The sequence below is a fragment of the Melopsittacus undulatus genome, chromosome 3, assembly GCF_012275295.1.
Source record: "Melopsittacus undulatus isolate bMelUnd1 chromosome 3, bMelUnd1.mat.Z, whole genome shotgun sequence".
Taxonomy (NCBI): Eukaryota; Metazoa; Chordata; class Aves; order Psittaciformes; family Psittaculidae; genus Melopsittacus; species Melopsittacus undulatus.
The window spans coordinates 85,143,866-85,432,223 of record NC_047529.1 but is presented as its reverse complement, the minus strand read 5'-3'; the positions used below and the strand labels follow the sequence as shown (position 1 = coordinate 85,432,223).

The following is a 288,358-nucleotide window of genomic DNA, read 5'->3' as shown; positions in this document are numbered from 1 at the left end:
GATACAGACAGAAACTTCAGCTCCCTCCTATGCGCTATGTCCCATTCTGTTCCCCAGTGCAATGCAGACAAGAGAAGAGGGATCAGAATTCTTTTATAATTTTGGGATCAAGGATAAAAATAAATAGCTGGAAGTCTGTGGAAGTTCTTTGCAACTTTCTGAATTTCTGAATGCAGATAAAGTGCATGCAGAAAATGTTATGGAGTCTTTTTCTTTCCACTAGTTTTTCATTGCTCCTGAATTTTTTGTGTTTGAAGTGCCTGCTTGTTGCAGGAACCAGGGGACTGAATCATTACAGGCAGCCCACAGGTCTGGTGACTTCATTTCCCGGGTTATATAAAATCCAAACTTCCTAACAAATTGTCTGCAGGAAGTGTTTACCACATTGCTATAGAACAATCAGAGTGCACAGAAACCTGACCAGGTTGAAAAAACAATTATGTGAAGCACTGATGTGACTTTATAAAGGCATTTGAACATGGCAGTGGTGTTGCCCGCCAACGAGCAACCAACCTGCCTACCTGTGTTCCTGAGCAGAAATACTCAGATATCAAGGCTAGATTTATTGCGAAGGGTGGAGACCTGTGTGGAAAAAATGCAGTTAAGGAATTACATCTGGTTTGTTGCATTCTGCCTAATAAATTGTTTACCTATGTAGAGCAAGAGATCCCATGTTCACATTTGTTGACATAAATCTTCAGTAAGTGTGCTGAGGTCCCTAAAGTTATGTCTAGATTTAAGTAGTCCAATTAATAACTGAATTTGTTGTTTTGAGATGGCCCTCCTACTGCAGAAACTTACCCCTGTCCTGAGCTGGTTTGAGCCCATGAAGATGGAGGGCTTCCTGCATTTGCATGGTGATGCTGCAGGAAATAAGGTTAGAAGAAATAAGAACCACCTGTTAATATCTCACTAGGTAGAGTTATGAGTAAAAAGGTATTTCCCCATCCTATGTACTCTACGGGCACTTGGCATCCTCTTTTGCCTGAAAGTGCAGGTTCTCACTAATCATTCTTTATAATATAAACCTGCAAGAGAACAAAAAGCAGCAGAAAACTGTTGACATATATGTAAAATACACTGCTTTCAAATTCATCATTTTCTTTTCTAAAGACCCCCTCCAAAACAACTTTCTGTGGAGCTATTACTGAATCCATGTTTGTAAGTTTTAACTGTCTGGCCAAATTCTGTTAGTTACTTTTACAGTTTGCAAATTTTCATCAGGATGGCAGGCTTCTGTTCATTTAATATTACATTTCATACTCGTCAAAAGCATTTTTGTCAAAAACCATAAACAGAACCTTGGCCTAGAGTTTGAAAAGGAGAAAGATCAAACTGTTGTGGTGTGATGCCAAGTGCTGTCTTTATGCAGAAGATGAAATGGGAGAGAAATTGGTAAAAGTACATCTTCACATTCAGCTGGTAGTGCAGAAAGCAAATCGGGAAGCTACCTAAATGAACTGGTATTCAGCTTTTTCAGCATAGCTTTAACTGAGATCTGAAATAGATACTGCTTTGACTACTATTTTGTATGCAGCAATGGAAAATTGTTCTCTGAATCATGACCGCCTCAGGGGTTCTCATTTGAAGGTGGAGGATACCTATTTGTGGGGAATTCCCAGTGCCATATTTTATCCTTAGATTCTTAAATTGGAGTCTTCAGTCATGTATAGGACTTGCTAACATTCAGCTGCTTAGGGGATTAGTGTTGCACACCAGTACTGTCAAAGGATTCAACTACCCAAATGAGCCACTCTAAGTGGTACACTAGCTATTGGTCCAGAAGTTTGCTGTTTGGGAAATTCCATGGTAGGACTCTGTCAGAAGGTGAATTGTTTAATGTTTGCTATTTTGCTTTTAGTTGGTAATAATCAAACCTCTTGCTATGAAATTGTAGCTTTCTGTAGTCCTATAAGAAAGCCTTGCCCCTGTTAAGTATCTGGCTAATTTCTTGCCTAACTTCAGTGACATATTTGGTTATTGAAGGGTCTCCAGTGTGTTATCTTTGCAGAAGCTTGTAACACTTCAGTCTTTGCATGTTTCCCATTTAAATCAGTACTCTTTTTTTTTCTGCCATCTCCATGTCAATAAGATATCTTTCTCACATAAGTTTTCTCATCTAAGAAAGAACTGTGATACTTCATTACCGTTGCAAAGTATTGAGACCTCTGGCCGGTAGCACTTGTATGGCTGTTAAATATCATGCTACACATAATTCTGTATTAGAACTCCTAAATAGAAATACTGTGATTTTCAGAGGTGATAAGCAAATGCAACTGAACAGAAACAGAAGCCAATAAATACTTATAAAATCAAGCTGCTTACACTTGAGTGACTATATTGACTACAAGAATATGTATCTCAGGAAGGAGTATAAAGTATTACTATGTTCTGGAACTGTTGGTATTTAAACTTGAATGTGCCCAAATACAGAACTAGGTGCTCAAGCACATCTGAATTCGAAGAGAGCTTGATATTTAGCAGATGCTGAGCTCTCATCTTCTGTGACTTAGGCATATCCAAAGCATCTCAGAGAGGTATGTAAAGTTACTAAATACTTTGAAACTTTTTGGCCTTAGATTTTAGACTCTTGTTTCCCATTTTCTTTTTATCGGGATGCAGCCACTTAGAGCACAGGCTGGCAAGATACAAATACAGAGATCTTCAAGGAATTTTTTGTCAGAATTCATGTTGGTATCTAAATAAATGTACTCAGAATTTTTGCTGAAATTTGTAAAGAGAGCATGCTTTTAACATATGTTTCATGTTAGAGAATGAAACAGCCTTTTTGCACTCTGACTAAGCCTTAGTTGTGTTCCAGGCTTTGGCTGTGCATAAAGTCACATATATAGACTGACCTCTTGATGTAAAAGTAAAAATTATATGCATTTGATGCATTATTTCTTGTGCAAATCAACTTTTAGTGCTGTTAAGCTGTTTCTGTGGACTGTTTCAGAGAGTGCTTGAGCCCTTTGAGTTTTCATTCTCTTTGTCCCCCAACCCTGCATGTTTTAATTTTAAAACAAGGAAACAAATAACTTCCCTACCTGCCTCCCCCCCCCCCCCCCCCCCCCCCCATCAATCATAGAATCATAGAATAGTTAGGGTTGGAAAGGACCTTAAGATCATCAATTTCTAACCCCCTTGCCATGGGCAGGGAGAGCTCGATCTAAACCATGTCACCCAAGGCTCTGTCCAGCCTGGCCTTGAAGAACAAACTTTCGGCTTTAGAAATGCTGTAAATATGGAGACAGTAGATGGCATTTTTCTTATAACCTTGTATTTAGGAAGGAAGATCTGAACGAAGAGGTGATAATGGGAAGCAGATTGAAAATACATCTGTAAAGAAATTAATGGAAAATAGAGCACTTCTATTAAAATAACAAAACAAAATCTCAGGCTGGCTATGTAGGAATATAATGGAGGCAAAGCTGATTGCTTACAATTTGGTAATAATCCTAGGAAGAGTGTTTACCGCTCTGGTTGCTCTGCTGCACAGCTTTTGAGCCGTTTTGGCAGAGTATATGTAAGAAATTACCATCATTATAGAGAATCATGAAAAGGCACATGAGGTTCTTTGGACTTGCTGGGCTTCATGTGCCAGCTGGGCACGAGAAGCCCAGCAAGCCCAGCAGTCCTTAGGTCTCTGTATATCTGCAGTCCAGGTGGGGGCTGATTTGGCATTCAGTTCATAGGCGATCTGTCACTAAGCTATTCTGATCCTTGCAGTGCTTTCTCCAGTGTGTTATAGTGGCCTTGCCTTTCCTGTCCTGGAAAAGCTTGAAGCACTTGAGTAGATCAAGTTCTACCCTCACCTTACATTGTCTAGATGTTCCATTTAAGCTTGGAGAAAATTTCCATGGGAAGATCAAGTAGTTCTGTATGTGCTACATGGTGGTTCATATGGACTGGTTAGGGTCCATGGGGTGTGAAGTGAATCACAATCTACCTGTTTGCATATGCATGCGTATTTATTTTGCAGGTAGTTCCTAGAAGTTCTTGCTGCAAGATCCCTGATTACTCAACAGCTTTCTCACAAGTAATTGCTCCTAGGACCAGGTGGAAAGATCTGCCTGTTGGGAACTGAGAGGTTCTGGCTAAAACAGAGGGATGTGGGGTGGATAAGAAATAACAGTGTGGCAGGGGAAATGAATGCCAGCAGTTTTCTGCAAGTACAGAGTCAATCTTCAGTTTCTTTCCTCAGCTGCAGAAGTCACAGCTATTGACATCAACAAAACATTCCTATAGAGTAAAGGCCATCATCTTTTGGGAGCTCTATAGCACAATGGTGCTCTCATTAGCTGTGCCTCAGGGAGCAGTGGAAAGGTCTTGTCTGGCTCTGAATGTCTACTGAATCAGCAGAGTGCTGTGTCTTGGCACTGGTGGGAAGGAAATCTGGCCTTTAGGTAGTACTGTGTAAAATATAAGCAAGTTCTCATTTTATTTCCTTTTAGTATCCCAGACTGAATACTATTTTGACCCAGACAGACCCTGCTACTGTAATTCTACTTGTACCTCCCAAACCCATCTTAATTGAATCTTTTTTTATTATAAAGTTAGCAATGTATATGTGTATGTCTTCCTCATGGTATGAGACAGATCAACTCTGCCTGTCCTTTGCAGAATCCAAGTAGACTAGGACTTTAGTAACAGTAAAAAATAAACTCCAGTAGCTCAAGGAGTTTGTTGGAGAAATGCTAGGCAGCATAGATTATGTCTCTCTTGTTCTGTAACTACTAATGTAAATGCTCTATGCTTCATCTTGTACCTCTGTTGGCATGTTTTATCAAAAATTAAGCTAATATAAAGAAATAAATGATACAGCAAAGTTGTAGTACAGCAGAATAATTTTCTCTGTACACCAAAAGTATTTAATCCACGAATCATAAAAACTCTTATTCCTGAATCTGTAAGCAAGGGCACTAACTGAGTCATGGTACACAATCTCCTGTTAAAAATCTCAAAAAATGGGAAATACCAGTTTTCACTCTGAGGTACAGATACTTTTTTAGCACACTTGTACAAACTGGCAAGTGGGATATGCTTCTTATAGGCCTCATGTTGCATAGACCCATGTACATGGCCTGTTGACCTTTTCAGTGTCACTTAGAGGTTCTGAAGGAGTCGGGGCTTCTCTGTTCTGTTATTCTTTTTTGTGTGACGTAAGGGAAGTTACTTAACTTCTGTTTTATATTTCTGCCCAATTAGTATAAAAAGCAGAGACAGATGTGCCTGGATGCTGCAGATGTGAGCCCCAGTTAAATCTTCCAGTGGGTTTCATAGGCTACCCATTTAGCTCCTTGGTGCTTTTGGGGAGAAGCAGATCTACTTTTGACAATGTGTTTTCATGTGTGATGATGTTATGGAGAAGTAAAAGACAAACACTTTCTGTTTACCAGTGCTGCTCAACCTCGCAAAAGTAAGATAGTTAAAACTGGAATTGGATGAGATCAGTTAAACCGTTTAAAATGAAGATAACCTTTTTTGATAGTCTGATTTTCTAAGTGAAAATAACTGTTGGCAGATGCTGGGAGGTGCAGAGAATCAGTCATTGAAGGGCACACTGGGGGAAAAGGTGTCTCTTTTTACCAAGGTCTCATCCCCTGGAAGTATGGGTTGTCCTCCCAAGGTCTGCAGCTCTCCAGAATTTGCAGAGCTGTGACTGCCTGAGAAAAGAACATCCTGGGATTCTCCTCCACAGTGTTGTGAAGCTGTCTTTTTTTACCAGTTTCACTGCTGCTTCCTGTTCATGAGAAATTCATGGTGAGAATGGAATTGTTTTGATTTATAGTTCAAATAAAGTTGAAGGAAAAGTTCTGAGAGCCAGGACCATGGCTGTTTTGGCCGCTTCAACAATCCAGTCTTGTTTCTGTAACTCAGCTTTTCCACTTTTCTTGTGCATTCTCCGCCAGGAGATGGGTTTCTTTCCCATCAAACAGTGGGAGGCTTGGTAGGGGCAAATCCTCACTGTTGTGCTACCTTGCTGAATTTGTCTGGTTAGTGAGTCACAGCTGATGTGGCCATTTTTACTTTGGTTGTGCAAAGTCAGCTTGGGTGGTTTCTCTCAGCTGAGAAGGCTCAACAGCCTGGTTAGTCCTGGCAGGACAACCCACTCGGTCTGGAGTCTTTCCTTGATGCTTTCCCACATGCCTCTTGTCCTTACCTGCAGGGCTTGCACAGTTTTCCTGTCTCCATCTGTTAGCACTGGCCTTTGTTTTGCTCAAAGAAAGCTTTGTCTTCCTTTGACCCTTCCTGCTTTTGGTCCTGTCAAGCTGTTTCATCCTACTAGAGGTACAAATGAGTTCCTGCTCCTGGTGGTCTGTCTCCTTAGCGCTGGGTGATAGTAGACTCTCTCCTCTTTTTTAAATGATGAGGAATCACTGACCAGAATGCTTGTTATGAAGAGACAAGTAGGTCATCTGCTGAAGGGTTTCATCTGCTGCTGAAGAGTGCCATGTAACGGTTAGCAAAGATTTTCTCTTCGTCCTTTGAAATGTCCATGTCTCTTCTCTCTTTGCATTCTAGGCGCAGGAACCAGGAACAGCATTAAGGGATAAAATATCCCTCTCATTATCATTAAGAGCATTGCTTCATGGCCTCTTTTATAAATCAGTAACAGAGGGTAATGGAGCAGAAGGTTCCCTCTGAGATCTTAATTAATCCAAGCAGAGATATGTGTCTGTGATGTGAATTAGGATTAGAAATTAGCTCTAAAAACAAAACAGCCTATGCAAAATTGATGTAAGCTAGCCTATAAAACAATTCAGTGAATGAGTTCCCATTTGCTATGTGGCATTCCTTGAAATAATTGGCCAACACAATCTTCGTCAGAGGAGGTAGTAAAGACTGAATTAATAATTTTATCACTTAAAGTGAATTTATGATGGTGTGGAAAGGCTGACCAGCGTGAGCCAGAGCCCAGCACATTATTGTGGCCTTATAAAAAGATGCTCTTTTTACTTTTTGACCTGTGCCTTGAATGTAGAGGCCTGTGATCAGGATGGGATGTTCAGTCAAGTTTTGAAGGAGAGAAAGGATCCAGGAAAACCGTGTAAGAGCGTCTGTGTGGGCATCACAGAGAAGACAGAGGTTGGAGGAATGACAAGCTTCCATGTCAGAAAGTGAACGTCTTCCCTACGCACGCCTGCAGGAGTGGGTGTAGAAGAGAGGCTGACTGCCTGACTTGCTTCTGGATATCATCCCTGTTTTCAGCACAGTGAAAAGAACATTATTTCTATTACTATTAAAAAGTGCTTCTGCACCTACCATGTCTGCAAGTGAGTATTACAGTGCTGCTCAGTGGAAGGTCAGCTGAACGTCAGAGGATATGTTTAGTCTGATGCCTTGGGAGGCCTCAATCTGCATTTCACCTGTGTGATCTCAAAACTGAGTGCAAGGGATTAGGAGTTTCCGATAGTCAGTAATGGGCCACAGGAGGCCTTCACTCATGGCAGGGGGTGAGCTGTGGAAGGGCAAAATGAAGGCTGTAAGGATTACAAGCAAGGAAGGAGGCAAGAAAAAGCATGTAAGAGGACAAAGAATAGTCCTGGATAAAGAAAGGTGGTTAATGAGCATTTCCAAGGGCTCCAAGTATATGGAGTGTCCCTCCTGGAGGTAAGGCATTAGCCTGAACTGGTAAGGGGGGCAAAGGGGCACAACACATATCACAGGGGCTGAGGGATAATGGTATTGACGGGGGGGGGGAGGGGGATCCTCCGTAAGCCCAAGTCTCTCAAGAAGCTTACTAAATGAGAAAAAATTTTGCAAGGGCTGAATGCTGCCCAAAAAATGGATTTTATAAAGTGGGGTTTTGGTTTTCTTTTTGTTTTTTCACATACAGCTTGGTGCTGTGTTGAGGATATTGCCACATCTGCTACATCCCCTGATGCTAGCTGGGCAGAATGTCTCATTTCAGCCAAAAGAATACAGCAAGATGAGAAACAGCAAGGTTTTTAGTGGTCAGCTGCAGTTGTGACCCATAGTGACATTGAAGGCAGAGGTGTTTGCCAGGAAGATGCAAAGATGGATACTGATGCTGTTGTATGCTTGCTCTTTCTGTCCTGGATGCTCCCCTGTTAGCTGGGGAAGGCAGCTGGATTCCCTTTTCTCCTCCTGGAGGCAGGAGCAGATTTGGTGAGCCTGGTATGGTGTGAACAAGAAGTCAGGTGTGTTGTCCTGCCCAGCTGTAGGAATCAAAGGCAGCCCCAGCCACCTAGTTATACCTTCTCCCATTTCTTCACCCCACTTCCTCCACCTCTTATCCAGCATCTGGTTTGTAAAAGGTTGGACTAAGGACTTCGCTTAGATGCCTCCTGAGCCCTCAGCTTCACAGGGCTGGCCTGTCGGGAGGTGGTTATTCTGCCCACAATATTGTAATTTTTATAGTTACATTAGGAAGAGATAGCTTTCTGACAGGCACTTTGTGTATGCTTCTCATCTGTGTTACTATCCCTGGCGGCATCAACAAAAGCAGTGTGTGTGAAGTGTGCCACAGGAAAATGATCATTGCTGACCAATGTTTTTGTTGCCAGCAACATTGAGGCAGAAGGGTATTCCCGGCATCTCTGTGTGCTGCAAATAGTCTCTGTTGCCAGCAATTAGGGATTGGATATGATTTGAAAGAGTTATGTCAGCATGTGTTACAGAAGAACTTAACCCTTCCAAATCAAGTCTGTATTTGCCACAAAACATGCTTTGAAGCCCTGTAGAAAGCAGAGGTCAAGAAAACAAGTCTAAGAAATGTTTTGACATCATCTGTGTCAAAGAAGGAGAAAATTAAGGTGAGACATTACTGTGACTCTGGTAGCACCTAGGGGACAGGGAGAACTCACACATCCACATCAGGGAGTTTGTTGGCTTCCCATGGAAACTCCTTTATTTAGCAGGACAGGTCTGTGCTCATTCTTCAACTTTTCACCCTATATATCTGTTTTACGGGTCAGACTCCTACTCCTGCTAGGAAATAGAGTGATTGCTTCCAAAGCATGGGCGGATGCTCCCAACTTCATCCTTTTGTATTTTCTCTTTTTAGCTCATTAGGGAGCCTTTGCCAGTTAGGCCTCCAAAGAACCAGCTGGACAGGCATAATGTATCAGATTGATTGCATGTGTCATTTATGCTGCTTGAGAATAAATGATTGTGTTCTTTGGTTGGTTAGAATTATAGAATAATTAGGGTTGGAAAGGACCTTAAGATCATCTAGTTCCAACCCCCCTGCATGGGCATGGACACCTCACACCATATCACCCAAGGCTTTGTCCAACCTGGCCTTTAAGAACAGTGCAAGGGATGGAGCATTCACAATTTCCTGGAAGTGCCTCACCACCCTTACAGTAAAGAACTTCCTCATATCCAATCTAAACTTCCCCTATTTAAGTTTTAACCCATTACCCCTTGTCCTGTCACTACAGTCCCTAATGAATAGTCCCTCCCCAGCATCCCTGTAGGCCCCCTTCAGATACTGGAAGGCTGCTATGAGGTCTCCACACATCCTTCTCTTCTCCAGGCTGAACAGCCCCAACTTTCTCAGCCTTTCTTCATCTGGGAGGTGCTCCAGTCCCCTGATCATCCTCGTGGCCCTCCTCTGGACTTTTTATGTTGAGGACACCAGAACTGCACACAATATTCGCAAGTGGGGTCTCACGAGAGCAGAGTAGAGGGGCAGGATCACCTCCTTTGACCTAAATTCATAAATTTGTTTAATTCTTCATGTAATCCTCAAAAAAAAAAAAATACAAGAGACCAGGCAAGGGCACAATTCCTCAGCAGGAATAGAAAGAATGTAAAATTTTTACAGCAAGCTATTTTGGAGAGCTGACAAACCCACAGAGTATTTAAAAACACTTTTGAAAATGGAATCCAGTGCTCTTTTTTGGTTTTGGTTTTGGTTTTTTGTTTTCCTTCTTCTCTGTTCCTTCCAGACCTGTTCCTGGGTTTGGGTTTTGGTTGGTTGGTTGGTTGGTTGTTTTTTTTTTTAACTCCAATATGATCAATTACATGATCAAAACTCAGGGGGATGAGTTGTGGGAAGGATGCCAATGTCCCAAAAGAGTTAAAATTAGAGGACTGTCTTTGGGAACCTGTACCCATTGCTGGCCTGGTTAATTACTATTAATTACTAACATGTTAATCCTGGCTGTGACTGAATTTTAGGAGCACAACAACGTAAGGCTGAGCGAGATAGGGAAGTGTACTAAGTTTACTAGAATAGAGTAGGGTGGTAGAGTTCTGTGCCTCCTCTGTACCTGTGTCCCAAGCTCAGGGTGTGGGACAGAACCGGTGTCCGTGATATCCTTCCACTGGAAAAATAGCACCTAGACCAGATTCATGAAGGACAGCTGGTTAGATGCCTACCAAAATCTACTCCTCTTAAAGGTTTGGAAGTGAACTTATGTCCTGACAATGATGTGGCAAGTGACATGGAGGAAAGGGTGCGATGCTCCTCCTGAACTCTGTACTCTCACTCCAGTAGCGCCTTTGGAAGAATGTGGAAAGGAGGCACAAGCTGTGTGAGATTTGTGTTAGTAAACCAAAGGGTAGGTAGCCTGCTCCCCCTTCCCTTCCATCTTCCTGCCCCATGCTTCTGCAGCATATTTCTGGTGTGCACATCATTCCTGCGTCACAGATGTCCTCTTCCCTTGTTATTTTTCTACCCTAATTCATCTTGTTCCACAGTGTCACGCAGGCCTACCAGTAAAATAAAGCAATGGTTTATTAATCAAAGCCCATAAAATAAAGCAATGGTTTATTAATCAAAGCCTGAGACAAAGGTATTAGCATTTGGAGGACTGATGACTACAAGCTGAGCAAACTGTATGTGGTTACAGCCTTCGTTTAAACTGAAGTGCTTTCCAAGCTGTCCCAGTACATCTCACTCAAAGGCAATGTGACACATACTAAGTTGAAGTGCATGACCTGATCTCTTCCCACATCAGATAAATTCAAGTTCTGGTAGAATTTGGTTTCCTTTATAATGTTCTGGTCTTATTTTTAATAAGAGTAACAGGCCAGTAGCAAAACACTTTGCTGAGACCTTCTATTCCCCTCCTACAGTCAGTCTCTGGGTTACCCAGAGAGTATTACCCAGCATTAGGGAATGTTTTAGGAGAGAGTACTGGTAGCTCCATGTTGCGCTCCTGCATGCACTGGTGCACACATGCACACATATGTCTCACCTGTACACTTCTGGGAGCAAATGTCATTGTTTCCACATGCTCTGCGCAGGGTGAGAGGACAGGATGGGCAGGGAGGCTTCCCTGAGAGACACGACTGCAGTAGTGATGGTGGCTGCACACTGATGGTAGATAACTCCTTTGAAGAGGGAGCAGACCTTGTCTTCCTCACATCCAACTGACCCCACAATCATGGCAGACTTATGTTTCCTATCCCCACCGTTTCCTTCTCTCCCACCTGGAAGAGCTGAGCAGCTAGGTTAGACAAAAACTGATCATTTCTCTACCTCAGGTGGCCACCATGAGCAGGGTTGGAGCCCATCAACCCACTATACCCTGTCAGCTTGTGTTGACTCCTGCTGCCAGCCACTGTATCATTGCCATAGTCCTGTAGGCTGCCATCTGTGGAGATGTACGCAACATGAGTGGAAGCAGGTTTGCTGGATGGGGTGAGGGAAGAGCATGTAACAGTTGTCTGTTTTAGAAGGTGATGAGTAGCTTACTTCTGTTTGTTGTCAGTGGAGTGAGAAATGTTAAGGACAGTAGTGTGGCTTTTCATGACTGTCAGTACTGACATGCTGGAATCTGGCTAGAAACTTCAGAAAAGCGTGATCAAAGCCTGGAGTTGCTCAATGTAAACCAAAGTTTCAGGTACTATATCAGTAGCTGCTTGGTATAGGGAGAGGAAAGATGACTTCTGTGAATACAATTTTAACCTATTTGTGTGTCTTTAACAGAGACTGAAGTATCTAAGGAGGAAGATGTAAAACCTCTTAAGAACCTGAAGTTCAATAAATTACCAGCACTAAAAGATACCAGTATACATCTAAGGCTTTTGAAATGAATAGTGTGGAATCACAAAAACAATGAATTGTGGGCTTCACCCCAGTCCTGATGAAGACCAGAGGCAACTCAGCATGCTTCCTTGGGTGGAGGACAACATCCCAAGTGTGTAATAGAGTTGCTGGTTTCTTTAAAGGACCATGCAGCTTTATGAATAACTTTTGTATTTTAACAAGTTATGACTAGCTGTTTGTGGCAAGAGGAAGTTGTTGTTGTTGTAGTGCCTGTTATTGACTGCTTGCTGAGGCACTTCAAAGCATAATTAGGGGAAGAAAGGCCAATGTAGGGTCCTGAACAACCAGTTCCTGGCCAAGTGCCTCCATTTTCAAAGGTCTTTTTGGTGTAGCCCTTTGTAAGAAATTTTGAAAGCAAATATAGAGCTCTTAGCAAGAAGCATTTATGGTGAACTGATGAGGTAAGATTTGGAAGTGTAGGTATCTGCCATGCCAAACAAGTGGCATGCTCTGAAACAAATGATGACTGGCAGCAACTCAGAGCAGAACAAAGTTAAGAAGGGACTCATAGTTAGGAGAAGTTAGTACTTGAACCAAGAGTGTTATAGGGATTTGAAGGATTCAGAGGAGGGAGTGGAAAGTAAATTGAGCACTGGCCTGAAGCCGTATTAAATCAGTGCAAAGACTTCCCTTGGGCTTGAGGTCAAAATGTGAGTGTAAAGGATTAAAAGCACCTGAAGGGTTGCAAACACCAATGCAAAAGGGGAGAGGAAGAGGAGAAAGGGGGTGAAGGGCACTGAAGGTACAGAGAGAAGTAGGAGATTTTATATTAACTAAAAACCCCACAAAGGTTCAAAGTTTCCATGAATTCCCATGGGCTTCCTTCCCCAGGTACGTGGGGAAACCACAATAACCACTGGAGTTGCTAGGATACCGAGTTATATTAAAGAGGGGATTAAAATTCAAGTAGAAGGTGTAAACCTACATGGCATAGAATTGAGGGTGGGCTGGAATATCATGTGAAAAGTTGCCATCTCCTTCAGTTGCAGCAATTGGAAAAGATGTGAAAAAAACAGTCACAGGAGGAGGCAGGAAAGGTGTAGAAGGGATTTTAAAGAGGAAGGTTACAGGAGACAGGCCTGAGGCTTTCTGAACTGTGAAAGAGATCAGTATCTAAAAATACATATATAAAAAGCCCAAACCTGTGAAGGGAATAGCGAAACATGTTCATTTCCTCCTGCTTTTCCTGTTGAATGAAACCAAAAACACACAAAAAAAAGGAGAAAAGATGACACACTCCATTTTTTCATAATCCATACATTTCACTGTAAAGTTGGTGCAGTAAATGTAGAGCTAATCAAAGGATTTACTTCCTTTCCTAACACCTTGTCAGCTCCTAGAGCCTGCAGTTGCAAGGGGTGGAAGCACATGAATTAAATGCTGTGGATTTATTGTTGAAAGACTGGCAATTTTGGGACAGAACACAACATTTGTACTGCAGCACCTGAAGAAATAAGTGGTGGTGTTACTCACAAGGAGGTATTGAGAAATAGCTCCTGTACAGACCATGTAGAGCTCTGCACAATTAGCTGGCTCCTTACCTCTTCCCATTTGTCACTCCCGGTCACACGCATCGTTTCTCTCACGCTCTTAGAGCTCACCACGGTGGTGCTGGCACGGCAGCCCCAGTGGACCACTCATCTAATCTGCTGTGGCAGTTCCTCTTCTATGTAGGCCACTGCACAGCAAATTAAATATTTGGTGTCTTCATCCTCTTCTGCAAATGGATTCTTTCTTTGATTCTGCTTTAATTTACATCAGTATCCATCTCTTTAAACCGCATGGGTCTTTAGCCTTGTGGTGAGTCCAGTAGCTGTTTTCCTGCAAATGGCAAGTGTATTTTTGAGGCCTAGGCTTTAAATTGCTGTTCTGGCAAAAAAAAAAAGGAAAAAAAATTAAATATAATATTCCTCTCACGCCCTTGACATGAAAATAACAATGTGAACAATAGGAGCTGGCCGGAGCCAGCCTGACGCTAGAGTGTGCCGTGTGGAAGGACGTCGAAGAGGAAAAAAAGCCCCATACGCCGTGGTGGGAGGATGTTCAGCAGACTATTTGCATCAGAGTTTGAAAACCCACACAATAAAAATGAAAGTGCAGAGTGCAGGCCAGCTGCCTGTGATAAGATCGCATTGTTGGAAAGGGGAGAAGTGTACTGTCTCCACGCTAGCTGAGCAGGCAGCAAAAGTACACCGTGAAACAAATGATGAGATTGCACATGCAGCCCTTCTTCCTCGGGTGCTGCCGTATTGAGTGATTTTGATTGATTTTTGTATGTCATGGTATTCCACAGTCAACCTGGGAGAATTACAGCAGATGGGATAGCATGCAGGGGAATTGAGTGGAGCGGGGATACGGAGCTGAAATCAATCATCTTTACCAAGAAAATGCAACTTTCTGCAGTTCCCTACAGTGGTAGGGCCGTAACTGATGTGATGGCTTTATTGCAGCTGTTTGTGGGTGCTCTTGGCCTCGAACAGGGAGGAAAGAAGGCTCTGCTGTAGCTCGAACAGAGCTCTCATTTGTTCTCTGTGCAGCTCTGGGATTCGGTTCCTCGCATCTGTGGCAAATCATCTTATTTACCACCTCCAGTGACCAATTCAGATGTCTACAGAAATGGCAGTTTCAAAAATCCACAGATGCTATTAGAGTAAATGGGCTAGCTGGATTATTTTTATCATGTATTTAACATATGCTGTGATAAGACTGCAGTATTGGGTTCAAACGCTCTCACCTAATTTTTAACATTTGTTTCTTTTAATGAAAGTTAGTAAAAATAATTAGAAAAACCCCAACCTCTAAATTACCTTCAAAGCCCCTGCATGTGTTCTTCAAGCATTATGGAAGGCTGTAGAGCTGAACTGTGTTTGTATTTATTCTGATCTGAGTTCCTAGGCTGCTGCCACGCCAAAATAAATGTCATCATTTTAAGACAATCTGTATTTTAGCTGGGTACTCCAATAATGTCCCTTTGCCAAAAGCTTGAGCCTGGTTCCTTAGTGTTTCTTACTCTCAGACTGACAGATTTGCATTTATCAAGGGAATTTGTCTGTAAGAATCAATACTAAATTTCAGTGCTGTTTTCTCAGATTCTTCTAATTTTCAAAAGAGCTGGTAGATACAGGCTTTCCCAGTTTCTTTTCTTCACTCAGGAATACATCTCCTAAGAAGTACAGGCCATCTTAAGATGACACATCCTTTACCTTCTGCCTTTGTTCCAAATGTTCACACTGAAATAATTCCATTCTCTTGATTTAATATAAAATATCTACTAAACCAGGGCATTCTTTACTCATGTTGATGAGAAATGAGGCCATGAAACTAACCCAGGATTGTACAGGATCTTGTGTTGCTGGTCAATGTTGTTGGTTTAACCTTATGCCCTGTGAATTACTTCCTGGTCCTTCTGTACTGCTTTTATATACTCAGTGATCAAAACAAGTGCCTGTGTTACTACCAACAAGATGTGGAGGGTTACTTCAGTGCCTGTTGGCCATTTCCCTCCACCCTTGTGCGTGCAAGTGCTATCATGTTAACAGTGTTTTACCTCCAGTGCTCTCACCTGCTTTGTCCTCCAGGGCTCCTTCATTCTTTCTGCAATTCCTTCAGAATCTACTGTTTCTTAGAACCATTAGGGAGAGGTTTTAGGATGAAGTGCCTGAATACCATGACACCAGCTTTGTGTCTCCTCTGACGTAAAGCACTGACACCTTCTGTTCATTGCCTTCTCCCCACTCACCCTTGGGCATGAAGAATACCTGATGCAGGGAGACACAACTTTAACTGGGGCAATTGGGGAACTTCATCATGGAACATGGTGCTGTGTAATTGCTCCCAACCACTTTTAGCAGAAGGTTGCTAAGTTAACCGGTAAACAAGGGATTCTTCTGCCTCCTTTCTGACCACTGCAATGGCCATGCCAGGCAAGAATACCTTTGTCACACTTTGTCTAAATGTACCTGGAGGTAAATTCCACACACTTCAGGCTTCATCAAGTGAACTGGCTTGGTACCTTTTGTACCAGTGTGTAAAGACATTCTTGATGTTCTTTCCTGTGTTGTTGCCCTGTTAAATAAAGGGTCCTGCTTTAATAGCTTTTTTTTTTTTTCTGGACATCTAAGGCATTGACAGGACTGCCATGTGGTACTGCAGGTGATGCTGTTGGTTGTGTGGAGCTTTAGATGTTTGTCAGGATTATCAGAGGAACTGTGTGCACAGATTGGGCATTTTTAGCAGGGCTATTTAAAAATTACTTTCCTATGCTCAGAATTAAATGCAAGATGCATTTGTCTGAGTGGAAATGCTGGTCCTGTGCTCCTGTTTACTTTAATTATTTGGGGGTTTTGTTTTGTGTTTGGGTTGGTTTGGGTTTTTTTGTGAGCTGTTGAACTATTATTGATGCACACCTAGAAGTAAATATGTATCTGTGAGAGCTGAACTGAAGCAGGTACATCTGTAACCAAGCATTACAAAAACTGTATTTCCTGATGATTTAGTAAGTGCAACCTTCCACACTCAGCTGCATCTCTAGAAAGTTGACTGGTTTGAGTTTTTAATTCTAGCTGTGCCTTTAAAAAATGGGGTTTCATGGAAAGTGAACGTTTACACAGAAGTATTCCTACATGGATTTTAACAAGCAATGTACAGTAGTAGGGGACAAAGTTCCTGCCATTCTATAATCTTAAAGGTAGTAGAAACATTCATCATGAACTATGAAATACTCTTTAAGTTCCCAGTAAAGTCTGTTCAACTCTTTTTCTCCCTTCTAAAGAGATTCTTTTCCATAATCCTTTTCTGTATATACATGGATTTATTTTTCATTATTATTTTTATTAAAAGAATTGTGTTTTTAAGAACTGCTCAATCCATGGAGCTTAAACTAAGAATTAAAGTCTGAATTGTCATCATAATGCAATTTTTAGGCTGAAAATCCTCCTGGTATGGGATCCTTGTAGCCTAAAAGCTTTCTGCTATATAAGGAAATAGATTTTGTTTAACTTTCTCAACCACGGTCTATGTGCACAAGAGAGGAGCATCCAAATTCAGACTAAGAATAGAAACATTTTAGCTGCATTAACGAGTTTCTGCGATAGCTCTGTAAGTAGTGTTCAATCGTAGAGCCTGTGTGATTATTCATCTCTGCTTTCATGAAGGCTAGAGGTCATAGGTGTGTTTTCTTAGTCATTTTAATGTACTGTGTCCAATACTGGCACAAGGAGTGGTACGATACTGGAGCAAGTTGCCCTGAGAGGTGGTGGATGCACTATCCCCGGAGACATTCAAAGCCAGGCTGGATGTGATTCTGGGCAACCTGGTTTAGTTGAAGACATCATTGCTCATTGCAGGGAGGTTGGACTAGATGATTTTTGAAGGTCCCTTCCAACTCAAACTGTTCTATGATTCTATGTGCAGATCAAATTCCTGATCCTTCATGTGTTTTCCTTGAGCACAGTGGGCTGTGCTGGGATCTGTGCACAGCTGTACCAAAACTGATTCTTGAACTCTCTGCACAAGCAGCTATGCTGAGTGGTGGGATGCAGTCTCATAAGATCAGTTCTTCTGGTGCCAAGGGAGCAATTGGTGGTTACTGAGTCATCTCTGAGCCAGGGGGATGCAAGGTGCAGTGGGGTGGGAGCAGGCAGGCTGTCTGGCTGTCTGGCTTTGGCAGCTGTATAACTCTGATGCCAGCTAATTTTCTGGGTAAGAGTGACCCTTACCTGCCTTCCCTTAGGGTTGTATCTGCGGAAGGGGCAATACTGCTACGGGTTACTTACTGAACAAATGCAGTATTTAGTTTATTGGTATTCCACTGATGCTTGAAAGCAGAGATCTGTTTTAGGGAAATAAAACCATTGTGTCTCTATTGACCCACACAACATACCTTCCCAGTCTGAGGAAGCAAGGTGTAATTCCATTTTCCCTGCAGTGCACCCTCCCTCCCAACTGACTGGAAAACACTGAGACAGTATGTAAAATGCTTCTGTGGATCAAGACACAGTACAGAGGTGCAGTGCCATGCACAGCTGCCTGTGAGCCAACTGCTGGCTGTAGGAGCCCACTAAACCTCTTCTCACTTGGTAATGAAGTACAACAGGCTGCTTCACACATCTGCTGAGATGCATTTCTTGTACTTGCAATGCTTCACATTGACATTGCTCTCTGAGATCTGATTTTGCTTTTCACTATAAATTGTCTGTGAGTCCCTTGGTATTGGGCGATTTAAGTAGTTTGAAGCTCAACAAAAGAAAACTCAGAGCTACAAATCCATGTCTCAGGTGAATGTGACAATTGGGTCCATATGCAGTTCTCTACAGCACGTTACCATTACACAAAAAGGATACTTAAAGCACAAAAGAGCTACAAATGCTGTGAACAGCCTCTGCCTCCTCCTCACTCCCAATAATGTCTGGTTCTGCCTGTCTGTGTGCTGGTGGCCAGAGAAATTAAATTAGGACCAAGCAGGATGAAGGACCAAAATGGGCACCCCACACTGCTGTTAGCTTTGTGTGTTGTGGGCTGGTTTTCCCCAAGACAGCTGTGCTGCCCTTTCCTGCATCTGCCACAAGGCCATTAGGGGTGATAGTGGTGTCATGGTGTGGCATGCCCCCATGATGGCAGAGAACTGCAAATCCTCCCTGGCCTTCATTGAATCAGAATAGTTTTGGTTGGGAGGAGCACTCAAATTTCATCTAGTCCAACCCTCCTGCAATGAGCTATCTTCAACTAGATCAAGTTGCTCAAAGCTCTGTCCAGCTTGACCTTAAATGTTTCCAGTGATTCCTTTCCCAGCATTTTCCCACTGGTTGTTGCACACTGGTAGTGGGGCTGACATAGTTTTGGGCAGTAAGGAGGAGGCATCTAATCCATCCCTGCTATCCCCACCCTGCATCACTGGCATGGAGTAGCCCAGAAAACCCCCTTCACCATTTCTCTTCTCATGCTGTAAAATGCACAGCTTTTGAACTCTTGTGGGAGACTATAAATGCATCAGCTGGAAATATCTCCAGAAATGTCTTTTCTTCTTTTCTCTTTATTGAATTGTGGCTCATCAGGGTGACATGTATTGAGACCTAAATGATTCTATGATTCTACAAGTCTATTAGTTCAACCATTAGAGCAACTATTAATTGCACATCCTCCTGATACATACCACGTCTTCCTCCTACACGCAGAAAGCACAAAAGCTCCCCATCACTTGGTTCCACATGTGATGGACTTGCAGCACCTTAAGTTAAGGGTGATACTACAAATAGAAGCATTTAAATGGAGCCACAGACAAAGCTAGGCATTACGGAGAGTATATGTAATAGGATTGGAAATGGGTTCCTGTCATTTTGTTCTGGAGTAGCTCAGCTCCATGACAGCAGTATTATTGAAACTCAAGGACAAGCGAGGTCCCCTGTGAGCTTAACCTGCTTAGGCTCACAGCAAATGCAGGTGAAAGTTTGTTGTGCCAGTGGCTCTTGGCACTGTGTATATAACAGATACTTATCAAGGAAGTGCAGTACAGCGATGGCAAACATTTAACACTAGGGCCCCTCTGCTAAGAAGTTAATTTCCCTGGAAATAAATTTTATTCCCATTTAGTCAATTCCTTAAATTTATTACCAGAGGCAGTAGGAGCTTGTTCATATAGGGAAATTTTGCCAGTTGTACTCTCATAACTATAGCAGGATGGTTAGAAACATCATTCCTTGCATAGATGATTTTATTCCAATATATGGTGACTATTTGACAGAGCTTATATGTCTTCAAATTACAAAAGTATTTTAAATGTCTTTTTACTCCAGGAGTCACACTGGAATATCTCTACGTAACTCAGCTCTCTTGTTTGCGCTGCTGTAATTTTCTGGATGGCACAGGTAGAGGTGCCCAGTAATATAGCCTCCCAGATAAAATATAGTACTGAGAAGGGCAGCATGTAAATAGTGATTTGAAATTTGCTGGTTTCCCCTGCTCAGCTGCAGACTCTTCTGCCTTTGAAGGGATCATCATTTAATCAACCTATATTTGCTCATTTGCCCTTTTCTAATAGCTAGGAAAACCAGAGCTGGTTTTCAGTCTCCCAGGGTGCCTCCAGGTTTGAGTCATTAAACTTCAGATTTGTGAATGGAAGGCACTGTTAGCTTTACTGCTTGATTGTATTATATTATTTTTATTACTGTGGTGGTTCTTTAACAAACACAATGTTTTATAATCTCTCTCCTAAAGAAATCCCATTTCACAGAGAAAGAACCATATGCTGTAGTTACAAGCAGGGTTGCTATTAAACACCAGGCTGTTGCTAATTTTGTGCTGGCATCCAGGATCTCAGAGGCATCCCCTTATTTTACTGCCTGTGACTGGGAGCAGTAGTGAAGAGTGACTGCAACAGGGAGAATAGTAGCTCTGAATGGGCCCCTACACCACCCCCTTGAAAAGGACACATGGATCCACAGGAAGCCCTTGCAATAATGAACATTGCTTCTCTGCAGGTGTGTGTCTTTGGAGAAGGTCAGGTGTGGTCTGCATCTTGGTGGGTTCTCAGATATCCAGGAAGGGTTGCATTGGAAGATACATTTGCTCTCAGAGAAGGCACTTATAGGGTGGTAGCCCAGCTTTCTTCCTGCTTTCATTGTCCAGAAACCTCCTGGATTAAGGCTGGAACAGGGTGTTAAGAAAGACAAGTTTTCTCTACCCCTGTGGAGAAAAGTGCCTTTAATTTCCGCATGAATGTAATCTGGATGGTCTGGAGTAATCTAAGGCCATTTTAATTTTTTTTCCACTTATTTTGGTGTAAATTCATGATCTTCTGTGGTGCCCCTTATTATTTATGCTGACATAAAGGAGAGATGAATCGGTCCCTATGTGCTTTGCTGACTGGGAGGAGACAAAATTAAACACAATGTTAGTGTTGCCTCTTCCTTCCTAACCCCATTTCCCTGTGGTTATCCTGTTAAGTGATTCAGAGTAGCTCCTTTTCTTTGACTCTCTCATCCATTTTACAGTCTTTGCATTACTTCCTTTTAATAGTCCAGATACCCGTGTGAACAGCCTATTAGAAACACTGAAGTTTGATAGCTGTGTCGTTTGAACTTATCTGGGCTTCTATTTAATCTCTGCTCATGGTATGTCATGATGAAGAATAATGCAGGAAAAGATGACGTGTCTCTTATTCAGTAGCATCAATTACTTCCTTCATTCTTCTTTCTTGTAGAATGAAACAAGGATAACAAAGTTTAGATCTTGTCTCTTTTGATTGCTTAATTCATTTTATAGCTGTGTATTTGTAACGTAGCTTTGACAGGTATATCTCTGGGATAAACTCTGACCCAGTTCTTGTCCACATGGGCAGAATATTGAATATTCTTATGCATGCACTTCCTTTATAATGGGATTTTTTTTGTTCTTGCAGTTCATTTTATTATCTGTTAAGCTCTTTGTGAGCAAGGTGACGTTAACAGGATCCCAGACAGCAGGTACAATGATGAATTGTCAATACTGTGGTGATGTGGTTCGTTGTAAAGCAGTAGGCAGGTTTCAGAGGTTTTCTGTTTTATGGTCACATGTTTATTCCTCAAGTACCTGTAGTCACATACTAGAGGAAAATAGTTTTAGTAGACGTGTTAAAATTGTGGGTTCTGTTTCTAAGCACATCAGGAGTTATTTGGCTGAGTTTGATTTTTTTTAATGCAAGACCTACCTTTCAGATATCCAAGGTTGCTCTGACATTAGCAAATCATTAACATAATGGCTATGAAGCATTTTGAATTTATTGTCATTTTCTCTTTGCTGAGCATCTTTTCTGCAGTTAACAAATAATACGATTTACCTTGTTGGACCTGAATAGTTGAGCAAGATTTCAAGGTAAACAAGCTGTACTAGTGAGGACAGGCAAATGATGGTGTGAGATACATGTCTGTGCCATTGCCCTGCATGTCAACAAAATCCTGTATTGCTGCACTGCGGGAGGTATGTTTGGGAGGGAGGCGATGGTGGAGGGAAATGAAGGGAATGGGGCAGAACCCCAAATAGATGCTATTTACTTGGAAAACAAAATGCTGCCTGAGGGGGTGGGGTCCATGAGCCCAGTGCTTAGTCATGCTGTGCTCCCTCTGCTTGTCTGCCTCCACCAGGGTTTGCTTTGGTTTGTTTGTGTTTTTTGCTCTGAGTTTGTTTGGTCATACAACCTCCTCTTACAGCAATAGTCACTGAAAAATCTTTTTTCCTTCACATGCCTGTGTTCATGGGGTGATCTGTGCCCATATTCATGGAGGAGGCTGCCTTTGTTTCTGATACCTTCTTTCAGAAATGAGGCTAATGATGTCAGGTATTTTAATGCTTTTTCTGCCTGCCAGATTGCTGATAGACTCATCGCATTTCAAAGAGATTTAATAAAATCCATTGCAGCATTAAGTAATTATTTCTCTATTGTTGCAATAAGTAAACTGATCATAGTGGTGCTTAAAGAGCCTATGTTGATAATGTAGGAGATATGGCAATTTCAGAGTTACCACTTGTGCTGCTTTTCTCAGGTTTTTTTTAATGGGTAGCATAGTTTCTGCCCTCATTTGATCTTTGCTTATTTTTCCATTAATGTATTCATCACTTCATTGCTGGATGTCTCTAATAGTATGCTTATATGATGGTTATTTCCATTGTTTGCTGGTGCACTCTATACACATTACCACTTGGTTTTCTTACTGTTTCTCATTAGTAACAACAACAGGTCATACATTTTATGTATGGTAAAGGTATGGTATGGTAATGGTATACTGAAAAATTCATTTCATGTATACACATTATGTGGTTGCTGTTGGAAACATTTGAAATAGCTTAATCTTTATTCTGTATTTCTTTTTTTCATTAGACACAGTCTCTGCTCAGAGGAAACAGAAGGATCAAGAAAACTAAATCTGAACTGAGTGTCTGGGGTTCAGAAAGCAGAACAAAGTGTCCCCAAAATTGCAGCACACTTCCTCCCCCTTGCTGCTGTGCAAAAAAAAAAGCGTTAAATGGCTCTTCTGCTCTGTGTGGTGAATGGCTGCCTCTTTAATCCCAAACATGGGCTTTTCTACTTGGTGTCTGTCTTGAACCAGACACTAACCAGATGTGGACTATCACTGTTTCAGCAGGCTGTAAAACAAAAGGAAAGAAAAAGAATTCGGGGGAAGTGGAAAAGTTTTGCTGATCATATTAAACTCAGTGTCAACACTTAGCGATACCATACTGTAGCTCTGGATGTAACTTTTCTGCTTCACTTAGTGTGGATGAGCTTTAAAAAAGATGTGCTTATAGGGGTGGTTTTGCCCCCCTAATGCAGCTGGGATTGCTGAAACACAGCAAACTTCAATGGCTGGTCCAAAATCAGTGCTGAGAACAGAGCACAGGATGGTTTAACCTTACAAATATTACAGGTTCTAAAGGACAGTTTCCATAAGCTGAGGATGTTTCCTGTGCTGTGGATGCATGTGTTACCATTTTGCTTGCTTTATCTGAGATCAGTATTTATAAGTTGTAACGTAAGGTTGGAGTTAAAACCTGATGGTGCTAAAAAAATTGAGATTTTTGTCACTGACCTTCAAGAGAGCCTGAAATTTCCCTGTTGAATTGTGTATACACTTTAATGCTGTTCAGGGCAGGCTTGATGTAATTTATTGTTCAAAGAAACTGTGTGGCCTATCTCACAAGTTTTATTTTTCACAGCAGTGATCCTAAGCAGACCTGTGGTCGCAGTACTGACACTGTGCAGGAGGAAACCTAGTAGTACTGCGCTCGGCAATTGGCTAAGTAATTTGGCATATTTGTTTAACACTGCAGTCAGAATGTTTGTAGAGTTACTGGGTTGGGTTTTTTTTTTCCTCCTATTTATTTTCCTTGTTTTTATTGTCTTGGTGATGGATTTTGGACTGAGCATGTAGGCTTGCCAGAGTATATCCTCTGCTGTTTACACCTGTTACGTAAATCCTTGGCATTAAGCTATTTTTCTCAGCTGTGGAGTTGGTTTGGACTACGCTAGCAGTGAGTGTCGTGGCAGTAATGGGACTTTGTCCTCGTTTAACACTGTCTATCCAGGGGTGCCCGAGTCTCCAAAACATTGAGAGTTTGGGGCTCACAGCCATGGTGTTCACCACCACTGGTCTGTTTATATTTCTAAGGTCGTGGTTGGAAATAAAAACATTAAATATTTGTAATTTTATTTATTTAAGAAAGATTTGATGGGTACAGTTGCCCATTAGCTCTGTTCAGAGAGCAGATCTGAAGCCCACTGTGTTTATGCATTAAGCAAAATTAGATCTGTTGACTTCAGCTGGTGTTTCATCGGTGCAAGCGTCTTGCCATGCATCATAAATAATTTGAAGAAGCAGTTATGATGGGGAAGCTCAGGATGGACTGAAGCAGGTGGTGGTTATTGAACAAGTGAACATCCATATCGTTGCCTTCCTGAGTCACCTCCTCCACTGGTCTGACCTTTGAGAGGGATGGCTTCTTTGTCAGAAGATAGATACTAAAAAAAAGTGCCCACTACTGGCATTATACTGTATTTTCAGACAGCCTAGGACATACCTATGTGCTTTCTCATGATCTTTTGGCATGAACTTCTAGGGCAAGATTGTCACCGAGCACTACGCTCCCTCTACCTTGTTTTCTTTTGCTATTTCAGCTGACCAAGGTCATCTTTGTTCTCTACTCCAGGCCACTGTGTTGTGCGTCTAGCCGTTCATTGCTTAATAGAGATCAGATATCCACCAAGTGGGATGATCCCTGAGTGTATAAAGCTGAGAGAAGGCATAATTGATACCTGGATACTACTCCTGTTCTGTGTATATACTGTTATAACCACTGCTTGATTTCTTATGATGAACTGCCCTTGTGTATAATTGCCCCAGACTAATTGACTGTGACAGGAAAGATGAAACCTATGAAGATACTATAGTTTTTAAATGAATGTACTTATTTTGAAATTGGAAATAAGTGAATTATCTGGATCTTAATTGTTCTCATGCTGTAGAGAACTTCATGAGTTCGGTATTTTTTTTAACTGGAAGTTGATTTTTCTTTTTTTCAGTTTATCTTCCAGTCTTTGAGACTATTGCACATTTTAAGTAAATCCCTGATGAACAAAAAACTAATGTAGCTTTTATTTAAATTAATGTAAATGAAAACTGGGTGTCCTAAGCTGTTTCTATCTAACCAGAACCTAGTGAATTTGTCCAAAAGGCTAAATACCATGAGACTCAAGTTGCAATAAAATAAGAATGGGAGAAATGGAGGAATTTAACAACACCCTAGATACTGTTTAATTCAAAGCCATACTGAAATAAGGCAAGCCTTCCAGACTTCACAGCAAATTTGATCTGTGTGTAGATAAGATACATAAATTCTAGTAAGATCACTTCTTACACTGGAATAAATGAAGCCATCATGTGATAAAAATCATCTAATGCTTTAACTTTATGTTAATCTGATTTTATGTCATTTCGTGTGCAAAAGAACGCTATATAATTAATATCTCACTTATAAATAGAAAGAATGATCTTGAGTTCCAATACATTTTAGTGATTTAGTCTTGAAAACATATTCTGCAGAAGTTGGTAAGGAGCACAGACAATTTGAGAAGCGACTATAATTCCTTCCTCTGCTTTTGTTTAGTTGTGTTTTGTTTTGAAAGGGTAAGCATGTTTGATGAGTTCAGACATTGGAACAAAAGACTTTCTGCTAATCTTTAGTTAGGAGAAATCACCAGTGTTGGGTTTGACTCTGGTTTTAATAAACACAAATGGTGATGACAGCTTTGTTTGGGTTTTAAGATTGTCAGTCTGTTTCGGATGCTTTTCCTGCTGAAGACAAGGGGGAGCATTGCTGGTGTGGGCACCAGGCCCCTTGGGGCTGTGGGCTCTGGAGCCCTCTATTCCAGTCCTGCCTGAGGTGAACTCGGGAGCTCCTGCAGCACCTTCAGGAGCAGCTTACGTAACTCTGGACATGCCAGCAATATGCTACACTGTGAAGCAGTCTCTTGTCTGCTTGCTGGCTGTTGTTTTTTTTTCTGTTTTCTTCTTCCTTTTTTTCCCTTCTCTCTCTAAGGGATTGCATCATCTGCCTGTATTTCACAGCTTGGGCAGCAGGGGAAAGGAATGGAATAAATCAACATGCTGCTTTTATCAAGTAAACCTCTGTGATGTGGCCTGGTCAGAAGAAATTTATATTCTTTCTCTCTGAGCCATCTTTAAGGAATGTTTCACCCCTTTTCCTTGCAAGGGTATTTTTTGTAAGGCTTTCCAAATTTCTTTATCAGGATGTGTAATAAGTTAAAAGGCTGTTTTTTTGACAGTTTGTGAGGCTTCTCTCAGAAATGAGAGCATGTAACAGCTAAAAAAATTTGAAAATCTCCTCAACCTCAAGCTGTGGTGGGACTGATACCCATTTTCCCCATGAGAGGTAAATGTCCAGCCAGAAAGAGGAGAGAGGAGAGAACCTGTTTCAATGCTACCTAAAGCTAGAGGAAGTGCAGTGGGTGTGAGGAAGCAATCACCTATTAGTGGGAGCAATAGCAACTGCATCAGTAAAAGCATGGGGCTATGATGTCAGGTTTTAGCATGCAAAAATATTTCTAGTCCTTCTAACATCTTCAAGAGTGAAGCAACAGCTACAGTCACTGTTTCAGTTGTTGCCAAGGATTACCTGTGCCACTTGTTTGTTATTGATGTTATTTTCATGTTTCACTGTATTACTTTCTTGTCTTTCTTTTTCTTTTTCTTTTTTTTTTTCCTTGAAAGAGGAAAAAGTCCCTTAAAAAGGAAATCTCTGCTTGGTTTCCAGGATCACCCTGAGCATTGTTGGAGTACATGCTATGTAACAAATACATTTGGACCCTTTTTATCATTTTATATTGAAATCTCTTGTTGGCTTTCCAGATGACAAGAGTAGAGCCAAGATTGGGGGGTGTATGGTGTCCCCCTAGGCAGATTGATATGTATTATCTGAAGATCCTAAATAAAAAGGAAAAAAAAAACACCCCAACTTCCTGGCAGTCCCTTAAGCTTGAAAATACATCCTTATGTTGGAGGTATAGAATTGTTTAATCTCTCAGAGCTTCTTCTGGATCAAGCAGTGCCTTGTACTGTCCTCACAAGGGCTGTATTTCAGAATAAACCTGCTCTAGTGCTTTTGCATTCCACCAAGCCACTGCTGCAGCTCAGTGGGGGCCAGGAGTGGATCTATAGAAAGCCATAGGTATGGCGAAGGGGAATGAAGCCACTGTCGTCTGACAAGCGGATCCCTGTTGTTGCTACTAAAGGCTGTCTGCTGTGCTGCTGGGCTTTAATGGAAAGAGACTGGCTGTGCAAATATTCAGCATATTTTTTCTTCTCATTCTAGCCCAGGAGCACTGAAAGGGCAGTGAAAATGGAAGTACCCTCGTGACAGGAAAGATAGAGGACTAAAAGTAGCATCTGTGGGGATACTTTTCTTTGAATACTTCTTGGCATTGAGGGCATCAACACCAAGTTATTTATATTCTTCTTATTCTTCTTCAGGTAGGCCCAGGCTTGATAAACTGTTGTCATCTGCAGGCTAGGATCTGGAAGTGTCTGTTTTGGTTTTGATTATTTTTCACTAAGGAAATTGCAGTGCATTGCAATTAGAATCTCATGCTTGTAGTGTTTCTCAAGAACACAGTTCCACTTAGGGGTAGTATTTATACTCCATTTAAAAGTCCTTACCAGTGTTAGGAAAAATGTTCTAGAAGATTACACCAAATGGTTTAACACAATGAATTTATTTTGTAATTTTTGCAAGTTAATTAATTTTTGCTTTTTCACTTCTCATCCTGTTCATAGAATGTAGGTATGTTTTTCCTTTACTGCTAGGAAATTTCATGTTCCTTGGTAAGGACACATTCTGTGCTTGGAAAGTTGAATTTACTTTTTTTTTCCCCCAAGTAATGTCTTTATTTTACTCTCGCTGATTGCAAACTGTGTTCCAGGAGCCAATTTAACTTGTCAGTGTTATTTTAGATGTAGAGTTCATTAAATAGCTACAGGCAAATTAAAATCATTCCTATAAGTGAGATATTCTCTCAAGAATTTGGCTTCCAACACCAGAAATAAAGAATGCCAGGGGCTTTACTGTATTGGAAGGAGAACATTTAAGTGTCAGTGAAGTATAAGATACCTTTATATAAAATAAACACGCTAGAACAAAACTTTCATCAGTATCCTTTGCATTTGGTTTGCTTTGCTGAGAAAGGAAGTGTTTACTTGAAAAAGCATCTGGATTTTATTGTTTTTTAATTCATTGTGGACAGCCTGATGGAGTCTGGAACCACTTAGAATGTCACAACCTTTCATTGTCACATGCAATGTGGAAACGAAATAAAAAGCAATCCAAATCTCAGACTGTGTAGCCCATGTCGTTAAGTTTCCTGTGGTCTTCCTTCTATAAGACAGCCCTCTTGAACAAATACAGATTTGCAGTGACAGTCCTTAAAATGCCTCCTTGCTCATCTGAGTATTCCTCAGTGAGCCTCAGTCAGGTTTCTCAGGACTAGGGAGACATGAACGAACCTGGATAAAAGAACAAATAAGCAGAAGCCAATGTGGCCAGTGTTCCTTTTCTCCTAAAGGCCAGTGAGAAGTGGTAATACCCATGGTGGTGCATCTGAGACTCTATTCACTCTTTCTTATTTTCTTTTCCATGTGGTTCTGCTCACTTCTGTCTCGTTTCAGAAGAGGCATCTCAGCAAGGTTAAACTCTCTGCAAGATCAGCTGAGTTTTGCAGACAAGGGTCTGAATTGTTAATATTAAACTTCATGGGTTTTTTAGAATCATGCCTGATTTTTTTTGGAATTCCATGAAACAAACCTTCCTGTTTTAGTGACTCATTTATAAGAAGATGACATTAGTGTAGACAGGCTGATCCTGAGTGAGCTGCATCCACTAATTCCTTTTTTTTTTTTTTTTTTTAGTTTCTGATTTATAGTTCTAAAAGTAACCTGCCCACCTATATGAGTATGGTGAGCAGATGATGCAATTCAAGAGCAGATATTTTTATTCTCACTCCTCCTCTGAAGCCCATGAAGTTAACATCAGAAAATAATTTGGACAGGTACATCTGAGTGGTCCTTTTGTTTAATAAATATCTGCAAAAGAATTTGGTATTCCCTTTCTCCTCATGTTTCCATTCTTTCTTCTCTTTGTTTGTGTTTTAAATAACACTTTTCTGTATCAATCTGTTGCTAGAACGGGTGTTCTCATCTTCAGCAACACTTTCTGATGGCAAACCCTCTGCAGCATTAATGCACAAAAATCTTTGTTGTGAAACAGCTATGTTGTATATTTGTGTGTATATAGCAACCCTGATGGCCCTAAGCCACAAAGGCATAAAAATCAAAAGCTGATGTACATGCAGCATTGCTGACACAACACCAAAAAAAAGAAGAATCTGGAAAATGAAGGCAGTGCATACCTTCCACCCACACGTCCATCCCTCACCGTTACTGCTAAGTCCACGCACTTAATTAGCGAAGAGACGAAGAACTTGCTGTTCTGCACTCTCTTCACTAGGTAATTCTCCTTCCCCACACAAAACACAGGCAGTGCCACATACTGGTTACAGCATTAATTTGTAGCAGAAAAGGATGGTGTGCAGGAGCAAGAGGTAATTTGAGTGGGGGAAGGCTGATGCCGCTGTGGAGCAGAATTGAGACTAGGATTCATGGTCTGTGATTCATGGTGCTTGTGTTCATTGTGTTCGTAGTAATATACCTTCTTGTAGGTGGAGGATTAGCAAGTGTGTATTGTTTAGGTGGTTATGTTAGCAATGCAGAAGGCACAGTGATTGTTGTTTCACAGTGTATGATGATTTCCTGGTTTTATTGAAAGGCAGGTCAGGAAGGAGGGTTGCACTGGGCAAAGATTTTCCACTAGCAGAAGCAGAGGTGGGAGGAGAGCTTCATCTCCCTGGTTAGCATGGGCCCTTGGAAGGAGACCTTAACATGATGCAATGCTAAATGGCACAATCAGTTCCCTCCCTTCCCACGCTGTCCCTGCTAAGGTTGTGCGGGATCAGTCCTGGGTCAAGTTACGGAATGGGATAGAGTTACTAATAAAAATGCAGCTTCCTATGAATCTTCTTTATTAGAAAATAAAACTGGAACCCCCAAAAAGAAGGGGGGGGATAAAATATGATTAAAGATTGCATCTAATTATAACTTTCTTTAGAAGCCCTTGCTGTACAAAATCTGCTCCATCAGTATCTGTGAGGTTTCTGTCTTTCTCTGAGCAGGATGGAAGATATGCTAGTTTTCTTTTACATTTTTTTGGGGGGGAAGGCTAATGAGCAGCAAAGTGTAGGTTTCCAAAGGAAGATCAGCATCTAGAGACCAAAGGGAAAGGTGTCTTATGAAAAAATATTAATAGAACAAAGGGAATTGCTCAATTCAGCAGTCTAGTCATATCTTACTATAAAATACATGTGCTGAATCCATGTATGGGAAGCACATGCATTTTGGCTGTCGTAAAATGCATGGAAGGTGGATATGTAAAAGGTCATAGAATCATAGAATAGTTAAGATTGGAAAGGACCTCAAGATCATCTAGTTCCAACCCCCCTGCCATGGGCAGGGACACCTCACACTAAACCATATCACCCAAGGCTTCATCCAACCTGGTCTTGAACACTGCCAGGGATGGAGCATTCACTACCTCTCTGGGCAACCCATCCCAGTGCCTCACCACCCTAACAGTAAAGAATTTCTTCCTTATATCCAGTCTAAACCTCTGCTGTTTAAGTTTCAACCCGTTACCCCTTGTCCTATCACTACAGTCCCTAATGAATAGTTCCTCCCCAGCATCCCTGTAGGCCCCCTTCAGATACTGGAAAGCTGCAATGAGGTCTCCATGCAGCCTTCTCTTCTCCAGGCTGAACAGCCCCAACTTTCTCAGCCTGTCTTCATATGGGAGGTGCTCCAGTCCCCTGATCATCCTCGTGGCCCTCCTCTGGACTTGTTCTAACAGTTCCGTGTCCTTTTTATGTTGAGGACACCAGAACTGCACACAATACTCCCAAGTGAGGTCTCACAAGAGCAGAGTAGAGGGGCAGGACCAGCCCCTTTGACCTGCTGGTCACACTCCTCTTGATGTAGCCCAGGATACGGTTGGCTTTCTGGGCTGAGTGCACACTGCTGGCTCATGTTCATTTTCTCATTGACCAACACCCCCAAGTCCTTCTCTGCAGGGCTGTTCTGAATCTCTTCTCTGTAGCTGTGCCTGGGATTGCTCCGACCCAGCTGTAGGACCTTGCACTTGTCATGGTTAAACTTCATGAAGTTGGCATCTGCCCACCTCACAAGTGTGTCAAGGTCCCTCTGGATGGCATTCCTTCCCTCTAGCGTATCAACAGAACCACACAGCTTACAGTATTATGGCTCCATGCCCTAATTCAGCATGGCTCTCAGGCAAAAGTCCACTTTTTGGTGCATGTACTGTTCCTGTTGACTCCAAGAGTCCCTGTGTGCATCAGGGGTGAACGTGACCTTGGCTGCTTTGTGGGATATTAGTCCACTTTGTGGTACAAAGTGCATGTCATGCTTCCGTATGGCTAAAATACAGTAACATTGAATCACGTATGGGTGATTCATAGCTGATGAAGGCCAAAAGACTTTTGTGCTTGTCTAATTCGACTTCCTACAGGGCAGAGTAAACCATGTTTTCAAACCATGACACAGCCTTTAAACTCTAAAACTCTTAAAACTCTAAAAGTCTACAGTGAGAAATGAGAAAAGATAAATGTTTTGGTTCTGTCTATGGAGGAAGGACTGAACACCATGGCTGTCTGTGTGATGTCTGCAGAATTGCATGCAGCTTGCAGACCAGTGGTGTTGTATTTTTGTGTATTTTCTTATGGAAAAGTAGTTCCTGCACAGTGAGTGATTGGCCTTTATAATTGTAAACCCCTGTTTACTGCTGCTGTGGGTGTTTTTTCTATTTGAACCACAGCTTAATGGTTCAGGAATCTCAGGTTGCGATCTGCTTTCTTTCTTTTGAATTAGAGACTTGAGTCTGGCTGTTTCCCTCTGGTACAACACTATGCAGCTTCTGTCGGTGGGCTCTGCTCGCCTGTGTGATGGTCTCGTGAGTCCAGGGCTGATTTGTATTTTGTTCCATCAGTGGGAGAAAGTAATCGCACATTTAACTGTCTTCATAAATAATAGGTTTCTTTCTCACCGAATTCTTTTGTTTGTAAGGTTTTTGTCTGAATTCTAAAAAATACTGGGGCAGTAACTCAATCTGCAAACAGATTAATATTTTGTGAGCAAGGCTTGTCAATGGTTTTGTTCTGAATAGTTTTGCTGGGAAATTGTTCTGGTTTATGATGGTATGAAACCAATTAGCATGCTGCCCCAATGGTAGCCTAATTCATGGGCAGAATTATTAACTAGAGCTGCACAGTAATTCTCATAGTAGGCAGTAAACAAGTATGAAGTGTACTTGAGTGCAGAAATGGGCAAGAATTAAAGGAAATTCACTTTCATTCCACTCTTCTAATTTCTTAAATGACAGAGCTCTTTGGTACTTCAGTTTTGTGTCCTTTTTTAGTGAAATGACCTTTCTCTCCTGAACTGCAGACTCAGTGCTGTTTGGAGCAGAAGCAGTGAAAAGCCTTCTGGAAAATAAAAAAGCAACTGAGTTTAATATGATCTTCACTGAACTGAAGGTGAGGGAGAGTGTTTTCAGACTTCTCCGTGCAGCCCTGTTCCCATAGTGATGTTGTGATACCAAGCAATGCTGTATTTGACCAGTCCAATCCTGCATTAGGTGTTGGATATAATTTCTAGTGCCAGGGTGCTTTACTGAAGGACTGACATCTATTGATATTTGTGGAAAGCTCCTACCCAAGTGCTGGGAGCAACCCAAAGATGCTCGTTTATAAATATAAGTCAGGAGTAATGTACTTTATCATCTAGAGTAAGCAGGCCATGCTAATAGTTGGTGGGAATCAGTAGGTAGGAAAGATTAATAAAATCTTGTTCAGGGTGTTTGCTTTCTTCCCCTGTCTTCAAAGAAGGACAGTGATTCGCTCCTCACCTCCCAGGATTCTGCACTGGTTTGCCTGGGATGGAGTTGATTTTTTTCATAGTTCGCAGGTGTCTGTGTTTTGGATAGTGCAGCAGTAATACCACTGCATTTCTCCATGCTTGCTAAAACTCCCAGTGACAAATACTGTGCTACCAGAGCTGCAGTGCTTGTTTTTCCCCAGGTGGGCTGTGCAGCACCATGTCCCCTGCGTGCTCCCCCAGCAGCCAGAGCCAGGCAGCCGCAGCATTTGGATGGAGGTCCCTGAGCAGGCTGTTTCACAGGGAGCTCAGCTGACCCTGCAGGAGTTGCCATCACGCATATGGGCTGTAGGCTTGAGACTCTCTCCTCAAAGATACCCATCTTCAGGTAGTGATTCCCAGAAACTTGAACTTCTTCAGATTCATGTAGTGACATGATGGTGTCCACATGATAGTTGTTTTAAAAATAAAAGGGAAAAAATAAGTTCCTTCTTACTTTTTTTTTTCTGTTCTCTGATCCACATCCTTTGAAGACTTATTGATTTCATGAAACATCAGAAAATCCCCTCTAAAGGCCTTTTTTTCCTTTCCCTTGGAGCTCACACAGGTTAAAAAATAACACCTGTTCTGAAGCTTCTTTTCGGGATAGATAAAGCTCACTTACCTTTCAATCAAAGGAGGGAGAAGAAAATCCTGCCAATTAATGAGACTTATTTCCTTCATTCTTCTTCATAGATACATGAAGAAGTTCTTTGTTTCAGAAAGTGTTTGCCTTGACCTGCCCTGACTGGGAGTGCAGTTGGCAGGTCTTGGGTGGTGAGGACCATCACAAACTGCTTTTTCTTCAGTTTTGTTTGCTGTCTTTTGGGGTTTGGTTTGGAGTTTTTCTTTAGTTGGAGAAAATGATTGTTTTAAATACTCCTGCTTTCCAAATCCTTAAAAAAAGATCAGAAGAAACTTAAAAAGGTTCCTGTTCATTCCATCACTATGAATTAAATAAGTGAATCAGACCTGCCACTATTTAACTTTCTTTGTATTTAACTGGAAGTCTAGAACTCACAACTCTTTCAAAGTTCAGTGGTGTCCTTTCTGTTTTCTGTAGAACGGCCCAATGAGGTAGTCAGTCACCCAATATAAAAATTCTCACTGTTATTGAGCAGCTGGAAAATGTGGCAGTGCATTACTCAAAATACTTAGTTGTCTCATGAAACAAAACCAACCCACCTCTCCAAACTAGCTGTTCCGCCAAACCAGACACTAAGCAAAAGAAAAGAGTTGCCCATGAAGGGAGGGTCTTGGGGTGGAAGAGTTGGCTGACATACAAAGAATGCGCTGCCTCCTTGCCACCCTCTCCTTGATGTCTTGTGGAGAGGGGCAGAACGGGCCAGCATTGCAGGGACTCAGGAGATTGCACTCTACTGGCTGCATCTGTGTGGGGTGTGCAGCCCCATTACCCTACAGCCTGCACAATCCTCTCAGCGTAGGAGTTGTGGTATCATCATTTGTCTGGTTAATGGGATACACTGCTGGGACCAGAATCTAAGTATTGCCAGCCAAGAGGAAAGAACATTAAAGGTTAAGAGTGCAGAAAATAGTCAGGTCACTTGCAATTTAATTTGTTGCAGAAAGGGAGAACAAAGTCCAGAAGTTTCCAGGCTGGAAGCAATGGTTTTGCCATTGTTATGGGCACGCTCGGATTTCTGAGGTATTTCTTTCTTTCTTTCTTTCTTTTTTTTTTTTTTCATTCAGTGATGCAGTATTTGCTGCTGGTGGTTAATGGTTGTACTTGGATAACCACTAAAATGGATGAAACCTCTTTAGACTCTGTACATTGAAAGTATGGGAAACCAGAATCAAACATTTACAATGCAGAGCTGATTCGAAGTGATTGTGAGTTTTGTTTTGCTTGTATCTCATACGTAAAGAGCATATGTGCATGTACTCTGCTGCCAGTTGTCACTCATTATGGAAGTTGCTGAAACTCCCAGTTGTCACTGGATCTGAGTATCTCTAGCAGTAGAGGCTTAGCCCTAACATCATTCTCACAAGGTCAAGAAGTACCATTATCTCAGTTGTAAATGGTGTCAAAAGAGGGATTAAATTGTATTGGAAGACTCTTGCAGAGCCATTAGCTGGATCTAGTTTGAGGCCTTAGGTGTCAAACCTATCTTCTCCTCCATGCCCTGCCTTTCAGCTGAATTGCTTCTGAACAACTTAACCACTTGCAGCTTTTAATGACATGATCTCTCTACCTGATGAAGTTGGTGAAATCACCTAATGAGGATGCAGGGAAAATGGAAATACTATCCAATAAATACATGTGAGCATAAAACTGGAAGACATTCTTTCTCCCTCAGGCTTAGAGCTGGCAATTAGGAGAAGGTCATACATATGTGCTGCTCCTGTCTCCACCACATCTGGGCAGCAGAACTCCTGTAGAGTGTAGAAATCTGCAGTATAATGCTATCCTCATTATTGTCCATGCCTGTCGTGACAGAGCATAGGAAGCCGTTACTATGGGCTTGGCTCACTGTTGAGTTACTGTGTGCTGATGAAGACAAGGTAACCCCTTGTGCCTTTACAAATTCAAAATATATTGCCTTTACCTAAACTACTTCTGCTATTTCACCTGTAAGCATGTGTGTTTAGTAACCCTTGGTCAACCATCGAGTAGTATCATCCCCCACCACTGCAGCAGGACACTATAGATGAGCACTAAGAAGAGTTCAGGGAACCCAAAAAACCTTCTGCATGTCTCACCAGGAATATAATCTTGCAATGTGCTTGTCTGCTATAGGCTGAACTAGTGCATACATCCTTTAATTTGTTTCACTGCAACGAAAATATTCAGAAGAACTGAAAATATAGAACGTAGTCTCTCCACAGCTCTTTATTAAACATGAGGATCTCAAGTGATTTGTTTTAATTTCTTTAATAGTTTTGAGATAATTCTGGTATCTTCTACTTATCGTGTATGAAAATACCTTGGGGATTCTGTGCAGAAGCTGCTTTTGAATGCTGTTGGTTTAGTAATGTGTGGGGTTTAGCTACCTTCTAGTATGAGACTATTGCTTAGAACTTTCTCATTCGTTTGAGAGCAGTGATTGCATAGACTTAAGACAAGACAGTGCCAGCTTAGCTCTGACCTAGCATTTAGCTGCTGAGTTTTTAATTTAGAACTTTAGTTTACAAAACTAGTCTGACACAAACTATTTTCAAGTCTTATTTTTTCAGGTAATGGGGGAAAAGACAGAAAGTAGGTTTAAAAACTTACAAATGTTTCCTTTGCTAAACTGAACACAGGATCCCTGTGCTGATACTCTCCTGTAGCCAGAGAGTAAAGTGAGCCTTCAACAGAAAGTCAAATTGTCTACAGCATCTCTGGAAGGAAGATCACAGAAACTCTGCCATGTGAAATATCCCAGAGACCAGGCTGAGCTGGGTGGTAGAACTGAAGTTGCTAAATCCACACAGGAAGCTTTTTGTTTCTGTGCTTCCAGCAAGTATCTTCTTGGTGCACACCATATTGTACTCCAGGTTTCATATAAAAACTTGCAGCCTTTTGGCTAGAGATGTCAGCTTCAGTTATTCACAGCTTGGTGTAAAATAAGAATGTTTTCTGGGGGTTGCTTTGAGTTTGTTTTTTTTTGGTAGGATTTCACTCAGATTACATCCCAATATCCCTGCCTTATGCTCTGGACAACTTCCTTTGGATCACCAAGTTTAACATAGTTTTAAAACTTGGCTGTTTAGTTTTTTAAACTGCAACTCAAGCACTGTTACTATGACTTTAAAACAATAAAAAATTCTTCTTAAAATGCTTTAGAGTGACTGTGCTTATGGTCAAAAGAAGAATGCATAAGCATATAACAACTATTGTCAACTGCATTAAGTGAAGAAACTGAACAATTAATGACATTTTAGAGCAGTTATTTAGAGAGTTATTTTCATTCTCAGTTGCTGTACTCAGCACAAAAGTTTCAAGCAGACACATGTGGAAAGCTGAAATAATCCTTTTCTTGTTCAGTTATTTCATATATCTCCATTTTTGATAGCAGATAACTGCACAATGCTATTTGATGCTACTTCTGTATTGCTCTCATAAGTACTTGGGTTTGTCAACCATGCTTTTTCTGTTGCAAACAAGTAGCTGCTAACCTTCTTTAATGCTGTTCTGCTCTGAACAGAGAATGGAAGGCCAGAATCATCAGATCAGGGATTGACTTGCAGAGGGAGGTGAAAAGATTGATGATCACAGGGAATATGAGCACATCACAGAGATGAGTATTTCTGACGATGAAAGCAAGAACACATAATTCATTTTTTTTCCACAGTAAAAGGAGTTAGAAACAGCGGAGGGATTTGAGGAAGAAATTCTGCAGCTGCAGTAGTAGGAATGATGCTAGCAACAGCACTCAGCATGACCTAGGTAGAAGTGAGCACATCTTTGAAATCCACTGATGGTTTGTTCTCATTGTCCAAACCACAAGTGCTTCTTCGGCATAAACTCAGACACTTGCTGTGTGACTTGAGATGAGTTGCTGAGCCTTTACCAGCTGTGGATGTCTGTGTGAAACAGCTGCCTTTGGGAGGTGCTGGGGGAGCCTTGCCTGGAGAGTACAGTGAAAGGGACAGTGGAGTCCTTGTATTTGATATAAATGGTCAATAGAATGATAAGGATATAGCCCTCATGGTGCTCTGCTCTTCACTAGCTCTAGGGCGGGGTACAAACCCTCAAGATTTAGATCTCTGCCTCCCTGCTCCTGTTCTTTAAATAGGAGGCCTTCCCAACAGTGATAGTTCATGGGCTTTTTAACATGCTGGGTATAGAATCAGGCTCATTTCTTGAAACTGCTGTTAATGAATGAAGTGGATTACTTGGCAATCCAGCCCACAAGGAACCTGATTAAAAAGCAAATATCCTTGAAGATCTGTTATGTTGGATCTGTTGGCTCCTCGCCTGAACCAAGACCAAGAGCTAATGCATAAAAATGAATTTGACCTGATTCACGCTTCATAATTCTGTAGTGACTCACTAATTAAATTTCACAATTCCAAATGCACCCCCTGGCTACTCATAAATATCTGAGGGTTCAAAATGTAGGTGTTAGTCTTTTAGGGAGATATGTCAGTCTATCTGTCTTCTAGAATCTTTATTTGCTAAATTCTGGAGCTGTCGTGTCTGTTTCCAAATACTTGGAAAATACTTCTACAAATAGTGAATGAGTCATGGTTTTCATCTTGCATCTCTAGGTAAATCATGCTGTCATAGTGCTTCATCTCCCTCTGTCCCTAAAATATGCTTGCTTATCCCTTGTTCATGACCATTTTTCTTCTCCCTGTGCTCTTTAGTTCACTTGAAAACGTTGTCATCATTGGTAATATTTGTTTCCTCACATACAGAATAAACTGGTTCTATCTTCCATACTTTCAAATTAATGCTTGCTTTGTTATTACCAACAAGCCTAGTTTGCTCTCTTATTTTTCAGAGTTTTGTTATGTTTATTTCCCATGCTGTTATAATCTCAGTGATCTTAATCTACCTTCTTTTAACTTCTTCATTAGAAATACCTTCTGCTGCTGCTTTTGGAAGGTTGGATAGGGCTAGAAGATAAATTTCCCATGTAGTGTATTCGAGTCAGAAGGTGGCAGCTTTACTTGGAATTGAGACCGTGCTTTGGTTTTGTACTTCATCTTTCCATCCTATTGTCTTCCCCTATTTCCTTTCTGGAAGACATCCTTGTGTTAAAGTCATGCTTCAGGGCTCCAGCTGGCTCCCCACAGGGGTGAGGGAGGGTATTTCCCTCTGATGCACAGTTAGCAAGATGTGTCCTGAGGGTGTTTTTACCTTCTTTTGACAACTCAAAGCCAGGCCACAGTTGTAGATGAGAAACCTGATAGGGTGGATAGTAGAGGAAGCCTCATTTTAAGATAACTGCCTAGTGTCTGATATTCTTATACCCCATGTGAAACTGCTGATCAGAATTGCATCAGCCAGGGGAAAAGAATGGTTCTGCTGGTCACTCAGCTGAGACCTGAGAAATATCTTGATTTTCTCTCAGGATAGGTATGTGGATCACCTACAAGGAATATGCGGTCACACCACACGTGTGGTTGCAAGGATTTGATTTCCATCATCCCTTCCTGTTCGTAGTTTCACAGCATGGAGATAGCTTGCTTGGCTGAAGAATAAATTGCTGTATTATAACCAAAATAGTTATTCTCAATAGAAAGGTCAGTAGTGAAATTCAATGGCCAGTGATAAGCAAGAGGTCATGATAGATCAACTTGTGGTCTTTTCTAGCTTTAAACACTATGAAATCTCCCTCCAAAACTGATGCCATTATTACTCCATAGGTTTGCTGGCAAGGAGAGAATTTGAAGGCAAGCATCCAGCACCCACCCACAGATTGTGTTGGCTTTGAGCCTGGCAGCTTGAGTCCCTTCCAAAATGTATCCAGGATCTTCTAGTTAGGAATGTAGCATATTGTTGGTTGTGACACAGATACAGCTGAGTTTACTCCATGTCTTATCTGTAACCTTTTAACGTTTTCACATGGCTTACTCATTTGCAGAAGCTTTTGTAAACCTGAAAACAGAAAACAGCATGGGCTTTATGCAGCTACTGTTGTTTTCCCTGGTTTAAGAAGTTCCTGGTGTTGCCTCTGGGTATCCTTCCTGTTACTTTCAAACCTCCAAGGGTCTGCTGTTGTTGCTTTCTGGCCCGCGCCCTTCATTTTTCTGGGCAAACCTCCCTCCAGCCTGTTGATGTCGTTCCTAATTGCCCAAAGGAATCATTGCTGAGCAATGTGAGGCATTTCCTTCCCTCTTATTAAAAAGGACCAAAATAAAACTTAGTCTTTCACAGCAGTGGCTAAACCAACCACATCTTAACACTGTGTTATGGCTACAGCATCTTGGACTGTTACTGTAAGGTAACAAGGTGTTTTAAATCAGGTTTTCATTAATCTCTCCTGTTCCCTGACATTCATGTACACTGTTTATACATGCATGGAGGCTCAGTGAAGGCTTTCTCCACACCACTGGTCCACCCTATCCTGCTTGTGTCAAGGTTTTGTGACTATGCCACTGTAGAGAATGGGAGGAGACCACTGTGATGTTGTTGGCATTCCAGAGGCAGAAGTTGCTGCTAAACTGCAGTGAAGAAAGGGTAAGTGAAAATGGTGCTCTTAAGGTAGTTTTCTGTGTCTCCTGTGCTGACCACTTGCTATTTTTTTCCAGAATTGCCTTGGTCTATCCCAGAACAGAGGTCTGTTGTGCTAGTTTGTCATGCTGCTCACAGAACAATAGACTGTCCTTGCTTCAAAGTCCTGACAAGCAAACTGGTAAATACATAGTCTAAATTAAGTCAAAAAAGGACTGTCCCTGGGTTTCTACTGGCCTAGCAAAGAAGAGCACTCAGGGGTTCATTGTTGGGCTACAGATTTCTGTAGTACTGTTAGAAAGGTGCATAACGCTTTGCAAGTACTTGAAATGAGTTTTCATGGGTGTTAGCAGCTCTTTTCTGAAGTCTGATGCTTTGATTAGTTAACACCTTCTCATGACAACTACTTACTAACTGAAGATCAATAATCTGAAAGGAGGAGTCTTGAGGTTCCTCTCAGGGTAATGGTTCATGATAATCAATCTACAAAAGTTAAAGTTACTTTTCAGGTGGGAGGTTGCTCTCTTTAATACAAATTCTGGACTATGAAATTGTCACCAAGATGCTGAGGTTATCCCAGATGTGGAAACTTCAGCTGTTCCTCACCAATAGCTTTGAGACTGGCAGTCCTGGACTGAGATTTAGGTACAGAAGCAGTGTCATGGCCTTCTGCTCTGTCTGGAAGGACTCTTACAAACGAATGGAGTTAAATCTGCGAGCCAGTTCAGTCCTCTTGTTTCTTCCTGAAACTACTGCTACTGAAACTACTGAGAAGGCTTGTTAATAATTTTTCATTCTAGAAATGTGTTTTCAAAGTGTGGTTGCCCTCTCTTTTAGAGAAAATATTTGAAACCATGAGTGCCCTACAGGCAACCAGAAAGCTATCAGAGCACAGAAAAAGGTTTGAGCTGTACTTGCCCATCACTTTGAAAGAAATTAGGCCCCTTTTCTTAAGGGGTGAGAAGTGCTGTATTGAGTCTTAGGACACTAAGATCTCAATTATTAGCCTGATCAGCCTGAAGGTGAAATGCTCTTAGTATCCTGAGATACCCATTCTGCTCTAGTTTTGTACCATTGCACTAATTTTGATACTCTGTCCTGTGAAGAAAGTTGGTTTGGTATCTTTTTGCTCTTCCTTTGTTACTGAAGATGCTAATTCAGTATTGCACTGCCAACAGGCAAATACGTGCTGCTTTTTGTGTTTGATACTAGTCCACTATGTTGATGCAAGCCGTTACATATTACTTATATGGTTTCAGATTGCCATCAGGGACTGCCCACAGAATAGGTGAGAGGGTCAGTTGTGCCTCTCACAGACAGGACTCATAATTTCTTCTACCTTTACAGCAAGTCAGGAGCCATCTTCACCTCTTTTTCTTGTCCTTGGCCTCTGCGCCTTCCCTTTCGACTTGCCCAGAGTGCTTTCCTCAGCAGTAATTGCCCTTACGTGGAACATCCATAGGTGGTTTGGGTAGCGGACTCAACAGAGCAGGTGTTGCACAGTACCTGGTCCCCAACGGCCCTCTTGAGTGCTACCATTATAAAAATAATCAAGCAACCTACTCTCTTCTGTATTTTAGGAGGGAAAAATAGTCTTCACAGCTCATTTTTGGGTTCATACTTCTTATCTTGAGCTCAATGGGAGAAGGCAGGGCAGACAGATGTGGTGACCTGCCTGCAAAACTTGAGCAGCACAATGGTTGTTGCTCCTGTGTTAGTAGTGAAATTCAACGTCTGGTGTTTGTGGAAGAGGAATGTCAGATCTGACATGGTGATGTGGAAAGCATGTAAAATGCAATTTAGGAAAGGTCACCCGCTTCAGGTCTGGAGATACTGAGGAGCCCGGTTATGCTGTGTGCTACTCCTGGGTGCTGGAAGACAGCAAGAGTTTCCTGGTGGATTCTGTCACCTTCAGTTGGGAGGGCAAAACACCAGTTGTCAAAGAAGGGGTTATCAGTCTTTACTTCAAAAAATCACTTCTTGACACAAGCCAAATCTCTAGTTGTAATTTCTCAACTCATCCTTTCTGGCTGTGTTTACTAAGACAGCTCAGATGCAGCATCTCCAGCAGTGTCTGGAGTTAGCAGGACATTTTGGTTCCATTCAGCACAATCCTCACTTTCATCAACATGCATGGCACTTTCTGATTGAGATAAAGATGCCCTGAAAAGCTTCCATCACAAGTTAAGAGAAGTGCAACATGGAGTGGGGGTGAGAGGGAAGGGGGGAGAAAGTGAATGAAGGCGAGACTGGCAGGCATGATTACTGGAAAAACTAATTCAGCTGACTGATGCTAGTAAGTTTTCCAGATTAATGTGAATAAAGCTTAAAGGCATTTTTTTTAATGTAGTGGAGGCCACTGTTTTGAGTCTCATTGAAGTTAATTTTGTGAAGGGCTATAAGGTGGGAGGAAGAGAGAGTGAATGCATGCCAGATGGGGTTTAAGAGGAGAAATCCAGGCACAGAAACAGCATGAAAAGAGCTTGCAAGCAGGCATGTGAGTGGAACACAAAGGGGCTGGAGGGAGGGGGTGAAAGGAGACAGGGAGGGCCAGGGTGAGCAGATGGAGACCAGGAGAGGAGGAGGATGGGCAGGCAGGAAGGGTATTTGCTTGTAAAGAGACTCTGGAAAGTGAAAGTAAGGAGTTTGGCATTGGCTAAGAGATGGGGGAAGAGAGAGCACAGGGAGCCCCTGGGTGCTGAATGCAAGTGGTGGTGCAGAGCTCTGCGCCCTAGGCAAATTTGGGTGAGTCTGTGGGGAACTGAATCCTTTCCCTAGGGACACAGCCCACTCGGCACACCTGGAGGCCAAGGCCTTGCTTCAGAATTGCGCTGAGTGCATGGAGAGAAAGGATGAAGATGTTCAGAAGTACAAGGAACAGCATTTATCTAAGTCTTTCTGGGGGGTCTTTCATTATGCTGCTAAGCATTGCAGCCATGTTTCAAACAGTCATAAAGGTGTGAAAATGAAACAAGACACCAGCTTCAAGAAACTCAAACATGCAGAATCTGGCAAGGGGACAAGGCATAAAGAGGAAAAGGAAAAGCTCCATGTACAAAGACATGAAAGACAATGAGATAGAAATACGAGCTTAGTAATGCTCATACCTACAGAAGTGGGTAACAGACAGGCCTAAAAGACTTCCAACATAAAAAGCGAGGTGCAAAGAATTTTTATCACCTTTTGCTGATGGATAATTCCTGTGTCCTGGTAGAGGCAGTGTCTGCATGGCTGCATAAAAAATCAGGGTTAGGCAGTGCAAATTGGGGTTCTCAGTTTTGCCCCATCATTGGAACCCATTATTGAGTGCAGGGAGAGTTTGGATGGATGGCTAAAATATAATGGTCCTCCTGTCAGCAGAGAGAGGGGGAGAGAGCAAGGTACTCACAGGATACCCTCTGAGGACCTGAATGGGAAAGACAGGCAGTAGAGAGAAATTCCTGTCCTGTGGGTGGAAGAAGATGGACTGTCAGAGGGAGAGCTTCTTAACTCATCCATACCCAAGACAGGCTGCTCTGCTGGGAGAGAAAGTCAACTTTTTTTCTGTTTTTTTTTTTTCCTTTTTTTTTCTTCCTTCTTTTTTCTATTTTTTCCTTCCTTTTCCTTTTTCTGTCTTCTTTATCTTTTCTTCTTTTTCTTTTTTTACTTTTCCTTTTCCTTTTTCTTTTCATTTTTCTTTTTCCTTTTTCTTTTTTATTGTTTTTCTTCTTTTTATTTTCCTTTTTTTCTTTTATTTCCTTTTTCCTTTTCTTTTTCTTTCCCTTTCCCTTTTTCTTTTTCCATTTTTCTTATGTTATTTTCTTCTTTTTATTTTCCCTTTTTTCTTTTTCTTTCTTTTTTTTTTTAAACCCATTTCAATTTGTAGAATCAAAATCAGAAAAAAGTGTATTTTTGTTTAGATGTGTCAAGTTGTCACAAAAATATTTCCCAGTGTGAACATGAAGTGCAGGCTCTTGAACATGAAGATGGGGTCATTAAAAGCTAGCATTTCAAGAGATTCTGGGGACTTTTGTGTGTCCATATCCATGTGTACCCTTCAGTCTCTTGTTTACATTGTATTATTCCAGACAGCTTTAAAATATTTATTTTCTTTTAACAAATTTATTTGGGGTTGAAAAAAAAAAGCAAGTTGGGGGAAATAGCTGAACTTCCAAAAAGGTGGAGTATTTTTCTCAGCTGAACTCAGCTGGCCTTGGTGGCCAAAACTGTCTGATGGTAACACGCAGCTCCTTGCGCTTCAGCCACGTATATGTTGTTTGCAATCACCACATCAAGGAAATTGTTGCTTGGGGAATTACCTTTTGGATGAATGTTGGGGTGATTCAGAGTACGTTCAGTTTTGTGATTCATGGAGCTGCAAAGGAAAAATGATGACTGGGGTGGGGGAAGAAGCGAGACAGTAAGGCAGAAAATTGATGCCCAGGAGGCATTTGTGAACATGCATATTTCAGTTTCCAACAATACGGGACAGAGACATTTGGCATCCACTACATTTGTGCTGAGTGCTTTAATCTCTACTTTTGGACAATATTTTAATGTTTTACAAAAGCACCATTGCTAACATATGATCACTAATATTTTTAGATCACTTCCTACTCTTAGATACTGTTATATCACACAGAACAAGTCAAAACAACTGTTCCAGCCCGGTGCTGTTTGGGAATGTACTCTGTTCTTTGGGTTATATTTTGAAGTCCTTATTTATCACCTGTTCTGCCAAATTTCTTTTTTTTGTGTGAAGTGCTCCATAGCTTTGGTTAAACTGTGTATATTCCTTTCCCCAGCATCGTGGGTTTCTTTTCCTATTTTCAAGTTAGATTTCAAGAAACATACAAGAAGCCATTGCAGATATGGCTGTCTGGTGGTCTTACCCTGGTTTGAGGGGGTCCACTCTTAGAGACTTCGAAAGAATCTGCAAGAAATCTCAGTGAAGGCACCTATGGAATGATCTGCTTGTGGAGGAGGATTTTTTCCTAGCCTCATTCATTGAATTGCCAGCCTAAATTGTGAAACTTTGGTGAACTTCCTTCTCTAATTTCAAGCTTAAACTTCTTAGCTCTTTATAAACACCTCATTTTTAAAATACAAATGATTCCAACACCATGGTTACACATTGTGTATTATAAATATTTTTTGACTGGTTATGCAGTTTTAGCATTTCTGGAAAAGAAGCAAACCCTTTAAGTTATTAAGTACACTACACTAGCCTGACTCCTCAGGTTTTTGAAAACAACCAAGTACCTTCAATGTGCACAGGTACTTTGGTATACCTCAGTATTTAGTGTTAATTATTTAGTTCTGTATGCACAGCCATTTATACAAACACAGTGTTCACAGAGCTCTTAAACACACAAGAACAAAATGTTCCAAGGATTAAACGTGGGCTGAGATGACCTGTCAGCTGAGGATGGTCAATGTTTGTGCTTGGAATATGTAAGCATCTAACAAAACCACGATCATAATGAATGCAAATAGAGTCAAGCCCATTCCTTTGGGTTCCTATGAGAAATACAACACCAAAGATTATGCCAAAAGTAAAGAAGTTCAGAAAGGCTTTTTTGAAGTAAACAAAGTTTTTTCCCAAACAGCAGGACATAGTGGTTTTGAAGGCATCTGAAAGTTGGAATTATCCCCATTGTAACTCCATGAGTTACCTAATCAGATAGTGACACCAGAGTAATGGCCCTTAAACAATTTCTTTGGTGCATCAGCTAGAAATGGGCTTTTATATAGCATCTATTCCTTTTGTACCATCTGATTTTCTTTTGAAAATATACTTATTGTGAAGATCTATAGAGAAATCCCTTTCATTCAGTAGTTAATGTAGGACTTGAAAAATGTACCTTGCATCTAAGGAGCTAGTGAAGACAGTCTACAAACGTGGGGAGTTTGTATGGTCTCATGTGAAAAGCCCAGTTGTAATTCTGCTTTCCCTGGCTTTCTGAGGATTTTGTTTGGTTTTGTTTTCATACATGCTTGGAAGGCACATGTTGACGAATCGGCAAAATATGAGTCTTGTTAGCTTTTCAAGTAATTTTCCATCTGGTAGATTAATCTAACTGGAGTGGTGGGCTTAAAATTGCTCACTGCTGCTTATTTCACACAATTCAAACAGTGCTACCTGCATAGGGGTTCCTAAACTTCCCTCCACTTCCAGCCTCATCGAGAAATGGATCTACTCCTTGTCCTCTGTAACTGCAGCAAGTATTCACACCCAGCATTAGGCTTAGATAACTTCCAGCATTTTTTGCCCTAAAAAGAGAGACTCCCAGCCAGATCCTTGTGAGCTGCAGTTGAAAAACTGCAATGAAAAATAAAGAAGCATTACAAAGAGTAAATAAGGCAGGCAGGCAAGGGGAGGGCTGGAAGGAAAAGCCAAAAACATGCAGTCTGGCTTGTCTTGTTGACTGCAGTAGAAATAACACAATCCATTGAGGTCCATGGCTTGATGCTGACACAAAGCAGGAGCAAATCAGGCACAAGGTTTCAGGCATAGCAAGCACAGTCTTTCTTGTGGGTAAATGAGTGAATTGTCATTGTTCAGGTTCAACTTCTCATCAAGAAGACTGTTTTATGGGTTGTGGGAGTAAGAATATGAAGGGCCCATTAGACAAGCTTATTTCTGGTTGCCTAGATCTACTGCAAGGGTGTGGTGGGATTTACAATAGCTACTAGCAAAAGAGCTAAAAATATTGATCTGCTTTTTCAATAAAGATGATGCAGCCCTTCCCTGGTCTACCCCTGAGCTCCATAATGGTGACTCCATTTACATTTTCATTACCTTTCTCTACATTTGCCTTCCTTACAAATTTTAACCTGCCATCTGGTAACACAGCTGTTTTTCCTTTCTCTTTTGTATTGTTTGATACATCAGATTTCTAGATCTTTTCCACTCCTTCCTACATTTATTCTTGCATTTCCTTAAAGTCCTATAGAGAGTTGAGGAAGTAATGCACACCAAGATCTCTTTTCCGTAGAGAAATACCTTTGCTGAAACACAGCTATGCTGATTTTAATGGAAGAGCAGTAGTGTGAATTAACTTTTTTGTGGTTGTTGTTACTCAAAACAGGAATCATTTCAAAACATCTTTTGAAAAACCAGATCTGACACACAGTGTACACCGAACAGGCAGCTGTAATAAATCCTGCTGGCGTTAGGTCATTTGTGTCCCATGAAATGAATACAGGTCGGTGCATTTGCAGCAGCTGCTGCTGTGTCATTTACATTCGTATTGCTGCCTGAAAGCCAACCGATCTAAGAACAACTCCAGAAGCAGCTCAAACTGTGCACCAGGCTTCAACACAAGTCACGTGAATCAAATATTTTTGCTTGGCATCATGATGCAGTAATCTCATGAAAGCTGTTAATATTGACAATGCAATAATCTCTAGGTGGGAATCTTCCTTCTACACACCGGCCAGGCCAGATATCTGATTACAGAGAACAAGTTCTCACTTACAAGAAGGTATGTATAACTGGAGAGGTGGGAGGTTTTTTAACATCTCCCTGTGAACAAACAAATAGACCAAGAGATTGTTTTGTTGGCTTTTTTTAATCAAATAAAAGGTCAGTTACTGATGCTTTCTAAATTTATTCTCAGAATAAATGAAACAGTTTCTGTACATTGGATTTAATGTTTGGTAGAGCGCTCTTGCATAGGTCCAGCCAAGGAGGGATGGTTTGATCTCAGCAATGAGTGCTATTTGAAAATTAGACTTCTGTTGAATGTGAGGGCTTGTTTTAAAAACCCTTTAGTGTCACATATAACAAAGAAAAATGGCCATGGGAAGAGGGAGAACAAAAGAGAGCAGAAATATGTTTTTCTTAAAAAAGCAGGACAGCAGGCACTAAGAACAAGCCGTGCATTGTGATCATATTCTCCATGGCAGAGACAGCAGGAGGCTTTTTAGGCAGGGCTGGAGCTGTGCTCTTTGGGTGGCTACCCTGCTGGAATAGCTTGTCTGCTTGCCTTCCTGGAAGGGCAGAGCAGGCAGCCAGGTGCCCTCTGGCAGTCTGTGGTTTTAGAGATCTGCTTACTTTGCCTCTGCCTGAAGCCAGCCCCAGCCTGGACTCCTTCCTCATATGTGCGGTGGATGAGAAAACAGAGGGTGATATTGCAGGCAGAGGAACAGAGGGGGAACTGGGATACTTTTGTGTCATTCTTTCAATGGTCTTTTATAACTCTTTTTTAAAAAACACTCTGTTTTTCCTCTGTAAGGCAGCATTCATAGATAATACTTCCCTGTTTTGCAGAGCTGTCAGGCAATATCTTGAGTATTTGTGAAGTCTGCAGAAACATCGGGTGCTGTGGACCCTCTGAGAGTGAAACCCTTATAGCTACAGGGAAGCACTTATAGCTGAAGGAAGGACAGCTGCCCTGCTGGTGTAAGGAAGGTTGATTGGGGACTGAACTTGTAACTTTCCTGTATGTAAGTAAGGGTGTGTTAGCAGAGCTTATAGATTATAAAATCTGAGAGGCCATTGTCTGCACAGAGGGGAACTGGAGCAGATTTTGGGATGATTCAGAGATCTCTGAAGTCTGTATTACTGGAAACAGAATGAAGTGTAGCAAGTACAAAGTACACAAACATTCACCTAGGGATGAATATGGATTTTGTCTTTGAGCTCAACAGTTGGAAACAACCAAGAGGAAAGAAATTCTTCATGGCTGTGTTCACCACGAAATTACTTGGGCAGCAGTAACCCCTTCCACTCCCCTAGTACTGCAATCACAATATATCAAGCAAAATTCCTCCAAAAGAGCTAGGCAAGCATTTAAGCCATCTGTAAAACCTTAACAAGAGCATGTCTTCAGCTGTAGTCATTGTACTGAGGAAAGATGAATTCCAGGTGGAAGAGGGGTACAGACAGGCTTTGAAGGTAAGACATCAGGAGATGGGAGCTACTGGTATATGAAAAAACTAAAAGATTGTGCCTTAATTAGTCAAGGAAAATTAAGTCTGATAAAAATACTACTGCTCCATTTAAACACCAAAGGAAAAGAATTCAGAAGAGATATTTAAAGCTAGAAGGAAAAAGAAGTGGCCATGCATTTATTTGGGCTGGAAATGAGGAAGAGTGAGATTCAGAATGACCTTGTTACTGGGGCACTGGAAGCCGTGTAGCTTATATGTGGATGCATGATCATTGTACGATTGTAAGGACTAACATCAGGGATCAGGGGATCCCTGATAGGCCTTTCATTCAGAGCTCCACTGACCTGGAAGAGGGCAACAGGCTCCACATGGCAGTGCCCGCAGCCAGAGCCTGGCTGCTAGGGAAGAGAACTGTGGGTGGGTTCCTCTCCTGTGGCATGCACAATTTCCTTACACCAACATTCTACCTAATTGTCTCATTTTTGTTTTCTTCCCCCTTTATAGGTTCCTGTGCCTCCCCTTTCATGCAAAGTCTGGCTCCGCAGATAATTTGAAGCTGTTTTAATGGTAGACTTTTATTTTTGGGGCTGAAATAGTTAGAAAATAACTCTGATAGTTTTGTAGGCAAGAAAAATGGTCTCCAGTGTTGAGTCTGTATTGTGATAAGCTGTGTGCAGGACAGGGGCTGACAGGACAGCAAAAGTTCCACTTTTCTAATAAAATCCTTTAGATTCTACTTAGTGAAGCCACATCCAGTCAAAGCACAACTTAGGTTAGAGTAACCGCAGGTGTAGAACTCCACACAGAGCTTTAGTTAGATGGGAGGTTTGCGGTCTCACAAAGGAACCCCTTCTCCAGAAATAAACCCAGAGTTGCTCCTGCATTAATGGCTTGTTTAGTCTGGGTGTCAATCTGTACTTAAAAAAAAGGGTAATGGTAGATAATTATATCTGCGTATGTATGAGCCAGATCAGATGCAGAGACAGTCTGATGTAACTTGGGCGTTGGGGCTACTGTGGTACTTATTTTTTCTGCTCTTAGAAACTACAAACTAGAGGGCTTGTCAGAAGCTTTCTCAGTAAAGGGATTCTAAGTTATGGGATTCAGTGGGATCCACATTGCTGCTTCATCTTGAAAATAGTCAGACCCACTGGCAAAGCATTTACATCTCTGCAGACTGTATCCAGCAGAAGAAAGCTAAGCTGAGGATACTGTAGAGATTGCTTCAAGTGGGTTACACCGTGCTTTCTCTTCTACTTTTGTCCTAAAGTGCAGGAGATTTGCAGAAAAAAAAAAATAAATGTTCTATTCAAGTGAACTGTTTGCAGAAATCTGCTGTATGCTCAGGTCTGTGCTTTCCACCTGTGACTGCAGTATTTTGCAGTTTACTGCTTTGTATTTATTTTCTATATAATAAAGCAATCAAGATTTTTTAAAATCCTCATCCTGTTTGGCTAGCACAAATAAGAAGCTTCCAGCCTCAACAGAACTCTTGTCAGTTACACATATGAAATGTATCTTTATTTTTTTTCTAAGGAAAACTGCTAAATTATTTGTGCTTGTTTTATTTCTGAGCTGTTTTGAAATAGCTGCTGATCCTCTATTATCATGTGGGTAGGATGTGTCCTATTTGTTCTCCTTGAGTTCCATGGTCTGTACTCAGTCTCCTCGTCATTCATTCAGGAAACATGTACCAAGCAATAGACTCTGTGGCTAGGCTGTTATGGTAATGCTGCTTCATTTCTATCATCCTAAAGCCTCCTCTGTAGGCAGCTCCAGGCTTCTGGTAGAGCACAAGCAGTTTCTCTCTTTCCTCTTCCTCTGCTTTACCAGCTGACCTTTATTTAGACCCAAGGCTTAGGGAGAATCCCCTTCTCATAGCAAGTGCCAGAGCTCTCAGTGGGACCTGGCCAGCAGAAGGGCAGGAGAAGGTATTCCTGTTGGGGAAAGACTGTGAAATCAGGGAAGAGAAAGTGCATAAAGAACTTGTTGCAGCTGAGACAACAGGGATGCTATAGCTTGGAGTATGTTTGCTGAGATGTGGTTGTGTGGGGAGAAACAGTGAACTGGAAAAAAAGGATGGAAGGATGGGTTACGCATGAGGGAGAGAAAGCTGCTGGAGTAACAGGGGCTGCTGGATGATGGCAAATGAGATAATGGGGAATAACGGATAAGAGAGAATGAATAAAAGTACATGGCAGTGGTATCTTATTTCTGGAGGAGGAGAACTGTAGTGAATCAAATAAGCTTGTCTGCAATGGTCTAGGGTGACACATGTGAGACAGTGTTTGTTCAGGGATGATGGCAGTAATACTCCAGCTAAGTGGTGTTTTTCACATGTTGATATAAAAGTATTTTTCAAAGGAAATCTGTATCATTGTGTTGATTCTGCAGGTAGAGAAATGCTGTCTCTGTGTGTGCATGTGAAAGAGAGGGTGGTAAAGATGAGGGAAAAAAAAGAGGGAGGGGAGAAGTGTGAAAAAAAGGCAAGAAGAAGATAGCAAATATGTCCTAGGATGGAATATAAAGGCAGCCGGTACATGTTCATAGTGTGTGTGCTGCTGAAGGGAGGTAGGTCATGTTGAATTTCTCAGTGCCTAAAGTGAGTGTGGGATAGAGAACAATAATCTGGAAAATGAACTTTTCTCAGTTTTACCAGCTCACTTGTGGAGTTGAAGGAATGCATGTTACAGTGGCATCAGTCTGAAAGTCCACACAGGAGAGCTATGGGTGCACAACAAACTTGAGGAGGTTAAGCTTTCACTTCAAAGTCAAGCTTTCTAGTTTTCAGGATTGCAAAGGTAGGCTTCTGCATGGAAACAGCACATGGATTTAAACAGTCTGATTTAGAACACATGTCAGATAGTGTGTGGTTGCTAAGGGTGTGCATTTCTTTGCACTTTTTGTCTCCCTAGGTTATTAACTTTGAAGGCTAACGATTTCATTTCACTACCAGTAGCATCAGTTTCAGGATTGACTTTTTTAGCAGATGGGGTGGGAGTAAAAGTCCTGTTCTTCCCAGCAGGTAACTTGGTAGTTACTGCAACTGAGCAAAATGGGACTTACCAGAAACTAAAACAAAGGAGGAATTCAAATGAAAAAGATGAAACATTGTTCTAAAAAGAAACTTGTTTACCTCCTGAGTGATGCTCAGAAGTCCCAAAAGGGTGCTTGAATTCAACATAAATGTAGTTTCTTTGTAGATAATTGTAAAGGTTGGACTCTCCTAATTTATGTTTGCACCTGCTGATAATACCAAAGAGGAATCAGCTGTAGGCTTTGGCAGGAACAAAGTCTTATACTTAAACTCAAAGCTGAAATTGCTAGTCCAAGCAAAGGATTTGCTGGTGATGGGACAGTAGGATTTTTCATGAATTGTGCATGCCATGTTGGGGAAAAGTCTGCTTGTTTTCAGGAACTGGAAAATTTGGGAAAGTGAAGAAGGAGGTTGTGAGACAGATATGGGGGGAAGCTGTCGTCCCTGTTGGGGCAGTAGCAGTACATGGCCTGTGCCACATGCTAGCAAGATCATAACTCACAGTGAAGGAGTAAAAGATAATTCAATATTCACTACTTCTTTTGGATTTTTCTTAAGTTTGTTACATACAAAACAACTGTAATTCACGTAAAGGTTAGAGTTTCTCTGTTTCAGTTGAACACACAATAAGTGAATTGTCTCTAGCAGATAGCAAATTATAACCATGTTCTTATCATAAAGTAACTCTAGATTTCATTATGAAAACAGAAAGATAAAATTACAAAAATCCTGATAACCCTATTTATTTTTCTTGCAATAAAAATGGCTATTCCAATAGTATTAGGTAAGAACAGTGCTGTTGCTTGCCATGCCAACTGTTGTGTTGCTGGCTGTTTGTGTTTCATTACTACCTAAGAGGCCCTGGTCCCAAGCCAGGATTCTGTTGTGCTGGATGCGATTCAAAAGATGGTCATTGTATTAAAGACCTTACAGTGTTTGTGGTGTTCTGGGTTTATAATATAGCATCTTGGTAAAGAGAGCTGCTGTTGGAGTTCTAATTTATTTAGGGGGTGTTTTCTCTGGAGGAGGTCCTCACCTTTAACGAAATAATCAAAGCCCAAACAGCAGTTTCCTTTTCTGAACACCCTTTTAACAAAACCAATAAATATCTGATCTTTGTGCTTCACAGGACAGCACAAAATGGTAGATGGCATCATAAGATTTGCTTTAGCTTCTTTCAGACCCTTTCATAGGACACAAATCTGAGTACAAATATTGTAAATATTTTCCCATTGTACATTGGCAGTAGGGTTTTTTTAATTACAGTGTATATCTAGCAATATGTCTTGAGATTAAAAAAGCTCTACCTTGAACGTGAGATATCTTCTGTGCATAAAGAATTGTAATTTTCCCCTGAAAAATAATATTGAAAACTTTGCATAGAGTTTCTCTGGAAGTGCTCTGCTTTGTGATGTATGATGGTGGGTACAGTGATAAAGCTCTGAAGAACATGTCTTTCCTGGAAAATTTTCCCTTTTAGAAACACACTTCTAGAGAAACTTTGATTATTTATAGCTCCAGCCACATAACCTTTCAGCTGTCGCCTTGCAGAGAAGAAAATGAAGTGACATAAGCAGAGCTGAACAAACTACTGGCAGCAAACAATACATTTATTTACTTTTTTTTCTTTTCTATATGTCAGTTACCTCTGAACAGATCTGGACTCATTAAAATTGTCTTGTTTTGATTTGCTGAAGGAATTGCAGTCCATTTTGGATCTCACTCTGTCTCTTTTGCATCTGGACTAGGTAATTCCCCAAACTACTTTTAAGATGGCTGCTAGCACATAATTGCATGTTATCAAGACTTGCAGTTAATATTCCTGTGCAAAAGAGGTGGCTTGTATGAGTTTTTGTGGGAATCAGAGAAAATGGCTAATATATAACCTTTAAACAAATTTCTTCTCATGTGTATGCAGCGTGTAATAATAATCATTTGTGAAAAGAATCCCTTATGAAATAAGGCTCTCTTTCAATTACTCTAAAGCTTTATAGAATAAGGCTTTAGGAAACAATGTCTTTTCTGTAGGTTTATAATTTGTGATAGCAGTTCAGTAGCTCAGTAAAAATTACTATATTCTGTAAGATCATTTAGCACATAATCTCTAGGAAAAAAAAGGCAATTAATTTTATTAACTTTCACAGGACTTCATAAAAGATTCAATTGGGGATGGTATTTACTCAGCTCTAGAGCTTGGGTTTCAGCTGCATGTATCCTTTTGCTTTCCCCATCCCACCTCTGCAGCAGGTTGCTTTCTCTGTATTTCATCATGGCTGCCCCTGCCTCACCCACATTCAGGTGGCTGGTACCATCAGCTCCTCTACTGCCCTCATCCTATGTTTTTCTAAACTCCCTTTTTCCATAATCTGTCTTACTCCTTTTTCTTTCTTTTTTTTTCTTTTTTTTTTTAAGGTGTTGATGATACATCATAGAGGGGACTCTTAGGATATAAGGATGATAAGTTACATAAGAGGATTTACCAGGCAAAATAGTGGGACCACATAAAAGATGAGTCACTGTCACTCTTAAAATGCAGCAGACAAAATGGGGAAAGAACAGGTGTTTGGTTTTAAGCTGTACTTACTACCAAACAACTGCTGTTTTAACTTGATTTTACTTTTTCCCCACAATGTTTTCCTTCAAGAATTTTGATTAATATTGCCAAATTGCTGCCAAACAGGCTTACTTGTTGCTTTCAAACCAGGCCAATTCCTCCTGGACGTCCTGCTGACTTCATGGGCACTCTGGCTCCTGAACTCTTGTAAAATCACATTTACCTATGCAAAAATGACCAAAGATTTTTGGTCATCATTGCACCAACACAGTGCATTCATGTCAGAACCCCTGCACCTGCTGCAAGTGGATGCATCAAAGTACTTTAATTTTCATTTCTTCGTGTTTCAGAAGTTTAAAATCATTTTTGGGATGCTGTAGCAAACCTATGTCACACACATAATTCCTGTTGGAGTGGGTAAGGCTTTTCCAGTAAATGACTTGGGTGCATGATAAGTACCACTGTGGTATCACTGACATCATTGCTCTGTGGCATGGAAACTGTGATGCTGACTGAGCGATGAAAAACCAGATTGAGATATACTGGGGGAAAAGCAGATGTGATTCATCACTAATTTAACCCCAGGTACTGAAATGGCCACCAAGCATATCTGACTTGGCTGCAATTCCATGTATTTTACAAATATATATGTACAGAGCTTGAAAACTAATTTTGACTGTCATCTAACTTTTCTTCTGTAATTGCTTTTGCTTGCCCAGCCAAGAAGCAGGTGACCAATCAGGTATGAATCGGCAGTGGCTAATGAATATTAATCAAATGAACAATTGTAAACTAACCCTTAACCTGAAAGCTGCTTGTCTAGACTATTTGATTATTTCTTACAAATCAAAATGTATTTTGCCTAGTTTGTTGTATATACACATACATATTTATACATGCTCAATTCATGTTCCTTGTATAAATACACAGATAACCAGTTTCAGGCAGTGATATTTGAACAATTGTAGTTTGAATGAACAGCAATTGAGACATTTTGCATAGATTAGCATAGTCAAACAAGATTTCTACAATTATAAATTGACGGTGTAAAGTTTCACTAATTTGATATTGACAGAACAATTTGGGACTAATCTGCCTACAGGAGGAACTTTAATTTTTTATTCAGGTGAATAGCTCTTGCTTTTTGTCAGTCATTTCAGTCTGATTCTCTCTTTCAATACAAACATTTTAGTGTAAGAGATTTTCTAATGGGAAGTTGTTAATTGCAGAACAAACAGGCTGCAACAACAAAACATAATCCACTAAAGTTCTGTTTCCGTGAGCTAAACTTTCTCGAAGAGTATTTAAGCGTTTGCTGGATCTCCAGTTATCCTGCGGCAATTGTGAGAGAAAAGCTCTGTATGTAAAGTAAGTAACGGTGAGACTTCAGAAAATAAAAGCGTCTCGCATAAACAGACATATAATTTAGAAGGTTTTGGTATAGTCAAATATACCAAGAGAAAATGGATCACAGAAGCAGTTGTAGTTTTCTGTATTTTAGTTCAGGATTTTTAGGCAACGACAGATGTTAAGAACCACTCAGATGAAAGCAGCTTAGTAAAACCTGCCCGCTCGGAGGTTTTTTGTTTGTTTTATAAGTTTTAATTTGTTTACTGAGAATCTTTAATCTGTTTCGGCACTTAAAACCTTTTGCGAACTCTGTGGATTGTTTCTCACTGTTACGGAACATTCAACTGGCTGAAAATGCGCTTGAATTTAAAACCGCTATTATTTTCAGAGGAGCGTCTTATTTTTGCAGCATTCCAGATGAAGTAGTACGCGAGGGCTCAAGTTTGATAGGAGTTAGTGTGTATTCTAGCATCAAAAGAAGCCCTGAAATGATTTATATAAAACACTTGAACGATTTTAGCTACAAACCAAAAGCGTAGGTTTGTACTGTTTTCAAAGCAGGAGTCGAAATTCGAAAGAGCCTAATTTTGCGCTGGAATAGGAAGATCGCGGTAGTTCAGTGAGGATTCCCACGGCCACCTGGCACCACAGACCCGCTAACGCAGCACCTGCAGCGGCAACTGACGGCTCGGCGGTTTGATCCCCCGGAAGGTAGAGGAGGAAAACAGGATGTCCCGCTTTTCGGGAACCCCGCTGCCAGCAGCTAAAGAAACATCTTCTCCGCGAGTATCCGCAACGTCTCTCGGGGTGCCGGCTCCCAATGCCCCTGGGGAGGGCAGCCCCGGCAGGGCAAGGACCGCCGCAGTCGCCGTTTCTCCCCCCGCTGGCGGGCGGCAGCACCGGGGGAACCGGCCGTCTGCCTGAGGAGTGCGGTTCCCTCCGCCCCGACCAGGTACATGAGAGGACGAAGCCCCGGCCGGGACGTCCCGCCGAGCCGGGTGTAATCCGGAGTGTCCTGGCCCCACCGCTGAGCACCTGCAGGCTCCTCGCGGTGGCGGTCCGCACCCTGAGGCAGCTGTCAGCGGGGCGGCCGGGCCGGGGCTCTGAGCCCGGTGCCCCTTCTGAGAAGAGGGAGCCCTGAGGCCCTGCCGCTGCCCACCGGGCGAGGGGGGGGTGAGGGCAGGGCCGGCCGAACCCCGCCTTGGTGAGCGCCACCGCCTCAGGGGCTACTCGGGCCGTACGGGCTGCCCGGGGCACGAACGATCCTGGCTGAGCATGGGGCGAGGGGCGCCAGTGTCGGGACGGGCGGGCAGGGGCGCGCTGCCCGCTACCCTGCGGTGCTGTTACTCTGACAGACGGCGCGGGGCAACGGCTCCCCAGCGGCCGGCACCCACCCGGCCCGAAGGTAGTGCCCGGCCGGGCTGAGTGGAGCCCTGCCGCCGGTTGGTGATGCCTGGCCCCTTCTCCGCTGTCGGAGGTAAGCTCCTGCGGGCTTGGACCTCTCTCTGCCTGCCTCTCGCCAACGGCTGGAGCCCAGGGCAAAGCGAGTTCGGGGCGAAAACGAAATACGTGGGACGGGTGCTTCTAGCTCAGCCCTCGGTCCTGCTCCGCTCGGGGCCCGCCCTTAGGCTTCCCTCGGCCGGGCTTTCCCCGGGAGGCTGCCCCGCTGAGGGCCGCCGTAGCGCGGCCCACCTAAAGCGCCGTGCCGCCGTGCCGGGCGGGCCAGGCGGCGGCGGAAGGGCCGGTGGAGGTGGCAGGACGCGCCTTCAAGGGAGCACGGCAGCCCGGAGGCTGCGGGGAGGGACCCCGCCCGCCGGGGGACCCCGCCAGGGCGTCGGGGTGCCGGCTCGACGGGCTTCGTTGGCGAACGGCGCCGCCTGTGCCTGTGGAGCAAGGCCGGTGGCGGCCCTTGGAGCCACGGCGCATCAGAGTCCAACGTCTGAGGTAGCCCCTCTGTTAACTGGACGTCTTAGAAGGCTGGGGCTGAGCGGTGTGTAGCTACAGGTGTGCCAAGGGAATAAGGGGGAGTGGCTGGAGGGGCGTGTGTGGAGCAAACACGTGTGATGTGGGACAGCGAGGAGGAACTGTGTATCTCCGCATAGGAACGGGGATTTGATGCCCCACAGAAACGGACGGGCGGCACGCTGGCACTTTTCATTCCAGGCGTCGCAGGGCGACTGCTTTTTGATCTCGGTAGATGGAAATAGCTGTTTAAAATAGAGAGATCGCATAGGGAGGATCTTTTTTTACTCGCGTGTCTCTGTGCGTTCCCTTTAGGTAGCTGCGGTGCCATCGCTCCCTTGTGCGCGCCGGTAAGGAGCGGGAGGAAGGGCGGCAGCCGGGAAGCGCTGGCTCCGCCAGTGGGCGTTCTCTGGCGGCCGGGCCGCGGCTGGAAGCGGCACTGCGGTGGTTTCATCTGCCTCTTTGCAGGCAAGCACGGACATTCGGGGCAGTATTTTGCCCCGCTCGAAGAAAACACAGATCGTTGCCGTTTTCTTGCTTTGAATGAAAGGTGGGAGCATGAGGAAAAGCAGACTTTAAAAGGGTATCGGAACCGCTTGGCGGTCAGTAGCGCCCTGTCCCCTCCGGCCTAAAGGGGGAACGGAAATGTGAGCATTCCGTGCGTGCGGGGAGACGGGACGCGGAGGAAATACTGCCCACGGGTAGCTGAAGGGAACCGAAGACCGAACCGCCGTTGGTTTTGTTTGGCTCCGTCTTTCTTCGGCTTTCCCTTTCGCTTTACTCCGGTATCTCTCCTAGACGTCCTGCCTTAAACTACCGCGAAAGGGAGGGAAGAGCGGAAGCATGTCCAACCCGGAGAAGTGGATCATATCCCGCCCCTCGGCCCCCCTGGCTTCAGCACCCGGGGAAAAGCCCGGCTCCGGCAGCCTCCCGCTCCACTCCCATGGCCAGAGCGGCGGAGGTGGAGGCAGCGGCGGGTCTCCTCCTCCTCCTCCCCCCGCTCCTGGAGGCGGCTCGGCTGCCTGCAGCTCCCTCTTTCTCCTCCTAACAACCACCAGCAGCAGCAGGAGCCGCGCTGCAGGGACAGCCTCCTCCGCCGCCAACGCCAGCATCGTCCCCAGAGCGGCAGCGGCTCCTTTCCTCGCTCCAGTCCCCTCCTTTTCCTCCGCTTCTCCATTTTCCTTTTACTTCTTGCCGCCGCCTCCTCATTTCCCCTCCTTGTCTTCCTTTAACCTCACAAGTCTCCAAGGGAGGGAAGGAGGAGGAGAGGCAACGAGAGCGGCAGGAGGAGGAGGAGGAGGAAGAGATGTTGGCGGAGCAGCAGCAGCTCACTTGATCGCCCATCCAGGCAGCAGCGGCAGGAGGAGACTCTTCTGTTCTTCCTCCATCCAGGGCTTGCTGCTCCGTTCCGCAGCCGGCGGCCCCCAGCAGCACCACTCCCGGCTCCTCCTCTCTCCAGCCGCCTCTCGCCTGTGGTCCTACAATTCCCTCGGTGCTGCAGCAGCAGCAGCCCGCGGCGACGGGATCCGAGGCGGTGACGGCCCCGGCGGGAGTAGGACTCCTAGGCGGCAGCAGCGGCAGAGAGACGCCTTCTTCTCCTTGTCGTCTCCCCTGCTCCTAGGGCCAGACATGGAAGATGGATCTAATTCTACAAGCTGCTTTAGGAGGTTTACGGACTGTTTCTTGAACACAAGTAGGTACCGAGGCGCTGTGCCCGGCGGCGGGTCGCGCGTGTCTCGGGGGGAGGCGAAGGGCTGTGTCCGAGGCGGGGTGCATGCCTGGAGGAAAGAGCATTTCTTTGTGAGTGGGGGGGGGGGGAAACGCAGACACAAAGGGGCCGTATACGTGGGGCGTGCGTGGACGCATGGAGGAGCGGCGGGTGTGTGCTGAGGATGCACGGACAAAGGGGATGCTCAGTGTAACCGAGTGCTCTTTGTGGGAGCTGTCTGCTAGCGCCTCGTGGGTTTCGGCATCGTTTCGGGGTCGGACAACTCTACCAATGTGTGTGCCGGCCTTTCACTTGGTGCATGCTTAATCTGCTCAGGAATGAGACGTACAGAAATGGAGACTCCCTCCCTACTTACTTGAGTAGCAATAAGGAAGCATTGTGGTATCGGCAAATGACAGAAAAGCGGCGGCGGAGGACCGATAAAGGGTGGAATCTGTTTCTTCTTCCTGCATCCCCTGTCAGATCTGCCGCACGCGTGCAGATTCCGTGTTTCTGATCCGGCTGTGGTACTGGGTGCCGCCTTTCCCGGCCGTGGCTGGTTGCGAGGCGGGCAAGAAGCCGGAGAGGAAACGTGCTTCTCGCTGGGGGCCGGCGCTGTAACGGTGATAGTGACGGGAGAACGGCATACCGGGGGCGCCGAGGCTCTCCGCGAAGGGCGCTCCGCACCGAGCCGCTTCCGCTGCCGGCTCAATCGTCGCCGGCTCCCACCGAGACCGGGCGTGGGGTCGCTCTCGCCCGTATCTGGGGGCGGGCGAGAGCGGTTCCTCGGCCTCTTGGTGCGGGGCTCGTCGGTTGCCCCCCCCGCGCTGGAGCGGGGAGCCCGGAGGTAGCGGGGTCCGCTGGCCGGCCCGAACTGTTAAGCTGGGTTAGGGGTGATGGTGGAGGCTTTCGCATGGTCAGAAACTCCCTGTTCATACGGATGCGGCCCGGCGCCCCCTCGGGTGTCTCGCCCTGAGCCTGCCGCTGCCGCCTTCCCTCTCCGAGTCGTCTCACGGGTAGACTATGCCCTGCCGGGTCGGAGCCGCCAGGATCTGGGACTGAAACCTCCCCGGGTCGGGTTGCCCGTGCCCTCCCGTCAGCCCTTCCTCAGCTCCAGTGGCCCGCCGGGCCGTGTGCTGGAGTTGATAAATGGTCAAGACGAGGTGCAACAGGGCTGAAATACTCTTTTTTTTTTTTTTTTTTACTCATAAACTCTGTTTTATTTCCCCCCCTTGTTTAGTGTATGATGATGAGGGTGATTTCAGTCAGCCGCAGGGCTTTTTTTTCCTTTGTGACAATTTCTTAAATCATAGTTCTGCGCTTTAGTCTCCCTAAACTTGCATGCAAATCTGTTAGCATACTTTTATCAGGTGACTTTTTGGTTACAGGTGACTAGTACATAGTGTATGTATTTTGGGGGGATATGGGAAGAACTATGGAGATACCGGCTGAAACCTCATTATTTGTCTTTTTGCCTTACAGCTATAGCACAATAGCCTGCAAGTGTGGTAGTACTTGTTCTGTTCTCTGATGGGGTGAATAAATATTACTATATATTTGCTGCATTGTCTTTTTGAAACTTTATTCAATAGTCGATTATGTTATCGAGCCACACACTTGCTTAGTTTTGAGGCCTGAAGGAAATCCTAACCTCTCCCAGTTTTTATTTTATCTGTTCGAGAGGGGTAGCATGCTGTCATGTGTGGTACAACTCTGATGTTTCAAAATAAGTCATCTCGGGAGCAAAGGACTAAGCCAGGGAATGTGTGTGATGTAGGGCAGTTCACTCCTATGCTAGACCAAGAAAAAGATGACACAGAAAACCTCAGCTCTATACAAAACACCATTTTAAAAGCTGTGGTGAATGCAACTTAAACTATTTTATGAGCACTTGAACTCAAGAGACCTGGTCATCTTTGAGTGATTATGACCTCTGACTGAAGATTTTCCTGCAGGCAGAGAAGGAGCAGAGTGGTTCTTTCCACTGTGAATTTAGTGACGTCTAAGAAGACATGCAGCCTGTCCCTCTGAAGTCACTTTTCTGTGCTCTGCAGAATGCTGTCGTGAAACTTTCAAGAACTTACATGTCTGATATCTCTACTCCTCTTTTGAACGTGATTGAAACTGGCCAGTCGGCTCAAAAGGTATTAGTGAGGTCAGACAGACATTCACATGCTTGCATATATGCATATGCATACACTTCTCTCCCTCCCTGAATGGTTGCCTAAGTCTGATTTTCTTAGGAAACCAGGCTGAAAAAAGGAGTGGAGGGAAGTCAGACAAGACACTGCCGTTCCAGTGCAGCTACTCCGAAGAGCACTTGTTCAACTGTTTGGAGTACTGTGCACAGTCCTAGATACAGTGCAGCCAGAAGGCTATTATTGTTCTGTAGAGGATGAGATCATGTAGAATAATGAAGGTAATGTGCTGCATCTCATAGCTTTTGTTTTCTGAATTATATTTTAGTTTCTAAATCATACGTATGTATGCATATACACTGTCTGACTTTACAGGAAAAAATTCTAAATGTTTTCATAGGGAAACTGAAGAGTTCTGTAGGGAAGAGAGTTGAACTGAGCTCTCTTGGAAGGGAGATTTAAAAGTGACTGAACATAATCCTTAAAACTGGAAAACAATAAAATTGCTAGAGATGTATTCTTTTTCTTCTGAGCTCTTTTGATTTGCATGCTCTCCAGTCAGGATTTTGTTAGAAGGTTCTCAATATTATTCAAATTTGGGGTTCTGTAATATTCAGTTTGTGCCATGTCTGGCTATTTTTGTTTTTAAGATTTGTAATAAAGCCCTGGACTAGGCTGAAGAAACTTGCATGAACTACATGATGTGGTGTGGTGTTTTTCTTAGCCATCTACGATCTGTAACCTTGTGTGTAACACGTTTTGAGGAGCTTCTAGTGTCTAACATCCCAGATCAATTATCCAGTGGAGTTCTACTGTATTTAGGATACTGCAAGCTGCCAGGGATTCCAGGTTTCTGTGAAATGGCTTGCCTTCAGGGGTGAATCCCATGTTCCTTCTACATTCAGGGTCTCTCAGGCTGCACGTATGTAGCATATTTTGTCTGTGTTCTGTGAGTCTGCTCACAGGTATGAGTATTTTACAGTGTGGGGGGCTTTCTGCTTATTAGAGTAGTATTAGTATATTTATATTTTATACAGTTATCTTTTATCTGCTTTCTTTTATTCTTTTGTGATGCTGTGAGTTTATTCTGCACTTTCATGTACCAGATGCTAAGACTTTCTGATTGAGTAGTGCTCTTAAGAAAGACTAGATGTAAGATCTGTAGTGCTGTGGAAGAAAATAGCAATTAAAGTTTAAATAAAGTGTTTCTGTTACCTGCGCTAATGGGAAAATTAATCTTGGCTTGACTCTCTTTCCTGGTCTGTGTATTCATTACTTGTAATCAGGGTTTTGCCATCCAAATGCTGATCTTCACCAATGAATCCCATGTGTAAAGGTGGACAGAGTTTGGTTTTACAATTAAATCATCCTTAAAATGTAGATGCTGATGTAGAAAACAATTGTTTCTGGTTTTCACCCAGGGATTCTGGCTCCACTTTAATTGAAAGCAAAATTGTCACTAATGCAGTGTATAGTTACCATCATAAGTAATGGCATTCAGTGGCTCCCATCAGGACTGATGTTTTATAATACCACATTTTTGTATTAATGTATAGGAACACCATGCATCCTGGTCTGAAGCACTGCCATTCTATTCAGGGGGATAACAGACTGATGCAGAGGGCAGACAGCAGGGAATGGCATGGAAAGGAAATGGAAACTGTGGGCACAAGTGAAAAAGGACTTGCTTGCCCAAGTTGGTATTTCTACAAATGGTTGCCTATAATGCATGCAGTTTAAATTTGAAATAACTAATCCTCTGTCCCTTTGACTCCTCAGCTCAGCAGTCCATGTTTGCCTGATGGCTTGGGGGTACCTAGCACTCATAGGCCTCGAGAGGGGAGGTGATACCTTCACTGTTAACTCAGTTAGCTTGCTCCTTGTGTAAAACGGACCCTGGAAGGTGTAATTATGCACAGTGTGATAGTGTAGGTGAGTTGGGAGATGGTTTCTCTTTGTCACTTGCGTGAGGAGGATGGCAGCCCATGTAAGATTCTAACACAAGTTCGGCAGCTCCAATCACCCTGTTTGTGTTCTCCTTCCTTTTGCTCATGTTTAAGCCACGCTTATTGGTTGGACATATTGAAAACCTGAAAGCACGAGTTTTGACTTCAGCATACGCGTAACGCAGTGACTTGATTTTGAAACAGTCCTGTAAATGCTCATTCCCACTATGGATCTAGGGCATATACTTGGCTTACTTGCTTTTAAATCTTCTCTTGTGCAGATCAGTAGAACAGTGCCTTTTGTTCACTTTTAACACTTTGTGCTGTATTCTAATACAAATACTTTGTATCTAACATTCAGTGTACTCAAATAATTAACTCAGTTTTTTGTTTGGAAAATGAGAGTCTCTGTGTGTGTGAATTTATAAGCTGGATATAGCTTATGCAGCTTGTTGGTCGATGTTAACCTTGTGTGTTTGATGAGACTAATATGAGCTGTTTTTTTTTAAATGCTACTTAAAAAAGTATTTAGTTTCAAGTCATTATGTTTAATACTTTAAAATTCAGTGGTTTTTACGATATTCTAGTTTTTGCACTTTGGGCACTATGATTCTGTTCTAAAAGAAAGCTAAGATCATGAAAAATATATAAAAGGAAAAAGAGCTCTTTGGGATTTTTATTTTCTTTGTTTTTATGCTCCCTCTGCTGGCTATTCTGCTTACAAGTACCTGTACTTGAACTCTTGTTACTAAATCTCCTCTTCCTTTACTTTTTTTATTAAATAAGCAGCAATGCGTGTGGATTTTAATCTGTATTTTAAAATTTTAAAACCCTGTAATTGTTAAATGAAGAAGCACTATTTGCACGAATGGAAAATGTGACATCTGCTTTATGGAACCATGTTTTGATTTTTGTTATACCTTGCATTGATTTGAACTCTGAAAACAGCTGAATCTTTTGGTGCATTGACCACATTGTCACAAGTAAATATAATAGAAAACCAATTCATATATTGTTCCAAAAGGTTGTTATCTGTTTCATTTATTGCAACAAATTTACTGCCCAGCCTTGAAGAACAGCTGTGGCAATACCTAAGTAATTGTGCTGTGGCTTGTTATGTTAAAAACCCCAACATGATCTGCATAATTAACTACAAGACTGCACTCAAAGTATTCTGCAGTCGTAATGGATGATTTCTTAAAATACTGGTTTTAGTACACTAGTATACCGTAGTGTTAATCCAAAATTTTTGTAACACTCTAAAATTAGAATTCTTGTGAACTTCAGAGATTATGTACAAGGACTGCTGTATATTTTACTGAAATGAAGCCATTGCATTTCCCGTGGGTGTCAGTTATGGTTAAAATTGATTAATATTTCTTATTGATATTTCTGCTAAAGATCAAGACTTTGCTATGTAATGTGTCCTCATTTGCGCTGGTTCTTGGCTTCCCACTGTTAGAACTTGAAGAGTGCCACCTACTGATTGACAGTTCCTTGCAGTACTACATTCCTTTGCCATTTGAAGGATGTCACAGCTCACTCAGCCTCTCCTGTGGGATGTGACAAGCTGACGTGGTTGAACGTGGCAACTGTGTTGAATTAAGCCTCAGCTTTTATCTCTTCTATTAAATGATGCTGGTTTTTCTTTCTAATTTGTTTCAAGGTGAGGGAACAGGATTTCCATCTTGGGAGGTGGGTATCCCCTCTGCCCCCCATTGTCCCTTTTTTAAAAGCTTATGAAAAAGCGGTGTATTTCTGTGGTTTCATCATCACTTCTTGCCAAGCTGTCATAATTAGTGTGGGAGGAACCATCCTGGCTGATGTTTGTTAGAAGACTTTGGCTTCTGCTATGCCAAACAATGTATTGACGTGTTGCACACTCAAATGAGACAGTTCAAAAGGCAGGTAACAGACTGACAATTACGACTTTATTAACAAATGAACATTCTAAAATACTCATGATGTGCTTGTTTTTGCAGGAGAGAAGGACAATCTGGTTAGCAAGTTCTGAATTTCTGTGGTAAATTGATGAATTAATCTTTACTTCTAGCGCATGCTGAGAATCCTTTATTTCACTTGGAAGTATGCTAATTATGTTGTTAGGGTAAAAAAACCCAAAGAACAAAAACCAACTTGAACTTGGCAAGAGTATGAATTAGTTCAAAAAGTGTATAATTTACATATTTACAAGGAACTCCTTTATTTTGGAATTCTTTTTATATATCATTTTCCCAGCGATTTATTGCCACAGGAAGCTTTCTGAGTTCCCCACTCTTTAGCGCTTTTTTGTAGGTGGTATTAAGAAGAAAAATACTGCGATTCCAAATTTCATATTCTTTTAAAAAATACACTGATAGCAAGTTTTAGTCTGAGTGCGTGAGTTTAGGAATAAAATATTACATCATTAAGAGACCGCAAATCTTATGGGTCAATAGGACTAGAATTGGGGTCCCTGTATCAATTGAAGGCTTTCCAAAATAGTTCTGGCTCAATACCAAAAGAGAAGGCTTTTGGATGTTATTTACTGTCTTAGAAAACTCATTCTCATTTCAGCGTTTTCTAATTAAAATAATAATAAAAAATCCTCAACACAGAAGCAGTAGTAATCTTGCCTCCTTTGATATTGGGATCCAAGGAAGAGATTGTCACGATCTGAGACCAATTAATCCACCTTCCTTCTGGAAAACTGTGAAGATTTAGTGCTTTCATTAGCACTTATTGATCTGATTCCTTATTTCTGCATTACCAACCACCTTCTGTGGAGCTGAGCTGTACTTCTCTTAACAAAGTTTATTCAGCTGTTAGTAATTTCAACACTCTTCTTTCCTCTTACCCTTCCACTTGCATCAAAAAGAAATCCCCTAATGTCAAGCCACAAATAGTTCCTAGAGGAAAGAAAACTGCATCTGAAGTTCTAACAGCTTTGTACAGAAACCTTGCATTTCTAATCCTTCCTGACATTAGCCATTTCTAGCTGCTGACAAGCATTACCGTGTTGACCTTAATAATACTGTTTACTTTACTTCGCCTGTGAAATTTCCTAACTGGCAGGAGAGGAGCCCCTTTCTTTACCCTGGATTTAGTCACATTTCTGCAACATTGGGGTGTTCTGCTAATTCAGAGAAGAAAATGCTTTGCCTGAATTATAGTGGCTAAGTGTGCATCCTATTTATTCTTTTGTAATTTTCCTCAATGCCTAACTTTTATTTCCCCATTTTTTTCTTCTCTAATGTCTTATTTTATTTTCTTCCAAACTGATAAAGCTACTATCCTCTTTTCTAATGGTCTTTGACTTATTTGTAAAAAAAAGGTATGTGCCTTAGTATTTCACTAATGATTTTTGTTTTCCCATAACATATAGCAGTTAAGTTTATAATAACTCATTCTTTTACTTACACCATTTTTTTTTTGCATGTTTATATTTTGGTTTTCTTTCATGCATATACAGATACGTTGGCAACTTCTCCAGAGCGAATTCTCTCTTGGAGCATTGCTTTTTTGTCTGTGCTTTTGTTGCATGGCTTTCTCTTTCTTCCAATTATATCTGGATTTTTGGCTTAATATTACTTGCTCCTTGTTCACTCATCAGCTTATTTTAGCTGGTACTTCCTTATTGACTGGGAAATTGTGTTGGGTGTTTTTTGCTGTGGTGGGCCTGTGTTTTACCCAATCCTTTTTACAATGTTCATGTTTTCCCCAACGTCTTTGGTCGTATGAAGGCACTGCACTACTGTTACTCTTCTGGTGTAGTTCACTTCAGCTGTATTGTCGATTTTTTTTTTGTAAGACTATATTTTGTATGGCAGTTTGCAAACTCTCTCTCTGTGTTCTGTATTTGCAGTGACTCATTGTATTTCCTAATCTGCCACTGTCTGCCCAGCCCTAAGTGTGATGTCAATAGAGATTTTTTCCCTTGCTTTTTTAAAAGCAAACGTAGGACTGAAAGTTGCCATTTGATGTAACAGGAAACTGAACTCATCTGTTCTCAAAACAGGCGCTGCCTTAGCCAGTATGCTCAGGTTTCTTCATGCCAGGCTCCCGTGTCTCATGCTTGTGAACAAATCACTTTTGTGTGGATGTGTCTCACTGTTTCTGTTTCTTCAGACTTCAGTTATCACCAGTAAAGACTCCTGAGACAACTACCCTCAAGAAGCGGCTTTTTCATGAATGTTGAGTCTTAAATGTAGTTCTGTGACCTTTAGTTTGTGATTATGAACACAGGAGGGTCTTGGGATTAGAGGTGTCCTTTTCAGAAGCATGTTCAACAGATGACCTGCAGTTTTCTATGTTTATAGAGCAGTGCATTCCCCTTACAAGTTCTGTCTTAGCTTTTGTGGTAGTAGAGAGAACAGGATCATCTGGCATGTTGTAGGAACTTTCATAGGCTGTGGGTAGGAATGTGCTTGTAGATTGCCTTTCTTTCAGACCTTTTTTGGACTTTATTTGGAGCTATATGCAGTGCTTATACTTTTGAACTAAGCACAGAGAGGACATGGGCTTGAGCTCCATCCAGCCCTGCCCATTCTGCTTCATTTTCAGTGTGCTTCTTGATTCAGTTTAGACATATGCCTAACTGCCTGCATGTGTTTTGGGAGAAAGCAAAGTAGAGCTCTTCCCAAAAGGCAGTGGGAATTGTACTTGTCTATTCTGACCTTGTGTAAGGAGATGAGTTTAGCTTTGTGAACGCAAGCAGTGTCATGCCCTTTTTCTTTCTGGCAAGAGTAGCGAACAGGCTTTGGGCTGTCTTATCTACTTGTGCAGGGACATAACCATATGGACCAGAAGAGGCATCTTTATACTGTTCGTGGTGTTAGGGCAGGCCTTGTTTCTCCAGACCAGGCTCTCCTAGCAAATAAACCACAAGTTCTGCGAAGTCCTGAGTGAAAGATGGATCCAGTCAATAAAGGACCATTGCTGGAGGCCTGCTGCCTGACTCATACAGTTATTTAGCTTGTCTGTCTTTGTTTCCTCAACTTGCTGTTTTGGGAGGCTTTTTAAAATGCATAATTGAATATTCATAGGAGAATGAGAAGACACAAAGTTTGCGTGTTGACAAGCATGAACCAAGTCTGTGTGGTGATACTACATATGCTAATGAAAAACAATGGAAGCTTATCTATCTATGGCAGTAGTATTGAAGGGGTAGAAATCAGAAACAGAAAAAGAAGACTGGAATGGTAAGAGAAGTTTAACATTTTTATTGCTCAAAGGAATGTGATTACAGCAGAAGAAAATGTTTATCCTTATAGGGAAAGCTATTTGTAAACTCTGAGATGTTTCTTTTGGTGTAGATGAAAGACTTGATATGTAAATATCTCCCAGCAAATGATCAAATTTTGAAATCTTTTCACTGAAATATAAGATTTCACTGAAGTATAAGATTACATTTTGTTTAACTATGAGGGTTATTTTTTCTTTTTGATGACACAAATGCTCTTTCTGCTGAACTATATTTTTTTTCCTCTTTTTAGAAACAGCTTGTGCTTGGTGAATCTTACGGACTTTATGACTGAATGACTAAAACATTACAGTTAATGTTTTAGTTTGTTTCTTCACCTTTTGTAGCTTAATGTTATCATGTTATCTTCACCAGTCAGCCAACTGCTATCTGATAATCTTTTGATTATGCCAGCTGGCCATGTCATCTACCACTGCTACTGTTTGACTGGGTCACTCTGAAAGTTTTATTGTTCTACCTTGTGTGTATGCCATTTTTTTTTTAATTTTTATTTGTAATATAATAATTTATCCACCTTGTTCCTGTTTTTTCTAACTTTTTTTAAAGCCTAGGTTTGGCTACATGTAGAAAGCATGCCCCTTCTCTGTCTCTTAATACAAATTGCAGTTATATTGAGCAATATTGAAATTGTTTTGGTAAAACATAAATTACTAAGACTTAAGCTCTGTTTAAATATAGAAGTGTGCTGTGCTGAACTTCACTTAGTCATGTCAAACTGATCTGAAAGACTGCATAAATACTTTTATATTGTCTTTAATATAATTTTGGTAGGTTTTAGACCTCTCAGAGATGAGCTCTGGCAGGTCTACTAGTGGCAGTTGAGATACCTAACCTGTGCTTCTCTCCTTGAAGTCACAACCAGCTCAGCAGAAGTGCAGAAGAAAGGCTCGGACACATTGTCTGGCTTCCTAACCTGTGATGCATGCAGAATGAATGTATGCCAATATATTGAGCTGTAGGCTTCTATGATTGATGAAGGACTACAAAGGTGGCTGTAGGTCCTACTTGTGTGCTAGTAACCTCTAGAAGCAGGTTGTAAGAGGCTGTTGGGAGCAATGAAGACATAGTTACAACTACTGACTTAATGTCCTCACACTCTTCTTTACCAATAATGCTGTGACACAGGCTGGTCAAAACCCTTTCCTGGATGTTTTTGAGCGAAAGAATAGAGATTTAGATTATGCATTAGGAAACAATGAATGTGAGGCACTGGCACAGGTTGCCCAGAGAACTTGTGGAAGGCCCATTCTTGGCAGTGTTCAAGGCCAGGCTGGATGGGGCTTTGAGGAACCTGCTCTAGTGGAAGGTGTCCCTGTCCATGGCAGGTGGATTGAAACTGAGTGAGCTAAAGCTTCACCTTAAAAGTTCCCTTCCAACCCAAACCATTCTATGATTCTATAATAAGTTCACTATGGAGTCAATCACTAGTGCTGATGGGAAACCAAGCCACATCAGTGTGCTGCTGGGAGTTGATGAGAGGATAAATCTTTTCATCAGCATGTTGTGTTAGATCAGTTTGGCTCTGCTTGGTGCAGTTACGCCATAGTTTCACGGTCACTTGAAGTTCACATAAACTAACCCTCCTGTTTAAAGAAATGCTCTAGTTCTTCCTCATTAAGGCTGCTGTTTCCTGTACTTCTCCCTTGTGTAGGCACATTTCTGTGGCCTCATGGTGATCTAGATTGAGGAGCTGATCTCCATTAGACCAAAATTAAAAAGGGGGAAGATACATGCCTGAAAGAGTTCATAAACTTGTGAAAATGAGTTGGAAGTCTATGCTTGAAACATGTTAAAGGTGGACATGTTATTTATTTTCCTTTCAGAGATGGGTAGATAGCATGATTTATCTAATGTAGATTTTACAATCTGACCCGTGCGTTAATCTGACGTGCGCTAATCCAACCAGTGCTAATCTGACCTGGGCTAATCCGACCCCCGCTAATCTAACCCATGCTAATCTGACCAGAGCTAATCTGACCCGAGCTAATCTGACCTGGGATTATCTCACCCGTCTTAATCTGACCCGGGATGAGCTGACCCAGGATAAAATGACCCAGGATAATCCCGCCCGGACTAATCTGATCCTGGACAATCTCACCCGAGTCAGTCTCCCCTGGGTCAATCTCACCCAGGCTAATCACTCAGCTTAATCTCACCCCAGCTAATCTCACCCTGGATGGAGACTATGCTAGGCTTCCCCAGGCTAGGTTACCCAGGCTAGGCTTCCCCAGGCTAGGTTACCCAGGCTAGGCTTCCCCAGGCTAGACTAAACCACCTGGCCATGGTAAACTAATCCAGGCTATGCTAGGCTAGGCCAAGCTAAACTAACCCAGGGTAACCCAGGATAGGATGGGCTAGGCTCACCCAGACTAAACAAGGCTAACCCAAGCTACGCTAGGCTAGGCTAACCCAGGCTAGACTAGTCTCACCTAGGCTAGCCCAGGCTAGGATAGGCTAGGCTACGCTAACCCAGGATAGGATGGGCTAGGCTGTGCTGGGCCAGGCCAGGCTAGGCAGGGCAAAACCTGTAAGAGGTCAATGGTGAATTTTAAAATGGAGACTGAGGTGCTTGTGAAATTTCTCCCCGAAGTGAAATATTCAGGCTGACTTGCGTGGCTAATTGAGGCAAAAAAAAACAAGCCTAAGCTTAGTTAACTGAAAGGCACGACTAAGCAATTGCTCACACTGCATAATCTTGGAAATCAGCTTTATGAAGGTCTCTACTTGCATGCTCAGTGGCTATTTTTTTAATTTATTTGTTTTGGTTGGGTTTTTTTTAATTTTGTTTTGTTTGTTTTACTCACCTGCTTTTTGCTTTGCTTGCCCAGTACTTTACCCAGCCCAGAATGTTCATGATGTTGATGATAGGAAGTGTTACTTGGCATCTTCTTTCTTAACTTAGCAAACCCTGAATCCTTCTGATTCTATAGTGAAGACCTTGCACGGAGTGTGGATTTGCTAATTGATTTATGGGTTTTTCTACTGGTAATGCATGCATGAAATTCTGTGGGCATAAAATAATTTTCTTGTACTATGGGGCAGTAATAGACCCTTGTGATTTGCAGATTACTGAAGACTGCAAAAGGGATTAGGCAGAAACATAGGAATATTCAGTAGATTTGTGTATGTCAATAACTGGAAATAATGATGTTCTGTAGGTACGTAGAAAATAAAAGACAGACTAGGGACAACATAGGCCCCCTCAGGAAGCTATCAGGAGAACTGGCTACCCTGGATTTGGAGAAGGCTGAGGTTCTGAATGACTTCTTTGCCTCAGTCTTCACTGGCAAAGGCTCTGACCACACCACCCAAGACTTGGAAGGCACACGCAGAGACTGTGAGAATGAAGACCGTAGGTCCACTGTAGGAGAGGATAAGGTACAAGATCATGTTAAGAACTGGAACATGCACAAGTCCATGGGACCTGATTAAATCCATCCGCAGATCCTGAAGGAGCTGACGAATAAAGTTGCTAAGCCACTGTCTGCCATATTTGAAAAATTGTGGCAGTCAGGTGAAGTTCCCAATGACTGGAAAAAGGGAAATATAACCCCCATTTTCAAGAAGGGGAAAATGGATGACCCAGGGAATTACAGACCAGTCAGTCTCACCTCTGTGCCTGGCAAAATCTGGGAGCAGATTCTCCTGGAAGGCATGCTAAGGCACATGAAAAACAACAAGGTGCTTGGTGACAGCCAGCATGACTTCACTAAGGGGGAAATCCTGCCTGACCAATTTGGTGGCCTTCTATGATGGGGCTACGAAAATGATGGACAGGGGCAGAGCAGTTGACGTAATCTACCTGGACTTGTGCAAAGCATTTGACACTGTCCTACACAACATCCTTGTCTCTGAATTGGAGAGACATCAGTTTGATAGGTGGACCACTCGGTGGATAAAGAACTGGTTGGATGATCGCACTCAAAGAGTTGTGGTCAATGGCTCAGTGTCCAGCTGGAGACCAGTAACAAGTGGTGTCCCTCAGGGATCAGTGTTGGGACCAGTCTTGTTCAACGTTTTTGTTGGTGACATGGACAGTGGGATTGAGTGGGCCCTCAGCAAGTTTGCCGATGACACCAAGCTGTGTGGTTCGATTCATACGCTGGAGGGAAGGAATGCCATCCAGAAGGACCTTGACATGCGTGTGAGGTGGGCTGATGCCAACCTCATGAAGTTTAACCATGCCAAGTGCAAGGTCCTACACCTGGGTGGGAGCAATCCCAGGCACAGCTACAGGTTGGGCAGAGAAGAGATTCAGGGCAGCCTTGCGGAGAAGGATTTGGATGTTGGTTGATGAGAAAGCATGAGGCAGCTTCAGCATGTGCTTACAGCCCATAAAGCCAATTGTATTCTGGGCTGCATCAAAAGGAGCTTGACCAGCAGGTCAAAGGGGCTGGTCCTGCACCTCTACTCTACTCTTGTGAGACCCCACTTGGAGTATTGTGTGCAGTTCTGGTGTCCTCAACATAAAAAGGACACGGAACTGTTGGAACTAGTCCAGAGGAGGGCCACGAGGATGATCAGGGGACTGGAGCACTTCCCATATGAGGATAGGCTGAGAAAGTTGGAGCTGTTGAGCCTGGAGAAGAGAAGGCTGTGTGAAGACCTCATAGCAGCCTTCCAGCATCTGAGGGCGGCCTATAAGGATGCTGGGGAGGGACTCTTCATTAGGGACTGTAGTGACAGGACAAGGGGTAATGCGTTAAAACTTAAACAGGGACATTTTAGATTGGATATAAGGAAGAAATTCTTTACTGTTAGGGTGGTGAGGTACTGGGATGGGTTGCCCAGGGAGGTTGTGAATGCTCCATCCCTGGCAGTGTTTAAGGCCAGGTTGGATGAAGCCTTGGGTGGCATGGTTTAGTGTGAGGTGTCCCTGCCCATGGCAGGGGGGTTGGAGCTAGATGATCTTAAGGTCCTTTCCAACCCCCACTATTCTATGATCAGCCTTACACCCCCCACCCCGGTGATTGCTGGGTGAGCACAGACTAATTCTGACACGAAACCTGGAAGTTTTGTGAACCAGGGGGTTGTCTAAAACTTAGACAGCACAGACACCTCTGCTGTCTTTCCAAGCAATTGGGAAAACTGTTTCAAATTAGATGATTAGACTTCACAACTTGAATTTTAATCTGGAGATTACGTTGCCAGACAACATTGCTTTAATAATTCAAGGAGAATGTTGCTATAGCTTCTTGTGACTTAATATGTTGTGTTTATCTTTTTCCGTAAACAGCTTCCAGACACTGGAGATCCCGGAACTTTGAATGAAAACCATAATGGTGCATTGTTCTGTTCCAGGCCATCAGTGAAAACAGTTTAAATGTACTTGTATTAAAACCATGAAGTGAGGTAATTATTAGCTTTGATTAGACCTACTTATGCTGCTTTGACTTCACTGAGAGAATTGTTGGTTTAGCAGATACAGTTATATTCATTGACAAATGGTAAGAACAATAAGGATGACAAGTTTATCCCACCAGTGTCAATAAGACTGGAGGGAGGAGAAAATATGAAAGAGAAGACAGAAGGGAAGATATCCTTCAGATGCTTCTAGACTGTATTTGCAGTTTGTTGTTTTCTGGCTGTTGTGGTTTGATCCCAGCCAGTAACTCAGAACCATGCAGGTGCTCTTTCACTCCCTCCACTCCCCCTTCCTCCCCCTTGCTCCTGGAGGGATGGGGAGGAGAATCAAAAGAATGTAACTCCCATGGGCTGAGATAAGAACATTCCAGTAGCTAAGGTATAACACAAATCACTACTGCTCCCACCAATAATAATGATGAGAAGGGAAATAACAAGTGAAGAGAATACAACCGCTCACCCCCAGCTGACCGATACCCAGCCAGACCCAAGCAGTGATCTAGCCCTTCTGGGTAACTGCCCCCAGTTTATATACTGGGCATGTTGTGCTGTGGTATGGAATACCTCTTTGGTTAGTTTGTGTCAGGTGTCCTGTCTCTGCTTCCTCCCTGCTTCCCCTCCTCCCTGGCAGAACATGAGACTCAGAATGTCCTTGGTCAGAGTAAGCATTACTTAGCTGCAACTAAAAACATCAGTGTTATCAGCTCTGTTCCCAGACTGAGAGTCAAAAACACAGCACTTCACCAGCTACTAAGAGAAAAATGACTGCTACTGCAGGACACTGAGCACTTACCATTTTCTGCCTCATTTATTGATCTTGAGCATAAGAATTTGTAGCTGTTTTATTTCTCCTGTTTCAGAGCATAGTTCCTTCCTTCTGTGTATTTACTGATATACTTTGCCCTGGCCAATTATGCTGCAGTTAGTGCTGTTGCTTAAAGAGTGAAGTATTAAGCTGTACTGGAGCAGAACTAAAATTCAGTAGTTTTTTTTTGTTTGTTTTTTTTTTTTTGTAGATCTTATAATAACTCAAACCTGTGTCTTTGCATCAGTTGGGGAATCTTTCTGAAACTCTGTCAGAGCTCTTGAGCTTGAAAATAAGTATTGGGTTTTGGGAGGAGTATCAGTAAAGGGTGAAAACAAGAGTGAATAGATAAGAATGTTTAAAATTGTACAGTAACTGTAAAGGAATTTATCTTCAGTCTAAATAATGGTTACTCATACATCCCTGTATTCAGCATGCACACTATCATTTCCATGCAGAAGCATAGATTATAGTGCCTTGCTGTCTTGTGCTGCTGGAGGTTAGATGTGGTCCTTTACTTACTGATGTCTTTTATATTGTTTGCCTGTCAACATCTGGCAGCCTCGTCCTTCAGTTTTATCAACGGATCAGCTGATGCACAGATCAGTGAACTTTTTGAATTCAGGCTTGGGATTTACTTACTTAGTTTCTAGCAGTTTATTTCTATCTTACACTTGTTCAGTAATAATGCTGTTCTGAAAAAAACAAAACCAAGCCAAAGAGAACAACTGCGTATTTATGAATTATTTGGTAAAACACTCTAATACAAATACTGTCATCTTACTGCCATAATGCTTTCTTTTTTTTTTCTTTTTTTTGAGCAAAGTGCTGCTCTCCGAATTTTTATGTCTTCATATTTTCAGCTACTTTGGTTGCATGGTCTTTCTGCTGAAACACTGGGAATCTGCTCAACCTGCATGTGTGACACAGCAATTAAAATTAAAAGAAAGACCAATAAACTCTAAACACCAGGCAGTTTGGTGAGCATTGGACCTGAAGACTGGATGTTCCTGCTACTTTTTTCTTCTCTCTTTGCTTCCTCCACCCATTTGTTTCTGCCTAGTATTTGTGCTGCTGCTGAACCTCTACTATCTCCCTAAGTGAATGGGACTTATGTTCTCTTTCAGTGCCACTCATTCATGTCTCTCTGGTCTTCTTAGCTGCTGGTTTTCATGAATTCATCTGATGCATATATTGTTTGGTCAGATTTGATTGCAATTAGTCATAAAGTCAAAGTGTACTTGTAGGGGCAAATTTTGTAGCAGGAAAGCCAGTAAGGTAATTGAGTGTCTTTTTTCTTTTGACCTTCTAAAGATCTGTGGATTTTTGTTGTTGCATCTTTATTAGCTCTCCTGGAAGCATTGAGGTCTATTAATGATGTCTCTAATTTCTTTAGATTCCTCAAATTTTTAATGTTTTATGTAGAAGGCAGAGATACATAGCTTCTGGGGGAGAGGTCAATGATGTTTTTAGTAGCTTCTTCCTTCTCAAGTGTAATTTACCAAAGGACTTTGCAATCGAGTCATCATGATGGGAAGTGCATCTCAACTGATGTAATGCATTTGTGTTTCCTGGAAACAGAATAAAATCACAGCTCCATTCCATTTAATGCAAGATTTGTCATTGATTTCAGTTGCCATATTTACTCCTATCATTTGATCTTTTTGTTGTAATGGGTTGTTCATGCTTTATGAATCTGATTTCCTGACATCCGTCCCTCAAAGCGGTGTTGAAAGTTTTTATTCATGAGAGTATTTTTACAAAATATTTTGAAATGTGGCACAAAATCTAATTTCAACAAAACTTCCAGTCTCTTCCTCTACAAGCTGTGCTAAAACAGGGAATCAACATAATTGATACAGCTAGAGGAGCTAGATGCATAAAGCTGGATCAACTTGATAGATAAATATTTAATCTATTGAGAATTATCTAAGGCATATTACTCCTGTCAGGAAATTATTTTCTGATGAAGATACATTGTTTCAGTCTGTTTTGGAAACTGCAATGCATTAAGTTGAAACAGGATAACCTTGAGCCTCTCTGCAGCAACAGTATGTGTTTAAGCCCAATCACTTTGCTGTATTAGACAAAATAGTTAAAGTAGTGTGTAAAACCTCATTTATTCTCAACTAGAAACACATTGCATTTCTTCACTTGCAGAAATGCTGTGCAGTTTTTTAATGTTTCAAACCAGAAATGTTCAATAACTACTTCTGAATGTTATTTTTTGGCCTCTGGAAAATCATAGAATCATAGAATGGTTAGGGTTGGAAAGAACCTTAAGATCATCCAGTTTCACACACACCCAGCCCCCCCCCTCCCCCCCTTGCTATGGGCAGGGATGCCTTACACTGTAATATGTCTTTCTCATAATTACTGTCTTGCTAATTTCTTGACAAGGTTTCATTTGTGTTGTCTTCAGAAAAAACAAGTTATGGCAACATATGGAAAAATATGAGCTCTGTGTAATACAAGTGGTTGCTGTCAATGCTAGGGGTATCTAAATGTCATAATGGTGCTCTCATGGCTCTGTATTATTAAAAATTATGGTGATTATTTTTGTTGTTGGTAATTCCCTGTGCTGTTTTATAGCCCATGATGTCAAGAAGTTCGCAAGTCATGAGCTAAACCTTGTGGCAGCCTTGATAGCAAGGGAATTGTAACCAGACAGACAGTTGTTCTTTTTATGTGCTGTAGTGCAGAAGACTCCATGGTTTGATTTTTATATGCTTGACTCTGCATAAATCTTGCTAAAGAAAACTTCTACAAGTGGTTTAAAAACAGTAGGATAAAATGATTTTGTAAAGTAAAACCAAGTATATTTTTGTAACAGCTTGAAGATATTTATCCTGTTTGTGGTCATTTTGTGGCTGTTTGCTTTCCAGGCCAAAGATGTGTTTGCAACTCAAATCCCAATAAAACTCTCTAAACAAGAACTGGATTCACAGATGAGAATGGTACATAGATTTATATATTTTTTTTCAAGTAGACTTTTTTCTTTTAAGTGAGGTGATGTGTCTCCAAATGCATTTGTGAATTAAATGAAGACTGGTTTAACTTTGTATTTCAGGAAAATGAACTTGAAAAGACGTTATCAGGTGGTCTGATCTAATGAATAAGTTATGTTTAGTGAAAGTTCTTTTTTCAGATGTTGGTGTGCTTAGTTTCTGCTTCATAGCAATTTCATCTGAAACAACTGTCATTATTTGTCTTTTTCAGTCTTTTAATCATATTGAACCACTAAGTTTCTCATACAGCTTTTCTGTAAAATCATACATTGGCACAAACTCAATGGCATGAACTGCATTTTGTGTTTATAAAGGAAATGCAAATCAAGGGAAAGGAGGGAATTGCAAGTTGTGATGGGTTTTTCTTATGAAACTACTACTCAGCTCTTCTGATTTCTCCTTATGTGCATAGCCGACAGAAAATGGAAAACGGCTTTCCTTCGTTATCTTCTTCATACTAAAAAATAGGGCCTGTTTCCCTGCTGGCCTGCAGCTTGGAGGGGTGGTGGGGATGAAAAGTCATCTTTTGCGTATGAAGAGATCGTGATGTTTTTATGGAAGATTTAAGGAAACAGAACATTAAGTAGCTCTTTTTCAGAGGGGCAGCAGTCATAAAATGTACTAGAGGTGTGTTTCTGAATTGTAAGTTGCATTTTGGACTTAAAACAGACTTTTAATTCCCCCAGTGTTTCTGGCAAGTATTAAAAATGAGTTAAGGACAATGCTGATCCTGTAACAGTTGAGATGTTAGAGTATTGATATGCTTCTGATGGGATCCTGCAAACAGGCAACTTCCTGCTTGCCCTTCAGCTAGTTGTGCAATGTTCAGGACTGAGAGTCTGTCAATATATTACTTTTTTTTTGGGACACTTGTGGAAACAGTCTATGGAAGATCTCTAACAAACACTGAAAAGCTGCTGAAATAATGACTTGGGTAAGAACAATTAATTTAATTAACTTAATTTCAGGTTTTGCAGAAAGCGCAGTGGAACTGCCCAAAACAATATTTGACATCTGTGTATGTTTTAGTTCATTATATTTAACTGATTTTTTTTTCCCCTCCTGTCTTGAGAGTGGAAAGCAAGAAGCTGCAGTATTTCAGGAAATGAATATCTGTTTTGCAGCATATTTAAGACCCCTTTACCCTCCTAGTTCAGCTCACAGCAGCAGTTTAAACTCAGGCACTTGCTATGTTTGACTTTGATTCAGCTGATTTTTCCTGTCTTCTTTTTAAAAGTTACAGTGATTTCCCTGTCTTTGACTCAACAGATGGGCTTCTGACGTCTATTAAAATCAGCATGCTTTGTGAAAAGAAATGGTAGTTGCTGTTCTGAGGCTGTGGTGAGGAAACACTGCTGTTGGTTATGGTTGGGAGACTGGAGTCCATAATGTGGTTGCAAGCTAGTTTACTATTCTACAGCTTTTCTTTTAGTATTTACATAATTGTAGACAGCAGTTATTTTTCAGGCTGTGGCATTTTGAAGTGGATTGCTGTCCTGGGCAGATGAAGTAACCCTTCATCTGACTGATTTAGTGGTCAAAAGGAAGAAAGGAAATAATGCTTTTAAATGCTGCTCTTAAACTGAGAACTGCTAGAGCTGTTGTAGTTTCACTTAGTCACCTCCTCCCTCCCCTTGATGATTTGAAGTTATGCATGGTTTAGATTTAGATTTCTGATAAATATACTTTTCTTTACTAATGTGTTGTATCTTTGCCAAGTTCCTATGCATCATTCATGTAGAAGGTGGGCAGCTGGTGGAAGCTAGGGAAGGAAAGAGAGTACTACCAAGTGCTGGGAGCTGTGCTTTTTAACAACATAAACTGATCTGTTCATAGCCTCCTAAAATACAGAGGTGGAATTCCTAGTGGGATGATGGCTGTGCCTTCCCCTACGTTTATCTGCTGAAAGGGTGAGAGAGCTTTCAGTAGCTTTTCCTCCTTCCAAAACTTGCACAGTATGTTTTGTTAATTTATTCTCACCACAGCCACTTAGTAGTTTCAGTGTCTTCAGGAAGAGGATTTTTTTGGGTTTTGTTATTTATCCCATTGTAACTCCGTTTCAGAAGAGGCTTTTCTCTGTAAGACCAAACACCTGCCCCCATGTTGACAGCTTTTCTAAGGGAAAGCAGCTGTCAAATGAATGGGATTTGGTAGTTTTATAGATACCCATAATCTTTTTGAGAAATATCAGGAATGGATGTCTAGCAGTTACACTTCTGTGACTGCTTTAAGTAGCCATCTTGCAGCTATTTATTGTCTTGACTAAAGCATAAAGGGCTGCTTGATTCTACTGCAAAGTGTACTTTGGAAGATTAACGTGCACAGGGTGTGTTAATAAGTGGAAAACGGAAGACAGCAAGAAAGCATATGAAAGAAACAAGATAGAATTTCATAATTTCCTTGCAATTAGAAAATAAACAAAGCTGCAAAGACAATTGGGACATCAAGAAATGGAAGGGGCAATAAGGCATTTTCTGGCAGAAGAGGAAGATACAAAAAATCCCAACAAAACAAAAATAGATTATGACACATCAGTTCATATTTTTCCATTGAGGAGATAATCCCACCTGCTTAAGTTTCTGAAAGAAATTCTGCTAGGCGTAGTTACTGTGATAGGTTCTTTTCCTCTGTTAGAAGGATATAGGGACTGTGATTGTTTGGGGTTTTTTACAGTGTAAGTAAGGCGTGTTCTTTATTGCAAACAGCAGCTAGTTTTCTGGTAGATGCCTTTTATGGTGCACTCAGGATTTAATGCTTCCTTAATAATTTCCTTTTTCGCAGCTTAAAAAGACAAAGACCGGCCTGCCACTAAGTTTCTAGGCAGCTGAGCTGACTGTGAGAGGGTTTTTTTGCGGCATTTCCAGCATGAAAGGAGAATGGTATTTTTTTCTTGGCCGTTTAGGAAGTCTTAACCTGTTTGGACCTTGATCTATTTTTCATGCAATTTGAGGTATAGATTCTTTGTATATATGTTTTCTTACTGAAGAAAATGAGTTCAGGTTGAGCGTGGAAAGGCAAAACAGCTTTATGGACACCTGAGTTTCAGAGGGCAGTGTTTCATACCAGTGGTGTTTTTCAGACTTTAGGTTTATACTGAACTGGATTTAAATATTAGCAACAGCAAGGAAATCTCTGAGGCTTTACTAAAAACACAGATCAGGATTTTTTTTTTGCTTCCTGTTTCCACTCTTTCAGTGTTGCTGAATTTCGTGATGTGGGGGTTGGGTTTTTCTTTAATTATTATTTTTAAAATACTATTTTTTTCCCTTCCCTGTGCTAAGCCCTAGGGGCCACAGCTGTCTGCCCTGTAACTTTGACTGTCATCATTAGCACTCTGTTATCTCACAGGGCTGTATGAGGACTTTAATCTTCTATATAATTGGTGGTGGCAATTGCCTCTAAAGCTGTAAAGGAGAAGCATCCGTTCACCTTCGTGTGAAAATGGATGATTGACGAACTCATGAATGTTTCCTCTCGGCTCTGAACCCAGTAAGTAAGGCAGAGTACCTCAGGCAGTCTAATTTCCTGGCTTGATAATAGGCTGGGAAAAGAGCCATTTGTTGTCTTCAGGGTTGTCCATATATGGACAAATCTCTTGCAGGGCTAAGTAAAACCAGTCATCTTTCAGGAAAGAATAGAATGTTACAGGATTTTGGAAAATGAAGGTTTTATAAGCAGAAGTCTAGTTTAAAATAATGGATGGTTGATTGCTTCAGTGCACTTCACAGCAGTCCAGGCTCAGGTTTGTATCCTGGAACTGTGTTAAGAGAATTTCAGCAATAGCTGTCAAGCATGTAAGTGTGCTTCCGCTTACCCTAGTTGTTTGGCAGCCTTTGCTTTGAGAAAGACCTGTGCTGGTGCTGGGGCAGACTAGACCTGCAGGCTTTCACTGCCTTTATATTTAGTTTTGGATTGAAGATTAGGCAGGCATTTAGGATGAAGTTAAATACAAGAAAGATTATTTCAGTCTTTATCCACATATGCCTGTTGTTAGTTTATCACTGAATAGACCTTTAATGGTATTTCTTGTTGATTTGGAGGATCAAGCTGATCATGATCACATAGGAGATCCAAGGACAGCTGAACAATTCTTCAGTTGGATGGAGAAATGTAGTGTTATTTTCTAGTCATTGAAAAAGTTTGGGTTTTATGTGGGGTCTCCCCTGTTTTTGCTATGAAATGCAGAATATGTGTGTGGGAAGCAGTGAAACAGTTTTCTCTCAGATGGATCCTAAACCACCACAAATGAGCTTCTTTTAGCTGTTGTTGGAATGCCATTATCTCCGTGTTTCATCAGATGACAGACTTGAGGACAGGAAGTGGGGGGTGGGGGTGTAGTGTGTGAATAAGTCGAACTCATGGTTATATATAGATTTATGTTTTATCTACTAATATAGTTTCACCTGGTTACAATATTTTGTGTTTAATACCTTTTTTTCCAGGTGTAGTAGAAAAGACCTTGGTTTCTGATGAATAGGGACCACAGAAAGAGTCCTTGATTTCTGATAAAGGACTGTCTGCCTGTCCCAGTTCTTGTGTTGTCAAGCCTACAGACACCCTGGTTAGGACATTGGTTTATTTCTGACTTAGGGTAGAGCACAAAGTATATAGAATAGCAGAAATACTTCCTAAAGCTGTGGTATTGCTCTGGAGATTTGCTTAGAGGTCTTGAAAGTCTTGAAGATGATGACATTTTTTGGCACATAAAAGACCAGAGAAGTTTACTTCCCCCTTCCCCCCATTCCCTTCCTACCTGTTACATACCTTGTCCTTCCAAGTATAAGAGAAAGTAAGCAAGGTTTTGGTTTTTTTTAAGGGTAGTGGGAACAGAGGAGCTGATTTGCTTTAGGCATCACTGAATATATTACATAGATATAACAGATGCTTGAAAATGAGTGGTCTCTTTTTTTGACAGTAGGTAGGAGTCTTCCCAAAAGTAAGGAAATCTCCTTAAGTATTTTTTGTCTTAGAGATTGGGGCAAAAAGGGTCACAAAATATCTTTGGCTACTGAAAGTATTGAAGTGTCAAGAGGGAGAGGGAGGAATGGATAGAGGAAAAAGAGCAGCATGCATCCTGTCTTTGAGACCCACGTGTTTTAAGTGTTACAAAGGAGCAGTGCCCAGATTGACTGCATTACTGGGCAGGACATCAAATAATGCAGTTTCCATAGTCTGTATATGTGTGGGATTCTGCAAGCTTAATTCTCTTCAATCAACAGGAGATTAATGTGGATCGAACGCACCATTTCTGGCCTAAATTTTAAACCTCAATTTTTTTTCCATGCTGTAGAGAAAGTGCTTTGCTTTAATTATTTTATATGTGTGTTCTGAGCAACAGTGACTTCTGATGTGTTTTTTTTTTTTCTGTTTTGCCCTTTAAACTTAGCGGTGAATGTTTCAGTTTTCTGGTCATTTTAATGTGCTTTCCTCTTACAGAGTTGACTTAGAACCCTTGCACAGATGTTCAGCTGTTGAAACTATTACTGCATTTTCTTGTATTTCTTATTAAATTTAAATAGTTTAAGCCTTTTCCTGGGTTTACTATTACATTTTTTTGCTAAGAGCAAAAGGCTGTGCTGCGAAATAGTGTTTTGTTAGTACCCCATGCTTTCAGAAATGCCTAATCACCTGTTGAAAAGGATCTATAGCAAACATTGGACCACTTTTTTACTAGGTGAAAAGTTTGGGTTAGGTTAGGTTCACCTAACAAAACCCCAACTGAGCCAGACAAAATCAAACATTTTTCTTTCCTCTTTCTGTATACAAATCTGTCTGTTGAAGGTGAAGTTTGCAGTATTAGTTTGATTTTTCAAGGGGAATATGGAAACATACATGAATAAAAATAAGGTGGATGTTAACTTTATTTTTACATCTCACTTTTTTTAATGTATAGATTATGCTTTTTTCATACATTACACTAATACTTCTTTTGCGTTAAGTAGATCAATTAAACGGTGTATTAAGCATTTCTCAGCAATAGATTGGTTGCATTCCACCTCCAGCCCAAGTACTGCAACAAGTATATCTAGCATTAAATTGAAGATTTTATGACTTTTTAGTGAGAAGCATGTTTTAAATAATTGCATAATAGTATTTCAGGTTTTTCAAATGGAAAAAGTAGCCATGAACGATCTTCATCTGTCCTATGTGTATTTTTTCACTTTTTCTTAGTCTTCTACATTATATGTAGTACTTTCCAAGATTCATTCTCATTCCATCCCTGTCAGTTTTACTTTCTGGAGTCTCTCTCCCCTTCTGTTTTGTGAGATCACTTTCTGAATGTCTTCCTTCTGATGATCTCCTAACTCAAGTGTAATACTACTGCCTGACTTTTGAACTCATCCAAGGGCTTTTTGTCATCCAGACAGCTAAAGACCCTTTTTTCATTCCAAGCTGCTACACGCTGACTCCTCCTCTTCCTCCTCTTCCTTATCTGTTCTGTTGGCATCATTGCTGTACTTCAGTGTTTGGGGGGGGGGGGTGTCTATTGGAACCTCTGTTGTGGTTTGAAAGAATGAGCTAGATGATTGTGCAGATTAAGAAGCCTGCATCTGAGATCAATCTGAATGTCCACTCACGGGCAGTTTAAGGAGAAAAGAAGCAATGTCAGTGGGGAGGTTGCTGAGGAAGAGCATTTTGGGATGTGGGCTAAGTGAGAAAGCATAAGGATTGAGGCATGAAGTAAGTGGTTTCAGCCTAAGTCTAAGGAAACGTGTAATCAATGGGAGAGAATGGCAAGGATTTGGAGCCAATTTGTATGATCAGTTTATGAAGAACCATTGACAGTTTCTTTTTATTAGAGATTCAGTTCTGCCTGTTTTATGGCAACAGGGTACTAGATTGCCCATTGCTGAAGCCTCCCTTTGATGGATTGTTCTTCCTTTGACTGATGTCAAGATTTGACATTAAGTGGAGAAGTGTGACTAGGAGCATGTCCATTAGTGTGTTCAGGTCAGAAATGTGCTTAATGTCCCAATTGTTTTCATTAGTTCTTGGTTCACATCAGAAAGTCATCCAAAGGAGCAGCATCCATCCATTAACTAGGTTCTTTCCAGACTAAACAAAACTGGGACGTGAGCTGCAGCATTCTGCTTCATTAACCAGGTTTTGTATATAGGGCCAGATTAGATCTAGTTTGAAATAAACCCCACCAAACCCTTATGATTGTTGGGTCCCCGTAATCACCTGCTTTGGTCTGAAAATCCACTCCTGGGCAGACTGTGCCTATGTAGGCACAGATCTGATTCACAGCTCAATTTGCTGTGAAAATTCATCAGTGCCACAGGAATCCTTTACAGTGGTAGAGTGGCAGAAGTGGGGACCCAAGCTGTATGCCGTGGATTGGCTGTGTTTTCTTTGCACCTAGGTGTTTGAAAAATGGCTTCTGAAGACCAGGGTCTGCTGAAGAGCTCTAGCAAATCATAGTGGAAATAGTGTAAAATATTGCTTTAAAAGTATTTTATCAACCATTGAAAGAAATTGGATGGATGTTAAGTGAAGGATCACTTTACCATAGGCTTATTCAATCTGTTCATGATTAATGTGTTTGTAAAACATAGCTAAGGCTTATATATTACACTGTTTTGAGATGCTATCTTGGGTTTTGGTGATTTATTAATGTTATAAATTTGATCCTGCTGAGCCGAGCCTACTTGCAAAGAAAATCAGGATTTTTATTTTGCCGAGAAGAGCATTATGTGCTGTGTCAGAAATAGTTACGGAAAGTTCAAATAAGTGTGGTTATGAAATGCCACAACTCTGAAATAGGAAGTGTAAAAGAAGAAAAAACTAAAATGGTGTGCCTCTCAATATTATTTCTGGTTTATAACTGATTTTGTAGACTGAAGTACAAATCCTTTGTTGCATTTGCTTTTTGTGTTTATATCAACATTGAATCTGATAAAAGTCTTAATTTAAACCATATAATGAGAGTTTTCTTGTCAAAATTTGTGAATTTGGCATTAGCTGTTTTTTTTTTCTTTTCTCTTTTCCCTTGTTTTCCTGTATGTAGCCGAGTGCATTTTTTTCCTAGTGTCATAATGGCTAATGGACAAACTTATGCTCCCTTTTTGCCTATCCAACCTAGCTAAAAAAAAATAAAAAATAAAAATGTAGCCTTAACCACCTTATGCAGAAAGGTCTGAAGAGCGCATGTGTTTGTGGACTGTGCAATCCCAGTTCTGAGCTGTTACTTCACACATACAGAATAATTCCAGTGGGCTTGTCCTCAGGTTCCAGTGGTTTAACTTAATTTTGAATAGATTTCCCCCCCCCCCCCCCCCCCCAGTTAATCTTCAGACTGTCCTTAGTCTGTATAAATAAGGTTCACTTTGCATTTTTTTATCTTTTAGTGTTGTTTCTGGCTAAGTAAGCTAAATGAAAAGTGTACAAAGCTTACGTTAAAGCAGCTGTTGCTAGAAAGTCAGTGTGGTCTTTGAGTTGTGTAGCTGGTTTACATACCAGAAGCGACTGCTTTTGTCTTCCTAAGCAAAAGGATAATTCTGAGCTTTAAAATTGTCTTCCTGTTTAGCAGTGCACAGTGTCACTGGCAGGCTGTAGGAACATTCATATTTGCAATAATAAATAAAACTGAACATCGCATCCTCAGGTGAGTGGCTATGCTGATACCATTTTAATTAGATTTCTCTCCTTTTTAAGACCAGACTGATTTGATATCTTACGCCATTGATCACTGTAACGTTATGTGTCTAACAGGAATTTATATTTACTGTCAAGAAAATGTATGTTTCAGCAGTGAAACACGGAACTCATAGGGTGAGCTGTACCTTGCTCTCTGAAGTTTACAGACAAGCTTTCCCGGACTCCTTGGGAGCTGAGATGAATCTTTTGATGGCTACTTCCAGTACTGATACACTGGGACCGTTCTTATTTCTGTGTATAGCATGGAGAGATGTTCATAGGATGGTGCTAGCTCTCTTGCTGGGAATTAATAAGGTGTGTTTGATGAGAAGCTTTTTTGTTACATTTGCTGGATTGCCAAATAGGACAAGATAATGATAAACAAAAAAAAGTATGTTGTAACTGATTCTACTCCTAAATATTGTTTTTCTATTTTTCTTTTGTAATATATCACTGGTTTTACCTTCAGCAGGTGCAGCATGTTTTCCTAATGCTGATGTTTTATGTAACCATGGTCACAGTTACTTGCAAGGGTTTTATTGACTGATAAAAATCACTATCTTACAGTGTAACGAATTTCATGACTAACTCTATAATCGTCTCTAGTGCAAGCACTGACTACACTGACAGCAACACTGAAGTCTGGTATTATCTCACTTTTTCTTGGAGTGATTGAGCAGAGCATTCAGAAAGTATCATGTATGCTGACATACTTATTGTGTATTTGGTGCTCCTAACATTAGGAATTGAGTGTGTATGTGCATGTTGAGGCTTTTGTTGGGTGTTTGTTGGTTGTTTTTTTTGTTTACGTTTGTTCTTTTAAGCCAAGCATTGTCAGTGCTGCTCTGGCAACTTTAGTGGTTTATGAGTTGGTTTTGATACACAGAGATTCCGATGTGAAGTTGCGTTAGGAAGTAAGCTGTACGAACACCTGTGTGATAAATGCTGTAACTATACCAGTCTCAGCTAAGTTATCCACAGCTGCCTTGGACTCCAACAATATAAGCTAACTAGCTAGGCTTTTATGAATTCTAGCAGTGCTGAATTTTAGCAAGTCATATAGAGGACACTGACATTGATGTTTTAATCACAGATAATATGACTTACACTGATACTGTGCTGGTACTTTTTACTGTCCTTTAGCGACAGGGCAAGGGGTAATGGGTTTAAACTTAAATAAGGAAAGTTCAGGTTAGATACAAGGAAGAAGTTCTTTACTATGAGAGTGGTGAGGCATTGGAACAGGCTGCATAAGGAAGCTGTGAATACTGGGCATGTGTTCTTTAATTTTCTCTTCCAGGTTTGTCACCTTTATATTTTGTACACACCAACACATAAAACATGTGTGTGATCTTGAGTGTCCATTTCTCTAGAAGCCATGTTTCATTTGGTATTCCTAAGCCCTTCCTGAGGAAAAGCACTTCTTGTTGTCAACTGCCAAAGATAGAGCTGCTAGGCTGCACTTAACCATTATCATGAAAATAAATATGATATCCATGTTGTTCTTTCTCTGTAATGTTGTTTTTTCATGTTGTAAGCATGATATACATGTTGTTCTTTCTCTGCAAAAAGAACAGTCATTGAAACATTAGTTTATTATCTAAGCCTCTTCCCACCATAAGACTGATATTAAATGGGGAGCTGAGAAGGGGGCGGGGGGAGGTTAGGCTACCTGAAGATGGCAGATACTTAATTCAGATTTCAGGTCTTGTCTGTTTTGCACATGCTGATTTTGAAGCAGATTGACTATTGTAAGGAGTTTGCAGGAATGATGCTGTAATAAATACATAACTATAACATAGGGTGATATTTAACTTGTAGCCTTGATGATTTATATATTTTAGTTATTTATATACTTATGTACTTCCTGATTCTGAAAGGGTATAAAGCTCAGGTGCTTCCCTTCCTAACAAGATCTGAAAGCTCCACCTGGGATAGCATGCTTGCTTTTAGGTGGTGTTTCTAACTGGTAGAAATTTGGAAGTGTACATCTATAAACCTTTCGGATGGAAGTTGGACTGTTGTGTTTAACAGTGCTTTATAAATACTACATGTAAAGAAAATAATTTAAAATGATGGTGGAATATATGGGAGCTGTTTATGACACCTGATTGATTTGCATTTTATGTTGAAATCTTTTTTTCTTTAAATGGAGTTTAAAAAAATCAAGAGAAAGTAGTAATTACACATCCCCTGCATTGTTTAACTGTTGCACGTTAGATGTTGAGATCACACTATCAGAGATTACTACATGTGCACAGTCATCTCTTTCCACAAGAAATGTGTACATTGTGTGCCTAGTAAGACAGTCCTTAGGATAGCACAGTGTATGTTCAAGTAATCAGTGATTATAATGCTATCACACAGGCACAGAAAAAAGGAGTTGGGTTTGAATGATGAGCCTGAAGTTGGTGTATTCTAGCTTCTGAATTCTGGTATCATGTGAGTGAGAAAGGATGGCATAAAATAGTGTTTTTGTCTTAAATTTCCCCTAAAAACACCCCAAACAACCCCCACAAATCCCGAAGAATCATCAGAATTTAATTATGTTCCCAGGATAACAAATACTCAGATAAGAAACTTGTAAAACGGGGCCTCTTAAATTAGCAGCATGTGGCACTGCTTGTTAAAAAATGTTGTGAAGCCTCAACCCAAGCAAGTGTGAGGGGAAGCTGAGCAGAGCACTATAAAGTGAGGATTTCAAAGAAAGCATGTTCTACCATGCTGTGAGGCTAAATAACATGCTTATGAAATGCAGAGCTACCAATTTTACCATGATTTCTGTGGGACTGGATGTTTTTCCTGAGACTAACCACGCTTTGGGAACATTCTTCTTGAGGGTGGAACACCAAGAAGTTTCTGGGACAAGTGTTGAAGTTCTGAGTGTAGTCAGTTAAGAATATCCATTGGTTACTGTTTAACCATATGCAGTGAAGTCTTTATGCATAGCAGTGTATCACTTTGACTTCTGCTGTGATCCCTGTTCCTATTTTTAATCCCGCAAGACACTAGAACTAATTTAACAAATGTGCAAATGGAAAGAGTTTACTGAATTTAGGCAAGTCTGTACATTTTCTATCACTGTTTTCTGAAATAATTCCTTACTAGTTTTGTATTCAATATAAGTTCCCCTGAATTAAAACCCATCACAGAAAACTTTTATTTAAAATCCATGATTTATGAAGTGATGATTTTAAAGAATAGTGTTGGGCAGTTTTAACTGCAAAGTCAGACAGTTGTCCAGTTATCCATTTTGGAAGATTTATTAACCGTAGATTTGGATAAATTGCCTAATGATTTAGCAGTAATTATGAAAATAATAATTAGGTATGATGCTTGCTTGTGTTCATTAAGCTCTGTGAAGACAAGTATCAGTAAGAAAAGAAAAAAACTAGGCAGCAGTTGGACCACTGAGACCTTGTGCTTTGATGTTTTAGGGCAGTCTGACAAATACTTCAAGCCAGCATATGCCAGCACTGCTGCTAAAAGAGTCAGTGCTAGCATTTCTGAGATCTTCTGCTTGCCAGCTCAAGGGAGGGTAAGGCAAAATATTTCCCCAAGGAGGGAGTGTGTTGAACAACAGGGAGGACACTGTGAGGAGAGGAGAGAATAGTTGCGAGAAGGGGAAGGGATGCTCCAGAGATGCTGATGTATGTTACCTGTTGAGTTAGCCTCAGGATGGGCAGAGTTAGGGTTGATTGTCCCCTGAGTGAGAAAAAAGTGATTAAGTAACCTCATGAGACTCAGCAAGGGGAGTAATAAAGCTTCTTTCTTCCCCCTTCTTCTCCCCCCATGACATGATTGATGGTGTGGGTTGACTGGCTGCCAGTCTGCTGATTGACTATAAACCCTGGCCAGGCAAGAGAAAATTTGAAGCTTTTTTTAACCATGTGCATACCAACTTATCCAGTTGCCAGTGGTCATAAACTTTCAGGAATGTAGTTATCCTTGGATATCTGTTGTCCTGTGTTGATTATAGTTGAAATTGGCTCATAATCCCAGAAATTACTTAGGGACAAAAGCAGTGAGGCTGCTGATCTGGCCAGTCAGACAGGAACTGTGCTGAAGGTGTGAACACTGCGGAGCCTGGGTGTTTGCTCCTCTAGACTCTTACAGTGGCTCTGACTTGCACAGGATGTTTCCAGACTTGCAGAAGTCTGATGGAGTGAACGCAGAGTTCATTCTTTCTCCTTGCCTCCACACTCCCATGTTGCAGCATTTGTAGCCCTGATCTCAGGTTGCAGGGAAGAATGTACTCAACCGCCTTCCTGCCTGTTAAAGTGATGTGATGTGCTGAACTGTGCAGGTCAACAGGCGGACTATTCCTGTGATTGGAGCAGATGTGTGTTGCAGTATAACTAGTTAAAAATGCACTTACCCCAGTGTGTGACCCTGTGTACCAAGAGGAGTGCCTAGCATGTGACTCTCTGAGGACTTGTATAACATGTCAGCAAATGGACTGGAATTCTGTTAGCCTGAGAGGTAAGTCTGTCAGCAATCTTGCTTTCATTCACCATCCATGGTATCGTTTCAGTGCTTTTTGTCTAAGAGACAAAGCAGTCTTTCAGGCTGAAGTTATTGATGATGGGCAGTATTTCCCAATACATTGGTGAAAAATGGGGATCACAGTGCTCAGAAGCAATGCAACAAAGTGCCTGGGAGTCTCGCCCTTTCCAGGATAGTGTGTAGTGATAACCACAGAAATGGGGCAGTGGAGGAGATGTGGAAAAGAGGGTGAGTACTGTGATGAGAAGTGGATCTGTAGGGGAGAACAGTGTCCTAGGGATCAAACACTGATGCTATGTGTTTCAGTGATGTGTGCTTTCAGCCTAGCTCTACTTCAGTTCTGTGTGTTATTCCTTAGAGTTCTCGAATGTATCTTCGCATGTAGCTCAGCCTGGGGAGCCTCCATGCATCTGCTCCATCATGGGAACCAAGGTAGAGTGAGTGGGGGAGATGGGGAGACTGACTGCAGAAGGAAACTTCTGAGCCTGTGATGTATGAACAGTGTGCTAGTGAGATGCTAGTATGGATACCTACCCCATAGGGTGTCTCTGGCAGTGCTGCTAACTTGCTTAAAGAGCTCTTTGGATACTCGTGGAATCCGCCAGTAGTGCTTTGCTTCAGGTTTCCCTCTGTGCAGTGTCTGTGCTGGATCATCCCGTGTAGGCGAGCCTTAGGATGCGGACATTTCATGAAGGCCCACAGCCACAGCTTCCAGAGAGTGGTGGTGGGCTGCAGGCCGGTGGCATGGTGGGCCCGCGTTCCTGTCAGCAGTCAGGGGGCAGGGCGCTGGCTGCTCCACGCTGCTGCTCCGCCCTGTCCTTTCTCCTGGCTGCCGGCGAGGTGAGCTGAGCGTGGCACAGGCCCTGCAGGGCGGGCAGCATTCATGTCCTCAGACCCTGATCTTCCAGGGTGGCTTAAAGCAGTGTGTCAGAGGGGACAGGAAAGTGGTGCCTGGACCCGTGTGAAAGATGACAAGAGAAAGAAGGAAAGACAAATAGGTGAGGAACCAAATGCTTGGGAGTTACGGCTTGTGTGCAGCACTGAATGGGCAGGTCTGGTCTGTCAAGGGAAAAAAGGATGGAAAATGAATGCTGGGAGGTGCGGGAGAGGGAGAAGCTTTGACATGTCAAAATTGAGGGCTGTTTTCTGCTTTATATGCATGTGTTGCCTGAGTGGGCAGGCATAACTATTTGAGAGTCTTTCAGCAGTTGAGTTGGTTTTAAATGTAATGTATCTGCCACTGATGAGAAGAGGCTACAAAAGGCTCTTATCTGAAACACATTCATGCTGGCTATCTGCATTTTCTTTCCCTAGCTTCTATAAGTTGTAAGTTATTTCTGTGAATCTATAATAAGTATTTTCACTTGCCTCATTTAAAGGCTGAAAAAAAAGTAAAGTAAGTTTCTTTAATAAAGGTTTCGAAGTTCAGTAGCTGTGAGGAAGCCAAAGGTTAGTGTCAGTGGTGGTTAGCCCTCAGCAGTAAAGTCAGTGGACACATCCCAGACTGCAAGCACTACAGCCGATGACAGGTTTTGGCAGGTATTTTCAGACCACCAGAAGTTTCAAAGACAAAAAGCAGGGCCAAGTGAGGTGCAATTGGGAAAAAGTTAGTGAAAGGGAAAGAAAAAAACCCACAGAGCTAGCCAGATCTTGGTGGATGGAAAGCCCAGTCTTCTGTGTGAGGAGAAGAGAGTTATTGCTGAGTAACTCCATTCATGGCCTCGGCCTCTCCTAGAGAGAGGTTAGCTAGCTTTATGGGGAGAGGGAAAGTATTAGTGCTTTTTAGGGGGAGAAAGGTAGAGCTGGTGAGCTGAATGGGATGAATTATCCGCTTTTCTAGGATTAGAAAGTTTGGCAGTGCTTATAGAGACTGGGACTAAAGTGAGAAACCTTTGGTAAGCATGCGTCACTGATTCATTTGTAGCTGACAGATTTTTTGCCTGAAGAGGATTCAGTTCTTGTTATTTTGTAGGAGGCAATTCAATGGCTTTGGAATTTACAGATTTTTCTCTTCAGTTTCCACAAGGTCAGCGAAAGGTGCATTTTAAAATCTGCTGTTGAAGGTTTGTTTGTTCATGTTTTTCCACTTCAACTTTAAAAAATCTGAGAGGCAAATAAACTTAGCAAAAAGGAAAGCCTTCAGACTTTTTCCACTCTGAAAGAGATTTCTGGCCCTGCACCCTTTTCTTCCCCCTGCCTCTGGACAAGATGTGGCTTGTCTGTTCGCTCAGCTGACCTGTCACTTCCATCACTGACATTTGTCTGCTTTTGTGTGGAGTTTATTTCTGCTGTCAAATCTGAAAATCTTGGAGGTGCGAAGGATGTTATTATTAGCTTGTAGTCATTCAGTTTGTGAATACAGGACGCCTGATAATGCCTAGAAGAGAAAAGGTGTCCAGCTGAAGTGGCTGGAACTGGTTGGCCAGTGAGTGGCTGGCTTTCACCTATGTTAGTAAGGGATCAGGAGCTTAGTGTAATATTAAAGGCTGGTATGCTGTTGAATATTGAAATTGCAAAGATAAAAACCCAAGGGCTCAGTCCACTAGTTAAGAACTGCATTAAGTGTGTTTTCTGAACAATTCGCTTGTACCTCACTAACCTGTGCTCAGTATGCTTCATCTGTGGGAGCTCTTCCTCATCCTTTGAAGCAGATGGGCTCTGGTTGTTGGGTGATCTCTAGCCAGTACTATGCATTGTGCACAGTGTACCTTGAGAGCCCCAGGGAAAACACCTATTTATACTGTCTCTGTGGTTAAAACACTTCTGTATTCAGTGTGTCTGAACAAGCTACATTGACTTCTCCAGTTAGATAGTTTGTCATTAGCAAGTGCTGCTATTTTATGGGAGAGTTTTCTATGCTGTAAAATGCAGAAACTGTACAAGACAATGCAAGGAGATTGGTATTCTGGAGTTAAAAACCAGTTAAAACTAAAGAAATTATGGAGGAGAAGGGATGACAAAGCAGTACAGGGCTGCAGAGCTCAGAGAGCAGGACAGCTTGGTTATGTTTTTCGAGAGAAACTTGTTGAAAGGAAAGGAAGAAATTAGGATGTGTGATGTTGGTAATCCAAGCAGAAACAGTTAATAAGAGTTGGAGGAATGGAAAGTTAGGGATTTTTGGCAAGGATTCCCATCTGAAACTAATATATGAGAGTAAAAACAACAATAAATACCAGTGAAATGTTAAACATTAAATAGTCATTTCCCTTACGTTCTGGGGCTCTGTTGAAGGTACTTCATGTGACAGCATTTGTTAAACAAAAATAATTCCAGTTTGGGATGTTTAGATCAGGCAGTCCTTTGGCTGTTTGCCCATCAAAATGAAGCATTTTCTAATGTTTATGGTTACACCTGTTCAGTGCAGCTGGCAAATATGTAGTGTAGAAACTTAGGGGTCTCATTTGTTTTAAGTAAAGGTATTTGAAATAAATAATACTTTCTTGGTTTTGAACTTTTGGCACGACAGACTGATAGTGGGAGCAGTAACTTAGTGGACGTCTTCAGTTATAATTCATGATTTTTTAAATTTTTTTTTTTCCAAAAGCTAATTAGATCATCCACAAACAGGCCTTCCCAGATTGGATGCATGGTTAGGTGGTAGTTGTAGATAACTTTTCAAAGGCTGAATGAGAAATGTTACTTTTCTGAGGATCAGGGGGGGGGGGGGAAAAGCTTGTAATTTGTATGTCCCAAATCTCAGGCAGGCTTGACTGTGCCTTTTGGCTAAAGAATTTTGATCAGGGCAGGACCAGATGAGTAATGTTTGTGGTGGTTCAAGTCCCTGGCGACCCATTCTAAGCAGCTGCAGTTCCTAGTTATTGGAAAACTCAGGTTTTGACTAAGACAACAGCTGGGGTCTGGCAGGTTAGTAATAATAAGACAAATTACCATAATCAACTTGACAATGGCAACAGCATTTAATATTGACTAAGACATTTTAATTTCTGTATTCCAATTTCTTCAGCCATAGACAGGACAAATTTGCAGTAAAATAAATCTTCTGAATACAATTCACTGTTCATTGTGTAGTGTTCAGGAGTAGCACAGTAAAATTAATTGCTACTTTATGTATTAGAGCAAGGAAGCAACTGTCCACCCCCTCCCCATTCTCCCCCACCCCCCACCCCAGGTTTGTTCAGTCCACTGAGTCTTCCTTTTGGAAGTGTTGCTCACAGAAAAACGCTATATGCTATGTAGAGATGCCTCCTGGGATCTGTACTGCTTTCCCGAGGTAGATGATAGAATATAAGGCAAACCCAGCTGTGAAAATAAGCCCCCTAGCTTATTATTTTAAGTGATCTAATCCACAGTGTCTGATAATCGAGGGGGTCACGAAGCATTCTTTTTCACCAATTTATTTATTGCGTATACTGTTCTGGTTAAAAATGAACACTGGTGGTGTTTTAGTTTAAAATACTGTATTTCATCAACTTCCAGTAACAGGATCAAATATATAAGAAAACAAATGCCGAATATGGGAAAGTGTAGACAAAGTGCTATTTCACAGGCCAGATTTAAAATAAATGTCTATACTTTTGGAAATTACACCTGACATTTTGTGATGCTTTAATTTGTTCACCTTCTGCATGTCCACATGCAAAAGCAGAAGGAAAAGTTTATTTAAAAAAAATACCCACCATTTCCAGGTGAGAATTATTTTGCACTAAAAAAACCCACAACATTAATTCCTGCCTGCAGTATAGGTGTAATTTCATTTGTAACTGGAATACTGGAAGGACTTGCAAGGATTGCACACAACTTTGATATTAGACATCCCATTTCTGTGCTTTACCTTCTATTAAGAACTATGGTGACTGCTGGGCTGCAAAGCTGAGCAGGAGAATATGTCTAATCTTAAATCTGCTTTTGAGTAATACTTGGTTTATCTTCTGTGTTTCAAGTTATTTTTTCAGCCCTGGTCATATTTTCTTTTTTGTTGAGATATCAAAAGTTATTTGGTATAAGCAATGTTGTGGCTCTACTACTATACACAGCAATAGTTATCCTAATGACTTCTAAAAGCATAGTGGGTGTCATGCAGCTGCAAGAGGAAAAAAACTACCTAGTATGCATTGAGTAACCAGCACTGAGAATAGTCTGTACCACTCTGAGGTTAGATGGGATGTAGATGATAGATGCCCTTCATGTATGTTTTTCATTTTTCTGGTTATACTGTGATAACTGTATAAATGCTCCTAGATGATGCCACTGAGATTAATCATCAAATTATGTCCTCAGTTGCAGTTTGCCAGTGCCAGGGGCACTACCGCATATCTAATCTGATGCAATGGTAGATGTAGTGCTTTCTTTACGAACAGGTGCATCTGTATATCAGTGTTATGCATCCTGCAATTTATAACAAAGAAGTAGTGGTGCTATTACATAGAAACAGAATGTCAGTGTTTTCCAAAGCCTTAAAAACACGAGTATTAATACATGGTCTTTGTAGCTTTATGTTTTATCCAGACTGCATTTAGTACTCTGGAATCTACAACTGGAGAGGAATAATCAGAAGTATTTATAACTGGGCTCCTTTGGTTATCCAGAGTTAGTGCATTTTGTGTACCTATGAAAACACTGACTTGGTGGTTTGTGATTCTGTCTTTGTGATAATTTGGAAAGACTCTTGACCGCTTTTTACAGAATATTACTTTAAATGATATGTACATCTGTGAAAACTGAGTTGGCATACCTAATTCAGTGCTTTTTAGGGAAGAGGGCTAATTTATTATTTAGTCTCAGGTTTTTCTTTGTAGCTAGTTCTTGTCTAATGGTTCTCAGAATTCCCAGCTTGTTTCGTCAGTATGCTCCAGACCTTTCTTGAAATGGGCTTCAGATATCCCATGACATTTCCCATGGGTGCTGATAATTGCATGGTGACACCTGTGTGTCTGTCTATTATGGTATTTAATTCTCCTTCTTGTTTTCAGCCCCTGTTCAGTGGTATTTCCATTGAAACAGTTCATTGAAGGACTGATTCCACAATTCACTCCCCCAGCATTGCATCATGAAATTAATTACAGATGACCACAGGCAAAATACTGTCTAAAACGGTCCCAGATCTAATAGCAGCCCTGCAGAGGCAGATCCTGCATCTCCAGAGAGCCAAAATGAACTCTGAATCCATACTGGTGTCATTCATAGGCAGTTAATTGCAAGAACAGTTGTAAATAGTGACTGTGTAGCACTTTCAGTTTACTTACTTTTCAGCAATAGGTAGGGAAAGAACAATAATACTGTTTACATACTGAAGCTGAGATAGGTGTAGATGCGTTTATATGAACTTGATGAATATATTGCTGTTTTATGGTATGTATGTATGTAGCAATGCTTACATAGTGTGAAGTGTTCTGCTAATGTTAATGTTAAAGAAAGTAGGAACAATGGAATAGTTTCCATATTTCTAATAATGTTGGTATATTAAGTGGTCTTAAATAACCTAACATTTGAGGAATTTGGGCAGTTCTTATTCATGTCTTTGATTATTATTACCCATATAATTGTGATGTTCAAAGCCAGGTTGGACAGAGCCTTGGGTGACATGGTTGAGTGTGAGGTGTCCCTTCCCATGGCAGGGGGGTTTGAATTTGATGATTTCCAACCCTAACTAGTCTATGATTCTCTGTCTATTAAATGTTTGGGTTTAGCTAGTATTTAATAATTCTTTGAGAAGACAAACTTAAATAAGGTAATAATATGTATTTTAAAAGTTTTTTATTCAGTATTGAAGGAGTGTGAACCAAACATGCTGCTTTTTCTACAGAAGTAATCTGTGCTGTAAGACTATAGCAGTTGATCATTGTTTATTTATCAAAATATTCTAGATTTAAAAGGCCAGTGATCTTAAAAAAAAAAAAAAAAGAAAACCAGAAAAAAAGAAAAGGAAAAGAAAAAGAGAGAAGCAATAAAATAATTCAGCTAACTTTAACCTTCTAAGTATGAGGGTTTTTTGCATCATGACCCAATAGGAAGCAGTTTATTTCATCATTTTGAATGAAAAAAAAAACCAACAAGACTCAGTCTGCTTTGCTTTTATATTCTCTCTTGGTTGATTGACTGATGGAATTATTCACTGTGTATTAATCACGGTGTTAAGCAGCCACTCCTCCATGTGAAAGAATTCCAAGAAAAAATTCTAAAAATACATTGAATGGCAGTAAAGATCATAACTGTCTTTTGGGTTGTTATCCACATGTTTTTCTGGTCAAGGTAATTATTGTAGTCTTCTAGCACAAAGGCCATTTTACAGGTGGGAAATTGAGATGTTTAGACTCATATTGTGAAATGCAGCCACAGATTTTGCATTTCTCAGTGTTAGAATGTCATTCCTCAAAATTCTGGGCTTTTTTTAATCACTTTCATAACATAGAGTGAACCTAAATAGAAAACGAGCTAGCCCTTCAGACAATCAAACTGAAGCAGTCTCTGATGGGTACCAGAATGTGACATCTGGAACTGCTGGTTCCTACTGAGTGGTTTGGCCTTTAGAACATCCTCAAGATCTCATGGGAAAATTATGTCGGAAGTGGAAACAGAATTTTTTTCTCTAGATCAAATCTATTTTTATTAACAAAAATGTTATAATTAAGGCTTCATCATGGTTTCCACTCCCAAGTTCCTGGTTTAGATGCTCATTGCTCTTTAAAACTTAATGTTCTGTAGGTGGCAATTCCCAGGCTTTTCTTCTGGCTGAGAGTGATTATTTGGGGAATTTGCAGTAAATACAGTTTTCTGAGGGAGAGGAGAGACAAGGTATGATGACAGTAACCCTTAAAAAGAAAACAAATACCTGTCATGTTTTAGCATAAAGGCCATGTTACAAGTGGGTAATTTTGATGTTTAGACCAATATTGTGAAATGTGGTTGGTTTTTTTTTGTTTGTTTTTTTTTGTTGTTGTTATTTTTTAATGAAAGAACTTTGAGTTGACTGTTGAAGCTTGTATTTATTAAGGAGATACCTTGAAGTATTTCACATTTTTATTTGACTGCTATGCAAACTTCGAAAGCTAATGTATGTGCAAGACTCCCTTTGAAGTACTATAAAGTGTATGACATGAGTAGCTAGAAAGAGTTTGCTGCTTACACAAATGTGTGTTCTCACATTTCACATCTCAAGATCAGGCACTGAAAAAGGGTAATATTATGGTAGTGTGGTCTGCAGTTCTACCTTTTTGGTGAGTTAAGGACTTACTAATGGAAAAAACAGAGTAGAGGTAAATATTCTGATATTTTTCTTTTTTAAAACCTTCCATCTTAAAAAATGTGAAACAGGTTTCACCAACAGAAGTCTGGCTTGAAACTAAAATTCAATTTGTTAATCCTTCAGTTGGGTACTTAAGGTAATGTTAAGTTTGCTAGTAGTGGTGTGGGGTTTTCTTTGTCCTGTACCCCTCCCAAATGAATGGCAAGTAAATTTTGTGATTTCTGAAACAAATTGAATGATTTATCTGTAAGCCTTGTCTTCACTGGCTGCAAATGTTTTGATACACTTGTCTTGAGCGGTGAAAATAACAATTAAGTGAACGTCTTTTTCTGACATGAGTTATCTTAAGCATTGTCAGTTTGGGATCTAATTTCAAGTTAATGAGTTTAAGAAAATATTGGCCCTTGCAAAATACTTTGAAAATACTCAGTCTTCCTGCTTATTGTGAGCTTTTTATTTCTTTGTTTTTGCTTTCTCCTTATGGTATAAACTAAGGCTGCTGACTACTTCAAGGATAGGACTTGCAGCAAACTGCAGCCAGAGTGGAGCCAAATAGCCACATTATTTTAATTAAATAATGCTGCAGCTTTTAATTTCAAACGTTAATTGAAAGGCTTTTTCCTCACATGAGCAAAGCCCGAAGGATTATTGTTTTTCTCTAACAGCTGCTGACATCACTCACACCTAAATTATGAGGAATTGCATTCCTTCTGCTGATTTAGATTCTACTAATGCTGCCAATTACAGCAGAGGAAACACTGGAATCCAGAGGCCTGAATGCAAATAGTGACAATATGTGATGGCAGAAGTTATTTTAATGTTGGTTTTAATGCATTTCTTCGTAATACAGTTTCTGGTTTTGCATTAATAAACAGAAACTTCAATTGAGATCTTGTTTTATGTTTTAAATAGTTCTTAAAAAGCATTCATGCTCATTTTTTTTTGTGATCTATTGATTACTCTTTACAAGCAGTAAAGAAACTAGTTGTGTTTCTGTATGGGGCTGTGGATTTAATCGTAACAATATAAATCTATGGATCAGAGCAGAAAATGTATTTAGGATTTAAAATATATCGTTTCCCCGATTATCTCTGCAGATTTTATGCACATCTGATGTGTGAGTGTAGGCTTAGGAAAGTCAACCGAATAGTACTAGCATGTCTCTAGAGAAATTGCCAGTATTTTTAAAGAGAACTTTTTAGTGCTCCTTCCTTCTAATCCTCAGTGCTGTACAGTACATGTGTGCTGTACTCTACATGCACAATGTACAGTCTTTGCAAAAATGGATGAACTTCGCAAGTCTAAGTATTATTAATCTAAATTTTCCTTTCCTGCATGTAAAACCAAGTTAAAAAAATGAATACTACTCTGAAGTCATTCTTGTGTGAGAAATTTCATAGGCATATAGTGCTGGTTGTTTATATAAGTAGTATGACATTAATGCTTTCAGTTGCAGGACAGTCATTGCTGGATTTGGGGACTGAACATTGTGGTGAAGGTAAAAATGTGATTTGACTAAGTTGAAAACTTGTGAGTTAGAGGTCATAATAACTGCTAGAAAAACAACTGAAAGAAGTCATATTAAGAATGCGGCTTCTGTGGTCATCTTGCTGCACTGTAATATTTTCAGACACTTGAACAGCACTGCTGTAAAGGTGGGCTCCATCTTTATATTTGTTAAAGTTGTTTAATTAAATTATTAAAAGTGTAATTTCTGAAATGCACATCCACAAAATAGTTAATAGTTAGAAACATTTTTTTACTGTTTTATGCTAATTATAATTTTAATTTCCAAACCCAATTTTAATTATTTTTGTGCAAACATTATCAATAATGCTTTGTGGGACTGATTAATATGAGACCTTAAAAATGCAAACTGAAGCAGAATTGGTTTCAAGTGTCGACTAGCTGAAAGTATATCTTCATGTGCATTTTTAATGTTGAAACAGTCCCCTCATTTTTAAAATCCATAAAAGCAAATACAGTTTAATTTAGGGATAATCTTTGTTTCTTAATGTGCTGTAGGGAATAATTTTCTGGTATGCAAGTGGGAATGTTTGTGTTGATTAAAAGGAGTCTAAAAGTGTCTGTGTAGTTAAGCACATATGCTTAATACTTAGTAAATTTACATGTTTGACAAGCAGCTTTTCATTCCTTGCTTGTGGCTGGAGTCAGCCTAGACTTGGAATTGAAAGTTATTACTTATATAACATAAGCTCAAACTGAGCTATTTCGAATAAAGGACAGTGTTTGCAGTACATGAGTTGTGTTTGCATTTTGGGCTTAGGAAAACAAGGAGTGTACAACTAAAGTTTAAAGTTAGCTGTACATCACTTTTTGCTGCTTCTAAGAACTTGGCCTTTGCTTGTACCACATCAGTTCATTGTATTTGCCTTGCTGTGTTTTCTTTTGTATTGATGCAGTCTTCAAGGCAAGACTGAGAGATGGCTTTCTTGTGGCTTCTTAAATCATAGTGTAACAAGGATAATCAGCTAAGGTAAAACTCAGACAAGCGGGTTGTAGTGTCATCTTTAGAGTTTTTAGAATTGCACAGAAAGTAATCTTTATAATACAAATTTGAGCTCTATTTATGAGCAATTATCTTTGGAGTGTTTCATTTGATGCCCCTTTAGCCTAATGGGGCATCAGATACTATGCTGTTTACTACAGACATACTGGATGTCTCTTCTAGTTCCTCAGAGATGTTGGAATCCATGCTAGACTGTGACTAGCATCACCTGGTGCTGGTCAGTTGTATGTTCACTTAGCTCTGCTTACTAGGTTACTTCAGAGGTTTTCACACTTCCCAAGTATGCAAACTCTGTTTGCCCCATGTAATAGTAGTAGATGTCTATCTGCTAAGGAGGGAGGGGAAAAGGGAGGAACAAAAGGAATATGTGCAGCAAAGGAAAGAGAAAACAGGGCTTCAGTCTCTGAAGAGGAAAAATACATGTCTTGTATAATAGAACATTTATCGGTTTATGGAATAGCTTTGCTCTTTTTAAAGTTGTGTTAGCGTGAATCCAATATAGGTTCTCTAATTTTCACACTCTGAGTATTCTTTTTATTCTTTGTGTTACATTTGGAAAAGAATAACCTAAAAATTAAATCTTGTCTCCTGTGTAAAATCCTGGGTGTTTGAAGTTGAATCCTGTTGTCATTTTGAACATGAACTTTTTGATGATTTATAATCAGGAAATGCTGAGTGCTTCTGTTGCAGTACTTGGCCTGAATTCAACTCAACTGCCTCCCCATTGTTCACATGGAAATTCTAATAGCTTTCATATTAAAAAGTCCTTTGTTAACATGCGAGACTTTTATTTTTTTATGTGGTATCCTTGTATTGGCATAGGATTTTTTAGCACAGTGCATCTTCTGCTGTGTAAAGGGCTGTGGTTTAAAAATGGATGAATGAGTTGGCATGTGAAAATCAAGGATGTGACCAGCTTGAAGCACCCCTCAGACATTTCTGTGAATGTTTGGGGTCTTCTTGGGTCTTGCCGCTTGCATGGCTGGTCTTTCGGAGAGGCTCAAGCAGTTAGCTGACTCCAAGAACAGTTCTGTGTGTTTGTCCTCACCAGACCTGCAGCTTGAGTCATTACATGCTACTTTCTCAAGGTCTCAACACATTTCAAAGGATCATCTGGACACTCTACAAACGTTTTGTTCCCAGCTGCAAACACTTGTGGCTTGGAATCCTTTTGGATAAACCACAGACACTTGAGCCTGCACGACAAATGTGTTGATTACTTGTACCTAATTGTCACTCAGCTTAGAAAAACAACCCACAAATCAAAGGGAAACTACCAGAACTTTCAGGTCTGAAAGGCTAAGTGTTAGTTTTATTGAAGCTGGAAGGCTGATCTCAAAGCTCCCAAAGCTTCTTGCAGACAAGGCCTTATTGTCTAACTGAAGCAGGTGCAAGGGGAAGCGTACCTTTCAGAGAAAAATTCCTACAGCCATACCTTGGCCCGGTTTTAGGTTATTTGTCCCTGTCTGATTTGGGAGGGAAGGGACAACTTTATAAAAAACAAAGCCAGGTAGAATCACAAGTGTTGCTCTCCTCTGAGAAGTGAGGCTGCTTTAAAAACACAAAAGCCCTGGTATTGCTACAGAACAACAACATCACAGTTCTGTGGCTAGGTTTCACTATGTGAAATTCTTACCTTTTCTACTTTAAAAATACTTTAAAAAGCTTGCAGGTTTTCTTATTTTAAAGGTTGAAGATGAAAAGTCATCTCTGTACAATATTTTTGATCCATTTCACAGTTTCAGTGCTGTTGTAGACATTGTGTGTAGGAGTCACTTAAAATTTCTTCGATATGTGGATATGCCTGCTGAAATCAGTAATACTTAAAATTGGACACATACTGACATGTTTGCGGGTTTTGAGTTCTAGGTTTTAGCATAGAAAACACTTCTCAGCAAAAATATTATTCGGTAAGGCATCATCTTATGTGCCTCCCCACTCAAAAGTGGAGAGTCTGGAAAAGAAAACTGTTAGAAGTTGCTGGCAAATCTGCTGTCAGGTTTATGAACGAACTGAAGCCTTTTTCTGGTGTATTAGCACTAGGAATGTTTATGTACCTGTTTCAGTAAAACCCTTTCTCCAGTGATAAACAGGCAGTGCAGTCTCCTTGCACAAATGAATGTCTTGGGTAAATCTTAAACTCTCAGTCCAGAGGTCACTGTGAACAGTACAATCCCTGTGTGTATTTCACAAAGGTGAACAAGTAAATTTTAACACTGCACTTTGCCCCTGAAGTGAGCAGCTCAGTGTCAGTTTGAATTACTATGATGTTATTACTGTGGGCATCCAGTAAGGTACTGGATGGTGCACTGTAGTTTGCCTTTTCTGGGCAAAAGCCTGTAAATAGAAATGGCAAAAAAATAGTACTAGATCAGCCAGCCACTGAGAACTCGTAAGAATCAGGTAGAGCCATCGTTCCTGCAAAATGGGACTTTAATTGATGTAATTACTAGAGGGCAGTTAATAGAGTTGCTTTACTAATGTCAAAATGTTATTGTCCCTCTGCATAGGGAACGTTTAGGTCCCTAAACTTTTCTTTGAGAGGTTATAGTTTTGTGTATGTCATTGTGCTTTCCATATCTAGGAAAGAAGAGATAAAGAAGTAACTGCTTGAAATTGAGCTTTGTGGAGTTTGACTGCAAATGGTTGCAGTTCCCTGAGAGGGTATAAGCATCTTCTGCAGTGTCCTGCATCAGCTTTAGCTGTCCTGGGAAAATTTCTCCTGAAGGGAATGTTAGCTGGCAGTGTGTGGGATGAAAGAGTGCCTATAAACAAGGCCAGATCTCTAGCTGTGCTGACCTGATGTTGTGAAGACTGTACAAGGAAGGGCAGCTGGCTGGGAATGTTTTGGTGGAGCACTTCAGTTACTAGCAAGAGTCTACTTGATGGGGTTTCTTTTGCCAGACATTCTAGGGTATACAGGTACTAAGTTTCCAGAAAAGTCTGTTTTGGACACGCAATTTAAAGTCAGATAATAGACTATAAGTCTGAAACCGTATCTGTTACTTGACAGTGGTGAAGTAAAAACAACATTGTTTTAGAAAAGATTTTGTTAAGGTGGAAAAAATGAGTTACCAAGAGGCTTAACAGCTAATGTTTTCGGTATGAGTGCTCTTTCAGTCCTTTTAAAATTGTCTTGAAGCAAGATGTTTAGTTCAGGCTTTTAACCTTATGAACTGTATTTGTGTGTGATGAAATAGGAATGGGTGTTAAGACAAGCTGTAACCTCATATTAGCTAGAACTAAAACAGCGGTCGTAATTGTTAATGTGTTTTTGATGTTTTCTTAAAAGTAACCCATTAAGGTACTTTTGCTGAATTTAGTGGAGGAATAAACATTTTACCTAAATGGCAATGGATAGAAGATTCACTGCATCCACGTGTACCTTATAATGCCCTTCATTTCCAATACTGCTGTCTTGTGGGCCAGTCTTACTAGTTCAATGAAGATAAAAGCATAAGATTTAGGTATATAATACTGATTCTGTATAAAAGGATTTTTTTTAATCTATATTGCTTTATTTAAGGTTTAGTTTTCTGCAGACCTTCATGCAGTCAGTTTTGTTAAAATAATAGCACAGTAGACTCTTTTCTACTCCTTATGTAGCATTTTCCATGATGGAATGCAAGGAGAGCAAAACATTCAGTAATTCCCTGTCTTAGATGTTTTTAAATAATTGATATTCATAAGCAACTTAAAATTGTTTAAAGTACAATTTGGTCATAATAGACTCAAAATTCCTTCTATATGCAAAGAATTTTGTCTTTTTTTTTTTTTGTGCAAACCTGCAGCTCTTTGTCTTGTCAAAGCTAACCAAAAAGTGAAGCCTTAAAACCAGGAAAAAAGAAACCCCAGACCGACATTAAAGAGAGTACACATTTGGTTTTTTAGATTGTTGTTATATTTTGAGCACATTGTAAAATTTTTTTGAGATAGTGTTTGCCTAAGTGCATACCTTTCATGTTTTGATCTTTTGAGTGATCTCATGCTAAGAAATACTAAGAAATTTCATATGGTTAAGGAAACAGTTCTTGCCTTCAGTCCATGCTGAATCAGTCTTCTAGCTGTGGACACATCTTATCTTTGGATAAGATAACAGTTTGTGCTGTATAGGGTTGTTAACATTCTCATGGCACTTCATTAGCTGGGGTATGTTAATCCTTTGTTTTGGTCATTCTAACTTACATAATTCTTTTCCTTCTGACTTACATTCTTTGTGCAATTTTGGTTTCCTAACGCTTTCCTATTTACAAACATAAAGCTGTTGAGCTAAATTACATGTCAAAAAACAGTGTTGATTTATGGTCTGATGGTGTTTCTTTAATGAGATAGGCAAGTTTGAGGATCGCTTCATCCATTTCTCATGGTCATTGGGAGGCTTGATTTCATCAACAGTTTGCATAGCAGTTTGAAAACTGGGGATAACAGTAATGGGATCCAAACAGCTATACCACAAATGTTACTGTCTTTCAGCATGTGAAGAGACCCTTTTGACTTTACTATTTTGAAATTATTTAATTAAAAAATCTATGGTTTTAGTGCAAAACCACCACCTCATTGTGAAGTTTGGTAATCTTTCTTGAGAGACTACAGCTACAAGTAGTTGTCTTGAAAGACTGACAGTGTTTGAGCAGTCCTGGTAGCTGTACTGTGCCTCTCTGGTAATCTCATCTGTGTGATTCTGGCAGGTCAGTCTCTTAACCAGAGAGCCAGATTTTGTTATTCTTTCTAGTGTTTAGGCCAGCATGTCATCAGAATTTCTTCCTCTAGGATAAGGATTATGATTGGCACAAGTAAATTTTTTTAAGTTGAAAAGGGTCTGGCCGCAGTAAGAAATATTGAGATACCCTCTTCTGGAGGGCTGCATTGCCTCTGCAGTGGGTTCAGAATGTGGATGCAGAGTTCTAGTCCTAAACAGGAAAAAATACTATACCTGTTCTTGTTTTGTATTCTGTGATAGGAGTTGAAGGTACTACTTGATTATTCATATGAACAACATGAACAGTAACCCCTTTCCTGTAATTTGATTTCTAGTTTTTTGTTATTTTCTAGAAGAAATAGATCCTTCTTCTGTCCTCTTGTCCATTATTTTCTTTCCTCTTCTTTCTCTCTGTGAAAGCGAAAAGGCTGAAAAATCCCCTGAAAATCTGAACACAAACTTTAAAACCTCAGAACAAGAACAGCAGAATTCCTAAACCAATTTTTGTGTGTGAAGCAAGTTAACATCTGAAGCTGAAAATGAAATTGAGGTTCCTTCTTCTCTATACGTTATCACAGTACAAACAGTGGAACCTTGGTGGATGAGAATGTGCCAGTCGTGACATCAGATCCTTGGTAGACATGATAATGTTTTCATTAATTAGAGTTTAAATGCAGTTTAAAAAAAAATAGAACAAGACTGTGCAAGAAATATCCTTTCATTCTTCAAAACCTGTGTTGGTTGCACAGGATTTGAGGAGTGGGGAAAAGTGTTGCTTTGGTCATCGACTTAATTGTATATAGCTTTGAATTTGCATTATTAGTGAAGCAAATAAGCTTTCTTATTTGAAGAATGCCACATGTGAAGAGAACATAGAGTCTGTGATCTAACAAAACAATGACATATGACTTAAGTTTAGTGCTTAAAGTGGCTTTTATAAACTGATTTGTATTATATATTTGCACTGAGACTTTTTTGTTACAAAAAGTAGGGGAGGAAGAAGAGGGTAGTTGCAAAATGCAGATATAAAGTAGGCCCTTTTTTGGACTCAAGCGGCCATGTAATGTGTATGGTCTTCAAAGATGACGCATGTTATTTTTTTCATGTGTGTCTGTTTGTTGGCTAGTGAAGCACTACATCCAGTGTTTACATATGTGTGTCATAGACCTGTAACTACATTTACAATTCGTGACTTGTGTTTTTTAATTGAAGTAGGAAGAGTACTATTTCTTGAAAAATCACCCAATCTAATTGTGTTGTCTGTCTACATGTTGTCTGTAAATCATGTGACACATGGAGGCACATGATCCACATGGAGTGATCTTTGATCACTGTCAGTAACTTCTGTATTTATCATTTAACTCAAAAGAGGAAACAGCATGCTCTGCCAGGTACCAGTTCTGTATCCCTGTGACATGCACAGACTTTTGGGGTGAGCACAGTAGTAACTTCATGCAAGTGCAGAAATTCATTGGTAAAAGTTAAACTGCAGTTTAATGTCTAAAGGTGACATTTCTCTTGAGGTTAACTGATTCTCTTTTTCCCTCTCTCTCTGACTCATAAACCTGATAGAGCAACAACCTGCTTGACCAAAGTGACAAATAAGAAAACAGAAAAATCAGAATCAGAAAAAGTGTCATATTGCAGTAATTTCATAGATTTTTTTTTTTTCATAGCAAACCAAAGTTAGGTACTATTTCACTCTGTAGGCAGTTTTATAAATGTCAGGATCCCTGATAATAAATTTTTATTTTGTGATTTTTTTTTGTTTATAATAATGTAAGAATACATTATTGCTATTTACCTAATAAGTAGCCAGGGCATATTTGGAGAAGGAAGCATATGACTTGTACTGGAAAAATTCCCAAAATACACTAAACTCGCAGTGCAGATTTTATTCTCCTACTGGTAATGTTGACAGAGGCTTAGGATGTGTTTTCATTTAATTCTTTGTTTCTGCTAGTGCATTTTGACCATAAAAGCATATTGGCTCTTTATATGAATGATTGTCCCACAGAGCTACGCATTATTATTGTGGTTCAAAAAGTTGAAAAAGTAAGAGGAATGAAACTTAAAGCACAAGATAGTTGTAACTGGAGCATAGGAGGTTCCACATTAACATCAGGAAGAACTTCTTTAATGTAAGAGTGACAGAGCACTGGAACAGGTTGCCTAGGGGGTTGTGGAGTCTCCTACATTGGAGATGTTCAAGGCCCACCTGCACAAGTTCCTGTGTGATGTACTCTAGGTTACCCTGCTCTTGCAGGGGGGGTTGGACTAGATGATCTTTCGAGATCCCTTCCAGCCCTTGGGATTCTGTGATTCCGTGTATGCAGCAAAACATTACAAATTTTGATAAAACAATTTTATGAAAACAGTGTTTGAAGTGACAAAACTAGACCCTTTGTTACAGTGTGCAGAAGCCCATGACAGGCTACTGAGTCCTGTTCCTTGGCAAGGAGGTGTTCTCAGAGCTCTACTGAATCTTTAGCAAACAAGGTTTCTGTGTAAGTGTTGAGCAGTTCACTTTTGTTCTGTACTGATGGTAGTCTGGCTCACTGCTGTATAAGATGAAGTGTTCTTGTAGGGAAATACCTGGAAGCAATTAGAAAGATTGGTCAGGGGTACAAACCCACTAATTTCCACAGATACTTTAACAGCTTCTCATTTGTTATTGTAATTTATACCTTGTGATGCAGCTTTAGAGGTAAAATAGTGCTTAAGGAAATTAATCTGAAGGAGGTAACTCTTTTGCAGTCTGATTCATACACATTGTGTAGGAAGGGTAGGGTAAGACAAATCATGTTTTTCTGAGTAATTATAATAATTTTTCAGTTGGAATAAACCTTAGAAAGCAGATTCTTTACTTGATGATTGCCTTCCTGGGTGAATGTTTTTCTAAATACTAAGTACAAAAGTTCATTTGTTCAATCAGGTTTTAAGCTTGGAGTTGTACTGTATCATAAGTCTTGTTTGTTCCTGAGAATGATTTGTTATAATGCTTCCTGCTGAAGCTGTGCATTTGAAGAAATGATTTGGGCTGTTTAAATCTTATTTGCAGTAAGAAACTGCACCGGTTCAGAGATTTCCTGGAGGATGGGTTTACCTTGATAAGCTTTTTCATGAGTATATCATGTTCCTCATTTCTATGGCAGCCCCCTCTATCAGCTGTACGTGAAAGGGAGCATTGTGCCCCTGACCATGTACATTGTTCTGTCTTCTCTGAACCTAAATAAGAAGTTCCTCTCTCCTTTGAGTATGTGGGGAAAGTGGGAGAAATCTCATTTAGGATTTTCTGCAACCGTACATGGTGCGGTAAGCCAAAGTCTAATCTGGGCTCTGTTCTGCAGCCCAACCTGGCTCACAAGTCTCCTTTGACCTCCTCCCTCCTAGTTATACACACCTTCCTTCCTTCCTTCCTTCCTTCCCCCCTTTTTTTTTTTCCCTTTTCTTTTCACACTGTAGAGGTTGAAGTGCCAGACCCTGCAAACTGATAAGATAAGAACCGCATGATGCATTGCCATGAGCCAGGGGTCCCTACTGGGTCCACTGACGCACGCAGTCCTCCCCTGATGTCAAACAGCTGATAAGTAGCACCTTGGCTCTGGTCCCAAACCTCTGTGCCAAGAGGGGAAAAAAAAGGCTCTTTGTCTGGAAAAGGCAGCTCTGTTGAGATATTTTTTTTTAACATCGTGCTGCTTTTCTTGAATTCAGGCCAGAGTTCTGTCTGTTTAAACTATTTAGTATTATTTCAGAATTGTTTGGCAAGAATAGATGTCCGCTCAAAAAAGTGTGTTTAATTCATCATGCATGATGTATATTTGACTGTACTTGCAGCATCAGACACACAATACAGCATGTACTGTTTATAAAGCACGAGAGCCAAGCCCAAATTACAATGATGTTTAAAGCTATATGAAGCATGCTTTTCAAGAACCTAGTATCTTACCGTCTAACAGAACAGAAACAATCACAAATTTGACTGCATTTATAATAAAATGTCAAGATCCTAAGTATTCTATGATTCTGTGATTCCATAGCAATACATATAGGAAAATAGTACTCTCTGAAGTCCTTCACCTTTTTTATTGTTTCTGTTCATCTTTATAGTTCTTACTGTTTGCCCTTCTGTATTAAATTATAGTTTTAGTACTTCAGATTTTAAAAGATGTGCTCATGGTATTACATTTTCTCTTGTTAATTTTTCTTAACAAAATAACTTTCTAAATATTGCAAAAGGCTAAAAGGTTTAGAAATATGATGGGGTCATTAACTTGCATGACTTCAAAGCTGTAATTGTTGTAGTATTTTTAAGACAGGAAATGGAATGTGTTTCATAATCACATGCTTATTTTTGTATATTTATGTAAGCCTTTTGTTTGAAAATAGTACATTCATCAGTCTATAAATGTTTCCAAATTTGCATTGTTATTTGCAATTTTTCATGTTTATATTATTTTTTTCACACTTCAGTGTACTTGCAGTTATATTTATGGGACTATACAGTGACAATTTCATTTTACACAGTTGTAAAGCCAAATCCAAAACAGATGTGCCAAGGTGACCCAGTTAATCACAGGTCTCAAAGGCTTGAGTAGCCACTGCAGTGGCTACTGTTGTTGAATGCTGCAGGAGGTGTTGAAGCAGTGGCAGAATGGCAGTAACATGGTTAGCTGGGGCCAACAGTTAAAACCCTTATCAAGAGCTTTCTGGGAAGCTTTGTGGTCTAAGGGATTATCTCATGCAACTGTTGGGGCTCTACTTTCTGTGCCACCTGAAACAAAGAACATGTGTCTATGTGTTGCAAAGTGCCGGGTTGTTGGTAACTCTAATGTGTTGTTTTCAAGGGTGATAAAGAGAACATCAGTGTATGTGGTATATGTACCATCTCATACATAATTTATTAGAATATCTGGACTCATGTTGGGCTACTTTGTATATAAACCCATATATCTCACTTGTCATCCATTTGTAGAACTTCATCCATTTATCATAGACCAAAAATTGCCCAAGAAGTGTGTGTCTGTGTTTGAAATGCCAAATGTAAAAGTCTACTGCAGGATGGGTTTTTGCAATTACAGAGTGATGCTCAGTGCTGCTCAAAGTTCTGTTTTGCATATACTGCACCTGGGGCTTGCACTCCCTTGACTATGTAGGCAGTGCTTGCACCCAGCTTTCTGAATGGATAGAGTTTACAGGATTTGTTCCTCAGTGACTCTAAGTTGAATTGAATGCCTGACATTTAAGTCTAAAGCACAAACATGCTTCATTTCTGTAAGGATTGGATGCATAGGTGTGTTGGAAACAATGTGACTTAATAGTACTAGCAGTTTACACAGTTTCTAATTAAGATGTGAATACTTGATACAGTATTCTTTGTTGTAAAAGCCCATGTTACTTTTCAAGTATGTAGTTGTTTTACGAGATGCCTAAATTGGGCATCAAGTGATCCATCATGCTTTGGTTTTTGTTTTGGTTTTGTTTTTTCTTTACTCTGCATAAGAAATCAGAATTGGACAGTGAGGTTTAAAGTGCATGTGACTCTCTTCTTGAGGAGTTATTAGTTAGGAATAAATTATGCAGTGAATTTCATCAATATACAGTGTTTTTTCATCCTGTACCCTATGATAGTAGTGGGCATGTTTCCTGATTGTATGGGAGGGTGTCTCTTTGCTCTCTTCTGCTTCTCATTCTGGTTTCTCAAGATAAAGTCCACAAAAAAGTGTTTTCTGGATTCTCTCTATGGAAAAGAAGGGAAAGGTATGCCTGTAGTCCTCTGATGCTTCTGATTTTAAGAGGCTGTATTTACTGTAGACTCAGTCCTATTAAAGAGAATATATTATGAAGCACGGTTTAAAAGGCTAGCATTGGGTTAGCTATTACCAACAAAATTAAAATAGAGATCCAGATGTTGTACCCATACCTTTTAAAATAGAGATCCAGATGTTGTACCCGTACCTGTGTGTTCTCAAAATTGTCACATTTAGAAAGCTGCTTTCTTTCACATCTTTTCTTTTGCTTAGACTTTGCAAGAGGAAGTACAGATAGGTACTGTAATTAGTAGAGGCCAAATTTCATCATCCACCTTTGGCAGGATGATGCATCACCCTGAGGATTCAAGAATGATCATCCCCAGATAATTCTGGAAATCACAACAATTATTTTGAATCAAAAATATATCACAAGTCCTCAGTGGACTCTAAATACTTTGTACCCACTAAATGTTAATATTTATAAAATACAAAATAGCTTAGATTCTCATTTTATCACTTAGCATTATTTTAATAACATGAAGGGATAATTGTGTTTTAATATAATTATCTAATTTTCGTCCTTTAGCAATTTGGAGGCTGAAATGGATTTCATTATAGTTAGCATTATGATCTCATTGTCTTAAAGGAAAACACCAGGCTCTGTGCTCTTCTGCTTTTGCTAAAATGATTTTTGTATTGCTTATATTACTTAAAATTAATGAAATAATTTCTTCTGAAAAACAGCAACTTTGATCAGTGAGATTCAGTATCTGTTTTAAATCCCTTTTAGAATAAGTCAGTTATTTAACAAGACAGGTTTTTGTGGGAAGGTTGGTTTATTAATAATTTGTGGTTTATAATCTTAATACAGGATGTACAGTGTAACATGGAAGGAGGATGAAAGCTATATTATACAAAGTAACTGCAAAAATGTACCGTTCTTCAAAAAATAAAATAGAGATCAGAAATAGGGACAGGCTAGGGACAACGTAGGCCCCCTCCGGAAGCTGTCAGGAGAACTGGCTACACAGGATTTGGAGAAGGCTGAGGTTCTGAATGACTTATTTGCCTCGGTCTTCACTGGCAGAGGTTCTGACCACACCACTGAAGTCTTGGAAGGCAGACGCAGGGATTGTGAGAATGAAGACCTTGAGCCCACTGTAGAAGAGGATCTGGTTCGAGACCATCTTAAGAACTGGAACGTACTGGCTCGATGTCCAGCTGGAGACCAGTAAAGAGGGATGTCCCTCAGGGATCGGTGTTGGGACCGGTCTTGTTCAACATCTTTGTCGGTGACATGGACAGTGGGATTTAGTGCGCCCTCAGCAAGTTTGCTGATGACACCAAGCTGTGTGTTTCAGTTGATATGCTGGAGGGAAGGAATGCCATCCAGAGGGACCTTGATACACTTGTGAGGTGGGCTGATGCCAACCTCATGAAGTTTAACCATGCCAAGTGCAAGGTCCTACACCTGGGTCGGAGCAATCCCAGGCACAGCTACAGGTTGGGCAGAGAAGAGATTCAGAGCAGCCCTGCGGAGAAGGACTTGGGGGTGTTGATCAATGAGAAAATGAACATGAGCCAGCTTCAGTGTGTGCTTGCAGCCCAGAAAGCCAATTGTATTCTGGGCTGCATCAAAAGGAGTGTGACCAGGTCGAAGGAGGTGATCCTGCTCCTCTACTCTGCTCTCGTGAGACCTCACTTGGAGTATTGTATGTTCTGGTGTCCTCAACATAAAAAGGACACAGAACTGTTAGAACAAGTCCAGAGGAGGGCCATGAGGATGATCAGGGGATTGGAGTACCTCCCGTATGAAGATAGGCTGAGAAAGTTCGGGCTGTTGAGCCTGGTGAAGAGAAGGCTGCGTGGAGACCTCATAGCAGCCTTCCAGTATCTGAAGGGGGCCTATAAGGATGCTGGAGAGGGACTCTTCATTAGGGACTGTAGTGACAGGACAAGGGGTAACAGGTTGAAACTTGAACAGGGGAAGTTTACATTGGATCTAAAGAAGAAATTCTTTGCTGTGATGGTGGTGAGGCACTGGAATGGGTTGCCCAGGGAGGTTGTGAATGCTCCATCCCTGGCAGTGTTCAAGGCCAGGTTGGATGAAGCCTTGGGTGATATGGTTTAGTGTGAGGTGTCCCTGCCCATGTCAGTGGGGTTGGAACTAGATGATCTTAAGGTCCTTTCCAATCTTAACTGTTCTATGATTCTAAGATTCTAAATGGTGGGATGTAAGTTGAGTTATAGCTTGTGTGAAACAAACTCCACAATTCTCCTTAGAAAAAGCTCCGCTAGTAGAGCCAGGGGGAAATGAGCACAGAAGCCTGAATTGGTGACTGTAGAAAGGTTAAGTATGACCAGTTTATACAGCCATATCAACAGTGCCTAATAGAAATATAACGGATAAGGAATGTTTTTGGCAGTTGGGTGCAGCTGAAGCAGTAGGATTTGATGGAATACTTCTTGATCATTTTGAGGCTCTAATTCTGTGTGTCTGCCCTATCCCTCCTGGTCACTATGAGGTTTTGGTTGCCTGCTGCTTCTTCACTCTCCCAGAGTAAGCCCAGTGTTCCTGTGCTTTTGCTCAGGTATGTTGTATTGCCGCCCTGGGCAGTGGGAATGTCTGCGTGCTGTGAGGCAGTAAGGTTGGAGCATGGTGAGATTGCTTGGGAAATAGATATGCATTTTCCCTGCATGCCCTGTATGCTTCCCCTGCACTTCTGAGAGGTACTTCCAAATTCTCATCCCTCAGGCGTTCAAAAAGAATACCAAGAATACCTGTCCAGCATTACTGTTATTTGTATGTGGTAGTGGATTCTGATGATAAACTGAATGTTTCTTGTGTCTGTTTTTGCTCTCCTCCTTCTTCCTCCTATACCATTTCAGGCTTTTCTGCTTCTTGGTGTGAGAGCTTCAGTGGTGACCTACAGAACTTTATATCAACTTCAGTTTTGTTCTATGCATTTTCAGAAGCCCATATGAATATATATCATTCATGGGGATACCTTACAAAGAGGAGAGTGTTACCCAAAGAGCAATTATTTGGCTCTTGAGGTTGACAGCATGTGCAAACCTTCTCTTGGGCTAAATATATATCATGTCTCTCATGAAAGAGAGTACAGAACCTGAGGGTACATGTACAAAAAAATCAGTGGATGCCACCAAACAAGAGAGAAGTTGTGAAGAAGGCTTATATTTCAAAAGTCATGACAAACTGGAGTAGTGGTCTGTAATGAACCAAAGTATGTTAAATGATGCTAAATACAACACATGCAAATGTAAAATCAGAATAGCTAGGTATAAGTCCTGCAGAATCAGGTAAGGGGATAGTAATTGATAGCAAAACAAGTAAGTCAAGAAACTATGGCAAAAACTTTAATAACAGAAACATTAGAAGTGAAATTTGAAATAAAGGAATCCCACTCTGTTCACCACTGGTAAGGCTGTAGCCAAAGTAGGGTGTATGTTGGAAGACGAAGCTCTGGGTGTACAAATGAGTTGGAATCCAAGGGAAAGTGACAGAAGAGATTTAGAAAACATAATGAATTCTGAACAACCTAGAAAAGAGAAAGTGGATTGAAGGGGCAATATAGAATATAGCAGCCAGTTTGAGAGAACTTCGTATACGAAGCAGGACAGTTGTTTTTCATAGGAGGTCACGGTATCACAAGAGAAAATGTCAGGGAAATGCTAACTAAAGAGTAAGAAATACTTGAGAGTAAACCGATATAAACTGGAATGCTTGCTGCAACAGACTTTTAGGAACAGCTTTCAAATGGTGTCTGAGAAGGGATACACTTAAGAAGTACTTATTTTTTCATGTAAATTCTTATTTACTTATTTATTCTTGTTTCAGAGCATAGAGAGTGACTTAGAGGTTCTCCCATGTTCTCTTTCTGTGCTGTTTGCAGTGTAATTGCGTCCTTTTCTTATCGCGTCTTTTGTGTAATTTGAATCTATAAAAATAAGGATTTAAAGCAGGAAGCTTTATAATAGTGAAAATTAAAATTTTGACTTTACATTTTCACTAATTACGAAAATTATGGAACAAAAAAAGATGAGTGACCTGCAGTTTAGCTCCTTTAGTTTCTGTCCTGAATCTTGGCAGCAAATAGGAAAATGCAAGATTTATGAGATTTTAGAAATCTCCTGTTTTTTCTTTCAGAGAACAATAGCTTAAACTTCTTTTGCAGCTTTTTTACTTCTTCCAAAACAGAATTTGGTATGCAAACACTATGCTGTTGTTAAATTAATGTGATTGAGCAGTTAAGTGTGCTTTTAATTTCTGTTCTTTATAAAAGTGTCTTCCAAAATCCATTAGAAGGCATTTATAAACTAGGAGAGGGCAAGAATTCGGGCTGTATTTACTTAAATGTAACCTCAGATAGGAACCTGTTGTTTACAGAAGGCACAAAATATTCTTGACCTGTATGTAGACTAAAGACAACTGCGAGTTCAGTATCTGTCCCAAGTTGTTGAAAAATGCAGGTTGAAGACAGAGAAGGAGCCAAGACAGGAACAGCAAAATGAGCAGGCAAAGAGATGGGGTGAATATTTGAATTTCAGAAAATGAGAGAATTTGACTGTGGAAAGTCTGCGAATTAGCATGTCATTTTAAAATTGTCACCCTTACAGTGGCTGTGGGAAGCCTGTGCTGGGAAAAGAGTGTGGTGGAGGGGGAGGTGATAAGAAACTTACTAACTAGCATCACAGCAGAATATAACCACAGCATTCGGACTTACTGAGAAATGTATGCATTTTTTACAGTGTATGAGGAATAACAGAAGTCTGGGCAGGAAAAAAAAAATTAGGTGTGAATAAAGGTGTATCAAAGGAACTTGGTGTAAGGGATACCGTAGCATGCATTTGTGGTGCGGTATTGCTTCTGGTCTGATGGATTTATATACAGAGCATAAGCTTTTCTAGAGAACACATGTTTTTGCGTATGAACTTGATGGACATAGTAGATAGACCACCAGTGCTTATGATGCAACTGTTCCAAATAGAATTCAACAATTCAGCAAGATGGATGATGTTTTCGGATGGTTAGTGTTCTATAGAGAGCTTAGGTTAAGTTGCAGCAGCTGAATGTGCTGTCCTGCGCTGACTGGTTTTGGTTTTGTGTGTTTGTTTTTTTTTCCTGTGGGTGGCAAAACATCCTCTTTCTTTCTTTAACAGTGCTGAAGAAAATACATTAAAACAAAAAGAAGGGATAATAAGAGGTTTCACTTTAAAAAAGGTGTGGGGTTGCAGTAAAAGGCAGGCAAGCTCAGACTTCATGGACCGAAGGTATGCAATGTGTGGATTAGAGGGAAGCAGTGACGCGACAGTTGTTTTGTCTCTAGCTGTTGTTTTGCACTGCCTGCACATTAAAAACAAAAGTTTTGGACACCCGTGATTTAAATTAATTTAAACTGACAGTTTTCCTTCTATCGTGTAAAAGCCAGAATGTTGTTACAACACTTTATTATAGCTTGGTATGAATTATCCAGATACATACAATTGGTTATCTCCATTAAGCAGTAGGATTTACAAAAAAACTGAAGCAGGTTGGATAATTGTCATAGAAATACATGCTGCTTAGGCTTCTACAGGGCTATACCTCCTTTAACAAGTGTATTAAAGCATCTGCCATCTTTATGTGAGGGTATAATCTCTGCAGATTTGGCTTGTTTTCCTTTACTGTTCTTAAGTCCCAAATTTTTAAATCCCTCAGTTGTCATTCTGTTCGGTTTGCTGAAAGTGTCGGGATACTTGTGACGTCTGTGGGAACAGTTTATTCTATCCAGAAACAGATTTAACTTTAGCATAAAGTTTTGATTCATATTCCTTTACCTTGTCAGAGAGGATCTTTCATTGACAATGTATAACCTTCTGCATACGTAATATTCAGTAGTATTTACAAGTGAATTCACAAATTCAGAAACAAACTGGATTTCTACTGTATCTCTGTTTAATACAACATGGTTTTAAAAACATTTGTAGAATCATTGCTGTATTTCAGACTGCATTGATTCTGCGAGATACATGTTTGGGGTGAACTGGAAAGTGTCAAAACTTGCGACTGCTCTCAGAGTTTAAAGGTGATCTGAAAAATCACTAAGCTTTGAATATATTCTAGTTATGCTGTGTTTGGATAAGTAATACTCAAAAAGTAGATAGACTGTGTGTTCAGGGCATGACAACATTACAGTTAACTCCCACTGAGTTAAGTATTAGGCTGAGAAAGCTGGGGCTGTTCAGCTTGGAGAAGAGAAGCCTGCGTGGAGACCTCATAATAGCCTTTCAGTATCTGAAGGGGGCCTACAAGGATGCTGGAGAGGGATTCTTCATTAGGGACTGTAGTGATAGGACAAGGAGTAACGGTTAAAACTTAAACAGAGGAGAAGTTAGATTGGATCTAAGGAATAAATTCTTTGTTGTGAGGGTGGTGAGGCACAGGAATGGGTTGCACAGGGAAACTGTGAATGCTTCATCCATGGCGGTGCTCAAGGCGAGGTTGGACAGAGCCTTGGGTGGCATAGTTTAGTGTGAGGTGTCCCTGCCCATGGCAGGGGGGTTGGAACTAGGTGATCTTAAGGTCCTTTCCAACCCTAACTATTCTATGGTTCTACGATTCTATACTGGTCATTTGACTGGTGTTGAGCCCTCAGGATAGATGTACAGTAATGTGGAAATGAGAACAAAATGACCGGAAGAAGTGGTTGTCTTCCATGATGTTTTTTTTCTTAAAGGAAGTGAGTTAACTAGGGTGGGGAATTGGTGAAGCCTGGACTCAGTCTCACTGGTATACTTGGCAGCAAAGCGAAGTAAGAACAAAGAATGAAAATTAATCTCACCATGCCAAGTGCCATTACTGGTGCTTTTCACATCAAAGTGAGAGAGTGAATTTTGTTGAGACGTACTCTACCCTTAAGACCAAAGTCAGCACCTACCATTTCTGGCTTGGGGCTGGTTATGCTGTAACTTTGTAAACCAGATGGTTGGTTATGAGCAGCCAGTGTTTCAGGTATACAAACTATTCGGAAATATGGAAGACAGGCAATAGTACTTCAAATGATTAAAGGGACCTGGCACTATCTCATTTGAAAAATGTTTATGCTGGGTATGTAGAGCAAAGTCATTGTATACAGGAATATAAATACTGTTAGATGTTGTCTTAGGAGTTGTAAATAATATATAAGGTTTCTGATAAGAGACATCGATGTTGAAATATTTCTTACTTGATATGAGTGTGTAGCTATAACATTAAGACTAAAATACTGGTCTGAATTAGGCTTTAAGTGTTAGGAATCTTAAAAGCTTTTAAAACTGTATGAGTTTATTTCATGTAATGAAGTAAGAATAATTTGGGCTCCTTCAAACTTATAAGAAAACGAAGTGCAGGAATCATTTAACCTCTGTTTCTTTTATATGATTATAAAATTGATATTTTTTAATGTCTTTGGGTTTAATTAGTTAATATTTATAGTACAACAAGGTGATATTTAAATAACCTATTTTAGGCAAACATAGAAAAGCTGTATTTCAGTTTTTTAAGAGAGGTCTATGCTTTATTTTGAAATAAGAAGGTAGTGTCTTTGGGCCCTAGGAACCAAAGTTTATCCAGTGTTTTTTACAGTCTGATAGGGTAAAATTATAGGAAAGGTAGGAGGACAAAACTTCATAGTTATTGCATACGACAAGATTCATGTTACTTAAAGAAGGGTGACATTGAAGAGCATACAGACCTCTGCAACACGTTTTTCTGTCTTCAGATGCAATCTGTATTTTTTGATTAGCTGCTTCTAATAAGCCAGTCATTACACAGAGATGACACTTCTCTTAACCTCAGTATTGTTCTGAAGTAGAAAAAACTTTCAGCATCAAGGCACCATGACACTGGTTGGTTGTTTACCAGTAGTGCAACTGAAATAAGCTCTATGCATTTTTATATGGATAAGCAGATAAATCTATGAAATTATTAAATACTGTTGTATTTTGGCAAGCATAACTGTATCCTTAGTGATAGGGGGAAGTTATTCCTTTGGTAGATTTCTATCAATTTCAGTAAAGTTCAATTCTAGCATGTGTGGGGAAGGGTTGGACACTAGATATTTATACAGTAACTTTCTGAAATAGTGGCCTCCTACAGTGAAAAGTTTGAGTTTCTCTTTTTAGGGTGTGTGTGGTGAGGGTGGTGAAGGGGAGCACTAGATCCTGAAAACAGAGTAGTAGTATTTTTATCTCTGAATTTGCAATGTTTATGATTGTAACTGCAGGACATCATTCCAGTGTGGGCATTAGATTTCTTTTAGGGAAGTGGAAAGCATAGTCCTTTGATACAGCAGTCTAGCAGCACTTTCTGGTGCATGTTTAAAATAAAGGCTCAATAAAAACTGTATGTGCATGCAGCATGGAGACTTACTTAAAGCAAAAAAAAAAAAAAGTGTATTGCTACCTTTTATGAGTATTGTACAGTTAAAAAGTCACTGAATGGGGACCAGAAATAGCTTTAGGAGAACAAACCAGGAGCAGGGGGTACCCCCAGCTGAAGCCATATGTTGTGGTTCCTGTGCTGGAATGCTGTTGCTTACTCTGCTTCTGGCTTTGTCACTTCTCAGTGTCTCAAAGAACTGCAGCCTGCTTCAGGAACTTACCTTGTTCCTTTGCTCCAACTAGGGCTCCTCCCTGTGTGCTGGTTATGGCAGTTGGCAGGGTTCTGCAAGTTGCTAGTTCAATAGCTTTGGCTGTGGAGGGTAACAATGCTACACATTCTACCTCTCCACAGGTGTTCCTGTTACAGGGTGGTTATATAAAAAGGTTTCAGAGAAACTTCATAGAGTAGACTACATAGACTAAAATAAATTGATGGTATAATTATTGACATAGAAACAATGTGCAATAGGTAAGACAGCTTTGTACAATGAGAAAATTTTCAGAAAACCCTTTTTATCCTGCATCTGTTTGGGTTTTTTGGTCTAGAAAGGCTGAACAGCCCATGTCTGTGTGCAGGAGGCATCCAGTAATTTTTGACATTTTTTGTAGTGTCTTCATAAAACAGATGCATACTCTGTTGAAGAGTTGTGGTGCAAGTTACTTGTTTATTGGATAAAAAAAATGTGTTATTTGATCTTTTCTGAATGTTACATACTTTCACATTATAGATATGTGGCCTCTTGGTGTGTTTTCATTCTTCCAGGGTTTTGGGCTGTAATTCACAATCATTGTAAATGAGCAGAGATTAATAAGACTGCTATATTAAGAGATTCTACCTTCCTTCAACCCAAGCTGCCTATTCCCACCCTCGTAGTGCTCACTTTTTGTGATGACATAAGGGATCATGCAGTTAGACAGGAGAACTGGATTGTGTCAAAAGCTGCTAAGTTAATATTTTTTGTTTGTTTTGTTTTGTGGGTTTTTTGGGGGGTTCTTTTTTTTTGTTTTGTTTTATTTGTTTTTTTTCCCCTCCCTGTTTAATTTTGAACTGTTTTGCTTCCTTATTCCAGTTCTGTATGATACCTACACACACAGAAGCTTCAATTCCTTTACTGCAGGAACACCGTCTTCGTACTCTTTCTGACCTGTGTTCATCTTCATTGCCCCTCAAGTCTTCTCTTTGCGCTTTCTCCTAGATTCAGTCTACCCATTTATGTATATTGAAAGAGTGGTCATGGAGCTCTGTGACCTTTTTCTGCTGGTATTTCTTTTTCTGCCAGTATTTCTTGAGCCTGCCTCTTACAAGAGAAGATAACTATGCCTAAAACCTTGGAGCTGATGGGTTTTTTTCATTAGTCCTTTGCTTGCTTCTTTCTTTGTTCCCTTCACTACACTCTGCCTCGCCCACCCTCCACCCCTCCTTAAAAATACATCCGGATTAAGATTTCCTCAGCTGCTCTCATACTAAGCACACTTAATTATGAAAATATGCCATGTTTACTGACCTTACTATGGTTAGATATCTTGCAGTGAAGTTATGGTCTGTGTGTCACTGGCATTTGAACATAAGAATTACGGGATTTGCTGGAAAGACATGCCAGGGGGACTCAGATGAGTTTGACCATAAGGTATGTTCATAGCTCATGAAGTAATTTGAACAGTGGCAGCACTGTTAATTCCCCCAAACTGCTCTTTACAAAATTGCTAAGCCAATAGCCAGTACTGTGACAGAGATACTAAAGGAGAAATAGTAATGTACTGTCATTTATGACTGCTTTTATCATTGACACAATGTCCTCGAAAGACCTCCTGGTGTCGTTTTTGTTGCAGTACAACACAAAGTCACTTTTTAGATATCTTGGGTACACTGTTTTTAGTCCAGATCATTCATGCCACTGTCAGTTAAATTGTATTAAAGTTTATGTTCTGCAGCCTACAGAAGTTTCAGTCTTGGAGGCTTTCCTGGTGTGAATCTGAAGGAGTTTTAAAAATGTTGAAAACTATCTATGTGTCAAATCACTTTATTTTGTCTGATTTGAAATTTTTGAAGTTCTTTAGCTTACTTTTCCTGTTGGATATTCTATGATACAGCTTTTAACTTGATAGTTTTGACAGTGGATCAGTCTGTTTATGTGCTATTTTAGGGATGCCTTTAGAATTTTTCTTTTGTCATGATATAGTATGGTAATGGGCCTATTACATTCTCATAGGAACTGTTTCACTCAGTCAGCATGATGGACAGAAATCAAAATCTTAGCCCTCAGGACTGTAACACACTACAGTGAAAATTTATGACCTGTCTTGTGGAAATGTGCCTTAATTTCCTGTATTAGAGTGTCTGTCTTATCTGAAAGTCTTTATAGTTTTAAAGTGTTTTCTGAATGTAGCCAACGGCCAAGTTCAAGAAGGCTTTAGATAAAACCAGGTTATTACAAAGCTGAATTACATTGAAAGATGAAACAATTCTTCCAGGTTTTTTTTTTCTGGTTGAGTACTTTATTGTCCTTGTCTGTGAAAAATTTATATAAATCATTATAGCAAAGGCACAATGCAGAACATGCATCCTGTGAACTCAGGAATGTAGACTGATAAGTTTTTGGTTTTATTTTTTTCTAAGTCCAATAAAAACACAAGTTTTTCGTTTCAATCTCTCCTGTTTTCCTTTTCCTTTTCACTTGTGCTCTTCCCAGCTCTTCTTCTCTCCCTCCGCACTTTTTTTTTTTTTTAATAAGGATGCTTTCTGGAGGTGAACACATGTTAGTGAGTTACACTGTCTCCAAAACAAACAAAAGAGGGTGGGGAGATGATGAGGGGGAGGAGGACCAGGAAAAGATGCAGCTGCTCATATTAAATTTTTGAAGCTAGCATTTAATTCTGTGACATTTGTTTAAGCTTTATAATAAAAACTAAGGGCCCAACTGAAATGCTGTGTCTTTGTTTTATTGTGGTTGCCAACAAGAAAATGTTTAAATAGTAACAAATAGATTATTTAGATTATTTGAATTCTTGTCTAAAATAGTATCGACGGAAGATGTTTTGCCAGATGATACCACATAAGTAGAGGGTTGCCACACCAGTAAGAGCTTGTGGAAAAGCATCCAACCCCATATGTTGTTTTTTATTCTGTGGTGCCAACATCCAAGTCAGTGAAGATATTTCCATTTATTTCACCTGCTAGGAAGCAAGAATCCCTATAACATTGGGTCCTGTACTTACTTTCTTTTGAACCTGCACAAGCAGTGTGCCATCACAGCAAAGGCAGCCACCAGCAACCCAGGCTACATTAGAAAGAGTATTGCCAGCAGGTTGAGAAGGGTGATCCTGCCCCTCTACATAGCCCTGGTGAGGCACATAGGGAGTGCTGAGTGCAGTTTTGTTTTCTTTAGTACAAAAGAGACATGAACATAGTACAGTGAGTCCAGTGAAAGGCTATGATTGAGACTGTGACTGACCAGCCTACAGCAAAACAGTCTCGGTGAGATCTTATCCATGTGTATAGTACCTTAAGGAGGGGACAGTAAAATAAATGGAACCAGGCTCTTCTTGGTGGTGCTCTGCAATAGGAGAAAAGGCAGTGGGCACAAGCTGAAACACTTTTTCCATTGTGCGGGTGATTGAACCCTGCAACAGGCTGCTTAGAGGGTATGGAGTCTCCACCCTTGGAGATACTCAGAAGTTGATGGGACAGGACCCTGAGAAACCTGCTGTAGCTTGAGCCAGTGGTGGATTCTTGTGTTCCTCTGATTTGGTAGAGCTGAAATACTGGGCTGTAGACAGTTGAACAAGTATGTTCTCACATATTTTTCTGAATGGTAACATTAACAAAATAATATTAACACTATTAGGGAAAAACTTGTGGTTGAGGAATAAAGCTTGAAACAACGTTTGGAATGAATTGTGTTTGGGCCTTCGTTGCACAACTCTTCACATGTTAGTGAGCTCTTACCAACATAAGTAGTCTCATTGACGTCAATAGGACTACTCCTAAAACTGTTCACCAGTGCAAGTAAGGGTTGCACAATGTGTCCTTGTCTGTAATGTACAAGTGTATGTAACCCAGTATTTAATTATCACTTCAAACTTTTACTTCAGTGGCATAGTCATTAAAATATCTCAAATTATACTGCTTTTCCTAGGCCATGTTTTACTGACACGGAGATACCATTACATCCACTGCCATAAAATTGAGCAGAGAAAGCATTTCTGAAACATCATCTTTCTTCTGTTCATTTATAAAAAGGAGGTAGCAGAAAAAGAAAATAATTATCTTCCTTTATTGTGTTTTTTAAAAAAATTGGAGTGTCTGACTTTTCTGACAGTTTTATGGAGTCAGTGCTTTAGTTTCAGTGCTTAATTAGTCTGAAGGTAGGCTTTCTTTTCTCCACAAAAGAATTAAATAGTGTTTTTTCTTTTTTATTGAAATGTCAGTCAAAGTTGAATTTTGTGTAATGAGGCATCTTTGTATCTGTATTTTACAGTAATACCTAAAGTAAGGTAAAAAAGCAGTTTCCACAGTTAATTATGGTAACAATTTTTGGTAACAAATTTTGTGGTAACAACTTTTCAGATCTCAACTTTATTGCTAAAAAATCTGTAGCACTCTGGTTGGGTTGAGGGGAGGCTATGTTGCACACACTCACATTCAAGTGATAAAGACAGAATCTGTCACAAAAACTGATATTTGGAGACTTTTGGAAGCTTTTATTTTGTAAAACTTTTTTTCTGCTTACAAGTATTGGAATTTGGTCAAGGTGCTTGGGTTAGGTTAGAGACTTTTCTGAAACTGCTGTAAGCTAGTGCATATGAACAGCTGGAGTTACATCTGAGGAATTGTGAAGTGCAGAAATAATACAATGTTAGAATATAGAAAAGTGAGCCTATTCCACTTGTGTAAAGGGGAATAGATGGTACTCATTTGGCCTAGTGGTACCTTCGCAAGGAAATGATCTTTAATTATGAACTCTTCAGCTAATAGTTAAAATATGAAAAAAAAAAATTGCTGGAAGCTGAAATGAAAAAAAGTTGATACTGGACTTGGAATATGATGGGTTTGTTTGTATGATTTTTATTTTTTATCAATAGGTACACCCATTTAGTATCCATTAGAAATTTGAAGAGATTAACTGGGAAATGTGCTAACTCATCTATAACTCAAGTCTTATTTAAAATAAGGTGTCCTTTAAAGAAAGATATGTGCCACTTCAGCTTCCATAGGCTTAATGTACTAGCTTGCAGATGACACTCTTCATGTTAATCAGTTGTCCAGGATCTCAGCAGTACTTTCTGTCTTAAAAGAAGTGAACTAAAAAGTATCATGGCTGAGCTTTGGATCAGGTGAAAATAGGACCTTGCAGCATGCTCCTTGCATCCTCTCTGAAGTCTTCCACTCAACAACCGAGCAGGCTTGTGCATAGTACAGTTACAGAATCTGTGAAATACATCTTTTAAACTGATGTGTATATTTCTCTGCTTTATTTTAGTCATGATGTCTATAAAAATGCTGGACTGGTGTGGTTTGTTTTTTAAGAGCTTGCTTCCCATGAACCAGGTCAAAACTTTCTGGATGTGGTCATTAGATTTCCTCCTAATAGAGCTTTTTAGTGACAGAATTCTCTGGGGTTTGTATCTTCTCATTTTGTAAAGGATGCTGACTGTATTTTTCTTTAAGCCTTCTATGATTGTAAGGTTGGAGGGGATTAGAAAAGAATGATAAATCTCCATCTGTGGTGCTCCAGATACAGTCCTAATAGTACCAAAGTAGAGAACACTCAGGTGTCTGGTCTTGTTGGTAAGTAGTGTGTTATTTGACTAGGTGTAGTTGTTATTTAAGAAGAGTCTTGTGCCCTGGGAAACTGTCCTAACATGTCTACTAATAGAAATGTTAAGATTAAGTGGGATACTTCTTGCAGAAGGAAGAACATTATCTGTTTCCTATTTAGTGAAATAACAGAGTGAGACTTAGCACAGGCATGTAGTATCCTTCAAAGGAAGTTTCATCATACTGGATCTTGTTTGTGGAATAAGTTAAGTAGCATTTTAGTGAACAGCACTGTATGTTTTTACTGGTACGTAAATTACAAAGGATTTACAGAACTTCATTCATGTGAGCTCATTTGAAGAAACAAATCAACAGTAAAACTTTGGTACTAAAGACAATAGGACTACTATAGGCAAAAGAGTTTACTCAGAAAGGGAGCTACTCCAGGATCAGGTGTCAAGTGGGAGGAAAACGTTACATCAGCCAGAAGGTATTACTGGAGAATCATAAATCAAGAACTTTGTACCAACCCCTGTACTCCAGGGAAGAGTTAAGGTATTCTTACCTTGTCTAATTGTTAGATTTTAAGTAGTTCTTTTATAGCTGCATATGATCTTCCCAGAGATTATGTATGTGCAAGTCCCAAGTGTCTTGAGATTTTTTCTAATGACTTATTAATGAACTGTTTTTTAGTACTTGTCACCATGGAGTTGAGTAGTGCTGGTCAGGTATGTTTTGGACAGGAGACAAGGTACCCTGCCTATATGTGTTACACAAGAGAATAAAAAGAGCAAATAATCATAAATCATGCTGAGACATTCCTCATGTGTTTTTACTTACTTTCGCTTACAAATACATTTTCACTTTCTTCACTTGCTTGATTTTTATGTTGATGATTATTTTTATCAGTAACGTTACAGTGATACATAACTTTCTCCTCAAGCAAAGACTTGAAATTAACTTACGGAGTTTGCAAGTCCTAAAGCATATTTATATTCCTTCTGTTATTTTTTTGCAAAATGTTCTGTAATTTCCCAAATTTGGTCCCATCATGCACCTGGAAGCAGAGCAAAGCTTTATACAGATCCCTCAATGTGTGTACTTCAGTATACTAATGAGAACTAGATGGAAGCTACTCTCAAACCAAGAAAGGAAATCAGAGATTTAAAAAGCCCCATACATTAAATGATGGATGGTATTAGAGTATAACACTATATATGATGCCCAGGATTATGCCATTCAGACAATTTGAAGTGTGTTTTGATACCCTGTGAAAAATGATTATTCAAATTAGGAATACACTCACCCCATTAAGCATATGTGTAATTCCTGTGGAAAGAGTATAGGCTTTTTAACATCACCTAATGTGACCTGATTTCATCAACACTCTTATATGCCTTTTTGCTTTTTATCTTAATTCTGAAGCAGTGCTCAGAGCTGCCAGTACTGTGCAGTTCTTGAGCCCTGAATTTTGAGAGACATAACCAGCTGATTATCTGTAGATGTCTAGGGTTCAAGCTTGCAAGATGCTGGTAATATCAGAGAAAATACCGTGGAAGCTGGTGGAAACTAAAGGTGCTTATTTCCACATCTTGCTCAGATCTGGCATGTTCAGATGCAAAGATACATCCGTGGCTTTTCCATCAGGAATAAGGAGTTTGAATTACAAGATATCAGAAGAGGTGGTTATTGTTGTTCTTTCTGTATGAACACATTCCAGCTCTGTTTGGCTGAGCTGGTATTTCTCTTTCTAAAACTGAAGGGGTGCTGCTGGCATCCTGTCTGAAATGTTGTATTGTGTTCTTTGGGCTGCTGTGCTGTAGCTCCTGCACGGTTGACTGCACTTGATTGTGGGTGAAACTGTGATGTAAATGTATATGGAGCCTGCGGTTTTATGCAGTGTCTGGAAGCTGGCATAATTAAATAGTCATCTTTATATGAAGATTTGAAATGATAATGCTAACAGTTATTATATGCCCTTTTAAAATACCCAAATCAACAGTATAGTGTCTTTGTGTACCGCATCATTGTTTCTCACTGCTAATACTGTGAACGCTGGAGCTGTGTATTGCTTTTCCTTTAGCAATGCCGGTGGGAGCTTGAGAAGGAGGGACAAAAAACATGAATGGAGCTGCTCATGGATGAGGCTATGAACTGATTTTTCAAGAAAAGAAAAATCAAAAAGAGGTTTGACCATTCTGATTGCTTCTCATTAGTGATTATGCTTTTTGACAGACTAGTAACACCAGGTTTCACAGAGTTTGGGCACTTGGTTGCATTACATTCCTGTATACTTACATGGATTAAGATAAAAAGTCTGACTTGAAAAGGATATTCCAAAACTGACTGTGCCTGTGGTTTAGAGTCCTGATGCTTTGAACAAAGAAGGAATTGATTTAATGGGATTAATGCTTAATCCAAATGAAGCAATGTACACACATGCCTTGAATGCTTTTGCAAATAACTACAAGTATAATTTATAAGATTTAGTAGAAAGATACAGAGGTGGTATTTGTGTGAGAAAGAGATGGGGACAGACAGCTTTAAATAAAGGAGAACATGAGCAAAGTTGTGTTCAAATTAGCTCTTCTGGATTACTTTCAGATATTTCTAAGTTTTGGTGGGGTTTTTTTGGTATAAGTATGATATTAATTTTCTAGTGCTGATTTTGAGGACGTGTGCCACATCTCTCCTCATCATTTTGGTATGCCAGATGAGGAAATTGATTTTACTATTATACATTGTTTTTCACTTGTATTGGAGGTAAGTTTGTTTTCTGTTGCAGATAATACCTTATCTGGAAAGAGTATATCATCATGATCTCCTTTTCCCCCCTCTCCAACTTGCAGATTTTCTGTGTGGTGCAATATATTGTTACTTACGTAGAGAGATTATGACTTTGCTCATATTTGCTGTGGCTCTGTGGGCCCTCTAATTTCAGGGAAGAGTTATTAAAGCCAAACAAGCCAATTGTTTGCTGTTTTTTTTCCTTATTATTTCTAAAATTTACGTTTTATTGTTTAAATGTTAACGGATACAAAATGTTTAGTATTTACAACTGCTTCCTTTCCTCTTTAATAAAAGCTTTCTTGATACATAAAATCCATCCGATTTCTTATATTGACACATGTATACCCTCACAATGTGTATTCAAAGCATTGGATCCTGTCCAGCTGGGTGGAAGGCATGTTATATGCATCAAACCCTATTTCTAGGGGTTTGAGGAAAGCAATGACTACAGTCTTTTACAGTGTAAGTTGTTCTGGGATACAATGCTGAGCCTCCGTTAAGTATTAGGCTGGCTCATGAATTTTTATCCATTCTCCCTTGCTTCCCCATGTGCCCCCAGCCTGGGAACCAGAAACTTTAGGTGAAAACTAAAATTCTTGCCTAATCATGAGATTTGATTAAGCTATAATGGTTTGAGAAAAAAGGCCAAATACCACAACACTAATGAAAAAATTACAAGAATTGCTAATGATGTGACTGACTCATGTTGCTAAATGGAGCAGATTTTTAAACATAGCTCTAGGCTTCAATTCTTTTCAGCTCATTGACAGTCAGTTCTGCTTTATACTGAGCTCAGTGAAGCTATTCTCAGAGGAGAGTGCAGTATGACATGGATTAAGAGTCAGAGAGTGGAGCCATTAATTGATTCAGTACTGCACAGGTTATCTAGTATCTAAGAAATGTTTTAAATATTTTAGGAATCAAAAAATCTGAAAGCAAAAATATAATTTTTAAGTGATTTTTGTTGTTTTTTTTTTTTTTTTTTCTGTGTGAAAGAATGTTGTTGGAAACAGGCTCAAAGGGCAAGGAATAATTACTCTTAATTGATGTTTGAAGGAGGTTTTGTGTCTTAGTTTATTTTTGAATTGAGCTATGCTATATCTAGGATAGTAAATAAGCAGTGTGAAGGAGCATTCTTATGTACTGTTTTTTAGCTATACTGTTGCATTGTCAGAATGGTTCTTGTCAGGGCATTGCCCAAAGCCAGCTTGGGGTGTTCCAGGCAAGTGCCGGAAATTACTCTGCAGTAGGCGCAGGCCAGGAGTGGTTCCCAGCAGACAGTCAGCATGTGTTCCTTTTCCAGTTTTCCTTCATTTTTATAGTTGGAGGTCAGGAGAGCTCAACAACAAGGGTGGAGGAAATTATGAGCCACCTGCTTTCAGATCAGTGAACAACCCTAAACATACTCAGTTTACTGGTATAGACAAGCCCACAGCATTGCCTTGCTGTACCATTATAATTTAAACCAGTAAAGTGAGTTTCTAAGATGCTAAGTTTGGTATACTTTGTCACATCTGCTCAAAAAGCAGTTTCCCCATTGAGATAGAAGTAACAGTGATTTATAATTTTTTTTTTAATAAAGTGTTGATATTAAGTTATTTTCCAAAGAGTGTTTTGCGGGTGTCTCAAGAAGACAGCAGCATGTAAGACTGTGAGACTGTTTACAGTTTCTGTCTCTCCTAAACCCTAACATAGACATTATGAAGATTGTGGTAATCAACAGAGTGAATATGAATGCATTTATTACATCAGTCTTACTATTCCATAAGCTGTGTCCACTGTTATGCCTTATTCTTTATTGGTTGTTCAAACATAGGTTTCCTTTAATTTGTCATCACTCATTTGAGCCTTCTTGAAAAATATTTGTGCCAGTACTTGCAAAATTACATGCTTGCACAGTATGCTCAGCTGCAACAACAGTTCCCTAATAGTCTCTCTGAGTATTGGTATTTTTGGTATGAGTAATTAGTATTTTGTAGTGCTACAGGTTTTCTTTTTGACTTACGAAGCTGTTTGCTTGCTTACACTGGGCAGTGGGAGATTGCTCTGTGAATTCAGTTGATCTCTTTTACGATTCTGCTGATGTTATCACTAATGAAATGTTGGAGTTGTTGAAACAAAACCTTTACCAGTAGATCAAAAGGGGAATCCAGGCTTGAGCAGGACAGGCAATCGTTAAATCAGGCAGCCTGCAGTACTCACACTGGCTTTGTATGACACACAGAAAGAGAGATATGTTGGAAGGTGGTGGTGGTGGTGCTGGGGTTTTTGGTATTGTTTGGCTTTTAGTATACCTACAAGAACAGTCTGCATAGTTATGCTTTTGAAGCACCAATGTTCTAGTCCTGATACACTGTGGTGGTTCGTAATCTACATGAGTAACTATTCCTCTTCAAGCAGCTCTACTAAACTTGTTAAATCATCCTGAGATAAAGGTTTCTTTCTTCTTTACCCTGAGTGAAATGAAACCTGTTTTCAATCACAGGACCACTGAAAAGTTAGTAGTTTGTTGAAACAGACTATCACAAATGGTTGGGTTTCTAGTTTATGTTGAAATTAGTGGATTGTGATATTTAGTAAAAATATTTGTATTTTCTATAGCTGGCTTACTAAAATAAGAAAGGGGAGAAATCCACACATAATTCTGTTTATAACTATATCTAATTCTTCTATTAATTTCAGTGAAAAAGAAACTATTTCCTGTAGTTTCTCTAGGAAAAAAAACCCCAAACTCAGACCCCTCAGAAACACTCTCATATATGCTCTACTGAAAGTCAAGGAGTTATTTAAAAGAAAAAAAACCTCAGGAATGCCACTGCCAAAAAAAACGAACTCTGACCATAAAACACAAAACCAAAATTTTGGTAGACTGGCATGAGCTATGCCAAATTAGATTAAAACCTTAAGCCTCAGGCATGTGCAGCATGGAAAAACAGGGCTATTGTTTATTTGGTAGAGTACACCAATACATCAGTTTATAGCAATACTGTAAGTAAATATAATTATTTCTTTTGTATTATTTCATTCATGCTACCCATGCTGAACAGCCCAGTAAGAGTATCCTGCCAGAAGGGTGGTCCTCTCTGTCAGTAAAATGCCTTTTATTAATCAAGGAGTTAACTCTTGGGTGCTGTTAGGGGCACAGGATGTCTTCTGCCCTCTGTTTTGGATTGAATTTTGCTAATTTTATATCATCCAAGCCTATAATAAAGGAGATCAAAAAAAGATACTAAGGTGAAACATTTGCAAAAACCCCAGCATTTGTTAAAAAGCTGTTTCCACTTTTGCCTTAATATATGCAAGCCACGAAGCTTCTTCAAAAGGCTACTTTCTAATAATGTCACTTTCTCTTAACTTTAGTTTTTGTGAATTTATGGTGTGTTCTTGCTGGTTTTGATTGCAGGTTTTGTGTCTATGGTTGTATTTTTCAACACAGTAGACTAGCACTTGGAAGAATGGATGACTCTAACTTTATGTAGAAAATATGTTGAAGTTATTCTTTTTAAACTCTGAAAATACAGTTGTAAGTCCTGTCCCGCTTGCTTCCATCTGCAAATCTGACATTAAAAAAGCACATCTGAACAGCTAGATTTAATGAAATAAAGGAGAGTAACTTAAAGACTGGTTTTAGGGTTTTATATCTCATCTCCATGAATCACCTTTCCTCATCCTTGGGATTGGTGTTGGGAACAGTCTTGTTCAACATCTTTGTTGGTGACATGGACAGTGGGATTTAGTGCGCCCTCAGCAAGTTTGCTGATGACACCAAGCTGTGTGGTTCAACTGATACGCTGGAGGGAAGGAATGCCATCCAGAGGGACCATGACACGCTTGTGAGATGGGCTGATGCCAACCTCATGAAGTTTAACCATGACAAGCGCAAGGTCCTACACCTGGGTCAGAGCAATCCCAGGCACAGCTACAGGTTGGGCAGAGAAGAGATTCAGAGCAGCCCTGTGGAGAAGGACTTGGGGGTGTTGATCGATGAGAAAATGAACATGAGCCAGCTTCAGTGTGTGCTTGCAGCCCAGAAAGCCAATTGTATTCTGGGCTGCATCAAAAGGAGTGTGACCAGCAGGTCAAAGGAGGTGATCCTGCCCCTCTACTCTGCTCTCGTGAGACCTCACTTGGAGTATTGTGTGCAGTTCTGATGTCCCCAACATAAAAAGGACATGGAACTGTTGGAACAAGTGCAGAGGAGGGCCATGAGGATGATCAGGGGACTGGAGCACCTCCCATATGAAGACAGGCTGAGAAAGTTGGAGCTGTTGAGCCTGGAGAAGAGAAGGCTGCGTGGAGACCTCATAGCAGCCTTCCAGTATCTGAAGGAGGGCTATAAGGGTGCTGGTGAGGGACTTTTTATTAGGGACTGTACTAATATATCAAGGGGTAATGCGTTAAAACTTAAACAGGGGAAGTTTACATTGGATCTAAAGAAGAAATTCTTTGCTGTGATGGTGGTGAGGCACTGGAATGGGTTGCCCAGGGAGGTTGTGAATGCTCCATCCCTGGCAGTGTTCAAGGCGAGGCTGGACAGAGCCTTGGGTGATATGGTTTAGTGTGAGGTGTCCCTGCCTATGGCAGGGGGGTTGGAACTGTATGATCTTAAGGTCCTTTCCAACCCTAACTATTCTATGATTCTATGAATCTATAATGTTAAAGCAGAGTTTTCACCCTCAAGTTGCTGAAATGGCAGGATATATGGAATGGAAATTAAACTCATGTCATAGACATTGAAGTCTTACTTCAGATTATTATTTCATTGAATTTTGAAGTGTGAGTTACAAAACACAAAACTCATAAAGGTTTGAATCCAGGAAATATGTTAATTGAAGTCAAAGAATACAGACTGCATACATAAGAAAGTTAAAACTATTTTCACTGAGAACACGTATCACCCCCTGCTGAATTTCAGTTGCTGATTTTACTAACTTTTTAATTCCTAGTTTCTTAATGGAAAGAACAAGTGTGTGTTTGCAGTCTAAAGACAATCTGGAAGTAGCAGGAATTGTGTGACCAACCTATATTGATAGCTTTTCATGCAGAACTTAAAAAGCAGATACATTTTAATGACGTTCTGATGGTTAACTCTAGTAAATCTTCAAAACACTGTGGTCTTTATGAATGACTTTCCAAACACATTTTTCTTTCAGTTTCTGTAGGTATGGAGTTAGGCTTGCTTACATTTTTCTCAGTTGAGGAAATTACAAAGTTACATTAATTAGTCTTGAATTTTCAGTATGTGACGTGGTATCTGTATTGGCTGAAAAATCTTTCTGTTTGCCTGGTGCATGTACTTTTTTATAGATGCTTTATGATTTAAGTTTACAAACTATCACCTATGGTTATACAATCAAAGTAGTGGGGATTTGTTTGTTTTTGCCTTGCTTACTGATTATCTCCTGCTCTTACGAATTTAGGGAGAAACTTTCCATCTTTACTAATGAAAATCAGGATGTTCACTTAGCTCTTTTAAGTCAAAGTGGTGCAGATTTGGATATTCTTGCCTCTAAATGGGAAAGTTGTTATTTAAGGCTATAATATCCACCAGGAGCTGCTGCCTATGTGGATTAAGAGAAAGGATTTATTAGACAAGGTTTGAGCTGGTGGGGGCTGATATTGTGGGAATGATGTGGTGCAGCTGATGTGGGGAGAATGGCATATGTATTTGGTGCTCTGCAGATGGGAGTTGTTGGCTTGTGTTCTGGTATTGCTTCCTGAAGGCTTTCATAATAAACATTTGTAAGACATTTTAAAGGTTACAGTCATTGACTAGCATTTTAATTACACTGTTGCTGTTTTCAGCATGTTCTGAGACTGCACAAAGTATAAAATAGGAAAACTCATTTTATAGCACAAATACTCTCCAAAAGAGGTCAGTGTTATTTAGAGGGAAGTTTCTCTTCTGCTGAACCTAGGCTACTTTCTGTAAAGAATTTACAATTATGTTTATATACACAATACAAGAGGAGAAGGTGTATTTAGTCATTACAGTGGTGTTACCCCTCTTCCCCTCAGATTTAATTATGGCTTTTGTACTCTCATACCCTGGTCCCTCTGTGGCAGCCTGGAGCTTAGTCCCACAGGACAGGTGTGCTTCTTTCCTGTCTCCTGAAAGCCTTGACACTCTTGGGTTCACTTACGTGTGGCCAGTGGTTTTGTTCAGGGTATTTGTGAGGAGTATGATATCTGAAGGGGCCTACAAGGATTCAGGAGAGGGACTCCTTATCAGGGACTGTAGCAATAGGGCAAGGGGTAATGGCTTCCATCTTAAACAGGGGAAGTTCAGGTTAGCTTTAAGGAAGAAGTTCTTTACTGTGAGAGTGGTGAGGCACTGGAATAGGTTGCCCAAGGAACAGGTTGTGGCTGCCCCATCCCTGGCAGTGTTCAAGGCAAGGTTGGACAGAGCCTTGGGAAACATCCCTGCCCATGGCAGGCGGGTTGGAGCTAGATGATATTAAGGTGCCTTCCAACGCTAGCTATTCTATGATCAGATTGTAATTGCATGAATTTTGGAATCTATTTATGGTGTGTTATGATCTGAGATTTTGAATCTTTCTTCTTTTTCCAAAATTTATACTGGAGTTTTCTTTTTATTGCAGATATTGTAAAGGACTTTAATCTACAATTACTTTTATCTTGATAACTCAATTACTAAGGCAACAAAGGCATGCATGTGAAAGCAGTTTGTATTTCTAAAGTTACTTAAAGTAACTCCAATATTTAAACATTGCACTTGATTTCAGTGTTGCATAAGAGGTTTTGCTAGTTTCACTGCCACTTGCCATGAGCATATTGAATTTGATGCTCTGCAAGAAATACCAGTTCACTTCTATCTCCTTCTACCCTATCTTTACCAGTACATTATCTTGCATATCTTGGAAATAAATACTGTTAGAGTCATAGTAGTATATTTCTTCTTGGCTGTTTCTCCGAGGTAGTGTTTGTGTCTACTGCAAAGGACTTTTTTTGTACAGAATATCTTGCATGGATATGATCTGCTTCTACTACTTTCTGAATGACAGCTCCTTTTTTTGACTGGATATTGTTCTGTCTGGTTGTTGCTGACATACAGATACTTTTTCATGTGAAGAATTTCATACCAATAATGTAATCAATTAATATTCTCTCTTTCAGGTTTAACAGATGAAAAAGTGAAGGCCTATCTTTCTCTTCACCCCCAGGTACTGGATGAGTTTGTCTCAGAAAATGTTAGTGCGGAAACTGTAGAAAAATGGCTAAAAAGGAAAAATAACAGACAGGAAGGTAAGTCCTTTTCTTTGCAGTTAATATTTAGCTTTTAACAGCTCAGTTCTTGGTTTTAGATTTTAAAAAGGAAAACCTAGTTTTGGTAAAACTAGATTGTTATAATTTTTATGCCAGGTTCTGGTATTTTTCGAAAAGCCAAACAGATTAACAATTTTATTCAATATTTTCAGCCTTCTGGCATTTCTATTTTACAATATACTGATATTCATTGTGGAGGTTCAGTTTACCCATTTCGAATTGCAAATACTATTCCACCAACCTGTAATACCTGTTACATTCATATGTTTTCAGAACTTAATTTGGTTGTCTTGGATCTAAAATTGTTAAGTTTTTGATTTAAATTGTGCAGTATGTGCAGAATGTAAGTCTCAGTAACATACCAGATATACCATCTCAAAATATGTATTAAGTCAGTTTTAGATACAAATATTGATACAGAGGTGAATTTTGGAGGTATTTCTGTTGGGTTGCTTTAGGTATAATCCCTCAGTTATATGCTCAGATAACTGTTCCTTATGAGTTGGCCTGGGTTGACAATGATTGTAAATTTTGTGAGATTGTGTGCAGACATAAGATTCATGCAATTCTAACAATGATGTGGAATGTACCAGGTAAAATGCAAAGGAGTAGATTATTAAGAAGGTGACAAAAGAAACACTAGTTTTACTCTGTGAATGCATTGCTCTGTGCCTGACTTCTAAGGGGCTTGGAGTTTAAGTTCTGGTGATAGTTCTCATTTGAAATAGAGGAGCTATATCTACTTCCTAGGATATAACAGTGTTTTCTGCAGAATTACAGAAAAAGAATTTGGTGATCAGGGACAATAAAGAATATATTAAGGCAGATTTTTGGTGGTGATGACTAAAGAGGTTACCTGATGGGAGAGTAAAATTATGTAGCAATAGACCACTTGTTTACTACTTTCTTTGCAGTTTACAAACTGCAGCACTGCAGGATGTCTGTCATTGTAATCTGCAAATGCAATCAGAAAAAGTGTTACAAATTGAGTGAATAAGTCATGACAATGTTTTTAGTAGACAGAAGAGAAGAAATACTTTGATGTTACAGGAAACAAATGCTACTCATTTTAAAGAACCATGTTCCTGTGAAAATTATAATTTTCTCTAAGATGCTTGAAATCACTACAAGAAGTCATTGCTTGTTTGAAATGGTTTTTAGTCTGGGTCAAGGATCTTGGTACTAAAAATAAATGAATGCTTTAGATAACATTTTGGCTTCAAGAAGCTTATATTGTTAAGTGGAATTTATTATAGTTTGCTCAAAGTTTACCCTTTTTGTGAGGGAGAGGGTGGGTGACCTGAAAACACATTTTTGTGGAAGTGCTCGTGAAATTTTTTGAGCTGACTACAAAAGCAAAGTAATGGCTGACCATTGTCTTCCTAAAGTTTTAACTTCACTGAATAGCTGCAGTGGTGTGATTTGTCCATTCTTTTATTAAAATTTAAACTTCCGGTTTATGGCTAACTTTCCCCAAACTGTTGGATTAAAAGTGTCAAGCAAATAATCATGCTGTCATTATCATTCATCTTTATATCTGTTATCATGAGGTGGGTTTTTGCCTTCCCTGCTCCTTCCTTTTTTCTGACATTGATCTCTAAGGTGGCCATATTAATCACACTAAAAGTAGTTATGCAAATGTGGCTTTCTTAGTGTTGGTTTTCTGGATAAAAATAAGCAGAACTAGATTTAAAACTACACTTGCAAAGTGAAAAAGAACAATTTAAATTCATTTAGGTTATAGAATAAAAGGGACACTGATTAGCCTTATCTGTGTTTTTCTTCTACAAAGACAAAGCCTATAGTTATATAAAATACCTCTGACAACAAAACATCTTTATTTGTCAGAATGGAGTATTTTTAAGAAAGAAACTTACTAGATTATGTACTCAGTGCATGTTATGTATGTACAAATCCTGCTGTCTGAGTAATGGTGTCAGTGAGAAATGAGATGGAACTGGTTCTTCTGATGTCAGCATGGATCTGTGGTGACTTACAGTGAGCATTTTTCCTAAGTCTCTGGTGGTGGTTTAAACCAAGTCCACACATCTCGTTCACTCACTCCCCCCCTTGCACCCCCAACTCCCAGAGAGTTAGGAAGGAGAATCCAAAGAATGTAGCCCCCATGGGTTGAGATAAGAATGGTTTAATGGCTAAGGTATAACACAAATCACTACTGCCACTACTACTACAAATAATAATGATAAAGGAAATAACAAGTGAAGAGAATACAACACCTCACCAGCCACCGACCCATAACTCACCCCACCCTGCCCAACTGAGCACCCACTGATACCTCCTCCATCCCCCCAGAGCTCCAGCCCTTCCGGGTCTCTCCTGGTTACCTCCTGGGTATGACATGCTATAGTATGGAATACCTCTTTGGCTAGCCTAGGTCAGGTGTCCTGTCTCTCCTTCCTCCTAGCTTCCCCTCCTCCCTGGCAGAGCATGAGCTCAGAAAAGGCCTTGGACAAACCAAACATTTGAGCAGTAATTCAAAACATACTTGCTATCAGCAACCGTTCTAAGCCCGAAAGTCAAAACACAGCACTGCACCAGCTACCAAGAAGGAGAAAAATGACTGCTACTGCTCAAACCAGAACAGTCTCTTTACATCCATAGGGGTGTAATTTTCCTTTTATCCCTCTTGCTTTGGTGTAGTCTACTTATGTTCACATTATGCAACATGATACAGACAGGAAAATAAGCTTTGTTTTTATTAGACAATTGCCAGGCAGGAAAAATGGTGTTTTGAGATCTCTGGCTTAGTGTCTGTACTCTTATACATTGGTGACGCAGAACAGTAATTAACCTATATGCAGAAATTGTGTCCTGCCTGATCTACAGGCATCCAGCTGTGTGTACTCTTCAGCCAGAAGTCAATGGGCCTGCAGCCAAGGTAGTTTATCTGAATTTCATTAGCATGAACATAAGCTGAAATGTCTGATTTGGACTTAAATGAAGTAAAATTTATCTGGGACTGAGATTTACTGAAATACTTATTTAAATGGATTTTGTTTTTGTTTTTTTTTTTTAAAGCTCAAAGTGTTGAAAAGCGAGGCAATCGGTAAATACTCCAATGTTTAAGGTATAAATTATTCCCCAAATATCATGCAATGTCGTTGGAGTGTACCAGATGTATATTGTGTTATCACAGTAAATGTTAGATTGAAAGTCACTCATGACAAATTGATGGTGATCTACCTGGGATTATGACATTTCTTTTTTTTATGTTGTTATTCGGGGGATTTTTGTTGTTGTTGTTTTTTGGGTTTTTTTTTTTAGTGTATTGGAGAAAATCTGCAAAGGCAGCAATGGGAAGGAATGTTGCTCATACTGATATCTGGGTATTCACTTTTTGAACCCTGACTATATTCTACCAATTAAATACATGCTCAGAACATACCCAGGCCTTATATTGTTGTGCATAGCATTTCTAAACAATACTGTTTGTGCTAAACTAATGCTTGAGTTTTAAATTTTTCATATCCAGATCATAGCTGAGTTATGCAGGACTCTGAATGAAATTGGAGCACAAACTGGAGTGTTTCTCATGCAAAGAAAGTATTTTTTATTGGCTTTAGCAAGCAAAAGTTAACCAAGTAAGAGGATGTCTTGATAAAATAAACAGAAAAAATATTTTTGGGTTAATTTTAACTCTTCTTCAAAGTAATTTACATATTGACTAATGAAGAAACTTGTGTACACATTAAGCCTACTACTTGTAGTCTGAGGTTTGGTCTGTACTTCATGCATTATGTCCTTATGGGATGGCATATGAAGTTTATAGGTCAGAAAAACCTCTTAATAAAGACACAGTAAGAAGTGTCTTTGCTTGATCTCTTTCTTCAGGTGCTTGTGTAAATTACACCAGTAAGATGTGTGATCTTGCTTTAAATATTCATTAAAGGTACCTCTAGATAAAAGGTGAGTTTTTTCAATGGACTTTTAAGAGTTAACCTGCCAGAAGGAGATCTTTTCTTTTCCGGATGCCTAGATACAATACTCACAAAACTTGGATGAAGTCCTCTGTTTGTCCTTTTCCATATCATTCAACCAAAATAACAGATTGTAGCAAGAGCCATAAGATTATGGAAGTTTTGGATTCTGCTGGATAGATCCTCATCTCCCAACAAATTTCTCAGAAAAATATTTAAAGATCTTAATTATATTATTTGAAATTTCACAGCCACAATGATAAGAAGAGGCTAAGCACACTGATTATAAGTGATATATAAATCTTTTGCACTGCCAATAGTGAATTTCACAGGTGCCTTTCCTACTTTTTTAGTGGTGTTTTTGTATAGGAAGACAGGGCAAACTATTGGCAGAGAGTTTCTAAAGGAGAAGCTGCATGTATCCCCTCTTGGTCTGTGGGAGCAAAGTTATCCCTTCCCTAAGGGGATGGCCCTCATGTTCATCAAAGTGCATGATCATGTGGTTAATTAGTGCTGAATCTGGACATATCACAACAGTGTTATCCATTATTTTCTTCCAGCAATATGTGCCAAAACCATTTAAAACCATGTATAGTGGGGACTTAAGGTGCTTTGCTACCGTAAAAATGCTCTTGTTAAGTAATTCTTAAATACCATTTTTTAAAGTTTTAAAATGGAAAATTGTATATAGAATAGTACATTTGGTACACAATATGGCACTGGTTATACAAAGTCAAAAGTTAGTCTGTTAAGTGCAGCAGACTTCCTGCATTTACAGGAACCCAAAATTTCATAACTGACCTGTTTTAAAAAGGAAAAAGTGTAGAAAATAGAAAATAATTGCTTAATATAATGTTAGTGTGATATTGCTGTACTGTTTATTCAGGATGTGTAGTCCTCAAGAAGACATGACATAATTTTTCCTGGGCTTTAAAATAGTCTCATTGTAAGCCCAAGATACTGCCATCCTGATACTAGTATTTCCATTTGCTGACTTTGTAATGTAATACCATGCTGTAACCTGCTGTTCATTCAAGCAAGAAAAGAATATATTATGTAATGTGACCAAAATATTTAGCATTTTCTGATGTTTCCGTACATAACTTGTTGAAACTGAAAACACATGAAATTACTTTTGAAGTAATTTTACGTATACTGTTTTATGGACTGTTGATTTTTCCTGTTACATTGCATGTATCCATCCATTTCCCGTCCATTAAATATGTATTTGATAGGTAGGCTATTGGTAGCATGATCCAAATGATTAAATGGGTGTATTTGTTTTTTTTCAGTTAAAGGACATGTGTGATCATTCAAAGTACTTCTTTTTTATTTATCATTACACAACTCTGAGTGCATTCATTGCTACTCTTATGGAATTAATGTAAGCAGTCTGTCTGACTGCTGTATAAAATGTAGTTCTTCGTTAGTTATTTACACCATGAGAAAATCATGCATTTATCTCATTCTTGTTTTATTTCTTGAGAAGCAAATGTGATAACTGTGCGGGGGTTCAAAATTCAGATTAAGCCACAATTCTGTCCTTTAGCTCAGCCATTTAGCTTTTCACCTTTTTCCCTCTCCTTTCTACTCTATGCCCTAGAAGCGGGCAAAGATGGCAGTCAGATTTGGTGCACTGGATGGCTTCATGGATTGGAGGAATAGGATCTGTGGCAAAAAACTTTGTCATACCCAGACTTTGAGACTATATACAGAGAGAGAATTAGTTTACTAGTCCTTCAAGGTTAATACTAAAAGAAAAATTGTGCTAAGCTGCATCCTGGAAGTGTAAAAAAAAGAGTTCAAAATAAACTGGAAATAGTTCTTTTGTGATGCTTCAGTTTCATATACTAAAATATTGGCATAATGTGCTTTAAAGTTTGATACATTCCTGTAAGGGAAAAAGTAGTGAGTTTTGAAGAGATGTTGATGTGTGTTTCTATTTAGGGATTATGTCTGTACATATTGTTAAGCAATACTGAAGTATATATTTCCACAGTAAATTATACTTATTCCTTTATTTAGTTTTTGAAATAGGTAATTAATTCCTGATTTTAAATGATGCTGTGTAGAAGAATGTTATTTGTGCTTTAGCTGAAACTATTAAAATATGTGTTATGTAGTGTAGTAGCTGTAGCACTGTAGATGAAGGATACTCAGAAGCTGGAGACTGTGATACTTTACAGATTGCTGCGGTTCTGATGTCTTCCCAACCTGGGTGAGAAGAACCAATATGTCAGGATGTTAATGACCTCCTTGATTTATAGTTAGGCTGCCTTAATATTTCATTGGTGCTGCAGACATGCTGTTTAATTCTGATGCAGCCCTGCTTTGCTTGTGTTTGTGATATCCAAGCTGGCAGCAAATACTTGGCAAAAAGCTAGAGTGAATGTGGGAATAATTTTGGTAATGCATGACTTGCACCATAGACACTGTTGCAGCAGCTCTTCATGCTTCTGATTATCAAACCCCACTACTGACGTATTTTGATGCCTGCCTTGAAGAATTTTTCTTGAAATAAGACAAAAAGGGTGAATCCTACAGTTCCATTCACCCTATTGTAAGTGGCATAATTGCTTGTTCTGTTCTTAATCTTCCCTCAGCATTTACTAATGGCCAGTTAGAGACAAAGTGATGGGCTAGGTGGTCTTGTTGGTCTGAACCAATGTAACTCTTAAGATATTGACAGGTGCTATTTTCCTGGGATAATATCGAGACTGATAAAAGTTATCTTTGTTGTGTTTTTCTCAGGACAGTCGCAATAATATCTGGGGGCTTGGCTGCATAGACTTGATTTGATACAGGCCTTTCTTTCTTCTGCAGAGATAAAACTCATTTGAAGACTTTTGTTTGGGTATTTTACAGTTTGTAATTTTTTATGTGCCTAGGAAGTTTGTCAGGGTATCCATATTTCAGAGACAGGCACATTAAGTGATGGCACTTCCTGGAACTGTGGTAGAGCTTTACATGGGAATGGCATTTTAGTCAGGATGATGAAAAGGGCACACATCCATCACAGATACAGAATAATTTTTGAGCTGATTTCTGGGCAGACTGTTGTGTCATTGCTTTTAAAAGTTATTTGATTGTTGCATCATCTCTTGAAAGTCAGTATCATTGTGCAAGTGTGTGTCCAGGTCAGTGGGGTTATTATTGTTTCCCTTGAGTTAATAAGAAAAGAGCCAGCTTAGGAGAGAGTTAGAATCATAGAATCATAGAACAGTTAGGGTTGGAAAGGACCTTAAGATCATCTAGTTCCAACCCCCTGTCATAGGCGGGGACACCTCACACTAAAATGTGGCACCCAAGGCTCTGTCCAACCTGGTCTTGAACACCACCAGGGATGGAGCATTTACAACCTCCCTGGGCAACCCATTCCAGTGCCTCACCACCCTAACAGTAAAGAATTTTTTCCTTAGATCCTATTTAAACTTCCCCTGCTTAAGTTTTAGCCCATTACCCGTTGTCCTGTCACTACAGTCCCTAATGAAAAGTCCCTCACCAGCATCCTTGTAGGCCCCCTTCAGATACTGGAAGACTGCTATGGGGCCTCCACACAGAGTTCTCTTCTCCAGGATGAACAGCCCCAACTCTATCAGCCTGTCTTCATATGGGAGGTGCTCCAGTCCCCTGATCATCCTTGAGGCCCTCCTCTGGACTTGTTCCAACAGTTCTATGTCCTTTTTATGTTGGGGACACCAGAACTACAAACAGTACTCCAAGAGGATGTGATTCCTTCCCTCCAGCATATCAACCGAACCACACAACTTGGAGTCATTGGCAAACTTGCTGAGGGCGCACTCAATCCCACTGTCCATGTCACTGACAAAGATGTTCAACAAGAGCAGTCCCAACACCCATCCCTGAGGAACACCACTTGTTACTGGACTCCAGCCCGACACTGGGCCATTGACCACAACTTTTGCGTGCAGGTGTCCAGCCATTTCTTTATCCACCGAGTGGTCCACCTGTCAAACTGATGTCTCTCCAATTCAGAGACAAGGATGTCGTGTGGGACAGTGCCGAACGCTTTGCAGAAGTACAGGTAGATGACAACAACTTCTCTACCCCTGTCCATCAGTTCTGTAGCCCCATCATAGAAGGCCACCAAATTGGTCAGGCAGGATTTCCCCTTAGTGAAGCCATGCTGGCTGTCACCAAGCACCTTGTTGTTTTTCATGTGCCCTAGCATGCCTTCCAGGAGAATCTGCCCCAAGATTTGCCAGGCACAGAGGTGAGACTGACTGGTCTGTAATTCCCTGGGTCATCCATTTTCCCCTTCTCGAAAATGGGGGTTATATTACCTTTTTTCCAGTCATCAGGAACTTCACCTGACTGCCATGATTTTTCAAATATGATGGACAGTGGCTTAACTATTTCATTCACCAGCTCCTTCAGGACCTGTGGATGGATTTAATCAGGTCCCATGGACTTGTGTACGTTCATTATGGCTGTGAAAATATTGAGGAGGAGTTAGTGAAAAAGTCTTTTTCTCTTATGTTGTCAGGCTGTTCCTTTGGGCAGATAAAAAAGGTTAGTAGAAAGGATATAATTGTTTTAATGTACAGTAATGCTGAGCAGTGGTCTCTTGGTAGATAATACAGTAGTCTCGACTAGTGATATTTGGTTTTCGTTTTTCTTTTTCCCCAATATGTATCTTGCTGTTGAAGCAGTTATTGGTTTTAATCTTTGTGATTTGAATGGCCATCCCTAGCAAACTCCAAAACCCTACAAAAATATTCTTTGTATATTAGCTAAATAGTGGTCTAGATTTTTTCTTCTAATTTGATGAAGTGAGAGTTTATTGTCTAATATATATATATTTTTTTTTTAGTGGGTCAGGTGAAAGAGGGGATTTTTCTGTTTTTCTGGGTCTGTCCTGCATATGTAGAATTGTTTAGATGGTCAGAGATTTGCAGAAGGTGATCCATTAATGATGAGATATTTGGCCTTAGGAAGTAGATGTCACTGCTTGTTCTGATATCCCTCTTGAAATAATATGCTAATCAAATAATATTTAGAGCAATTATTCACAACGTGTACTTAAATTGATGTTTGCTGTGTCTTAGTTTGGCTTGAATTAAAAGTCTGGTTTTTTTTCTCTCTGAAAACTGGATCATCTTCTGCCTGTATCTGCTATGTTAGAAAGTAAACAGCCTGTGATTTTTCTAATTTCCTAGTCTTTAAAGTACATCAAGGCATGGAGCTTCTTTTTTTGCTGAGAAACAGTTTTCTCATTTTTTAAGTTGTTCCTTATCAGTTTACATTTTGAAACTTTCCAGATTATCAATGTCGTCTATAAAATGTGGGCAGTGTAAGAGAGGGTATTGCAATAATGGGTTCACGAGTATTGCATGCAATACAAAACCATTTCTCTTCTATGCAAGACAGTACTCCTTAATGTCTGGCCCTGCTGCTCTTTGCTCTCAGATTGTTTCCCTCTTGTGCACAGGACATTTGGTTTTAGAGTAAAAATGAAGCCATAAAAAAAAAAAAATTAATAAATCTCTCACTTGTTGATGGACAAGCTCCATTCTCATCATGTGTGAAGACTCTATACCCAAGTAGGCAGCGCTTTTTAGTAATGATTATTTATGGTAATGTAAGCTAACCTGTTTTACCTGCATTAAAATGGAGTAGGAAGATTCCCATGGGCTGGAAGCTGAGAAAGCAATAAATAAGAACAGAGGAATAGTCATTAACTTTTATGGGACAGTAGCTTTTTAATCCAAGTACAAAAGTATTAACTTGGGAAATGTTGGCTGAACAAGGCCTCTAATCATTGACCCATGAGGATCAAAAGACAAAATGTGAACTAAGTATATATGTTGGCGTTGCTTATTCTGTCCATTAAATGAGATTTATATCTTTGGTAAAAGCACAGGATATGGTCATGCAGTTTAATAGTCTATTAAACTACATCGGCGCAAAAAAAGGATGATTAGCATATTTGTTCATGGATGGTCTGTATGTGAGTAGTGAAAACAGTTTAGCAAACTTCTTGATATGTTGTCCATATGTAATACTGGCAATAATTGTGGCAATTAACTTTCAATTAGATGATAATAAAAATCCTTTTTTAAATTTTAATTTTTTGTTTTTCTTTTCTATCTTCAGTGAGATTCAGTGATACAGGTATTAGGGAAAAAGTCTTCATGTAGATTACTAAGGTGCTAAAAACTGGGAAGTGAACTATAGGAATGCCTAGACAAATTTCCCTATAGAGGTCATCAGCAGTCTGAAAGGGATTTTTATTTTCATAGGCTCTCTGGAAAAATGGATGCATTACCAGGATAAGCCAGTGTGCCCAGGCATCCAAGAAGATCAAGAGCATCCTGGCTTGTATCAGAAATAGTGTGTCCAGCTGGACTAGGGGTGTGATTGTCCTTCTGTATTCAGCATTGGTGAGGCTGCACCCCAAATACTGTCTTCAGTTCTGCAAGAAAGACATTGAGATGCTAGTGTGTCCAAAGAAGAGCTACAAAGCTGGTGAATGGTGTTGATCACAAGACTTACGAGGAACAACTGAGGGAACTGGGGTTGTTTAACCTGGAGTAAGGAAGGCTCAGGGGACCTTGTCCCTATCTACAGCTACCTGAAAGGAGGTTATAGTGAGGTGGGGGTTAGTCTCTTTTCCAAAGTAACAAGCAATAGGACAAGAGGAAAGGACCTCAAGCTATCTGAGGGGAAGTTCAAATTGGATATTAGAAAACATTTCTTCACCAAAAGGCTGCCTAGGAAAGTGGTGGAGTCACTTATTTAAAAGACATGTAGATGTGAAACCTGGGGACATGGTTTAGTGGTGGAATTGGCAGTGCTGGGTTAACAGTTGGACTTGATGATCTTATAGGTCTTTTCCAACCTAAATAATTCTATGATCCCATGATAAAGTTTCAGATATACTGAAAATTAAAGCCAGATGCATAGAGGCTCAAAAGATTCTCATAAAGCTGAGTAATTGAATAAAGTATTTGGATAAAAATAAATTTTGACTGATCTTTGCCTCTCAGGCCAAGTTGCATGACACAAATCACATTTACAAGGCTAAACTAGTTTCCCTTCATCCCAAATAGGATGTTGCTTCCAAACTGCCTCCTGGAATGGTCCTGGTCAGAGTGCTAGTCCTCTCATCTGAGCCCATATGTTGTTTTTGGAACGTGCAAATTGGCAAGGTGCAAGCCATGCTGTGGGTGCAAACAGTTAATTGGATGCTAGCAATGCCCAAGCCCAGTCTCCAGCCCTATTTCCTCTGATACTTTAAGCTTAGCCTGAATTAGCTGGTGCAGTATAAGGAGCGATGCTGAGAATATAGTGAAAAAAACAGCCATTAGATAGTTCAGCCAAATACAACCAAACAGGAAACATTGTTAAGTCATTGTAGAAATTTGCAATTATTGTGAAGGTCAGATGCTCTGTACAGTTAATGTCACCTTCTCAGGATGCATAGATGGGCAAAGATGACCAGATGTGTAGAAGTCTAAAATCTGTATTTCTGAAAGACAAAAAACCAAGCAAGAAAGTAAATATTTTTTCAAATAGATGTTTTTGTGGATCCAATATGCAATAATGTACCAGTTCTCTCAGGGCAGACAGGCGGACAATGAACTGTTTGACTAGTAATGTGTGAGGGCTGGGGGAATCATTTAACCTGAGTTTGTCATTGGAGAATGTATTCAGATAACAGCACACTGAGTTTAATTATGTTTAAGTATTTTTTTAATCATTTAGAAAATTTGAGTTAAATGAGTGATTATCAGTTGAGGAACAGGAGGAGATTATAATCTTCTCTGGATCTGAGAGGGATGGATCTTTTTCTTTTCTGTGGAACTCTTAAAACAGGTGTAAGGTTTGTGGGAAATCATAATGGGTTATAAAACTGGTATCAACTGGTGTTGAGTAAATAACAGGTATAAATTTTATTTGTAGGACTTGTCTTCTTTAACCATCAGGACTGAAAAGCTAAAAAAAGAACTAGTTGTTTAAAGAATAATCTTTTCTGAACAGTAATGTTGAGTTTGTGTTCTATATAAATTCCATGCAGACATTTACATCTATTGAATTAAATATATGACATTTGAGGATGGTCATTTAGTGTCTGTAGATCTTATGCTCTTTTATAGGGCTCTTGTTGCTGTGGTTAACAAGGTCTGATATTTTTGCACAGACCAGCGCATCCAGTTCAGTTCAGCCACAAAAAGAACCTCACTCCTGATAACAATATTACCTCTTAATAAAGCCTGCCTTGCTTGTTATCTTTACACTGTTACAACTTCTTTGATGCTGCTAGCAAACTGAGGGTGATTCTGCAAAAAACCTGAGCTGTGAAGTTTTATGATTGTCACAATGAAGACAGTTTTGATATTTACCTATTTCATGACAGCAGAACTGAAAGGCACCCTGCAAAATGGATTGGCTACAGATTTGAAACAACAGGACGTCCCTTTTCACACAACCCATGCCTAAACTGTGAGCTCATTAGTATGAGCTATTTTAGATGTTAAAAATGTAAATGGGTTCAAAAAGCGATTAGACACATTCCAAGGAAGAAATACTTCATCAAGAGCTGTTACATACTATGATCCTGATGCAGCCTCCAGCTGAGAGAATTCATAAGCATCTGATTGCTCTGAGGACATACTGGAGTAAGTATACTCCGTGTATCTGTAGTCTGTGCTCTATCTCTTTTTCATACAGTGTAGTTGCTTCATCTTTTTTTCATAGCAAGCTGTTCCTAGCCATTGTCATAGACAATGAACTCAAGTAGATGGACTTTCAGTTTCACAGAGTGGTGCTATTCTTCTCTATCATTATGGTTCTGCTGCCTCTCTAGGATTTATATACCATCCATTGTTAGAATTGTGAGTGAAGTTGTCTTAATATCTCATTTGAATATGCTGAAAAACAAATGGTGTTTTTATATTTAACGCGTCGTTCATGGCTCTTTTTATAAAAGCTGCAAAAGGTCTTTTGGTTGCAACACTAAAGTATCTTTCAACCCCTTTGGAGACAGCACCTGATCCCGACTCATGTTGCTTAGCTGCAGTATTGAGCCAAATTATTTTATTCTTTATTCCAACCTGCATTATACAGAGATACCCATAAGAAATGATTGCGAATCTTCTTTGACTTGCAAAAAAAAAGAGGATTAGTTCTTATCCAGTTGAAACTGCTGAGTAATGCTGAGCAATAGAATAACCTTTTTATTTATTTTTTTTATTGCAAAACTAGTATGTTTTGTATGCTTGTCTAGTTGTTCAGCTAACAGAAGAGAGCTGTTTTACAGGGTTCTTGATCCTCACCCCAGAGTGCTATGGTTTCATTTCATTTTTGTAGTGAAAGGGAAAGAGGTTGTGTCAATGGAGTGAAAAGGAAAGAGATTGTATCAATGGGGTGCAAAGGTTAGGAAATTAATAAGACACAATTCAATAATAGGCATGGGAGGATTAATAATAGGCATGGAAGTGTGCAAATTTTTGAAGGATTTATCATAATTGGGTTTAACAGTGGCATTAGATTTTGGTGACTGGGGTGGGGAAGTGACAACAGACTTCTAACAATTATACTAATTCAGTTCAAGTGGGTTCACTGTGAGCACTCAGAAATGACTTCATGGAGTGCATCAGGTATTTGCATAGCAATAGAGAGATGTTTATTTCCGGGGACTTGTTGGGCACTGATTTTACATTTACTGTGGAACACTTGTGAAGGTTTATCAAAACAGCTTTTAAAGCTGGTAACTACATCTTTTTGATGTGACTCATCTTTTTGAACCAGAGTTGTCATGACCCGTACAGGGGATGCCTCTTTAGGACATCTTTTAAGACCTTCTAGGTCTTTAGGAGCTTACTTCATTTTCAGTTACTGGAATGTGCTGTTTTGTATAACCTAGGAAGCTGTGTCATTGTGACACCTGCTGGCTTACCATCACATACATGTTTCATGGTATATCATATGAATGTGTTTTAGGAATAATCTCGGTTTTCCATATTACCTTTTTCTTTTCTTAAGCAAAATTTTAGTTCTAAAAATGGTAGTGTGTTTCTACAGGCAGGCACTATTACCAGATATCTTTTCCAACTGTTCTCTGGCCAAGCACATTTTTACAGAACAAGAACTCTTTATCTTCCCCTCTGCCAACATGCTTGTGTTTCTCAAAAAGCTTTGCTTCTTGTCAGTCATCAGTGAGAGTAACTCTCTGATGTGTATGAATGTTTGGGGACCTGTTGTAGCAGCCAATTATATACACCAAGTACAGTGAAAATGGCAGCATATAACATAGAAAAAGTGTATTATTACAAGTCTTTTCACATTTTTTTCCCCATCAAAACCCCTTGGTTGCACTGATTAATAACAATTATCAAATTATGAATCAGCATGGTTTGAGCAGGTCTGAAAACAATTTAGGCTCTTAGAAATGTTTGTCTTTTCCATCACAATAGGTAGCACAGGGCAGTATTTGAAAGTCACAAAAACACAGAAGATCTCAGAGATACTCTTATCTGACCCAGTACAGTCCAGCATCATTTGCTGAGTGTTTTCAGACATGAATACTGATGAATGGACCACTGGCCCATGATGGCAATTTTATATTTCACAAATAAGTCTATGGTTTGAGAGTAGATGAGCTTGAATTTTGGAATATGTGCTACAAATGTATGTTTCCTCACAGAAAGGTGTATTTAAGTGTTGCCAAGTTTGGCACTTAAATATAGGGACATAAATAAGAGGCTTTAAAACACACTTGGAAGAAATCAGCATCAGCTTCTTTGTATTTGTACCTTATTTGACTTTTGATAAAAGGGCTTTGGTGAGTTTGGACCCTACCTCTTAGAAAATAATCTTTAACAAGGGCTTCTGTCATTACTGTTTTCATATGCTTGAGGCTTCATCTGTACTTCTCAAAATGTTGCTGTGGTAAGTGATAGGGACATACATTTCCATAAAGAGAATGAAGTAAAATAAGGGCGGGTGTTTCTTCATTCTCACTAGTCCCTCTTTCAGGACTTTTGTGTCAGATACACTTTGGTTTTTGAAAATGAGCATGTCTGGAATGGAGACCTGTGAAACTAGCGAAAACTGTCTTGATAACTTGTGTTTCCTCAAGGGAACAAACAGGTGAGGAATCTAGAGAACAGTACCAACTTTCTGTACAGACCTTCCAGTACTCCTATTATCATTTCAGTCTGATCCTTTGAAAATGCCTCTGACTATTTGCAAGAGAGGGCATATTTAATTAACTGTTTTTCATTTGTCATCTTTAATCTTCACAATTTCTCCTTTTAGTGGTTGCAGAAAGTGTATCTTGAGTTCCACATACATATAGACAGGAAAAAAAAACAACCCACCACATAGGTCCAGTTAATTTCATTAATTCTACTAGGAAAGCCTGGGTTTACGCAAAAACAGAATGTGTTTTTTTTTGCAGAGAAGAGATATCTGGAATTCTTTGTGGCAAGTTGAAACGACCAATTTTTTATGGCCACAAGATAATACATGCTGAACAAAGTTTTTCTTCAAGTTGATCATAAAATGGTCTTGTTTTGCTCCTAAAACACATCTGAAGGTAAAGCCTCTGTGACTTTGGCCAGAAAGATATTGTATATGAAGAATAGTTATGTTGAAGAAATACCTAAGCATTTACTCCTGCCTCTCATACTGAACTCGTATCTGAAGAACTCTTGTAGCTTTTTTGTAAATCCTTATCTCAGTGAGTCCTTGTACAAATTCAGAATCTTATAAATATTCCACTACTGGTTTTAGTATTTGCTAGAAAAATTACTGATCTGTAGATTAGTATTTCAGAGACATTGTGGCATAATATGTGACAAATGGAGCTGCTCTCTCAGTAGAGAAGCTTAAGAAACAGCTTACCTGCTTATCCCATTCAAGCTTTTTGTAAACATCTTTAGCTGCCTTCGCAGTAAAGACAGGAATATGAAGTAGTTTTAACTAGCGGTTTCTTTAAGGATCCGTTGTGTACTGAAACTGGAGCCTTTTGGGGTAGCATAGAACAGATAAGAAATGGACAAAACCAAGGGGAGTAGATACACGTGGATGAGTAAAAGGAAGAGTGGCTTGTATAATGTGTTGCTGATGGCAGGCTGAGACACCCATCGCTTTTGACTGATTAACAGCTAATAAATCCCAACAAATACAGAGTATTTATTGTTCGTTTTCATTTCCTTGCTGATTTTCATTTCCAGCTATTAGATTGATCAGGTAGGATGCTAGAGAGCCTGGATTTCTTTGGTCCTAAAGAAAATATAATTCCCAGAATATAACAAGTTGTAATTCAAGTCATAAGTACCATTTATATTAATATTAGCAGTTACGTTAGACAGACCAGAGTTTCTGAAAGAATGCTGCAGTTCTATACTTGTTTTAAGGTTATGGGAAATCCTTTTGTTTGTCAAAATAAAAGACACTATTGCTGAGTGCTATATGGAATGAAAAATAAGTCTAGTGACTAATATTTTAAAATAGAACTGAAGCATTTAATCAAGATTTTTGCTTGTTCTGATAACTACAAAATAATGTTTTATAGAAGAACACAAGGTTCTGTAGTTAATAATACTTTTTGGCTATTTTGTTGTGCTGTGTTTTCCTTCAATCAAATTATGTACAACAAGGTTATGACTAGCTTTGACCACTTGATAGATTAAATTGAAAGGTTATTCTTTAGACTCTAAATAATATACCAATAAGTTTCCAATGTGAATGTGTCTTTGGGAACAGAACCCAGTGTCCACTACGTGGCTGACTGCCAAGTCTTTCCAATGGAAAGCCAGGTATTATTTTCTGATTTTACTGCACCATAGGCTGCATCCACCCTTTTATGGCATTCAGTCATAGCTTTTTATTTTATGGCAGTCTTTTGTATTAGATATTCCCAAGAATAAATTTTCTCTATCCATATAGGTCATGCTTCTCCCGACCCAAAGCTGGAACAGATAGACTTATTTAATTCTTAAAGTGTCTTTGTAAAAATTGTAGTCTCTAGCTGGGATTTTTCCCAGTTTTTTACCCTGTCACTGATGTAGGCAAGCAAATAAAAGAAAACTAGGGAGTAGTTTTGTATTCCTTCACTGTACCCGAGACTGTAGTGGAAAAAGAAGGTAGTACTACAGCATAAATCAGTAATTGGAATCACAGGCATCTTCATAGAATGAATCTGGAGAATCTGCCAATGTGCTGTCAAAGTGAGTTTCTCTACATGGTTGTTTTCTTCTGGAGATTTGACTCAATCAAAACTAGGAAGCTAACAATAATTCTATGTCTTAATCTTCTTCCTCTCTTGAATGTTTCTAGAATTTTGTAATCTAAAGAGTACATCCCAAATAATTTAAATGGAGAATGGACCAACAGAAGCTGCTCACTGGTATGACTTAGCTGTGTTTGTCTTAAATGTTAAAGCAGTGTTTCAAGATTTGAAGATAGTAGCATGAATTCTTACCTAAGCTTTTCTCTGCTTGCTGTACAGATATCTCAAACATATTTAAATTTCTTATTCTTTCCAGTAATGTGCTAGAGGAAACTAAATAGATAGAAAGAAATGTTGATGTAGGTCATCATACCCTTTAAATGGAAGAACCTATTAAATCTAGACATCTCTGCAACTGCTACATTTCACTAAAGAGGATGTGTGTCTGTCTGTCTCATGCCTGAAGTTAGCCATAAGAGCATTTTTTAATTAAATATGAAAATATTACATTTGATGGAAATTGTTATGCTCAGGAAAAAAAAAATATATATTTTTAACAACCATCTCAGCAAATACAACTTCCAGTGCTTCCTTCAGAGGCTTCAGAAACTCAGACTCTTTTAGTAGGCACCAGACAGTCTTGAATATCCCAATCATTAAGAAACTGAGATGCTGATGAGTCCTGTGTGCTCAGGCAGTATTTACTCAAGCCAGAAACTCTTGGTTCCCAGGAAATAACTCTGTGGTTGATCTAAACCTGTACTCAGCTTCCATCCTTGGGTGTGGATATCCAGCCTTTCCCTTACACTGGTCATGTGCTTATGTAATTGTAGATTTTATCTACAGTTCACTGAGTTATTGTCACTGAAAACTGCCCCAAGGGGGAGAGTGTAGAGGTGGCAGCTCCGGCTTGAGTTGAGTTCTGCTGGTTGGTTTTCTGGGGCTGTCCTTGCAATTCTTCTCTAGGTAGGTTTAACTCTTCAGACAGAGGCAGGTTCAAGTATTCTCATCTGAGATTGCGTCAGTTATAGTTAATTAATAGGCACGCATTGACAAACAGTGGGTAAGTTTTGGGTAATGCGTACATAAAGAGAAAAAAAGAAGTGCCATACAATTCTTTAAATGCTAGAAAAAAATTCACCTTTCAAAACAATATAGCTCTCCCTCTGAATCATTTTCCATGTAGGTATCAAAGTGAGGACTTTACGAGAGTGATGTGTTAGACTGGATAAAATATGCTGAGAGTGGACAGGGTGCTTAAGGGAGTTAAACCTTAACATAGATTGTGCTAATAAAAATTGCAGAGAGAAGTGGTGCGTATCTGAATAAATCAGCACATATGGGAACTGGTATGTATTAGTTTGGAGTGAAAGCTGAATTTTCAGTATGTTAGCTATCTCTTTTTATAGTGAATCCATTTTGTCACATTTTGAAGGTGACAGGAATTTGCATCTTTTTCAAGTAAATTAGAATACTAACAGACACCACTTTACTGTGTCAAGACGTTGCTGTGGCTGGAAAAATGGCAATAGAAAGTAAGACAAGCAATTACAAACCATACAATTCCTGGGTGAATTCTGTTTATGCTAATAATTCCAGACAATGAAGAGAACAGCAGATAAAGCATCTCAGGTATCAAATAAGCCAGTCTGGCACAGCATTTAAAAGCACTGACACATGTGCTTAGCTGTATTTGGCTGACCTTTTGTTTATTTCTGGGAACATTAACACAGAGAATAAGACTGAATTTTCTTTGGGGTATATTTCTACAGTAATTTAGTTGTTTATTATGTATCATCAAATGAATTTTACATATATGTTTAAAGAAAAGTAGATGTAGTGAAATGAATAGTCTTTTTACCTCTCAGCTGTCTTATAGACTGAAACCCTTTGTATAGAATTCAGGCTCAGAATACATGGAGTAACTTGGAAGTGACCCTGGAAAATAAAGTGCTGTTTTATGGAGTTTTTAATGCATTTTTGTGTGCTTTTGTTTCATTTGGCATTGATTGTCTTTATAAACTAACTCATAAATGTGGGTTTATAACTGTTATTTGTACTTTTATGCTATTTTGAATCTTGTAGTTTTATTTGCAGTATTACTGTCTTTTTTGTATAGTTAGTGTTGTCTAATGACTTATAAATACTTCATTCTACTAGAATTTTAATAATGCCATCTGTTCACTTGATGGAAAATGGCAAAGCACGTTGAAGCAACTGCCTTTTTTCTTGACAACTGTATTTTTTAAGCTTACTATTTAAGTTTCCATTTTTTTCTTTAACAGTGGTACTGAACAATATTGCAAACAAAAGGATATGGTTTTGCACTAATCTTGCTTTGTGAATTATATGTATGATTTTCTTTAGACGCAGCTTGGTTTTTGATAGGTAAAAACAGTATTATTTTTTTCTTTTCAGTAGAACTTGTTTTCTACCATGGCAGAAGTAAATTAATTGTAGACAGGTCAGTAAAGTACATCAAAGTTAGTAGCACAGAATCACAGAATGGTTAGGGTTGGAAGGGACCTTACAGATCATCTAGTTCCATATGATGTCTTTGTACAAGTTTTTGATGATTCTGCAATCTGTCTCTCCCTGCATCTCCTCCTTTTGAAACTCTGTTCTGAAGCTCTTTTCATTGGCATTTCTTTCAACTTTCAGTCTTGCCTTATTTAATTATGTTAATGTTTGTCTTTTGAATCACCAGCTTATTATGTAGTTCTTAAGCTGTTCTCTTTGGTGCACTTTTTTGTAACTTAATCTCACTCCTGCAATTATGTGTCAAAGCAATTTGCCTGGTGTTTAGAAACGGTTAAGCCCCTGGTAACCCCTGGATGAATTAGTGCTGCTGTCCATTTATTGCTTGTGAAAATCAGATGGCCTTATATGTATGCCTACGTGAATGTAACACCTGAACGGATTAATTAGCACAGCTCTCTTCCTTAGCTACATTGATGCAGAATATAAAGAAAGTGTCCAAGAGGCAGTTGCATCACGTAGATGTTTTCCAAATTCCTCTTCCAGGTAGTTGTGTGATGCTGTCTTATGTAAGAAACTTTTTGGTGTTGACAGAACTGTGCGGGGCAGGCCTGTTGAAGGAAGATGGGAAGAATGATGCTGTAACTGACAAAATACGGAGATTCCTCCATCATGACTGCTTCAAAACTATTTTGAAGGCATGGGGAGAAGGGACTTAGATTATAAATTACCCTTTTCATACTTGCAGGAATAGATTTCTCAGCTGATTGCCTGCTCTCAGTGTGTGATCATTAGTAGTTCTCTTAGATTGACAATTTGGTATATAGACACAGCTCCTTATCCCAGCAGGTGGCAACTTCAGCCATGCTGAAGAGGTACAGTTGGCTCTGGTTCCCTTTATTCCACTGACAGAAGTGGTACTTCCACTCTCTTTACTGCTGTGTTAGATATAGTTTATTAGCTTCCCAGCTGATTTCTTTATATATTTCCCTGAGTCCTTATTAGTATTTCAATTAATTTACTAACTGCATTGGATTTTGTTAGTTAAATAAAAAACTATCTCAAGGTAGTTTTGTCTTGCATGAACACATCCAGCTCTTCATTCACTCTAAGCTTGTGCATCTGCATTTGCAGTTTTCTTTTGGACTTTTCGACAATTTTTTTTCCTTGTTCCTTGATATGTCATGTGTGCTGTGATCAAAGAATTCCTTCTGAAACTGCTAGTGTAATCTTGTTCTCTATGTGGGTGTTTGTCTGAGACATATTTACCTTGCAGCCTCCAAAAATGGGATACTTTCTGTCACCAGGTCCTTCTCACAGGCAGAAGTGCTGTCATTTACCTCCCTTGCTCATGATCGAATGTTTCAGTCAGCTAGATCCTTACAATGGGATAAGCAGTTGTGCGTGATAGTACAGCCAGTCCTCTACCTGAAGTCTGTGTCAAAGTTTCTGTGCTTAAGAGTTGGTGTACAGTAGATTTGTTGGAGTAATGGAGAGTGAGGATCTACTGGTAGGTATATTAAGAAATAAGAAGTGAGTCCACAGAGGTCTAGCTTCTGCCTGTTGATTTTGGCAGAATCTCTTAGAGAACCACTGGGGATAAAAGGACTGAGTAATCTGAATGCTGATGTGCCAAGGTACTTAATAGTAATAACTCCTGATGTATGAGGACTGTTAGGTGCCGTGACTTTGCAATGTGTTCTGGTGCTGAAATGCCTGATGTTGGCTGTCCCTGTGTGTCCTCAAGGCTTACACAAGACCAATCGGAGGTATATAAACAGTTCATTTGGAACATTCTGTTTTCAGTCAGGAGCAACTGGTATGTGTCACATTTGCTTTTAGTAACCTCACTGTCCTGTATTACAGCCTTCGTTAATTATTTCATGTATTAAATGAGAGATGCATTACGTAGTACAGGGCCTTAAGATGATTCTGTAGGGTCACAAGTGGTGGAGTCCCCTCAACTTTGTGAATGATTATTCTCACTTGAGCTGTGGTAAATCATCATGCCTACCCATAGTCGGGGTATTTAACTTCCTTTCACGTCACGGAATGGGTTGCTCAGGGACTTGTTAGAGATTCATAGAAATCCTAGTGCATGTATCACTGCCTGAAAACCTTTCTAAGTCTGGCCTAGTATCTTTGATACTGTACCTGCCACTCTGGAGAGGTAATATTTTGCATGTGCTGAATTGCCAGTATAAGAATCCTGAACTCCACAGCATGTCTTGGATTTTTTTGTTGTTGTTGTAAAGCATCCAAAAAGATAAATTTAGTTGTTATTTGTAACTTTTTTCTTGTATAATTCCTGTGCATTATAATTATCCATGATTATAAATCTTTTTGCAGTAAAACCATCTAGTCTAGAAATTCAGTTGGTGCTATCATTATCTTTCATAGAGAGCTATCTGTAATTTTGTAGTTACATGTTCTGTTCCTTTACACTCACCAAAGTTATAATTATTTTTTTGCTAACATTCTCCTCCTTGAAAGCTAAATGTTTCACTCATTGCAGTTGGTACTGATAAGTAGCAAATGGTTCAACCTTCTCTTGGTTTCAACCTGTTTATCGTGTTAGCATAATATGTAATTTTTCAAAGGCTCCAGTCCTGAATTATCAGCACGTCATTATTCTGAAGCACTCAACACACAGTCACTGAGAGCTTGATTATGATTACAAACAAATCAGCTGAAATATCCTAAAAGCAAAAAGACTTAATTTGTAAATTTTATTCTCTCACTTTTTCTTCTGCAGTATTATCTAGATTAACTTGAACATTTTCTCAGTTTTCAGTCTCCAGGGTAAAATAAATAAAATACATCTCTAATACAAATGTATGCATGTTGTAGTTGCAATAGGGTTTCTGCAGAGGGATTGAAATTATTCCTTTGACGTAAATGTGTTTCACACTGGATCACTACACCCTCCCATGTGGTAACCCATCATCTCAAGCTCTAATGATCCATTATCCTTGTTGATGTTAGCGGACTTTCCCTCTGGGGCAGTTTCTTTCTTCTGTCAGCTTGTCAAGAGAGAAGAAAACTGCTCAGTCTTGATTTTTCTTCAGATGCTGAGGATTTTGCTGTAAACTTCAGTGACAACATTTTTTTTCAGTGTAGTCAGAGACATGGAAACAAGAAAGTCAGGCAGCCTGCAAAGATTCTTGTTCTGCTTTAGATTCTCTATAGCAGGTAAAGGCTGGAATCTGAAAATATTTTAACAACTTCAGGAGAGTCTGATAGCTTCCAGTTTCATTATATGGACATATTTTTCCCTGAAAAAAGCCCATATGTTTCTAAACAGAAAGAGCTGAGAATAAATAAACAAAAAGGTAGGGATAAGAACAAAACAGAAAGAATTAATGGGAAAAAGTGTAGTAAAAACATTGGTATCTGACACTCTTTTTCCCAAGGTAAGTGTAAGATCACATTTTTCCCAACAAGTGCAAGATTATTGTATCCCATTGCTGTCACTGAGCTGTATGCAGTATATCCTGCTCCAGAAGCTGAGAACCTTCTGAATTTTTTTTGCTGTTTGGGCCAACAAACCTTTGAAGTGTCTCTCCATGCCAGGCATGGGAACTTCGTGGCACTAAAGTGTGTACACTCTGTGATCAGGCTCAGTGTGGAGGATGGGCTGTATGGAGATGCTGGGGAAGGAGGAGGAAGAGCCTTTCCTTAAAATCCTCCAGAGAGCTTATCAGTCAGCAAGAGGTATTCGTGGACTATGAATGAACAAGCCAAACCCAAGAGGCCTGGCAGGGTCCAGAGAATATGCAGAGTAAGACAAGTTTTTTAAATATCCAAATGTCTTGCAATGGACAAGATTCAGTGTGGCTTTCTCAGGTTGTTGGAGCTTTGTAAGACCTGCTTTATGTAGTATGGAATCATAGACCAGGTTGGAAGGGATCTCAAGTGTCATCTGGTACAACCTTTCTTAGCAAAGCATGACCTAGACTAGATATCCCAGCACCCTTGTCCAGATGAATCCTAAAAGTGTCCAATGCTGGTGAGTCCACCACTGCCCTATAAAGATTATTTCAGTGGCTGATTGTTCTCATTGTGAAAATATTCCTTGTGTCCAATCAGAATCTTCCAGGATTAACTTGTAACCATGAGTAACTTGTATCTATGAGTGTTCTTTTTTCATGGATTCCTTCAGCCCTGGATCACTAAGCATAACGGGAATGCCCTGAAATTTAATGCATAAAGGCGTTTGTGGTTTCTGCATACTATACTAGTTTTGTTGATTCCAATGGAGTTGCTTCAGTTGTGTGTCTGAGTAGTATTTGAGCTAACAGCTATGTAATTTTTTACTTCTCACTGAAAACACCTGCTGAATACAATAAAATTTCAACCTTTGTGCAGTATATTAGAAGCATTCAAAAATGAAGGAATGGCTCTATTCAGTAGTGAGAGAACAGCTCAGCAGTGTCAGTGCTGTTTCTAAAATATAGCAATTGCAGTAAACTTTAAGGATACCTTATATTTGCAACCAGCAGGACTCTGAGGTGAAAAAAATAGAAGAAAATCAGGTTTGATTTAACAAAACTGATACTGAAATTGTGTTAAGACTGGATGAGAGATTTCCTTCAAATATGCTTGAAAGACCTGTAATCAGTTTTAAAAAGCTGTCTACAACAGCTAGTGCAGTGAACACTAAACAGAATTGAATGTCAGGCAAGAAAAGTAGTAGATACAAGCAGAGATGTAGCTGTTAACTGTTAAGTATGAAAAAAAATTTCAGTTGTTATACATGCCCACTATCTAGTGACTCTATTCCAGTAATAAACAATGATGATTGCACCTCGCTGACTGATGAGACAGATGACCTAACCAATTTAACACTCTCTTCATTCAGTATTTGTGTTGAATAGGGTATGAAGTCATAGGCTAATTACCATAAAACATAATTGTAGACTTTCTTGGTGAAGTACATCCGCTGCTGGAAACTTCTTCCTGGTTCCAACATGATTGAGGTATATTCAATTTGAGAGACTTTTACAGAATTTTATGAATCTTTTAGCTGATGTGGGAAAGATACCATTCCACAATTTCAGAAGCACATCCATCATCCAGGTATTTACACAGAAGTGAGAAGGTGAGTCTGTGTTAATTATAAAGTGGGTTTTTTTTAGCGTAATTTTGCAGAAATACCCTGCTTAGATCAGCCAAAATTGTCACATTGTGTATAGAGTTGAGAATTTTTTGTCCATGCATGTGGAAAGTGCAGAGCTATACTGCCAGTGTGCTTTGTACTGCTAAACAATTTCAGAAACAAGGGGTCTTCCCTATGCCCATCTGGTCTCACAAGGACAGGTGATACTTTCATACGGTCCCTTTTGGAAATTTTCTGTGCAGAATAGGTTGTCCTGCAAAATCACTCCAAGTGTTTCATCAGTTTTGTGAGGGCTAAAAAGCAATGAGCTTCCAAATACATGAGTTTCTTTAATGAAGTAAAATACACAGTCTCCTGGTTCCTATTTTGTGTAGCGCCCTGTTTGCTTATATGCAAAGGAGTGTGTAAAACATTTAGGACACCTGTCAGACAATATGTTTCTCTGCTTACCATCTGCAGAAAAGTGTTGGTTCAATGCTTACTTATTTTCTGGTCTGTGTTACTTTTTTGTTTAAGAAGAGGAAGGACTGAGCATCCTCTTTCAGGAACTTAAAAAAATATGGATTGTACTGCTGATGTAAAAAAGCTAGAATTCATGTTTTGTCCTGCTTAGGGGAAAAAACCTAGCATGCAACCAGTGATGAATATTCCCTTTCAATTTCTAAGTCTATGTCTAACCAAGCTGTCCAAGTTAGTTTTCTATGAAGTAACATTACAAGTGCTTTTGAATTGTGAAATAAATCCAGACAGTTTTAGGAATTAGCAGTAGTATTTAATTGAGCTATCTCAGTGAGATTGTGCATTTAGAAGCAAGAAAGTTTTTGAATGATGGTTTTAGTTTTCCTTTTATATAGATGTTATAGTTGTCACTTTAGGAAACTCACCCACAGCTTAAGGTGTCTTTAAAGATCTTATCAATCCAGTGGAGGCATAAGCCACTAGGTGCAGGGTGTCTAAAGTAAGGATGCAGCCTGTCTCAAGCAAGGATGCAAATTGCAATTACAGTGGACTGACCAAATCATCTGATTTAGGCCATTCTACAACAGAAATAAATTGAACCTGGTAAACTTTACTTCGTGATTGTGAGATCAGTCTTTAACCAATCAACACTTACTGATGTGGAGTTTCTATTGACATGTGAGTGTATGATACTTCTCAAGTGAAAACAGCAGCAAAGATATTTATGCTGGTCTGATTGCATTCCAAACAACTTGTGTCTTATTAGCTTGAAGGAAAAGGAGCCTAAAACGTATTTTGAGAAGAAGAATTATTGGGTCAATCTGACATCTGCTGTGTAGGAAGACATTCCAGGGGAAAATGTGACCGTACAGCTATCTGGGATCTCAGAAACAGAATTAATCCTAAGCATTTGTTTGCTGTCATCAACAACAGTGGTGGACCAGCAGTAGTATTAAACTGCAAAGTACAAAGAGCAGCATAAGACCAGGGAGAAAGTGCAATATTTTTTTTCCGAAAGAGTTCCTGTGATAAAAATGAGAATTATTGCTTCCTAGATAAATTCATTGAAATAACATATCTGAGATATTGAAAGCTTGCTTTGCATTAAAGTTACCTTTGTGACTACTCTTGGCAAAGCATCTTGCAGTTCAGGATTCACCTTTGGTTTTGTTTGTTTTTCTTTTTCAAAAAGACATGCACAGAAATGCAAGTGTGAAATGAGGTGTTCTGTTTTTTCTTTGTAATTTTCTTTTTGATGTGCAAAATGAAATCTGATTTTTCCTATTAAATGAACTCTTACATCATTTAACACCCCTTCACACAATCCTCCAAAAAGAGAACTCCAAACCGAAGTAAACCTAGCCTTGTATATGTTGTGCTAAATACCAGCCTTCTGTGGCAGTTTTTTTTCTGTCCTCTTTCTTTTTCTCTGCTTCTTCCTATCTTGCTTGTCTTAGGTTAGTATGGAAGCTTTCACAGATGGATTTTGGTTTTAATTACCATACCAATTATTATGCATATCTGTAGTGTGCTGTGCAGTTGTTAATTGTATAGGTAGTAAACTTGAAGTATTAAAGTCTGTTCAATTGTAAATTAGTTCTTAACACCTCTCACTCTTCCATACCTCCTCCTGGTTTCAGTGATCTCTGAAGAGAGCTTTTTAGATAGTAATGTTTATAAAGTTGTCAAGATAAAACTCAGTGTAACTATTATTGTGGGCTAGGACAGTTACCTGGTTTTGAAAATTTAGAAAGTGAACCATTTTCTACACACTTGGTGGGCTGGACCCTATAGCTCACTGTGGAGTAGAAGAACATTATTGTTCAGCAATAACGGTGAGCAAACTTGGTGTACAGGGATGGGGAAGTCCTTGAAATTTAGTTCTGTTCCCCAGAGTTTCCTGGTTTTCCAGTTGTGGTATCAATGCACATTAACATAAGAGAGTTTATAGCCTCAGCTCAGCCGGGCTGTTCTGCTGTATTATTGATGTTTGCCTAATGCTTCTGGAGAATTAAACTATTCTCTGGTCATGGTGTTAAAAGTACACATTGCCACAGCCTCAGTTCAGCAGAACAGCCAAGTTAATGTTTGTATCTATAGTGATTTCAAAAGTTCATAACTTTACTTTTGAACCATTAAGAGCAATGTTGGCCTATTTGGAGTGCCAGAACTAAATCATATACGTTTGTTGTACTACTCTGTGTTAGTAATTATGTTAGGTAGCACAGAAATTTAAGATGTTTCTTCCGAATTCTGTGAATGCAAATACTACGAACTAACAGGATTGAGAGGTGACACTCATTCTTGTGTCATGGTTGATTGTATTTGATGCCTAAGGAAAAAATGAACTCCAACTGAAAAATTTTTAGTGGCTGGCACATTTGTGTAAGCTCTTTCACAAACATTTTCTTTCTCCCAGGGTGTTTATTTCACTCAGTGAACACTTTCCCCTTTCTGCCTGTTTTCCCACACGATGTACCATCATAAACGGGGACCTTTATATTCAAGTACAGAATATTTCTGTGGGATTTAACTGTATAGCAAGCTGCAATTTATTGGTGTAGTTAATGTCTCTGAATTTGTTTTAATGGTTAATCTGTTTCTTTCAAAGCTTCATATTTTGCAGGGATAGAACTTGATTCACAAACAACGGACTAGTGTATTTGTACCTTTCAAACAAACAGAATGCATGGCTTTTAAATAAATAGGAATATACAGTTTGAGGGTATTTTTCATCCACCCCCTTTTTCTTTCATATACTAACTAATCCTGTATTTTGGCTGTCAAAATAACTTGTGGGAGAAGCTGCTCTCCCAATGATTTTCCCTGGAAACTAAGTCATAAATGAAGTATCATACTCTGTGCTATGGATTAATCCACAGCAAAGCAGTGCCAGCATTGAGGCATCCTATCACTTGGTGTGTACCTGGGCCTTAAAGACTTAATCTCTAGAAAAGCAGTTTGTTTCACTCCAGATGCACAGGGTCATGTTTTTTCCCTTTACTCTTGAGGGTGGGTTTAAGCATTTTGCTAGGCCTTTGGTTTCTTTTAATATGGAAAATTGTTTTCTGTATCATTGTGTAGTAATTTAACTTTCATCTAGATATATTAACCAATATTTCCTCCTTCCCCTAAAAATACCTTCTTCTTTTCCCACCACTTCATAATCCCTGAATTGCAAACCTCATCTGTGGAGTTTCAATACTGAATTTCCCAAATACTTTGCTTTTTCTTCTTCTGAAAAAAAAAAAAAGGCATATTGATTATATTTTTCTATATTTTGAAAAAATGTTGTCTCTAATAATTGTGCCCATAAAATTTACCTTTAGTGAATACCATAGGTGTTATTTTTTCCTTCCTCGTTAGCATGTTTCTTTGAACTTCCTCACAGAAAGAAATCAGAATTTTTTGATACAATGATCATCTGTCCATTTTCATGTCTTGTACGCAGCAAAATAGGCCCAGACCTGGATGGGGACTTCATGTGTTACCTTTATTCAACTTCTTAGTAAAAGAATGATTCATTTAATATGAATAAATAAAATATTATAAAGAAAATATTATTTATTGTAAATAAAGGAATTAAGAATGAATTGCAAGGCAGGAGCATGACATGAGTATAACATGAGATACACCTGCGTGTATCTCATGTTATACAAACTAAAGCACAGTATTGTATATGTGTGGGAAGTTTCATGTTGGGTTGATGTCATTTATAGCATATTGTTCATACTATGAAATTGTATTGTCAAGGATCTCAAAGAATAGGAAATCATTAATTGCTCTGATACTAAAGCACTGAATTTTTTTTATGGTGGCTGAAATAGAAATGATGTAGACTGTTATACTGTATAGTAAGCTCTGTATTGAGTGCATTTAGTCTATCCTCTGTCACTGAGAACTGCAGTAACAGTTATGTAGCACAGTGGTGTGAAAGCCACAGCATTGGGATGGTAGTCATTTATACTAGGAGTATTACAATAAATTAATTTTGATCCAATAGAAGATCACTTGTATGATTTACTCATGCTTTTCAACATATTTTCTGTTCATATCTTCTGTTGCTTAGTGTCAGAAATCAAATTTTAGGGAAGCTAATCTTAAGTGTCAAGATATGAAGAGACTTTACTGGTGATAAAATTTAAGTATTTGTAAATGTGCCCTTCTCATGGGGCACCTGTAGATCCCTCCTTCACCTGGGGATAATTTTGGAGAAAATATAGCAGTAAGCAGCATAGGTGATACTATGCCCATGTCTGACAGAGATATCTGAAAAATCCACTCAGTAGAGGTGTATCAAAATATGTGTAAATTAAGGGCCACAAACAGAAACATATGATCTTTCTCTGTGAGATTAATCTATTTGATGACTTAAAATTAATTTCCAAAGCATAGTGATTTGATTCCTAGTATCAAATAAAAGCTTACAAATACTTCCCTTCATGTTATAGGAGCAGCTAACCGTTTCAGAAACAGCTAACCATCTGGAAGTTTCTTAAGAGTGTGTTTAAGCTGTTTTTGGTGTTGAACTGGGAGTTGGAAACTCTTCCTGTGACAGATATGTTCTTGCTATATAACTGCTTTGCCTTGATTTTCAGAAATACTAGTCAGTATTTTAGCTGGTCCTCTGGTATTGTACCTGTGTTAGTTTTACATATGTAAATTGCAAAAAATGCATGAGATCTGTTTGCATTTGAAAGGACAAAACATTCTAGTATGTGTGTGTATATACGATAATTTAAACCCTTGTAAACAATGTGCCTTTAATGTACTATGCCAGATCACTTCAGTGATATTCTTCTGTTCTTGTGGTCACAAGGATTTCTTTTCCTCATCCAAAGAAATAATCAGGAATAGGATCTTTATCTTCAGAACATAAAGTCTAAGTCTGCTCCCTAACTTAATTGTGTATGTAGGATGTTGGTGGCATATGCTTGATAGCAAAGGGGCTTTACTTCTCAGCCTATGCAATACTAACAGTTGCCTTACTGGAGTTCAAAATGATATAGGACTTACTGGTTTAGCTGACCTGTGAATTGACTTATGAGGTGAAGGAAATTTTGAATTCTTAATAAGTCAGGACAAAATTCCTGAATATTTTATTGTAATTTTAATTGACTTTTAGATGTAGAAGTTTAAAAGATTGTAAATGCACACAAGTCTTACGATATTTCAATTACTTTATTGAACCATGTTTTGTACAAAGATGCAGAAATTGTCTGAAGTTTGATATCTTGTTCTTCATTCATCAGTGAAACTTCCCTGCATACCTAATTGTTTTTGTTTTCTTTTAGATGAAACGACTCCTAAAGAAGTCAGCAGGGTAAGTGCTACTCTCCTCTCTAAAAAGAGGTATGGCCTCTTAGGCCTACTGGTCACTTGAGATTATTTTTTGTGATGTCCAGTCAGGATTTAACTCTATTCCCTTGACTTAGTGGGTAGTTAAAAAAAGAAAAAAAAGGGTGTTTTGACTGACCAGAGAACAGTTAACGAGGAAAATAAATATTAAAACACTTGATTGGCTGTAAGTGAATTAAAGGGTATTTTACATTAATGAACTTACAGTTCTCACATTGCTGTTTTCATGATCCAGTGTAAAAAAGTATTTTATGGAGACTAGGAAAATCATGTGAACTTTCAGCATAACAGCATAGCCATTTAATCAGTGTTACTGCTTTGAGAGATGGCAAGCATAGGAGGAAACAAAGGAATAAATATGCCCTATTTAATAACTGCCTTTGACATGTGCTGTGGTGTTCTTTAATTTGAAATATTTTGCAGTGTACTAAATGAAATATAATCTAAAATGTTCAGAAACCTATTCAGTAATATATTCCCAACTCTAGCCTTACATCTGATTGACCCTGTGTCCTCCAGAATATTGGTTTGTGGTTGAGGACTAGTTAGGAGGATCTGTTGGAAACCAGTGCCTTTGCGGGGAATAACAAAAGATCAGCACAGGACAATCTGTTGCCTTGAGGTGCATCCAGTCAGCCTGAAGCACCCAAATGTTATTTCATATGAGGGAGCCACTTGCAGCTTAGGTGGAGTCATAGTCCTATTTTGCTCCTCTTCCTGAATGTCTTGCATAAACTGTTTCATGTTTCCAGGAGAAATGCAGTACTGTCAGACATATATTAAACATAAGGCTTATTGAAAGACTGCAAAAGCTGGCTGGGTGGTCTTGCTCCCAGCAGAAGTCCTTTGGAAAATACCAGTGTATGGAAGGAGTGGAAACAGGCTGGTGGTGGAAACCTCAGTTTGGTAACCCTGATATTAGAGGGCAGGCATAAAGGGGAATGCAGTTCACCTCTCACAACACTACAAAAAAGAAATTATGTCTAAAATTAGTCTAAAATTAGTTTATTCAAGCAGGGTTTGTCCATATGTGTGATGTGCTATAGATGTATGAGAGTGTTGAGAATTTAAGTGAAAATAATATGGTTTAGTAATTCATTAATTTGTAACACCTTTTTTTGGTCTTCCCTTGGTATTCAACATTTACAGCAGTTGAATAAGTGTGTATATTACAACTATAGTTATAAGTGTAACTAAAGTTTATTGTGTCAGTGTATCTGCATATGTATTGTTCTGCTAGGTTGGAAGGAATCTTGGGGGACACAGTTTACTGTGGGGTGTCCCTGCCCATGCAGGGGGGTTGGAACTAGATGATGGTCCTTTCCAACCCTAACCATTCTATGATTCTATGATTTCAAAGTAATTAAAGATCTATCTAAAAATCTTAGAGCCATAATTATTTATGTGGAAGAAAGTACCTTTATTTATCTTTAATTTGGTAAATAGATTAATTTTTACCTAAATTTCTGTAAAATGGAGTTAGAGAACGTATCCAGGTTACTACATTTGACCTATTTGAGGCAAAAAAAAGCAATCTCTGGAACCCTGAACCCCCCACCCTGAGTCTGCACTGCCAGTCATCATCCCTTCTGCCTCTCAGGCATGCTGGTCCTAGCCATCTCAGCCCGTCAAAATCATATATATTGACTTAAGAGTTTTCCTGAAAATGAATGGGTGTCACCTGAAGTCCTGGAGTCAGTGGGGTGCAGATAGTACTTCAGATGATGTTTTCTGCATCATTTTTTTGGGGAGTTTTAAGCTGTCAGTCATAGTGTGTACAGTCACAATGTGCACACTGTGTTACTCTACTTTTTAAAGAAAAATACCTGTGGGCACTTAGTAATGCACCACATTGTAAATGAACATGTTAGTTATATTAGTTTTGAATAATGCCATATATTATAATGTAGGCCCTTGTAATACATTATGTTCTTCAGTGGCAGCTCAAACAGATGCCAGTTTAATTAAAATCTGTACATAAATTAGAATTTAAATTGGGAAGGTTCTGTATGTGAGTAATGTTTTTCAGACAAAAAGACATGTTCATGCTGACTGAAGAATTATGAGTTTTAAGGTCATTAAGTTACAATTTTAATTCCTGAAAATGTCTGCAAGAAGCAGCTTATTGGGATACAAAAATAAAGGTTAGTGAAAGTAAATTTATTGCAGAATTACATAACCAACTGCTTTAAAATATTTGCTATGGACCAAGGTAGAAATATGTTGAAAAAATGTGGTTTTTATTGATGGGTTGTTTTTTTCCATCTTTCAGTGTTGGGCAGAGTGACAACATGAGAACATTCATAGTCGTATGCCCTGACATTGGTTGGTTCAATAGTCTCCCTTTCTGTTGTGCTTGCACAGAACAACAGCATTAAATTGGGGGAGGATATTATTTATTAAATTTCTTTAATCCCTTTCTCCCCCCAGAAAGCCTGTCCTTGTTTCTTTATAAACCTACCTATTAGAGCCCTGGGGCTCTAAATACTGAACATGTCATCCCTTTACATATTTTTCTTTTAATCAACAGAATGCAGTGGGGTAAATGGTGTCCAAATTTTTTGGGAAAAAATATAAATCTTGAATTGTTGGAAGGAAATGTCTGTATTTTTCAAGGGTGTATATTACAATTTCACACTTTGAAAACTGAAGAAGTTCTGAAAACTGCAGTGATACAGGAACTGCATTTTTAATCTTTTGCCATTTTTAGCAGCTTAGTAGAAAAATGAAAATCAAGTAGCGATCTTGGCTATCAGTATTATGTTGCATGCTTTTGAAACAAGAAGGGAGTGGGAGAAACCTTCCACATACATTAAAGTTTGAGATTTGTAGAACAGAAAAAAAGCTTTCCACATTTATTGTCTTTAAATCTGGTTTGCTAATGGCAATTTCATCAATATTTTGGTGTTCAGAAGTTACATGTAATTTTATCTGAGATTGGCCTGACATAATATCTGACTGGAGTGGAGGAAGATTTCCCCATTCCTGTAGACTGTTTTTGGCATAATAAACTCCGGTTGCAAAACATCTCATAAGCATCTGTGACCAAACAGTGAACCTGTGAACTTTTTTCTGCATGCTAGATTCCAGAATTTATGAAATATATGTAACTGGAGACAAAATCACCACATGATATAGTATTGGGAGCATCCTTGGAAATGCTGAGTTTCTTCTGCTTACTTATTGTGCAGATGTGTGTTGGCTGATCCCGTTCATCCTAGCTACAGAAAGGGTTTTCTGGACAGAGAGATTTCAGAAAGAAAACCAGCTATTGAACTCTTTTGATGAAGCAAACTTAAGCTGAATTTTATACTTTGTTTTTTGATGGTTTATCCACAAGGAAATGAAAGTAGAGGAGCGTGAGTTTGAATACTAAGTGCGTGTGTATTCGTGTACATCTAGACTAACACTGTATTTCTTTGACAGTATTAGTGAAAACAGTGTGCATCAGAGACATGTTATTCTTTTCAGTTGGCAAAAATAACCCCATTCCTACATGAACTATAGCCAGGATTTTGTTCTACGTGCTGCTAAGTTTCCCATGATCACTGTGTGCTCTTTTGTACCGCAGATTCTGAAGTTTAAACAAAAATACTTCATGTTCCCGATATGATCACTGCAAAATTAGCTGTTGTTCATTTTGCTTAATGACTTTCTATTCCATGTTTATTTGAACAGTACTTCCAGTGAAGCTGCTTTTTGGCAAGTACCTTTGCTTTGTAAACTCCGGTGATGCCAACAGCAAATCACTTTGCAGAAGTTTACCATATAAACATCACAAAATTATTACCTAGCAAGTGACTAGCTCATTTATAGTACTTTCTTCTTGAAAACAGGAATAATACTTTAATCCTTCCTCTTCCCCTTTTTGGACTTGGAGCTTTTGGCAGCTGCCTTGGCACCAGCTAGCACCCAGCACAGTATGTCAGTGACAGTTACAGAATTAGCAAGTGTGTTTTCAGTAAATAGTTGCAGTAATTGCATGTATCTTCACCATGCAACTGATAATAAAAGTTTTTGCTTTTTATGACACGTTGGCAAAGCAAGCTCATTCTTTACAGTATTTCCTTATTAAAGATGTGATTTGAATGTTTTCACACAGTCTCAGAGCTGAAAACTACAACTGATTAATCAAAAAGTTAGGGGAACTAGAGCAAACATACATATTTAGCCTTTAGGAGTGATGGCACTGCACCCATTGTCATAAGAAGATGCTTGTGTAAGCTGATGTCTTTATAAAGAAAATCTTGTGGATACTGTGTCGATGATAAGCAACAGTGGTAGGAAAATGAGGAAGTTTATTTTTAATTTTGTACATGATGTCTTTAGAGTGCTTACAAGTCAAGTATTAGGAGGGAATGTGATTTTATAAAAAGCTTTTTAAAAAGAGGAGCAGTATTCAGCCTTGTCAAGTTAAAATGAAGCTCATTATGCTATTTTATTATATAACCTAGAGATGTGATATAATTGAGATATTAATGCAGTTTTATGAGCCTTACGGTGCAATCATAATGTTCTTTTCTCATAATCCAAGTCTTTGGTTTGTTTTTCCTATTACTAGGGAAGCAATTTGTTTCAGTGTTGCCACTTGGTAACAGGCAAGGAGCTGATGGAACAATTAGAATTGGATGCCAGTGAATGGGGCTATTTAGCAAGAAGCAAGCTTCTCCTAGGGAAGGTGTTCACCATCTCTCCAAGTCTGGGAAATCAGCTATGTAAACAGGCTATGAAACATGTGCCTTCAAAACTCGTGAACCCTTTCTGTGCAGAGTGAGAGAGCTGATTTACATATTTTGACATAGTAGGGCCCATCCCGCCAAATGCCATCTCATATTTTTCCTTCTTTGCTTTTTTCATGAACAGTGTTTGGTGTATGAACAAACAATTCACCTGTGTACAGTGTCTCAATCTTAAACTTTACTTACTGAGCAAGTTCTAACCCATGTTCTCTGCAGTCGAAACAAGAACATACATCAGGCGAATCGTGTAGAAGCAGTTTTCTCTGAGGCTGTGTAAAAGTATTAAAATTAATTACCTCAGTTAAGTCTGCTCTTTATAGCTTCTTGCTTTCTAGTGTCCAAGTTTAGACAAAACTGGTTACTCCAGCCAATCCTGGTTACCCCTTCTGGGGTTTTTTAGAGCAGAGAGATTTGTCTGAGCTTCCTCTCCAAGCTCTCTGCTCCTGTGAAAGCCAGCTCTGCACTGTAAGCTTGCTTACAACGCTCTGTCCACTGTTAATTTTCAGTCTGAGAATTTGACATCCTTTGGCTCAGCATGTCCACCTTGAAGCAAAGTAGCAATATTGCTCCCTTTCTGTATGTTTTCTTTGTGGTGTGTTATTTTGTTGGTGGTGGTTTTATTTGGGTTTGGGTTTTTTTGTTGTTTTCCTTGTTTGTTTTACTTTTGTAATGAATGAAGTCCAGATCAATATTTTTGTTGTTTCACATCTGTGGTTTAGATGTGTTTTCACTGTTAGTAGGACATAGTTATCCCTTAGTTACCTGTGCCTCAAAATTAGAAGCACCAGATTCTGCTCTAGATGTGAACTAGTGCAGCTGTGTGTCCTTTTCCCAATTTACTTAATGGTTTGATTAAATACTTATTTATTTATTTTTCTACAAGCATTTCTTTCTTTATACCCATTGGTGGATGAAAATGCTTGATGCATGCTGGAAGAATTGGTCCCTGCTTTCCCAAAAGTCTGCTTCCACGGCATGTTGATGAGACAGGTCAGCACCTTCTCCTGTTTCCTGGGCAAAACGCCTGTGCTGTGCTTCCACATTGAGCATGTAACTAAACAGAACTTCACAGCCACCTCCTATAAGAGGTACCACTCTGGCCCTCATAACCCTGTGGTCAGCTACAGGTCTCCTCCATCAGCTGACGAAAAGCTCTGTCTTGTGGTTCTCTCTCACATCCTCTGAAACCAGCCTAAGATGCCTAAATTACAGATGAAAAATAAACAACATCAAAAGGAATCTCTCTGGATATGGCCATTTGTCCCCATGTTTTGTGGCTTTCAGTTTGGTTGTTTTGGTTTTGTTTGGGGTTGTTTTTTGTGGGTTTTTTTTTGTTGGTTGGTTGGGTTTCTTTTTCTAGCCTTATGCAATGAAATTCTGCATCCCCAAAGTACATTTGGCCATCTCTCTCCACATTACATGAAATTCGGGCTGTCTATTTATTCAAATTCCTGCTAGCCTGTGATAATGTCATATACTGCATGGTGTGTAAAAGGACATGTTTCTGTTGCAGAACAAGGCAATTGTTGCTGTGGAGAAAGAGCTCTGTGGTAGGGAGTATTGTGAAGTTGCTCTTCTCACTGCTGTTCAGAAGACATTTTAAGAAGTTACAGAGAAACCAGATCAACTTCTGGATTATGTGGCATTTATTGAGCCTGTGCTGTGTTAATGAAGGCTTTTTGTTGCAGTAGAAGGGCTTTTTCTTTTCTGCAGGAGCACAAAATGCCCCTGGCACATCTACCCTTTAAGCATGAAAACATGGAAATTAATCTTTATTTCAGTTTGTTGTACATAAAGGTTACTTTAGTCCTTGAATATTTTAATTTGTGTGTGTGTGTGTGTCTCAATTGTTCAGGATGAATGCTTAAAATTCATCTCACTCTATGATATTTTGCTATTTCCTCTCATGGAATAAAATGTTTATGATTCTCAGCCCACTTCTTTATATGTAAGTCATAGCACTGTTCGTAAATCACTTGTCATAGGCTGCTGTCTTCTGTTGTACCAAAGTATTCTAAAGACAAATAACCATAGAATAATTTTTAGATAAGTCCTGCAAAAATGCCCTTCTTTCATATATATACATTTGAATATGACTTTTTATAACAGGATTTTCCTTAATTGTTATTTTTTTCCACACTATTATAATAATATGCAGCTACTAGAAATACGATGCCGGTATGGTAGTGGCATGATAACACTAAACTGGTTTTTCATCCACTTGAATTATTTTAATGTATTGTCACTGGAATTCAGAATTTTACAGTAAGCATGCAGAAATACTTGTAGACACTGAATCTTAAATAGAAGGAAATCAACAACAGGAAGAATTAAGTAAAAGGAGGTATTAATGATGTTTAAATTGCAAACTAAATTATTATAGTGAATTAAGAAACAGTATTTTCACTATATCTGATGACAAACAAGTAGTCTTTTTTCCACCAAGTATGTTGAATTTTTTTGAGGAATTCTTTTCCTAAAGTAAGTTTTACACCAGATATGCACAGGTCTGTATTAGCAACACATTGGATCTAATGATTGTCAGTAGTAGAAATCTGTCATATTTCAACTGGATGTATTATGCAACTATCATTTTTTTTTTAGTACCATGGATGCATGCAATGATTTGCCCTGCATACAAAATGTTTGCATGCATATGTTGCAGAGGTGAGGATAAAGGGCACATAGCTTATTACGTAATTACTATGCACATGGCACTGCTGCTTGATTACAGGAAAGTTGTTATTCTACAATGGCTGTTATGCCAGTGGGCTCATTTTGATGATGCATTTTCTTAAGGTATTAGCTTCAACCTTTGAAGATTTGATTTAATACTGACTGTGCATCACAGGTGAAGACATATGTATGCATTTCCAAGTTCTGAGATGGCATTTTTCCATGTGATAACGGCTCAGTGCATGTGTGCTTGATTAGCTATTGTTGCTTTATGATAGGTGGCTACACATGCTTTTGCAGATATAGGTTAGCATGTATGAATAATATAAACTCTCATTCACCATTTTCCTCTTATATGGCTACTTACAGCTATATCATAAGTCTAAAAATTCAACTTTAATGAAACTATGCTTTGTTTTCTCCCTTTGAAGAATCATACAGTAGTAAATGTGGGGCACACTATGGGGACAGTCAGTGGAAGCTTGCCAGGGGACATACGGTGCTAATGATTATAAAAGCGTGTTGTATGGTACAGTCAAGAATTACAACAGATTATGCATATATGCAGTGTGACCTTATATCAATGTAAAAATTTATAGCTGCCACATCAATTCATAGAAAGAATTATTAAATGTTAAGTTTGTTAAACATTGAGGACATTTTGCATACCCTAGGTCTTAAATGTTCTAATATGTCCATCTGCAGCAATAGATTAATACCACATGATGTATTAAGAAGTGGTTACAGTAAAGATTGCCATTTTAAAATCAAGATCAAGATCTGCTTAATTTAAAGAAATCAGGAATTGATATTGTCAGCAAGCACTTGGGTTTTTTTCTGGTGGCATTTGTTGGGTTGTTGGGGTTTTTTTGAGAAGAAGCAGCCAAATGTATCCTAAATATGTACGGCTGTATGCTCTGTATTCATGACATAGTGTGTTGTGCATAGAAATGCATTAAAGTAATAGTTGGACTAAATTTATAGCATGGAATATATTGTAAGTTACATGTGAAATCCATCAGTGTCATGTGTACAGGTTTGCCCCAACTTACAAAGAAGATCTGGAGAGTTACAGGGTAGAGTTACATACATACGCATGAGCATGGGAATAGTAGGTAGACTGTGGTACTCTGAACTTTCATGGCATTTTCCATTGTATTGTTTACATTAGTCTAATCTATATTACATTTGGCCCTAAAGTGTGAATGAGTTGGAGAATAAGTCTTAGTCTTTCAAGCAACATTAATATGTGTAAATATCGTCAGCTTCATTTTTAGTTTAATCAACATTATTTGCCGCATCACCGAGTTCAGTAAGTAATTGACCATATTACTTTCTTTGGTTACTGAATTACCAGTTTTGGGCAGGGTAATGAATCTTTACTTAGATTTAGTGTGTACTTTACTTTAGTGTGAAGTATTGCTTTCTCTGAAATTATTGTTCGTCATCCTGTCATGCTGTACATGCACGTTTACTGCTAGTTTTATCAGTCTTTCAGGGTTTGGGAACTGGATAAGCAAATGCAGCTGGGCCCTTGAAGGGAGGCTGCATCTCCTTTCGTGTGGTGTTTTAGCCATCTCAGGCTGTTTCATTGTACCAGCAACCAGTACCCCATTGCTCCTACATAATTTGTATTTTCTTTCTGGCTTTGTCTGTCAGCTTCAGTTGAAGCAGATGCCTTTTAGGCCACAATGGCTAGTATGATACTTGACTTGTGCAGTTTCTGTCCTTCAGTCTAGTGATGGTAGTTGCTGAGCTCCTTGAGCTACCAGCTCAAAGTCCTGGTGCTTGGCACAGTTCTGTCACTAGGTTCATGAATTTGAGGTGGAAGATGCTGGCAAAGTCAGCTACTTGCCACCTTTTATAGTGGAGTTGGAGCTTAAAAGAAAGGTGTTGAAAGTTGCTTACTTTATAATTGATGCATCCCTCAGTCTCTTCATGAGACATTGTCATGTGATCTTGCCTAAGTTTAGGTGATTACTGATTGCTCAGTGGTGTACTCTGTACACTATGAACAAATGTCTAATGGATTGTAGACTGGAGTGCCATGTCTCTTGCTTGGCAGCGACCCAGTTCTTAAGGCGGCTGGATTAGGACAGACAAAACTGGCTTGGTGTTGAAATACCTTCATATTATTTTTAATGCAATTTGGTGTTTAAAACCTTCAAAATATATCTGAATTGTTCTAAAATGTTCTTCTCATCTTTGCTTCCATAGTACCAGGATACAAATATGCAAGGTGTAGTGTATGAATTGAACAGCTACATAGAACAGCGCCTGGATACAGGAGGGGATAATCAACTACTTCTGTATGAACTGAGCAGCATCATAAAAATAGGTAAGAAGGAGGATCAGGTATCTCTGAGCTGTTACTTAGTATCAGTGCACAGCATATTTCTTTTGTGATTTAATTAATAAAGACAGGTATTGAGTGATAATGGTGCTTTCTTTTGATGTCTCAGTATGAGCTTACTTTGCCTTCTATCCCTCAGTGAATTCCTGACAGCACTTCAGTGATTTCATCTTTGGATAGAGTTTTGTATCAAATTGCAGAATTAGAGCCCCCCATTAAATGAACCAGAGTAGACTGAAAAAATAATCTATTGGTAATATCTCTGCATACTTGAACCCCATTTGAAACAAACCTGAGATATTATTGAAGGAGAACTTGTCTTTTGTGTGATCTCTAATTACATCCAGCTGTTAACCTTTATTTTTCTATCTGATGTAAATACCTTTTGTGGTAAGAAAATGCTATACATGATCAAAAGTTTAGAAATAAAACAAAAAAACAAATTTTCCTGATAAGAATGTGAGTGTAATTTGGTTTCTTTCTAGCCAGAGTGGATGTGCTCAGATTTCAGTAGGAAGTAACAGTAGCTTTGTTCAGTATAGCTCTCAGTCATCTCTTTAGAAAGGTTTTACTGATCCTACTACTTCATCATCTTGTAATGATGAATTCTGGTTTATACACATGATGTATTTAAAAGGACTGCATCTATTTACTGATTTTGCATAAGTGGTTATTTGGATACTGATGTCTAGCAGACAGCAAATCAGACTGGATTTTGTTAATACACAGCCAGCAAAAAACTATAGGAGACAGGGTCTGCTATCTTTTACAATTTTTTTTTCTTTTGTAAAGCAGATGAATTTGGGTTTTTTTTATACTGTTTCTTTTCCTGTGCTTACTTGTCTGGTAGCTCAATATGCTTATATACTGCATCTGAAGGTTTTAAAAAGTGAATGCAAATTACCATGCCCTGAACTCTTACTGCTGTTACACAGTTGACAATAAGCAAGTAACTACACAGTGGGATTTTTTCCTATTGTCAAAGAAATGCAGAAAGCCAATTGATTTAATCACACACAAGTCTAATCACTCCCCTGAAATGTACTAGATAGATTCTTGTGTTCATTCATAAAAAATGAATATCAGATATGTGCATTTACTGGTTAGAATGTTTAACTGTTGGAAAGACAGACAAACTTAGTGTCAAAGTCTATTGTGTAAAGCCAGATAAAAGATCCCTATTCCCCTATCCTCTTCTGATTTTGAGTTTCCATTTTAGCAATAAGTTATGATGGGTGGTTGACTTCAAACTTTTGAGACATTAAGGAACTTGACTTTACCCTGTTTCACACAGCAATCTGAATCTTTCACAAATCTGACAAATATGAACTTTCTAGTGTGTGTCAGTGTTTTTAATATGTTTATTAGGTACAGAAGGTACAGAAAATAGAAACTGTTTGTTTTGAAACACATTTTTATGGCAATATTTGCAACATTTTATTTTCCCATCATTTTCAATCCTAGGGGAAAGACAAATATAGCTTACCATCTTTGAATGGTATTTATTTTACTCATGGAAATTACAATGTTATCTGGCTGATTATATTGTAAATACATAATCTTATGTTACTTCTGTGCTGTCATAGGAATTAATTCAAATTTACAGACGTTAGTCCTTGGAATAAAAATATTTGAAGACATTTCTAATTATCTTTTAAAATGTAGTAAATGACAATGAGGAATATTATCTCATACGTCTAATTTTGTAGAGTCTGGGGAGTTTCAAGGGACACAACAGCAGAACTTCGCTTTTAGAACTGTAGATGTTTGTCCTAAATGGAACTGAATCTGTGGTTTCAGCTCAGAGATCTTGTGTAAGTTTGATTTCCCCCCGTGAGTACAATTATTTCTTTTATTATTGCTTTGGCAGCTACGAAAGCTGATGGATTTGCACTATATTTCCTGGGAGAATGCAATAATGTAAGTACACTGGATTAAAATGCTGTTTTTCAGTACAGTTACAAGTGCATTTTCCAGTTTGACAATGATACTTTGATTTCATTTTACATGCCATTTAGCAGGAAATATTACCTGAGTGCTGGATAACACCTTTATGTTATCTTTATTTCTGTAAAGTAGAAGCTTATTGGACATACTAGTAATGAAACAATGTTTCCAGCATTTAGATCCTTGGCCTTTTACTTTTTTTTTGTAATGATTTAGGAGTCATGCTGTTGTTACTCTGACTGTTGCAACTTGTGATTTAGCCCCATTATTAATTGTCTTTAACAAACAGAAAACTCTCTGATTTGACTCTCTGCATAGCCTGTTCTTTTCATCTGGTTAACTCTGAGGGTTTGTTTTTTGTTTTGTTTTGTTTTTTTTGATGCTGTCATGTTTTCTGTTAACTGCCAGCTGCAACTTGATAGTGAAAAAATGTGAATTTTAGATGTAGATTTTAGTTAGCATAAAATAAATTGTACTTTTAAAATTTGCATATGAAATCAGATTCTGGTGCAATAATTTGAATAAGAGGGAATCCAATTTTTGCTGTTATGTTATTTGGCATTTAGAACACATTTAATATTTTTCCTATCCAGAGTGATTTGCACAGTTACCGTTATACAAGACTTTGTAGTTATTTTGAATGGCTATCAAGAAGAAAAAGTAGTTCATACTTGTCAGTTCTGTCCATATAAAACCCACAGTTTGTCAGAAATGTTATATTTTTCATTGGTTCAATAAACAAACTAAACTCTTCTTACTGAAAAATGGTGAGAGAGGAAAATATTTTTCTCCTTGTTTTGTTCCGTTACTTTACACAGCCAGCTTTAATAGTTTTTTTTTGTGTAGTCCATTAGCCATTTCCCTTGTTCTTAGTGTCATAACTGAATTCAGAAAAAAGGGAAAGAATGACAAATTTGAAATAATGGAAACATGATTGAAGATGTACAAACCTGCAGGTGACTTGAGCCTTGTCTGAGAATATTTTTCACTTATTAAAAAACATCGTGCCTCATCTGAAGGATGTAGAAGGCTGCCCGTACAGAAATTTCCTAAAAGAAGTGGAAGTGGGGTTTACATGTTTTACATTCATTTCATTATTATTTCATCTAATAAAGTCCTGTAAATTGAGTTAAGTATATAAATAACATACATTTTTTAATAACCCTTTGACTGAGGTATCTAATTTAAGTAACATGTTCACCCGTTGTGAATACAGTCTTCTCATTAGTAGGTGACAGTGTCTGCTGTCACGGGTGGGGGTGATACAGATGATCACTGGAGCTTCCTTCTGCTGCCAGAGGCAGTGCTTCCTGGAAGTTCAGCCATCCCTGCTTGCTCATCTCTAAATGTTTTGTAAAAGGTGATAGTAAAATTAACTTTACAGCTTGAGACCTAGAGGATTCTTACTGTGGTGATTTTTTTTCCTATTAGATTAGTGTGCCATAGTATGGGTTTCCTCACAGTGTTCCGATGATTTGAGGGCCTGGGCACTTTATGACCTTCTGCATTTTTTTTTTTTATTTTTTTTTTAATAGCCTATTAGGCAGTTGAATCTATTTGCTTCCCAGTATAGCTTTCCTGAATAAAGTTCCAACCACTAAAAACACACACTGACTTTATTAACCACTGCTATGTAGCTTCATCTCCCAAAATGGAATGTTCTTCATGTAGTTATTATAGGGACTGATCCCAAGTCCTTTGAAGTTAGTGTGAGATTTTTCCATTCACATTAGTGGGCTTTGGGCCAGACTCATATTTGTAGTCTTGTAACTAAATGGTAATGCATTAGCCTACTTTCTGTAAGAACATGCCATTGAAAGTTAATTTGGATATCTTTGTCTTTTTGAATATTTAATTTAAAGGATGTGTCCAAGTGAGATGAATCGTTGTCCAGCAAATACTGTCAATATATTTTTATTTATTAAATATATTTTTTTTAACTGTGAGCAAAACGATACTGTGTAGGATAAATGGCAGAAAGGAGCTAATTCTTTAAGCTGAAGTTTAAAGAGTTACAAAAATCCTTCACATTAGTCTGGATAAAATAGTTGCTGAACACCTATGGCCACATATTGAAGAATGGCTTCTATTTTTTGGTGGCTTAATTTTTTGATGTTTGGTTTTGTGACCTAAGTTTTGCCAATTCAGCAAAACTAATTTCCCGCCCCTCCCAGTCTTAGCATTTGGCTTTTTGTTTGTTAGCTTGAGAAGTACACATGAATCTGCTGGTATTTATGCAGTCAGCAGCCTCAGGTTTCAGAACTAGACCCAGTGTAACAGTCATTTCCACCATACTTTCAAATAAATAATTTGTGCCTCAGTACAGCTTTTCTAGAGTGTCTGGTATATGTCTTTTTGAGAATTAAATACTGGAAGGGAATTCTGTAAGAATGGAGGAATCCTGTGAATAAGTAGATACCTACTTTTTCCCAAATGGTTTTCTAATGTTTAGCTGTGTGTATTCTGATTATATCCTGTAAGGGAATTTAGGATCAAAACTGAAGCAAAAGCATTAATTTGACTTCATTTCAGTTTCTGCTATAAATGTGTGTAGGAATAGTTGTGCTTGTTTAAAGAAATCAAAATTTTGGAATCCTGATGAGCATTAATCTCAGCTAAGGAACATTTTTGCAATATGAGATTTTCATAACTGCCTTTAGCCTAGATTAAATAGCGAGTTTCTGGATAGGATAGAAGATAATTTCCTTCTACAGAAATTCTAGATATTTACAAAATAAAAACTAGCAAATGATTATTACATTCTGTGTGCTACTATTCCTAATATAGAGATAATTGCTACATTGTTGCTGTTCTTTTTCGTGGGTTACTAACAATTCATTGTAAGTTTTTCTTTGGTGCAGTATGTTTTGTGGGCAGCACTTCCCCTACTGAAAACTGAAAATGTGTTTAATGAGAAGAAAAGTTCTAGATTAGCTCGTACTTTTTCTTTTTGTAAAACATAGATGAATCACTGGCCTTTAAAGGAGGACTTTGTTTTAGGAAAAAAGCTTGTTTGGAATTTGACAGCACAAATGTGAGTTTGTTAAAATGCTTGTCCACATTTTTTTCTTTATGGACTTATTTTCTTTCTGTTGAAGTATACAGAACTGTATCTTGACTGTTTTTAGAGTTGGGTAACAGCATAAGTACAAGGTAGTTTCTGGCTGACAGGTCAGGCTGAATGCTTTCAGGATCTTCACTTGAGTGAATTTGCTTAAAATGGAAGATGCCACACCAATTGCAGGTTACACTGCATTTCTTTATGCAAGTATTATTCAGAATTGGTGCCAGAATGAGTGTAGCAAGTTCAGTTATTTTAGCTGCTTTCTGGTTGTTGGAATTGTTTGGGAGTGCTAGCACTCTTTGCACTCTTTGCTAAGGGTGTTCTGCTTTTCAAATGATTGTCTACAAGCAGGTAAGTACCACTTCCATGCTCAACTTCTTCCTTCCCCACAGGTTGCTCGGTATATCAGAATCTGTTTTTTTGTATGCTATACATATGGTAGAATGCATTGCAAAATACTCAGGTACTAGAAACAATACATCTTCTGGGCAGACCTATGCCCATACTGGCTCTGAGTCTTGAACTGTCTGATAAATCATCTGTGTTCATGGGATAGTGCAGTTATGCAAATAAAATTATTTACTTTTAAGGTATATTACAGCTATTTTGCAAATACTATATACTAGAGACTGGAAACACTTCCAAAACAGGAATGTTTCACAACACTCCAGCAAAGGACTTTATTTCAGGTTTTCGTTTTATTCCTTATGAGGATGAATATATAGTTTATAATTCTCATGTTATGACTTTAATTGAATATAAACTTCAAGCATGAGTTAAAGTTTTTGCTGAAATCCTTGTAGTGGATGTAGTGTGTGTGTAAGCCCATAAGCTGATATCTTTACAAGACAGTATTTCTAAAACACTTCTCACAGCTACAGTTTCTAATGTATTATTATCTGATTCTTCAGATGCTTCTTGTTTAAAGTCCTTACTTGTGTGATTCACCTCATGATTACATTGTGATTCCTATGTAGAGATGCATGACTTTGAATGTAATGGGCATACAGTTAAATTAGCTGTTCCGAGGTCTTGTGTTACTTACTTCCTGACACTGCAAATTGTGTTGACAAAGAGATCATCCTTCCGTCAGACAGAAATTTCAAATAGCTTTATTGAAAGAAATAATTGCGTGAGGCCACAAATATGTGCACGTACTCTGTGCTTCAGGGTGTATTTTATTAAACTATTCTAAAATTTCTGTTCATACAGAAATTCTTGCAGCTTGATTTGCAGTGCCACCTAGTGCATTGACGGGGAGGGTGATTTGAATTTTTAAGGACCGAGGAAAAAACGTGTGCTTGCTAAATGCCACAGGGTCTTGTGCAAGGCTGAGGTGCATTATTTTGAGTATGTAGACATCATCACTGAAATTTGAGTCTTTTACACATGTTTCCAGGTGAAAGCCTTCTAGCTGCAAGTCAATGCAGAAAATCTTGGTCTCTATCCTTCAGTTGTTTCCAATATCATGTACTCTTTATATATATATATCTATATATAAAGTGGAAGAAATCTGTTGCTTTCTTATTTGCTCATGGATAATGATAGCAAAGAGGGAAAGCTGTTGATGAGTTATAGTGTCTTGAGTTGAACTTTGAGTCAATAAATTATGAAACTTAAAGACATCAGATAAATGACATTCAGTATACATTTTAGTGAAATTTTGTTCTCGTTTCATTTAGTATTTGGGTAAGTGGACTTGTGGAGTATGGTCATGATGAATATACTGTAGGTAGAATGGAGAACTGGTTAGAATACTAGACAGAGATTAGTTGCTTGTGTTTCACTATCAGAATACCTGTGTATTCTAATACATATGTGTAAAATACCTGTCAAGAGGTGTTGATGGTATTGTGTTATGAGACTTGAGCTCCTGCTCCTCATCGTTTATGAGGATTTTAATCTGCTTCCTCTGTCAAGCATTAGATTGTGAATAGCAAGAAACCCAAATTTGTGGGGCCAGATTACGACAGGATGGGAGGATGAATGTCAGAAATTTTTCATTTGCATGCTTTTAGCTGTTAAAGGTGAAGAGTAATGAAGGTTTCTTCAGCCTCAGTAAAAAAGGTTCAAGGTAAATTACTTGATTTTGACAGATTGTGTGCATGGCACCAACAAAAGAGCAATAAAAGCCACGGTATTACGGCTTATTGGTTATGTACTAATTTTGTTATGTATCTGAAAGCCAAATTTGTGTGTTTAGCTGTGAATTGAGAATGCTGTAATCTTGCTAGCCCTCAAGAACTGATTACAGTGGACGTCATCCTGAAAGTGTGTAGACTGGAAAACTTGTTAATATATTAGCATTTAAAAAGAAATTAGAGATTAAATATATGTTGCCTGTACCTAAAATGCATATGAAATACGAAAGGGTGAATTTTGTTATAGCTGTCTGTGTTCACCAGTGGTTGAACTTTTGTTATGGTTATTACAAGTTTTGGATTTTCTCTTTTGTTTCAGTTTGGATTTTCTAAGCACCTCTTGCTCCCTGTTGTTATGTTAAGGCCACTAGTGGGTTCCAAGCCACACTGTCACATCAGTCAAAATTCATGAAGTTTTTTTTCATTTATCAAAGTGAATCAAGAGATGAAACAGGAGGGAAGGAATAATTGTGAAGATTCTGGGCCCAACTGGAACAGACAGCAGGAAAAGAAGTACCTTGTGCTCTGAGGTTCCAGCAAGGTATAGGAGGTTTCTGGTGTCAGGCTTCAGTGTCCTCTGCCTAAAACTACATTCAAAGAAGTCCATCACCACATGGGACTTGTTGCAAAAAGATTGGTCATAGTGTAGGTGAGCTTCATGTAAGTAAGGAGATCTGCCTGTGTTTGGAAGGATGGGGAAACAGGTCAAAATAGGGAATTGCAGGATCTCTTGGGCCACTGTGTTCCAGAATGCATGAACCTGGAAGCTTTCAAAGGGTTTGCTCTGCAACTGTTTGCTCTTTTTTGGTTTGTTTTTTTTTTTTTCTTTGAGTTTATCAAGCCCAGAGTGACTTCCTCACCTTGGTTGCCTTCTTCCTCCTCAGCAGCAGAGATATCTAATTCTCTGTCTACACTAGATATCTATAATTACTTTTACCAGTAAGATACCAGACTTTTACCAGTCGATAGACCATGACATTACTGTATAATTAAAGATCTCTTCATGTTTACCTGTTTGTGATACTGACATACATTCTCACTGCAGGTGGTTATAGCAGCAAAAGATACTGTGAGCAGGGTACAGGCATCCTGCTGTCTCCTTAACCTTTTCCTTACCTTATCTGTATAGTGTTTGGGAAATTATGGGTCTTTATACCTTTATTTATTGACTATATATTGTTTAAGTTGTGGTTGAAGATCTCCTAGTTCATTATTTTGATTATTAATTGCTGTTAAGTATCACTACCAAAGTGCAAACTGCTAGTCTCTTTCTGAAGTACATTGAGGTTTGGGAGGAAAAATACCATGCATGTTCAGTAAAGCTACTCCATGGAAGGAGTGTCTTTCCTTCCAACTGCATGAGATACATGAAATAAATATGCTCAAATGATTTGTCAGAGCTAAAATACTATTTGGCAGCTCTATTTTCTCTTTAAAGGTAGTTTAATTCTCAGCTGTAGCATAATATTAGCAAATGAATAACTGGATGAAAACTTCTTTTCTTTATCTTGCTGAACTTTTTGAGATTGTCTGACTTTCTGTTTGAATAACAGAATGAATACTGACTTACTGGTTTTGTCAGAATTGAGTGTTTTTCTCACTAAATGAACTCAGCTAAATGCCCTAACCATTGGACTACTGGTTTTGCTTGGATAGACGTCACTCTTGTTTTGGCTGTGAATTCTGTACTTTTCTTTGACAATTTGTTTTCACCTCAGCATAAAGTTCAACTTCCTCCTTCCAAAATGCGATTAATCCATCACAGCTAATGTACCTTCATCGCCACAGGATTACCTGCATCTGGTGCATTATATTGCATCTCCTTAGTTTCTGAACATTTCTGTATGTTTCTTCTGAAACTCTTTAGTATGTATTATAATGTGCTTTGCAAGTTTGCAGAATAAAGAAATTATAATTATGGGAGGATGCAACTCAGATCATTGCTTCATTTTCTACAGCTGACAGTAGATGAATTTTCAGGTGCAAATTGTACCTGTAATATTCCATGCTAGGAAACAGTCCCTGTTTAGTGATTTACGTAGTCCCATAGGGTCCAAACTGGTAACTGTTGATCTCTGAAGTTTGTCTCTTTTCTTTCACGCTTGAGTTTTCTTCATCTTGTGATCCATTTGTCTCACTCTAAGCCATAGTGCAAGGCATTCTGTAGGCTGTGCAATGAGCTGTGAAGTTTATACTCAAATGGTAATTGGAGCCTTAGCTACAATAGCTATATTAATAAATACTTTTTATTGCAGTTTTCATCTATAAAATGAGGGTAGCATTGCCACCCAACCTACAGGGGATCTGTAATAATGCATGTGACTGTGAGGTACTTGGAACACAATGACATAATATTTAAATAATACCAATTCCAGTGTGAAGCTCCCTGCTTACTGCTAAAGCTCAGCTGAAATCTTACTTAAACAACTTAAAAGTTCTTTGTTCAGTCTTTCAGAGCAGCACTGAATTCTGAGCTACTGGAATCCTAGAGTGCCTGTGCCTCTGCCTCTGTCTATTGTTATAGAAACCTTTGTGAATTATAAACATAGGAGACAGATTAATTGTAATTAATACTAATTATCATAACTGTTGATGCTGTAGAATCTTGGGAGCTTGACCCTCATAGCAGCCCTAATGAAAGCAAAGTCTGATAATTAATCAGTACAAAGGAGTGGCACATAATGTGGCCTTTCTTACCAAGAATGATAGTAGTACTTCATGTGGTGGCACTATCATCTATCTGTGGTATTATTTGTGTAAATAACAACAAAATAATAAAAATTTTAAAAAATCTATTTTCCTAGCAAGGAATGTTTTGTCTTAGTTCATATGCTATAAGGTCATAATTTAAAATCATACAGCTATTTAGCAGTAGAATTACTAACTACAGGTGCTTTCTATACATGTTACTGGTCTTACAAATTTATTTGGTGAAATAAACTGCATCATTAATTATAGTAAATAAGAAAACACAATTTGCCAATAGAGGGTGGGTCTCTGAGGTGGTGCTTTAGCTGTGTTAATATTAGGAATGTATAAGGAGGGATGGCTCAGTACCTTAGGACAGTAAGCTGGAGTCTTGAACATAGAGATTTGATCTCTGCTGTTCTAGTACAGCATGTAATCTTTGCTGTGTCATTTATTCTTCATGTACCTGAATTAATTCCCTTTGTGTTTAAAGGGTAATAGCTCTGAGTGCTGAATAGGGTGTGACACTGGTAAATTTTGAGAGTCTGGGGTCATCTGTAGCTTTAGGAAACACATAAATTGATGGATGTAATGAGACAAAGGTAGAAAAATGAAACAGAAGCTGAAACTTCTTGTTTGTAAAATGAACTGCTCCTGCTGATTGCATGGGAGACTGTTTTGTGGTTTTGTGATTTTAAAATTAGTTGTCACTAACAGACTATTGCTTTGCAGGTTGTCTGGGGTGGTATAGGAAAATTTTAAGGAGACTGTGATAAAGACATTGTTTTCCAGCATTTTACTGTTCCATAAAGTTTATTTTTCATCCGTAGATGAGTAAAATTTTAGTTTTGAAGAGTGTTTGATGTAGAGGGTTTGCAGGCTTGACTTTTATGTTTAGTTTTCTGTTTGTAAAATAATGTTTGCAATCCCATTCATTCTCATAGTGTTACCTTTTTGTTATAGAACAATTATCAGATGTTTCTGGATGAGTTTAATGATATGAATGTCAATACTTGACAATGGTATGAATTGTCAATATCTGACTTTTCAACACATGGGACGCTTTCAGGCAGGCAGCAAGTAGGATGTTGCTTCTAGTATAGGGGATGTATGCATTCACTTGTATCTCAGGAAATACAGTGTTAGGATGATTTTGAAATTAGTTTTCCTTAGGATGAGATAAACAAGAAATTTAAAAGATATCTTTGCTTTTTTGAGTAATTTCTATTGAAATATATTAATGTGTCCTACAAAACAAACAAACAAACAAACCAATTTATCTTTCTCTTGCAAGGTAATCTTTTCTTTTGTGAGTCTTTATGTGGTGTACTGTGTGTTCAAGGTGAGCACAGTCCAGTCCTGATATGATGACTTGACTTCAGCAGAATAGTTATCTGCTCTCTGAATGGTAACTTTAGAGCAGGATTTCCTAAGATTCCATAACAGTTGAGTTCATCCAACTACTTCTCATTGTCAAAAGCTGTGTTTCTCTATATTACCTCCTTTAGCCAATCCTTTACATGAAGTAGGTAGCACAGTAACTCTGCAAAAGTAACCATGCTTTCTAATTGCATTCTTTCATTTTTTTTTCTTTTTTTTTCCTTCTAACTAGAGTCTGTGTGTATTTACACCACCAGGAGCTAAAGAAGGACAACCGCGGCTCATTCCTGCAGGGCCCATTGCACATGGCACCACAGTATCTGCTTATGTAGCCAGATCCAGAAAAACGTTGCTAGTAGAAGATATTCTGGGGGTAAAAAGCTTTCATTTTAATGAGATGATTACAGCATGTTCTTAGAATGAATGGTTTGATACTGAAATGTTTATTGAGCTGAATGTATAACAGTAGTATTTACACCTGTCTTGCTACCAAGAAAATAAAACTGAGTTTGGATTGGCTTGATTGAATAATTTCAGAATATCTCATTTATTTTTAAGTTGGTTTTTTTTACTTTAATATTTTTTGGTTGTCAGATAAGGGAAGTAATGGTGTAATAGTACCATAGTCACTTGGAGAGAAAAAAAAACCCTAACAAGCAAAACTCCTGTCCTTCTGATCTTGAAATACTCAGTGTGCTAATCCCAATCAAGATGACTTCTATGCAGTCAACGAAAGTTTTATTTAATTATAATGCAGGGCTCACACTGACAGGAATGTCAGTCAGAATTCTGGTTATTAGACAGGCTTTTGATCTCTGCTTACACTAGTGTAAAGCTACAATACTTAAAATATCGGTAGACCTACATGAAAGGCACACTAATGTAAATGGTACCAAAATTCAGGCCTTTGTCCATAAAAGGGTTCAGAAAGTCCTGAGATGATATTTTGATAAATCTTGGTACTCTGTATGTCTATCCTTTTCATTTTTTATTTTAAACTTTGTGCTCCAGTCATATCTATACATTGGACAAAACTGGTATTTAAACTGTACTTTATGAGAACACTTTATGATCAACTATGTAGGTTATGAGAACACCAAGGAAGTTTAAATTCTTTCCTCTTTTCAATGTTTTCTATCCTTTGAATTATGTCCAGAAAAACAATCTTTGGATACTGTGGCCAAAATTGGACATTGCTGTCTCTATTTTAAAAAATATCTGTTACAAAAATGTATGACCTTTATTGGCAAAACTTAGGCTATAAACAAAATACCAAATGCCTAATATAAGTACACTTAAGCAAAACCACAAATGCAAAAGGTAGAAACCACTTTTCCCTGTAGTAAGTCAGTGCTTTCTCTGGACTATATAGATTTTATATGTTTCTAGTGTTTTTCCAGTCACATATAGGGCTTGATTCTTTACTGGCAATTTCCAATTAATATCATTATATCCTTGTACCAAGGCTTGTATGTTTTGGTTTTATGTTCATAATAAACTCAGTGAGGGGGAGGTAGTGAGGAGGAGGTTTGAACTTCATTAGTTTACAGTATCAGTGGATTATTGACTGAACAGGGAGATTCATTTGGGTGACATGGTTTGCCTTCATGTGATTTTAGGAGCATCTCAACACTGACAGAAAAGTGCTTACAGATAGACTTGCCAGCCATGTCTGGGGGGCGAAGGGACAAAATTAAAACATGGAAGCAGGAGGCTCATGTTGCAAAGTGCTTTCCACTCTCCTGTGCCTGTCATTTGTTCCTAGTGGTTCAGATCGATTGTCATCTTAGTAATTAAGGTAGAGATTACTCGCTGTTTTTTTTTTTTAAGAAAGGAGAGATTTTAATCAGCCTTGAAGGAGTGTCTATCTTGGCTAAGCACAGCCTGTGGGGAACATCTGGTACAAATCAAGTACTGAAGGACTGATGTGCAACAAAGTGGGTCTCCCACATTTCACATCAGCTAGTTACTGCCTTACTAACTGTAATCTCCAGGTGGATTCTCAGGTGTTTGTGTTTTCCTACATGGGGAGCTGAAGCTTTGGACATTCCCTGTGTAGATGAAAAGTTACAAATTTGGGCCTTTTATAGCAGCTGGTAGGATTATTTTGCCATTTGTTCTTATAACTTTTCCACTGGTTTATTCAGGATACATAAGCAAGAGGAGGAAGATTCTTACTCTCAAGTATAATTCTGGGGGACACATTTTCCTCCTCAGTGGTTGGCTGAGGATTATAACTTTGTATAACTGAAAGCCTTAGCCTCAGGTTTCGATTCTTGTTCTCTTGCAAGCACTGCTGTCTCCTTCAGAACCCTGAAATCTGAGCAGTCTACTTGATTACAAATGCTTTGGGATTTTTTCTGGGGAAGGGGGAGCACATGAGGTTGTGTTATTAGTTTGGGTTGTTACTTAATTTGGACTGGTATTAACAGTGAAGTGCTGGTTTGGTTGCCTGTGCGATCAGAGAAAATGTATTATAAAACAAACCTAAAGCTGGGTCCAATACCATAGCTAATTCTGACTTTATATCAATAATGTTATCTGTAAATGTAAATTAATGCTGACTTTTTAATTGCTTTTTTTTTTTTTTTGTAGATGTCTTAATACTGTCTGTAAATTGTGCTGAGATGAGAGGTTTAGTGAATTTTACCATTTTCCTGCAGATTTGATCAGCCAGGAGGGGGAGAAAAATGTCAGTATATCTTTCATATCAATGCTGTGACGGGTTTTATCAATTTATGTTTGCATTTCCTAGGATGAGCGATTTCCCAAAGGTACTGGACTGGAATCAGGGACACGTATCCAATCTGTTCTGTGTTTGCCAATTGTCACTGCAATTGGTGATCTAATTGGTATCCTGGAGCTTTACCGTCACTGGGGCAAAGAAGCCTTCCACCTTAGTCACCAAGAGGTGAGCTTATGTCTGGCCTTTGCCTGCTTCCCCACAATGGTCAGCACTTCAGGATCCCCATTCCCCCCCAGTGCTCTTCTCTCACTCTTCTCATGTGTTTTGTACTTTTTTTGTACTTGATTGTTTTCTCATTAAATGTTATTTATTGAAAAATAAAGCAGTGATTTGTATTCAGGAGGTAAAATGAACATATTCAAGTACAAGGACACAGCGAGAATTTTGCCTTGTGTTCTTTTGTGGCAAAACGAGTTCAAGATTGCTTTATTGATTATAAACTCAGTACACAGTTGTTATAGAAATTTATGCAGGAGCAGGCGAATGAAATATAAGTTTAAATCAAATGTCAAAACCCGAAATAACTTCATGTAAAAATGATGCTGACAAGTTATCCCAGGTCTCATTTTTAACTTCCCAGCAAGGCTTTATTTCGCAGTATGGAAAGATTTGGGTTTTTTTTTTTAGTGGGCTTTTTTGGTGTGGCTTCCCAAGTGAACAAGCCCTATTGCAAAACATAATATTGCAACATTGTAGCACAGTATAGTAAGTCTCAATCCTAGGTCTCCCAGGAGAGGAAAGTGATTTTATTTTAGAACAGAAGGGAAGCAAAGAGGTTTAATGTGTTTGCATTCACATTCTGAAACTTACAGACACCAAGTTGTATGTGTCCAGGAGGTATTTCCAGGAATCACACACAGAGATGCACATAATCTTTCCAGGGACTTTTGCTGGGAGGACAAGGAATGCTGGCTGTTGAGTCCTTACGTCTCCTGATTTCTTCCTAGGTTGACAACCATGTGCTGGTTTTGGGTCAGCCTTTTCTTTAGCTTTCATGAGCTAGCATCTTCTGTTTCTCTAGCCTATACTATCTCTTTGAGTGTCAAGATTTGTCCTTTGTCTCCTGACCTAGATGTCCATAGAAACTGTTAATTACAGTATCTGGATGACATGCTAATCTAGGTGCCATTCATAAAGCTCTCTTCTGCCTTTTTTTTTTTTATTTCCTTCTGATGCTTCCCCATCCCAATATTCATAACCATCTTCCCATTTCAGTGACTGTGCTTTGTGCTGCATGGTTTATTGTATTTATATAAGGCCTCTGTAGCTACATTGTTCATATGTGTCCATTTGTCAATCCAAAGTTATGAGTTGTTATCCAAGTACAAACAAATCTGATAATGGAACAGATGTTTCAAATGCTATTGCTGTATTAGAAGTGTTATAAGTGCATCTTGGTTCTTGTGTCTTGGTGAGGATCCTTGTTATGTCCTGTCTACGCATTAAGAAAGTTTGTACATTAGGACAAATGTAGCATTCTTTTCTCTCTGTACCCTTCCCCAGAAAAGGGAGCCTGAACACAGAGGTTAGGACAAAATGGGGTGAGTTCTAGCCATGTCTGTTGTCTCAACAGTGGTACTAGATGCACCATGGAACAGTGTAGCTGTGCTGAACAGGAATTATTCTTGTGAAAAGAACAGAAAATGTGCAGATAAGAGACAGTAAAACTAGCCCTTTCAAGGGAGGAAAACCCAGCAATATTTGTCAACTGTATATTCCATTTATCAGTAACCTGAGTAGCCTAGCATATATGTGATGATCATACATGTGTGTTAGTTGGGCAGTCAGTGTTGCTTCAGCCTCAATATTATACCTGATATTTTTCCACCAGGTAAGTAGAGGTCATGGTAAGGAACTGGATTAATATGGTGGTGACAGTGTCCCTGCTCACAGAACAAACAGCAGGTATTCATACAAAACCAGGCTTGATTAATTCTCCTGCTTACATACAATGTTTTTATTTAAAAAAATTGTTCTATTGTATTAATCAGTCTGCAATTCAGATAGGTCTCAGACATGCATCGCTCTGTGTAGATATGTGTCTTTTCTGCTATATGAAATACCGTCTGTAGCTGAAGTTCATGGTACTGCTAGAAAAAGACTGGCTGCTAAATAGAAGTATTTTATTAGTAAATTATAAATATTTAAAGGTCACTTTCTGAGTGTTCTAAAGCATTCTTTTAATTTTCAGGTTTCAGAAAGTCTTTGGATACCATTAGCAGTTTTTATAAAATGTGTACAGTGTGTTCTGTTTGGTAATGGGGAAAGTACTTTAGGAGGGTATGCAGCAGCAGCCCTCTTGTACTTCTGTCCACTGTATTCCTATAAAGCTCCTGTGTTTCAAGGACAGCAGATTATTCATGGTAGCACATCTTAGTTAACTGCAGTTTACATGCCATTTGTTTGAAATGTTGCCTGGAAACTGTCATACTTAAAGCACTGGTCTTGAGTTGAGGGATCAGGTCTGGTTCTTCTGCCACTGAAATGGTAATGATTGAAACAGTGCCTGTTTACAGCTGGAAATAGCTGTGGCTCAAGAGATACAGCCCCAGAAAGCTGTTGCGGGACATTTTATTTCTATGGCAAATGCCTCTCAACAGTGTACATAATGTAATTTTTAAAGCCCTTGGCTTATGAGACGTTTATTTTGATGTTGTATTTCTGAGATGATGGGTTCCCAATGCTGCTTCTGAAGAGCATTTGTAAGCATTTTCTGGATACTGATTTTGTGACTGAATGTGCCTTACTAAAATTGAAACACTTGCAAGTATACCCAGACTTACACAAAATAACCATCTTCCTAAAGCCTGTCTAAAACAGCTCAGTCAATTTACTTAGCAGCTGGATGGGAGAAGACAAGAACATTTTCAAGGTTTCTTCAGAGTTAGTTTCTTCTCTTTTGTTTCAGGTTGCAACAGCAAATCTTGCATGGGCTTCAGTAGCAATACATCAAGTACAAGTAAGTGTGAGTGGTTTTTAATTTTTTTATCGTGTATCCCTTCTGCCAGAACTTGACTAGCAGGAACATGGATAATGATCAAATTTAAGTGGAGGTCACTATTAGAACATTGATTCAAACCCTTCCTTGAACCTGGGAAAAATACACTAACAATTCAGTGTTCATTATGCTGGTCTTCCTCCCTTGCAACTGTGGATCAAAACAAAGACAAAAACCAAAACCAAATCTTTAACAAAGCAGTTAAATAATTGTTAAAGCAGAATTATAACAACTTTGCAGAATTTTTTTTTTTTTTTTTTTTTAGGGAACTGCTAGGCTAACTGGTTGCTTTTCTTCTGCTTTGGTAACCAGTTTGAGATTATTAGGTGCTGCTGGCTAAGCCTGCTTTAAGCAATCCTTGCTAGCTGCTTCATGGACCTGTAACTACTGCCACAAAGGATGCTTCATGCTGTCCGTAGTCAGGTGCTTAATGAAGCTCCACACTCCACACACTGCAAAGCAGCTCAAGCAAACCCCAGCAGCTTTGCTAATCGGTTTTATTACTTCAGATAACAGAAAACAGCAACTCTGATGCTAAACATATTCTGTCAACTCACAGAAGATTCTAAAACATGTTCTGTCAATTCACAGGGACAAACTCCTGGTGTGCTTTTTTTCAAGGTCTCTTTCATACATTTGATAGAAGACTTGTGGAAAGCTGCCTGCTTTGCTTTTCTAGGCCCTAGTATTCAGTGCTGGAAGTCATTAACTTTGGAATGATCATTCAGGCAGGTTTATTTAGGCAGAATTAGCTGGCATAGACTATTGTATGCCAGTAGAATTGCAATTATGGCAGTTGTAGCTTCACTTCATGAAAATGACTCCCTCTTAAACCAAGAAGTCTTTCACACCTAACAAAATAAGGCAAGTTTAGTTTAAGCCTGTTCAGTGGTCATTTTTATTTCATTGAATCATAGAATCATAGAATGGTTAGGGTTGGAAAGGACCTTAAGATCATCTAGTTCCAGCACCACTGCCATGGGCAGGGATACCTCACACTATTTGTCTCCCTTCTGCTAGGCAGAAGGCTTGCCTTTGTTCCCTGACTTTTTGCTTGAGAGGAATGCAAGAGTTTTGATCTGGTGTTGGGCTGTACCTTACTCAGCTGGGCTTTAGAAAGTAGTTGATGTCAAGACTTTGTACGTAGGTTCCTAACTGTATGCATGAGTAAGGCTTGTGGATATATTTTATCATATTTTGCATGTTTATATCTGCATTGCACAGATGAAAGACGCTACTAGTTCTGAAAGATATTTATTTATGTGAAAGGTACAAACAGTAGAGGCTTGTGTTCTTTTTTTGACCCCAGTACTTGCTGCAGTAATCTACAGATGTACAATTCTACTTTAGATACAAAGTATGCAATTAAGAGAAGTAAAAATGCAGTTCAGAGCTTTGCTTAATCCAACACTTTGCTTCTAAAATGCAGTATGCATACTGGGTTTTGTGTTCATACAGATTTTTCCAAAACTTGAGCATATATTGTGTGCTACTTAGTTTACTTGAATTTGCCTGATGTCAGTCTTCAGTTTCTACTTTGTCAGTCTGCAGTTGCTACTTTGCAACCTGGAAAAAAGGGTAAAAGTATGGTAAAGAAGAAAGCACACAAAGTATTTGACATTCTTAGAAGAGCTGAGTGTCTGGATAAGGAAGTATCACTAAGTTGATTCTGTAATTACATTCAGTGGCAGCCTTTGAGGCAGCATGAACAAGTCTAACAACAATCTTTTTGAAGAGTCATAAGAAAGGTGTTGCTTTCATTTAATAATTTTGACTCGGCAGCTAAGTAGCTAAGATTGAAGCCCAGCACACAAATGGAGCTTTTAATTTTATGTAGTGCTGTAACATAAGTATATACTGATAGTGGTATTTTTTCATACAAATTAAATGGCTAGAGTGTGTGACTTCAGTTTCTCTCTGACGTCAGTGTTCTTCTAGAGCAGATGATAATGTAATCTGTGCTTCCAGGTGTGCCGGGGATTGGCCAAGCAGACTGAACTGAATGACTTCTTGCTTGATGTATCAAAGTAAGTGTGATTTGCACTATAATCTCATCAATTTACTTGACGAGATTTTCTAAAATGGCTTTTCCAGTTTACCTGTATTTTTTACTGTAGCTCACAAGCAGGTGTGAAAGCACATGTAGGAAGGTGTGGGAGGCAGTGTTACATGTTAAACTTTTTTTTTGGTGGTGGTGCATCTGGTTATATCTTACAGAATTTGTTTTTTCTTGTGGTGTTTTAGAATCATAGAATGATTAGGGTTAGAAAGGACCTTAAGATCATCTAGTTCCAACCCCCTGCCATGGCAGGGACACTTCACACTAAACAATGTCACCAAAGGCTCTGTCCTACCTGGCTTTGAACACTGCCAGGGATAGAGCATTCACAACCTCCCTGGGCAACCCATTCCAGTGCCTCACCACCCTAACAGTAAAGAATTTCTTCCTTATACCCAATCTAGACTTTCCCTGTTTAAGTTTGAACCCGTTACTCTTTGTCCTATTAGTACAGTCCCTAATGAACAGTCCCTCCCCAGCATCCTTATAGGTGCCCCCTTCAGATACTGGAAGGCTGCTATGAGGTCTCCATGCAGCCTTCTCTTCTCCAGGCTGAACAGTCCCAACTTTCTCAGCCTATCTTCATATGGGAGGTGCTCCAATCCCCTGATCATCCTCATATCCCTCCTCTGTACTTGTTCCAACAGTTCCGTGTCCTTTTTATGTTGAGGACACCACAACTGCACACAATACTCCCAAGTGAGGTCTCACAGGAGCAGAGTAGAGGGTCAGGATCACCTCCTTTGACCTGGTGGTCACGCTCCTTTTGATGCAGCCCAGGATACGGGCAAGCGCACCAACACCCCCAAGTCCTTCTCCACAGGGCTGCTCTGAATCTCTTCTCTGCCCAACCTGTAGCTGTGCCTGGGATTGCTCCGACCCAGGTGTAGAAACTTTCACTTGTCATAGTTAAGCTTCATAAGGCTGGCATCAGCCCACCTCACACGCATGTCAAGGTCCTTCTGGATGGCATTCCTTCCCTCCAGTGTATCAACAGAACCACACAGCTTGGTGTCATCAGCAAACTTGCTGAGGGTGCACTCAATTCCACTGTCCATGTCATCGACAAAGATGCTGAATAAGACCGGTCCCAACACCAGTCCCTGAGTGACACCACTCGTTACTGGTCTCCAGCTGGACACTGAGCCATTGACCACAACTCTTTGCATGCGACTATCCAGTCAGTTCTTTATCCACTGAGTGGTCCACCTGTCAAATTGATGTCTCTCCAATTTAGAAACAAGGATGTCGTGTGGGACTGTTTCAAACGCTTTGTACAAGTCCAAGTAGATGACGTCAACTGTTCCGCCCCTGTCCGTCAGTCCTGTAGCCCCACCATAGAAGGCCACCAAACTGGTCAGGCAGGATTTCCCCTTAGTAAAGCCATGCTGGCTGTCACCAAGCACCTTCTTGTTTTTCATGTGCCCTAGCATGCCTTCCAAGAGAATCTGCTCCCAGATTTTGCCAGTCACAGAGGTGAGACTGGCTGGTCTGTAATTCCTTGGGTCATCTATTTTCTCCTTCTTGAAAATGGGGTTTATATTTCCCTTTTTCCAGTCATCAGGAACTTCACCTGACTGCCACGACTTTTTCAAATATGGCCAGTGGCTTAGCAACTTTATTCGTCAGCTCCTTCAGGATCTGCGGATGGATTTAATCAGGTCCCATGGACTTGTGCATGTTCAGGTTCTGAAGATGATCTCAAACCAGTTCCTCTCCTACATTGGGCCCAAGGTCTTTATTTTCACAGTCCCTGTGTCTGCCTTCCAAGACTTGGGTGGTGTGGTCAGAGCCTTTGCCAGTGAAGACCGAGGCAAAGAAGTCATTCAGGACCTCAGCCTTTTCAAATCCAGGGTAGCCAGTTCTTCTGACAGCTTCTGGAGAGGGCTCACACTGTCCCTAGTCTGTCTTTTATTTGCAATGTAACTATAGAATCCCTTCCTGTTATCTTTCACATGCCTAGCCAAGTTGAATTCTAGCTGGGCCTTAGCTTTCCTAACCTGGTCCCTAGCTTCCTGAACAACATCCCTGTATTCTTCCCAGGCCACTTGTCCTTGCTTCCACCTTTTATAAGCCTCTTTTTTCCTTCCAAGTTTCCTCAGCAGCTCCTTATCCATCCAATGAGGTCTTCTGGCCCTCCTGCTGCACTTCCTTCTAGTTGGGACGCAACACTCCTGAGCTTGTAGTAGGTGATCCTTGACCAACAGTCTTGGGTCCTCCTGCCCTCTAGTTCTATATCCTATGGAATCTTACTAAGCAGGTTCCTGAAGAGCCCAAAGTCTGCTCTCTTGCTGTCCAGGGCAGTGAGCTTTCTGCATGCTTTTCTCTCTGTCCTGAGGATCTTGAATTTGACCATCTCATGATCTCCGTGGTTTTTTTACCTGTGTTTCCCCTCTTGTCAGAGTTAAACATGGCCCTCTTTTGAGAAGTGAGAAATAGGTTTGCCATCTCTTTGGATGGCTAATTTTAGAAGGCTTGAAAGGACTTTATCAAAAGTTAGTTAGCTTGATTCAGTTTCCTCCCCCCTTTTTGTGACATGTAGGTATATACACACATTCATGAATATACACTTCAGGGATATATCTGAAAAATCAGAGCTGCCTGATTCTTCACAGTTGTTCTTTCCCTGCATTTTTAGATGCTCTGTTTTCATTTTGAAAGACTGTAAGTGCATCTACTATGTTTTCTTTCAGTTTCTTGTCACAATAAATGCAAGACAAAATTGGATACACAAAAAAGCATAAAAGCTTGGGCTTAGACTTGCAAAGGCAGTGTAGTGTCTTAGGTGATCTGCTCTTCTTTCATCCCTTTTTCTTTGTTGCTGCTATTAGCATCTTTAAATAGTAAAGATAGCCAATAAATTAAAAGACAAACCAGAGTTGTACTTTTGGTAAGTCACAGACTAGGGTGTTTAACAGCATTTTATCTAACTAGTTGGTTGAAAAATTTCTAAGTGCATCACAGAGGAGTGATGATACTGTGGAAAAATGAGATGTCTTGAATTTTTGCTGTTACAAACACTTCTGTGGGTCATGATGAACAATTCTTGAGCTGATGAGATTAGAAGATGTCCAAGATTCCTATGCCATTGCTCAGGAATGCAGGCAGCCTGACCCTGCTGGAATAGGGAGTGATACACCGCAGGGAGGAGTCTACCCCTTGCAAGGACAGCAAGCTGGTTGTATCCAGATGTTTTTCCTAGCTTTTTTCCTCAGGGATAGCCTTTATTTTTTATTTCAGCTTCAATTCGGAGTGTGCCTCTTAAAGGACACTCTCAATATTCCCTTACCAGAGCTACCCTCTTGCTGCAGTGTCTTGCACCATTACGATCCTTTCCAGGATGCTCTTGTGTTGCTAATACCTGTACTGAGCTAGATTACCAGAGAATTCTGGGTTAAGCTGCCCAAATTTATGGACTTGCAATTTACTCTTGGTTTGTAGTGCCAAGATTGTTTTAAAGACCTTTGTAATTATTTTAGTTATTTAAGATAAAAAAATGTAATAAATACTGCAAATATTTAATATGTATTTCTATAAGAAAATATTTTGCGTAAAGTATTATCAATTCTAGAATTATTTAGTTTTAACAAAAAAGAAACACAATGTTTTGAGCAACAAAATTGGGATATCATTTAATAACAACTTTATGAACTTCTTGTAGGTAAAGTCTTGCACTAACGAGAAAATACTCCTTTTAGAAATGGTCTGCACTTTCTTTACATGGAAAGAGACTTTCCTATTCAGCAAGAAAATTGTTAGCATGCAATGTCACTCGGACACGTTCTGTAACATTTTAGAAAGGGCAGAGCATGCAGTGCTCCACATCTTCATGTCCCTGATAGTGTAAGACTAGCATATATTTCCTTTCCACTAGACCCAAACAGAAGTGAGCTGTATATATGTTCAAGGCCATGGGACAATATCCTTCTGTCTGGAGGGAACATTGTAATCTGAGGGCTATTAAGACTTGCCATTTGGAAAGTTTAGACTTCTTTTACTAATAAGTTTGACCTTTCCCTTTCAATGTTCTTGACTGTCCTTGGACAGTTACCACTTCGCTGTGAAACTGAAATACCTTATTCTTTTTTTTTTTTAAGTCACAAGAACAGTCTTTTTCTGCAACTTCAACATGCTACACCTGGCTTGACAGAGAAGACACAATAAGAGCTTTTTAAGCTGTTGTCCTTTAAATAGTGTTAAGAATTGTATAATAGGATGTAAATTTAGCTACAATACATAGTTTCCATTAGTTCTTAGTACATAGTCCTGGATATGTGAAGCTAATGAGATATTTTGAAAGCATGTAGGTGATACAATAAGCAATGATAGAAATGTTTTCTTTAAATCTTTTGGATTGCTTTTTCTTTTTACTTGCCCTTTTAGAATTGCCAGTTTGTAAAGGGTGCCAAAGCATTTTAATACATTCTTAGTGTTGCTCAGCAGGGGCCTATTTAGTCAATGGAGGCAGTTTGCTAGTTTTTTTCTACAGAATTCCACACATTATGGAGAATATGCTACAGTTCTGTCATTGTACAATAATGACTGAAAGAAACAGAGCTAGAACCTTTTCTCAATTCCATTGTGCTACAGCAAGCCAGTCAGTGATTTTCAAGATGCAGCAATTTGTCCTCACATATTTGTGCTCCACTGTTAAGCGGTTGTGACAGCAGAGCCCACAACAGCTGTTTGAGAAGTGTTTGCTTAGATGCCAATATTTACTAACTCCTCTTTCTCTGCAGAACGTATTTTGATAATATAGTTGCAATAGATTCTCTACTTGAACATATAATGGTAAGTTGTCTTTTTCACTTGTAATTTTATTAGTCTTAGTTATTAAAGTCCTTCATTCTCCTTCCCTTGAAGTAAGAAATACTTGAGATATTTATGATGGACATGTAACACAAACAGTATTAACATCTCTATATGGAAGAATGTGGCAGAGGTCAGCTTGATATTTCATTCATTTCACAGCTTTCATAACTAAAGAAACATGACTGTCTCTGAACTAAATAGTTACTATTGTATTTTAGAGAAGGTTTGAAAATTGTAACAAAAAAGCCTTGTTTTTATTTCAGCTTTTTGTGTTGATTCCTTTTTCCTAAATTCAGTTTGCTACATGCTACAAAACACTCCTGAAGAAGTTACGGTCTGTAGGAAAGACTAAAGGTCAGACATTACTCCTAGAGTGTTTGTATCAGTTGCTGAATGAGATATGCAAGACATGGTGCTCTTTTTACTTTGCATAGGTGTCTGCACCCATAACTAGAGTGACAGAGTCAGTCAGTATTTTATAAAAAAACACCACTAAAACCAAGTCTGTTGAAATAACTGATCAATTAATTAAAGTATGGTTCAGAAATAGATTATGTTTCTGAAACAGTTCAGAGTTATTTCCTAGATAGTGCTTACAAATACATATGGACTGGTTGCTTATAGCCTGTTTCTAGTGTTTGATACATGAGTTATGCTTTTTAGTTTTAGGAACATTCATTGCATGGTTATTGTTTTTCATTAATGTAAATCTTCATCAGCTCTGTGATACCATTGTTCCAGTTTGTGTATTCAAAAATTACTCTCCAACAGTACTCCAATATTTCCTCCAATCTTCAAAGTGATATTCTTAGCCAGACTATTCAAAAACAACAAACTGAGAATGCAAACAATATTGAAGTGGTTTTATTTAGAAGCTTGAATTAGTAATGGAAAATATTCTGCAGTGTTTGTCTTATTCTAGTTAGTACACAGTCAAGAATTCTGCACACAGGACGCATTTATGAACATTGACTTTTCCAATGTAAATGAACTGGTTAAAAATAGCTTAACATTTAAAAGAACTGGTATAATATAACATACGGCATTGAGAACAAATATTGATATTCTTCCCTGTTCTTTCACTATGAATAGGGGTCTGGTGGAAAGCACAGTTGGCAATAAAATATGCTTACTCTTCATCTTCTTTCCATGATTCTGAATTTTAACCTGTATAGATGTTTTATACTTGCCTTCTTTTGTAAGTTGTAACAGTTGGCGCTTTCTTGGGCCAATTAATTGAATTACATGTTTGCACATTATTGCCATTTTATGGGAGTGTGATTTTATCATTATGTGGCTTATTCTACGTCTCACAGTGAGAAAAGAGTAGAATCCAATTTTATCTCACTACTTCACCCTTTAGTGATTGTACTTAAAGTTTTATTTGTTCCTGTAATAATAAGTACAGGAATTTTAGCATTCTTTTTAATTTTCATTAAAATCTCTCAACACAGACCCACTTCAGATCATGCTCTACCCTGCAGTTACTATGCTTTCTGAGCATATAAGATACATAGGAGACATCTGAATTGGACAGAGCAGGTTCTTGAACCTGACTGGTATCCTAACTTAACACAATGATCGTTGTTCAGCTTTGGTTCTCTTTCCCCTTGTTCTCAGTCCATCGTATGTTGAAACATTTCAGTGAAGAGCTGCTGTGTTCTTGAGATTCTGTTCTGATAATCAGTGGTGGCTGCCAACTGGTTTTGCTGAGATGAAACTAGCTGTTTCAAAGTATGATAGATACTGTGCAAGTCTGTTGCTGTACTGTGGCACTTCCTTGACTATGGGTGATACCTTAGTGGGCTTCAGTTAGTTCTTGTAGTTCAAGTTTCAGCTTTTGTGAAAAAACTGGCACTGGCATTAAGAGGGCACAGCCATTTCCTATTCTGCATAGAATAGGACAATCCACAAAAACACTTCTAATCTTTCGTATTTGTTTGTTGTTATGTATTACAGACAATTTTAGCTTTTTTAGAAACAAACACTAGCCACTACCTTATGTCTGTCTTTGCTGGGTATTCAATACCAAAAAGCCAAAAATATTCATAGATCTTGCTATACCCTATCTATTTAAATCTAATAAGGATAAATAATGTCTAAACATAGAGGAAGGGACGCTTTTTCTTTTTTTTCCTTTTAGCAAACATTCAAGCCTCTAAAGATATTCCCACAGTTCTTAGGGAAGAAAACTCTAATTTACATAAAAATACTGAATAGAAGAGACAACTTTCATTCAGAACTGTGTCCTAAAAGATTGCTCTGAAGGTGGATGCTCCTTCAGATTTTCATACTGGATAACTTCTCAAAGCTTGTATACTGAGAATTGTACTGAGGAATTACATTTTTATCAGATAAATGACTGAAGATAATCTAACTCAGGACCATTAACTCTAGTTTTCTTTTTTATCTATAGATATATGCAAAAAACCTGGTGAATGCAGATAGGTGTGCACTCTTCCAGGTTGACCACAAAAATAAGGAACTGTATTCAGACCTTTTTGATATTGGAGAAGAAAATGATGGGAAACCTGTCTTCAAGAAGACCAAAGAAATAAGGTAAGAGTAGCTAGCATAAGAATGCAGTTTCATTGTAACTACAGATGTGCAGGCATTTTATTACCCAGTCTCTGTGCCTATCTGCAGGTACCCTGACAATACTTGTCATACTGTGATATCATTCCCACCAGGACCCGCCTCCAGAAGGTAGTACTTCTGGGAATGACATTGCAGTGCCATCGAAACAACGTCTCTGAAGCTATAACGTCACTCCTGGAAATGCCGTCTTCCGGAGGCGGTCCTTTTGGAAATCATGTTGGGAAAAAAACAGAGGTGTTCTGAGGTAGGTAAAGGTGCAGGTAAAGGTGCACCTAATCCATAGTCTGCCAGTATGGGACTTTTTTTCCCAAGAGGACTTGAAATTTGTGCAATTCAAGCACATCCAAAGCAAGGAAGTCACAATTTATATTTCTTACGGATGGATTAGGCACATGTAGACTTTAGTGTGGACAGGTCATTAGTTTTGAAGATTTCAAGTCCAGTGGTTTAGTTTTACTTTTTCTCATGTGTGTTCATTTTCAAACAATTAATTGTGATTCTGATGTATGCTTGAAATTGTGGATTTGAAAATGTATATGGGCTTGAAATGAGCACACAGGATTCTCTGCTTAAAACTGATGTGTATTTCTGCTTCATGTTACAAGTACATCATTTTCACACACATGCACTTTTTTAATGAAAAAGGCAAAACAAAATAAATACATTTTTCACTTTTCAAAAATTATGAATCTTTAATAGATACAGGTTGACACATGCACCTTCTTAAAAAGAAAGAAATTTATGACTAAATATCCTGCACTAAAATTTTGTTAAAATACTCAGCACAGATTTTCTCAGGTTTTTTGTTATTTTCTTCTTGCACATTTAAAGTTCTAGGCCTATATGAGATGTGATTCATGTCTTCGCTTAAACCCCTTTAGACAAACTTACTCCCACTTACTACATTGTGTGAGTGAGAATGGAAAGGAGTCAAAATTGGTGCAATTTACATACTGACAAGTAAGGAGGTGGTGTGAATTAAAGAAGGTGACCTGCTTTAACATGCACTTCATACTCCTCCTTGATAATTGTTTTATTTTGCTTATATCTCTGTCTTTTCTGTGTGAACATTATTGAAATGTTAACTCTGAGTGCAAAGATGTAAGCCATTTCACTGGTGCTGTATACTGAAAAGAAGTACAACTTAAGTATCTGTAAGAAAGTGACTCTGAGGCAGTCAGTCATGAGCCTTCAGCTGGTGCCATGTAGAAGCCAGCAGAAGAAACAAACTTACAATCAGGTGTGCAGGTGAAATCCTTCCTGCTTTGTCAGTAGCTTCAGTGGGGGCAGGATACTGCCTGGGTACATTTAGATTTAAAAGTGTTACATGTGTGATTCCTTGTACTTATTTTTCTCCACAAATTCTTTTGTGCTTGTATGCCATAACTGTTTTATGTCAAAGAATTGAAAATTATTTCCTCACAAGACAGACTTGTAGACTTTTCTGATTCAACTCCAGAATATGTTGTGTTTAACTTTCTTGGGACAATTAAGGGATGCAGTTAGTACCATGGCATTGTTTGCATGTCATGAGATTAAACAATCTAGTTATTCTGAAGTGTACATGGGAAACACATGTAATACTTAGCTTTGAAGTTTCTGCTGGTCTTTTTCCAAAAGTTTATTTTACCAAATCAACTTGCCAACCCTCTGAGGAAACAAGCTCATATTGCCAATGATATGTCTAAAGAAACAATGAATATGTAAAAGCAATGAGGAAATTAGTATCTTGTAAAGGTAAACTCAAATCTCGGGTTATGTACAACTGTCATGTTTGTTAGGCATAACAGGGTGGTTGAAGACTTGGAATTTTTTGTCACTTAAGTGGTCATATTATGGCATCTTTTGTATTAAACTGTGTAGCTATATAAAATGTTTTCAGAAAGTATCTGTTAGAATGTGCTTTTTTATTTTATCATTTACTACTAGCTGTTGTCTTGTAAGGTTTTTCTCCTGAAAGCTTCAAAATGACGCTGGTTGGGAACAAATATCCATTACCGTGCCCAAGACAGATGTTTTTCCAGGTAGCTCATATTGTTGCTAACACACATTTTCATTTCTGCAGATTTTCTATAGAAAAAGGAATAGCTGGTCAAGTGGCAAGAACTGGAGAAGTCCTTAACATCCCTGATGCCTATGCAGATCCACGCTTTAACAGGTAGGACATTATTCATGGGAGGGGAAGACAGCTCACCCCAAAATTTACTTAAATTTACTACTTGAAATTTCTTATTAGGATGCATTCATGGAGCTGTGATCTTCTGAAGAGTGGACAACCTATGAATATCTATTGAAACACTTTAACCATCAAAGATATTTTAAAGATACAAATAAAAAGAATTATTTTTATAAAATCTAAATCTAATGGAATAAAATTTAGTTATTTTTCCTGTTACAAATTTTTTCCCAGCTAGGTAGACTGTTGCTGATTTTCTTCATTAGCCTCCCTGCACCTGATTAGTTTCAGAGAAAAGAGAAAAAAAAGTTTACTAATAAATAGCATGCCTAAGTACATTAATATATTCTTTAATTTTATGAGTAATCTGACTGTACATTTGAGGAAGCATTAATTCTTTATCTTGCAAATGGAAATTAATGGATTAAAAAGTTATTTCTAAATATGACACATTAGATGGAAATATTTGAGAACTTTGGAGGTGAGCTTGTTGCAGATACTAATTGCATCTGCTTTAAAAGCTATTTAGTATGTTGTACATCAACACTTGTGAGAATCAAGGAACAGATATTAAGTAATAATATGAACTCTTTTATTTTTTTTCTTTCCTTTTTTGTCTCTCCAGAGAAGTAGACCTCTACACAGGCTACACAACCAGAAATATCCTGTGCATGCCTATTGTAAGCCGAGGAAGTGTAATAGGTGTTGTGCAGATGGTGAACAAAATAAGTGGAAGTGCCTTCTCTAAAACTGATGAGAACAACTTTAAAATGTTTGCAGTCTTTTGTGCTTTAGCCTTACACTGTGCTAATGTAAGTTTTATTTACAGTTTTTAAGCTGTTGGTTATAATGGGAAGACTTAGAACCCTATTTAAGGATTTTGATGTTCCAGATTATTAAAATGATTTAAAAGTCTGTTTTGTTGAATTAACGAGGAAACAAAAATCATTGAATTATTTGATGAATAATTTTAGTTTTAAAGGATGATAGAGATTTGTTTGATGCTTTCTGGAATAATTGTACTCTGGATACATCAATTTCCTGCAGCTAAACTGAGAGAGCAAGCTATGAAATGTGAATTATACCTGTCTGTCATCTCTTTTCCATTAGAAAGTATGATTCTTATTTCCTTTTATAAATTCAGATATGTTTTACAGATTTAATGGGGGGATGGAGATGGTCTGTATTCTCTCAATTCCACGTGTTTACTATTCAAAAGATATCAATTTAATATGCTGTGCTACATACTCATAATTATCCATGCTTCTAGATAAGTGTGGATAGCTACTTTTGTTTTCAAACACTTTATTGTCACAAATATTACTATTCCTGTAGGTAGCATAGGTAATTTAATGATCATTAATATAGAAGTATAAAAATGCAATAAATGAAATAAAAATGCTATGCAGAAGAAATGTGTCATATTCATGGGCAGTAAGATACAATGCAGTACCAGTTAAGTCTGGTGATTTACATTGAACCATTTTACCAACATTGTGCTGTCATTATACTGGGGCAGCAAATTTTACTAACAATTATTTAAACTTGTTCCAGATGACTCAAGGTGGGTAGAAAGGCCTGCTTATAAATGACTCCTGGGACTATAAAATCACTTATTTGTGTGTGAGCTCACTCTTTAGATGGTGAATATTACCGTTTCGGACATAGTGTTCTGGGGGATTGTATTTACTAGTAAAATTGTTGTATCCTTACTTGTTTACAAACTATGCCATGCCTTCAGTAACTGTCTGAACCTCTTGATCATAAGTGTTTATTTTTTTGCAGTTACTGCACAGTAATGTAAGGATGATAAACATCTCATGAACTTTTGACTGTGCATAGGTAGCAGTTATTTATACCAATAAATAGCTGAATTCATGCAGTGGCATGTTACCTGTTACCAGTTTTCTTTCTGTTAGCATATTGCAGGGGTCTGAGCTCTGTTTCCAACTCCTGCACTTTGATTCTTTTTCTTCAGGGAGCTCAGAGACAGTAAAAAAATCAGCTGAGCCCTAGACGTTTACCTGAGTGAGTAGGTGAAGAATTTTTAATGGTAGGCCCAGTTTTCCAGTAGTACTCGATTTCATATAATCTGTCACTTTTTCTAAAGCGTAAAATTGAAAAGCTAGAAGCACTAACATTTCTGCAAATGTGTGTTTCAAGAATAAGTACTTTAATAAGGAAAGAAATGTTTTTCCTTTATTAAAATTTGACATTAATGAACAGCTTCCCTTTTCAGATGTACCACAGAATTCGCCATTCAGAGTGTATTTATCGTGTAACGATGGAGAAGCTATCCTACCACAGTGTTTGTACAGCAGAAGAGTGGCAAAACCTCATGCAATGTACACTGCCTCCACATATTTGTAAAGAAATTGAACTGTAAGTATCTTTTTCATATAGCAACAGCTGAGTCCTTTATCAGTCTGTAAAAGAGATGATTTTTTCTTTCTTCCCCTTAGTGTGTATAAAAACCCTCCTTACTTGAGGGTTTTTATAGGAAGAACTTATCATTGAACTATTAAAAAATATTAGGAGTTTATCTGTAGCTTTCTTATACTTAATGACCCATGAAGAAAATTTATCTGTCAAAGATGTAGAATAATACATACTCAGAATGCTAGATTTTTTCTCAGGCATAGGTAGTTGCTGTAGTTGCTTTAAGCATTAGATTATATCGAAGGATTGTAGAGATGAGCTTTCTTTCTGATAGTCCTAAAGAGCTGAGAGCCAGAGAGGAGGCTGAGCTGGAACATCAGTGGTTAAGAACAAATGCATGTATCTTAGAATAAAAAATTCAGCTTCTTCCTGGGATTTTCTGGGGTTGTGTGTCTTGGGTTTTACTTTGGTTTGGGGGTGGGTGAGTTTGGATTGTTTTTTTTGGTATATGTGTCTGTTGTGCATCTGCTTGTGTTTCTTGAAGGATCAGAAAATGTATACAGATCTCCAAACTTCTGAAAATAATTCAGGTGCTAGAGTTTAGAGTTGTGGCCTATATTTGGAGGAGAACTTCCCATCTGAGGCTTTCTCTGAAATAATTCAGTTACTTTCAGTTCTTAAGGATCTGCTGTATGCTGAAGATGTACCTCTGTCTGTATTTTGTCAGTACTCACTCAACCCTAACGCAGGGAGTCATCTTAGTATTTAGTCAGTGTTTCTGGCCTAGGACAGTATGTAGTGACCAGGTACCTAAAATCAGAACTCTCTGATACTGAGTCACAAAATCTAAGCTGCCTATGTAAACCTAATCTCCAGAGCTAGGTCACTCCTGTGAGGCACTGAGCACTGTAGCTGTAAGCAAGCAAAGGATGAGAGCGTATGCTAACAGGGACTGCTTACAGTTAAAGTTCATTACATGCTGAAGTGATTTGCTAGAGCACCAGAGTATTAGCAGCTTGCACAATTATACCCTAATAGAAGCTTATTCTATGCAATACAATTTCTTGTGCTTTGTTAGATGATATTATGTAACCCACCTCCTCAGCCAAAAAAATGACTTTTACTTGCAAAGATGACAGGTTTCATTCTAAATTATATTAGCATCCTTTAGTTCAAGCAATCTGAATACATTTAACCATTTTACAAGTAATTCAGCTACCTTCAGCTTTTCTTGCACCTGCTGTACTGTTCAGTATGCCATGTACACACAAGTGTTTAGTTGGGTTCAATGGAAAGTAAATAGAGGACTTTCAGCGCAGCAGGTGCAGGGAAAGGGGTTAATTAATAATCAACGGACAAACAGTTCTGCTGAGTTTGTCCCTAATATTACGCCTAAATGTTGGTACTGGGAGAGGGAAGAAGTTCTCATCTAATGAAACATATCAAATACAGTATTAAATGTTTGATTTTTGAAGTTTGGGCTTAATTAGCTACTGAAGGCTAATTTTTTTATCTCTACCAAAATTAGAGCAACACTTGCCAAATTTGAGATAGAAATTATTTAAAAAAAAACCACCCTACTAAATATATTATTGGAGACCTCATCTTTACAATTCCTGGGAGGAAAGTCTGGAAACTTTTAGGAATGCCTGTAAAGCTCTCATAATTGTGAAATAAAGATCTTTGTACATTACTTAAGCAGTGGATTCTTAAATAAAGACCTGTGTTTTTGTTCATTAAAGCCAAAGGCTAACCATAGGCTAACAGTTGGACTTTGCAATCTTAAGGGTCTTTTCCAATCTAAATGATTTGTTGATTCTATGAGGATAGTTCCATTGGCCTTAGTGGAAATATATTAACATACTGGAAAATAACTTATTGCTGGAAAATACATCCTGTAAAGTCAGTTTCCTATACATGTTCAGAAACAAGTGAATGCTATTGGATATACATTACCTGATAATTTTCTCGTTTTTAGTAAGAATGAAAAAGTGTTTGTCCTTACTTTCTTCCTAGATACCACTTTGATATCAGTCCATATGAGGACGTCTGGCCTGCCATTTTTGTCTACATGGTTCACCAGTCCTGTGGGACAGCCTGGTATGAAGTACATGTTTTATTGCTTTAATTCTAATTATGTGTTTGTTTGCTAGGAATTTTGAGATCATTATTTTCTAATTCAAAGCCTTATTTCCTTTGGTGTTTATTTACAATGGCTGGTATGTACAGGGCAATAATAAGCAGGCTGCATTTCTTATCCCAGCTTCTGGTCTTCCATTAATGAAATCTGGGAACAGCCAGGTAAAAGAACTCATGGTATCATCCAAAGATTGGTCCTTCCAATGTCTAGAGGTATTGGGTTGGTTCTGAGATTATATTGTTGCTCAGACAGAAGATGGTGAAGATACTAAAGTCACTCTTGCCAAAAAGGAGAGGTCCACGAATACTAATTTTTCCAATACATAGTTGCTGAAATTGATATATTAATGGTTGAAATAGTCCACGGTTAGACCTTCTCTTACTAGATGGATCAGTTATTGGCATCATTAGGCACTAGTTATGGAAATGAATGATTTTTCATTGTTCTTTCAGTGTCCATTATCATTACTAAGATCAGTAGTCTATTGGCTAAGTATGTCCCATTGGTGAAAGAAAGGAGCTGCTCCGAATCATGGAAAAAAATCTAGTTAGGCTGTGGAAAGGGGAAATACCTCCCTACAAAAAGAAGCAGCATTTAGGAAGCATTTGCTGGTGACTGTGGATCTCAGTAACTGGATGAATGTCCATGCTTTCAAAACATACAGTCAAACCTGAGGGTCTTTCTGATGTCTTCTTCAATACTGCAGAATACTTCAAAATACACTTCTCTTCTGTTCAGTGTAGTTAGCTTGTTTCTGTTCCAAACTGACTGTCTGTGGATGCAGGATAAGGGTTCAGATTTCCAGCTGAGGTCTGTTCTTTTCCCTGTCTCCCAGTCTCTTACTTTCAAAGTGTAACTTTGGTGTGAATATTTGCTTGACATTTTTCAAGTGAGCTTAAGTTTTTACGTGTAAAGTTAAAGAAGCAAAAGTGAGGAAAATATTTTAAAAGGAGACTGATAGGACTGAACTTATATTCCATTTCTGAAAGAAGAAAACTTCTCAATCCCCTGAAACAAATACAGCTCTTTTAAGACTAAAATTTGCTTTTTAACGTATTGAGGAGCAAGGTTGTGCCTTTAAGCATCTATGCCATGTATAACTGTACTGTTCATGGAGGATTTTGGAGAAAAAATTAATATAATTGCTACATTTTCTTTGCTTTCGTGAAGAAATAATCTTTTACTGCTTTAATCAAGCATAGGAAATACAGCAGTGGAGGAAGTAATAATATTGTAAGTTGGTGTATTGCTGATACCTCATAGTAACTATAGAGCAGTTACTGGATATAGATGGAAGTGACTGTTGTGATATTCTGAATTATGGTGTACTATTTTAAACAATAGTTCTAACAGTTGGTCTAGAACTGTCTGTTTCAAACTCTCTAGAATTGAAAAAGAAAGCCTAAGCTTTTTTGAAAGGCTGTGCCTCCATTTTCACTAATGTCAGACTAAGGGTAAGAAGAACGATTACCTTCCTCAGCACAGAGCCATAGAAATATGTTTTTTCTCTTTGACTCCATATAGTAGATCTGTTTATATTTTTATATATAGGTCACTGACATTCAGCTTTGTTTTCTCAACCCACATGTACTACAAAACTAGAACATTAATGTCACTTCCCTGAGTTATCCAAGAAATTATCAAAACATAGAACTTAAAAAAGACATAATTAAAAAGTCAAACGACCGTAATGGGATAAAAATGAGAATAAAGAAAAGTTAATGTGTTTATGAGAGAATAAGTCAATGACTTAAGACTGGCATCTTCAGTTCAGTTCTGGCCTGAAGTGTAGTAACTCCTTTTCACCCTGGGCTCCTCAGTTTGGGCACTTTAGAGGATTTTACCTGATATTTAATCTGTGCCCTACTTTCCTATCTGTAAACAAAAAGTATTTAGCTTTCATTTCAAAGGAACATAGGTAGATAAAGTCTATTAGAGATTGTGGAGAGCCCTGGTACTATGAACTGTCTCAGAGGTGTTTTTGATGATCACGTAAGCCAAACATAACAATTAATTTATTAGTGGTTTTTTATTATTCCTTAGTGAAAAGGTCTCTTGATCATGGATTAATTTTGCTTTTCTATATTCATAGCAAAAATATATATGAAAAATCTTTAAGAAATAATCTCATAAATGCTATAGATTTAGGGCATTTTTATGCTTGACTGGCGATTACTTAATGAAATAATGTTTGGTGAAAAATGAAGAAACAGTGAAATGTGAATTTCTGTTCCTTTGGCCAGACCAAAAAAAAAAAAAGTCTTAGTCCTGGGAAAAGGAAAATCTTCTTGTCATTATGTCAGTATGAAGCATCTCAACATCTTTCATTCAAAATAAGTTATGCATTTGACATTTGACTTAAATTTTAATTTAAACAGGATTATTTCTTCTGTATTACTTTCTTAAAACCTCAAATTTTCTGTTTTGATCACAAATGCTGTTTTATAATTGCCCATTAGGTAGGGTTTCACTATTTGGCAGATCGAATAGATAACTGCTTAAAGAAACCACACCAAGTTTCTGGGAGCAGGAAGGGTTATACAGTTGCGTTGCCTGAGCTGGGTAGCTTGACTTATGTTCCACAACTTTACATGTTAAGCTAAGAGCATTGGCTGATATACACACTCCTCTGTCCTTGCCAAAACTTGAATGACTCATGTAATCAATGAGTTATCCACAATGAGAGTCAATCCTAGCAAGAAGAGTAAATGAAGGAGCATCTTTTCTCCTCTCTTGGTTATATTTCTCATTGTTATTTTTTGGCTCTTAATGAATTAATTTCTTTCTAGCTTTGAACTTGAAAAACTATGCCGATTTACTATGTCTGTAAAGAAGAATTATCGCCGTGTGCCCTACCACAACTGGAAACATGCAGTTACTGTTGCACATTGCATGTATGCCATACTTCAGAACAACCAGGGGCTTTTCACTGATCTAGAGGTAGGTGAAATGACTGTATCAATTACTAGACCTCATCAGAGGTATTGGCCATCATAGAAGTACATTTTCTATGCTAGAGTTTTGCTGTCAGCTTAGGCAGTGTATTAAAGGTCCCTGCAGAGTAACAGATGTGAGTAGAAAGTGTGAGGAAGACAAATTATTCAGATTCCTAATCCTGGTGTTTCCTTCATGCTTTTCAGGTATGTCCACTGAAGACTTAAAATAATTACATTTTAATATACACTATGAAACACTGTCACTTGCTTTTTTATTTGTTTTAATTATGGTAGGTGCAACTGGGAATGGTGTCTGTAATTGGTACTACCTTAAACTTCTGACTGGGAGAACCTATTTTCAGTGTGTACAACTTTGCCAAATAATATTTATTTGGACTGTAGTTTTCCAAACTGTGTAACTTCCTCAAGCTGATTTGTTTCTATGATTCTAAGTTTGAAAAGCCAGTATTTCTTTAACAACAAAAATTTGAGGATTGCAGCCTCAGCGCTCTGATAACATTCAGTACTAATTAAGTCGTAAGCACCATCTTTTGGGAGATGCAGAATAAGCAAGGCAGGGAGAGTAAAAGAGGCAGCTTTTAAGAGAGATGGAAACAGTTGTCATTCCTTGCTAAACAGCCAGTCTTTACTCATTTGAATGCCTTATCCCAGTCTATGCTTCAGCTCTTTCTGGCAATCTCCTTTCCTGAGACTGTAGATCAATCCAACAATAAATCAGGGAACTGATGAAGGAAAGTTTAGAGAACCAGGATGAACTGGTTTCAGGTGAGGGATGATGACATAACCCTCCATAGATTTAGAGATGGGAAGAAAAAATGAAACACTGTTAAGGGGACTGGTTTAAAGGCAAGTGGATCCAGCAGTTGGCAGTGGTCGAAGAGTTCATATCCAAGCACTGACAATAGGTACGAGGTCAAGAGCACTGATATTAGGCATTTTGTAATCCTGAAGAACTGGGACAAGAATCACTTCCTGGGAAGTGGAGGCTGGGACAAGCTAGACAGACAGAACCATCTGGTACAATGATAAGAATGGCAAGACTGGAAAAAACAAGAGTTGCAAAGGATTCAGTAGGAGAATTAAACATGTGGGAGAGGACAAAAAAAGCTTAAATACCCACTCTTATTTCTTTTGCTGTCAGAGACTGTCTTTCAAGTCTGTTGGTTCCATGTCTTGCTCCTTCTCATTGTAGTGAAAAGGCAATACCAGCTTCCTACAGCTGGTACTGCATGATTTCAAGTAATACAAGTGTGTCAGAGCCACAGAGATGATGAAGGGAGTGGAACACCTCCCTTATGAGGAGAGGCTGAGGGAGCTGGGTCTCTTTAGCTTGGAGAAGAGGAGACTGAGGGGTGACCTCATCAGTGTTTACAAATATGTAAAGGATGGGTGTCAGGATGATGGAGCTAGGCTTTTTTTTCAGTGATATCCAGTGATAGGACAAGGGGCAATGGGTGTAAACTGGAGCATAGGAGGTTCTATTTGAACATCAGGAAGAACTTCTTTACTGTGAGAGTGACAGAGCACTGGAACAGGTTGCCCAGGGGGGTTGTGGAATCTCCTACGTTGGAGATATTCAAGGCCTGCCTGGACAAGTTCCTGTGTGATGTACTCTAGGTTACCCTGCTCTTGCAGGGGGGTTGGACTAGATGATCTTTCGAGGTCCCTTCCAACTCTTGGGATTCTGTGATTCTGTTATGTACCTAAGGGTTCCACTTCTGCTGAGGATCTGTATGGACATGTGCTGCTGCATCTTTTTTTTTTTTTCTTTTTTTGTTATGTGCTTTTTAAAAATGCACTACACAAGATGCAATATTGAAAAGATGTCAGTAAAAATTAAAGTCACATTAGTGACTTCCTAGGAAAAGTTGCACACAGTAGACTTGTTCATATTCTTCGGGGTGTGTTGCAGAGACACATCTAGCATTTGACTTCGGTGTGGTTGCCTTGACCAGATGATTATACATCTTATGTATTTCCTCTCCCTCAATAACTGCACTTTAATTTTCTTTTAATAAAGTTGGTAAGGATTCAATGGATGACCAAAAGTTCTGTTTAAAACTCAAATTTTTTCCTGAAGCAGAATCCCTCTGATAGCATGTGGCGGTGCAACAGTGTTTTTAAAGTTCATAATATGTGAAAGATTTGAATTACAGTTGGACCAAGAATTTTAGTTCAACACGTTCTTACTTTGTGCTTCTCACAATTTTAAGGAAGTTTCTCCATGTGCTTCTTGAAGTATAAGGAGTGCAACTTTTACAGTATTTTGGGAAGAGAGTGACATCTAGGGGCAGGAAATATATCTTACTTGTTAATCTCAATTTTTTTTTGTAGCGAAAAGGTCTTTTAGTTGCATGCCTGTGTCATGACCTGGATCACAGAGGTTACAGCAACAGCTATCTTCAGAAATTTGATCACCCCTTGGCTGCTCTGTATTCCACGTCAACAATGGAACAGCACCACTTCTCACAGACTGTGTCCATCCTGCAGGTAGGATTATTGAAATCATATCTTCTGTGCAGTAGAGTCCAGTGGTGGAAATAGAAGTCACGTCACTACCCAGTAGATTTTTTGAAGCATGCTTATTTTAATGTCTGGACTGTAGTGCTCGTTTAGAAGAGTGGAAGATTTATTACAGCAAGTCAGGTTCCACAATTAGGAACCCAAGCATTCAATAATAGTGCAAAACATAGCTTTCCCAAAATCTTGATGTTATAAAAATAATCAGTAGGTATTTGAAGGTATTTGTTTATGGTCTTCCTTTTGAGCTTTTAACTTCTGGGTCAGTGGATTTTTTTCCTTCGATCATATGGAATAGGAACTTTGAAAATGAAGAATCAGAATTCTCACTTACTTAGATATTTGCAGCACTAAGTGCTTCAACAAAAACATCAACCATCTTGAAATTCTGAATGAAAGCTCAAGTATTGGCCAAAGTTTGCATGAGAAGCTTGAAAACCTGCTGTAATAAATTCCATGAACATTACATGTGTGGCATGAAGGAGAGAATGTTCATTTTGCACGCATGAAAAATATAAATTTTTTTCATTATGTTATCATCTGGTGTTTTGTTATTAAGCAGTTCAGCTGAGTAAGGTAATATTGTATGAAAGAGAGTTCCTAATATAAGGTAATGTGTCTGTATGTTTAATGAATAAAAAGTTACCTGAAAGAATGCAGGCACATCTTGGGAAATCCAAGTGTGCTACTGACACAGATATTTTCTCATCAGTAAAAATTGTTTTCATGCTCCATTAGAAGAGTGAGAACTCTCACCTATGAAACCACTGCCACTCCATAACATACTTGTGCTCACTGGTTTTAGTTTACCATGCACATACTCAGTGCACAGCCTTACCATGCTACTGTGCCACTAATTTGTTGTTAACTTTTCTTTCTTTCTGGTCTTTCAGGGGGAAGATATTTATTTACTTAAGTACCTAATCACCTTTTAGGAAAAATACATATTCTGTATTGTATTCAGAAGCACATCTTGTGATTATGGTTTTAGGTATCATGTACATTTTTCATTACAGAATGGAAACTTTATCTCTGTATGCTCCTTCATGTAGGAGAGTGTAATTGAATCCTTCAGTGGTGGTATGGCATTAGATTTTTCGTATTCATTCTTCATGCTAGTTTGTGCACAATGAGCAAGTTCCTCAAGTCATTAACACTTCCCTGTCCCACTATGGCTTCATGAAGCAGACTTCAGTCATTTTTCAAAAACCATTTTGCATTTTTCCTGGAGAAATCTTGTAACCAGTGAAAGTCCCATTTGCCAAGACAGCAGGGAACCCTTTTGCTTCCTCACTATCTCTAGACTTGGCCATCAGTGTGAGTGAGGAAAGAGATACAGGTGGTTAGGGCTGTAAAGTGGATTCACACACTGACTACCCAAGTGGTCTGTTACGGTGGCTAGTAACCTGCAGTAGTTTTCACTGTTTGAAACTTTATAGCTGCTTTGCTCATCTGCCTGCTGTGCTAGTGTACACCATACTTACAAATACAGAAGATTCTATTCAGTAGCTTTAGCTCAGCAGGGAAAGAATAAAATCTTAGCAGCTGTACTTTGTATGTACTACTCAAAGCCTAAGTGATGTGCTCAGAAATGTCAGCTTCTGTCAGTACTTAACAAAATCAGTTCTAGGAGAGTGAACAAAAGCTGTCACAGTGATATTTTTGATAGTGCAGCTTCTAAAGCCTAAAGAATTGAATCTAGAATAATTCTCTAAATATTAGGAAAAATAGCCTGTTCTTGTGCTAGACAGCACAGTTGGGAAGGAAATACTTCCCAGAACCCTAAATAATGAAAGCTAGTAGGAATTGCCTGCTCCCAAAGCATTGATGATGAGTTAAAATATTCTGAATTCATTTCTTAAACATCATGTTCTATGGCTTCAGATTGTGTCAAAGGAGGATTGAGGCATAGCGGGATTGTATTTTCTATTTATTATTCACAATAAATTTACTTGTCCAGGTAAAAATGTTAGAAAATTACATTTATGTTCCAGTTGGTGAGAGAAACCAAGCCTATTTGTACCATGGAGGATTTATGTTGAACAAATTATGTAACTGCTTCACAAAGTCAGGGAAACTTTTTTATGAGCTTCAGCCCAAATGCCAGTTACATATCAAAACACATCTGCATTTGGTATATTCTAATAGTATTTTCTATTTGTGAATGTGCACACCTTAATATGGTTGGCTCATTCTTTCCCTGTTTTTCTCTGTTTCCTCTCAACAGTAGGAATACTTCTGACAGATTGCTTTCCAAATCCTAGAGAGAGTGAATAGTGTTGACTTTTCAAAATGTGATACAGCTTCATAAGTGATCACAGTACATGGATATTGTCAGTTAAATGCGCTATAATACATGCTGGAAATGGAAAAGGGATGAGAGTGGCATGTTGCAAGAGTAGTGGAAACCATTGTCTTTAGTTTATGAGTCAGTCAACTCATGGTTGAACAAAGCAGCTTTTTCCCCTAAATGTTCATATACATTAAAATACTGTAATTAAGTTTATTTCTGTAGAGAAAATTGTATCAGTAAATGCAACAATTTAAGGCACATTTCATTTGGAACACGATGAAAACAAAATTATTTTGGTACTGTAACTTGGATATTTCCTCATCCGTATTATGTGTTACGCAGTATTGAAATTGTACTTCAGAGTGAATCAGACACTCAGTTTATCAGCTTGGCAGTGCAGCAGTACTCTGGATCAGGACTGAATCATAAGTTCCCAAACTAATAGGAGTGCTGTGTCTGTAGTGCTTATAAATCAGAGAAGAAAATGCTAGCATTTTGCTCTATTAATACCTTTAGGCTTCAGAAGGTCAGTCCAAAACCAAATCAGTGGCTTACTCATAAATTCCATAACAGCATTTAAAAAGGAAAGATAACAAAGGGAATTTCAGTCTGTCAGCATTTGAATTTACAACAGAAATTGTCACTGGGCTGTAAAACCATTGTAACCTGTCTTGTGAAGTAAAGACTGAAATCATCTCAGAATTAGAGCTTGTGCTTTTTATTGTTTTTTTACTTTTTCTTAGCTGGAAGGGCACAATGTCTTCTCCAATCTGAGCTCCAGTGAATATGAACAAGTACTTGAGATCATCAGGAAAGCCATCATCGCCACAGACCTTGCCCTGTATTTTGGAAACAGAAAACAGCTTGAAGAACTGCATCAAACGGGAGCATTAAACCTTAAGAACCAAGCACACAGGTAAAGCAGAAAACCAGTATTAGATCACTATGGCATTAGAAAGAAAAAAGAACCAAGACAAATATTTCTGTGTACACAGCAATTTTCTTACATATCACAACTGTGTGTAAAATTCCCTGTACGTAACAGTATTTCCCATTATTTTATATTTGCATATTACTGCCTTTGGCTGTCATCCACACAGTTCAGTGTCAGATTTTCTGCAGAGGAAAGTTAGTGCACAGACAGTTAGGTAGTGGGGAAGAACATATAGTACAGTAATACACATTTATTTTTATGTCAATATTTTTGTTATTCTGTCAGCATGCTTTTTTGGAAAGAATTCTGGTCAGAATTGTGAGTTAAGATAGCTCTAAGTTTTAAAAATGTACAAGTGCATAATCATAAATACATGGCTCTCTCTGTCCACATAAGCAAAATATCGTGCACTCTGGACAAGAGATGTGTCTCGTAACAGACTTCATTAAAGTTCTCTTGCAGCCCTTCGGAGCTGCTTTCTTCTGGAAAGTGGATCCTGTCATTAATCTAATGCAGAGGAAAATTAGGCAAAATAATGAGTCATGATTTTGATTTCTTTTCAAAAGGAACTTGGATACTTGGATCTTCTTTCAGAAGAGTTCTACAGGATTTTGCCAGTAGTTTTGAGTAAATTATTACAAAACTGTAGGAAGGAGAGGTTTTAAATGATTATTTCCCAGTATAGAGCTGAAGCTTATCGAAATTGAATAAAACTCAAGAATTTTAAAAGATGAAGATATAGTAGCTCCTGATAATGAAATGTACCAGAAATTTTAAATTTAGGGTTCAAAAAATTGAAGCACATGACAACTAATTAGTATGTGATTGAATATTCTGTTAGGTTTATATATATATATATTTAATCTTACCTGTCCTCAGAGCATTTTTCATTGCAAAGCCAACATGCTCAAAGACAGGACATCAGTTGGTAAGGTGGCTGAAGTATCCAAGATGTCTAGTTGGTACCTATACATACAATGCAATGCTAAATTTCAACATTATGTGGCTGATCGATTCTCTTTCTTAACTTAGGGGAATAATAACACTTTGGCATTTATATATCAATTATTCTGGTAATGATTATAATCCTACTGATAATGTTCACAGTTACCCTGTGGACAGATTTGTTGGTGTATAGGACAGAGTTATGTATAGAATTCTTGTTCTGTCAGGGTTGGAATTAATTCTGACAAAACAATGACAGAATACCTTGAGATAAGCTCAGAAGCAGTTTTTCCTCTTGTTTGGACCGTGTATTCCTTTCTCTGTAAGCAACAAAGAAATGCAGCAGTAGGAAATGCCATCTTTCTTTTTATAGACTTGTACTGTGTTTTCAGAAATTAAGGAGGGGCGTGTGGGTGTTTTAACAGACAGACATTCTTGTGTACTTTTCTGTGAATGTGATTGTGCAGATGATGGACAATGAACTCAGGTTGCAAACAGTGCAGAGATACTGCGGGAAACAATACGCAGTTTGTGTGATACCTTATTAATGAATTATTAGCAAGTGAGGAAGAAACAAGCAAGGTGAGACAAATTTTGCAGTATGTATACTTTAATGCCAGTTGAACTTAGGAAGGGCAAACAAAAGCTTTGCAGTGTGATCATTAATTCTCTACCAAACTTACCATTTAATCTTATTTTATTTTAGAGATAGAGTGATTGGCCTGATGATGACGGCTTGTGATTTGTGTTCTGTAACAAAGTTATGGCCAGTTACCAGGCTGACGGCCAATGATATATATGCGGAGTTCTGGGCTGAGGTATGTGGTTTTTTTTGTTTATTCTCTTTACAAATGGAAGTATCCAAGAAGAAAAAAGCAACCATAAGTATTTTTTCAATCAATATCTTAGTGTGCTTGTTTTAAAGAGTGGTGCATGCATGTGTTTTGTTATTTTCTCTAAAACTATTTACAGAATTGAGTTACATTCATAATTTTAGGCAGCATTTTTTCTCTCCATTAAAGATGGATTTAGAAAGGAAGTCCTAACATAAAGTGACGAAGCAACAGAACACAGAATAAAATATTTAAGGTTTTTTGAGTCAACTGTAATTTTGTAAAGGATCTCTTTGTATTCTAGAAATACACAATATGACATCAGCTTCCAGGTGTCATGGGCCAGGAAATGCTAAGGCAAATATGACAAACTTTAAAATTATTCTGACCATTTGAATTTTCTTTGTGAGCCAGCTCAACAACTGGGTTTCAGGGAGAGCTTATTTTTTAGTATGCTGAAAATTACTCCTCAGATAAGATATACTGAGAATTGAAACAAAGCATTGAGCTGTGCTAATGTAATCATGTTCATAAATAAAGATGCAGTCTCTCATGTGTCTTACACTGAGGAGAAAATGTTCTAATTGTTTAAATTTTGAAGTAGAAGTGACTACTTTGGGGAAGAGGAATACATTGTGAGGGTGTGGCATAGACTTGAATTACGCAGTTTTGAGAGATATGCTGTATTTTTAGAACTTCTATTGCACATGTGTATGATGAAATGTTCTTTTCCGTGATGTGCCCTGTGAGAGTCTGCAGAATTCAGTGAGTTTATTTCTATTTTGCACAGGTGTAAAATGGAAATCAGACCCACAGAGTTGATGTAGCATGCGTATAGCATGGAGGTTGTTGTCCTGCCTGTTGCATGTTCATTATGAAATTCAAGGTGTGCATGGCTTGTGAGTGTTTTTTTGTGAATATTCACATGTTCTCATTAACTTAACTTTGCACAGCTTGGACAACAATAAAATATTTTAAAAATGCGGACTGTATAAGCTCCAAGATCTAATTTCAGTACTTAATTTCTAAAATGTCAGCACTGGAAAGTGGGTGTTCTTATGGGTGATAAAATGGGGGGTATAATGTTGATGTGCCCCACTGATTACATACTCAACTTTTTTGCTTACAAATAAAAAAGTCTTTTTAATGCAAATTTTGTGAACTCATGAAGAAGGAAAGATCAAACTGATTTTTCCTAATCAACAATTGGAAAGGTGGAATTATGGGCATAATTGAGCCTGTTTTACTTTAACCTGTTTTGCAATCCAAGGATGAGTTAGTAAAAGTGGAACTTGCTATATTGCTACTTCATGGAGCACATGTAAATTAGAAGTTATTGACAGAAATTGAATTGTCCAATTAATGTCTTACTGAATCCTCTTTAAGAAGAGGTTGATTAACACATGGTAGAAGTTTAATACATTGTGATCCACTCAGAATGTCTGACAAATCCTGCCACAAGTCTAAATACTTCTGGAAATTGGAAAGCTGGAGACAGATACAGAGAAAACCCAGGGAAAGCTAAACCAAAAGGAAGTTTAGATTGTGTTTCACTGTAGAGACTGGGGAAAAAGGTAAACTCTAGAAAAGTATACTTGACTAGATTAAATGGTTAGTTCTAAAAATAGGAAAGTTGCTTCTAGTTACTACTTGAGTTTGTAAGCGTAATATCGGAGTGGTTTTATATTTTGTCTTTGTGTAAACATTAACTAAAACAATAACTGCAGAAGACGCTGCTGCAATTTTTTGGTGTGCCACACTGTTCTTTTTTCATTGATCAAAGCCCAGTATAGCTAGGGTTTCCAGCTAAGATCTGCCTTGATATCACTCAGCATGAAGTTTTCCCACAGTACTGCAACTCAAGCAGAATAATATGTTTGCTGATCTATTATATAGGATTTCAAGCTTGTATAAGATTTAACTGCTGCAATTTCATAGAATCATAGAATAGTTAGGATTGGAAAGGACCTCAAGATCATCTAGTTCCAGCCCCCCTGCCATGGGCAGGGACACCTCATACCAAACCATATCACCCAAGGCTTCATCCAACCTGGTCTTGAACACTGCCAGGGATGGAGCATTCACAACCTCCCTGGGCAACCCATTCCAGTACCTCACCACCCTAACAGTAAAGAATTTCTTCCTTATATCCAGTCTAAACCTCTGCCGTTTAAGTTTCAACCCGTTACCCCTTGTCCTATCACTACAGTCCCTAATGAAGAGTCCCCCTCCAGCATCCCTATAGGCCCCCTTCAGATACTGGAAGGCTGCTATGAGGTCTCCACGCAGCCTTCTCTTCTCCAGGCTCAACAGCCCCAACTTTCTCAGCCTGTCTTCATATGGGAGGTGCTCCAGTCCCCTGATCATCCTCGTGGCCCTCCTCTGGACTTGTTCCAACAGTTCCATGTACTTTTTATGTTGAGGACACCAGAACTGCACACGATACTGCAAGTGAGGTCTCACGAGAGAAGAGTAGAGGGGCAGGATCACCTCCTTTGACCTGCTGGTCATGCTCCTTTTGATGCAGCCCAGGATACGGTTGGCTTTCTGGGCTGTAAGTGCACATTGCTGGCTCATGTTCATTTTCTCATTGACCAACACCCCCAAGTCCTTCTCCGCAGGACTACCATGAATTTCCTTTTTTGCCCAACCTGTAGCTGTGCCTGGGATTGCTCCCACCCAGGTGTAGGACCTTGCACTTGTCATGGTTAAACTTCATGAGGTTGGCATCAGCCCACCTCACAAGCGTGTCAAGGTCCCTCTGGATGGCATTCCTTCCCTCCAGCATATCAACTGAACCACACAGCTTGGTGTCATCGGCAAACTTGCTGAGGGTGCACTCAATCCCATTGTCCATGTCAGCGACAAAAATATTAAACAAGACCGGTCCCAACACCGATCCCTGAGGGACACCACTCGTTACTGGTTTCCAGCTGGACATTGAACCGTTGACCACAACTCTTTGAGTGCGGCCATCCAGCCAGTTCTTTATCCACTGAGTGGTCCACCTATCAAATTGATGTCTCTCCAATTTAGAGACAAGGATGTCATGTGGGACAGTGTCAAACGCTTTGCACAAGTCCAGGTAGATAACGTTAACTGCTCCACCCCTGTCCATCACTTTTGTAGCCCTGTCATAGAAGGACACCAAATTGGTCAGGCAGGATTTTCCCCTAGTAAAGCCATGCTGGCTGTCACCAAGCACATTGGGGTTTTTGATGAGATATGAGACACTAGACCGTCATGAAACAGTACTTTTTTAAGAGACTTAGGAAGCCACTTAAAACCATACTGAAAGTATGATGCAAACTGCTTAAAGCTTCAATTTTAACTTTCTGATCATGATCGTAACTCTGGGGATAAAGCAGTATATTTTATAACCGTGTGTCATATAGGTGTTCATGTATACTGAAACACTTATGTTTCTAGTGCACTTGTTCCATCTAAATACTTTTCTACTGTGAGGGTGGTTGACTAGTGGCACAGGTTGCTCAGGGAGGTTGTGGAGTCTCCATCACTAGAGATACTTAAAATCTGACTGGGCACAGCCCTGAATCACCTACTTTAGCTGATCCTGCAGGAATAGGTGTGTGGAATGGATGATCTCAAGAGGTCCCTTCCAGCCAAAACCATTCTGTGATTCTGTGATCCCTTTTACTTTCAAGGTGAAATGGTGAACATAAATCTGAGCTTTGTTCGGTTTTGGAATAATCAGTCAGAGGCTGAACAGCTTCCTCAGAGCTCTGGCTTCAAGTGCTTCTCAGGCATAAACAAGCTTAAAATCATACAGTGCTAAATGGTTTAGTGTTGAGGTTCTTATCATTGAAACAAAGGTAGCTGCAGACAGTGTTGGACCAGTCAATTGCAGTACTTCAAGCAAATGAAAAAAAAAATACTGTGGGCATGTAAAACCAAAATTTGTTTACAGTTCCTAAATAACAATTCACTGTGTTTCCGTTCTTGGAATTGTTTCAGGCATCTTTTTATCAGCTGAGGAACGAGGTCTTTCCTGTTGTTCCTTTCAACAGTAAAATGTGTGACAGACTAGACTCAGTGATTCTAGCCTCTAACTAGATGAAAGAAATCTTTTGTTGGTTAATTGAGCAGGATCATAGTTATAGGTGATGTTAAGTATACAAGACTGAATTGACTTCCAAAAGCCTCCGTTTTTTCTACACTCAAGGTAGCTGCAAGACAGTCAAACAGAAAGACAATTTTCTCAGACCAGAATCATTTGTGAACTTCTCTTCAAGTAAAGGGGCCAGAATCCTCCCTTGGAAGCGCATGTTGGCACTTGAAACATGGTCTGATAAAAATCTTATGAGAAAGATGTAATAAGTTGTCCTCTGGAGATGCCTTCGCTAACTGTAGCAGAAACATAGAACATGGATTTAGGGAACATCCCAAGCTTTCAGATAGCTAAACCTTGGTAAGCTGAATCTCACATTAAAGGGTACAGATAAGCAAATACTGTATATGCAGTTATCCTGTATAAACTTTCTCCCTAACTAAGCTTCTCCCACCCCACTACCAAAACCTCACCATGCAACCCCAGTACATAGGGTCAGCAGTTTGAAGATCACATTAACTTTGGAATCTCAGACATGAGCAGCATCTGAAAGCAACCATTGCTATGAGTATAGCTGCTTTGATAACCTCAAGATTAAACATCTGTGTTGTTTTGACTGTGCCATTGAGTCATAAGACTTGGAAAACTTAAAATTGTTACAGAAAGTAGCTAGCTACTTACAGATTTTTAAGAAATAATTGTGTTCAGATCCAGTGTAGCCTTCACAAATGTGTTGTAACTGCTCTGCTGGTAATGGGTGAAACATAAGGAGACACCTTTCGCATGGTCATTACATGTATCTGGTCTTTGGATATGCTGTGTCTTTCCCAGTATTCCTCTTATAATAAGGGATAAGGGATAATGTACTTAAAGAAAAGAAAGTGGTTTGATAGCAGCTTCTTCAAAGCAGCATGGTCAGAAAGGATGGATTGTTGACAAAGTGGGCACATTGTAAATTTCTTTGTTTTACTCAGCTTTTCCTTGGATGGGTAAGTTGTGTTTTACTGGTCATTGTATTATAATGCTTTAAACAAGTGATGTTTTGAAATATGAGACTAGCTATGAATAGAACAGAATAGAATAGAATCAACTGATTTCTTTGATTTTATTCTTCCAGTTGCTTTTTATTATGGAGACACTCTTGGAAACAAGGGAAATACGTGTACATTGACTCAAAATCTTTTTCAGAATCTGCTAATTACATTATCGTTTAGGTGAATGTATAAAATGAGCCCCTCCTTAGGCAGTTTTCTGACTTTGTCTTAGACTGGTACCACACATTATTTTAAATTATTAATTTTTAGAGTGACATGCAATAGACAATGGAAATCAACTGAGATCTCAGTAGTCTTGATTTTCATTTTGCTAATCTCTCTCTCTGCTTTTCTCCAGGGTGATGAAATGAAGAAAACGGGTATTCAACCTATTCCTATGATGGACAGAGACAAAAAGGATGAAGTCCCTCAGGGTCAGGTATGAACTCTCTCGGTAAAATGATACATTTGTAGTGTTAATAAAACATGTATAGAAAACACATTTTATGTATTAGCGAATATTACATTTGCTGTTACATTATGTGGGCTGTTGAATTCTGTGTTCTGCGAGCCCAACAGGGTTAAAATTTTATGTAGCAGTCGAAAACTTGTTTTCAAATGTTTACATAAATGACAATGTGTTTTTTTGCTGCTGTCAGTTGTTCCGTTCTTTGTACTTCTAACTCTAGCTAAAACCACAATCACCTATGATTTTGAGAAGTGTCAATAACACTTTCTCAACTTAGTGGTTGCTTCAGCCCTTAGCCTAAGAGGTTTTTCTGTTTTTATCCTGAATGCAAAATGAACTTTTTCACCTGTTCCTGATTAAAATATTCAGGTTCATATTTCAAAAGAATAATGTGGAGAGTTTCTTGAGGATAAGCAATAAGGGGTGTATTACTAAGAGCCTCAGTTGTCTGTTTTTCAAAATCTTTGAGTACTGATGCTCCTGTGCACAAGTGTGCAGAAATCACAGGATCAACTAGGTTGGAAAAGACCTTTAAGATCATCAAGTCCAACCTTTACCCCAGCATGACTGCTTTTTGTATGTTTTCCCTAGGGAAGATGGCATTCTGTAAACATAAATTTGAGGGTCTTAACTTTCTGGGGCAAATGGAAAAGGTAGCTTGTCCTTTGATGATCTGAGCAGAGAAAAATAAATTTAATTTGTGCATGGTGCATTCATATCCATATATATGTATAAGGTTGTTTGGTTGTTTTTTTTTATTTCAGAGGCCTCTGGTGCTTTGTTAGTAGTTAGTACTCAGAAAACAATAATATTTAAAATAGAAATTGCAAAGTATCACAAAATCACTGTGGATTAATTGCTCGATAAGTTATTCTATAACAAGACTATAGAAATTTTTGTATTCCGAAACTTAACTTTATGCGCTGTACCATATTTTAGCATAAAAATTGTGAATTTTATTATAGTAAGGAATTAGCAGTTTATGTACTAAATTTGTGTTTATTATAAGCCTAAAAAGAGAAGAAACATTTTTCTACATTTGGTTTATTTTTTCCCCACACTATATTAGTTATAATTGAATATCTTGAAAAGTACAAAATACTATAGTGTATAGTAATCTTGGCATTTGTAAAGGAATTTTTAATGGACCAAAAGTACAGATCTAAGATACAAGCAATTTTTTTTCCTCTTTAAAACACAATAACTGTTTTTCCAGGTACTGTCTTCATCACATTCTACTTTAGTTTGTGCTCTGTTTCATGATTCTTAGTAGTATAACAGTAAACTATTAAGGAAAAAAGGATGCTAAAAGCCAACTTCGGTAGTATAGTTGTAGCTACTGTATCTTAAAACAACATTACAGGAAAATGTGAGATTTAGGACAGATATATAAGCAGCCATTCCTTTGTTTATGTAGAGGCTGAAGAATTTAATAAAGCATTATCATCCATTTACTTGGGCTCTAACAAAAACAATTAATGAGTATTTTTATGAAACAGTCAATTTCAGAAAGAAAAGTTATTTTCCTCAGTCCTCTTGCTTATGCATCTTTAGGATAAACATACACTGCCTTTCCTACAGTGACTTCAATAGTTTGGTCATACCTGAACTCTAGGCCTTCTGTCTAACCACATCAAGATGGAATAATTTACTCAGATAATCCAAACCTTTTACAAAAGTCATCTGTGTGAGTTTGCAAGAATTTCCATTTTTGACCAAAGCAAAAGAATGCTTTTAATTAGCTTGGCTTTATCCAGAACCTAAATCCATTGAGATTTTGGGGGGGTTTCCTCCTTCACTGATGTCCCTTTTAACTTAAAAGCTTTCAGGACCTCAGAAGAAACATTTTATTCCAAATACTCGGGTGCCAGAAAGAATGTGGTTTGAAATACATTGCAGATTAACTTAGGTTTAAATAAAAACAAAACAAAACAGACAAGAAAAAAACACAGGGAGAAAACAATGCAGTATGTGAAATAGCAAACTTTGTCAGTGAGCAGAGACCATAGCTGTGCGCAGCTTTGCCTTCTCACCAGCTGCAGTTTCTTTCTATTGGCTACATCATAATTACTTGAACTCAGGCTGTTGGGTTCTTAGGTCAGAAAATGTATCTTCTTTTTTTTAAGTATAGAATGAACTTGGTCACATAGCCGTATGGGAGGAACCTCTGTATTCAGGATGCTGAGGACAAGACTTGCTCTTCAATTTCTGAATAAGAGACTTACTATTAATTGCTTTGTCACAGTGGTATTTTGTCACATGGTATTTCACTAAAAAGCATTTAAAAACTCTGCCCAAAGAGAGTGATCATACTGCACTACTGTAACTATCATAAGAATATAGCTTAAGTAAGTGATGTTGTAATGAATTTGTATTTAATCTGTCATCTTTGCTAATACCTAAGTAGCATTTTCTAAAAATTCCCTTGTGTCATTACAAATCAGCTGTGACATGGTAGCTGTCATAAGCCCTTAAGCCTGTATGAATCAGATTTAATTAAAAAGATGCTCATTTGATGTTCCCTAAATAGATTTATTTGATAATGGTAAAAATATATTACTGGACCACATACATGAAAAGAAATTGCAATCCATTTATTGATAACAGTTCACACCATTTAGAAACTTTCTGAAGGTGGAGAGCTGCTAGAATCTCAAGTAAATTATGCTATTGACTACATACCCTGGAGGACACTGGAATAATCCAGAACCTGACTGTTGGGCAATGCTGCATAACTTTTCTTAAAAAAAAACAAACAAGAAAAATCATCACAAGAGTAATGTTGGTGCAAATGGCAGAGCAATTTCTTTATACTTCTTGCCACTATTGACACCAAAAAGCCAGACTGGTCCTGAGCAAATTAATTGTTCAGTTGAATAAAAGGTCCCATAGAAAATCTGTTCTGAGCAGCTGTCTTGTTCATAGAATGGTTTGGGTTGGAAGGGACCTTAAAGATCATCTCATTCCAACACCCTGACATGGGCAGGGATGCCTTCCACTAGACCAGGTTGCTCGAAGGCCCGGCCAGCTGGGTTATGTGGACTTGAAATCTTTCCACTCGGCAGAATCTCCTCTGTACTCCACAATCCCATGCTGTGCTACAGAGCGGGCCAGCTCCAGAGCTCATTGCCTCTTCAAGTGATAGAAGTCATAAAAGAGAGGCATATAAGCAATTTGTAGTTGCCAAAGACTTCACTATTAATATTTTGTTTTAAAATATTTGGATATTTGGATGCAAAAGTATGAAGTACTAACAGAATTAGTAATTAAATGAGTAGTCAACAGCTTTGAGCTAGCTGACTGTTAATTTTCAGTATTGTACTTTGGCAACATTTAACTATTGTTTTCATTGTTGCTTCTTGTAGATTGGGTTCTACAATGCAGTAGCTATCCCATGTTACACCACACTTGCACAGATCTTTCCTCCAACTGGGCCACTACTGCGAGCGTGCAGGTGAGTAAATGTGTGAATTTTTGCATAGTGTATAGCTCAGATAAATGAAAAGCAAATATACTTTGCAAGTTTGACTGAAAATACAGACTTAAAATTTTATAATTTGCATGCAGATAACAGGGATATGAATCTTGTGTTAATGTGTGCAGAAACTCAGAGGCAGTAACTACTGACTGGGAATATGCAGCACAGATCTATAGACACAGCTGATTAAAATGTGCTTGATGCTGAGAGCATTTAGAGAGAAAGAGGTTCAGTGTTTATGTAACCCTGTCTAGGCTATTTCAGTGCAGTTTCCCTCTGTGTCCTTTTTACTTCAGTGTGGTTCTTACAACTAAGATTGGCTAGAATTTTGTTTTGTTTAAGAAAATGTGTTTAGGCTTATGTTTTTATTTCATGTCAGAACATCTTTATTAAAAATCAGGAAAAGAAAGAACCTCAGAATACTCGGTAATTAGGAGCATAAGAGTAGTACCATTGTGATGTGAGAGAGACACACATAACTTTGTCCTATCAATCAGTTGGGATGTAGCTTGAGACCTTCTGGGGGAAAAGTACAGGTCCTTAGCCATTTGGCTGCTTCTACCTTGAATGATGGTGGATCTCTAGTAGGTTGTTCTGTCCAATAATTATATACTGTACCTTGGCAATCTTTCCTGACCAAACTTCTGTTGAAACTGGTATGCTTCATGAAAATGTTCCACTTTCAGGTTAATCAGTATTCTCTAAAGAAAAACAGTTGGTTCGTAAAATGCCAGCAATCTTTAGTCACATCCAGGGAAGAGGCCTGTTTGTCTAAGTTCTTACCTCTCTCATAATTAGGGGTTTTTGTTTGTTTTGTTTGGGTTTTTTTTCTTTTGTGGTGCTTAAATTTGAGCTTGCACTGAGCTTTTCCTTGTCCTATATGGCAGATCTACCTTCTCTGTCACTTTCCTGATCTTGTGGACTACGTGATCTGTGTGAAATAACAGAAGGATGCCCACTATATACAAAATTCTGTGAAACTGGACATAGTGATTAACAAAATAATTTAATTTGCACCCACACACTGTTTCACACATCTGTGAGAAGAATATATAGGTCTGTAGCAGTGGGTGAGACAGAGGACTGTCTTATGATAAACAGTATTCAGGAGCCATCTGTAATAGTTACCTCCCTCTAAGGTCCCACTGCAGGGCAAGGCTGTGCAACCCTTAGATAGATATGGAGGGAATATTCAGTAGGATTAGAGGCTATACCTTTGTAGTTATTATATTAATGAGACCACAGCTAATACCCTGTATAGTATCTATACATTAAGAAGAATAGACAAGAACACTAGTAAATAAGAGAAGATTAAGAAAGAGCTTAAAGAATGATTTGAGATCATAGTAGTGAGAGGCTAGAAAAATTAGACATAATATATTTAGTTTATCCAAGAGAATAACTTTATCAAAATCTGTAACTGTCTTCATAGTATATTTTTGCATTATACAAAGCTTATTAATTTAGTGCATAAGGACTACTTGAAGCTCAAAGGTTCAAACAAGGAATATGGCTAATGTCTTTTTTTAACATTTGGAATAATGTCAGTTGAAGCTCTTAAAGGAAGGCTAGGCATACTTTTTGAAAGAGATGTTAAAAGGGTACAGGTCTGAGGAACAGTCATTGTAATAAAATTGCCAAGGACTATCTTTTCTAGGCAGTCAGGCTAAGTAATCACTGTAGTATTGTCTTTTGTCATTAGAAGCTATGAAAGTAATAATGTCTGGTAAATAAGGGGCAGTAATTTGTTACCTGAAACTAAGTAATATGGAAGTATTCATAGATGTGTATTTTAGTGGTTCCATCAGTTACAATATAGCATTAAACTCTTCTCTAGCTTCAAAATGCCATGGAGTTTGTTACTATCATAATGGTATCAACATCCAAATCCTGGTTTGGAATTCAGGCTTACAGTACAGGGTAGGAACGTGTACTCCCTATGCCATGTTGACCTCATATATATGTGTTGATAGTTTGATTATATAGATAATTGAATAATGTGTACTCTGACAAATAAAGAAGAGTTGCTTTAAGTGTGCAATTAGAGAACATGAAGTAAACTACAAAACTGCTTGTAATGCTTTCAGTGCTTTTTGTTTTGTTTTGTTTTTTTTTTACAAGGTTGTGAGTCATCCAACTCCTTTATTCAGAGGTAGTCCAGGATATTGGAAGTTTTCTAACTTTTTTCTCTTTTTAATCCTTGCTTGAAGGCTTTTTGCTTCAGCATATTGATGCTGGAAGCTAAATGATTGGTTATTCGATCATGGAACTGCAACACAAATTGTGCTTTGTGTAACTGTGTTTTCAGTCAGAAACTGAGTTTTATACTGTTGTCATGGACTAAACAGCATCAACTATAATACCCACCATTAGAAAAGTAGTAATGCTTATCATAAGTTATTTATACCTACTCAAGCTAACAAATATTGTCAAACTGATTTATATATGTGAAAATTTTTATTTCTTTTGTATTACTTAATTGTCAACACCTGGGTGTACTTTTACTCCCCAAGTCAATATCTGTATGCTTTTAATATGAAAATGTCTTGCAGTGTCTGTATGATTAATAAGCTTAGTGCTGGATGTAAGGAAAGTTCTGTTATTAGCACAGTCAATTGGGAGGTCTTCAAAATGGATTTGTATTTACTGTAGAACCATTTGCATAAGCCCACCGGTACCTTTGGTCAGATGTTAGAATTGTTATTCTGCTTAATGGGAACTGACGCTTAGAGAGGCTAGGTTGGATACTTAAGGCTGAGCAGCATCTTTTCCTAGGAGCCGGGTTCTGGGAAGACCCATATTGTTTGATTTCTAGCCACATGGATATACAAGTGAGGCATATTTGCAGAAGTGTTTTTTTATACTTAATGGTCTGTCTTTCAGTTTTCAGCTTAGGTGATCTGAAGTTGAATGGTAGAGTATAAAGCACCCACGCACGTGTGTGTTTAGGTAAAAGGTTCTTCGTGATTCTGAAGATGAAGCATGAATATCTTTTCAACAGTGGGTTACTCTGCGAAAGGTGTGATGTCTGAAATAAAAGCAATCAGCCTCCTGGCAGAGGCTTTATGGCCTTTTCGAATTTTAGACATGGTGTTTGTTGTTTGGTATTCAAATCATAGTTATAATACTTGTGAAAGGTACACTGGCACAGTCTCCAGACTGGGCACAGCTCTGTACAGACACAGCTCCCCACCTTGCTCTTGTGCATTCCATAACTTAGATTGCACTGGGGCATAGATGTGTGGATGTGGTATAAGATCTCTGTAAGAATAAAGAGTTTCCTGGAAATCCGCACCCTGGCATAAAGTCTTCTGAGGAGCAGTTTGATGGTTTTAGCTTAGCCTTGGGATTACCCTCTGCTGTCTGAGGGGGTTGAGGATAAAGTGTTAAGAGTTCAGGCTTGGAGATGCAGAGTAGGAAATCAAGTACACAGAATTAACTTCAACTCCCCAGTTACTAAAACATATGTTACTGCAGGGTTTAAGTAACTCCAGAGTGTTACAAATAGTTGATTTTTCGCTACACCTTTTTTTTTTTTTTTCCTTTATTTTGATGAGTATTTGTTATTCAGTATGATGAGAGGAATACCACCTCATTCCCGTTTGGTGATGCCTCAGCTGCTGACAGAAGAGGTTTGGAATCACACCTTCACCAGCAGTGCGCCTTCTTGGAACACCACATTTAAGCTTCCCTGGAAGCGTTCAAAAAACTGTGCAGATGAGGCACCATGAATGACATGGTTTATTGGTGGACTTGGTAGTCCTGGGGTAAAGGTTGGGATTTATGATCTTAAAGGTCTTTTCCAACCTAGCTGATTCTGTAATTCTAAACATCCCCGGGTTTTTTTTTGAATGTAGACACCAGCTGCAGATAATAGCAGCAAAAGCAGCCAAGGCAGTATGTCAGCATCAAGATTTTTATTTTGAGAGCCTCTGGGCATTTACTCCAGACTCTAGGAGCCAGGGTTTCAGTGGGAACACAGAGGCAAATGAATCGTATTATCTACATCTTTAAAACAAACCAACCACAAAACAACAAAAAAGTACCAGTCCCTGATTTCCCTGAGGTAAGGTAGCAGCTAAAAATCGAGGTTTCCCTGTCTGTTAATTTATTCCACATTTTTAAATACTGTTATCAATCTGTGTAGATCAAAACACCTGTGTTACAGTGTTGAGAATAAATCCTGTGTTTTGTAGCCCATGTACGCAGGTCTGCTAAAGTAGCAAGTCTGTGCTAGTATATTTATTTGGGGAGTGAAGTGATTGATTTTTTTCCCCTTTATTTCACACCACATAGTTTTGAATATTTTTCCATGTGCTTTCAGGTCTCTCAGTCCTTGCTGAAATTCATATAATTTTAAAATATTTTGTCTGTAATTCCCCTCATTATTTTCCCAGTTTCAGGAACGGGACCTAGAAATAGTATCAGTTCGGTGTTTGTGATCCTTAGTGCCTGATTGTATTAGCTGAGATTCAGCCCCATATCAAAGCTGGCTTCATGACTTCCACTTGCCTGGAGACTCCCACTTGCCTGGAGCGCGGGCAGAGGTTTCCATCTGCCTGCAGAAAACCGTGTAGGTGCTCCCCTAGAGGGCACCAGCTTTCTTCGGTAGATTCCATCAGACGCTGCCTTCCCCCACCCCCAGAAGTGCAACATTTTCTCTTACCTGTTCACTGTGCTTTCAGCTCATTATCAGCTGTTTTTTCAACTGTTTCAGCAAAGCTGTGACATAAAAATCAGGAGAGCTCTGCCACATAAATTCCTATGAAATACCATAATTTGACGCATACTATAATAAGACCTTAGTGCGTTTATCATCCTGTTTGTTTACTGAAGAGGTCTAAGAACTGTTGTTTTAGTAACTAAGTATCTGATAATATGAAATGGAAACAGTTGAGCTTGCTCTCTTTCTCTCTGTACTTAAAGACTGAATGCTAGATTTGACCGTAGCTTGCAAGTATGGTCTGCTACTGTGTATCATCAACATAGACTTCCAAATCACTGGAGGCATACAGCAAGTAAGATTATTGATCTGAACTCCTCCAGGTCATTAGAACATTACCAGTTAATTTTTTCATCATTCTGTGGTTTGTGAACCAAAATTTAGACTTGGGGGTTGGCCAGGCTGTGAGAAACTAAAATTTGTGTCTTGAGGTAAGGGTACTCTTTAAATGTAGCAGTTTGACAGTATCATTACTACATTAGTAATTGAAAGTTGATACTATGATGTTGGCATGCAATATCTTACACAGTCAGGCAGGCCATATGCAGGAGTTTTAGAAGGCTTAATGCACTTCTGTGGTTTCCCATGAAGGAAGTTTCCTGGCAAAAGTCCTGATCTCTGGTGGTTTTGAAAAGGGCTGAAGTATGCTGTGGTAAAATCCTGGAAGGCTGCTTGTCTCCAAACTGCTCTTTAGGGTCTCTGCAGGCACGTCCTTCTTGGGTCACAGCTGGGTTTTCCATCCAGCCGTGAGGGCTAGGAATTTGTAAGGGAAGCAGGTGCTAGCCTCCGGCTCGAGCTTGTTCCAGGGAATGTGTGACATTGACTTATATGTAGTCAGCATGTGTACAAACCACACAGAATTACAGAATGGGATAACTGAAGGTGAAGGATGAAATAATGTAAAGATGGCAAAAGCTTGATGACATACAGGTACTTGTATACAGCACAAAGCTACATCTCACTGTATAGTACAGCAGACACTATTGTTAGGAAAAAAATCCCAGTAAAGCTATGAACAGTATTTTACCTCTGACTTTTTTGCATCTCCAGGGACAATCTCAACCAATGGGAAAAAGTAACGAGAGGTGAGGAAGCCTTTATATGGATTGCTTCCCAGTCCCTTCCTCCTGGGACCTCAGATTCACTTCCTGTGAAGATTGATGACTGAGCAGCAGCAACAAATAGCTTTAACCTGAAAAACATCCCTTCTTGTTTTGGGGATTGCTTTTTGTTTTGTTTCATTTTTATTTTGGAAGAAAAAAAAGAAAAAGAAAAAGGAAAAAGAAAAGCTACAAAATGTTAACTAAGAGGCAGATCTGCCTAGGAAGGTAGCACCCATGGAGTTACCTCAGCTAAATGACTCTGGAAGCCAATCTCCTGACCTACACCAGTGACACAACGTGAACAGAGGGAAAACGACAACCCAGAAGTTTTGGAGTCAGCTAATCAAAAGAGAGCTTACAACTTGTGAATATAAAAGACTGGCCTTATCTCATGGGCTACATTGCTGAGGCCTTAAATTAAAACTGATGGGGGGGGGGGAGGTGGGGAAATCTTAGGGGGTACTTCTAAATTGTATCTTTCTAGTAAGGGTTTCAATGGTACTTTTGTTATACTGTACTGTGGCTGGCTTTAACACCAGTGTCACTTGGGAGTTCTTGGCTATAAATAGAACAATATACCCATTGCTATTGTGAATGTTTATGTGTGATCTACTTGTAATCAGTTTGAACTCCAGCAGAATCCTTGGAGACTATAATTCATGCTTAGGTTACAGTGAATTCTCTTGCTGCAAACTAAAGGAAAACCAACATTCAGGTTAAAGTTTTAAAGTACTTCATTAAGCATCAAGCATCATGATGCAAATTGTCTGTCACTGACAAGGCAAACATTGAAAGAACTGGTGATGGTGCTTTGTTCTTCAGAATGATTTGTAAGCCTAAACAACTCCTTTCTTGAAACACTGGAAGTACTGAATATGAGAGTTTCAGGGTGTAGGTTTTGTATCCATAGTGACAGAAGCATCAGATTAAAATTTAAATGTGACAGCAAAGATTTCATTGCCTAGCTCACAATTAATTAGTCATCATCTTTATTTCTACCTGCTGAGTTGTATTTGAAAAGGTATTAGAGACGTACCTGAAGTATGCTATCTGCTGGGAGCAAAAGCCTTGTCAGAAAAATCAGGTCTGATAAGAGAGGTTGTGGTACCATCACAATAAATCAGAAAATGTTTTTGTATTGACTAGCTTTTGTGTTGCACAGTAACACTGTATGTCTTCTACTGCTCTTTTCCCCCATCCGGAGATGAGTGAAATTAGGGAACATCTCCATTTGTCTATTTTTTTCCCCTAGTTCAGCAAAATTTCCAGGATTAGAATTGCCTTTCTTAGAGGAAAAATAGCTGACTGAAGAAAAGTACTCTAAAATAGTGTGTTTACAGTTCTGTGCTGACAGGTAGGCTTCAGCCTTACAAACTTCTGCACAGACTTTAAGACCTTACATTTAATGCCACTCTTTTCAATTTAGTGCAATTGTACAGAGTATATTTCAACAACACTTAATATGCCTTCATCTTTTTCTTAAAAGTAACGAGAAAAAAATTTCTTTGTATTAATCCACACAGTAGGTGAAAACACAGTCTTTGTAAACCTTTCACATACAGCCTATACTATATGCTTTTTTTCACAGAAAATACACTCTTGTTGTGGCTTCGGGAGAACATGGCCATTTGTGTAACTGCAACAAATAGTAGTGATTTTAAAGACAGAACAAAGGTTCTTTTTTCCATCTTGTGTTTGTTGAGCTGTTTTGCTCTAAGCATGCCATCTTACGGGTTTTATGTAAATGACTTGGATTCTTGAGTTTTGCCTTTTGTTATGGTCGAGCACATACCAGTATCTGTACATGTGTGCAGTATGTGACAGATAATCACATAATGTATAAGTGCACTGGAGCCTTTGCATAGATACTCTAGAGGTTAAGAATTTAATATGAAGTTATTTTAGTTATATGATATACATTATCCAGCAGCAGCCCCATAATTTTTTTCCGGTTTGCTTTACCAATTCTAAGTGCAAGAAATTTGTTGTTGACCACAGCAAACTATTTTGGGGAAAAAAAAAAAACAACAAAACAAAACCACAAAATTAAAAAATGGTGGGAAGCAGTTGTACCAAAGTAGAATGAAAAGTATCTCGTGCTGTGTCCTCTGTTTTACTCCTTAGCAGTTCTGGTTTAGTTAAATCATGCAGATGAAACCTTTCATCTGCTAAGTGCTCAAGACACAGTCACAGTTCCTAATTTACATGGAATTTATCTATACCTATGGTGACTACAGAAATACTCTCTGGAATTCAGATACCCCCAACAACTGAGTGGAATCTTTTTCCTTCATGGATTAAGTATATTTGCTGTTATTCTCCCTCTTTGAATACTGATCATACAAGCACTGCAAAAATATTCCCTATCACTCTGTGTTGGTGTGTATGGAAAGCTTTTAATTCATCTCTTGCTCATTGATAGTAAAGGTAACTTCACTAGCTCTGTTACCCTTCAAAGTATTTGGCAGTAGCACATAATATTTTATGTTTCTGACAAATTTGTCAAATTGGCAATAAGTTATTCTACTAATGTTTAAAGTTGATCAGATATTGTTTCTAATGTAGAACTATACAGATCACATTAAGTATATGTTTGCCAGAGTATAATGTCTGTTAGAAAGAAAAACTGTGGCTCCAGATGTTGTGGTTTAGTTTGCTTTCCTGGTGCGTTAAAGGAGAAAGGTCATGACAAAATGTTACTCTTTGTTAGCACCTAAACCAGCAAAAATAGCCCACAGAGTGCAGAATCAGATGTGTATTGTTTATTGTAGAAACAAACTTACACCTGCACTTCCAAAGTCAAACCTACCAAATACTAAAATTTTGAATCTGCATTAGAATTTTATGGCTCAAATCATTGCTCAACATTGCATGGTGAGATTAAATTGTTCAAAATTCTGGACTTGACCTCACAAATAGAGTAAGACATCTGGATCTGTAAGGCATCTGGCTCATTAAGCTAAACTGCCAAAAGCCATTCTTCCTTGCATTTTTATCATCCTAAAATTGATCTTGACCAAGATCAGTAAGAATGTATAAAAACCTAACAGATGTCTCCTCTCCTAGAGGTGTTAAACTTTATACTGCCAGAACTGCTTTATTTTTGTTATTAATTTCAGTAGTTTTTCCCTCTTAAGACCGAACTGTTTGAAGCCATGTCTGAGCATTTCTACTGTATTATGAAGTGATGCCTGAAAGGTATGCACTGAGAAAAATAGTTGACATAGCATGATACTCAGAGGTTGCATATTGTATTACTGCACTGACAGAAATTCCATTGTTATAATTAATTTATGAATTTTGGACAGTAGTGCAACGTTCTGCTGTAACGGTTCAATTCATGGCAGTATTATATATTTAGTTAGTAAGTGCCCATTAGAGAAGTGCAATGGGTGTTTTTTTAGCTGAAGTATGTGGTAAAAAGCTATTTACATTGGAGGGGACATGCAGTGTGTAATTCATCTTTTTATGTGGCACAGACTTCTTTCATGTGTTTAAACTTAGAACAGTGTGATCAGTTTGCTGTGACTGCATTTAGTGTTAAAATTGTAGGGATAGCAAATAGCACTATTCATGTTAAAAACTAGATTGTTAGATGATCAAAACAATTATGACCCTCTTGAAATAATGCATTTGCCTCAAACACTGTGATATAGGAACAGTTCTGTGAAGTAGAACAATTAATTCAATTAATTTATTCATTCTAAACACAGAAAAGGCTTTCTGCACACTACCACAAGAAAGCTCACGTTCAAACTTTAGGTTATGAATCCCAATCTAGCAAAGGCACATCATAACTCTTGTTTTGCTTTCTGACCAAAAACTGTGCTCGATTGTAATACGGGTGTATACTCTGTCAAAAACCCTAAAATAATGGACTGCTTTCTAGGGTAGATCAAACTGATTTGTAGAGTAGTTTCATATATATATTCAAAATTCAGGTTGGGCTGTTATGTGAAGAAGAAAGAACTTCAAGGTAACAACATTCAACTTTACTACATTTAGTGAGCTGAAGAATTTGTTTTATATATATATATATTTACACACACATATATATATATATGATACATATAAACTATCTTTGTAAAAAAAACAAAAAATATGCAAGTGCAATAATTTAAAGAGGTCTTAACTTTGCATTTATAAATTATAAATACTGTACATGGTGTGTAATTTTTTCATGTATTCATTTGCAGTCTTTGTATTTAAAAAACAAACCTAAACCTTTACTATTACGTTTGTACAATAGAACAGTAAGCATTTATTATGATATAGTTACGTTGTAAATAAATTCACAAACCAAACAGCCAGTACATATGCATATATGGGTGTCCTATTGTGAAGCCTGTTTTTGCTTTTACTGCTGGCTTTAGCACAGCAAGACTACTTCTGTGGATATGTAATTATACATATAAATATATGTATGATACATGAAATATATTTAGAAATGTTAATAATTTTAATGGATATATCTATACATATACTTTGGTGTGAATATTAATGAATACAGAGGTTTTTAATATTATTTTTCATGTTTATTTTTGCTATTATTGGGAGTGGAAGTGAGGGATGGGAAGTGTGTGTACGTATCATGTGTTTATACCACAAGTAAACCACAGGAGAAAGGGATTCAAAACATGATGAAGCCCTTTAAAAAGGTAGTGCCTGTAATTGCAATTTACTGCTTATGATGTGTTTTCCCAACATAATTTAATTCCTTATTATTATTATTACTTATTGCAAGTTCACATTGTCATGAACTGCAAAGGGATCCACTTTGCCATTTGTCCTCCTGTTGCCAGAGAGCTTACCTTGCTGTTGACAGCTACTTCCACACAGATCCTTACTTTGCCAGTGTCGAATGGCAGGGCAGCTGATGCAGAATCATTTGCTGCTTTTTGGAATCATGGAAATCCTGAGATATTGAATTGTAGAAAAATAATCCTGCACCCAAATCTTTAAGGTTTGCCAGTCCAAAGTGATATAGGGTTTTGACAGCTCCCAGTACCCTGAAATACAAGGTAGGTTCAGGGAACTATAAAGCAAAATTCTGAACAACGTATTGGCAGATAATGATAAGATAGGGAATGTGTGCTTATCTACCCAATACACTGATTGGCTTCAAAGGTCTCTCACACTGTTCATGCTCAGTAAACAGGGTATTGGCCAGAGTGGTCTTGTGTCTTTATATGATTCTTCATATCCCTTCCATTCTCAAAGACGATGAGCCTGGGATGGAGTTCAACCTGGACTCTCTATCTAGTTACTCAGTATGCCCTCCAGACTTCCCTGGTCTCCCTCCTCACTTAAGGAATGCAGCATTGCTAGGATGACTTGACCAGAAACAAGTTTCCAGGGCAACTGGCTCAGTTTAACTGCTGCATGCGGCTGTCAAAAACAAATATTACAAAATGTACCTGGGTCTGTGCTGTTGTGACCAGCCCACCCAGAAAGCTCTGCTTGCTGCAAGGGATGTGATGCTAGGGCTAACTTTAGTTATTAAATGGAAACTGCACTGAATTCTAATGCATTTTTTTAGTATTTATTCATTTAAGTTAAAGCTTTACAAATTATGTTGAGGGACAAGCAATAGAAGAGGAATGTTTTTGTGATTGCTATTGAGTTGGTCCTTTCCACCTGTTTCTGTGTTGTTGGCAAGGAACTGTAGGCTGAAGTCGATTAATGACTTTCTGGTCAAGCTTTTGAAATTGATCACAGTCAATCGCATGCTTTTTTATATTTTTCTGCTTGACATGCAGACTTAGCTCTTGTAGCACACCACAGTGCTTTGCCATTGATGGTCACTGCCTAGTCAGTATGTTTCTTTAACCTTTTTAGCCTTTTTTATTGAAAAATGCCACCAGAAACTTAAAGCAGCCGCTGAATATGTTCCGATGCAGATTTTTGAACTTATAAATGAAAAAGGACCTTAACTGAAGCTCAGTGAAGTTTGGGGAGGAAAGGAGTATTTCTGTTGGTTTTGAGGGCCTTTGAATTATGCTTGTTTGAAAGTAACCAAGTGCTCTGTAAAATCAAGTGCTCATTTGAGTCACTTGTAAAGGACACAGACTTCAGTGGATTTCAGCTGCTCAACAACTGTTGGAAGTTACCTTATTGTACTTACTTTGCTTAAGACGGTTACTAAGGAGAAATTCCCCTTCTTCAGTCTGTAGTCCCTCCTAGGATTAGGGGGAAAACTTTATTCAGGGTGTTGCGGTAGTGCTGTAGGAAAAGCTACCTGTGCTGTGCACATTGCTTACAAAGATGAAGTTCTTTGCCTCTGCATCAAGAATGAGTTACAGAGCAATGCTTCAGAAGGTAGTTGGCGCGTGTGCGTGAGGCCTGTTGTTTAAAGTTTTTCTAAAATAAAGGGGAAACCTGAGACTCAAGAACTGTGGAAAAAATGAATTATACCAGGTAAAGTTTACCTTTGATGTGATTCTGGTTTGTAACATTGCTGGAATGACTGAATGATTTTCACCGTAGTGGCTGTTACCTGGCATTAATTACTCAGCTGGCATTAATTATTTTTCTTTTTTACAGCAACGTAAACCCTGTGAATATAGGTGAGATGTTTGTAGAGCTACTTCTGTTTCTGTATTTATGCTGCTTATAGAAGCAACGTAAGTTGTTAATAAATGCTATTTAATAAGCATATGGAAATGAAAAAATAGAAAGAAAAAGGCCAAAAGAGAAACTTTTGGATGCACCTCAGTTGAGTCAGTATCTGTTAGAAGCCTCAGTAACCTCAATAGAGAGAGAAGAAGAACAGGCTGAATTCTCTTCCTTTCTAGAGCTTGTTAAGTTATCCTAAATATACACTGGTTGGGAATATTAGTTTCACTAATGTTACTTTCACTTCAGGAAGAAAAACGAAATAAATAGGATATGTCACATTCTACAATAGGATAAGAAATCAAATACAAATTGTGTAATTCTCCACATGACTCTGCAGGGTTTATCCAGATCTTTCACATGCTTTTCCTCTGTATGTACATAAAAGCACATATTCTTAAAATGTGCAATTATCTGACAGCCTGTATATACATATATATATAAAATATGCAATAAATATATATATATAGTATGCAACACTGTACTTTTGTTGCATTTGGTGTCTCTTTCAGATACAAGTAGCCTAGGAGAAAAACGTAACATACCGAGAAATGGTCAGAGGGAAGTGCTTGTGAAAGATCCATTAGAGAGAATAATATTTTGAAGAAAAAAAAAAACCTTTTTTACTCTGAGCATATTTGCATTTAATTTAATAATAAACTGCCTGGGTAGTAATTCTCCGAATAGCTAATATCTCCAAGCACAGACTCCAAATAGCTATTACGATTGTTGGAAGTAATACAATCACAGCACTTGTTAGCAACAGGCTGGGAACACACAGAAACAGACTTCATAACTAAACTATGAAAATAAACTACCAAAAGAAAAGCATTGGTATTTTAAAGTGTTGAAATGTTGAGAAGTAATTTTCTCAACTACTTTCTTAGCATGTGGCAGATACCCAGCTTGTTGGAAATGGGTGTTTGCAGGGTGGGGAAAGCTTTAGAGGAGCTGCTGTCACTTTTCTCTCCTATAGTCTAATGTGGAGCCTATGTAGTACTACACCTCATACAGCACTGACTAAAGCAACCTAACCCAGAAACTGTTCTGCTCATCACTGTCACCATGTTAATAGGATTGGAGGGTGCTCAGTTGTGACTGAGTCCTCTCTGCCAAGGAAGAGGTAAGCACCATTGATAAGGTGATCTCTGCCAATCACCAAAACAAGTAGTAAGACACACCCAAACCAAACATACCCCTGTGCAACAAAGACTCTGGGGTGGAAGTCCATGGTGTTGTTCATCTCTGCGTCCAGCAATACTAACTGGTAGAAATCCATAGGAGCAGAACTGTTGTGAAATCCTGCCTGAAGGGCCTGCGCCTGCACCATGTACCCAAGCAGATACCCCCTGACCTGTAGGGTGATGAAGCCTGGGTCTCTTACGGGCTTGCATTATTATTATTAGGTTTAAAAAATCAAGTTGGGTTTTCTATCTTTGCATGTAACTGAATTTCTCTTCTGCTTCCTATTACAGTCCATCTCTTGCTGTGCTTTGGCCGTAATACACAGAGTCCCATATTCTGTAGAACCTGGACAGCAGAATGAGCAGTTATGGGGAAGACCCCAGTTTTCTCCCTAAACAGCCACCTCTTTTATAAAACATGGGGCTTTGTTAGTTTTGAGACTGTACCCCTCTGAAGTTTCGATGAAATCAACCAATACCTTCAAAAGCTTTATGGGAGACAGTGAAGGTGCCAGGGAGTGGGAGGTCTAGTCTGACATTGCTGGAAAGCCACCTAAGATACCAGACTGCTTTACAGTTTAAACTTTTACTTCAGAACTATGGCAAAAGAATAAGATTTATAGAATCATAGAATCATAGAATAGTTAGAGTTGGAAAGGACCTTAAGATCATCTACTTCCAACCCCCCTGCCATGGGCAGGGACACCTCCCACTAAACCATGTCACCCAAGGCTCTGTCCAACCTGGTCTTGAACTCCACCAGGAATGGAGCATTCACAACCCAGGTGTAGGACCTTGCACTTGGCATGGTTAAACTTCGTGAGGTTGGCATCAGCCCACCTCACAAGTGTGTCAAGGTCCCTCTGGATGGCATTCCTTCCCTCCAGCGTATCAACAGAACCACACAGCTTGGTGTCATCAGCAAACTTGCTGAGGGCACACTCAATCCCACTGTCCATGTCATTGACAAAGATGTTGAACAAGACAGGTCCCAACACCAATCCCTGAGGGACACCACTCGTTACTGGTCTCCAGCCGGACACTAAGCCATTGACCACAACTCTTTGCCTGTGGCCATCCAGCCAGTTCTTTATCCACCGAGTGGTCCACCTATCAAATTGATGTCTCTCCAATTTAGAGACAACGATGTCGTGTGGGACAAGATCTTTTGAAGTCCCTCATACTGTATGTGTGTGCTTGCCCTGCAAACTGATTTTTGTCATCCCTAATGTGCTAACTGAACAATGCAACTTGCCTGCAGGGTCTCAGGACAAGTCTGTGCTTACCTTGGTTTTTCCTGCTGTGGACGCACTATGTAGAGATATTTTTTCTCTCTCTGCACTGGTGAACAGCTATGTCTGGGTTTCAAGGCTGAGTGCAGCAATGCTTTGAACTACATACAGGTTATATTTCTGGCACTAAAGTGGTCATCAAACTGGGATGGAGACAAACAACTAAGTAGCATGTACTGTAAAATTGTGTTAGATTTTAGCTTGTTAAGGACTTCTGGTTTTGTTTAAGGACTTAAGTTTAGCTCTCTTAAACCTAGTTGTGGAGCCTGCTGGTGTTGACACCAGCCTTCTCAGTGGTACTAATGAGACTGAATGCTCTGACTGTTGAATAGTTGGACTCCAGTGCAGTCCCCAGATACTGTAAACACTTTCTGATGGATGGGCTGTATTTAAGGGCTCCATTTTGTCCTTTATATAAAGCCTGCCCTGCACAGCAGAAGGATTTGAATTATCCCGGTCCTATGGCAAGCCTCCTCAGCCTCCTGCTGTTTCCTGTCTGCAGTCTAGAGCCTTCAGCTCTGTCCTGATCCAGGTGGAAAAAGTGGACCTGGATCCTGGTTGTGTTCATGAAGGATTTTCAGAGAAGAAAAAACAGTCTTAGAGAGCGCTTGGGACAGGTGTAAATGCCTAAGTTATCATCAGTCCCAAAAGTACAATGTCTCTTTAGCTTCTGAAAGCAGCAGTGTATTTAGTTTGTATTGACATCAGAAGACCTCCTCTAATAATGCAAATGCTGTTTGCCCTTATTCTCCAGCTTTGGAGCTTGTCTTTGACACAAGTACGAGTCTGAACCTGCTGTGCCCACTACACAGCCCAGATTACACATCAGGCTCAAACAGTATCCAGCCTATTTGTCTGCCAGAGATAATTAAGAAAGCATCTGCACTCATCCTGTCTCTTCCATACACCATAGGGCTGCCTCTGCTTAATGCAATGGACCTATGCGACCTCTGAGCTGTTCTGTGGATCTGAGCACAAGATCACCCTGGCTGCCAGTAGCCTGGCTCAGGCCACTCACCAGGGCTTACAGAATGAATACATCCAACCCTTCAAATGGACCATCTGCCCTCTGGTTGATCGTGTCTTTTTATATAATAACAGTACAAAATTAAAGTAAATGGAACTCATGACTGTGACAAAGTATATAACAACCGTGAAATATTTGCATTTCAGTGCATTTGAGGGGAAAGATAATATCCATAAAACATGTAGCATTAGATGTGATTCCTTGGCAGCCTTTTCTGTTGTTCATTGCAAACAGAAGTCCCACTGTAGCACCAACAGTAATGGAAGGAATGCTGCCACTTCTTTTCCCTTTACACAAGCATAGTTTGAGAAGCAGGAGCAAAGACTGCGAAAGGTAAGACAGACTTTGCAGCTTGGCGCCTACAAGTTTCACTACTAACAAAGCTGTATTGACTCAGTTAGATTTGTGGTCACTGTACGCTGGATGGGAATGATCACCGCTGGGTGCAGATGGGAGAGTTTATGTTTATTCTAAACTATAACTGGGTCCAACCAATTTGTGACTCCTCAGCATAAACCCAGAGACTCTATGGAAGGAGGAGCTTGAGCTGCTGTATGCCAGTCTGCAGGGTGGATGTCAGCCTGAGGGACAGACTTTGGAGTCAGGCAGGTGTGATGATCAGTGCCATGGCTGATGTTTGCTGAAGTGGTTGTTATGTAATTGTCAGGAATCAGGCATGCAGTCCGATATTGCTCTGACTTCTGGAGAAATGGATTTCATTAGGTATGATTGTAGCATTAACACACAAGCATCAGTATGGTTATTTGGGGTTTTGATTTGTTTTTTTGTTGTTGTTTGGAGTTGCTGGTGGGTTGGTTTTGGTTTGGTTTTTTTTTGGGGGGGAGAGGGTTGCTTTTTCTCTTGTGGTTTGTGTTGGTTTTTGTTTGTAGTTCTTCCTTTCTATCTGCACTGGGAACAAAATGATGGGATTTTTTAAGCTGATGCATACGTGATAGGACAACTGTGCTGAGGAGATGGGGCCTTGGTCATGGTCCTAAAGCCAGACATGCACTCTCAATATGTCGTCAGCTTGTCTCCATTTTGATTCAGCAACTTGATGTGGGTCTAGAAGTCTGGTCTGCTGCTCATGGAGGCCCAGCTTGTCTGTGGCTTTGCTACAGATTGTGCTTTTAAGACTTTCCATAGTATGTTTTCTTTCACCTCTTCCATAGCCCCTTTGTTTTTAAGTGTACAGACTTGTTTATAGCCAGTTTCCCATGTGACAGATTTGGTACAGTCACCTCCTGTCTCCTGAAATACATGGAGATGCTGTGCCTTGACTTCATCTTGCTTCTTGGTCTCTCGCTAGATGCTGGTGTGACTATGTGAGGATACAGGAATTCAGTTTACTGGATGAATTCTGTTGCTGTCCTCCACACTGCACCCACGCAGTACCTCAGGTCAGTCCAAGGCTAAAAATCAGGCTAAAGCAGGAAGCCCTCTTTCTTCAAGGGTTAAAATATTTTTGATATGTAATGAAAAGACCCGGTGCTCTGTCAATGTTTGCACTATGTTGTTTTGGAGGTTAGGCAATGTGGAGGTAAAAAACAAGCATTATCAGAGGGTTTGATGTCAAGTCTCTGTCCTTTGTGTTTGTAACACCTGAGTCACAGGATAGCTTTAGAAACAGATTAAGCCTCACCCTACCAGGTGGTGGCCAAGGTCCTCTGCACTCCTGTGTTAACAGGGAGGGTGGTACAGGACTCAGAACAGGAAACCACAGCTTTTTCTTCAAATGGGATGAAGGGTGGCAAATGGGGGTGAGTATCAAAGAGAAGGAGGCAGGCAGAGGAGGGGCAGGAACCAAGTCAAGAGGAGTCAGCCTTGTCTGAACAGGAGCCATAACTGCCCAGCTGGTGCATGGTGTGGTGCATGGGTGTTGAAAGGACTGGCAGATGGTGCTGTGAGCCTGGGAGGTTTTTAAACAAGGACATAGGATGAAGGGTATCATCACTGAACTAAAAAATAGCAAACATACCACTCATATTCAAGTATAGCAGGGGGAAAGGGAGAAGTAACAGCCAGGCACTGCATTCAAATTAATTGACCTTTAGCTACTTGAGGAACATGTACATTTGGGACAAATTTTGAGAGCAAATCTATTTAAAGACATGGAGGGAACAGAAAATAGAGAAGTTTACCAAAAATAGAACATGCTAGAAGTGCTTCCCTCCTTTTCTTCCTTTGGTAACTAATGCTTTGAGACAAGGTGTTGGATGTCTGTAGGGGTTTGAAATAGTGTCAGCCAAGCCATTCTTAGACATATTGGAGAAAACAGTAATTAGTGCAAGAAGCAGTAGTAATTAGCACAAGAAATAACTGGAGAGATGAAGGGGGTATCCCAAAAGCCTGCCTGGGTGCACTGAGCATCCCAGCACCCATCCTCCAGGATATCACAATCAGGTCCATGAAAGGTGGGTGGCAGAGCCTGCTGCCAGCCAGGAGGGCTGTCTCAGGCTGGCTGACCTCAGGCTGGGCAGGGGATGGTTGTAGCTGGAGGTTAAGGCTTGCGCAGGACCAACAGGTGCCTATGGTAATTCTGGGGGCCCTGCTTGTCCTCCTGGGCAGGGAGGCAGCCAGTCTGTGGCAATGGATGGGGCCTATGATGAGAACTGGTCCTGGCTGAAGGGTGAGGTGGGATGTTTGGCATACAATGAGGAAGCCATGAGGGACATAGTGGGTGAGGTCTTAACCAGCCTGCAGCAGATGTGTGGACTTTTCATTGTCAGGATAAGCCAAGCATTGCCTGTGTACTCCATGCTGGTGAGCAGGGATTGGCATGGCACACACTGCACAGCCACCCCTACTTACCAACCTTGTCTGAAACCTCATGCCAGGCTCTGGCACACATGTGTGTGTTTTGCCATGTACCCCAAGTTTTCAGCTCCTGGGAAGCCATGCTCAGTCCTATTGAGATGCTTTGTCACACTTCAAACCCTCAGGTTCTATAGGCAAAAATATCCCTCTGCCTCCTCAGGAGGTATATCAAGAGGAGAGATGAAAATGTAGTTAACATCTCTTCCACTCTGCAAGTGCCAATTATGTGGGTTTTTTTTCTCAGATGGTCTAGTTTATAAATATAGCTAGCTAAATTCAGAGTAACTGTTTTCAACCTGCATTTAGCACTTAAGTGGGCTGGTTCTATTTTTGGGCTGAAGAAGCATTTGTGTGCCTCAAATCCCATCTAAGTTCTTCTAACTATATCAGCCAGTCTAATAAAAGAGGTTGCCTCTTCCTACAGACCTTGCCTTATATCCTTCAGGCACTGACTGCAATAGCGCTGCTGCTTCTTCTTTCCTGTTGCTTCTCTGCCACCTGCAGTGCACGGCTTGAATGCACAAGACAAAGGATGAGGGGAAGCACATCAGGGTATTTCCTGACAGTCAGTTGCATTTGTGAGCTTAAAGAAGCTCCTGGAAATACAGCAAGATCTAAGCTGGATGATACCTCTAGAGTTCATCTAGTCCAGCCCTCTTACATGCTGGGCTAAGAAATTTTGATCCAGTGCTCAGGACCGTATCCAGTGGAATTGCAGGTACTTCCAGGAGATTTCACAACTCCTCTGGGCACACGCTTCAGTGCTGAATCATTCTTGTTGTGAAGATTTTTTTCCTTACATTCAACCTCTTTATCCTTCATTGCAACATGTGGCTGTGTCCCCTTGCCCTTTCACTGTGCACCTCTGAGAAGAGGGTTGTTTTTCCTCTACTGCTCTTTGCATTGCAAGACTATAATATCTTTCCTGCCTCTCCTTAGTGGTATCATCTCTGGGCTATACAGAAATGCTCCTCCTTGTGTGGCCAGTGCTTCAGCCTCTTAGCAGTCTTGGTGTTAACAATCTCTGCAGGATTCTCTCCGGTTTGTCAATGCCTTCTTTGGTGTATAGGACCCAAATCTGAGCACCATGGCCTTACCAGTGTGGAGAGGAATAAACACTTTCCTTTGCTGGCTATGCGCTTGCTTATATAGCCTACTATGTGGTTAGCTGCCTTTGCTACAAGCCACACTGCCATCTCTTGTGCAACTTGCCCAAAAGGATCCCTCAAGTACTCTTCTGCAAAGCTGCTACCTATCCAGTTTGTCTTTAGCATGTACTGCTAGGTAGGGATAGGCTATCCAAGCTATAGACATTTCACTTCTCATTCTTGACCTTTCAGAGGTTTCTGCTGGCCCATTCCTCCAGCTTGACAAGATGTCTCAGGCAGCTTTTTCTATCTTCTACTTTTTTAAGCATGTAGTTTTCCATCCTCTTGTGCTTGTGTTTATGCTATACAGATGTGCTCAAAGACTTAGTTCCTCCTTAGAGCAGTGTTTCTTTTATTATAGACTGTAGGGTTTTTAGAAGCAGACTACTGTTGCTGCAGTGGAGATAGATAGTCTCAGAATGGCAAGGGCCTGTGCTGCCCAGCATGTTTCCCAGTGCCTTTAGAAACTTTCACTTTCTTATTGGCTTCCCACTCACCACCAGGAATTATGACAGGATGCAGACCTATCCCCTAGCAGGAAACATGGCCATGAGGTGTTCACCTTTGCTATCTGCTCATTTATGGGGTCACTAACGAGACAAATTAAGAGAATTTCTGCTCCTCAACTGTTCAAGAAAAACATTTCATAACAGACACTTTGCTTTTCTTTCTCTTTGTGCCTTACCTTGTACTTTACCTCATTGCCTATCCACTTACTTAGACTTTAAAGCTTCAGCTTAAATGAGGACTGAACTAGAGGCTGCTTCTGTGTTGAGGTTTTCAGACTACCATGATCTGCCCAGAGAGGAAATGGAAGGACAGCATCTGAGGATGAACTTATCCCTAGCTAAATAGAAGCTCTCGACTTCTCTTCAGGGTCATCCCAGGCTATATTCTGCCTGGGAAAACACAATTACTCTCCTTTTCTGCCATATACCTAGCCAGCCTACTGTTACATTTCTGGAATAGATTTCTAGATAATGTCCACAAGATGGTTTTGTTTCTATTTAAAGACAGAAAATAGGAGTGAATCTAATTGGTTAGGCAGATCCTTCTCAGTAGCAGCTGCCACTGCTTCTCCTCTACTCAGTGTGCTGCAGTATGCCTTTCTCTCCCATGTTTCTGTGAAAAAAAATCACGACCTTATTATCATGCTTATTTCCATCCCTCCAGTGCAAGTCAATCATGGGAACAATTAAGCAGTTCTGGAATTAGAAGTGACAATTAACAGAGAAACAAAGATAAGAATGGAATGGCAGGAAGGGAAAATTAAATGGGTTCTTTTTCCCCCTCCTCTTTGCTCCATGTATCATGCTTTTGTTGAAGAAATAATATAGTTCTGCCTTATTAGATGTCAGTTTATAAAATTTACTCTGTACTACCTAAAACCTACCCATATCCACACATTTTCTCCTACTTCTCCCCAGTGGTCCTTCTTCCAGTGAACCAAACCCATTTAAATGTATTACTTCTTGATATGTAATTCAAGGCTCTGGCTGCATCATATTTAAATATGTGCTTCAAATGCCACTTAACAGCTAGGGGATTCTGTGGGTTATCATGCTGTCTAGGCTGACAGGTCAGGATTTGACTTTCTGGCTGTGTTTATCAGTCTCCGGTCTGTTTTCCTGGGTAGCAAGAGCAGCTAGGGTTCTTTCTTGGCCACAGCAGGATACTCATTTGGAAACCAGAAAAAGTAAGGCATGCTCCATAACAATGAAAGTGGTTTTCTATACCCAAACTCCTAAAGTCTTTCCGGTCATGTTGCAAGCATGTTTTCTGCTTTATCTCCCTCATTTGGTCTCTTCTTCAGGCTAAATTAATTCTTTCATCCACCTACACTTTCTTCTCATTTATGGGTTCAACTCACTCTTTTCTGCTATCCTCCAGCTGTCCTTAATTTTTCCTGAAAAGCAGTGCCTGAAACTGGGCATAACATTTGGCTGAAGCCTCTTCTGTGCCAGGCGCACTGACAGAAGGCCCACTTGCTATGTGTTGATCACTAGCCTGTATATGCCAGAATGCCATTTGTCTTTTTCACCATAATGACACTGTTGATTTGTGCTGATCATGTCATTCACCATATTCCCAAGATACTTTCTAAATGGTTCTCAACTACGCCAGCTGTTGCTGGCCACTGGGCAGCTGTTTGTTTCTGCACATATTGAAGTTCATCCAGCTGTTCTCAGAATTTTCCGATTTATCAAGAGCATTTTCAGTTCCAATCCTGTCTCTAAGGATGCTTGCACCCCCTCTCCATTCCATGTCCATCTGCAGATTTAACAAGCATACTGTGTATTCCATCATCCATAGTGTAAACAGAAATGCTGGGAAAATTAGATGCAGATTCGGGATGGATATAATACTGCTTGGTACCTCTTCCATTCAGACAGGGAACCTCTGTAACTACTGTTTGAATATAGTTTTACAAAGTTTTGGTTTGTTTTTATTTTACACCCATGCTAAACTCTCTCCACCTTCTTTTGCTCATTCCTAAGAATGCTACAAAACACAGTACCAAAAGCTGAAGTAAAGTCAAAATATGCAACAGCTACTGCTTCTCCCCTGCACTAATACTCTTAAACCATTGTACTGGCTCCTCATTTGTCATCTCAGTGCTTAGAGCAAGTTAATGTTTTTCCAAGATGTTTTCCCTTCTCTTTTTCTTGTTGGAAGTTGAAGGTAAAGTTGCTGAGATTTTGCTCATCTCCTTTCTCCCTTCTTCACCTCTTTTAAATACAGATCATGTACTTACGCTATTCCTGTCACTGGTGGCTCACCAGTCCCCAGCTGTCCATCTTGAAAGTAACTGCTAACAAGACTGAGATTGTTTCAGGCAGGTTTTCACATATGTTAGACAGATGTTCATCAGGTTCAGCCAAATTATCAACATGTTACTCTTAAGTGCTGTCTAATCTGCTTGTTCAGGCTATTAGTGTTTTTAACGTTTATTTACTCTTGTTGATGTTAGCTGTACCAGCCACCTGCTCACCTTTCCAGTGGTAACTGAAAGGAAATGCTCAATTTGGCATTTTTGATCTCCTTTTCCCCTTTCCCTGTTGAGAAGAGTGGCTGCATTTCTTTGCTTTTTCTATTAATGTTAATGCAGTCAACTCATGATGTCTTGTACTGTTAGAAATGAAGAGGCAGTGGTTCCGTGTGTTTCTGTGGGGTACTCTATCCCTTCACAAGGAAACATGCCCTGCCATTTTAGAACTGCTGGACATAGGTTGTGACTGTATCAACATTGTTGGCTCACTGGATCAAAGCCTCCCCTGGCTACAAGCCCTCCATGTTCACCACGGGGCAGACTGAGCTTGTTAGGAAAAGCACTGGTGTGCGAACTGGCTCTGCTGGGGAGGCAGAAGCTCCTAAGAGGAACCTGCTTAGACACGTTAGGTTGTCACCATCTTGAGGAGGTGAAGCAGGCTGCACTAGGGAGAAGTAAGAGCCACTTGGAAATATTAGCTTACTGAAGCTGGCCTTGCCCATTATTAGCACTGAGAGAAAATGCCACTTGGGCCTCCTGGCACATGCTGACAATTAATGCAAATGTACTCTTGCTTTTCTCATTAGCTTTCTCATGGGCTGCCATTGGGTTTGGGATGTGGGATGCTGAGGTCAGGCTGTGCCCTGACCTTCTAGCGTGACTTCCTGCAGGCTTGATTGTCTTTCATATGTTGTGTGGGTGTCTGGCAGGGTGTGAGGCTGTTTTAAGGTTTTGTCCAGCTCCCTGGGGTACAGAGAGCTCACCTGAGCACCAGCCTGCCCTTTGATTGCTGACTGGTTTTTGTCTCAGTGAAGTACTGAAAGGAATTGCATTGTTTTCCTGCAAGTTCCTGTCCTCTTGTCTTCCTAATTCTGTTTCTGTTGTCTTCACTGCCTCACCTCTCCGGGACCAAAGTACTTGTGCGCATAAGCCTAAATACTTCTAAATACCCCAGAGTGCAACAGTGGCTCATTTATTAGGTTACTCTGAGCTAGAGTGCAAATAATAACAAGAATTACAAAACCTGTTTGTTTTTGATGGCAGTCTATCCATCCTCTCCTCCCCGCAAAAGGAATCAGTCAGTGGCTCACCTTCCAGGAAAAATGAGAAAAATGGTAGGCTGATTTTCCTTAACTGTTAGGATCATGGTGGTAACATTCTGATGTTATCTGAGTTTATTGCATTATTTAACACTGACTGAGTAAATGGATGGCAAAGTCATTACCAGCACAATTATCACCTAGTTATCAGCTTCACTGTTTGTGAGCCTTGGAGTCATGAGGGTGACACAGAATAAATTATGCCATCTTCATCTCAAAGAAGCTATGGTCCTAAAGCTGAGGCATATCAATGGGTATCTTTTCCTGGTAAGTATGTTCCAGCAATATAATTGTCAATACTGTAATCCAATATGTCAATCCAAGCACCATGACTGTTTGGCTGAAAATGTTGCTTTCCTTTAATAAGTAAACTTAATTTTGAGCCAAAATTACTTTTAATTTATTATTCAACTCAAACTGGTTTAACACACAAGAGCCAGGGACCTGGGTAAATGCTGTGTATGGTTCTGTTATTCATGTCCAGGTCAGTGGAACTCAAACACCCTGGTGACAAAGAGGGCCAGGCACATGCTGGGCTGCATTAAGAAGAGTGTTGCCAGCAGGCCAAGGGAGGTGATCCTTCCTTCTGCTCAGCGCTGATGAGACACTTCTGGAGTCCTGGGTCCACTTCTGAGCTCCCAAGTACAAGAGAGACATGAGCATACTGGAACGATTCCAGTGAAGGGCTAAGGGAAAGCAGCTAAAGGCTTTGAGCATCTGATGGAGAAGATGAGAGAGCTGGGGCTGTTCAGCCCCAAGAAGAGATGACCCCCTAAGTCTTCTCTTCAATGTGCTATCAAGGTGTATTAATACCTGATGGCAGGAACAAAGAGGATGAACCCAGGCTCTTCTCAATAGTGCCCAATGGCAGGACAGGAGGCAATGGGCACAAACAAAGACACAGACAATTCAATTTTAATACAAGAAACGACTTTTTTCATGGTGAGTGTTGTCAAATATCAGAACAGGTCACCCACAGAGGCTGTGGAGGCTCTATCCTTGGAGATAATCAAACTCCAACTAAACGTGGCCATGAGAAACCTAGAATTGCACTAGATGATCTCCAGAGCAGCCTATGTCAACCACTCTGTGTAACTAGAGAAGAGCAAACTATCTCGATTGTGATTCAGAGAAAACTCCAGGAACAAACTTGCCAACAAAGTTTTCAAGCTGACAAGCAGGTATTCTTTATTGCGGTGCCGGGAGACACGGGGGATAACTCCTCCTAACGTGTGTCTCCCTATTGCTACACAAGCCATCCTCATATAGTCCCTGGGCATACATACATATTCATGAGGCTACATATGGATTACATCATTTTCCAGAAAGCTCCCTGCATGCGTACAGAATTGTGGTGGTGGTCTCTGAGGGTCATTTACTTCTTCCAACAATCTTCATCACTTCTGGCAGCCTTTGAAGCACGCTCAGTAGATGCTTATACCAGTTTAATTGGTTCGTTAGCACCAGAAACATAATAATCCCCCTATCCTCCTACTTATCTGTTAGTTTACCCGTAGCCTATCCTGGACACCTGCTATTCCCAGATACTCCTTATCCCTGCGTCCTGTTTTTCTAGACTGTTTTTCTTAAGACCACATCAACTATAACGATTTATCTTGTGCCAGTATGTTCTCTATCTGTACTCTATTTTTTCTATGTATTATGCACCTCAGTAATTTTCCATTGCTACTGTTACAAAGCCATTGAACTTAACATTGCTTAAAACTAATTCTAAAGGTTTATAAATTCCATTTTGTGATTTTGTGTTCCCCTTGTTTCAACTGAGATGACTAAAAGAAGGGTGAGCCTATCTTACAAAACTGTGTTTATACACAAACAACATACACTAAGCTTGAGTTAAAGGAGGAAGGCTGAGAGGAGCCAAGACTTCTTCTATAAATTACATGAAAAAGTAGACGTTAAGGGAAGAACCATTGAGAGTAAAGAACTGCCATAAGATTAGCAGGTGTAACAAAGTATTATCTGACTATGAACAAAGACGTAAAATTAAGAAGAGTAAGTTTCTAAAGCAACACACCAATAAGAACACTGAATGTTTCTGAATGGGATTATTTGACATACTGTAGAAAGGGACCTGCCTTAGGTCTAGTGTTAATGATCAGGCAGAAGAGGCTGCTCTCTCAAGCAGCAAAATTTACATGGAGATCTGGGGTAAATCAGAGACTGTTACTAAGAAGTGCAGGCAGAGGCAGAGGCTGAGCTTCAAAGGAACCCACAGGTGTTTCCAGCTCTCTCTGATTCCCAGCTGAAATTAAGAAAACAAGGAAGATGAAAAGATTTTCAGGTAACTTTTCTTCCAGTATTCCTCTCCTTCCTGCACAGGATGAATCTTCCTTCCCTAAAAACAGATGTCCATTGTCACTTGTGAAGGGTGATGGTGCCCCAGCAGATTTCTCTTCTAGAAATATTAAAGTTGAAAATGCTTAAAAAGAAAGTAGGAGGAAACTGACAGACTTATATGTGTCTCAAAAGAGATGAGTTAGACATGTCAGAGAGTATAGTGCTGAAAAACAAACCAGTCAAGAACAGCTGACAGTGTGTTGTGGAGCTTGCCAAGGAGGAATACTGGTTCCTACTTTCGTACTTGGCTGGTAAGACTAAAACTGAGTGGTTTAAAAAGTTCCTACACTCCCAGAAGGAGTTTGTAGCAAAGCATGAACTGTTACAGAATGATTTCACAGGGACTGAGGTACCAGAGCAGTTTGTAAGCTGGTTAAGGCAAAAAAAACAAACAAAAAAAAAGGTGGAAATGTTGAATGTTACAGGAAAATGGCATGGGTTTAGGCAAAATCATCTCTTTCTGCTTGCAGAGGCATGATCCCACGTGCTGCTTAGTTGCACATTTGTATGACACACCTATGATGTTCTCCAAAACCTGGAGCCCAAAGCCATTTGCCATTGTTTACCCTTCCCTCCATTGTCACATTGAAATGTGGTAGGTATACAGTAAAGCAGGATCTTTCACGATAGTGATCGGAGCGCGGAAAAATCACTGTTGGTCAGCAGCTCTGTAGGAGCCACATATTCAGCATCTTGTCCTGCAGCACATTTGAGATCATTTGCAAAAGAAGCTGCCTTCTCTATACATGCTGTAGCTTACCTGTTTATGCACAAACAGTTGCTGCACTCTGGCTGGCCTCTTGTGGCGGGTGGGATGGGGAGTGAACTTGACCAGTCAAGCACATCTACCTTGCAGAGTTGCTTGAGTTGCTGCCCTGAGGAAAGCACTAACAATCTTATCAGCACTCACAGCCAAATGTGAGAGTGAGAGTAAGATACTGGATTCATATAAATGAGTAATGGAACTTAATGAAAGCAGATGGGGTTCAGCAAACTAAGAAGTGACTAGGCTAGTGTGGGCTGGAGAACTGGCATTTCATGTAGATGAGAGTAATTTTTTAAAGAATTTCTCATTCACTGTGGTTCTTATGGCCAGGTTTTCATCTTCTCTAAGATGTCAGCTGCTTTATCAAGGGTGTTTTACAGAGAATTAAACAGTGATGCTTGCAGGACCAAGGAAGAGGTGGCTGCTGGCAGAGAAAACAGAGGTCAGGCTTCACTATAACAGCCATCCCAACCAGAAACTGGCAAAGAAATGATCAAACAAATAAGGTATTTCTTGTACACCTCCAACATGCTACCACAGTTTTTCAAGAACAGTTATGCAGAATAAGGGAAGTGAGGCCACAAATTCATCCAGTCTACTTGTGGATAGAACTGTTGGAGAAGTTGCATTATCCATGTTCCACTGGATTCTATGTGGTACTGTCTGCCATGCAGCTAACCAACTTGTCAAAAAAGCTGGCTACTTCCTACCTTGGTAAATATCCTCAAGCAACTTTTCTCCTATGCCTCTGGGCTGAAACACCAGAGTAAAAGAAGGAATGGGAGAAAAGAGAAGAGGTAAAGTGCAGTATTATAGCAAGGTAACAGCTTGATCTTACGATTTTGAAAGCATTTTTTTTCCCCAGAAAACATTTCCTCCAGAAACAATTTGAATCAATATAATTTTTGTGAGGTAATGTAACTCTGGTACAAAGTTTAGTAGAAAGCTGCTAACCAGCAGTAACAGTAATCTGCCCTTTGATTAAATGGTTAAAATTTCTATCAGCCTTGGTTTGAATTAAGTATATTCACAAAGCGAAAAACTGACATAGTCCTTTACCTACCGAAGAGGCTTGTTTTGAGAAAGTTAATCTTAGGAATAGAGCAGTTTGAAGTGAGGCCAGCAGCACTCTAGGGAAAAAGTTGCCATGACAGAGGAACACACAGCACAAGTCACCTAAGAGACATTTTCTTTCTCTTGCCCAAGCTTATTACTCACAGCTAGTATGTGTAACTATGAGATTATAAGTACGATTTTAACTGCTGTATTCCTTAGCTAGAGTTTCTCAATGTATTTGTATATGGCCTCTCTGAGCTAACAGTTGCTTTAAAGTTGCTTTAAAGAATACAACATGCTCTAAGGACAACTGCTTCCAAGCCTTGAAATGATCTGTTGAAGTCAGTAGAGATAGACAGGATAATTTATACATATGGAAAGATTTTCTGTAAAGGTTTAAGCAAGATATTCAACAATAAGTTGAGCTGTAATGTAGTAACAGTCTTCTGCCACACCAATCTGTGTCATCTTTGTTTTCTGCTAGTCTTTTTGATGACTAGTACATCCTACATTCTTGTTGAATGTGAACCTTCTTCTTGCAGATGATAAAAATACAGAATTCATGTTATTAACGTGACAATCTGGATTCTCATGATATTTCTCACTGCATACTGTCAGGAGGAATGGCATGAACTTCAACAAAATAATACATTCTGACAATAACTGTTTTAGAGCACCTTCTGTATGTGCAGGTATGTAGTTGTTAATTTTGATGATTGTACAGAAGCACCAGAAAATCTGTGCCTGTGATTCACTCGATTTTATGTGACTACAGGTTGTAGAAGAAATATTTGAAGCTATATGCAACAGCTTTCTGGTACTTGGTATTTCTGAAGGAAATTAAGGTAAGAAATATTCCTAAACTTTAGCACATAAGATAAATGTACGTTAACTATTGTTTTAAATGTGTTATCTCCCAATGCCTTTTGCCAGTTTTTTCCCAGTGCGTCTGAGACACTTAACCCTTTTTAGCTTCCAGGGATTTATGTTCCTTATGAGACTTTTCTCTGTCTTCTTGCTCACATATTAAAACCCAACAAACCTAACGAACTTTGTGGGCTAAAAGCATCATTCATTTTTCTTTATTCAATCACTTGTTATACAACTTATTATACAACTTGTTATACAACAATATTCAATCACTTGTATACAACTCTACAAATCACTTGCAAATGCAAAGACCACGAGACTGGAAGATTTAACACTGGGAAGAAAGGTGTATTAGAAATTGCTCATATTTGGTGGTTCAGGAGCAGGTTAAGTTTTCAGTCTCTGCTTTCACTTATTAAAATTAGGACTATGACCGTGTGTGTGTAAAGTGTTTCCCTCAGTTTTTTTGGTGGCTGAGCAGTAAACCAAACTGCAGAGCTATAAGCACTATCTGATTTTGGTTTTAGTGTGTTCCCAGTTCTGCTTCTGGTCCTACTGGTGAGACAAGCCCTTCCATGTATCCCAGTGTTCCTACTGTGACTTTATGTCTTCTAGTTAACCATAAAGGAGCAAGCCTCTTTCTTCCTACAGTGTCCCCAGGTTACAAGACAGCAGTGTCAATGTGTTACCTGTATTTGCACTTGCTCAAATATCTCTGTGTAGTCAGAAGAGAAAAGCAGACAGCTTTTGGGACAGACATATGAGTCCTTTCTCAGGTTTCCCTTAATGTACTATGTGAGTTACACCAATAGACATCAAACATCTGGCTACAACTGGAGCACTTTGACAAAAGCATTATTGTAAAAACAAAAAAAAACACCCCCTCCAAACCCCAACCTTCACTAACTTATTCTTATTTATAAACTTTAGCCCTAATTATTAAATGATTAAAATGTCTGGGGAGGGGAAAAAGATCAGTCTGTAACTTACTGGTGAATTATTTTCCCACCTCTCACTTTGACAGTTACATGTAAGGAGTGATAATTCTTGTCTGACTTAACAGGCAGTTGCCTATTTTCTTCTTTCTGATTTTTCACTATGCTGAAGGATGACACTTGAAATCCTTCATTTGGGAACAAAATGTATTTGTACCTCCTCTTGGGCACTCAGAACAGTGATTGTGGAATACAACTAAATTCTTATAGGTAAAAAATGAAGTTGCATTCTGATTCTGCACACTGATACGGTGCAAGGGAATTGTCATTGACTCTTCCTGTAATAACTGAGGGGTAGAAAAAGTCATTCCTCCATATCTGTTGACAAAATAATTACCCATTAATTTATAGGCAAGAGAAGGGAAGAGGGAGCAGGCATTGCAAGCACTAAATCCTTCAGGAAGAAGAGCTAGTTGGTTAAGTAAGTGTGTTGTGCTGAGAATGACATTGGCAGAGCCAAAATCCAAATGATCACCTCTGGGTTTTGAACAAATCTATGAGTGGTAGCATAAGTAAGACTTCCATCACAGCACAAAAAGTATGATTTTCCTGGAGCCAAACTGAAACACGAATCTGTAATCTTTTCACTGTGTTAAACATTTTTTGATGTTAAACTTTTTTCAGTGGTGGTTTTTCCTCTCTTTATTCAGAGTGAGTATGACCTGTGCATGATGATGCTTCTGGACACTGTGTGTAGCACAATACAAGGTAGCATCTGGTTGTCAATATTAGATCCTTTCCTCGATGATGCTACAGAGAAAATAAGTATTTGAAGTCAGATATGGGCACTTCCTCAGCTTATCTTTGACATAGGAGATCTAGTGCTTGCCCTTTGCTTCCTTGCTTACAACAGTTTCTGCAGGAGAAATCCACAGTAGACAAATCTGAGATAGCAGCTCCTACAAAATAAGCAGAGAATTAGCTGAATAGGCTCTGCTGGATTTCAGAAGCAACAAACTTACTGTCTGTTTTCCTCCTTGGTAGGGCTGCATCAGGTTTTGTGCCAGCTTTGCTGCAGAAATGCTGCTGTACAGAGGGTGACACTGGCCTCAGGCTGCCAGGAGTAGTGCCACACATCCCTTCTCCTTGCTTCTCCACCAGTGACAACTTAATTTTGGCAAATTCAGGAGGTATCAGGAATGATGTGCTTCACTGTGGAAGTAGAAAGTGAGCACAGAGGAGATGTCAAGCCCCAAGTGCAGAGCCATCCCTGACTGGCCCTGCCCAGGCTCCTGCAGAACCTCTTCACACCCTGCCCATGGCACAGGACCCCATTTCAGCCCAGCCTGGACGTGTCAGTCCCTGCCCATTTCTGTATCTTGTCCTTTTGTATCTTTCTTCTTTTTACATTTCTTACTCAAAATCTAGCCTCTTCTGCTCCTGATAGCTTTTTAGGCTGGTGTTCTCCATCAAACCAGAGCCAATCCTTTGGATTTACTCTGGGGATTTCACCCTAGTTATCCACTCTCTTTGGCACTGAGCTGGAGAGCTCTTGTGTGATATTGACAATCTGTTGAAATGAAAGTGAAAGGTAATGATGAATGTGGCACAGTTGACAGCATAAGTGCTTTTTGTCTAGGATGAGTAACACACTGCTCAGTGGCAAAGCACCTGAAAAGATTGTGCAAAACAAGGGCTTTGCTTTAGTCTGAGTCATCATATTTTCTGGCTGTAACACAAGGAGAGAATCTTCCATATTCTTTTTAATCCATAACAAACCTTTAATCTATTTACAATTGGAAAGAACTTTGAGTGACTCTAAATCTTGCCATAGGGTTTTTTTTTTGTTCATGTCTGTCCATATTAGCTCTTAGTCTCACAAGCAGCTCATTCAGAAGCTTTCGTCAGAACTGAACTTTACTGAAAATGCAATTTTCAAAACAGTGCCAGAACCTGTAGCAAAGGAAATAAATATACTGTGACATGACTTCACATTTTACTCTTTTTCATGCATTCCTATAGACTGTGAAGGCTTAAGTCAAAGGGATGGGAACAATGTCTTCAAAGGCTTCAGAAATACAGGCACCCAGGAGAGATATGCAGGTTCTCATGTAGAAAGTCGGTACTGCTGTGGAGAGAAACAAAGAGTAAGTGTGGCAAATGCTGCCAACCCCTCTAGCAGTAACTACATGGGTAAACTAAAGCAAAACCAAGTAAATACAGTTATTGAAGTTTTTTAAATGTTGGATCTTGGAGGGAAGGCCAAAGGATTAGACCTTGTAAATGGCATGTTCTAGGCAAAAATCCTTCTCCTTTCTTAGTATAGGTTTTTTATTACCTCCCTATCTTTTGTACCAGTCACACTGGGAGACATGGTTTAGCTCTGAGCAAGACAAATGTTTTCTTTTGTCATTCCTGACTCACCCCCACCAAAGAGCTTATGTCATCACGGAGAAGTCTCCTGACCACACAGGCTGCAGCCTGCATTATTTTATTTCAGACTGTCACTTTTGCTGGGGTGTTGGTTTTGTTCCCTGTTATGGAGGAAACAAAGCTTGTGCTTCTGATTGCCTGTGTCCTGTCCCCTAAGACAGGACTTAGTTTGACTTCTTTGTTTTGACTAGCTTGTTCTTAGACTTTCTGAGGCTCCCCATCTTTTTTTGTACTGATCCAGTGTTTCCATGCCTCTGTTGTATGCCTCGATCTTTTATATCACAGTTTCCAAATCTCCTTATTCCTGCTCCAAGCTCTGATCTGACTTGCTGCCCTCAGTGTCTGGCCTTACAGTTGTATAATTTTAAAGCTCTAACCTTCAGGCTTGAAAACCGAAGATATTAAGCAGGAGATCTCACCTACCATCTTTCCTGTTCTTGACAACTCTACTGTCTGAACATGAAGAATTAAGAATTCACTCTTTCACTAAGCTGCTGGTTCTGCTTTGTACCCCTGCCTTTTTCTTGTGTTACTCTAACTAGACTAGATTGCTTTAGAGGACTTTGCTGTCTTTGCAGTTTTTGTTTCCAGTGTATTTAGTGTGTACACATTACAATATTTACACTGTCCTTTGAAACACAGTTTGGGTGATTCTGCAGTTAAGATACTGGAGTGTGAGACTGATGTTTTGCTAGTGTAAGCAGGAAGATAATTAACAGTGACCCAGTACTCTACACATCTCTACTTGCCTACAAAGAGAGAATTCATGTTACCATGGGATAAAGTCAAACAGGCAAGAGCTTAAGATGAATCAGAGGCATAGTGTGGAATATCTATAAACCACATATACACAGATTTTATCTAGGCTGCAACGACTGATTTTTGTGCAAGCTTTTATAAATATTTTAGACATAAGAGTGAAAAATATGACATTTTGTCTTCTGTCAAAGGACTGAAAGGGGATAATGGTAAACACCTTAGGACAATTTAAAGGATTTCCTTGTAGATTTGACAGCTATATATAAAAATCCAATACCCTATAAACCTGTCCAGTTCTGGATAGCAATCTGTTTCCAGAGAAGACAGGGAATTTGCACTATCCTAGTGCCATTTTTCTAGCTTTGCACAGAAACTAGCAATCAAAATCTGAGTCATTTGCATACATAAGGTGCTACTGGGATCCTAAGACCAAAATTTTTGTCTTTCCATGGACCACCTGTAGTCCTTTCTATGTATAAGGAAACAATCCTGGGATTGTGGGCAGCGGAAAAAAAAATTAGTAAAGTCTTTTGAAATCCTTTTTGTCTTTCTTAATGTCTTTAAACACCCCCGAACATTGGTTAGTAGATGTTAGAGTATCTGGTAGAATTTTTGAGACCTGATGAGAGGAGGGGAAGTAAGAATACTGAACTATATGCAAAGAACTAAGCTGTCCACTTACATTATTGTGTTATCTATGTGTCTCAGTATGTAAGAAGTGTATAGTTGCTTCAGTATTTTCATTTAGCAAGCAGAGAAAAAGAAGCTGCTGTTTTAATGAAGGGAGAAAGTGATTGATTGAATCCTGTTTGCTTCTCACAGAGAAGCAAATTCTTCCTTATTTTGTGTCACTGAGCATTCAGACCTGGAGTCACTTTGCTGTAATTGAGCGGGCTTGGATTATGCCCTGTTAGAGTAACGTTCGGCCTCTGGATGTGTGTAATAATCTTCATTATATGTAGCAACTAGCTGCTCACATCTAACTTTGTATATGATCTGGAAAAGATATTTCTAAAACTGTTGTTCTCGTTTGTTCTGTTCTAGACTGAAGAATTGCTTCGAAACAGCTCTGCGGATAAGCCAGACTCCAGAAGATAAAACAGGTGAGGAACAGGACAGTTCTGAGTCAAGCAGAGAAGAAATATGGCACAAATTACGGTAATAACATGTTCTAAATTGTCAGAAGGAAAGTTATTCAAAAGTTACTTCAGCTGTTTAGATTTTTCCTGATCAAAATGTACTGTCATCTAATGAAGTAAGATGACATCTTTCTTATACTACTTTCACTCCAGGCCTTATCTGAAACCAGTAGATGTCAGTGGAAGACTTTCTAATACTGAAGAAACCAAGGGAACTGCCAAATCATCTCTTTGAGTGTGTGCCTGATTCTGTCACTGTCAAATTCACAGCACTCTGGTGCGTTAAAGGTGTCACAGGATAGTACATGAAGCCCTTCATGGCAGAAATGGGGTAACTAGATTTCATGCTTATTATGGGAAGGTTAAGGCCTGAATCACATGTTTTTATGTGCCCTTCCTAAGTTTCTTTTCAGCCTTCAGTTATCAGTTCTGGATGCTCTAGTTATCCACACAATAGTCCAGTCTCTCTTGGATACTTGCCAGGTACTTTAGTTCAGTAACAGCAATAAGAGTTGCAGTTTCTTTATGTGCTACTTAAGAAACAAATGTCTTTTGATAAGGCTTTTGATCATGGAATCTGGATTGTCACTTTTGAATAAGATAAAACACATAAATATGGAAAGTTGTGAAAGAGCAAAAGGAAAAGCTGACTGATAGTGGATTAGGAAATCCTGAGAAATGCCATCAGGGTAGAGCATAGTATAACTAGTGTGCCTGTAATACACTTGCATATTTGCCTTTACTGAAAACCTGTATTCAAAGGATAGTTCTCTTCCAGAGCATGAGAACAAACCAGTTAGCAAATTATAACATGGTAAATAAGGAAATAGCTGTTTAAATGATGATATAAATGCCTTCTGCATTTCCTCTTTGAGGAAAGACGAAGATCTAAATCTGCTTTTTGTGTGTCTCTGGGTCCTGCTCCAGGTTATGGACAGTTGTTAGCTTCACCATGGTCAGTGCCTCTTGCTAACTCACTTTTACAAGCACAACTTCAGTAAGAATAAACTTGAATAACTAAACCAACTTCTGTTTTTTTTTGTTGCTTTGTTTCCTTTTGTTTTCTTTCTCTCCTCAGCAATTAAACTGGCACAATTTCCTTCCTAGTGTAACTGTCTTCCTGTCAATGAATGTATGCCTGAATGAAGCTGTCCTGATTATGTTTGTTTCTACAGCATGGTACATGTTTTGAATTCCAGAGTTTAGCAGCCAAACACTAAAAAAGCCCATAAAATCAGTCATTGGCTCTGGGTCTCCCGCAGGACTAATGAATAAAACAATCAGAACGCTCTAGGACAAGGTATATCTGAGGAATAATTTTGCATAAAATGATCTAAGAGACATTTAAACAATAGGTAAAGTTTTCTCCCCTTCTCCTCCTTACCAGGTACTAATTCAAAAAATACTTAGTTAACCTCAAACTTCCCCTCCCAGCCTGCCTCAATTATGCATTGAGGAATCAAAACCAGTCAAGTCAGAAAGATACAAATGTTGCCCTTCTTCTTTTTGTGTTAAAGTTGTGTTTAGAAGCCCAAGCCAAGAAATTTGAACCAAACACACTAATGTGCTGGTACAAGGCTCCGCAAATGTGTTTTGCTGGTTGTTTTGTTTGTTTGGTTTGGTGTTTTTTCATGAGGTGCAGTGCTTAGCAATTTAAAAAGTCTTCAATCCAAGTTAATGTAAAATGAGAACTTCCCAGTTTTCCCAGGGGAAAAAAATGGAGATCTGATTATTTTAAAACTGGAATATAATATTTTCTTGATCTTTTCTAAAAAAGAAGGCATCATTTCCTTCTCTCCAGGTAGTGTTTCTGCAAGGCTGTCCCAGGACCAGTAGATATTCTGATCTGCAGCAGAGGGATACGCTATCATTTTCAGTGCCTCACACGAAAGGACAGCATCTTTGAGAAGCTAGTGGCTCTTAGCCCCTGGGACAGGGGGTTTCAGAAGCATGGTCAAGCAGTTCTCTACATGAAGAAGTGCACCACTCAATTTGGGCTCATGCTCTCTTCCTCCAGTCTGCCTCTCTTTTCATCGAAGCTGTCTGCTCTCACTGGATCTATTGACTGTGCACTGGTACTGCACCACAGACCAGAGGGAGGCAGAGCTGGGGGTGGCTGCCCATGACAAGCTGCTTGGTGAGTAGGAAATTTAGATGTCCTGGGATCACAACAGGCAGTCTTTAATCATCAAAACATCGTCATTACCCATCACAGGGGCCTAGCTCTGAATCTGACAGTATGACACAAACCCATTATGTTGCCAGTTTGGCTAATGAATAACTGCAGGCTCAAAAGCTCCTCTCAACTCCAGGGCAGCCCCTAAGTCACTAGGATTTTGCAGACGTGTTCAATGCAGTCAGACAAGACATGGTGCACCATTAGGAGTTCTCATACAGCAGAGACAGACCAGTCACTTCCTCTCCCCCTTCTCACTCCTTTTGCAGGTGCCTTTCCTCCCTCCTTCCTTCTACTCTCTGCCTAGTCTGCAATCACAGAGCCTCAGAGATGGAACCCTGCACACTGGTATCTTTCCTGGCTGCTCTGCTTTCAATAGCTCTCCTTGCAGACAATCACCAAGAGGTGCACCAAGTTGTGGGAGACAGATAAACCAGCATGTCAACAGGGAAAAAGAGTAGTTTATTTGTATTAGTCTAAACCCTTGGAGTAAGGGGCACTATTATTCTATGCATGTAGCTTCCCTCATTCCCCAGATGAAGAGCTGGCAAGACCCTATAATACAGCTCCAGCTGCAGCAGCATGGATACTGACAGGCTGCAGATGAGCTTGCTGACAAGCTGTGTAAAGCTGAAAAGGTCTTTGACTCGAATAAGAACCTGGCTGGGCAGGAGCATAAGCTGGCCATTTAGGATCTCATAGGATCATGTTATTGACTTGTTTTAGTGAGGTGAATGGGTGAGGTGACAGTGAAGTTGGTCTGTAAAGTTCTGAAGTGCATTTTCTGGACTCTCCTAAGGGAGTGCAGCATGTTTATTCTGCTTCTTGCATACTGTTATCTGTTCTCTGTGCTAGGATGCAGTGATTTCCTCCTTGGCTGTATTCCCACTGTACTTTGAGCCTGACCATATTTATGCATGAAGTGCTAAAAGGCCTACATTGGGGTGACTGTGAAAGTTGAGGGGCACATCTTGTGTGCCAGTGTTCATACTGGTGGAAGTGAAGTGTGGGCACAAGGGGTGTGTGTGCCAGTGGAACTGGGGGAAATGTTGTGGGTGTTCCTTGTCTCTACTGTTTGGTGTGGTTAACTCAGGCTTATACCTTAGTATGCCTACTGAAAGCACTAGATGCCTTAAATGCCTACTAGCTTTGCACTGCCAGCTCTGTCCTTTAAATTGTGCATATATTTTTACATTCCCAGAAACATGTAGCAGACATTAGGTAGAGAGGCTAGCAGAAAAACCATTTTCTGTTTCTGAACAGCTTGAATCTATGAGGTGTAAAGTTCCTGATTAATGGCAGGAAATGAACACTGGACAGTCCTCATTCCCTTTGAAATTCCATTTCAAGATGCTAAAATAACCAAACAGTACTGCAGGTTATTCATTGGGGTATATGAATGACCATAGCTGTGAACATACTGCGGACAGACAGGTCAGCTCTGTGTCTGGACTGAAAAAGAGGTCTGTGATGGATTATTGGTATCAAGTAATTGATTTTTAATAGAAGTACAAATATTAACATGAACACTTGTTTATAGAATGAGGCTGTTTTGGTTTTTGTTTTTTTTTGTAATTCACTAGGTTCCATCATTACTGGTTGAGCTCTCATTGCTGTTGGTGGCATACAAATCAAACAGTGGGAGACAGGCTTGTACTGAATGTTGGGCAATCCAAGGTACAGAACTTGCAGAGATTTGTTTATGTGCTAAATTTTTCATACTTTGAGCAGCCTGTGCCAGGACCATTTAAATAATAAAAGTTAGATGCTTGCAAATTTCTGCAGGATTACTGCATTCAGTGTTTAAAAGCAGGATTCCTTTTCTACTGACAGTTGTGCAGTTAGAACTAGCACATGATCTCAATAAAGCCACTTTTAACTTGTCCTTGTCACTGGTTACGCTGATAAGTGTTCCAGCTGTGAGAAGTGAAGAGGTAATTTCATGCAGCTAAGTAGACACTAAAAGTACAGTCAGTATGAGCAGGGAATAATGTGTCACACTTAATGGTGGGCAAACAGCAGTTGTTTACATAGAGCTTGTGTTTGGCTAAGCATCTAAAAGGTCAAACATTTTCCCAACTTTCTGTTCTCTGGAGCAGTTATACCTGTTGACAGGACATCAAATTAATTAATTAATTGTACTGAGAATGAAACAGAGCTGCCGGAAAGTCACAGGAAAAAAAACCCCAAAAGTGAAAGACAGGAAACAGTGAATAAATGTGAAAATTGCCTATTTTGCATTTCCCTTTTCACCAGTTTGGCTATAGGTACAGCCCTTGTGTTTTTTGTACTGTGCCTGGCTGCTTTTAAATAGAATGAGAAATTTTAAATCACTGGTTTTCCTGCCAAATTTTCCAACCAACCTTGTGCACCGCAGCCTAAGAGTACAAGACAGAAGTCTGTCTCTTGTTTATAAAGCAATTAGCAGGCCTCCAGAGAGCTTTTGGGGAGGAGGCGAACTCTTGGTTCATTTAGAAAAATTAACTTGGAATCAAGATATTAAAACAATGAATAGCAGCAATTAGTCAAGACAACTTCCTTTTATTTTTTTGCCAGCAAACAGGAGAGCTTAGGCTCCCTGTGCCTTCTGAGACTACTGTGTACGCTCTGCATGATAACAAGTGAGTACATGAAATCTGTTCCTCTGGAAAAATATACACTCTGAGAGATCCCTCTCTTTGCTTTTAAAAACCAAATATGAATATTCAGAAGATCTTTAAATATAAATTGCTGGGTTTTAGAGTGTTTTTGGGGGGAGGGCTGGACTCGGTATTGCAATGAAGAAGAACAGTCAGCAGATGGCAATGTTGTATAGTTGTACTAGCAGCAGACAGCCACAGGAGCAAGAAAGGGAAACCTCTGATAATTCCTAAATTGCCATGAGGGAGCATGGAGTGGCCCCTCCAGGCCTTTGGAGAGTTTGCCCTCCAAGCACACTTTGCCTGAATGCCTGTGTAGGCTTACTGAGGTTTAATTCCTATTTGTAACAGCAATTCAAAGTTTAAAGCCCCTCATTTTAAAGGGCAAACCCATTATCATCTAAGAGCAATCTAATTAAACTAGTGCATTTCCATATTCTTTTAAAAACATGATTTCATAATACTACATAAGTACAACGTGTTCTTGCCCACACAGATTGCAGTTTTAAAAAGATAAGTGGGTCTGATGCATTTGCTTTTGTTGGAATGTTTTGTGGCAATTTAACTGATCTGTTGCTGCCTTTTCAGGCTTAAACTACAAAAATCAGCTCATCAAACATGCTTCTCCAAGCCCAGATTTAAGTCAGTAATTTCCCAGAGAACCCACTGTGGTTCAGGCATAATGCAAACTAGTTTATACATTAGTTATCTTCACCAGGTCTAATCCCAAATCACTAGAAAGTATCTCTTTGACTTCAGCAAGTTCCAGATTATGCCTGCTGTGTGCTTTGCCAGCTAGAAAGTCAAAAGTACTGCATATATTTCCACATCCCCCTTTTTTTTAACTACTGTGGATAGCTATCTAAATATGTAAATCAAAACTGCAAAAGCTTCCTGCTTCCAAAAGTACTTAAGGCTCTGGAATGAGGTAAGAGAGCCTGTGGTAGATAGCTCAGACGCAAAATCCATGGAATAGCTCAGCGTAAAGAACTTTGAAAGACTTCTATAAAATGTAAGGAGTAACAGATGTCTTGAAAGAAGAAAAGTTAGTTCAAATAAAGCAATCTTTTGTTCAGATGATACTCTGCTGCATACTCTGAAATCTGCAGCTCTGTGTTAGGAGCCAGAGGAGCAGGCATCATTTCAAACGTTAGTGAAATGTGAAGTACAAAGCTCTCTGCATGCAGAGTTCCATCTAGCAGCTTCATCTAAGATCCAGAAGTGGACATGTGTGCTGAAAGACAAAGTACAGTTGTTTGTATCAAAATAACTGTTTTAGCAAAAGCAGTGCTATGAGCACCCTTCCTTGTTTACATGATAAGACCTGGATTTACTGTGTTGGGTTTCCCTCAGGGTATGAGATTGGCAGGAAGTGAGGCTCTATGTCAAACTCAAAGACATGTGTAACTTAAGATGTAGTGCTAAATTAAAACTCCTGTCACATAGGAACTACTTACTAAAATTTATGTCAAGGTTAATGGAGTAAGAAGTATTGGAGTATTTTAAATGCTGATCAGACATGTTGCCAGTCAGTATCACTGCAGATTTTTTATTATGTGCTGAAGGATATTTCAGTGTTTCACAACATTTATGTCTTCTTTACAGCAAGTTAAAGGGAATACCACAGAAATTTTAGATAAATGGAGAATCACTTGGGAAAATTAAAGGTGAACCTGAAATATTCAAATATCAGTGTCAGTGTGGTTACACAGAAAATGTCGGATGCATGGAAATGCTGGCCAAAACAATTGGGTAGACCAAAGTATGTCAGATTAGTTATTAATAGCAGCCATGTTCAAGTGCTGGTTGTAGAGCTTACACAGCAGCAGCAGGGAGTCATAATCCGATATTACAGATTTGACTTCAACATAGACCGGAGTGTTAAATACAAAAAAATAACAATGGGAATTATGCATAGTGTTTGATTAACAACTTTGATTGATTCAGTTGTTTAATTAGGTACAGGACAGACACATTATGGTACTTGTGAAAGCCTTTTAAGTTTTCTGAGGGTATCCCGCTGATGTTTTTTCGCACCTTATGTGGAGTTCAATCCATTGTCTGTTCTGACATTACTGACTAGTGACAGTCTTGGTAACTTCTTTGTGAAGTGGGATTTTTTATATTGGAACTGACTTGGGAATTCTAGACTTGTGTGCTTTCAGTATTTAGGTTTAGCCCAAGACTTTTTATTGTTGCTATATTTTTAATGTTCCAAACCCTTGTATAAGAACCCGTCCAAGCTGAAACAGCATAGAAGAGAGGCTGTCTCTCCTTATTCATTAACTGTTCATGCCACAAAATGCACATTACCTAGATAGGTATAGTTTTCAATGTATGTGGCATTGCTTCAGATTGGTTTCGAGCTTGTAGTGCTGCTCACAGGTGTGATTTCCATAACTGCAATGCAGTTTTACAAAAACTGGGCAAATGTCAGCCATAACCAAGGCTCTGTATGAGCTGAAAAAATGTATTTATAAAAAAGCTGAAAAGTCTGGTTTATTGGCAGAACACGAGGTAGATTTTCACTCATGAGCTCTGCTATTGTTCTGCAGCATTTTTGCACCTACAATCTTTTGGTATAAGAAATCACTGAATCATGTAATGGCAGGCTGCAATCAGATTAATTTCTTAGTTTGCTGCATGCTTAATTTGTTAGTTTCTGTTTCCATTTCTAATACATATTATTTAAACTATCTCCTGGAGGTGGGCATCACAGATTAGTAAAAGGCCTGAGTAATACACAGAAAAAAAATCACTGACCTTAGTGAACTTTGGGTCAGCCTTTTATGCTTTCAGACATTAGACAGACACTATGGAGAGATCTCCTGTTGTTATAACACAACACTAAGAGAATGGTTTCTCAGATTTAGATGGCAGGTGGTATTTTGCGCTATAGGGCCCAGAACAGTCACTGCAGGTTCCTGTTGTGTTTGTGAGCTATACACTTTAATGCAGTTCTGAGACTGTTGATAAAAAATCTAAAATGATACTTTACAGATTCCAAAGAACAAGATCTACTAATATAGAAAAGAATGATTCTATTTCCATCTTACTGCCAACATTTGGTGTTAAAGGATGTATGTTTTATTTACTGACACAGGCAGAAAATTTTATTTTTAAATTGTGTTAGGAAGGTAAAAATTATATTTTTTTTTTTTTTATTCAAAGAAGGCTTGGGTCTTAGCAAAAAAAGATCCTTGAGCTCAGATCTTAGGGAACATAAAGATTTTTTATTAATCTTTAGTTTAAAATAGAAAATTATTCATTCTAGGAGCCTATGGTATCCAAAAATTAAGGTAAAGCTTCAGTGAATTTACTGTTTCTGGCTCTTTCACTACATTGAGAATTGCCAACCCTGGATTTCACAATGTACAGCTATTGTAGACTTTTGTTGTCAGATGGGGGCAGTGCAAATAGCTTTCAGCTCAGGAGCTGCTATCTAATGATCTAAGACCACTAATACATGGTCATTTAATGAACATGGAAAGTATGTTTATATAACTTTATGTCATGAAGTTACTGCATATTATGTTGTTAAAATTTCCTTGATAGATTAATTCATTAAACTTTATGAGAGGCAGGGGAGGAATTGGAAGAGAACAACAGTAAAGCATGATATCTAAATAGTCTCCCCACAGCATGGAGAGCAGTTACTAGACAGTGGTATGTATCTGGCCTTCTGCTTAAATTTGTAAGTCTTTCTTTGCCTAGAAGATTTAGAAATTTACAGGCAATTCCAAAATTATATGCAAAATTATGTGAAGGTGTGTTGGTTACTGATAGTTACGTTCCCTTCAGGAGCTGAACATAAGTCAGAGTAGCTGAGCGGTTGACACAAAGGACCTGTATAAATAGGAGAGTCTTTTGATCCTTCCCTTCAAAAAGCTGTTGATGGGCCATGGTCTAAGAATATACACAACAGGAAAGGTGCAAGTAGGGTGATAAGACATGATCACACTTGCATCTGCTTACAAATTACAGAACTGTGCATGAACCTACCTTCTGGTATTTGAGTTTGAAATGAGAGTTGCCATGACCTGCAGGTCAGGTATGGAACTTAATAGATAAAAGTCATTGTCATTTGACAGCCCAGACTTGGAAGAAAACAAAGCACAGTTCTGTCTGAGAGGATAATAGGATGTATTTTGTGAAAAGTTAAAATTTAGGAGCATTATTAATGTGGAATAATTGATCAGACAAAAAGCTGTTAGAAATAAAACATGGAGGTAATTAGTAGTAAATATAGTGGAATACAAGGTTAATTAGTCTAATTTGTAGATTGTTGATTATTCAAAGTAATCAGCCCTGGGATACTTACAAAGCAGTCTCACTATATGTTTTAAAAAAGTAACAGAAAGACTTATATTTGGCTTCCAGCAGAGCTTATGTATAAACCTTTTAAAGATGCACACTGTCTTGGGATATTTGAATAAGAAGCTTTATAAAACAAATGTCCAGAATTCTGACCCTCTCCCCAGTGTTATGCATCACATTTCTGGAGCTGACATTATTTTCTTTCTCCAAATCAGGGAGACTGAAACATTAACAGTAGCATAGGATTTCTGAATTAAAGCCTATCTTGAGGCATAATTAAAGGAAGGTGTCTAATTATCTGAAGAAAAAACTGTATCATCCTTTGCCCTTAATGCACACAAGATAACTTAGATGACATTTAATTAGAGGCAAAGCACGGATTAATACTTATTTAATATCTGCAGTAGAAGCTTCCCTCTGGTGCTAAGAAATTGTCCAGCGAATTGGGCAAATATTTAGCCTGTGTCTGCAGCTAAATAAATAATTTGCAGCAAACAACTTACTTAGCCAAATTTCTGCTGTTTCTGAAGCAAGAATGTGATTTCTTTAGGCTTAGCAGCTATCTGATGAAGAGCTTTTTATTTTTAGCGTTCTTTGAGAAATTAAAAATATTCAGAATACAAAAGTCTGAACAGTATTGTTTAGCTATAAATGGATGGATTAAGTCCTGTGGTTTTGTTTTTCTGATTAGATGGCTGTATCCACAGCTGTAGTTGAAGTAGTGAAATTCCTTTTGGACTTCTGTTCACATTTATATTGGCAAACTGTCTCCCTCAGGACTTTGTAGGAGATGGCTAGAAAACAACTACAAGTTGTGATTAAATAGGTACTTTTTATTATTAAATATTTATGAGGGAAAAAAAGTCCTGTATGTATTTTTTGTTCTTATGTCATATTTGGTCCATGCCTGAGTCCTTGTAGGACAGGAAGGCAGCACTAAAGCAAGCTATGCTACAGAAACAATGGCGCCCACATTTTGTATTATAAAACCTTATGGACAAGTGCCATGGATTTAAACCACCCTTACTTTCAGTGCATAATATCAGATCTAGAAAAGGTCTCTCCTTTGGTCTCTGTTCTTTAGAAAGGTGTAGAGGTGGACAGCCTATCTACGTTTTCAAGCTGTTGCATCCAGCTGAGAACAAATTGGTGGATGATAGCTTTCTGCCTGGATCTATTCCAACAAATTTCAGTCATACCTTCCTTCTGGCTCAAGCTGTCTAAGGTGAGAGACACATCAAGTCCAAATTCTAGAGTAGTGTCTGTGGTATCACAGCATTTCAGTACCTCATTGCATTGGACCAATACCAACGAAGCATTACTGCCCCTGTCTTAGATACAGATATCTTAGAGCAAGATTCCAGCTTGTCCTAAAAGATGCATTTTAAAGTGTTTTGTTTTATTTTAGACATGTAGCCACTTTATTGTGTCTTCTGAGGAAGATCATAAGAACATGGATGTTTGGGGGAATTCACAGTGTCCTCCAGCTGAAAGTGAATCGCTTTCTGTTTGAATCTGCCATCTTCTGCCATCTGTGCTACTAGAGAGCAGTTAAACAAACCATGATGAAAAAAAAAGAAAGACAGTATTTTCTTCATGATTTGCTGCCCAAGTTTTCATTTAGCTGTAGAAATGTGACATATAATGACACTGTCCCCAAGAAGTGAGAAGGATAAAGCTTTCTATAGTAACAAGAGCAGTCAGAATTATGACAGTGTCTGTTTAAAACAAAGAAATGTTGAACAAAAGCCAGAATCCCCCAGTAATATCTACTTTGTAGAGTAGGAAAGGAATGTCATATAGCAACATATAGTGCTGATTGCTGAATACAGCATTCTGTGGAAAGTACTTTCTGAATTTGGGCCCATGGTACCAGTTCCTGTGTCCTTAGAGATAGAAATCTGGGAGCTGCTGCAATTTATGACTGCCCAGGAATGTACTCTATGAGGGTAACTTAAAATATCATAGCCACAAAGTCCTAAATTCCATGTTTAAACTTGGCTTTTTTGTTGTTGTTTTCGCTTGTTTATTTTGGTTTTGAGGGAGAACTTATTTGAACGTTCTTCAGGGGTCAATGTATGCATTCATCTCAATATAAACAATATAAACATTCATTGCCCAAATCTAATCTATAGTCATGTATGAGTACTGATTAGTATTCTGTGAACAAGAATATGTGTTTTGAACTCACCAATTATTACAGCAGATTTTTAATAATTCTCTTCTTGTAACCCTCAATTTATCTTTATTGCATTTATGAAATAAATGTAGGAGCTCCCAGAAGGTGAATGCAATATTATTTTGTGCTCACCTTTCATCAGGGACTCTGGCAGAAGTTTACAAACATCAATTAAGTTTCACCATGCTGCCATCTGGGAAATAACTTTTCTTATACCATGTTACAGACGGATAAACAAACAGGAGCTAAACAACTTGGCCTGGATCATCTAGTAAATTTGGAATAGAATCCTCATGCTGTCTCTCAGTCCCACACTTGGGTCTAACCTGTAAGCATGCTGCCACATATTTTATTTATATATTGAAACTGTTTTTAATGAACTAAGTTACCCTTTCTTTTTCTTCTGAATCATCTAGAACTAGCCAATATTTAATTTTATACAGCTTTCACGTATTCAGACTAGTACTTATAGCTAAATATAAAATATAATGTTTATCCTCACCTTTGGTTGCTTTTAATCTGTGTATGCTGCTAGCACAGGATGATAGCAAACAGAGCACAAATAATTCTTTGTGGTTTCTTTGAAGATGTATTGCCACTGACAACAGTGGCTTTTGGATCAGTTCCTCATCCTTATGTTATAAATTGATCTCGCCAGTTTCTCAATTAGTTGTATTTTTCCTTGCACAGAATCCTATTTTCTAATGCCTTTATGTTGGCAGTTGGTAAGGCATGCACAAGAAGATGAGGAGCTGTTTTATTCTGTGGTGGATTCTTATACACTTATTGAGTCAGTTTAGACTGTTTACAACTTCCTTTTTTATTTTTTTTGTTTTACTTTTTTATTATAGAGCTTTCCTTCCTGTATTGCTGATAGCCCCTTTCAGTCTAACAGGGATACATCAAATTGTGGGTGGAAATGAAAGCTTTTGGTTACAATTGCTCTCCTTCAATTTCAGCTTGAGGTAATTAAAATTTTCACATGTGGTTTTGTTTTTTTTAAGGTCATCTCAGTTCTCCTTTGTGTGTGATATTTATTATAAAGGCAGAAGGACCACTACTAGAGCAGTCACTCTGTGACACTGGAGGATTTACTTCCATGTGAAAAATGGATCATACTATTGAAGTTCCTGGAATTAGTTCTCCTGGGGAGATGGTGGTGCCAAAGAGAACTTGGAACATTACTGTACTGATAAATTCCAAATTTTAGGGACAGTCTCTCAGGAGAAATCCATCCTTACTAACCTATGAGACTTAGAAATGCCTACTGGTTCTTCTGATTTTGGCACTGAGATGGACAATCATTAAAACAGGTGATGAAGTACACTATGATAATTATTTTTGTAATAAAGAATTACAAAAATCCTTTATTATAAAAATAAACAACATTATTATTTGAAAAATTTGTCAGCTTATACCTCAAATATTAGCTTAGGGAGCAGTCAGTGGAATTCTGCTACTGAGGTGACTAGTTACTATTATGTCTGTTCCCAAATGAAATCCAAGCATATGATGCATGCATTAATCCCAGCAATGTCACTGTATAAAATATAATTAACAATGTTGCCTGTGTATAAAGGAATATAAGTTAAAAATGTGAAGAAGATCCACATAAGGGTTTGAAACTGCCCAAACTGGCCTTTTGCTTTACAAGGGACTAGCAGTCTGTCAAGCACCACAGCAGTCCCTAACTGACTGCTTGCCATATGGACAAGTGATAATCATAGCTAATCGTGCCCAGGGGACACCAATGCATCCAAAGCAGCCAGGAGCAGCCAGGGGATGGAAGATCAAAGGATATCTTTTAAGGAAGAAGTGATGGGAAAAAGAAGATTTGAAAGAGAAACCGTGAGAGGTTGGGAAGAAGCAGAAAACAGAGAATCCCAAATGAAATCCTCTTCTGTTTAAAAATTTATTTTCTTTTGGTTGTGCTAAACAACTAGATGCTGGGGCTTTAGCTCTGCATATCTAACAGTGCATTCCTTATGAACCTTTAGAGCTAAGTGAAGTAGAAATTTCTCTTTTTATCTTTTATTAAGTTTTCTGTAAGTTTTGTAATTCTCATCTATGAGCTTCTGTCAATAAATTTTACATTTGCCTTATCTTGGCTTGAGTTTAGATTGGTTTCAGGGTGCTGGTAAATACTGAGATCAATTACTTCTTCTAGGTAAGGAATCTTAAACTTCACTTCAGGATTCTAGTTTTCATTTTTTCTCCATTGTCCAGCAAATCTATTGTTCTTGACTTCCAAAACGCATCTCAGCACCTGCCCAGCTGCATGGGCCAGTTTGCAGTCTGATGATAGAGATCTATCTGGAAGAAGCCCCTTTTGGCTGACAACATTAACTAAGTACAGAATACCATGACTGTCAAAGAAGCTGGTGGAATGCCAACATTTAATTTACAAAAATTTGACAAAATGAGTAGGTGATACTTAGTCTTTTTCTGGGAATAAAAATTAAAAATCTATTCTTACCTTGCTAGAGAGGATAAGCCAAGGAGGGGATTTTTGACAAAGGTAAGAATGGAAGAATAAAATATCTGAGGTGAAGGACATTAAATGAAGTATTAAAAGATAAAAGACACTGCTCTGATACGTTCTGTAAGCAATAAATATGTTCCAGACCTGGAAAGAGTTTAGCAGAAGAGAGCCTGAAGCAAATTTCAGAGTTTGAACTGAGTAGAAAATCCTATCCATGTTCCAAAACATGGGTGCATCCACAGTAGATAGAGTTCCTAAAAAATTGAGTGTCATTTAGGATGTGAACAATTAGTAAATCATGTGTATTCTAAACAGTTTTATTTACCTTAATGCTGAGTCAAGGAACTAACATAAAGCCATTTTGAGACGTAGACATAGCCCTCCTCTTTTCTACTGTGCTTATAATAATTACAAACATTGTAGTGCTTATAATACAGATGCTATTTCTAGGATACCAACTTACTGTAAAGTGGAAACTTGATAATTTTTGCTTTTGCATATGTTTGTACCTTTTATAAAGTGTCTTTAATTGTGTCCCCTTTTGCCTATACGGTTAATGTTTTCTGCTAGTGAATACTCAAGTTCTTGGTAGAATTTTCCACAGGGCCCTTAAAAAGGAACACTTCTCTCATTAAGTCTCAGGGGAGCAGATCTCCTAATTGGATTTGAAGAGGAACTGTTGGAACTTTTATTAAATGGAGATATTTCTTTTTAGGAGCAGAATTGTTTTTTGTTTTTTTGTTTTTTTTTTTTTTTTCTCAGATGTATGGTTTCCTGCTCTCTGAAAATCAATTATAAATGCCATGTAAATATTCTTTCATTCCTGTTCTATTCAAAGAATTAGAAATTCTATTGAAAAAATAATGATCTTTAAAGACAAAGTTATTTGCACTGTGATGAAGACGACACAGCCTTGGCTATTTTTTTTTCCCCATGCCATTCTATAATATGTCAAACTGTCCTTATCCAGCAAGCTTGAACTTGTGAAATTCTTTAATCAAAATAGGGAGCTGGATTCCTAAATCATGGAAACATAGAGCTCGAAGAGTATTTATGAAACTTAGCTGAGTCCCAACACTCGTCTGACCTATTCTTGAAATCTTAAAAAACATAGAGGGTAAGGTAGATTCTCAACCTCTATAGCTTGCCTCATCTTTTCTTTTGATTCACTTTCCTGACTGTTAGACATCTAGAACAGTTTTCTGAAATGCAACTCAAAGTCCTAAGAGCACACCTGGCTGATTTCCTAGTTCAGTCCTTGAAATGGGAATTACTTTTTAATGAGGTTTCAGCCATGCAGTTTGATGGAGAAGACTGTGTCCTTCTCTAAGTGAAACGTCATTTAAATCATGAAAAGGATCAAGGCTTCCGAATACTCACTGGAACTGTTTGTTCTAGACAAAAGCAGAACCCTTTCTGTGGCAAAACCGTCACCATCGTACCATCAGTAGTAGGATTTCATTCACAAGTTTAGTATCATAGGCCAAATGATGCAGAGAGAAGACTGTGGTTATTGCCAGATTGTGCATTATAACAGTCAAACACAGAAAAATGTGAACTTCTGACTCCAAGAGATGACCCCCACGGAGGTAACTTTAGCAGGAAGAAAACTTTTGTGAGCAGGATTCATTAAAAAGTAGCGAGTCTCCTGAGATGGCTCCTGTTGTAGGATTGTTAATTTGTACCCATTTTGTTACCACCCAGGAAAAGGTTTTCTTTTCACTTTCATGTTATCTAGTGCTTGCCTTTATGCAGGACTGTACAACGTCACTGTGTTTTTTTTCAGTTCTGAAGCTCTTTTTGTTGGCTTGTCTCATTTATCTCAGGAAACCTTTGGTCCCACTCACAAGGAAAGAAAAATAAAAGTAACTTTGAGGATGGCAAATAACCTTTAGCAGGCAAAAAAGGCTTACTATTCTCTACTATCTTAAAGCAAATGAGTTTGACTCCTTAGATCTTTGCAATGTCTATCTGTCCCCTGCCAGTGACCTGTTCTATATGATTGCAACTCCAGCACAATATTGCTTAAAATGAGCAAGTAAATCCCCATTATTAGCTGCCACGAATGCATTTCTTCTATGTTGTTTTTCTAGTTAATTAAACCTTTATCTAAAGTGATTACTTAACCTAGAACAGTTGGTGTATTCAATCTCTCTTATTTTTTTCCAATAAATAAAATGCAAGAATTGGGTAGTAGTAGTAAGGTATTGTAATTAACATTTAGTTCTGTTAATTAAAAAAAACATGCAAACCCAAACATAGGATGAAATTAGTCAGTTACTGAAGTGAGTTTAGACTGAAACATGTGAAGATGCTTGTGCTTGCAGTGAAAACCTAGGTATTAAGTTATAATCAGCTGTTTGATGATGTGAACAAAGCGATGCACTTCTTCATGTCTACATTGAATCATCTGTCTAATTAGGAGCAGATTCACGTGTCTAAAATTTCCTCCTACCTTCTTCTTCTAGGTTGTCCTCCCCCTTTTCTCCCTTCCAACTATTTGAGGTTTATACCTTTGCTCTACAGTTGTTCTGATACCCACAAAACATCCTTTCTCCATGCAGACATTTGCTTCTACCCTCACACACCTGCTTGCTCAGTCCCTCCTCCCTATTTCAGTAGTCACACAGGTAGTCTACTGTTCTCCCTGCTTTCTGGGGCTGCCTGTGTCTCTAGCTGGCCTATAGTCTGGACCTGCTCCAGAAATTTCCTTCAGAGAAGCTGCAGCTGTGTTAGATAAAAGGACAGGAGCACCTGGGGAAGATGGTAACATAGAGGAGGGGCTTTGTGATTGCCATAAGTGTTTCCTAGTAATAGGTCTCCATAGCATATATTTAAGGTTGTAATGTTTTCTCTTGAAGCATGCCTGGAAGATGTGATCTGTTGTGAGACAGGACCAAGCTGGAGAACAGGCTTGTTCTGAAGGTATGATAATCCCACAAAAAATATAATGAGAAAAATGTGCAGTTGTCAAGAGCAAGATGCACTAATGAGAACATCCATATCTTATTGAAGCAATATAAAGTCAAGGTAGAAAGCTGCTTTGGGGGAAGAGGCAGGTTTTTACACAGAATAGGTGTACCTGTGTGCTCTACTATTTTAAAAAGAGTATTCATGCATAAGTCTGTCTTTAGTTTTTTTCTTATGTTAAGAGTGGGGAAGCAAAATCAAATCTAAATAAGAATCCAAAAATGTTCTCAAATCTTCATGAGTTAGCAAGTGGCAGTCTCTTTTCCTAAGTAAGAAGCAATAGGTAAGAGGAAATATTCTCAAGTTATGCCATAGAGGAAGCTTAGATTGGATATTAAGAAAAATGTCTTCACTGAAAGGGTGGGAAAACATTGGAACAGGCTGTCCAGGGAAGTGGTTGAGTCACTGTCCCTGGAGGTATTTAAAAAACATTTAGATGTGGCACCTGGGGACATGGTTTAGTAGTGGACTTAGCTGTGCTAGGGTAACAGTTGGACTTGATGATTTTATATAAATTTCCAATCTAAACAATTCTGTTTATTTGTATGCCAAAGAATTACTGATGTTTTAATTAGATGTTCTAAAGGTAATGGGGATGGGAAGAAACATGTTAGAAAAGAAAAACCCATGCAGATGAGGTATGGTGTGCTTCAGTCTGCATAATGGGAAGAAGGACAGCAGCAAGAGGCATACACAGAATTATAAATGAGAAGTCTTCGCATACAGGGATATCAGAAGCAAACCCCTTTTTTCTGTTTTTCATCACTCTAAGTCCTTTGGTGGGTTCTGTGAATCTTTTCAGTGATGTCATGGGGAGGTGGCACTTCACCATTTTATTGTTATGTGTGTTGTAATTAGGTTGATGTTCAGGGGTTCAAACCCACTTGGGTTGCATTGTAGCTAGGTACTGGAGTCCTGCAAGGATATGTGCTTCAAGAAGAGATCTTTCTATCTTGTTATTTTCTTTTTTAACTACAGCAATTCCTAGCTTCCCTTGGGGCAGGAGTGTGTGTGTGAGAGGGGCAATCTGGCTACAGTATACTGCTTTTGGCTTGTTTGCAGCTTTCTGGAGGGTAGCCTTTTTTAGGATTTCTGTGTGTGCCTACCACTTGCGATATAGCTTACCAGCTTATTTCCTTGTCTGCCATGAGCTGTTCCCATCTTCTGGCTTTTGGCAACGGCTGAGCTGTTGCAGTCCTCTCTGGACAGCAAAGTGAAGCCCTGTGGACTGCCAAACTGTCCAGGAGTCTCCTAAAGAAGCTAACCAGTTCTGTTCTGGGCTGTTGGTTACAGTGGAGCAGGTAATACTTCTTTTAATAAGTGATTCAATGTGAAGTTATGAATAACGTTGAATGCAATTGGATCTTTAGGAGTAGTAATCAGCTTTGAAAAGTTATTGTGTGGACTAGTTAGTTGTCTAGGACCTGTAAGTAACTGGTTTGAGTATCTCATCTGCAGAGATGCTCAGGAGAACTGCCTTGGGGGAAGGGTTGTGCTGAGGTATTGCTTTCTGCCTTTGTGTGTGAAATTAAGGAATTCCTGGCTGCTTCCATGAAAAAGCAATAGCAATTTCAGTAAACAATGACAATTTCATTTCTTTACCAAACAATTTGGAATTGAAGCTTAGTTTGTGGTGATAGAGCAATACACTACTGCTAGCACTACCACTGGATGGAGAACAGCAGATGTTGTTTTATTCACAGTTTTAATAAGTTTCAAGCTAAGATCTGGTTTCTGTAGCATGCAAATATGCACAAGTATAATGCTACCATCTGTATCTATACCTACATATTGTCTCAGTGTATAAAGAAGGTATTTAGTAGACTCTCTTCATTGCTGTCTCAAGGTCCCATGTTTTTTTGCAGTCAATTTGCTAAATGCTGCCTTTTGTTGTTGTTGCTTAGTTGAGAAGAGGATCAGGCCTTCTGATCACTAGTATGCTTTAATTTTGAATCCCAGCTCTCTACTCTGAATAAAGCAGTAAAGACACCTGAACTCTTATTTTTCACTGCAGGTGAATGCTTTAGATTATAGCAGTTCTGCCTCAGCTGCCTTCATATATATATATATTTTCATTTTTATTTTTTTAGGGTTTTTGTTTTCTTTTTGTTTTTCTTTTTGTTGTTATTGCTGTTGCTGTTTTTTTTTGGGGGGGGTTGTTGGTTTTTTTTTTTGGGGGGGGGGGGGAGATTTTGTTTGGGCTGTTCTACTTTGGGTATTATACTGAAATATTTTTTGGTATGAAGATGAGAACCCAAGTGTCCCATTTCCAAGCTATGTGTCCCAGTGATCAACTATTTACTCTTCTCTCCTGCACTTGTTGATCCTTTTGGTATCTCATCAAAGAGGAGCAGCATGCACAGGAGAGAGTACTGTCGTGGCTAGGATGTGCTCCTGTGCTGTGTATGGTGCAGTCCTTTCCAGGTAGAAGAGAGAGCTTATACCTAGCCTCCAATTTCCTCACCTCAGCCAGTAATTGCCCAGCTCCTTTTAGCCAAAAGGTGGGTACTAATTTGCTTCCCCATGCACCAATGGGTGTGTTAAGTATGCCTGTTGGGTTGTGTTTCTCAGGTGCCTGAACACCTATTGTGTGAGTTCCTGATATAAGCAGTGGGGCATCTGCTTACATGAGGCGGTGGTGTCATTGGCTTGCAGAGTAGAACCATTTCAGGTTTTGCTTGAATTTCTAGAAACTTCTGGTGTCCTAGGTACCTGAGTGGATTACTGAGGATTTTTGGTTACTCTAGCCTATGGAGACACCTACTAGCTTGCCTAAATGCACCTTTGGTATTCAAATGTGGAGTGACTGCAGTGGCAGTGTGCACTGTTGGGTTCTATGCTTTGAGCTTTCAGCAGAACAGCTGGAGTCCTTAGCTTCATATTTCTTTATTTACAAGGCTCTGGACAGTAAGAAAAGAGCAGGAAAAATAGTAGGATAGTCATGCCAAAATAGACCTTAAAACTATTTAGAAAAACAAGGCTATTGTAATGTTTAGGTTGTCATTTCTTTTGTACATTTCAGGCTATGTATCTAGGTTAATCCTTGCAATCTGGGTTCAGCTAAACAGTTCCATCACTCAGAAAACTAAAATACTAGCATGGCCCTGGCCTAGATGGTAGAAATCAAATACTTCATGTCCAGGATCACTTTGATATAATGAGGTTGCTTAATATGATGTGGACCAATTAACTTGGTGGATTGTTTCTATCTCTTCAACTGAAACATGTAAAACCTCCCATATTTCCTTCTGACCTTACCATTTTGGAGGCTTCATCATTGCTATTTTAAACTCTTCACCTTGCAAAAAAAAAAAAAAAACCAGAAAAACTGGAGAACATGTAGGTTAAAATAGCAGTATTGCTGCTGTAACTGCTCTATCTACCTTAGCAAGGGCATGTCTCTGTGCTCTAAGAAAGAGGATTTTCTGTGAGAATTATCCTATTGCTTCAGATATTTTTTCACTATGCTGGTATGGATATTTGATATTGTGAATGTCCTTGGTTGATCAGCTCTTTCAGGAGAAAAAAAATACACAAAGTGCATAATTTCTGTCTTGTATAGGCAAATTTCTGTATATTTTTCTGAAGTGTGTACAAGAACGGAGGTGAAGGGTTACTGAACAATATACTGCCGTTGTTAAAACTTACAAAAGACTTTATTTCTTAGTGTGTGTGTATTGTGCTTCACCATAATTCTGAGTGATCTTGAAAGGTACCTTATACTACTTGAAATACATCCACACTGTTATCTTAACAAATGGTGCTCTTTGCTGCAAAGTCAAAGTATATTTGAATATAAAGGCACTTAAAGCATATTTATATGATCTTGGGGCAACCTCAAGAAGAACTTCTAAGGCTGTAAAGCTTAAGCAACCAGCCACCATCCATAATTGTGTACTTCTGTTATTAACCCCATGACCAGAGTACTGCTGAATTTTGAATGAAACACATAAGGTGTTTATTGAGAAAAAATAAAAACCCATTCCCCAGGCAGAATTTTTACCTGTGGTCTTGCAGATTGGCTTTGTGAAACAAAAGAATGGAAAGATCAGCCTGCTGGAAATATTGGCTGCAGGGGTGGGGGTGGGTTAAAAAAAAAAAAGACAAACTACAGCTGAAAAGTATTGTCAGATGAAAGAAATTATGTTACATTTGTATAAGAAATTATTATGTCTAGTCAGATGAAGTATTTGCAGTGACATATGAAACTAAGCAAAATTCTATTTCCAACTCCTTTGTAAATATGCCTTCACTGTAGTTACTGCAACAAACATCTTTACCACCTGATACTAAATTGCACAATGAGGTGGTAGGGGAGAGAAAAGTGACAGTGCTATAACCAAGAGGTAATACAAGTGCAGGTATGTTGATTGCTATTGTCTCAATTGAGCGTAATCTTCACCCATCTGAAGACTCGAAACTGATGCTGATGTTCTAAGTAAGACTTCATTTGTGTCCAAGCATTGCACCAGCAATCTGCACTGGGGTAATCTTGTTCTTTCTTTTTTCTTGAGACCTGACAAGCACCTGAATGATTTTCTTCCACTCCCCCCCCCAGTGTACCAACGTTGTTGCAAAATGGAGGATGCTCTCTAGGAGAGACAAATTTTATGTGTGTATTAGACCTAAGAAAATTCTTTTTTTTTTTAAATTGCTTTTGACTCAATTACTTGTTAGCTTGTGAAAAATGCCTGCTCTCAGGAGAAAACTTCAGACTTTCTCCTTAACATGCATGCTGTCAGCTGGAATGTTTCTATTCAGCCATCCAGCAATGATGGGCCAGGAAGCTGTAATTTTGTTTCTTATTCACTTTTTCTCCAGTGTGGACATTCCCAACAGCAGTAGGATCCCACACTTCATGAAGGTCATATACTTGTTAAGTGTGGAAATGATAGGGCATGCTGAATACTGAGGCTGTCTGGCCAGGGAGTGCGGTTATCTGCTGAGGATACCCCCTAAGGCACTTAATTAAAACTCCCAGCAGGCAACATCTGCATGAAAACAATTTCAGTTTTGGTGGAGACCAGTAATTTCAGCTTTCTGATGGATTTTGCTCCCCTCCCCTTCATAAAACTCTATTCTCTAGTGTATATGTAAACAGACCCCATGGATTCCATTAAAAACTTGCAAATTTCCTTTAGAAGTAATGTCACTGCAGTGTTCTCAACACGTCTAGCATAAAGAGAAGTGGCAGAACTGTAATGACTATCACTTTCATATGCATGTGTGCCTTAGCTGCTTAAGGGCAAATAGCTTATGCCTTTCTAAGTAGCATGTAGTAGAATTGGACTAGCTCCTGTGTGGCAATATTGTGTGGTGTTTATTCAGTTGTTAGTTTAAAGGTATTATGGGGGCAAAAAGTAAAAAGAAAAAGAAATGAAGCTCCACGGGCAAAGCAATTTCTAAACAGTGTTTGGGCTATTATACTCCAAACTGCTGATATAAGGTACCACAAGCCATGGCCATTTCTGGTGTTCTCTCCTGGTATCCCTTCCATTAGCAGTTCTTAAAATCCTTTTTCAGTTCTTTCCCGCATCCATCTTTAAACTTGATGGGGATTTTTAATATCAGAAATGCAAGTCAGAAAAGTTAATATTCTAAAGCCTGGGGTGGATGATTACATTTGCTGAAAAAGAAGCTCAAAATGAAAGACTAATTCAAGTAACAGTAATGTTTTCCAAGTGTCTTTATTTCATGTCACAGGTGGCACAGCCTGCTATTAGAGGTCCCAAAGCACAGTTTTTATACAGGTTGCAATAAATCACACTCACATGGTGACGAGGGAGAAAATGAGCTAAGTGAGGTCACTTGAGGAGAACAAAAAAGCCTCAAAGATAAAATGTAGTGGTTGGCACTGATCTCCCTTGGGAAGGGAAGAAATAATGGAAGTTATCATCTCTTACTACTGAATTGACATACTTGGCCAGAAATGGGTATGGTTTTTAAGAGGTAAAAACCCAAAAGATTAGCAATGGAAGGAGGCCATGACAAAGTATGAAAACCACCTACAAGAAGGTTTATAAGGGCCAAGAAAGCTGAATAAGAAAAAAAAAAGACCATGCTGTTGAACTTGTAAAACTTGAGAAAAGCCTGAATAATCACTCCGGATCTGCATGCCCACTATTAGCAACAGTCAGTGCATTTGAAAAATGTGTTAGCTTACACACTTATTTCTTTTCTCTGTTCTTTTTGCTGGAAGAAACATGCCTCTGCTGAGTTCAATAGGTGACTAGGCACCCATACTTCAGATACTTATGATGTATAATTAAATAAATAAATCACAAAGCAGGGCTGATACTTTACATCCTTCCTCACATGAATAGTTTTTGTAAGGGTTATCCACATGGCTGAGACTTTTGAATTCAGGCTTTGTATTAGTGAAAAGCTGAGGAAGAAAATTCCCCTTCCAGTATCTGTGAGTAAGTATCTGGATGTCGTGGTTTAAGCCCAGCTGGCAACCCAGATCCATGCAGCTGCTCGCTCACTCTCCCCCTTCCTTCCCTCGCACCCAGAGGGATGGGGAGGAGAATCAAAAGAATGTAACTCCCATGGGTTGAAATAAGAACAGTTCAGTAACTAAGGTATAACACAAAACACTACTGCTACCATCAATAATAATAGTGATAAGGGAAATAAAAAGGGAAGAGAATATAACTGCTCACTATCTGCTAACTGATACCCAGCCCAACCCGAGCAGTGTAACTGCCCCTGGTTTATATACTGGGCACAACGTGCTGTGGTATGGAATAGCCCTTCGGTTAGTTAGGGTCAGGTGTCCTGTCTCTGCTTCCTCCTGGCTTCCCCTCCTCCCTGGCAGAGCATGAGACTCACAGAGTCCTTGATCAGACTAAACATTACTGAGCAGCAACTAAAAATATCGGTGTTATCAGTGCTGTTCTCAGGCTGAAGGATGCTGGAGAGGGACTCTTCATTAGGGACTGTAGTGATAGGACAAGGGGTAATGGGTTGAAACTTAAACAGGGGAAGTTTAGATTGGATATAAGGAAGAAGTTCTTTATACTAAGGGTGGTGAGGCACTGGAATGGGTTGTCCAGGGAAGTTGTGAAGGCTCCATCCCTGGTGGTGTTTAGCACCAGGTAAGACAGAGCCTTGGATGGCATGGTCTAGTGTGAAATCTCCCTGCCCATGGCAGGGGGGTTGGAACTAAATGATCTTAAGGTCCTTTCCAACCCTAACTATTCTATGATTTTATGAAAGTCAAAACCACAGCACTGCACCAGCTACTAAGAAGGGGAAAAATGACTGCTACTGTTGAACCCAGGACACTGGAAAACCAAGTTAGATGTAAAACCAAAAAATGAATACTTCATTATAATGTGTGTATTCTTCTCCAGATGCTTCATAGCCATAGACTCCTCCCCACCCTGGCTTCATTGCATTTTTGTACATGTGGAGGTTCAAGGCAGTATTGTTTTCTTCTTTGTAAATAATTACATGAATGACTGCATGAATTAAGAAAGTTGTTGCTTT

At 39.1% G+C, this 288,358-nt stretch overlaps 2 protein-coding genes across 3 annotated transcripts; both read left to right on the top strand.

The window, feature by feature from the left end:
- The first annotated feature begins 58,851 nt into the window (after positions 1–58,851).
- PDE10A (phosphodiesterase 10A) lies at positions 58,852–240,138 on the top strand. Of its 2 annotated transcripts, XM_005150121.4 has the most exons (24): positions 58,852–59,705; positions 72,607–72,646; positions 74,983–74,992; positions 136,657–136,785; positions 167,296–167,324; positions 176,992–177,112; positions 178,998–179,047; positions 188,580–188,720; positions 191,103–191,258; positions 194,002–194,052; positions 196,060–196,118; positions 200,890–200,941; positions 203,379–203,521; positions 205,626–205,718; positions 206,362–206,548; positions 207,976–208,118; positions 210,132–210,215; positions 213,045–213,195; positions 215,547–215,702; positions 218,769–218,941; positions 220,611–220,722; positions 226,199–226,279; positions 229,675–229,763; positions 235,561–236,227. In XM_005150121.4, exons 1-24 carry the CDS (start codon positions 58,852–58,854, stop codon positions 235,676–235,678), a joined length of 3,222 nt encoding a protein of 1,073 aa, XP_005150178.3. In that variant the 3' UTR covers positions 235,679–236,227. The 2 variants fall into 2 exon arrangements, with proteins under 2 accessions (XP_005150178.3, XP_005150179.3); XM_005150122.4 differs by lacking the exons at positions 72,607–72,646; positions 74,983–74,992 and having other exon boundaries at positions 58,852–59,701; positions 235,561–240,138.
- A 15,936-nt stretch (positions 240,139–256,074) lies between these two features.
- Positions 256,075–267,642, top strand: C3H6orf118 (chromosome 3 C6orf118 homolog). The gene is given in 11 exon segments (XM_034060764.1): positions 256,075–256,205; positions 256,207–256,506; positions 258,096–258,117; positions 258,693–258,793; positions 258,795–258,813; positions 260,484–260,524; positions 260,526–260,541; positions 261,796–261,920; positions 264,010–264,123; positions 264,518–264,587; positions 267,502–267,642. Coding segments are annotated over 11 exon segments (1,080 nt in total).
- Positions 267,643–288,358: the final 20,716 nt, after the last annotated feature.

Excerpts from the sequence above, each read along its gene's own strand:
- PDE10A (XM_005150121.4), top strand. The coding sequence starts at position 58,852 with ATGTCCAACCCGGAGAAGTGGATCATATCCCGCCCCTCGGCCCCCCTG. Across the intron at positions 208,119-210,131 it reads ATTTGTAAAGAAATTGAACT|ATACCACTTTGATATCAGTC; the intron begins GTAAGTATCTTT and ends CTTTCTTCCTAG. Across the intron at positions 215,703-218,768 it reads AGACTGTGTCCATCCTGCAG|CTGGAAGGGCACAATGTCTT; the intron begins GTAGGATTATTG and ends ACTTTTTCTTAG.